This window comes from Ochlerotatus camptorhynchus, unplaced genomic scaffold (genome assembly GCF_037179485.1).
Source record: "Ochlerotatus camptorhynchus isolate MF236.1 unplaced genomic scaffold, CSIRO-AGI_Acam_v1.1 ptg000046l, whole genome shotgun sequence".
Lineage (NCBI taxonomy): Eukaryota > Metazoa > Arthropoda > Insecta > Diptera > Culicidae > Ochlerotatus > Ochlerotatus camptorhynchus.
In genome coordinates, this window is record NW_027040537.1 from 1,743,887 (window position 1) to 2,018,654 (window position 274,768).

General features: G+C 41.2%; 18 protein-coding genes and 1 non-coding gene across 19 annotated transcripts; 8 read left to right on the plus strand and 11 right to left on the minus strand.

The window, feature by feature from the left end:
• Positions 1-31,688: 31,688 nt before the first annotated feature.
• LOC135716969 (E3 ubiquitin-protein ligase TRIM37-like) lies at positions 31,689-52,520 on the minus strand. Its single transcript, XM_065239041.1, has 4 exons — positions 52,291-52,520; positions 33,519-34,460; positions 32,087-32,278; positions 31,689-32,021 (listed from the first exon to the last, which is right to left on the minus strand). The coding sequence occupies exons 2-4, from the start codon at positions 34,439-34,441 to the stop codon at positions 31,790-31,792; spliced, it is 1,347 nt and encodes a 448-aa protein (XP_065095113.1). The 5' UTR covers positions 34,442-34,460; positions 52,291-52,520; the 3' UTR covers positions 31,689-31,789.
• Positions 52,521-61,000: 8,480 nt separating this feature from the next.
• On the plus strand, positions 61,001-61,876 carry RpL24-like (ribosomal protein L24-like). The gene is made up of 2 exons (XM_065238805.1): positions 61,001-61,180; positions 61,268-61,876. The coding sequence occupies exons 1-2, from the start codon at positions 61,100-61,102 to the stop codon at positions 61,766-61,768; spliced, it is 582 nt and encodes a 193-aa protein (XP_065094877.1). The 5' UTR covers positions 61,001-61,099; the 3' UTR covers positions 61,769-61,876.
• Positions 61,877-62,203: 327 nt separating this feature from the next.
• Positions 62,204-65,029, plus strand: ninaG. Its single transcript, XM_065238810.1, has 5 exons — positions 62,204-62,396; positions 62,454-62,656; positions 62,727-62,954; positions 63,591-64,801; positions 64,865-65,029. The coding sequence occupies exons 1-5, from the start codon at positions 62,237-62,239 to the stop codon at positions 65,001-65,003; spliced, it is 1,941 nt and encodes a 646-aa protein (XP_065094882.1). The 5' UTR covers positions 62,204-62,236; the 3' UTR covers positions 65,004-65,029.
• Positions 65,030-73,654: 8,625 nt separating this feature from the next.
• LOC135716215 (uncharacterized) lies at positions 73,655-74,020 on the minus strand. The gene has a single exon (XM_065238921.1). It carries the CDS (start codon positions 74,018-74,020, stop codon positions 73,655-73,657), a length of 366 nt encoding a protein of 121 aa, XP_065094993.1.
• A 6,783-nt stretch (positions 74,021-80,803) lies between these two features.
• Positions 80,804-94,155, minus strand: LOC135717116 (stress-associated endoplasmic reticulum protein 2-like). The gene is made up of 3 exons (XM_065239068.1): positions 93,926-94,155; positions 93,715-93,799; positions 80,804-81,969 (listed from the first exon to the last, which is right to left on the minus strand). Exon 3 carries the CDS (start codon positions 81,927-81,929, stop codon positions 81,735-81,737), a length of 195 nt encoding a protein of 64 aa, XP_065095140.1. The 5' UTR covers positions 81,930-81,969; positions 93,715-93,799; positions 93,926-94,155; the 3' UTR covers positions 80,804-81,734.
• A 6,960-nt stretch (positions 94,156-101,115) lies between these two features.
• Positions 101,116-101,757, minus strand: RpS23 (ribosomal protein S23). The gene has a single exon (XM_065238967.1). The coding sequence runs from the start codon at positions 101,700-101,702 to the stop codon at positions 101,271-101,273; it is 432 nt and encodes a 143-aa protein (XP_065095039.1). The 5' UTR covers positions 101,703-101,757; the 3' UTR covers positions 101,116-101,270.
• A 13,029-nt stretch (positions 101,758-114,786) lies between these two features.
• On the plus strand, positions 114,787-218,425 carry LOC135716953 (G-patch domain and KOW motifs-containing protein). The gene is made up of 4 exons (XM_065239040.1): positions 114,787-115,141; positions 115,207-115,789; positions 217,541-217,673; positions 217,753-218,425. The coding sequence occupies exons 1-4, from the start codon at positions 114,978-114,980 to the stop codon at positions 218,361-218,363; spliced, it is 1,491 nt and encodes a 496-aa protein (XP_065095112.1). The 5' UTR covers positions 114,787-114,977; the 3' UTR covers positions 218,364-218,425.
• LOC135716986 (uncharacterized) lies at positions 115,795-117,107 on the minus strand. Its single transcript, XM_065239042.1, has one exon. The coding sequence runs from the start codon at positions 117,068-117,070 to the stop codon at positions 115,811-115,813; it is 1,260 nt and encodes a 419-aa protein (XP_065095114.1). The 5' UTR covers positions 117,071-117,107; the 3' UTR covers positions 115,795-115,810.
• On the minus strand, positions 121,121-122,538 carry LOC135715643 (uncharacterized). Its single transcript, XM_065238817.1, has one exon. The coding sequence runs from the start codon at positions 122,398-122,400 to the stop codon at positions 121,141-121,143; it is 1,260 nt and encodes a 419-aa protein (XP_065094889.1). The 5' UTR covers positions 122,401-122,538; the 3' UTR covers positions 121,121-121,140.
• On the minus strand, positions 127,763-135,940 carry LOC135715895 (uncharacterized). Its single transcript, XM_065238862.1, has 5 exons — positions 135,087-135,940; positions 134,584-135,020; positions 130,230-130,398; positions 128,283-129,140; positions 127,763-128,222 (listed from the first exon to the last, which is right to left on the minus strand). The coding sequence occupies exons 1-5, from the start codon at positions 135,900-135,902 to the stop codon at positions 127,773-127,775; spliced, it is 2,730 nt and encodes a 909-aa protein (XP_065094934.1). The 5' UTR covers positions 135,903-135,940; the 3' UTR covers positions 127,763-127,772.
• On the minus strand, positions 145,005-146,655 carry LOC135715653 (uncharacterized). Its single transcript, XM_065238829.1, has 2 exons — positions 145,591-146,655; positions 145,005-145,536 (listed from the first exon to the last, which is right to left on the minus strand). The coding sequence occupies exons 1-2, from the start codon at positions 146,611-146,613 to the stop codon at positions 145,090-145,092; spliced, it is 1,470 nt and encodes a 489-aa protein (XP_065094901.1). The 5' UTR covers positions 146,614-146,655; the 3' UTR covers positions 145,005-145,089.
• LOC135715662 (uncharacterized) lies at positions 147,862-149,505 on the plus strand. The gene is made up of 2 exons (XM_065238832.1): positions 147,862-148,967; positions 149,022-149,505. The coding sequence occupies exons 1-2, from the start codon at positions 147,906-147,908 to the stop codon at positions 149,466-149,468; spliced, it is 1,509 nt and encodes a 502-aa protein (XP_065094904.1). The 5' UTR covers positions 147,862-147,905; the 3' UTR covers positions 149,469-149,505.
• On the minus strand, positions 151,660-182,160 carry LOC135717002 (uncharacterized). Its single transcript, XM_065239043.1, has 3 exons — positions 181,947-182,160; positions 152,203-153,054; positions 151,660-152,142 (listed from the first exon to the last, which is right to left on the minus strand). Exons 2-3 carry the CDS (start codon positions 153,010-153,012, stop codon positions 151,723-151,725), a joined length of 1,230 nt encoding a protein of 409 aa, XP_065095115.1. The 5' UTR covers positions 153,013-153,054; positions 181,947-182,160; the 3' UTR covers positions 151,660-151,722.
• Positions 155,083-213,962, minus strand: LOC135715910 (uncharacterized). Its single transcript, XM_065238865.1, has 6 exons — positions 213,137-213,962; positions 212,629-213,078; positions 207,369-207,716; positions 198,506-198,853; positions 155,583-156,782; positions 155,083-155,527 (listed from the first exon to the last, which is right to left on the minus strand). Exons 1-6 carry the CDS (start codon positions 213,923-213,925, stop codon positions 155,111-155,113), a joined length of 3,552 nt encoding a protein of 1,183 aa, XP_065094937.1. The 5' UTR covers positions 213,926-213,962; the 3' UTR covers positions 155,083-155,110.
• LOC135715675 (uncharacterized) lies at positions 216,020-217,412 on the minus strand. Its single transcript, XM_065238839.1, has 2 exons — positions 216,550-217,412; positions 216,020-216,488 (listed from the first exon to the last, which is right to left on the minus strand). The coding sequence occupies exons 1-2, from the start codon at positions 217,339-217,341 to the stop codon at positions 216,060-216,062; spliced, it is 1,221 nt and encodes a 406-aa protein (XP_065094911.1). The 5' UTR covers positions 217,342-217,412; the 3' UTR covers positions 216,020-216,059.
• Positions 218,426-228,825: 10,400 nt separating the features above from the next.
• On the plus strand, positions 228,826-228,990 carry LOC135717120 (U1 spliceosomal RNA). Its single transcript, XR_010520304.1, has one exon. It is a non-coding gene; the product is annotated as a U1 spliceosomal RNA (small nuclear RNA).
• A 6,588-nt stretch (positions 228,991-235,578) lies between these two features.
• bumpel (brother of rumpel) lies at positions 235,579-249,512 on the plus strand. Its single transcript, XM_065239016.1, has 10 exons — positions 235,579-236,019; positions 245,062-245,221; positions 247,401-247,466; positions 247,539-247,590; positions 247,683-247,750; positions 247,930-248,084; positions 248,143-248,392; positions 248,452-248,832; positions 248,891-249,072; positions 249,135-249,512. The coding sequence occupies exons 1-10, from the start codon at positions 235,817-235,819 to the stop codon at positions 249,397-249,399; spliced, it is 1,782 nt and encodes a 593-aa protein (XP_065095088.1). The 5' UTR covers positions 235,579-235,816; the 3' UTR covers positions 249,400-249,512.
• Positions 249,513-254,758: 5,246 nt separating this feature from the next.
• Exd2 (Exonuclease 3'-5' domain-containing 2) lies at positions 254,759-259,358 on the plus strand. The gene is made up of 4 exons (XM_065238840.1): positions 254,759-255,556; positions 255,624-256,090; positions 256,253-256,742; positions 258,677-259,358. Exons 1-4 carry the CDS (start codon positions 254,886-254,888, stop codon positions 259,323-259,325), a joined length of 2,277 nt encoding a protein of 758 aa, XP_065094912.1. The 5' UTR covers positions 254,759-254,885; the 3' UTR covers positions 259,326-259,358.
• Positions 259,359-263,481: 4,123 nt separating this feature from the next.
• On the plus strand, positions 263,482-268,791 carry LOC135716231 (uncharacterized). Its single transcript, XM_065238923.1, has one exon. It carries the CDS (start codon positions 263,482-263,484, stop codon positions 268,789-268,791), a length of 5,310 nt encoding a protein of 1,769 aa, XP_065094995.1.
• Positions 268,792-274,768: the final 5,977 nt, after the last annotated feature.

Here is a 274,768-nt window from a genome sequence, read left to right on the forward strand (position 1 = left end):
TCAAATAGATGGCCCATGACTGCGTTCTTCAATATGATGGACGTAGCATGTATTGCTGCTTATATTCTTTACTTTTTTAAATTTCCTAATGCTGATAATTCTTCTACAAAGTGTAAGAAATTTTTGCTGAAATTGGGAAAGGAGTTGGTTCATCCTTTAATTGAAGAGCGTATTGCAAAGTCATCAAAAATTTTCTGTTATGTAGCAGATGCTATTCGTCAAATGGGATATACCCTAGTGAGTGTATCACCAACAGAAGAAGAAAAGAGGACCTGTAAACGTTCCCGATGTATAATATGTCCACGGTCCAGCGACAAGAAAGTTTCCACGCAATGTACAGCATGTCACAAATATGTTTGTAATGATCATATGTATTCGATTTGTCAAGCCTGCATTGAAAAGCTAAGTGAAGATAGTGATGATTAGTTGATGAGCAATAGTGACTGATATGTACCATGTCTTATTTTTAAGAATATATTTTCAAATAAACAAAAGCTTAAATTGAATTGCGTATTTATTTCTAAATTTGGATGTCAGGAATCTTCTGTACAGAGTTGGCAACTAATAGATTATTTTTTTTTTTTTCATCTGACCAAAATTGCTAAAGAGAGCGAGATTCTTATTTCCTAAAATATAAAATTAATGCAAAAAATCTAAACAAAATGACACTTTAGTGATCCCTGGGAAACTATGAGGATTACTATATCTTTGTTTTAGTTCATCTTAAAAACTTGGTCGAAATAAAAAAACTTCCATATAGGCGCTGTACAATGAAACCAAAAAACTCGAAACAATGTGAAGCAAAAGTGAAAACTGATGAGTAAATTCTTAGCTAAACTATTTGCCATAGAATAGGTTGAGTCTATCTGATCAACTTTGCCTAAGTTGGGAGCTTTCAATCTAGTTAAGATGTTAAGTTAGGGCAAAACATTCTAAATTAATGTCACACGAACACCACCTGGTGAGTGAAACCTGTGCCGAACTTTTTTACAACAAAATAGGTCTTGTTCATCAGAAAAAAATTGCTGAATACGGGAACCTTCTATTTAGTCCATGCGTTAGGTTAGAAAAACAGTTAAAAATTAACATCACACTGGTGCAACTTGGTAAGTGTTTTCTGAACTAAACACTAATTCTGAAGATAGGTCCAGTTCATCTGAACAACTTTGCCGAAGACGGGAACCTTCTATCTAATCCATATGTTAAGTTAGGGCAAACATTGAAAAAGTAATGCCATACTAGCGCTGCCTGGTGAGTTAACTTTGATCTGAATTATTTACCATAGGATAGTTCTTGTCCATATGAACAACTTTGCCGAAGACGGGAACATTCTATCTTGTCTAAACGTTAAGTTAGGGCAAACAATTTAAAATGAATGTCACACTAGCGCTGTCTGGTGAGTGCATTTTGAACTAAACTTTTTACCTTAGGAGAGATCTTTTCCATCTGAATAACTTTACCCAAGACGGAAACTTTCTATCTAGGCCGTGTGTTAAGCTAAGGCAAACAATTCATAATTGATTTCACACTAGCGCTGCCTGGTGAGTGAATTATGAACTAAACTCTAGCCCTAAAGATAGGTCTAGTCCATCAGAACAACTTTACCTAAGACGGAAACCTTCTATCTAGTCCATATGTTAAGTTAAGGCAATCAATGCCAATGAGTGTCATTTTAGCGGTGCCTAGTGAGTGAATTCTGAACTAAACTCTTTTCCCAAAGATAGGTCTTGTCCATCTGGACAACTTTGCTGAATAATGGAACCATCTGTATATGCAGGATCTGTAGATAACGTTATATAATGTTTGTTTACGATGGCGCAACTTGATCATTTTCATTTTAGCGCCATCTAGTGAGTGAATTCTGTCATACACTATCCATAGTTTTGAAGATCTTGTATTTTTGAACATCTCTACAGAAAGAAGCAACATCCTATATGGTTGGGATCTCGTGACACAAACTTTTCTAATATCAAAATATGCCATTTCATGGGTATATTTTTATAATGACCCTCCCCCCCGAGGTATCCACCCTAAAAATAATCTGATAATTGTAACGGGAAGTCCACTAAATTACCTATGCAAAACATTTAAATTTAAGAAATCCATTGAAGATTCGTTAACATACGGCAATTTGAATTTGGGGTCAAATTGACCCCAAGGTACAGACAACGTAAGTATTTAAATAAATGTTTTCCAATAAATATTTGTTTTCAATTTTTTTTTAAATAAATTTTATCGAGTATTACAGAGCTCCGGTGGACGCGTCTAGTCGTGAAAGAATAAGAAAAATCCATTGACAAATAAAAAAGTTACAGCCTATCAAAGTGACCTGGGGTCAAATTGACCCCAAGGTACAGACAAAGGGTTAACTGTTTCGATCTCATTTGAATTGTGGCCAATGACAAGAATGTCATCTACGTATGGAATTAAAAATACCTTCCTGTTTCCAGTGCCATGTACATATAAGCACTGATCGCTTTTCGATCGTCGAAATTCCAATTTCGTCACAAAGTCATGAAACTTGTCATTCCATGCTTTGGAAAAAAAAAAATCAGATTGACCGCCCACGGTTGCTGCCGAGGGGGGCGACACATCTAAATCTCAATTCTAGATGCTCAAAAAATCTCACACTAGCGAATCAATCTTCAAAAAATCATCTTTCATTTCTCGCATCTACTTGCATCGTGCTTCATCTTTTTGCAGGAAATCTTCAAAATCGACATAAATCTTCCTTTTATCTACTCAGCGTGCGACAGCAAAACACAATCTTTTCTGCATCGTAGATAGAGTCGTCCCCCTCGGTTGCTGCCCTGTTATTACCACATCAGCTGCAATTACACAGAGAACCAACAGATGATGTTTGGGACTAACATTCATCCTCAATGTGTAAGAACTGGAGATTATTATTATTATTATTTAGCTTTATTTAGGAGGCTTTCAGCCTTAGGCTGGTTCGCCTCCAAAGAACTGGAGATCTAATATTTAGCAATACCAGCGCCGGCCGTGTCCGAATGCAGGTCAACCAGGTGTAGAGATAACGATGAGAATAATTATAATACATAACATAATAGTAAAACACATCTTTTGAATAAATTAAAAGAAAGTCTATTTCTCCTCTAAGATGCATTTTCATATTCAATATGCTTGGCATTCTTTAATTTGGTAGTTTCACTATCGGATGTATAGCGAACGGTTGCTAAGTTTCCCCAGATTTCTCCTCAATGTACAGCGTGGTGATTGGTTGCGTTTGGCAACCGGCAACAGCAGCTATAAATAAGGCAGCAGTCTAGTGCTGAGGCTCATTCTACGAACGGACGGCGTGTCTACCGGACAAGCGATAACTACAGCAGCAGCTCTCTATCTTCGGCAGCAGTGATTGACTTCGGTCAGCAGCAAATCGGAAGAACATCAAGGGGTTGAGAGTTCCCCTGGCGTTCTCTTCATTGTCACGGTGTGGTGATTGGTTGCGTTTGGCAACCGGCAACAGCAGCTATAAATAAGGCCGCAGTCTAGTGCTGAGGCTCATTCTACGAACGGACGGCGTGTCTACCGGACAAGCGATAACTACAGCAGCAGCTCTCTCTCTTCGGCAGCAGTGATTGACTTCGGTCAGCAGCAAATCGGAAGAACATCAAGGGGTTGAGAGTTCCCCTGGCGTTCTCTTCATTGTCACGGTGTGGTGATTGGTTGCGTTTGGCAACCGGCAACAGCAGCTATAAATAAGGCCGCAGTCTAGTGCTGAGGCTCATTCTACGAACGGACGGCGTGTCTACCGGACAAGCGATAATTACAGCAGCAGCTCTCTCTTCGGCAGCAGTGATTGACTTCGATCAGCAGCAAATCGGAAGAACATCAAGGGGTTGAGAGTTCCCCTGGCTTTCTCTGCATTTCGCACGGCGCTCAACCAGAAACTATGGAGCTTCACCAGGCAAACAACTTTGTACGGGCTCCTGAAAATCACGACAATGGCGCAGCTGGTACGGGAACCAAGTCATCTCCCAAGCGGTAAGTATTTTTTGATTTTTCAATTAAAAGCTGTTGGATCTGTAGTCGAGACAGTATCCAGGAACGTTATATGAACTCTGATAGTCGAGGCAGAGTATCATAGTCTTCATAATGTATATGAAAAGTTGTGAAAACCATTATGAAATTAAATCTAATAGTCGAGACAGAGTAACTGAAAATATGCGTCTTGTATTTTCATAGGAAATCAAAAAGTTCGGGCACAAAGCAGAAGCTTTTGGAGGAACTGTCAGCGATGAGAACTGAATTAGCTAACATGAGAACGGAGAAAGACCAGTTGCTCCTCGCTTTGAAAGTTAGCAACACGGATGCCAATGTTGTTAACGACCACCGTGCATCAGAAAACGATTCGTTGTTAGCCACAATGAACAACATGTCCCTCGGTTCACTGAACATCCCTGAATGTAAACCATCCGAGGGTGAAGCAGATGTGGACAAAAAGGCCTACGAACACTGGAAGGAAATCCTTAACGCGTCGTTTAACCTGGTGCACGCGACCGATGAGCAAGCGAAGATGGACATCTTTAGGATCAAGGCCGGAGCAAAATTATTGGAGGTGATGCAAGGAACATCAACCACCACAGACATGCCAGATGAGCGTACCCAACCATTTTCCAATGCCATCGCTCGACTAGACCAATACTTTGGATCAAGAACGTACATAATTGGACAGCGTGGCAAGCTTATGAACACAGTTCAGCTCAGCGGGGAATCCAATATTTCATTCGTACGGCGAGTGGCAGCTGCTGCAAAGTTGTGCGATTATAAGAACGATGAAGAGATGGAGGCTGTCGTCCGTACTATCGTAAAAGGGACCAATGATAGTCGTGTGCGAGTTCTAGCTCATCGAAACTGGGTCAGTCAAGGTGACATGAACAGCCTGATCGCGATGGTTCGGGACCGCGAAATGGAGATATTCAACGAAGAGGAATACCGGAAGCTGAATCGTCAAACTTCCTCAACAATAGCTGCAGTTTCGCAAGGTCCAGCTCCACGAGTTCAGTTTCGCCGCGGAATGGGATCAAGACCAAGAGGAATTCACCGAGGAAGAGGAATATTTCGACAAGGACAAGCTCGCATTCAAGGGTCATCTCGGAACGCTTGCTGGCGATGCGCTAGCATTTACCATGACCCTTCTGTTTGCCCTAGTCTTGACAAGGTGTGCCACAACTGTAACCGCCGTGGCCATCTAGCTCGCAGCTGTACAGTTATGTCTCGTCTTGGAGTTGGCCAAAAGCGTCCTCATGAGGAATCAGGAGAGGAAGAAACGAAGCCTAAAATTGCAGCGATTACACAAAGTGGTGAAGAAAACGTTGACCAGGTACTAGACAACGTTAATGTGGAATAGATTAGTTGCGTTATAAGCTACCTTATCTCATATTTCAACTGAAATTAAATTTGATTTTGAACTTGATAATTTGTATTTATGTTGATGGCTCAAATAAAAGTTGATTGAATACAGAATGTTGTTTTGATAAACCAAAATCACGGGCTCATAAAAAAAAAAAAAAAGAGGGAAAAAAACGGTTTTTGTTGAATTGTTTCACTGCTTTTCTCTATTGGTTTTTGTAGTAATTTTGAGATTCGGAAACAGTAGGTGGTTCGTCAAAGGTTCTTCTCTGCCGTGATGTGGGCTTCCATGTTAAGTGCAGCTCCTGGAAAGAACATTCTTATTCAGCCACTAAACGCCAGTAAGTCGCTGGTTGAGCCGTACCTCCGATATGAAACGAAGAGGGAACAACCTATATCCAAGCAATGTTTTTTTACTAAAATACATATGACTATAAACAGAATGTTATAAGCACTCGTAATGTTAGCAGTATGTGAGATAAGATAGCTCATAACGAAAACATCAAAGAACTATCCTTGAACTTTCAAACTATTCCAGATGCCGGGAGAATCGATAGTGGAATGTTCAGCAAGCACTCGTGAAGATAAGTTCATTTGTGCTGAACCTACTTCCGATTTACCGATAGAGGACGACGCTTTCGTGGTAGCGCAGGTTGCTGGAACACGTGTCGTTTTTTTCATCGATTCTGGGGCTCAAGTAAATACCATTGCAAAGACAAAATGGGACAACATAATCCGAAGCAATTCCAGTATGAGTAAGCTGCTCGATTTGCGTTATTCATCAGATAGGACCTTGCGTGCATATGCTTCACAGGTGGAAATCAAAGTGATAGCAACCTTTTCTGCCAAATTGTATGTTTCTAAAGACAGGCCAGTGTACGTAGAAAAGTTTTACGTTGTCGATGAAACAAGATCGTTGTTGAGCTTTAGCACGGCAGCCCGATATAGTCTATTGGAGATTGGATTAAGAGTGCCTATTGGCAGTTACGGTTATGTCTGGCAATGTGAAATTGCTATGGTGAATGCAACAACTTCAGTTCCGGAAGAATTCCCAAAGTTTAACGTTCCACCAGTGCTGATACATTACAATACAGATATACCACCTGCCAGAAACGTTTATACGCATATTCCGTCAGCTTTCAAAGGATTAGCCCAGCAGAAACTCAATGAACTTTTATCGTCTGGAATCATTGAACTTGTCACAGAAGACATGGACAGATCGTTCTGCTCCTCGTTGCTAGTTGTTCCAAAAGGAAAAAATGACATTCGCTTGGTTATTGATTTGAGAGGTCCAAACAGATGTGTTCACAGAACCCCATTTAAGATGCCGACGTTTGAATCTATTCTAATGGAGTTGCACGGGACAAAATGGTTTTCAACCATCGATCTCAAGAATGCATTTTTTCATGTTGTACTTGACGAGCGTTGTCGACATTTGACCAACTTTTTGTCAGGTGATGCGCTATATCGATGTCGTCGGTTACCCTTTGGTCTTTGTAATGCTCCAGATATTTTTCAAGAGATCATGCAGTCTGTAATTCTATCGGGATGCAAGGGAACGGTCAATTACATGGATGACATACTCGTATCTGGAAAAACAAAAGACGAGCATGATGTGAACCTGAAAGAAGTTCTTAAGCGATTAGAGGATCATAATGTCAAGGTCAACGGAAGTAAATGCTCATTAAATAAACAAGAAGTGACGTTTTTGGGATTCAAGTTGTCTGCTGACGGATGGAGTGTAGAAGATGATAAAATAAAGGCAATTCAACACTTTCGCAGACCAGAAAACCAAGATGAAGTAAGGAGTTTTCTGGGGTTAATCAATTACGTCGATCGATTCATTCCTCATCGAGCAGACAAAACGTGGCGGTTGAGAGAACTAGCAAGAGCAGATCACTTCTACTGGTCCGATGACTTAGATCTAGAATTTGATTACTTACGACGCACCGCTTGGACAAAGATCAAGACCTTGGGTTATTACAATCAATCTGATGAAACCGAGCTCTATGTGGATGCCTCGCCTCATGGCTTAGGAGCTGTCCTAGTGCAATTCGATGATAAATCCAACCCGAGAGTCATTGCTTGCGCTTCGAAAGCTTTATCGTCGGCAGAACAAAAATACCCACACACGCAGAAGGAGGCTCTAGCCATGGTTTGGGGGGTGGAAAGATTCTCCAATTACTTGTTAAGCACTACTTTCAAGATCAGATCAGATGCAAAATCAAATGAATTCATCTTCGGAGGCATGCATCGCATCGGAAAAAGGGCTGTTTCACGAGCAGAGGCATGGGCACTCAGGCTGCAGCCATATGATTTCACCGTTGAGTGCGTCCCAGGAGACATGAACATAGCAGATACGCTTTCTAGATTGGTAGTCGATAGAGTACCAGCAAGATCCTTCGATGACTCATCTGAAGGACATTTACTATTCGTACTTGATATGGCAAATATGGAAATGAATTGGAACGAAATTGAGCTAGAAGCAGAGATCGACAAGGAACAGATTGAAATTCGGGAATCTATGAAATCTGGTGCATGGAGCACGGAGTTGAGGGCCTACGAATGTCAAGCTAAGTATTTACGGTTGATGGGTGCTCTAATTTTCAAGGAGGATCGGGTAATATTGCCCTTGAATTTGAGAACTAAGGCAATCGAATTATCACACCAAGGCCATATAGGTGTAGCATCGATGAAAAGAATCCTGCGAAATCATTTCTGGTGGCCCGAAATGAGTAAAATTGTTCAGAAATATGTAGATAATTGTGAGACATGCCTACGACTTTCGAAGAAAAATGCACCTCTTCCACTTACCAGTAGGGAGCTTCCACAAGGACCGTGGGAGATATTGCAAATCGATTTTTTCACGGATCAAGATTTTGGCCATGGAGAATTTTTGGTAGTAGTGGATACTTATTCCAAGTACATCCTTTAGCTGAGAGCCGCCATAATAGTGATAATCAATCAATCAATATTCCAGGTACATCCAAGTGATTGAGATGAAAAACATCAATGCAGATACAACCAACGCTGCTTTGGGCAAAATATTCGAAGTATGGGGTTATCCTTTGGCGATCCAAAGTGATAATGGACCACCCTTTCAGAGCGATAAATTTGTTAAGACGTGGGAGGACAGAGGTATCAAGATACGGAAGTCCATTCCGTTAAGTGCACAATCGAATGGCGCCGTAGAGCGACAAAATAGTGGCATCAAAAATGCGTTAGCGGCCGCCAAATTGGATAAAGAAAACTGGAGAGCAGCATTGGAGAAGTATGTTCATACGCACAACAAAATTCGACCTTTGTCGCGACTAGGAATTACGCCCTTTGAATTATTGGTAGGATGGAAATTCCGCGGTACCTTTCCCAGCCTTTGGGATACTATCTCCCCAGCATCATTAGACCGCACTGATATTAAAGAAAAGGATGCAGCATCTAAGCTTCAAAGCAAGAAATACGCTGATAAGTTCAGAGGAGCTAAGGTTTCGGATATCAAAGTGGGAGATACAGTGCTAGTAGCACAATCGAAGAAACAAAAATCGGACCCGACATTTTCTGCAGAAAAATTTACAATAATTGCAAGGGATGGAGCTAAAGTCGTTATCCGGAGTGAACGAGGAGTCCAGTACTCCCGAAATGTTCAGGACGTCAAGAAAGTTCCAGAAAATTTGAAGGAGATTGCGGATACAACGATCCAAGAGGAACACGAAGAGGAAACACGAAACATAGGAAGCGAACCCCTTGAAAACGTTTCGGGAATCGAGCTTGAGGACGATTTGGAGGATAACGTAGAGATAGCTCAGCGACCAAAGAGATGTGTGAGAAAACCAAACAGGTTCAAAGATATGGTGCTATACAGTATTTTCGAATAGAGTGAGGTATTTTAGCCACGAGAAGGCTTAACATTAAATAAATTAATAAGTTCTATATTTTGCAGTTGAATCGACCCAGCAAACACTGATAAGATAAACAAAAAAATGGAATTAAGCTTCAAGACCATTAAACCATGATGAGGACATCATTCAACAATCGAAGAGATAAACGAGAATACCAAGTGGATTTAAATATGATACTGTATAACAAATTTATGTAAAGAGAGTAGAGGACAGGGGTATTGTAGAGATAACGATGAGAATAATTATAATACATAACATAATAGTAAAACACATCTTTTGAATAAATTAAAAGAAAGTCTATTTCTCCTCTAAGATGCATTTTCATATTCAATATGCTTGGCATTCTTTAATTTGGTAGTTTCACTATCGGATGTATAGCGAACGGTTGCTAAGTTTCCCCAGATTTCTCCTCAATGTACAGCGTGGTGATTGGTTGCGTTTGGCAACCGGCAACAGCAGCTATAAATAAGGCAGCAGTCTAGTGCTGAGGCTCATTCTACGAACGGACGGCGTGTCTACCGGACAAGCGATAACTACAGCAGCAGCTCTCTCTCTTCGGCAGCAGTGATTGACTTCGGTCAGCAGCAAATCGGAAGAACATCAAGGGGTTGAGAGTTCCCCTGGCGTTCTCTTCATTGTCACGGTGTGGTGATTGGTTGCGTTTGGCAACCGGCAACAGCAGCTATAAATAAGGCCGCAGTCTAGTGCTGAGGCTCATTCTACGAACGGACGGCGTGTCTACCGGACAAGCGATAACTACAGCAGCAGCTCTCTCTCTTCGGCAGCAGTGATTGACTTCGGTCAGCAGCAAATCGGAAGAACATCAAGGGGTTGAGAGTTCCCCTGGCGTTCTCTTCATTGTCACGGTGTGGTGATTGGTTGCGTTTGGCAACCGGCAACAGCAGCTATAAATAAGGCCGCAGTCTAGTGCTGAGGCTCATTCTACGAACGGACGGCGTGTCTACCGGACAAGCGATAATTACAGCAGCAGCTCTCTCTTCGGCAGCAGTGATTGACTTCGATCAGCAGCAAATCGGAAGAACATCAAGGGGTTGAGAGTTCCCCTGGCTTTCTCTGCATTTCGCACGGCGCTCAACCAGAAACTATGGAGCTTCACCAGGCAAACAACTTTGTACGGGCTCCTGAAAATCACGACACCAGGGAATGGGAAGGAATGTGTTGACGTGGTACTCGCTGTGAAGGAAACCGAGAAATCCTCTACGCTTCCACGAGAAATCACTGGGATGTTGGATGTGGGGAAAGGTTGCACGCACACGCAGGGATCGTTTTTTGGTAGAGCGATTATAATACACAAACACACACACACACACGCGCGCGCACTCATCCAATTTCTATTTTAAGATCAGGACCCACACTGTGGTAAGTTATGCGATCGGTGTTAAAGAAGAATTTGTTTTCATTAAAATATAGTGGGTATAGAATAAGGCAAAGTGAAAAATTGCAAGGAAGGGGACGGGCCTGGGATTGAACTCCCAACCTTCTGCTCAGTAAGCAGAAACGGTAACCACTGAGCTACCGAGCCTCGTCACTTGTCATTCCATGCTTTGGAAGCCTGCTTAAGGCCGTAATGCGATTTATTCAGCTAGCAGACCAATCCATTTTTTTGGTGCATACCCTCCGGCTGAGTCATAAATATTTCCTCCGAAAGGTCACCATTCAGGAATGCCGTCCTTTTGATGGACTGCCATTCGCTCTTGGTTGGCAACTGCTAACATAACACGTAAGGTGTCCAATTTATCGACTGGCGAATATGTCTCCGTGAAGTCGAACCCTTTCTTCTGGAAAAACCCTCTTGCTTTTAAGCTTGCTTTAAATTGATCTGGTTGTCCATCATCGCCGGGCTTGATGCAAAATATCCACTTACATGTTATAGCCTGCCGCCCCTCCGGAAGTTCGCATAGGGTCCATGTTCCATTTCAGCGAATCCAACTCTTCTTGAAAATCCAACTTGCATTTCGGCCAGTCAGCTTGCGTTCTTAATCCAGCTATGGTATCCGGGAAATTATCCACGTAATCCATGGCACCAAGTGCAACTCGAGCAAAGGTCATGTCATAATCTTTGTGCCATGACGGCGGCTTTCGTTCGCGGGAAGGATTCACTACACTATCGTCATAGAGGTAACTCTAAGACCAGAAGGTCCCGAATAAACGTGCTCAACTTTTTGGCATAGCTCTGGTACTATCTTCGGTCCCAAGCTAATCGATGCACCCCTCGAAACATAGGAAAATCCACTAACCCCTAATTTTCACCCCTATTCTGTATTTCGTTTCGAACGAAATTCTCATACAAAAAAATATTTTTTTGTATGAGAATTTCGTTCGAAACGAAATACAGAATAGGGGTGTTTATCTGTCAAACTTTCATAGTGAATCAAAACAAACATAGTGTAGTACTAGAATTTTGACTAGAATGGGGTTCGTTAATCGATTTGCTTGGGACCAATAGGCTAGTCAAGAAGTGAGCCAATTTAAAATCGTTAGTTTCGAATTGATTGTTGCTATCGTTTCGCTCAGCTACAGGATCTTCACCAGCACTGTCATCACATGTGTGTGGTGAAATATCTCGTTTCCTTAGACATTTTCCCATTATAACAAAGACTAAGGCGGTGAGATTACGATCAATTCAAATCAGCTGCGTGCGAAGGAAATTGTAAACATACCAAAGTGCACCTGGTGGTCAATAGAGTAAACAACCAGGTCCAACCATGATTCACTCTTTGGAATTTAAAGAGACAGATAACAGCGCCAAACGGTTTGCGACGAAACAACGTTGGAAGAAAACACGCACACCACCACACCACAGAGCGAACGCTACAGCGCCAATCAAAGCACGAAGCGGTATCATATCACTCATTGTCATTATTCAGCTTGGGCAGCTTCCGTTTGCGTTTGCATTCACCGGCATTGACAAATGCTTTCCTACGTTATTTTTTACTAGATAGCGTGGTGCGTTGGCCAAAGAAGACGGCATATTTTATTACGCTTGTTTAACAATGATTTCGATACGTTGCATTTCCAGTGGCAACAGCTTCGCAAATCATCAATTACTATTAGAGATTTGCAGCGAAAGCAAAACATATTACAAACCCAACATGATGTGTGATTGTTTTCTCAAGTGATGCATATAAAGTGGTAATGATTGAAAACCGGAACAAACCCAAAAAAGTGAGAATCTTGTGAATCTAGTGAGACATCTTGTTAATTTGATATCTTTGGTAGAATACAACATAATTCTGACTAGAATTCAAAGGAAATTGTGATGAAAAATAAAAAATTAAAATGTTAAGAAAACTTTATTTTGAATGTGGGGAGAAACTAAAGGAAAATAATTCCAAGGATAATTCCAAGAAAATTTAGAAGAGAGCTCCAAGTGAATTAATCATATGTTCGAACAGTTTTAGCACCACCTGCTACCAGAGATTTTTAGATGGAACTAGGCTGCGTTGCTTAAGGCCGTTCGCTAAGCTAAGTTTCAAAATTGTTTCAAACTACTCGACAGTTCTAAATTTTGTGCCAAAAATTAAACTGCAACACGATCCGCGCATCGCACAGTTGTAAAATGTGTTTGGTATTCATCCCTGGGCTGCAAAATGGTGAATTGGCAACCTGAAAGGAGTGGAATACCTAGCTCTGGTCCTCACAAGTTCCTACCTCACGCCTCCCCATATGATAACAAAAGACTACCAGCTGAAACATGGACACAGCTGGGTGGCGTAGCCTGAGCAATGTTGCCAGTCCGGCAATTGCAAAGTGAAGATGTGCGACGCGAACACTGGCGCGGTAGCCAAAGTACGGTGATAGAGGAAATACTTCACCAAACCCGAGCATCTGTTCACCACGGAGGTGTACATCACAACGGCGTCTGATCTCCATGTTAGGAGCGATGGTCCCCCAGCGAGGGGGTAAGGCATAACAAGCCACCCTAAAAAAATATAAAGTTGCAAATACCGAATACGGATCGGAACAATCGGCCCAGACCTACGCGACGAAATAAGGACTACGATTGTAAACTCGGAACATGGAACTGCAAATCGCTCGGCTTCGCGGGCTACGATAGTTTAATCTATGATGAGCTTGACCAAGTAGAAGGCGATCTGTGGACCCTTCGCAGACTACGAGGCTGGCGAAATGTGACCATGGATCGAGTAGAGTGGAGACGACTTCTTCGGACAGCAGAGGACAACTAGGCCTTAGCCTGATTTGTAAGTAAGTGGTATTCATCCCTCATCATATGCGTGCGTGCGCATAATTTTGTTCGCTTCGATGATTTTAACACGGACGAAGAAGGTGATTCTGATTCAGCTTACAACAATGTAATCCGGTGTTAGGTAACGACTTTTAACCACGAGAACAGGTATCGGACGATTCTGCTGTCGAAGCATGCAGTGTCGTCACTGAACCAGGAAATCTTGGAAAAAATATCCAGAGATGTGTTTGGAGACCTATGAGCACCTGAAGGTCTTTGCAATAATTTCTGAGACAACTGGTATCACGAGAGAATATTTGAGAGACGTGATTTGAATTGTTGGAGAGTTGAATATCTTCAGAATAAATCTTGATCATCCTCAAGTTTTGAAAAATTATCATGAGAAGTTATTAAAGACCTATGAGCACCTGAAGGTTTTGCAATAATTTTTGTGACACCTAGAGAATATTTGATAATCCTAAAGCATTGAGAACATATCCTGATAAGTTTTTGAAAAGCAATGAGCACCCGAAAGTCTTTGGAATAATTTCTCAGACATCTGGTATCAGAAGAGAATCCCTGAGAGACGTCATTTGAATTATTGGACAGTAGATGATCTTCAGAAAAATTAATGAACCAGAATTATTGACAAAATATCCAGAGAATATTTTGTAGATATCTAATCACCGGAGTATAAGAAATAAAAGGAGTCATCTGGTCTCTTGAGAGATGTTTGTGATGTAAACCAAATTTATATGCTCGATCAATTTGCCGAATCCGAACAATAAAAGAATGAGATTTCATTTCGTCACCTCGTGCTCCACACTCCATAAATACATTCATAGAAATTTGAAACAGAATTTCATTCGTGTTTGAAACCCGCAGACAGAATAGTCGAGTTGCAAATCTGGTGCAAAATAGTGCTCGAATAATGAAACTGCAACTCTGCATTGCGAGAGGTGCGTTTCTGTTCTAGTTTTTAATTGAAACAGTAAAATACAACAGCATTGCGAACGGGCTAATTGACGCATTTTTGTTTTGCTGCTTTATTTTTTCGTGGAAAATTAAATTCAAATTGGAAATAATTAATCATATATTACAAATAAAAGCCTATTTTCTCGAGGTTGTAGAAGGAAAAATATCAAAATATTGTTCCTCGTTAAAGTTCGAGTGGTAGGAAACGTCATTTTAAACTGCTCGAATGATATGATCCATTATATGAACATTGCGCGACGGTGACCAAATGGAGTCTCATTCCTTTCAGCTGCTGGCGAATAATGGAGTTCGGAGGGAGGAGACGGACAGCTAACTTATATATTAAAGAGAAAACAATCAACTAACTGATGCTCATGCCCCATAACGTGGGTAGATCACCTTTTCGTGGTACGTTACGGGATGTAAGATCTACCACCGATTCCTAGTCCTGACTACTTCGAACTAGAGGAACAGGATTTTACAGTAATCAAAGGAACACATCTTACTTTTTATGCCTTGTGACAAGACTCAGCTTTGTCCACCGAGGATGATCTTGATACAAGGATCAAATGAGTTAGTTAGGCTTCATCTATGCGATTCCTAATCTTCTATTCGTTGTTCTCTAGTTTGAAGTGGTTAAGGCTAGGGTTCTGATGCATAGTCATTATCGATGTCATTGCTTAATTTTGCTTCTCTTAATGCAGCGTATCGTCTACCAAAACGAACCCAACCCTTATATCCAACATCCCAGAGAATTTCGTGGAAGAGTAGAGGATTTCTCGGCTTCGTACAACACGAGTTTTCAGTCCCAAACATCATCTCTTGGTTCTCTGTGTAATTACAGCTGATCTGACAGTAACGGAGTAGCGGACGCGGGCGGTCAATCATGCTCATATTCATATTTCATGCAGTTTCTACCAAAGCCCTGACACCCAGGTAGCACACTTTCATCGCAATAAGTTACAGCAACTTGTTTATGACTGAAATAAGTCGTATATAAGTTTCTACAATTGATTTGTGACAAGCGTGCTACTAGGGCAGGATCGTGTCTACAATTATAATTGTCACGTAAGGAGGAAGGAGATACCTGCGATGGGTCGAAGAAAGTCTACGAAGAGGCCTGTTGCTGTTGGTGCAGCTCTAGTTGGTTATTTGGGTGAGATCATTCCTTTTTATTGGTGGTGGTTCATCTTCTTCAATACAAACTGCTTTTAGACAACCAATGGAAATAGGCAATTTAATGGTAGAAATTAACCACTTCATTCGAGCAGTTAAAATGACGTTTACTACCACTCAAACGTTGAAATAAAACATTATTTTGAGATTTTTTTCTTCTAGAACCATGAGAAAAGTAGCCAAAATTTGTGCGTTTGATAGAAACATCGAAATTAGTTAGTCCAGTTTCGTGAAATCTCTGGTAGAAAGTCACGCTAAAACTGCTTGACAAAGTGGTCAATTAACGGTAGCAAATGACTTGAAATTTTCAGAGAAGATTCTTAGACGAATTTTTAGTAAGACGACAATAGACCAAGGTTCAATGGCAAACTAATACCCATTTTTAAATTGGGGAATTCTAAAGCTGTCTTTAAACTTTGTATAGTTGCAAAAAAGTCTGTCCTCAGAATTCATTGAGGTTCTTTGCGAAATTTTTAGAACTCTATGAGCTCTTTTAAAATCCTTCTCAGAAGTCCTCTGGAATTATTTTTAGAACTCTTCTTGACTTTTACTCAAAACACCTTGGAACTGAAATTCACTTGGAGTTTCAGAAGAATTTCCTCAAAAAAATTATTCCCGGAATGAGCTAGAAATTATCGGTCTGTTAAATTTTCCTCAAAATCCCTTTGGATTTTCACTCAAAATTTAATTTTCTAGGTATTATTTTCAGAATTATCTTGGAACTATCTGCAGGATTCACTAGAAATTATATGCAGAATTTTCTTTGGAACTGTCCTCAAATTTCAATATCCTTGAGGTTATTCTCGGATTTTTTGTAGAACTCTCCTAAGAGCTTTTTTGAAATTCTTCTTAGAAGTCCACTGGAATAATATTTAGAACTCTTCATGATTTTTTCTCAGAACGCCTTGGAGCTAAATGAGCTAGAAATTATCCTCAGAATTTGCTTGCAATTTTGCTTATTTAAAATCCCTTTGGAATTTCACTGAAAATTTGATTTTCTCGGTATTCTTTTCGAATTCTCCCCAGAAATATTTTAGAACTTTCATAAGAATTCAATATCCTTGAGGTTCTTTCCGGAATATTTTAGAGCTTTTTTATCAGAACACCTTGGAACCCTAAAGTTTCAGAACAATTTCCTCTGCATTCTCCAGAAATTCTTCCCAGAATGGGCTTGAAATTATCCTCGGAATTCCCTTGAAATTGTTCTCAACTTTCCTCTGGAATTCCATTCAAAATTTGATTCATCTGTATTCTTTTCGAAATTATCGTGGAACTATCTGCAGGATTCAGTAGAATTTATTCGCAGAATTTTCGGGGAATCATCCCCAGAAATCTTTTCGTTTAGAACTGTCCTCAGAATTCAATGCCCTTGAGGTTCTTCTCGGAAGTCAAGTTTTAGTTGTCCACCCTTTCACCAAAACGTTGTAGTTTTTCTACCAGAAATTTTCAATAAAGCTTGCCCCTCCATTCACCAGAACTGTGCAATTTTTACATCAGGAATTTTCAATGCAGCAGATTGTTGCAAATCTTACACCAGAAATTTTCAATACAAACTTGCCCCCAGAAAATTTTACATCAGAAAATTACAATTGACCAGAACGATGCAATTTCCACCGTTAATGTTCAATAAAAATGCTGCTCCAATCTTCTGATTGGTGCAGATTTCCTTTTTCCATTTTCCACCAGACATTTTCAATATAGCTTGCTGCTCCTATCATCAGGTTGCAGGTTTTCCACCCAATAACGCTTGCCCCTATTTTCAGATTTATCATCATAAATTTTCAGTAAAGCACCTTCCCTCCAATCATCAGAATGGTGCAAATTTTACACTAGACATTATTATTAATGTTTGTTTCTCTATTTAGCAGAATTTAAGACCAAAAATTTTCCAAAAAGCTTGCAGAACGGTGCAGATTTTCCACCAGATAGTTTCAATTTTAAATAAAGCTTGTGCCTTCATGTGCCAAACTAGTGCAAGTTTTCCACCAGAAATTTTCCTTTCATTTCATTTATCAGAGCGATGCAAATTTTGCACCAGAAATTTTCAATAAAGCATGCTCCTCCATTCACCAGAACTGTGCACCAAAAATTGTCAGTGAAGTTTGCTTCCCAAGCAAATTGTGGTGTAATTTTCAGGCTTTGCCTCTTCATGCACCATAATGCTGCAAATTTTCCACCATAAATTTTCAATGAAGCTTGCATTCATCAGAACGATGCAAATAATGCACCAGAAAAATGAATCAACCTTGCTTCTACATTCACCACAGTGTAGCGAGTTTTCCACCAGAAATTTTCAGTTAAATGTGCACCTCCAAATTTTTATCGTGATTCAATTTTTTTCCAATTTTCATTTTGGTTAGTCCCTCCATGCACCACCTTGATGATATTTTTACACCAGAAATATTCAATACAAAGCTTTTTGTTCGATTTACCATCACGAAGGTGAATTTTTTTAACCTGAAATTTACCCTCTTCTTTTAACCCTCCATGAACCATCTTGAAAAAAAAAGATTTACACCAGAAATTTTTTGACTAAAAAATTTCATTGAAGTTTGTTCCTTCATGCACCTTTGTGGTGCAATTTTCAGGCACCATCTCAAAGAAATTGATGCAATAAAAGGTTTTAAGTGCCCTTATTTTATGAAATGAAGTTATTTTACCTTCAAATCAAGTTATCTAGAAATCAAGTTATTTTATATCACAATCTTGAAACTGTGGAAATAAAAATCTTATTTATAAAAGAGGGGCAATTGCCCCGCCTTGCCCCACCCTGTGCACGCCAGACACATTCCTACCCATTCCTTTCTTGATCTGCATTCAGGCGCGGCCGGCGCTGGAATTGCCTATTTCAAGATCACCAGTTTTTACACATTGAGGATGATTGCTAGTCCCAAGCATCGTCTATTGGTTCTCTGTGTAATTACAGTAATAACAGAGTAGCAACCGTGGGCGGTTGTTCATGCTCATGCTCATGCTTAAGAAATGCGTTAACAGTAATATGGGGTTAGGTTTAACTAAATATCAATGCATTTGAAGTATTTTTTTTTCGGATATGGCAATCAAAATAGGCCTTTTTTCAAAAATCTCTGCTACCTCTAAATCACGTTTTTCAGAATTTCCGTCTTACACAAGCTTTTTTATAACACCTTTAGCTGAAACAGCCCTATTGTTGCGGTACGTTAGCAGCCTATTGTTGTGTACGGAGGTCTCTCTTCTAACGCTGCTAACGTACCGCAACAATAGGGCTATTTCTCCTAGCTACCAAATGGAGGGTGAGCCTCCAGCTATCATGACAAAGTATTATGTTGGACCATCCTAACTGAGCACCCGTTAAACGAATACCAAGAAATATTTTAAACCACAGCGTGCGGTATTCTATTGACTATTTATCGTTTTTTCGTAAATCGAGAGAAATTTTTAAAAATGTCTATATATTACTGATCCAACCACCATGGTGTAAATGGTGATCCAACCACAGCTAGATTAAATACCGGATTCTCAACTAGATTCGTCCGTTAGCTTCAAATCACTTCTTTCCTTCCAGCGTCCATTCAATAGAGACTGACAATCGATGAAATACGAAACATTTATTTCTTTTTCATCCATAAATCCTCACAGCATACTATGATGATGATAATGACGATGATGATGATGTTGATGATGATAATGACGATGATGATGATGATGATGAATCTATCGAAAGCGAGAGTGGTACACGAAACGGTTTGACCTTGCATAATTATCTGGCTCTTAAAACTCACGTTTGCAACTCTGTACGTGTACCTACATACAAAACAATTCTCGAACTCGGAGATGACGAGTCGACCGCACGAACGAAGGAATCCATAAAAATGCTGAGAAGTTTGATCGAATTCATACCTTTGGCAAGGATTTTTTTCCCATCATCATCTTGAACCTATGCAGATCGACGATTGCACGCACTTCTTGGAAGTGACCCGTCGGCCGTAAAATTATATTTACGACACTGAGACCTGTAACTGAGCCACATCGCGAGCATATGGATGCAAGTCGAGCTGAAACGTTCGCGGTCAATCGAACTGCGCGCAGGTGGGTGGATGCTGAAGGATGGAGCAGGTGCGAGGTGCGCTCATGTTTGCCCCATACAATTAAGAACCGTATATGCAATGTAATTTTGTACCGTGTCATTAGCGTGGAAAAATGTATGTTTGAAGAACATTTTGCACCATTCAAGTACGGTAGGGAGAACTGTGAAATGAGAAACGTTTTCGATCGATATGTAGCTGGCTGCGATGGCACCGTTCACGGACGCGGCGTCCTTACAAGGTCGCCATTGACGAACGCGTTGAGCCAATCAAGGTTTCCGATAAACGGTTCTTCAAATCATCTTTAATGGATTGCTGTTGCAAAACTGTTATGTGTGCAACGTGTTCTTAGAGTGAGGAGTTGTGACGAAACTCCAGCTTGTTTATTTGATTTGCAATCTAGTAATCTCTGTTAAAACAATGTTGCTTTGATGTAATTCCATGTCATCATATGAGGTTCTTGATTGACTTTTTATACCAACTACCCAATACTCGACGAACATTGTAGCATTCCAAAACGACGATAGTGCGACGTGACTAATTTTTATTAATGGGCTATTCAGTAAAACAATACCTTCAATCATAGAGAAGATACATCTTCGGTACGATCACCATTCCATCCACGTTTTCATCAATAAACAACCGCTCAATCTTACATGTTTCATACACGCATCCCCATCATCGCTCGCCATCATCCTATAATGAGCATTTAGCAGACAGATAATCCTGACAATACGCGGGGTCCAATCCTTTCTAACGGCGGCCATCAAACAGGTGTCAAGCAATCACTACAAGCAAATTTGTCAAAGAATGTGGTAATCCCGGGCGTTATGTAGCCTGTAGTAGGCTCCACAGCAACCACAAATGAAAATAAAGCAGCAATGCCTACTGCGACAGCAAGTTACACTGCATTCCGAACATAATCTAGTACTCAATCCGCACACTCTCGGTCGTTTTGATGATTATACAATTTAAGCACCGACTTGACGCCGAAGACGACGTGACGGACGGAGAATGCGCGCGCGCGCGAGCGCGAAAACGCAATTATTTCGCCTGTAGCCTGTAGCTCAGTCATCATCATCATCATCTTTGCCCATCGGTATGGATTTAGCCTTCAACCGACAATGACAGACGACATCCATCCAGACCAGGCTACCATTCAAATCCAATGTCAGTGACCACCGCAGCAATCCTTTTCCTCAGAAATTAGGCAAATGGATTTCGACCGCAATCGTTATCGAGATTGTCGACCAATTATAGAAAAATAAAAATAGGTTAATTCCGCTTCACGAACATTTTGGAATAATGTGTATAACTCAATTCAGAGCACAGTATTCTACCGGTATGTTCCGACTGCAGTAGCGTAGCAACGTCAGCATGCACAGAGCCTACTGCACTCTACGATGGCGACAACCCGACGTCTACGATGATGATGATAATGATGATGGACAATTGAAGAAAAGGCCGGCCACTCGTCTAATGAGAGATAGATTGAGGAAAAATACGATCGCCAATGCCTTTTAGTGGCCGGTTAATTAAAATTGCCGTTTTTCGCTATGGACTATTAATGAATAGCAACATCTAGATGATTCCCTCATTTTAATAAACCATGAACCTGCTAGCGGAAAACATATTCACAGTAATGTCGTCTTCTCGGATCAACGATGGAAAGTTTGACTACAGACATGGTATGGTAGGATGCATCGACTGGTGGTGAGTAGTGATTATCTACTTTTTTAAATTCTCTTACGTAAAGCCGCTCGGTATCATCACCTTCATGCGTAATTATGCTTAATGCTGCTACTTACCGCTTATGTGTTTACAAGTAAATAATCAATGTGGATGAACCTTTTCCTTTTCATTCAATTTGGAAAAAAGTTGTTTCTTCAGGTGCCGGTTGTTTTCTGTCGGTTTCATTAATTGTTGATACACCACGCTGTGGTACGTAAACATGCCTTGACGAGGAGCTGAATTGAAGTATTCTTCTTTTTTTAGATATTAAGTCCCAAGTGGAACTTTAGACCGTACAGACATTGTTTAATCAAGCAAGTATGCTATACTTTAACTACGCAGAACGGAAGAAATGCAGTTCAGCTGAATGGAAATCAATCTATGAATAAAGATATATATTTCCCGGGAAATTCAGGAATCCCGAAAAACAAATATTCTGTTCCCGGGAATCGGTCCTGGGAATGGAAACCCTTCGTGAAGCCCATTTCGTAGATACCTATTAGCCTATACCTATAGCGATTCTTATGCTTCAGTCAAATTGAGGATTACTGAGAAACTTAATTTTACGACGCACGGGTGCAGGATGAATTATAGAGATTTTCACGTCCGGTTGTATTGGTGCAATGTTAGTGAAAATCCGAGGAAAATATTTTTTCCATGGTGTTTATTTGGAACGCTCACTGTCCCTAGGAGCTACACGGAGCCGGGGGGCTGATATTTTTCCGATTCCGATTGAGGACATTAAGCGAGAAGGTGTTACCGTTTGGTAGCATTTAAATCATTTTTTGTAAGTGTATGGGGTCCTCAATGTAGATATTGCTACACTCAAAAAATTCTACACGTTAATTCTACGTGAAAAATCACGTAGATCTCAATAAGTTTTTTTTTTTTTGTGAGTTTACCTGACGCAAGTAGAATTTAGTTATCAGTACTTGATGTATTGAAAGGTGTTGTCGAGGCAGTGGATTATTGGCAAAAGAGAAAGAGTATAATCTCACAGGAACTTATATAGCTAATTGATTAATCACAAAGCCTACTACTTTTAATTTCAGCTTCATGTTTCGGTTTGCTTCACATCACCCCCTCTCAAACCAAGCGTGTTACGATGCTTCTTGAAGCTCTCCGTTGGAAGGCCCTTGGTGAAGATATCAGCAACTTGGTCCTGAGTCGGTACATATTTCACCTCGATCTCTCGTTGCTCGATTCGCTCTCGAACAAAGTTGTACCGAATGTCAAGATGTTTGAGACGTTTTTGGTCCCTTGGCTCCTTCGCAATTTGGATGCAGGACTGATTGTCCTCGAAGATGACAAGAGGTGCATCCAGCACAAAACCAAACTCCGTAACGAGATTTCGTAGCCAAATTGCCTCGCATGCAGCCTGGCTCAGAGAAACGTATTCCGCCTCGGTTGAGGACAACGAAATGGTTGCTTGCTTGCGTGTAACCCATGTCACCGTGTTGCCGAAAACTTTGAAGCAGAATCCTGACGTGGATCTTCTATCGTTCACATCGCCGCCCCAATCTGCGTCCGCAAACCCGAGCAGTGGAACGTACTCCTCGTCACGATGATAGACATGGGAATACTCCTTCGTCCCTTGAAGGTAGCGTAGGACTCTTTTGAGAGCCTTCTAATGTTCCTCTGATGGCGCACTCTGGAACCGACTGAGGACGTTAACAGCGGCACAAATATCCGGACGGGAAGACAGCATGAGGTATGTCAGACATCCCGTCAGCTCTCGATAGGGACACTTGAATTGTTCCCGGTCATCGTGTAGCTTTTCCAACTTGGTGTTTGGTTCCAATGGTGTGGAAACCGGTTTACACGTTTCCATGCCGAATCGCTTCAAAAGATCAAGCAAATATTTAGTTTGATTGATAGACAACGTACCTTGCTTCATGTCGTATTCGATTCGCAATCCCAAGAAACTCTTCAACTCGTGAAGATCGATCATGTCGAACTCTGCAGACAGCAGCTTCTTAGTCGATTCCAACTTCTTCAACGAATTGCACGCCAGAATGATGTCGTCCACATACAAGACAACGTAGATCTGAACCTTTCCTTCCGTTCTTGTGTAGAGACAGCTGTCATACTGCGATCGTTGAAACCCCAGCTTCACCATAAAGTTGTGGAACCGCTCGTTCCAGCTTCTAGGAGCCTGCTTCAAACCATATAGGGATTTTTTGAGCTTGCACACCTTCTTACCTTTCTCAAATCCTGGTGGTTGCCGCATGTAGACCGTCTCTGACAATGTTTCGTTCAGAAAGGCAGTCCGAACGTCCATTTGATGCAGGTGCAATTTCTGCTGTACGGCCACTGACAGTAACGTGCGTACGGTACTCATTCGAACCACTGGAGCATACGTTTCTTGGTAGTCCAGTCCAAACCGTTGAGAGCAGCCTTTCGCTACTAGTCGCGCCTTATACCTGCTTACCGAATTGTCATTGTTGTATTTGATCTTGAAGACCCACTTACAGGGCACCGCCCGGCAACCATCAGGAAGGTCAACCAGGTTCCAAGTGTTATTCTTCTGCAACGACTTGATTTCATCATCGATCGCCAGCTTCCACTCCTCCCAGTCATCCCGCTGCTTCAGTTCGCCTATGGTTTCCGGTAGATTTTGTGTGTAGCTTTCAGCATTCAGCGCAAACGCTCCGTACAGCTGATAATCGGAGAACTTGCTTGGTTTCTTCCTGTTCCGCCCACTTCGCCTTGCTGGTTCTGTTTCTTCATCCGGTTCCGATTCGGTTTCTCTGCTCGTTTCTTCCTCGGATGCAGCTTCCTGGTAATTGATTTCTTGATCCTCTTCTTCCTCGGCGACTTGAGTGCTTGATTCTTCCCTATCGGACACAAGGTGGTCCGACGTGTAAACTAGTGACATTTTGTGCTGGATCTCTTCAACTACTACATCCCGCGAAATGAAAACCTTCCGCTTTTCCGAGTCCCACAGTCTGTACCCGTTTACAGCGTATCCGACGAAATTGCACAACTTAGGGGAGAATGGTATACAACGCACCCCCTGGGCAGAACGCACCAGCTGACTTTCATTTGTGTTTTTCATGGCTTTTACGTAACTTTTTGTTGTCTTATCAAGCAGCACTTCTAGCATAGCATCTGAACTCAAAATCCTGCATGATAAATCCTAGAATTGGATTAAAACTTCAAAGAAAAACTCAAAATAAAATGAAAAGGGGCGTCTTACCCCGGGGGTGCGTTATGTACTGTTCTCCCCTACTCTTATCGTCCAGCTTGCTTCTCTTCTCCTTTGGGATGTGGACAAACGCCTTGCTTCCGAATACTCGCATTTTCGAAACATTGGGCTTACTTCCGTTCCATTTTTCAAAGGGGGTCACCGGTTCCTGCAACGCTGATGTTGGGCTTCTGTTGATCGTGTAGACTGCTGCTTGCACCGCTTCGTTCCACATATGCCGCTTGAATCCAGAGTCGTCCAGCATCGCTCGAGATCGTTCCATGATGGTCCGATTCATGCGTTCCGCAACGCCGTTTTGCTGTGGCGTATAGGGAGCTGTAGTCTCCATCACTATTCCTTTGGCTTCACAAAAACTGATGAATTCTTCGTTGACGTACTCGCCACCGTTGTCGCACCGGATGCGCGCCACCCTGCGCTCGAAGTGTGCCTCCGCCATCGCCGAATATTTCCTGAACATTGCCAGAACGTCACTTTTCGCCTTTACGATGTACACCGCCGTGAAGTGCGTGAAATCGTCGATGAAGGTCACGAACATTTTGCCTCCATCCCAAGCTTCCGGCTTGAATGGTCCACACACATCCGTGTGTATCAATTCCAACGGACGACTCGATCTTGCTTGCGATGTGTCCGCAAATGGTAGCCGCACTTGCTTCCCTTTCATGCATGATTCACAAATTTTCTCGTCTTCTTCCAGGTTACTTCCAATTTCCAGGCCGTCCACCATGTTGTCTCGAACAAGCTTCCTTAGACCAGAACTTCCGATGTGGCCGAATCGTCGATGCCACAGAACCATTCGATTTTTGGTATCTGCAGCGAGAGCCGACTCAGTTGGTGGATGGATCAGTTCGACATCCAGCTCGAACAATTTCGTCTTTCGTGTGGCCGTACAAACCTGCGAACCATCCGCCTTCGTGATGTACGCATCATCCCGTGTGAACGTGGTGCGCATTCCTCGTTCCCCAATTTTCTTGACGGAAAACAAGTTGATGGTCAAATTAGGAACTAAAAGGACCTCGTATACAACGCACCGCAGCTTTTTCTTGCCTACTTTCGCAAGCATTTTCACTTCACGGGCAAATTCACTCACCAGTTGCTGTCCAGACTTCGCTACTGTGATGACGACTGGTTGGTCGAGACGATACACGTTGTGCAGAAACTTTTTATCCTTGACCATGTGCTCGGAGGCTCCGCTATCAAGCACCCAACGAAATTCTTCGCCGGTGTTACTTCTGTCGTCCGTGCCCACGAACGCAACATCGTATTGTGTATCAGCAGCATTAGCCTTCTCCTTGGATTTTTTTTCTGCTTCCCCGACGTCTTTCCCGCACCGTGCTCCTGCTTCCGGCTGTTACTTGGACAATTTGCTCGCTTATGTCCGGGTTTACCACATGCGTGGCACGTGAAAACGAACATCCCACCTTTTCCAGCAAACGCCGTGCCAGATTCAGATTGCACTTCGCCAAGCTGTCGTTTCACACCTTCGCTCAGCAACCTCGTCTTGACGAATTCCAACGAGCATTGTTCCACTGGCAAAGTCTCCAGCACCGTAATCAACTGCCCGTAGGATTTCGGCATTGACTGAAGCAAGTTGTCGAACTTCACTCCAGCAGATTCCAAATCTCGAACATTCTTCTCGAAGGCAACAATGTGTTCCTCCAACGGGCGATTTTCGTCGTATCGCATCACTGACATTTGCTTGAGCAGGTAGAATATGCCAGCAACGCCTTTCTTTGCGAACAGCCGTTCCAGCGTGGACCAAATTTCCTTCGGAGTGGTTTTTCCTTTTATGAAGTCAAGGTGCGAATCCGCGATCTTGTGGATCAATATGGACTTGCACTTCGCGTCCTGCTGCTTTCGCCGCTCCCGCTATTGGTGTTTCTGCGCCTTCACTTCGGCGGTGTCCACCGCCGCATCGACGAAAAAATCTTCTTCTTCCAATCTCTTCCGGATGCAGTGCTCCAACCCCAATTCTTCCAGGTACGCTTCCATCCTGTAGCTCCAATTTGAGAAGTTCGTTCCGTCGAACAGGTACACCCGTTGCGTTCTTTCTTCGTCCATTCCGCTTCCAATCGTCCGAACCGTAAAACCGTATCCGACACTTTTACTTCGATCGATCGACCCGAAATTTCACTTTGCTCGTGAAATTTTTTTTTCTTGCGTTCCGTACTACGCCAAACAAACCACGTTGCTATGGTAATCGCGCGCCTGGGCCCATAACCTATTGAAAGGTGTTGTCGAGGCAGTGGTTTATTGGCAAAAGAGAAAGAGTATAATCTCACAGGAACTTATATAGCTAATTGATTAATCACAAAGCCTACTACTTTTAATTTCAGCTTCATGTTTCGGTTTGCTTCACATCATGATGTTCATAAGGAACACATTTCATATCCACTTTATTATCCCATAACACTTACGTGAAAATCACGTACGTTGAAGACACTCTTTTGACAGCTAGACTTTCACGTACAGGCTACGTGTTGTACAAGTATGAAAAAAATAAGCAACATGGCCACTGTGCAGTACATACTGCAAGAGATGTTAGCTGAATTACAGATAGCTAGTTATTTATAGGAGACTTTGAACGGTAAAAAGTTTTTTTTGTATAAATAATGTAGTATAATTTGTATTATTTGTTTAACAGAGGTTGGAGGAACTGTTGGGAGGCCATGGGGGTGGCGATAGAGATGGCCATTTTGAATGGAGGATAACGGGCACGACAAACTGGCGATGAACGACGAATGGCCCGGGTCACTGGCCGACAGCCTGGAGCAGTGACCCAATGACTCACTCAACTCTGAAATTAATAAGCACTGATCGTAAGACCACCAGCGAAAACGGTTCATCAAGAAAGCAAGCCAGCTAAATTGACGCAAGTAAGAGTGGAAACAGTGAAAAAGTGTGAGGAGAGAGTCAAGGACAGCAGGTAAACCGCAATAATTACCATTTTGGTTAAAATGGTCCTAATGCCAAATGTATTTGACCATTAGGACCCCGCTGTATTTAGTACAGATCACCTGTACGCAGTGAAGTTTCGGTAGACGTACCGGAAGGATACACCGTCATTGCCTGCCGGCCAAGTTCGTCACCAACTCATAGGCCCAGGAAGTGTAACCTGGTGCTCGTCATCGCCACCCCGTACAGCAAGCGCGCGAACGAGATACACGACGAGAAAGTGGAGAGGAAGCGGACGTCGACCGAGGACAAGCGGTCGACAATCGAAGACACATAGTGGAGGTGTTGCGAGGGGCCTCGACGAAGAAAACAGGTCAGATAGATTGTAAGAAAGTGGGAGAATAATTACTACCTAGAGGGAGAATAAAAGTTCAGGAAAGTGAAATAAATGTGTATTCTTGAGTAGTGAAGTGCTTGTGGAGTTTTTTCTGTGTGTCACGTGCGATCATTCCCTGCCCGCGTAATTGCAATCGGTAAGCGTGCCGACCCTGATGCCATTGGAGTCAGGGAGTCTCGAAAGTGTTCCTGACTGAGGTGGCTGACACTTACAAATGTTATGAGATCTCTACGTTTCACCATTTCCGGATGATCAACAACGTGAGTGAGTACAGAAAGGGGACTCAAGGCGAAGCTGGAAGTTGTAGCGGGAGTGATTGGTGACTGGACGTTCGAAGAGTGCACACACGATATCCCAGTGAAGGGGACGAACAGTATACCAGTGGAAAAACCGCGTAAGACTTTTACCCTCACTCGGATTTGAAGAGAAGTGAAGATCGACGACGATTTTTCGGTCAAAGTTTAGACGGTGGTTTTCCGAAACTCGATCCACCCGGGATTAGTTCTATGAGAAAAATTCTACGACACTTGAAGGCCTAGTAAAGCGGAAGCTGCAGGATAGGAAGCTAAACAGACTACGACAGGAGTCTCAACGGAGACGGACGACACACCGAACGGGGGAGCAGATCCCATCAACCATCACCACGACTACGAGGGTTCACTCCATTGATGGGTTGGTTGTCAACCGATCGACGACCGCATTCACCGAAGAACAATTGACACACCTCAACAAGGGACTAGGATACGCGGTTACAACCAAGCCAGACGTGGAGCAGATCATCATTGACGTAGAAACAGCGATTACCAAGACGCTTCCAACAACATCACAGAATACGGTTAGGACTATCACATCGAACATAATCAATGACGGACAGGAACAAAGTCGCGCCAACGAAAAAGAAATTCGGATTGTAAAGGAACTAAAAAGTAAAGCAGTATACTACGTGAAGGCAGACAAGGGAAACGCGGTCGTTATCATGGACAAGGACGATTACGATAATCAGATGACAACGAAGATTAACAACGGACCGTATAGACAGCTTCGAGTAGACCCCTTACAGAACATAGTGAAACGCGTGGAGAAAGCACTGAAGGAGTGCAAATCGATATTAGGAGATGGAGCAGGTCGTTTACGGGAACCCAATCCCATTCTACCCAGGATCAAAGGTCTCCCCAAAGTCCACAAACCGGTAAATGAAATGCGAGAGATCGTGTCTGTAGTTGGTTCCCCCACCCACAAACTAGCGAAGTGGCTAGTCAAAGAGTTCCAGAGTATGCTGAATCAGTTCCAGAGTAAAGCAGTTAGTAACACCCAGGAGTTCGCCCAGGAACTACAATCTTCAGGAGACATCAACGAGGACGAGATTATGGTATCTTTCGACGTCACAGCTCTTTTTCCCAGCGTACCGGTCAAGGAAGCGATCAACCATTTGGAGGCCTGGCTATTAACACAACGAAAGGATGCAGCATGGAGAAACAAGGTTCGGACGTACCTTAAGCTGACCCGCCTTTGTATGGAAGAGAACTACTTCTCTTTCCGAGGTAACTTCTCCAAGCAGACGAAAGGAGCCCCAATGGGAAACCCCCTATCCCCCTTCTTGTGTGAACTTTTCATGGCCAACTTGGAGACAATCCTGAAGGAGAAAGGACTATTACCAAACCGTTGGTGGAGGTTTGTTGACGATACCTTCAGCGTAGTTAAACGGGAAGCCCTTCCACAAATTTTAGATGAGATCAACAGAATTCACAAGGATATCAAATTCACTCACGAGGTTCCCACACCTGGACCCTACCTATCGACCCATCAACTCATGAACCGGGGACCAACGGCTTTACTTCCCTTCCGATGGAAGGCGTGATCAGAGATGTTATGCCTCAGAACATCCCAGCGGCGCCGACTGGGATTGAACCCACACACTTAGAATTTATTATTTTTACACGAGACGTAATTCAGCTTTGACGTAAATCATGGAACGTAAACAAACATTGCATGTAAAATTGAGTGTCCTGAAACTGAAACATACGCAACTCGACTAAAGGTGCGTTTGATTGAATTGATATTCTCGTCCTTTTCAACTGATTCTTATGTCAAAAGGGCCGCTTGCATGTGTCGGTCTCAGGGCACTGAAATTTACATGTCTTTTTCGTAGTGTGCAGACCTGCTGGGGTGAGAGGTAATCACGCTTACCACTACACCACCGGCGCCGCTATTTCCAACCATTCGTTCCAGCAGAGAATGGCCGCCTTTCACCACATGATTCATCGAATGCAGACTCTTCCACTCAGCGATACAGGAAAGGTTAAGGAATTACAGTACATCTTCGAAAGAGCAAGACTCAACGGATACAAGGAGACCACAATCCAGGCAATCATCGATAAAAAAGCGAGAATTCTACAAAGGAGATTATTTACAACCCTCACCGCAGCACCTGAACCATTGAAACGATTGTCCGTTCCATTTGATCAAGATATTACTTGCAAGCTAAGACCACAGTTAAAACAATTCGGATTAGATTTAGTTTTCACCAGTAGACATAATCAGTTGAAATCATTGTTAGGATCCACTAAAGACCCAGTTAATGTTTTAGGTAAAGCAGGTTTATATAAAATAAGCTGTAATCATTGTAACAAAGTATATGTAGGACAAACCAAGAGAACTTTAGCAACTAGATTTAAAGAACATATAGCGGAGGTTAATAAGGCCAAAAAGCAAGAGGAAAAGGGCCTAACATATGATTTCAAATCAAAGGTTGCAGAACACATCTTCACAGAGGACCACCAACTATCGACGGAAGACATCACGATTTTACGAACTGTATCTACATCATGGAAATTGGATGTTGCAGAAAGCCTCGAGATCAACAAACAACGTAATTCAACTTTACTCAACTGTGCACTAGCGGTCCTACGTCAAGCTACCCTTCTACTTTTTTGCTATTTTTTTTGCAGAATTTTTGATTTGCTTCTTTTCTTTCCAATCTATTTTTTCCTTTCAGAAATAAAGTTTAATCCAGACTTGTTTTAATACTCAACTATATTCCGAAGGCGCCTGTGATTGAGTGGTAAGCGTGACTGATTTCTTACCCCAGTGTGTCTGGGTTTAATCCCAGCTGAGTTCGTTGGGAATTTTCGGAGGCAAAACAATCACTGCTCACGTCTTCGTTCGAAAGACGCCCATGTGTTTATAGTTAGTCGCCTGTACGTCGGTCATTGGCGCTCGATTGCGGATCAGAGGTCAACATTAAATAAAGGAAATAAGAAGAAGAATAGTATATATTCCAATAATTGATTAGGCCACCCCTGAGACAACCAGCTTACACACCCCTTTCACCCTTTCTCAATTTCACAAGCTCATCTCACCTTAACAACTTCCTAAGTTAAAATATAGACAAACAAGTACAACCTTATCTCACAGCCATTTCTTTCATCCACCAACAAACAACCAGCAGTCTGTTCCAATCCAATCTCGGTTTCTCTTCAAGTAATGTTTTTCCATCGCAAGCAAATGACACTAGCTGAAGACATGCCTACTCACAATAGTGGACCGCGTGTTATCCCACCAAAGCCTACCCTCGAGGGGTACCCCGCGGGGAAATAGCAAAAAGAAGAGACTGAGAGTATTCTCTCGGACAACCACAAAAAAACCGGCATGGAAATGGCCAAGTTATGCAAGATTTGGAATGTTTTCGCTGCTCCACAGGCCGCTTTTTAGCGAATTTTTACGATGCCGTAAGCGATGGAATCGGGAATGATAAAAAAGACACCCGGTCTCAAGTGATAAAAAGAACACTTCATTTACTCGAGGTAAGGAGGTCGGCGCAGTCTGTACATCTCTCGTAATTATCGTGTTAATCAGTCGATTCCGGATTATTTACTCAAAGTCACCGCCGCTGCCGCTTCCAGTGCCGCCACACGGTCGAATGTGATACAACAATTCCAGCGAGTCGTCGTCCTTCAGATAGTTGTCGTCCAGAATGGTCTTCAGGGCTACGAAATCGCGGAATCCCCAGTCCTTCTGGGTGGATCGATCAAAATGCTGGGTGATTTTCTTGTGGATGATGCGCTTGGACTCCGGATGCAACAGCTGAAAGCGACATTCCATCCTGGATAATGGTAAATCACAGTAGTTGATGATAGCAGTTTCAAATTGATAAAGAACTTATACTACCAGCAAGGCAATCCTTCGACCAGTTCCAGATAGATTCCCAGCTGATCCTCGGAGATCACGCACCACACCATGATGCGCCAGATGTGGCCAAAGTTGTCGGTAAATTCGTTTGAATAGGCCACCTTGTTGTCATCGAAGGAGGAAAAGTTTTCTATCACAAAAATGCCAGTCTCGTAGATGATTGGAATTTCGCTGCAAGAAATTGGAGAATGTGAACTTGCTAGGAATTGCTAATGCTAATTATGTATTATGAATTTTGATAACAAATGGTAATATTTAATTCTGGTGTATGATTAAGATAATATAATTGGGTTCTTCAATTTTGAAAAAAATTATCGGCTTTTGTACACCATCTAAAAGAGCTTCGTTTTCTGAGCACAACGATATTTTTTTTTTTCGAATCCATAGACATTCATCTCGATCAAAATTTAAAGCAAAATAATAACTTCACTGTTTGACACTAAACTAACAAATTGACAGCTCATTTTCATACAAAGTCCCATCAAGAGGCGCTAAGATGGTGATTATGACTAAAGTAATCGTAATTATTTAAAATAGTTCCGGTGCACCAAAACTGATGAAATTTTGGATTTCGGTTCCATTTTTAATGCAGAGTACGAATATGCATTTAACTTAATACCCCTAAAGACCCCAATTGGTAACTATCGCCCACTAAAGAAAATTCTGGTACAAAATATAAACAAGTTTTAGTTTGGGAGAAAACTTTATATTTTGTTGCAGTCGATGGGATTCATGTTGATGTTGTCCATTTGCCAACTCGTCAGTCCCAACATAGTTTACCCATTTTTAGGTAGGTTCAGTTTTGACCGATCTGGGTGGATTCTACCCCAATTTTGGTAGTTTTGAAATAGCTTTCCAGCAACCCGAACTTTTACACGGTGAATGAGAACGACCCAAATTTGAGTTTAGTTAACTCATAAAGTGCCAAAACTCAGCGATGAGTAAATTTGCCTCAATATTTGCCTCATTTTTTTCCAGGTTTGCCCAAGAAAAACTTCCTGAATATAAGAAAAGTAAAGATTGGATTCACTCAGCCTATTGGTACTACTCGTAGACTGAGTAAAATTTTCGACGATGTTCCTCATTTTCAGGCAGATTTCTTAGGTTTTCCACAGGAAACCATGAGGAAAATTTACTCATCGCTGAGTTCCTGCACTTTTGGCGATTATGAGTGAACTAAACTCAAATTTGGGTCATTCTCATTCGCCGTATGCGTGATCAGTATGGTGCAAGGTGCAAGTATCCCCAGTACCGTGAAAACATATGGAAAGCTCCATGCATATTCCATTATAACAGTAGATTAATTTAAAAGCAGTCTGCAATTTTCTCATGGATACATTTCGGGTTGCCATGGAGACCGCGTAGTGCCGAAATAACGGCCAACACTCCGCAATCTGCAAATCATGCTTACATTTTCAAACTAACCGGCACCCGAATCTGCTTAAAGTCCTTGATCGGGTTCATCCGAATCTTGTTGCACTCCTTGAAAATTCTAGACTTTTTCGCAATAAACTGCGACCGGCTGCTCGCCATCACCTCTCCCTCCATAAGCCGGAGCGACTGTTCGATGTCCTGCATTTCGGCCATCAGCGCATACTTGTGGCCCTGCAGCTTCTGCAGTTTGTCATTGACCTGCCTTTCGAGCCCTTCGATGGCACTTTCCGCGATCGATCGAATCTCCCTGAGTTTCTCCTCCTTCACCTTCTTCACCAGCTCCACGTTGCGTTCCACTTTCTCGACCAGCGACGCAATCTTCTTCGTGTAATGTCTAACCTTCTCGAACTCTTCTTCCGCAATCTGCAGGTTGCTGTCATAGATCACGTCCAAACTCTTGAACGTATGATCCAGATGGTGCTCGTCCGCCACGGCACATTCATCGCAAACGCACAGCTTACAGCTACAGCAGTAGAAGTTGATGCCTCTCAGGTGCTTCGGACAGATGTCCTTCTTCTTGGCGATGGCACCGTTACTGTGCGGAGCGGCGCCGCTCGACGTCGTTGGTTTGTTCGTCGAAGACGTCGTCGCTGCCGGTTCAAGGCAGTTTCGTTGTAGTTTTTCCACCTCCTCGAACCAACGTACTTTCACCAGCTTGTCCAGTTGGAGGTCGAATTTGCAGTTTGGACAGTACAAGTGCTGCTCGGACTCGGAGAGCAACCATTCCGAGATGCAGTCGTAGCAGTAGAGCTTGGAACAGCGAGGACACAGGTGAGGGTCATCCAGTTTGATTAGACAGATTGTACACTTGAAGATGTCGTCAAAGTGCTCTAGAAACTGCAGACGCGTGTCCTGGTCGGAGGAGGGGGGCTTGCTCGTGGATGGATGATGGTCGGCCATACCGCAAATGACTCTGTGTCTGAAATGAGGAAGAACGAAAATGAGTGATAATGATTGATTTTGGACGATGATGATGCTCAATGGATGGATGGATGGAATTGAATTGAAAGCAAGTGTGGATAATTTTTAGACCTTTGAGCATTGAGGGTTGTACAAATTTGTGTCTTATTGGAACAAATTAAATTGTATTTTTGTTTGTTTGATTAAATTAGAATCAACGATATCCTCTCAAGCTGGTTTTTTCAGATTAGTGGCCACTAGCGAGTCAGTGACTATGTCGGAAGATAGCCGGCCGCACTGATTTTTCACTGTACAGCAATTAACAATAAACTTTTATTGTTTTTTGGCATATTTAGTGGCATCGGATCGTAAAAAATCAACATGTACAAATTACTGTTTCAGTAATAGGGGACGAACATCAATGGCCAGGGTTAAATGGCGTCTTTATCTGATGAACGTTTCACCTTGTTTCCATCGATGGACTTAGCTCGAGAGGATCTGTCAGTCGGTGGGTAGCGTGTCACGGTTGCTAGGTACCCTGAATGACAGTAGTTATTAATGAGCAATAAAGTTGATTTGAGGAGTTCGGGCTGATTGTGGGCTTCACATCACCATGATCGTTAACCGAGATACTCGAACGATGGCTGCATGATTTTGACATTTACTAATGCAATAACCATTCGATCCTTTTCGGCCTGGGATGTAGACACTATTATCACCGACAAACCGACTTGAAACTTAAACTTAACTCTTGATCGAGAATCCATAACGGCGGATTCAAATGTGCAGCGATCCCATCTGTCAAAACCATAGACTTTTTTATCTAGATAAAAATAATTAGACCGGAATAGACGAACCAACTCATACATTTTGCATGCGGCAGATGTCAGTTTTGTGCTTTGATCAGAAATTTGATGGTACTTTTTATGGTCATTCATGTCGGTTTGTCGGTGCTATTATAACGACAGTTTGAAAATAATTTTTGGATAATTGTACACGTCTTTTTTTTTTGCATCAATTGAACATTATATTGACGTATTTTTTTTTATAATTTGAATCATATGATCATCCGAAAGAAAACGAATAGCTGATTTGTGAGAACTTGCTTTGCAAATCTAATATCTTAAACATTCACAGAACAGAACGTATTTTCAGAAATTTGAGAGCTTTGAATTTTTTTAGATCTTTTAGATTTCGACAACCATGACTGAGTTCAGCCCGAAAACTGATTGATCGATAACATAGGGATTTTCGAACATCGAACATAAGTTTCGAAATGTCACTTTTAACTCCAGGCAAAATTTAACTTGGCAAATGGGACACAATCTTATACATTACACTGTGCAACCGGCTGCAAGAAATCCCTCAACTATTGATTTGGTCTTAACTGATTCATGTCAACTTTGTAGCCAACTGGTTACCCATGCTGACTTCGGTTCTGATCACCTTCCAGCAACTTTTGAAATATCTCAAGAAATAATTTGTAATCCCAACAGCTCTATTTTCAATTACCATAGAGCTGATTGGGAGCAATATAGAGCATTTATGGAATATAACTTCGATCCAAACATTCCTTTGCAAACCAAAGATGAAATTAATTATGCTCTTGAATCTCTGACTACTTCTATAGTTGAAGCAAGAGCTGCCTCAGTACCAAAATGCGAGGTTAAATTCGATTCAATTATAATAGACGATGATCTTCAGCTCTTGATCCGTCTTAAAAATGTCCGTAGGAGACAATTTCAAAGAACACGCGATCCTGCCATGAAGGTTATCTGGCGGGATTTGCAAAAACAAATTTAAAAGCGATTCTCTGCCCTGAGGAATAAAAGTTTTGAAAATAATGTTTCTAAATTAGACCCCAGTTCCAAACCCTTTTGGAAACTCATAAAAATTTTGAAAAAACCTCAAAAGCCTATTCCAGCGCTTAAAGAAGGTGGTAAAATTTTGATCACAAATTTGGAAAAAGCTCAGAAACTTGCTAAGCAATTCGAGAGTTCCCATAATTTCAGTTTGGGTCTTACTAGTCCTATTGAGAATCAGGTTGCTCGGGATTTTCTGAATATTTTCTCTCGGGAAAATATTTTTGATGATTCCTGGGGGACTGATTTGGACGAAGTAAGGTCTATAACTAAAAAGTTTCAAAATATGAAAGCTCCAGGTGATGATGGAATTTTCTATATCCTCATCAAAAAAAACTCCCAGAGAGTACCTTGTCTTTCTTGGTAAAATTATTTAACAGATGTTTCCATTTGGCATACTTTCCTGATAAATGGAAAAATGCAAAAGTTGTTCCAATTTTGAAGCCGGATAAAAATCCAGCTGAAGCTTCTAGCTACCGTCCAATAAGTTTGCTTTCTTCAATAAGTAAACTTTTTGAAAAAATAATTTTGAATAGAATGATGCTTCACATCAATACGAACTCAATTTTTGCAGATGAGCAGTTTGGATTTCGCCATGGGCATTCAACTACTCAACAACTCTTAAGAGTTACCAATTTAATTCGTTCAAACAAATCTGAAGGCCACTCAACTGGAGTTGCTCTTCTAGACATAGAAAAAGCATTCGACAGTGTTTGGCATGAAGGTTTGATTGCTAAATGGAAAAAGTTTAATTTTCCACTTTATATTATGAAATTAGTTCAAAATTATTTAACTGACAGAACTCTGCAGGTAAATTATCAAAATTCCAAATCTAATCGACTACCTGTTAGAGCAGGAGTTCCTCAGGGTAGCATTCTTGGGCCTATATTGTATAACATTTTCACTTCGGACCTCCCTGATTTGCTCAGGGTTGCCACAAATCTTTGTTCACTGATGACACAGGCATTTCCGCTAAAGGAAGAAGTCTTCGTGTTATTTGCAGCAGACTGCAGAAAAGTTTAGATATTTTCTCTTCTTATTTACAAAAATAACGCTTCCAAAACTCAACTTATAATATTTCCACATAAACCCAGAGCTTCCTTTTTGAAACCTAGTAGTAGTCACATAGTCACTATGAACGGAGTTCCAATTTCCTGGTCAAACCAAGTGAAATATCTTGGATTAATACTTGACCAACCAACAACTTTTAAAGATCACATTGAGGGCATTCAAGCCAAATGTAACAAATATATTAAATGTTTGTATCCTCTTATAAACAGGAAATCCAAACTTTGCCTGACGAATAAACTTCTAATATTTAAACAAGTTTTTAGACCGGCCATGCTTTACGCTGTGCCAATATGGTCTTGTTGTTGCACTACCAGGAAAAAAGCACTTCAAAGGATTCAGAACAAAGTTCTGAAAATGATTTTCAAGTTGCCTCCCTGGTACAGTACTACCGAAGTACATAGAATTTCGAATGTTGAGACTTTAGAACAAATGTCCAACAAAATAATTAATAATTTCAGGCAAAAATCGTTGCAATCCTCAATTGCAACGATTAATTCCCTTTATTCCTAGATAAGATTTAGTTTTAGTTTTTAGTTATAAGATATCAATTGTTATACTGACATGCAGGTTTAAAAAAAACCTGTTTAAAATACTGAATTGCCAAGACAGGAACAATGTAAAAACACTTGGCTATATATCATAACAATTAAGGCTGGTAAGTTACTGCAGCAACTGGAGCACCTAGGTTAAAAATGAAATGTAATTTATTTTGAATTTGGAACAATGGCGTTTCAATGGCGATTCAATGCGTTAGGCCGAGTCTAGAATCTGTAGGCCGTGTTTGGCGTCAAGAAGCAGTGTTAGACTTTTAACAATATAACATCAGTAATAAATACATTCCGTTTGGTTCTAAGCTACGCTAGATTAAGAAAGACTAAGTGCTGGTTATGCTTAATAGGCCAGAAATGGGGTAGTTAACCCTATCAAGCATGATGTTTGTTGACAAATCATTTGGCATCTTCATGATATGGAAAAAAAATCATGGCACACTGATCTCCGAATCGTAGTTCTGTTTTGTAAATTAACCACTTTATTCGAGCACTTGAAATGACGTTTACTACCACTCGAACTTTGAAATAAAACATTATTTTTAGATTTATTCTTCTAGAACCTCGCGAAAAGTAGCCAACATTTGTGCGTTTCTTAAAAAAAATAGATATTATTTGGTCCAGTTTTGTGAAATCGCTTGTAGAAAGTCATGCTAAAACTGCTTGACAAAGTGGCTAATTATAACACCTGAAATTGGTAGAAGGGGCGTGTTTATTTCTTCATCATATTTTGTTTATTTTTTCATGAAATCGCAGGATAAATTAAAAATAACCTACGATTTAATTTTTTGATTACACTCAGGGGTTTTTTTTACACGGGGGATATGTACCGTGTAAAAAAAATCCTACGAGATTTAGATTTTTCACATATTTAAATGTTTTTAGAAAATCGGATTTTGATGCCATTTGTAAGTATAGCATGCTATGGTCCATGTAGACATATTTTTATATTTTTTTCCTATGACTGACAGACAATCGATTGTTCCAATTTTGACATGTCGCCTCTTTATAAATTAGAATAAAAATCGAACAACAATAGTTGAATGTGAAACTTCATTCGATGAACATTTCAAAAAGGTCCTATCTGCTTTGATCGATTCTCTTCATCGACTTTCTGTTTTGATAACCACGCCTATGCAAATATATTTCGTGTTCTTTTTGCCACACAGTTTGATAGCAGAAATTATTGTCTTGCGCTTAGAAGTTTGAACACAGCAAGCAATGCTTTTGAAATTGAGTTATTAACTAAAGAGATAGTCGATGAAGAGAATCGATGAATGCAGATAGGACCTTTTGAAGTGTTTATCTAGATTTCAAATATAAGGACCGTCATAAATAATTATACAATTTTAAAGGGACCGGGGCTAATCTCAAACGATGTCCCCACGGTAGCTGAAACTCGAGCGCCGACTAGAAACACTGGAATAAGAGACCAGTGGAGAAAAAAACATGAATTTAGCAACAACAACAACAAGATAAACATCAAAGCAATCCTGGCATCACTTGCATTTGTATCTGCTTGCGAGTGACTTCACCAATGCATCGACGAGCGAGTTCATGAGTGATTGTTAAACGATTTTAATACTCCTCCCTTATTGGAGCAAACCATTTGTAGACATTGCAGATTGGAACCGCTTTTGACAGTTCGATTGGAATCATAACAGTATCTCCGCTGGTCTCATATTCCAGTGTTTCTAGTGCCGTCCATATTTAAAAACTTGAGCAGCCTAGGCCAAATGAATCTACCTTCTCCAATGTGTGTGAAACTTTAAGTAATTGTTTTTTATGGGCAATAATTCACATTTTTGTAAAAATTCCGCCATTTTGGATCATGTGCCCTTGAAATTTAAAAAAAAATGTAGCACAGAAACGGCATTTCTGATCGAAATAACAAAGTTGTGGAGAAAAATAATGTCTTTCTGAGACAAAAATAACAAAAATTGTTGATTATTTATTTAAACACAAAAATAACAAACAAATTTTGATTATTTATTTCAATTAAAAATTTATAAATGATGTTAAAAACTCAAATATCTTGTCCTTGTCTGATTTTTAAAAAAATAGAGAAGGCTTATGAAATTGCAAACTTTTGGAATGTTCAAAACCACGGACTCTTAATCCTTTAAATTAAATTACTCACGAAGAAGAGAGAGACGGCAAACTCCCCTTCTTAGATCTTCTCATCATCAGGGAAACGTCTTCGTTCAATTTCGAAATCTATAGGAAACCAACAAACACAAAGAGAGTAATACCATAGAGGTAACTCTAAGACCACTGGGTCCCGAAGAAAATCATTATTATTTTTGGCTCACTCAGTACCAGAACAACGGTCCCAAGCAGTCCCAAGCTATTTCACTCACCCCTGCATGTTCTGCATGAATCCACACACCCCTGATGTTATCTGTCAAACTTTCATAGCGAATCAAAACAAACATAGTGTAGTAATAGAATTACAACTAGAATAGGGTACGTTAATCGTTTGCTTGGGACCAATAGGCTACTAAAGTGGTGAGCCAATTTAAAATCGTTAGTTTCGTATTGATTGTTGGTAATACCAAGCACTTCAAACCATTCCCATCAACACAAAATGGCCGCTTTTCACCACATGGTTCACAGGATGCAAACTCTTTCTCTTAGCGATACAGGCAAATCAAAGGAAATAGCAATAAAATTTGCATTGGTCAGACGAAAACGACTTTGGAAACAAGGTTTAAGGAACGCATCGCAGAGGTAAAAAAGGCTAACAAAGAGATGGATAAAGGACTTCATTATTAATTTAAATCCAAGGTTGCAAAACATATCGTTACAAAGGGGCACAATTTGACTAAGGAAAACATTAATATCCTGCGGACTGTATCTTCGCCTTGGAAACTAGACGTAGCTGAAAGTCTAGAAATATTTAAACATAATCCATCAACATTGCTTAATAGAGATCAAGGAAACGGATACTCGAGACTCTTTAGCATGCTACCTAAAACAACACATCGTAGCATGCCTCTACCTGTTGGAGACTGAATTTAGGTACCTGGTTAGGTAAATTTTGACATGGCAGTGGATACCTGCTGATTTTTAGTACCTATTGATTAGTATATAACTAGTAGATAAAAGATGGATTCTTCAGTGGTGTTGAGTACTTGGCACTGATGAAGTCTGCAAGTAGTAGACGAAATACGCGTATCTGTGAAAAGATAAGCAATTATAACGGAATTTAAAGGAAATAAACCAACCCACTCAAAGCTCTTCACGGACTCTTGAAAAGTGACAAAAATTGTAGAACAAGAACTATTGAATAAATTTTTTAGCTTTTTTGTGTATTTTTTGTAAATGATTTTAAATGTTTCAAACATTTTTTTTTTTAATATAAAAAAGGTAGTGATGAAAACGTCGCTAGAACTATTCCACAGCCACAGTCAGTTTATGAGCAAAAGAGGGACGCACATTTTTTGCCTGTAGACTTGGAGAAATACTTCAAGTCTCCGCGTTCGATGTGTTTCTAGTACGGGTTAGGTAAAAGATGTGCGTCTATCTTAAAAAAAAAACTGTCGCATTAATGGCTCTTCACTCATTTTCAACTTCTATTCAATTTTCATACTGCCGTGCTCTAACGGAACTATCCACTAAAGCTAATAAATCATCACACTAAAGCTTCATCTTAGCATTTCCAACCAACTCTGATAAAAAATTGTTTAACAAAAAGTTCAAAATTTAAAAAAAAAACTCAATCGGCAAGAACATTTTGGGATTTTAGATTTTAAACTTTTTTAAAAAAATTTACTTGAAATTAATAAAAACATTTTATTGTATATTTTTCCCAAGGAAACATTATTTTTTTCTTCACCTTTGTCTCAGACGTCATTTTGATCAAAACTGCCGTTTCTGTGCTACAACTCATTGAAAATGTTTAAAGACGCTATGTTCAGGAGTAAGGACTGTTCATTAAAGAAAGTTGACACCTGTTTATCAATGGTTTAGGGTTAAAACGTAACGAAAAATTGTGAATTTTCGCTCAGTGTGTAAAAACATTGTTTATTTTGGCAACACACCTGATAAATAAAAAAAATAGTGAGAAACTTCGAACGATGGGTCGGATCAGCTTATCAACTCGCTGATTAATTCAGCACAAATGGTTTTCCGAAAAGTTGTCGTTTCGAGAATTGACAAAAAGCGTGAAGTACAGTAAATCTACAGTGTTCAAGATTGTTAAGGAGAAACGTGTTCTCTCGAAGATTAACCGAAATCTGGGCACAAAAAGGGGCATCGGATCAGAAAAAGGAGTTGGTAGCAGTAAGAATTTCTGAAATCGCATAAACCGTGTTCCGTTCGTGAAATTGCCAAAAAAAATTGGACATTAGTGTCGGAATATCAAAAAACGTAACAATATTAGAACCTACAAGAAGCAAAAAGCACACATAAGGACAGATTCACAGAAAGCTTCTTGAAAAATTTATATTCTCCTTCAAAAGCCGAACCGGTGCATTTGATGGACGACGAGACGATACATCCGATACATGCGATACATCCGAACCGAAAAATTAGGAAAAAAAAGTTTTGGTGTGGCAAGCCATTTGCTCCTGTGGTTTGAGAAGTTCTTCGTATTTCACAACAGGCACAATCAATGGTGATAATTACAGAAAAGAATGCATCAAAAAACGGCTTCTACCAGGGGGTAAGTCACTCTACCACATTGTGCTAACACCCATAGAAACACACTTTGACACACTTCAAGCACCCTTCCGCCACATGACAATCAATATTTTAATCAATTCTGGCACCACTGCAAATAATGTTTATATTCGATTGTTATTTTGTTGTTTTGAAAAAAAATTGTCGAACCGTCCTGCCTTGAAAGAAAAACATTCTTGATCTGGATTGGAAACTTCCAATCCAAAGAAAAGTTGGAGGGTGGTGTACAAGACACAACCGCATTGTTGACGTATGACTACGAAAATTTTTACGGTTCGGACGTTTTCGAAGATGTCGCGCAGCAGGAGAATAGCCAATGGGAAGCGAGAAAATATGGTACCGGCAGAGCTGGTTGTCTATATAACAGGTTGATATCTACGCTTTAGGCTTATTCGCTGCCAGACTGTTGAGCAGTTCAGTCGATTTGAATTCTCTCTAAGTTTCGTTCGTTCGTTCGCAAGTCGAATTAGCTCCGCGTTGTGTAGTGACGCTCTCGCTGACCCAGCCATGGGTAAGAAATCGCGCGGTAACGCGAGTGCCGGTTTACCGGGAAAACAGACTCTCCCAGGAGACGGCGCGACCACCGAGCCAGCCCAGAAGAAGCAGAAGAAAACCCCATTGCCCATCCCGACAGGCGTTGCGAACCCGCAGCCGGGGCCTCCCGGAACTAAACGACCCAGACCTGAAGACAGCAGCGCCACCGTATCAGCAGCAAAAAAGCTGCTGAACAACAATCCGTTCTCCGCCCTGCAGAACGGAGCCCAGCCGCAGTCGGACCCTGAGACGGTGCCGAAAAAAGTTAAGTTGCCACCCTTCTATGTGAAGGGCTTCCCTCCCGGGCTATGGGAGCAGCTGGATTTCTACATTAAGCAGGGCCTTCGCTGCACCATTCAACGGTGCACGGAAGGCTACAAACTGATGGTCCCGGCCGAAAAACACTTCAACGCAGTTCAGGCCCTCTTGGACAGAATGAAGCTGGAGTACTTCTCCCACGACATCGAGGCCACCAAGCCGCTGAAAGTGGTGCTGCGCGGGCTCCACGACATGGACACCACCACCTTAATGGACGAGATTAAGGCGAACGGCCTCAAGCCGGTCGAAGTCCACAAGATGACCCGCAGCAAGGCCATCAAGTATCGTGACCAGCTCTACCTGGTCCATCTGGAGAAGAACTCCACAACCGTGAAGGATCTCCAGACGACACGCACACTGTTCCACATCGTAGTGAAGTGGGAGCGGTATAAACCCACCCACCGTGGCGTCACTCAGTGCTCGAACTGCCTATTGTTCGGGCACGGCACCAGGAATTGCCGCATGGCCAGCCGCTGCATCAAATGCGGCAAAAACCACAAGATCGACAACTGCGACAGCATCGAGGAAGCCACTCCCACATGCGCCAACTGCGGTGCCGCCCACAAGGCCACGAGTAAGGCCTGTCCGAAGCGGGCCGAATACGCCGAGATCCGGAAGAAGGCCTCGTCCAACAGCCAGCCCGGTCGCAAGAAGGTTCCAGAAAACAACGCGCAGAACTTTCCTCCGTTATCACTGGTCCAATCACGGCCAATTCCAGTGTTGCCGCCGCTCCCGCTCAACCAACAGTTGGCTGCCGCTGCAGTACCCGGTCAAGCCTCCGGGCCATCGACGGATCCCCCTGCTCCGGGATTGGCCGGTACAACTGGTGAAGCTACAGACGATTCTCCGCTGTCAACGGATGAGATCGTCACACTGTTGGCCCAGGCCATCATCATCAAGCGCACCTGCGCAACAAGAACACAACAGCTCCAAGCTACCATCTCCTTCGTCGCTAATTATGGACCGTGAACCCATAAAGATCGCCAACTGGAACGCTCGCTCCGTAGGGGCGAAAAACATTGAGCTTGCAGACTTCCTCCGCAAGCACGACATCGACGTGGGCCTTCTCACCGAGACCCACCTCAAGACCGGTGACAGCTTCTGTCTGCCCGACCACAGCATTGTCCGGCTTGATCGCACCAGCTCCAGGGGGGGCGGTGTCGCGGTCATCATCAAGAAAGGCATCAAGTACTGCACCCTACCCCACTACCGCACTTCCATCATCGAGGCCGTCGGCGTTGAGGTGGAAACATCGACCGGAAACGTCCGGTTCATCGTTGTCTACTGCCTCCGGCAATGTACCGTTAGCAATGGTACAGCACAGCAGTTCAAGAACGACCTTGCCATCATAACCCACACCAATGCCCGCTTTGTAATCGGAGGGGACCTGAACGCCCGGCACGAGGCCTGGCGGAACTACCAGCAGAACCAGAACGGCCGCCTGCTTTTCGACCATTCCCAGCATGGTCTCTATTCCGTCTGGTTTCCGGACGAACCAACCTTCACATCACCGACGGGCAACCCATCGACGCTGGACCTGTTCTTGGCAAACACCAGATTAGCCAAGCCGGTTGCCGTCAACGACCTGAGTTCGGACCACCAACCGGTGCTGACCGAGCTGGGCTACAACGTGGCCCCTGCACCGTGCCAGCGGAAGGACTACCATCGAGTCAACTGGGTCCAGTTTCGACGCGTGGTTGACCGCCACATCGACGACAACCCACCGCTCGACACAGTGGAGGACATCGACCGGGCCCTGGAGGGTCTCCATCAAGCCATATCCGTGGCTGACGAAGAGTGCGTTCGACGAGTTCCTGTGAGGGGTAAGTTTCAAGCAATTGATTCCCACACCAAACTCCTGATTCGGCTCAGAAATGTTCGTAGACGCCAGTTTCAGCGGACTGGGGATCTGCAGCGTAAATACGAAATGGTCGATCTGAATCGGCAGATCGCTTCCAGAATGGTCTCAATCCGGAACGAGAGTTTCGGGCGGCTCGTTCAGAACCTGGACGACCGTTCCAGACCATTCTGGAAGGTTGCCAAGGTGCTGAAGTCTCACCCCAAGCCCATTCCACCACTTAGAGTCAATGACGAACGGCTTATCACCAACGAAGAGAAGGCCAATGCAATTGGGGAGCACATTGCCCAGTCGCATTTGCTTGGCTCTACAATCCCAAGTCCACTCGAGAACCAGGTTGTGCAGTGCGTCCAGACGTTAGATGCCTCCCCTTGTGCCGTCCCTCCAGAAGAACGGATTACAGAGGAACAAATTTGCTCAGCGCTGAAACACAGTACGAACATGAAGGCTCCCGGGTTTGACGGAATATTCAACCTAGAGTTGAAAAATCTCAGCGCGAGGGTGCACTCGCTGCTGGCTGCCATCCTCAACAGATGCTTGGAGCTGCACTACTTTCCAAGCATCTGGAAGGTGGCAAAAATCATCCCGATCCGCAAACCTGGGAAAGACCCTTCACTACCGTCAAGCTACAGACCGATTAGCCTGCTCTCAGCGCTGAGCAAGCTGTTCGAAAAATTGATCCTCAGCCGACTAAACAAGTTTGTGGAGGAACATGACATTCTTCTTCCGGAACAGTTCGGGTTCCGCAAGGGGCATTCCACCAATCATCAGCTAGTGCGGGTGATGAATAACATCCGAAGTAACAAAGCTGTATCCAAGTCCACAGCCATGGCCTTGTTAGACGTCGAAAAGGCGTTTGACAATGTCTGGCACGACGGACTTATATACAAGCTTTGTAACTCCAACTTTCCACCATACCTTGTGAAAATCACCCGTAACTATCTCCAGCAAAGGTCGTTCAGGGTGTCGTTGAATAGTTCCCTTTCGGGACAATTTCCGATCCCAGCAGGTGTTCCGCAAGGGAGTCTGCTGGGACCACTGCTTTACAGCATCTACACGTCGGACATCCCTCCTCTAGGAGACGGTTGCGTGTTCTTTCTGTTTGCAGATGACACCGCGATAGCCGTCAAGGGTAGGATGCCTCGTGAAATTACGAACAAGCTCCAACGATGCCTTGACACCTTTACTGATTATGCCACCACGTGGAAAATCAAAATCAACGCCTCGAAAACCCAAGCGATCATGTTCCTTCACAGACAATCATTAAAACTTAAACCGTCTCCCTCCTGTACCGTAATAATGGATGGTACAAGGGTCGAGTGGTCCACTGATGTTACTTATCTCGGGATGTTGTTCGATGAGAAGCTCCTGTTCCGCTCGCACATAGAGAAAACCCTAGTTAAGTGCTCCGCCTTGGTTAGGTGTTTGTATCCGCTCATTTGCCGCAGATCCCGCCTCTCAAGGCAAAACAAACTGGCTGTTTACAAACAGATCATAGCCCCCGCGATCTTCTATGCCACCCCGGTGTGGGAATCGTGCGCTCAGACCCACAGGAACAAAATCCAGGTTGCACAGAATAGAGTGTTGAGGATGATCCTAGATCGTCCATTCGACACAAGAATAGCAGACCTCCATCAAGAGGCAGAAATTCCCAAAGTAGATTCCAAAATTGATGATATGACAACTAAATTTATTCAAAAATGCAATCTTTCTGAACATGCTTTAATAAGCAATTTGTACATAGTAGGTTAAGTGTATATAGTAGAGAAGGTTAGTTTTAAGCTGTAAATAGTAGTATTAAGTAGTTTCTCTTCAAATTCTAAAAACAAAACAAACCAATCCCACCAAGGTGGTTGACCGTGTACTAAGTCTAGGACTAATTCTGTAAAACAAATTTTGAATTTTGCCCATACCTAAAGATGAAGAAAGCAATTAAATCACTTAGTAAAAATTTATATGGTAATCGTCCAAGTTAAACTAAAATAAAGATCATTTAAACTAAACTAACGCTTTAGGCTTAGTTTCGATTCACCCGTTCAACGACAAACAAGCATCAAGTGCTTGGAAAAGGAGGCACCAAGCGTCATCGGAAGGTTCTAGGTGAAAACATCAAGGGTACTACCAAGCCTGCCATTCGTCGTCTGGCTCGACGTGGTTATGTCAAGCGTCTCCGGTCTGATGCCGACACCTACAAACAATGAACACGCCAAGCTCAAAACCGTCACGGCCATGGATGTCATCTACGATCTGAAGCGACAGGGACGCATTCTGTACGGTTTCGGAGGTTAAAACTTATCACCAATGTAACAAAACGGCCCTTTTCAGGGCCACCAAGTCCATTTCAGATAAGAGTTAGAATAGAATTTATATAGAGTATCCTCTGCTTCCAAGTTTGGTTACAAGATTACAACTCTAGAGAGCAGCGGCGCCCGTGGTGTAGTGGTAAGCGTCCCAGCAGGCCTAGGTTCAATCCCAGTCAACGCTGCCGGGAAGTTCTGAGGCATAACATCTCTGATCACGCCTTCCTTCGGGGTTCCCGGTTCATGAGTTGATGGGTCGATAAATAGGGTCCAGGTGTAGGCATGCACAGATGTACACATCAACTGCTCATTTGGTAATAAACTCAGATGTTGAAATTTATTTTTCTTTAAAGTAATTGATAGATTAGGCTCATATTTTACTATAGATATGCGAAGATTATGTAAAGCTTAACATTTGAATCAACACTAATCAATTTAACACTTAAACTCCGAGGTGTGTAGTGAGCATTTCTCACCTCATTTTCACAACGCTAAAACAAATACAGTTTACTTCTAGCATTAAAATCTACTTTCTTTTACATATCTATAACAAGCTTACACTCTATTCTATCTACTGCTTCAAAAAGAACTATGTTCCGTCAACTTTGTGCAAAGTTATTAGCAAATGAGGAGTTCGTGACCAAAACTGTGTATGCCAAGTATGGGTGTGGTGCATTGGTGCTCATCACGGAAAACAAATCCGATGAAAAAAACAACATTTTGTGTGGTCGTTGGGGGCGTGTGGTTCGGAATTGGCAACAAAATGTTCTGCAATTGTATCCTCCCTATTCGTACACGCCCGAAGATCGTAGGCGAATGTCACTTCGACTTGTTTTATCTAGGAACCATTATCTGATGACTGTGTTGGGGAAGCAGCACATGCATGTACGTAATTGGTGGATTTGTTAGTTATTTAGAAGCTTTTGGACAATGCTTGACATTTACCACTTTTCAATAGTTTCAATTTGAAAATCAACAGTCAAGAGCATTGTTATCGATGCGTAGAAATGTTTCTGATCGATTGGTGATATTGGTCCAGGGGCAGCTAAGTTATTAACGTTCAAAATCTTTCATAATTTCATTTTTCACTTTTCATAAATTGTACCCCCATCTTCCCGAAAGACGTAGTCCTACGTCAAAAGGAAATACTAAACCGGTTGGGATCCACGAAAGCAGCGGCTTCAGGATGCTAAAAACGAGTCTAAAAAGGTAAAGATGTCTTGTCTTGCAAGAAAACTAAGACAAACGCAACGGAAAAGTTTCTGATTGTAAATCCAATTGTAAATCCTAGGTTCTCACCAGCGGTAGCCCAATCACGGCCCCTCCAATCAATTGCAAATGCTCCCTTTGCTTGATCCTTCTTCTCGGGTGGCACGGGCTGCGGTCATTTTAGCTCCAATGATCCTCCCGCCGATTGTGCTTTTCCTTTAAACAAACAACTGCAAAGGAATCGCAGGGGGGTCTGTCATTTGCAGCGTTATGTTATGGTTGAGGATATGGTTGCCAGTAAATTAATTTTTTTCGGTTGATGTTTTGACAACTCGGTCAATACGAAGTACCCAGAAAAACCTTCTGACACCCAAAAACACACATGAAACACAATAAGCACAAACACAAGGTGGCAGAGTGACTTGGCTTCTTCCCATCTATCGAAAGCATACGGATCCTCCGATCCTCCATTGCTTTGGCCGGATCAGGCATCGGCTCACAATGCTTCTGCTACGTTGGCGATGCTCAAGAAAGAAAAAAAAAGTCAATTTTGTCGAAAAATTCCAAAATCCCCCAAACTGCTCTGAACTGCGTCCTATCGAAAGATACTGGGTAATAATTAAACGGCATCTTAAGAAAGGTGGAAGCGAAGCAAGCTCTGTTGACTGCTTCAAGAAAACTTGGTCTGCAGCACTACGAAAAGTTAAGAAGAAAGTTGTGCAGAATCTAATGGGCGGTATCAAGAGAAAAGTTCGAGCGTTCTTCATAAATGAGAAGTAAACATTCAAACTCACGTGAAATCGGTCATATGTATGTTGATTTTCAGTTATATAAAGTAAAATTATGAATTTGTTCGAGAATAAATATTTTCCTTTGAGAAACAGTTGTCTACTTTCATTAATGAACAGTCCTTAACCTGTAACCATAGTCGTTTATACAGAAGCTCTCCCCAATTCTCAACTCGATCGAGATTAATGATGTCATTGCGGTGATCGTCTAGCAGTGAGGGATCGAAAATTATAAGATTATTAGGATAGGACAGTCGGCTCTAACTCTTTAGGAGGGTGGTTGGAGTAAAGCCACAACTGATTTTAACATATTATGTGTAGTGTGTAATGACTTTGTAAATATGTAAAGTGTAGTATTAAATTGTATGTTGGACTAAATAGGTATATGTGATGTGTGATTGAATGGTGGAATGTGCTGTGTGATATGTGAAAACGGTTGGAAAGAACCCCAAACAGAAACCCAAAGTGTACGGAAGTGCCTTTTTTTACCTCCCCTAATCGGTGTTGGGAAGGGTCCGGTAACCCAACACGCCATTTTTTTCAAATATTACAAGGTCCTAAATGAACGAATTTTAGCAAAAATGTGAATCATTGCCCATAACAAACAATTATGTAAAGTTTCATGCAATTCTGAGAAGGTCGAGTTTTTCCGATTCATCATTTGGCGTGGAGCTCACATCATGAGCGTGAGCATTATTTACCGCCCGCGGATGCTACTCTGTTAATGCCAGATCAGCTGTAATTACACACAGAACCAATAGACGATACTTGGGACCAGTGTTGTCGGATTGCTTTCAAGGTTATCAGGATCAAAATTTTTAAAAATTGTGCAAATTGCAAATGCAAATTGTTCAATATAATTTTCAAATTTTTCACCCAAAGTTACAATATTTTTCAAAATTTACTCTGAAGAATCGTGACTGATTTTCTCAGAATTTGGTTGGTCAAATTTTGAAATAAAAGTAGGAGTAGAACACTTATGCTATACCATTCATACCATTCAAATAACCTTTGGAGATCGAAAATTGAACGTAAAATGAGAGATCATTGAACAAAACATATTTGCATGGTTTTTTGGGGTTGTCCTTAAACTTATGATCGGTAGTGTATTTCAATTAATTTTATATTTTTGCCGTTTTTGAGGTGAAAATTTCAACTTTTGAACTAAGAACGTTCTTTCCAGGAAAGTTGGAAGAAATTTTCGGGGAATTTTTGAATTAGCTTCTAAAGCTAGCCAAAAACTTCTAGGAAAAGAAACTCTTTTGGAGGAAGTTTGAAGAAAGTTCTAAGAAATCTCGGAAAAACATCCGGAAAGCTTCCAAGAAAAATATTGAGAAACTTCTGGGTAAAATTACAATACACTTTCGGAAAAAAATCATGACATCCAGAGGAAGCCAGAAAGGTTTCGGAAATCGATAGAAAATTCTAGAACTAGCCATTTCCAGGGGAAGCTCGAAAAAACCCGGAAAAACATCCATAAGCTTCTATTTTTCGAATAAAGTTCTTTCTATAAACTTAATTGCTACTATGGTTAATAAAAGTCCAAATCTATCTATCTTAATCCCTGCGCTTCGGTCAGAGAGCGTATAGGGCGTCGTTGTGCCAATTTGGTAGTGGTCGATTTTCTCTTTGCATCCTCACGGCCATGTTAAGACATTTCCAGCTATTTTCAGCACACCGATCGATGAAAGAATAATCATTTGGCCTCCAGTTGGCACTCCACGACGCCCAAGAAGACCGCGTGGCCAATTCATGTGAACGATAATGACAAATGGGTAATGTGCGATTCCACCCCAGGCAATAAGATCCAGTCGTACATGCGTTTTAACAGAACAATAAATTCACAAGAAATTACTCTAATTTGTTTTGTTTCGCGTGGCAATTCCACGATGCCGCCAATTCTCAGCAGGTATAGGTACTGGCACAACGATGATTGTCCGTAATGAGCCGCTAGGCCACCATCGGTTATATTCTGCGCAAACAATATTGTTTTATATAGCCTGTAACGAGCTAATTTCCACGCCAAATTCACCGCTTGTCGTTTTCCACTAGGTTTATTTACGCCGTCGGGCTGCTCATTGGTGAGACTCATCTTCAGTTGAGACCATTTAACCGTCAGCTTTTTCATTAAAATTTTCTTCAATCATCTTTTTTCTCGGCGCAATGCCGCGACCCACGCTTCAAGGCACAATTTCGGCTGCAACATAAGCTTTATGATTGACTGACAGTGGCCGGTCAATTTGAATAATTGCGGTTCTGTGCAAGATTAGCCGATATTCAGTAGGAAAACTGTTCTCATGGGAATCATCAGTAAGTATAATCGAGAGTAGAATCCATGGCTACTTAGATTGCATTAACGTCAGTTAGTTACGCTCACTTCCGGGGGTTTCCCTTTATTCATCATGTCCGATGTGAGCGTGGGTGAGTAGAAAAGCAATATTCTGTTCGGTTTTACAAAGACGGCGTGGTGTCTCACCAGGCTTCAAGTTCAAACCCCTTTATTGCTTTCTCTTTCCTCTAAGAAGGTCAAGTTCAAGATCGATTCAAATAACGCACTCACTCCACGCTCGAAAATCGATCGTAATCACAGTGGCCTCTGACAAGACGATCGATCGATGGACCCTTCTCAGAATAGAGCAATAATAAAAAGTGAAAATCTTGTACCATTCTCTACTCACCGTGAGCTGCTGGCAGCTTTTCTATTTTTTATATAATTTGATAATTTGTTTATTCACTAATGGTGTTTCAAGTCATGCTCGCTGCGGCGTAACCGAAAACCTTCAAACACTTATCACTTATGTAAGATCTCAACGAATACGCTGTGAAGATCAACGATCTGAACTGAACTACTGCGCTAGAAGATCGCCTTGTTTTGGTGCCAGTGTGTACTACTGTTTTACGACAGGCAATCGCAGACACTAAACCAATTGATTAGAATCTGCAACGACGGACCGCCTTGCCGACGCTTGATTTGAGTGTAATTAACGTGAGACCTGACAATAAAAACAAACGCGAGTGAAATGCACAACGCCTTGTGAGGATCACGTAGATGCGTGCATTATATCCCACACTGCACTGGGTGCGAAAAGAAGGAATTTGCGCAGTCGCTTTCAGCCCATCGGATGATCTGTAGCGGTAGGCCTGCTACACACTGGAAGACAAAGGATTTCCTGAACAAGGAAAATGTGGATCTGGATACAAATGTCTGGATACATTTCGATAGGGTGGTTATTCTTTAGATTCAGGACTGTGGCGTTGGATCTAAATTGACCGAATCCTGACCCCAACTCATCTGATTTGAAAATCACCGACTCCGACTCCGAGTTTAACAAAATGCATTAAAATTGTATTAGAATGCATTCCGGTTGTTTAAAAATTGAAATCAAGATTATGAAAATAAATAAAATATCCAAATAAACGTTAAGTACATTTCAAGCTGAACATTGCATTAGGTCCTAGGTAACATTTATCGATTCTCTTCGTCGACTCTCTCTTTCGTTAATGGCTTGAGTTATTGTCGTATTAGATGCTACATAAAAGCTTCTTTTATCGATCGAAAATACCTGGGAATGTCTTTACATGGCCGTGGGAATGCAAAGAGAAAGTCGACGAAGAGAGTCTGTCAAGGTTACATAGGACCTATTGCAATGTTCAGCTTGATTTAAGCAAAACGATTTCCATGGGAAATGAACTGGATATTTATTGATTGGATTTGAAGATATTTCAGATATTTTCAAAGATAATCTCGGAAGAGTTAACTTATGCACATGCTTCGTACTAATGTTTTTAAAATTACTTCGATGTATAGGGGAAATGGATATAATGTTGCCTATATGCCCCTAATTTGGGCCCATACATAAATTCAGCAGATGGATTAAATTTTCAATAGCGACCAAAAATCTAGATAAAATTTATAAATAACAGATTTTTAGCGATGGATCCAATCTTAGATCCATAGGTCAACATTAGAGCCATTTCCCCTATATTTTTAAAGTGAACAGATTAAAATTAAAATGCTTGCTAATGTAACGGGAAGGTATTTGCTAGATGCAAATGGCTTAATCCAGTGAATTAATTAGCGTATTAAGTAATGAAGACATTTCAGCAATTGCCTTTTAAATAGTTTGACTACAAAATAGTTCCAATAGTCTCTGAAACGCTTCAATGGCTTCTAAAAACGATATGGGTTATCAAAACTTTTTTTGGAATGCCTTGCTTTCAGTTTGTAAAATTTACAATTTTTAACGAAATCCGTCTCAACTTTCTGATCACATTTTCTAACATAAATTGTAAGACGGAATTTGCATATTTTTCATGAAAAACGTTTTACAATTTCTTCAAAACTAATAACATTGTTCAGTTGTCCCACAGCTGTCTACAGCAGCAGTCGATTTTTTATTTCGTTGTGAACCACGCGATAGCCTGTTTTCGAGACTTGCTATTATATAGTTGCTCTTTGTTCGTTGCTAGCAGTTCGGTGCCTTTTATTGCTACGGTGCAAGATGTGTGAAGTAAAAAATACCATCAAGTTTAGCTTCAGCCATTGTGATGCTAAACCAAACATCGGAGAGATAGTAAATTTCGCCAAAGCACTCGACGCGGATCCGGCTGAAATGGAAGCTGTTTATCGCATTGGTGAGGAAAGGGGAGTCTTCATGAAGTTCAAATCAGAGGAAGCGATGCTCCATGCTCTGACATTCAATTCGGAGGATTTAATCTTCCATTATGCGAATGGAACGACGGCAAAGGTACGCATGTCGCATGCTGGTGAATTCATTCAATATGTGCGTGTGTATGACTTGCCACCAGAGGTACCCGACAACGAGCTGGATAAAGTGCTGGGGAAATATGGGAAAATTAAACGCATCATCCGGGAGAAATTTCCAACTGATCTGTGTTTTGAGGTATATACAGGAATACGCGGTATATATATGGATGTGAAGAAGGAAATCCCCACGGCATTACATTTCTTCAATCGCAAAGGAAATATTTTTTATGATGGCAACAAAGATAAATGTTTTCTGTGCAAAGCGGACGGACACCGGAAGCTTTCCTGTCCCAAGCGGAAGGCTCGGAAGGAACCGGAGAAGCAACTAAAGGAAAAAGGAAAGCAAAGTGAAAGAAAACAAAACAGCAGCAGTACGTATGCTGGTGTAGTGGTGGAAGGTGCGTCGTTTGTCATTAGCGATCAGGAAACGGACACGGGGTTGGAGATGTTGAATGAAGAAAACGAAATGGACGTGACGACCCCGACGACCGACGAGAGTAGCGGAGAGCATGCAACGGGAAACGATGTTCAGAAGCAGCAGCAGCGATCACGATTCGGGTTCAATGAAAATGAGGAACAAATTCGGGAAAGAAAGAAGTTGCGTGCACGGGAGAAGACCGCTTTGTCGCCGCTTCGATCGCCACCAAGAAAAATCATATGATAAAATATGTTTGTATATATATATATATATTTTTTTTTGTATTTTGAGTACCAAAATTGGTATTCTATGTTACTCGGCTCCGCTAAGTTATTTTCATAACATTTGAGCCTGCCAAATAAACGAACTGAAAAAAAAATAACATTGTTTTACCTAGAGTCGGTGTATAATGAGTCACGCCAAGAGAAAAACAGCTTAACTCGCATCACTGTTTTCGAAAGATTTCTTTTCTTTTCACTTGGCAACAGAGGACTTCTACATCAACTTCAAATGACTTCTAGCCATAAATAAAAATAGCGGCTGTAGTAAATCATTATATCAGTGATATTGTCAAACTATCTTAACAAAAAATAGTAGAAATTCTCATTACTGGTCATTACTAAACGTATCCCATGACATGGTAATGCTTACTGCGTATTTATGATCATTTCTTCGATTATATTTTAAATTTTATTGCAATACCTTTCGTGGACCTTCCATAGCATCGTAATGTTTGTTTACTTTGCTCGATAGGTAGCCGGTTTGACAGTTCAATAGGTAGACTTGGCTTCACTCTTGGCGTGACTCACCGACTCTAGTTTTACCTATTCCATCGAATATGGTGACAGCTTTTGTTAGTATTGGTCAGAATTTTCAAATAAATCGATCACGGTTTCATTATTCAAAAAAATAACATTCAACTTAGCCAGAGATTGAAATTCTCGATCAGCTGCAAGATAAGCTACGCATCACTCAAGCTGCTATTTTCATCTCTCATTCTTCAACGATTATTCATTATCCCCTCCCATCCAAACCGTGAAAATATTGCTCTCTCAAAATCGGTGAGAACACTTTTCATCTCTCCAATTGGCGACCTAACGATAGCGCTAGTGGCGAATAGGAGGAATAGAAAAATCAGGCATAACATTTGATAACGGTACAAAAGCTTTTGTAAACAAACTGTTTTAAGGCCCTTTACACGCGAATCGAAGTACGCTCACGCAAACCAAACCAGAATTTTAGCTTGATTTAATGTCACGCTCAATGAACCATTTAAACAGTGGGATTACTTATTCTTCTTCTTCTTCTTCTTCAGCCCAACGGCCGGCGACCGGAAACTTCCATAAAAAATGTCCTAATATTGTGTTTCGTTTCAGGTTGGCTGAGATCTTCAAAGAAGTTCACTTTCACAAGGAACCGGACCCATTCGATAGCAGCATCCATCACAAAGACTGTCCTTAAGAACATGCATTTGTTGCTGATCATGCTGAGAAAACCTGGGGGGGGGGGACGTGCTGACAAATCAGCCTACTGATCATTCTTGTAGGAAACTGGTTCCAAACGTAAACAAACGCTGTAGGTTTCTTATGGCTTGTTTACCTTTGGTTTGTTTTTTCCGTCGATCTTGTTTTCCGTGCTGAGCACCAATGATACCGACGTGCCAGGAAGGCAGCTCCCACTCCTGGACCCTACCTATCGACCCATCAACTCATGAACCGGGGACCAACGGCTTTACTTCCCATCCGAAGGAAGGCGTGATCAGAGATGTTATGCCTCAGAACATTCCGGCGGCGCCGACTGGGATTGAACCCAGGCCTGCTGTAGTGAGAGGTAATCACGCTTACCACTACACCCCCGGCGCCGTGGCTTGTTTACGTTTGGAACCAGTTATGCGAGGTAGGCAACGATTGTTCGTATTTGACAGCCACCTCCCCCCCCTTGGTGCCTCCACCATCCGATCAAGATTTCGATGTGTCGGTTGCAGCTCAAGCAGTTTTCTCCAAGGGGGGGAGGTGGCCAATGACGTACAGAGAGAGGTGAAGCAGATCGTGAAATATAGTTGTATTAGTAAACCAAAAAATCAACGTAAACGCAAGTAGTGACGTCACTAATTGCTTGTATCGTACAGGGGTTTTACTCACACAACTTAAACGATTGCTTCACCTCGGTAATCCAGCTCATTGGGAGGTGGCTGTCAAATACGAACAATCGTCGCCTACCTCGCATAACTGGTTCCAAACGTAAACAAGCCATAAGAAACCTACACTGAACCAAAACATCCACCGATCGTTGAATGAAATCTCATTCAGCGTCAAGCAAAACTAATGATTCCTGAGATTGAATTGTAAACCCCTCTGCTACTCAGTGGAAATATTGATCAACAGGGTCGGAAGGAAGGAATGCGGTACACCACTCTCACTCATCAATCTATGCTGTCACAAGGAACTCACAACGATAGGGTGTAGTCCATAAACAGGGCAACGGGATTAGCAATGGCAGATAACTGTATCATGATTTTTATGCTCAAAAGCCGCAGTGTAAAAACATTCATTAAATAACCGCAAAGGGAGGGAGGCATGGAGACTCCTTTCGAGTCCGGAAGAACGAAGTAAACACAAAAGGTAGTAAAATCATCAATGAATATGAAGAGTTCCCAAAAAATACATTTTTTCACTATATTTAATAGTTTTTGTGTATATGTACATAGATTTTGGGTTTGCTTTCTTATATCTAAATTTGTGACGTCACATATTACTTGCGGTTTTGGTGGTGGGTCTTAGCAAATGGCGGTGCAGGGTGGTGGTGCTGGTGCGGTGGCAGCGGGGAGGATGCTGGTGCTGGGTATCGGTATTGTTGCTGGTGTGCGGGTGCGTACCGTGAATCACGGAACTTCCGGAAATGTTCCCACAGATTCCCTCACGGGGCATGCAGTTTTCGCCGGGCCAGTTGGCCAATCTGGACAGATAGTGGTAACCAGAATTCACAATGGCCGAGCCTACAATTTTATCGCCGAGGAATGCAATGGCGCCGATTCCCGGACAATAGCTGTCGATGAAACAAAAGAAAAAGGCCCTTAGTGGACCTAACCACCTGGATTAGTTACACACGCCATATGCTATTTTTGCCCTGCCCCAAATCACCAATTAAACCGCAAGCTTACAAACTCACCCAGATATTTCACAATATAACAAAAGAATACAATAAATTACCTTTTTCTTACAGACGAAAATGTTCAGAACAATGAACATTTAATGTGGGGTGACAATAGGTCACACTACCCTAGGTTGTGAACAAAGGAACACGATTAGCGTCTAACTGTTTTTAACTCTATCTCTAGCAATACTAACCACTTTTTATTTATATGTTCACTAACTTTACTAACCCTGACACTAACTTTTCAGGTACACGCACTAGACCCTACAATTAAAGAAACAAATCACATTAATTAAAAATTTCACTACCGACACATCGCCCTTTCGGCGGACTTACGGGAAAACTTAGCACGGCGCGCACTGAGACTATTCCCGAGTGCGGTCAAGAAGGAATTGAATTTACTCCTGCTAACACGCCAAGCAATGACCGAAAAACCATGAACTACGAGCGAACCCGAATTTCACTGTATTTATCTTTTCAATTTATCTGCATTACCTCTCCCCTTGCCCCATCTATGGACAACCTTTTCGGTAGAGCGCCTGCTGTCAACCGGTTTCATGAGAGTGAGTGGTGCCGCAGGCGAATGGAACGGTATGGGAAAGTGAGCGACCAAAATCAGAGTTGGATTTAGGACGACCATTCTAATACACTGTTATACAGTCGATTATGAGTCTGCTTGTGATAGAGTCACAAGCCCACATTCTGGAACCATCGGTTACAGAATGAATAACAAGTCGAATAATTTTATGATCAAGAATAAGTGGTTTTTGTTTACTTTTCAAACGTTTTTCTTCTTCTTGTCGTCCGAAAATCAGTCACATATTAATAGGCCCAAAAAAAATTGTTTTTCATTGTAAACCAAAATGAATATATTTCATCATAGCCCCTTTATGAAAATCATTCTATTTCAGGTTTATGGACATCATTTGAATTCTATCTCATTTTCTTTCATTACAAGACTGATAAGTTGAAAAGTTTTTGTATGCAAATCATTCACACAGTGTTCTCTTTTGATTATTGTATATATGACTTGATATATGATTATAAAGCTAATTTTAAATTATTTTCATACATTTTGCCTTGATTCTGTCAAAAGATGAATTGAATGACGATCTTCTTAAAATCATATGATAATAAGCATGGGGCTTGGGTGAGGCAAAAATCATTCAGTAAACGGCGGGTGTTTTCGTTCAGTGTAGTTGTCAAACCCGAGGGGGGCGACTCAATCTAAGATGCAGGAAATTTTTTGCTTTGCTGTTGTGAAATGCACTCGCGCTTAATAGATAGAAACACGATTGATTATGATTTCGAAGATTTCCTGCAAAAAGGTGGAGAGAGATGCGAGAAGATGGGTTTAGATGCAAGAGATGAAAAAAGATTTTTCGTAGATTGATCCGCTAGTGTGAGATTTTTCGACCATTTAAAATTGAGATTTAGATGTGTCGTACCTGACAAACACAAATATTTACGTTACTTTTCAACAATAATATTTTAAAAATAAACGTTACATTATTTTTATTTTAAACATTTATATTACATGACTTCAAACATGGAATACGTTTGAAATAAACCTTGTTTATTTTTGTGGCCAGAACAAACTAAGTTAACGTTTAAATTTACCTCAAATATTTTTATTTCAACGATAAATTTTTCTGCGTGTGGCATGGGATTGAAACTAGATTATTATGCAGATAAAAAATCACAAATAAAATCAGCAGTTGTGTATCGATATTTTGATTTTACAACAGAAATCGATATTTTTATCTGGCAACACAATCAATATTTTAACATTTAAACGATTCACTATTAGCATAGAGGTAACTCTAAGACCACTGGGTCCCGAAGAAAATCATTATTATTTTTGGCTCACTCAGTACCAGAACAACGGTCCCAAGCAGTCCCAAGCTATTTCACTCACCCCTGATGTTATCTGTCAAACTTTCATAGCGAATCAAAACAAACATAGTGTAGTAATAGAATTTCAACTAGAATAGGGTACGTTAATCGTTTGCTTGGGACCAATAGGCTACTAAAGTGGTGAGCCAATTTAAAATCGTTAGTTTCGTATTGATTGTTGCTATTAGGCTTTTAGGCTGTGTTCCATTTGGTGACTTTTCACTTAAATTTGACACTTCGAAAATAAATTGAGATGTTCGAAAATCCCTCTGTTGTTGATCTTCCTATTTTCGAGAAGGTGTTTGTCAAAATTGATTCCTGGTCTGTCAGAAATAAATCTGGTGCAATACGAGGTACAATAGCAGGTTTATTTTAAAATTTTCCATATGTCAACTTTAAGTGAAAATTCACCAAATGGAACACAGCCTTAGCATCTTTACAATTAAGGCCCAAGCGCAATGACAGCGGAAGCGGAACGGCAGCGGCAGCGGAAAAGCCCAATCTGAGTAAGCCTACTTTTCGGATTGAAAACTACTTAAAACCAAATCGACATCGGTTAGGCTTCTTGATGTCATTTGTGATAACTGTCAAACTTTCCGTTTCCGTTCCGCTTCCGTCCACATTGCGTTTGGATCTTTATTCATGAAATGGTGACGATCGCTATCGATTTTTCTTATGAATGGCTTTGAAGATCGATGTATAGAAAATTAACGAAACGGTTGGTCGGGTGATTTTAGGCTGTGAACCATTTGCCGAGTTAAATTTAACTCGTGGTTAAAAGTGACATTTCGAAAGTTATTTTCTATGTTCGAAAATCCCCGTGCTGTCGATCGGCCGGTTTTCGAGCCACGGTTGTCAAAATTTAACTTCTTGTCTGTCAGAAATAACCATGCTCGGATAGCAGGGTTAATCGATAACTTTTCATCTGTCAAATTTTAACCAAAAGTTAAAATAATCCACCAAATGGTTCAGAGCCTTAGTGACTTGCGGAGGACACTAAACTCAAATTTGAGTTTAAAAAACACCCAAACATTGTGTTGTTTTATTTATCTGTGCACAAGTGTATTTTATACTACTTCTACACTGGCCAAAAATTATACCAGTTAATCACATTTCGGACCTTTTCACCGCCAAACCGGCAACACTGCCACCATTGACAGCTCCTTTATTTATTTACTGCACGCGTGTGCCAGTTTGGTGTTCCGTGAAAAGGCACCGTTTTTCGTGAAATTCCTGCAGAAATCGGCTCAAAATGAGAATAGAAACGTGTTACTTCTGCTCTAGCAAAATCTTCCCCGGCCACGGCATGGTTTTCGTCCGGAATGACTGCAAGGTAGGTTCGATTTTGGCTTCCTTCGTATTTCACCAGCAAACTAACCTCAAACATCTGCACTTCGGTGGTGTTTTTGTTTTCATGCAGGTCTTCAGATTCTGTCGTTCCAAATGCCGTCGGGCGTTCAACAAGAAGAAGAACCCAAGGAAGATCCGCTGGACCAAGGTCTACCGGAAAACCAATGGCAAGGAACTCACCATCGATCCGGCATTCGAGTTCGAGAAGCGCCGCAACGTCCCAGTCAAATACAACCGGGAACTGTGGAACAAAACCATCGATGCTGTCAAGAAGATTACCGAGATTAGGGAACGTCGCGAGAGGCACTTTGTCATGGAACGGCTGCGGAAGGCACGCGACCACGAAATTCACAACGACATCGTGGACGTGCAGAAGAACATTGCGCTGATCCGGTCGCCGGCCGTTGGGCTGAAGGAACGCCGCGCCAAGGAGAAAGCACAGGAATCCGCGCTGCTCATGGATGTGGAGGACGACGAGGAGGAGATCGAGTATGTGGATGCCCGCCAGTTGGAGAAACAGCTGGAGGAATCCGCCGGTCTGCTCGAGGATGCCGAGATGATGAAGGCGTAAGGCAGACGTGGGTGGGGTTTTAGTTTGGTAAGGTAGGGCGTGTAAGTTTAGGTTTTCCTTTTTTCAGTTTCTCTATTTAAAACTGTTCGAATGAAGAATGATACAGGAGCGAAATGGTTGTTATTGAACGGAAAGAAAGCCCCGTAATGGACTGTAACTAGACAGCGTATAAAGTAGAGAGCAGGAAATTGAAATCGATGTTCTAAGTGCAATATGCGCTTCGATTTTGTTCTATGTCCATTGTCGACGCTGTATTCTAATAGGATTAAAATGTGGGAAGAAAGGTAAATGCGGCTGGTAATAGAACTAGTCGTTCGCCAGTAGATGCTTGAAACTATATTTTGCATACTTCATGCACTACGTTACGAGTTGGCGAACATTCGGCCTAATGCCAGAAGCTGAAACAGGTTTCTCTAATTTAGTTGAAATCTTAGCTCTGTGGACGTTGGTTAAGTTCGTATATGAATCATGGGATTTCTTAAGCAACTTGTGTCGGCTTTTGTATTCCTAGTAGGACTTTCTGCACTTGTCCTGTTCCTAATCTGGGTGTGGTTGGGTTTCGAAAATATCCCCAACAAAGTGCAAGATCTTGGCTTGTTGCAGAATGCCTCGTATGATTTCATAATAGGTGAGTGATAGTCTTTAAAGTTGAGAATTTGATTACACCATTGTACATTCATTCCAGTTGGCGCTGGAACGGCTGGCAGCGTCCTGGCGAATCGTCTATCCGCCAATCCGAACGTATCCGTTCTGCTGGTGGAAGCTGGGGGCGTCTTCGGGGCAGCATCCATCGTCCCATTGTTCAGTACGGCTATGCAGCAAACCAAGTACGATTGGGCATTCCGTACAACGTCGCAAAAGTACTCCTCGCACGGTTTAATCAATAACGTAAGTCCACCGAAGCAGCAGGTGACTAAACTTTTACCGACTTGTTTCATTTTTTCATCTACTTGTTTAGCAACAATTCCTACCACGTGGTCGAGGACTGGGTGGATCCGGGCAAATCAACTATATGCTGCACTTTACCGGGATTATGGAGGATTTCGATCGCTGGGAGAAGTTGGGCGCTCTCGAGTGGGGCTACGAACAGATGAAGCCCTACCTGGAGAGGCATGAGCGGGCAGAGGAAGGTACGACGGAAGAAGCGTGCTATCCAGAACTGAAGAAGGATGATGAAATATTTGAGGTGAGTTATAATTGGAACACGTGACAGGCAAAGGTAGGACAACGATTATTTGGATAGTTGAATATATAGTATGTCTAACTGCGAGTCGAGCCGACAACAGAGGAAACGTTTCCTAATTCAAGCGTTTGTTTTCCATGTTAGGTGATTAAGCTGTCATCTTAAGCAGGATGTTCCGAAGCGTCGTTTTGTTGTCTCCAAGATACATGAAAATCATGACTGTATTCTGGCTAATTATGAACATGTTGTGCTCAGCACTCAAAATTATAGATCTTAAGTCAAAGTCTTTCAAAACTCATAAACACACCTTTAAAGAAACATGTAACGACTATTTTCACTTTAAAAAAGTAGACGACCCTATTTTCAATCTTTTTACAAACAAAATAATGTAAAGACCCTATAAATGCTGGTGGTACCACAATTTTTGAAATTCATCTAGAAATGGCTGTCATTGCAAACTTGCCGTTACAAGTTTTTCGGAGGCATCGTGTTCGGAGTGTTAAAAAAGGGAACAAGTCAACGGCATGTTATAGAAGTTACACGCTGTCGATGACTTTAAAATTTGTTTAAAATTGGCCGAATTACATTATGTAGGTACCAATACGTTTACAATTAACAATCTCATCTTTCCTTTTCAAGCAAAACCAATACCCATCGATGTTATCAAACGTCGAGAAATCGCCGGTGCTCAACTTTTGCTCCAGCAAAGTCCCATCCGAAGTGAACCGTCCACGAAAGGAGTCCAACAATCCCGCCCTGCACGTCACTTCCGTCAGCACTGAAGATAATCTACTAGCAAAAGCCTTCACCGAAGTTCCCGCCCATCTGGGATCGGAATACAACTTCAACCCGGCCCGGTACACCATTCGCAACGGCATACGATGGAGCAGTTACCATGAATATCTCCGCCCGGCTTTCACTCGATCCAATCTTCATATCCTAACCGAAACAATGGTAGAAAAGGTTGTCTTCGATGAGCACAAACGGGCTTCTGCCATCTCCATTAAAGTTCCCGACCGTAACAGTTCGATTGAAATCAGGGCAACCAAAGAAGTGATCCTGAGTGCTGGGGCTTTCCAGACTCCACAGCTTCTGAAGCTGTCCGGAATCGGACCAGCCATCGAGTTGAAGCGTCACCGTATCCCCATGATTCACGACTCACCAAACGTCGGTCAGAACCTCTTCGATCACATGAACCTTCCTCTGTTCGTGTCGATCAACGCCACCGAGAGCGTCACGCTGAACAAAATTATCCATCCGCAAACCCTCTGGAACTACCTGAGAAAAGGAACGGGAGTTCTCGCTACTACCGCCGTGGCCGGAATCGGTAGTCTTCGTGGGGGCAAGTATGGCGTCATTCTGTTCGGAATGGGAAGCGTTGATGAGCAAGCCCTTCGGCACGTGTCCAACATGAAACAGGATGCATTCCGCGCATACTTCCCGCTGCATCACAACACCAGTCAGGAAGGTTTCCTATTCCTCAACACGTGCCATCAACCGAAAAGTCGTGGAGCCGTCTACCTGCGGGATCGGAAGGTGGAGTCCCAACCGTTTATCAATCCAAACTATCTGAAAGACCGCTTCGACGTAGAGTGTATGAGCGAAGCAATTCGTTTGACTGCGAAAACCGTTGACAGTGAACCGTTCCGAAAGATGGACGCCAAGCTGCACTGGCCAAAGGTGAGAAGTTGTGCCAATTTCGGACCATTTGAGGAGGACTTCCGTATCAATCGGCCTAGCGATCGCTACTTGGAGTGTATCCTACGGGTTTCGGCACTGACCGGGCATCATCCGGGAGGAACGGCTGCCATGGGGTTGCATTCCGAGGCGGTGGTAGACGGCCATTTGAGGTCAGTGGTTTGATGGGTTGTGTTGACGTGGTTTTTGAAATTGATTTCATTTTTATTCTACAGGGTGAACGGTGTCACTGGATTGCGCGTAGTCGATGCCAGTGTGTTTCCGGCTCCGGTTTCTGGAACTCCGAATTCGGTGGTGATTGCCGTTGCCGACAAGGCGGCCGATGTCATCTTGAAGCAGAATAACAGCGGCTAAGGCTTGACGTGGTTAATGTAAGTACCTTTTTTATATATTTTTAAATGTGGAAAATGAAGTTGAGTAAGAAAAGTCACGCGTGGTACTTAATTGAGAGAAATCGCCTTCAAGACTTCCGAACATCAGAACTAACTCATAGTAACTGACTAAGATTAGTTGAGTTGAATTAATACTGCATCAACAAATCCTGGATTCTCAAAAGGCATTAGATCGCATCTTCGTTTTAGCTCGTTTTGGTGTGCTGCGAAGTGGATTTCGTTTTAATGCAATTTGAACTCCTATCTCAACTTCCGGGATATTAGTTTCAGGGCTGTTACAACAGGCGCGGATATCGCGAATTTCGCGGATTTGTCGCGGATTTGAAGTTTCAGTCGCGAAAATCGCGAAAACATTAAATGATGTCGCGAAAATAGCGAATTGAATGATGTACTGTCACACAAATTGTGGAATTCATTGTAACCTTTCCGTCCCGTATTATTTAGCTGTCATCAATTTTGTTGTTCATTTGGCTTTCAATTTTTTGCCGGTTCAAACTAAACACCCTGCAAATAATCTAGAAATGATCTTAATTTTATAAGTCATATCGGATTTACACGGAAATTCCCTGAGGTTTGTCCAATGTGAGACATTATCATGTTTTTTTTTTTATTTCCCATATGAACATAGCATTTTTCGTTGTCAAATCATAAACGAATCGTATATATGCGAGTAATTGCCATGTATACCGGATATTCTAGATTCTCCAAACCGTCCTGGAGTTCAGTTGATTTGTTCTACTATATCAACCAAGACTGCAATAATGTCTGTAGTATCGAAATATGTCCAAACAGATTCAAAGTGTCTATGTGGATTGTACCCAACCTATTGCTACGTATACAAGATGTTTTAGGTTCTGAAATCATTCTGGAGATCAGATTATTTTTCTACTTGATCACCCAAGACTAATTCAATATCTGTAGTATCGAAATATGCCCAAACAAATTTGCAGTGTCTATGTGGATCATGCCAACCTATTTCCGTGTATGCCAAATGTTCTAGGTATTCGGAGACGAGCCAGCCAACGGCTGAAAGTCTCCTTAATAAAGATATAAAAAAAAAAAAAAAATGTTCTAGGATTTCCAAATCGATATTTCGATACTACAGATATTATCCTAGTTTTTGTTGATCTAGTAAAACAAATCATCTGAAGTGCAGGACGATTTGGAGAACCTAGTCATCTGGTATACGTGAAAATAATTAAGCATTATCCATATAGAGACTATGAATCCAACCAATATTTCAATACTACAGACTATATCCCAGTCATGGTTGACCTAGTAGAATAAATCATCTGAACTCCAGAACAATTCGGAGAACTTAAAACATCTGGTATACATGGCAATAGTTCATGCATGATCCACATAGACACTGTGCATTTGTCTGGAAATATTTCGATACTAAAGACATTGTCCCAATCTCGGTTGATCTAGTAGATCAAATTATCTGAACTCCAGGACGATTTGAAGAACCTACAACATCTGGATTACTCGGAAATAGATCATGCATCATCCACATAGACACTTTGAATCTGACTGGACATTTTTTGATACTACAGACATTATTGTAGTCTTGGTTGATTTAGTAGAACAAATCAAACTGATCAACTGATGTCCTGGACGATTTGGAAAACCTATAATTTCCGGTATACATAGTAATAAGTCGTTCATGATCCACACAGTCACATGAATACGATTCGGCAGACCCCAAGGAATATCCGTGTAGATACAAAACCGCGACGTGACCAATAAGTGTGACTTATGAAACTCTGGCAATTTCTCGATTATGTGCAGGGTGTTTGGTTTGAATCGATCAAAAATTGAGAAATCTAGAGCCAAATTAACTACAACATTTAGGACACCAAAATACGTCAGAGACGCAAAGGTTAACTTTCAAGAAAATTTGCATTTCAAATGAAAATACATAAATTTTTTGAATAATGTTTCATCAAATCTAGGCCGGTATTTTTCAATAGAATCTCATAATGTAAGGGTGTTACATAATTACTCAGAATATATACTATACATAAATATTTTTTAAAGTTTACAAACGATACTCCTTTAGCTCAGTTGGTAAAGACGCAGCTACAAAGTAATGGGATTTCGGATGGACCAGGAGAAAGAAACGCGAACTACTTTTTAGGTTACAAATAACAACGTGTGTATTCTGCGAGAAAAGTGTTTGGAATGAGAAAAGCAAATATAAACAAAGTGACGTTTTTCCTCTACGCAGTGCCGTAGTTTGGTGGGGGCAAACCGAGCAGTGGTTGCCATCCCAACACCCCTGCTCAACCACAGCAAGGTCCAATACCTAGCTCCGATCGCAGCTTCTTGAAGGATGCCGAAGGTAGGGCCTTCGTCATAATGTCCGCCTGCTGGTCCGATGAGCAAACGAACTCCACTGTAATCACCGCTTGTTGAATGAGCTCCCTCAAGAAGTGATACTTGGTATCCACATGTTTCAGGCGTCCGTGGTCTCTTGCATCCTCAGCAATTCTGATGGTTGATTGGTTATCTTCCAGAATCGTTATAGGACCCTTGGGCTCGTACCCGAGATCCAGAAGAAGTCGTTTCATCCACAGCGTATGACATGCAGCCGTCACCAGCGCCGCGAGTTCCGCCTCGGTAGATGACAACGACACCGTGTGCTGTTTTCTTGTCGTCCAACTGACTGTGCATCCCGAAACCTTGAAAATACAGCCTGTGACTGATCGCCGATCGATGAGGTCATTTGCCCAGTCCGCATCCGAGAAAACCTGCAACAGCTCCTCTTCCGTCTCCGCTTTGTACAACAGTCCGTAGTCCAGCGTCCCCTTCACATATCTGAGAACCCGTTTGAGGTGCACCCAGTGTTCCTCATTCGGGCAGGCCTGGAACTGGCTATAGTAGTTCACGGCAGCAGACAAGTCAGGCCGAGCCGTGAGCGTAGCATACATCAAACACCCTACCAGCTCTCGATAGGGTTTATCTGTCCTCCGCTCCTCTACCCCTTTCTCCAACCGCAGGCGATTCTCCATGGGAGTCGAAATCGATTTGCACTCCATCATGTCGAAGCGGCGAAGCAAGCTCTCAAGATACCCTGTCTGGCTGATCTTCATGGTTCCAGCTTCAACGTTCCTCTTGATCGTCATCCCGAGAAACTGCCTCACCTCACCAGCATCAGTCATCTCAAATTCTTCGCTGAACTTCCGTTTAATTGCCTTCACGGTCTGCAACGACGCTCCGACGATCAAAACATCATCGACGTACACTATGACGATGATCCTTTCTCGTCCCTCGCCCATGGTGTACAGGCACTGATCATTGGCGCTCTGCTTCAATCCCAGCTTCTCGGTGAACTCGTGAAACCTCTGATTCCAGGCACGGGACGCTTGCTTGAGCCCGTAAATGGAACGATTTAAACGGCAGACCAGATTCTTCCCCTGCTGAAATCCATCCGGCTGGGTCATGAAGATCTCCTCACTAAGCGTGCCATTCAAAAACGCCGTCCGCACATCCATCTGGTGAACATGCAAACGGTCACGATTCGCCAACGCCAGAACCGTCCGAAGGGTGTCCAATTTCGCCACCGGAGAGTAGGTTTCCGTATAGTCGAAGCCTTGCCTTTGACTGAAGCCACGGGCCACCAGTCTCGCCTTATACCGGTCAGGTACATCGCCATCCCCGCGCTTAATACGAAACACCCACTTACAGGACACAGCCTTCCTACCAGCGGGAAGCTCTGTCAATGTCCACGTGTTGTTCCGCCGCAGCGAATCCATTTCCTCTTCTATGGCTAATCTCCAGTTGTCCCAATCGTCACGCCGTTTCAGCTCAGCAATCGAACCCGGAATGTTGTCGACGTAACTCATTGCGTTTAAGGCGAATCCAGCGTACTCAAACTCAAAGTCTCTATGCCATGCCGGTGGAGCACGATCTCGTTGCGGTCTACCATCCTCCAGGTTAACATCCGCTGTTTCATCCCCGGATTCACTGGATTCACCGGAAGATTCTTCAGACAAGCTTTCATACTCTTCCTCAGACGACTCAGCATCACCACCACCGTCAGCTTCTTCTTCTTCGCTCTCCGGAACTGGACTCGACGAAATCTCGACGAACTGATCACCAGCAACAGGCTTGGGCTGCTCCTCTTGCCCGATATCCGTCTCCACAAAAACCACATCTCGAGCGGTCACAATCCGGCGCTTTACCGGATCCCAAACTCTGTAACCATTGGGAGAATAACCGAGAAAAATGCCGCGCCACGATTTAGAGTCCAACTTCTTCCTAAGCTGCGACGGTACGTGAACGAACACGGAACACCCAAACACTCTCAGTTTCGAAACGTCCGGTTTCTTATCTTCCCACAACTCGAACGGCGTCTTCTTCGTCAGCACCGCACAGGTGGGACTCCTGTTCAGCAAGTAGGCAGCTGTCTGCACGGCCTGGCCCCAGAACTCCTTGCTTACGCCCGAATCCACTAACATTGCCCTGGCTTTCTCAACGAGCGTACGGTTCATCCGCTCGCTGACACCGTTCTGCTCAGGGGTGTAGGCCACCGTCAGTTCCATCTGGATACCTTTATTTGCACAGAATTTCTTAAAATGTTTGCCGGTGTACTCACCTCCGTTGTCACACCGTAGCCGAGAAATTTGCTTGCCGAATTTGGCCGTCACCATGGCCTCATACTGTTCGAAACAGCGCAGCACCTCTCTCTTCGACTCCATCAGAAACACGACTGTGAAGTGCGTCCAGTCGTCGATGAAGGTGACGAAGAACCTTGAACCGTACAATCCAACGGGCGTCACGGGGCCACACACGTCCGAGTGAATCAGTTCGAGCACCCGCGACGAACGTCTCTCTTCACTCCGCGAAAACGGCTTCCGAGCCAACTTCCCGGCGATACACGGCTCACACGTAATCGATCCACTCTGTTTCTTGTCATTGTCAACTTTCAGTCCCGACACCATGTCGTTCCGCATGAGCACTTCGAGATTCTTCGCGGATATATGGCCGAACCGACGATGCCATAGCTCGAAATCTTTCGGAACCCGACCGCACGACAGCGCTTTTTCGTTTTCATTTTTCCCGATCGGTTCAAAATCCAGCTCGTACAGCGAATCACAACGTTTTCCACTGGCCACAATTTCGGAATCGCGATAGATCAGCGCTTTTCCCCGCTCGAACACGACACTCATGCCAGCTTTCTCAACACGCGAAACCGAAAACAAATTGTATCGAAGTTGCGGTATAAACAGTACGTTTTTCACGGTGCACTCAATGTTTCTGCCATCGGCAATCGACATCACTTTCACTGTTCCACTGTGCTCTGCGACGATGGACTCGCCGTCCTTAGCAACAGCAATTTCGACCGGTTTTTCCAGTCGATGAAGTTCCGTGAAGAGCTCTTTGTCCCGAACCAGATGATCTGACGCGCCGGAATCGATGAACCATTTCGATCGTCGTGCCTGCTGCGATGCACCACAGCCACTGACACCGACGAAACATACACCATCCCGATCCCGGTCAGCCGACTCGGCAACGTTCGCTTTCGAACTGCGATGTCCTTTCTGTTCAGACGGCTTCTTCTTCTCCGGGCAGTCAGCTAGCTTATGCCCTTCCTTTTTGCACCGGAAACACCGAATCTTCTTCTTCTGCTCCCGGAAAATGCAGCGGTATCACTGTTGGAGGGAAACTTCTCCGAATCAACACTCTTTTGCTTCGTTTCCTCGTCGAGTAAACGACACTTGACAAATTCCATTGTCAGGTTTTCCTCCGGCATCGTCTCGAGGGCGGTGACGACTGTGGAGTACGCCGGACCTAGAGTCAGCAGCAAATGGCACACTGCATCCAGATCTTCCATGGCCGCGCCGGTTCCCCGGTATTCACGCAGCAGCTTGTCGAACCGAAGGAAGTGGTCCTGCAGTCGCCCACCGTCGAATCGCATGCTCAGCATTTGACGTTTGAGGTGCATCCGACTGGCGATGCTCTTCCTTTCGAAGACGCGCTTGAGTGCATCCCAGACCTGCTTCGGAGTGGCCTTGTCCTGGACGTACTCCAGCTGGGAGTCATGAATTCGGGAAACCAGCATTGATTTGCACTTCCGCTCTCTTTTCTTCCTCTTCTCGCGCAACGCATTCTTCTCCGTTCGCTGTGCAGCAGTATCGTTGTCTCGCTCTGCCAACTCGACCAAATCGTCAAGCTCCGTCTGCACACAGTCCCACAGCTCGTGCTCCTCCAAAAGCACTTGGACGCGGAACTTCCACGCGGCGTAATTTGTCCCATCGAACAAGGCAACGAGAAAACGATCACTCTTCACTTCCTCCATCTTCGCGACGACGATTAAACTTTTTCCGCGGCACCGAAATGTCCTGGGCCCATAAAGCAGGTCCATGCTGGAGGCGACTGAGTTCGATTCCCGTCCGGTCTATTAATTTTTGGGGTTGGAAAATTGAGGATAGGATGGTACAGGTATAGAAAGCTCTCAATTAAAATGTGAAAGTTGAAGTACTAAGTTGAGAGAAGGCAAAAATCTAATATGCTATAAGCAATAAGCTTGAAATACCATGTAGGGGAAATGACGGCTTCGGCATGACAGACTATTTTCGGCAACCCAAATTGAAACACTATTTTCACTGGATTTTCTTACGAAAACACTTTGCTGAATGCATACAAACGATTCTTTATGCTTTCAGCTTCAATTTGACTATATTTTTACCACTGAGAAAAAGCAATCTAGCAAGGTTTTCTTGAAATGAAACACACGCACTACAAATTGTAGCTAATTTCGAGTTGCCGATAATAGAACAGCAGATTAACATGCAGTTCAAATGGAACGGTTGCCGAAGAAAAACTGGTTGCCGACAATACTCGCTCTCACTAGAGAAGATTGGAGCTTTGTAAAAGCGTTTCAAAACAGTTTTTGACAATTCTTTCGACTGAAATTGTTAGAGCAGCTGGCAGCAAAAGATTTTAAACAAACCAATGCTGCATATGTGTGCGTTCTATAGAGAAAAAGGCAATAGAACGAAGGTCACTGCTTAGGTTGCCGAGAATACGTAAATTCCCCTAGTTATTATACAAATGGTATTTTTAGGCAATGAAAACAGTTTTTTTTTTGTCGCGGATTTATTTTGAGGAATCGCGGATTTCGCGGATCGATTTTAGAAAATCTTGTAACAGCCCTGTAGTTTGATTAACAGTCTTATTCGGAACCGCTAGTTTTCATCTGTGAAAATAGATAGGTATGAAGCAATGTTCTACACTGCCGTGATTTTTCAGAATTTCGTTTATCCTCCAAGAGATTGTAAACTCAGGCTGGAATTTTCATATACTTTTTCGACATATTCAAGGAGTTTCCAGGAAAAGTATCTTATTCGAATGCAATGAACTTTTCTGCAATTTTATTAAGTTTCCTGTAATTGGTGGGCGTTGGGCGTGCCCCAGTTCACCAATCCGCCGGCATACTTTATGAGAAAACCAGAGTTCGATTTTCTGTCTTCTTCGTTGCTGGCCCAGTCGGCATCAACGAAACATTCAAGGCCTCCACTTCCTCTGCCTAGGTGCAGCCGCAGATCCTTTGTGCCTTTGAGGTATCTTAAGACACGTTTAGCTTCGGTCCAATCACGGTTGGTTGGCTTGGTCACTTTGCGGCCCAGTAGCGATGTGCTGACGCAGATGTCCGGACGACTATTGACCGCGATGTATACCAAACTACCAACCAAGCTACAGTAGGAAGTGTTGTTAGGTAACACCTCCTCCTCCTTTTGTTTCACATAAGCCGGGTCAAGGGGAATCTTGGAAGCCTTCGCACCCTCATGTCCGAACCTGGTAACGAGCTTCTCGATGTAGTTTTGTTGACTGAGCGTGTAGTGATCTCTGACTTTCTCCACGTGGATGCCGAGAAACTGCCGCAACTCACCGAGACTGGATAGCTTGAAGTGCATCTGTAGTAAACTGCAGATCTCCTGAAACTCACGCTGTGAATGGCAGAACACGACGATATCATCAACTTTCCGTTCCGCACACGCACGTATAGGCAAGAGTCTGCATCGGCTGCTCGAAACTGCATCTGTTGAAGCACACTGTCTATTTTCTTATTCCAGACGCGCGCCGACTGTTTGAGGCCATATATGCTACGCCTGAGGCGGCACACCCGCCCGTTGTCCGCAGCAAATCCCGGTGGCTGCTTCATATATATGTCCTCTTTGAGCTCGGCATACAAGTACGCTGTTTTAATATCGAGATGCTTGAGAAGCATACCTTCTCTGCTTGCAATCGTCAGCATCGTTCGTAGGGTTGACTGTCTGACAACGGGGGCAAACACCTCGTCGAAATCACAGCCGTATTGTTGCGAGAACCCTTGCGCAACGAGCCTCGCCTTAAACCGCACAGTTTGGCCGGTATCGTTTTCCTTTTTCTTGAAGGTCCACCTACATCCGATGGCCTTCTTACCTGGAGGCAGTTGGACTAGATCCCACGTTTGGTGCTCGTTGAGAGAAGCCATCTCTTCCTCCATCGCTGCTTGCCAGGCTGACTTGTCGGGGCTACTTATCACTTCATTGTAACTTCGTGGGATCGTCGATGCTGTGGGTTGTGGCACCCATCATGTCAGCGTACCTCACTGGTGGCTTTCCCTTAGTCGAACGCTCGGAACTTCTCGTTGGCTGTCCAACTTCTTCTCCCATGATCCTCATCGCTGAATCCATGGAAACTGTCGTCTGACTCTTCCATCAAATCTTCAACGGCATCTTCCATCGCATCTGCATCGGCATCCTCTTCAACGATCTGTGGATCTGGCGGATTCAGTTGATGAAACTCGAACTCGACCGTGTTGCTCGAAGTGTTTTCTGGGCCGCGGGCTACGGGTGTTCCATCTATGAATCTTGCATCACGACTTACAATGACTTTCTTCGTTGATCGATCTAGGAACCTGTAGGCCTTATGTTCCGCAGAATAGCCCACAAACGTTAGCTTTTGTATTTTCTCCGCGCGCAGGCCCATAACCTGTTGTGATATGCGCAGTACAGAGCAAGGAAACTACGTGTAGTACGGTTGACTAACTAACTCGGAATGAAACTTTATTTCTGCTTGTTGTGGCATAGAGATTTTCACGTCCGGTTGTATTGGTGCGATATGTGAGAGTGTGTTAGTGAATATCCGAGGAAAATACATAACAAATCGATGTCAAACTCATTTTGACAGATCTAATTTCATACATTTTTTAGGTTAGCCAGAGGAAAATAATAAACAACTTTACACGGCGTTGCTCCCGCTAGTGTGCGTGCGTTAAACGTCACTAATCTCTATACAGCAATGAGTGTATTTGTGTATGTGAAAGGAAGAGTGTCAAGAGAATATATATAGCACTGATATAAAAACGATCCTGTCTTTGTTGTGATTGAAATGACAAAAGTCTAACAAAAACATCAAATTTGGGGTGACTTTGAAAGAAAGGGAACTTGGAGTTTAGAGCGCACTGCCCACTGGACGATTCTGAAGCCTGGCCAAGTGGGATATGGGGTATGGGTTTATTTGATTGAACGTCATTTCCAATGTATATATTGATACATTCAAACCATTGGCATTTGAGATAAGACAGAGATAGGATGCGGAGGGCCCGCTTAGGGGAAGCGTAACCCATGTTATGGTTTCCATTTATTAAATAGTTCAGATAGGCTAGAAATGACAGGTTCATAGTGAGAAAATGTACCATATGGGGCCCGTTCACTGATCAAAATCAGATTCACATCGTCAGGCCCTGTCCAAGAATAAGGGGATTGACGAAGTTTTGGCAAGTTTTATTTTACATTTGCATTTTGCATTTAATACTCTAGTAAATCTCACGTCCGTGCTCCATCACAACATTGTGATGTGTCAATACTCAATGGGTTATATGTCTTAGATCAGTTCCAGATTAGTCTGCTATTAATATCTTCTGCATCGCAGCTCGCGAGAGATTACTGAACATGGCTTGATAGAGCTGGAATTAGGGCGTAACAGCTTTTGTAAACAATGTCTTCTATCGATGATTTCTCGAAACTCAAGGCACGCCCACGCAAACCAACATAACCAACGGGAAGTGGAAGTCTTCCCCTACCAGATGGTGACGTTGATTTGAGTGGGCGAGCCTTGGCTTTCTAGAGATCATCGAGAGAAGTCATTGTTTACAAAAGCTGTTACGCCCTAATTCCAGCTCTATCCAGATGGGTTCTCTTTTCCGATCATAATAGTGTGAGGGAAGGGGGTGAGTTAAATGTTGCTATCTGAGAGCGAAATAGAGGCAAATAAATAGGGAACACAACACCATGACCCAAATAAGTAACCAATGCATGCGGCTCACACTTAACTTGTTCTATTTCTTTCTTTCTATCATGTACTAATATTAACTGCCTGAGGACAAATGGGAACACGACCAGAAGTTCAATTGATGAATCTAAGCGAAACTGCACCAATGCATGCGACCGCTAGGTTTGGATTCCAAAACCATAAAAGTGATGATGTACTAAAAAATATTCCATACGATTTGACAGGTAACAAAACGTCATTATCATTTTCACATCATTTCCATCTGCCAGTCGACCGTAACGTACACACTTAGATTTTTTCGCCGAGATGGGCACCACCGAGCAGCTCGGCATTTTATTTTGCTGGATCTCAGTGAAAAACTTCCCGAGATTCAGCTAACAAACGGGAATTTTGCCGAGATCTCAGCTAACAAACGGGAATTTTGCCGAGATCTCAGCTAACAAACATATTTTTTGCTGAATTTCCAGCAAAATAAAATGCCGAGCTGCTCGGTGGTGCCCATATCGGCAAAAAAATCTAAGTGTGTAGATTCATCAATAGGAGGGAAAGTAGCGAGAAAGCTTGAACAAGAAAAGAAGAATTAAACTTGCACCGGCAAGAGGAAGCATACAAAAGGATCATGCCGGTTGGAGACAGCCTATGTATACTGGACGAAGCATGTATCTAGGGAAAAGTCGTACATATGTGCAGGAAACCCAAACGTATCAAATGATCCCCAATGAAAATTGTTGCTGGCAGCCGAAAAACAATATAAAAATAAAAATAATATACAACCGAGAATATCACTGCAGGCAAACGTGTGAAGCATGTGAATGAAATTCATCAGTACGTCACAGCAAAGGTACAGGGGCTTATGGCAGCAAAACCCCAACAAGGAAATCAAGCAAGCCAATAGAAATTTGACCTGGGCCCAGGTCAAGCAACCGCTCAGAATGGAGGTTTCTCATGTTGGCCCTCTGCACCTCTGGAGGTTCCCAGGATACGTGAGTGAGTGAGCACGTGAAGAGGGACGTAACCCGTAGGAGCGGGAATGAAAGCGGACATAGCTCATGCAGCACAACAAGTCGGCGTGCTATTTTTGTTCTTCTCTTTTTAGAAAAACAACAAATACTCTATCACTCTTCTCTTTTGTTCTCTTACTATCCCCTACAAATCTGAAGCTAGTGGGACTGCCTACGGGACCAACAGGCCTGCTGGTGGAAGAAAGTCGTTATGCTATACGGTCTAGCATAGGCCACGGCCAAAAATTTCCGTAAGTTCACACCTACTTTAAGTGCAGTTGGGCGGGCGATAGTCGGCCAGGGTGTTAGCTGAGCAATAACAATAACAATTTGAAAGGGGCTAATCACAAATTACGTCCCCACGGTAACTGAAATAAACACGAGTGCTGACCGGTTCTTCTTCTTTCCTTTATTTAACGTCGGTCTCTGCTCCACAATCTAGTGCCAATCACCGACGGACATCGATTGCCATCCATTGACTACAATGGAATGTGCAGGAAGGCAGCTTCCACACCTGCGTAGGATATCGCACTAGACTGATGCAAAATTTGAAATTTTCGCTCCACAGTGCTCAAACAGCTTTAAATCACGTCCTGATTAGCCTCCCAAAATTTGAACTCATTTGGTAAGAAACTGACTCGGCACAAATCATTCGAAGTTTATATGGAAATTACTATGGGAAAACCAAACTTTTTGTTCATTGTCTTCTACCCATTTTCCATATTACTTTTTCAAAAAGTTCTATAACTATTCATACGAAAATTTTTCTAAGCTACAACTTTGCGCAATATCGTTTTTCAGCTAAATGTCAAATTAAATAGTTATTAATTGTTTAAGAGATTGATAATCTTATGGCATGATCAAGCAGCTGTTCTGTTAGCAACACTGTATTCTGATATTTGTGCTCTATTCTTCTCACCAGAAACACCAATGTTGCCTGCTGAACAGTTGAATGAGCATAATCATAAGACATCAGTGACTTGAATCATTAATAACTTTTGTTTCGTGCATTTGATTGAAAAGTGGTTTTCAACAAAGTTGTAGCTAAGAAAATTTGCTACAATCACTGCTATCATTTTTAAAAGCACAGTAATGTGGTGAATTGTTAGCTAAATATAAACAAAAACATAAGTTTTGCCATAGTAATTCCCATATAAACTGGAAATGGTTTGTGCCAAGTCAGTTTCTTACTAAAGTAGTTCAAATTTTGGGAGGCTAAGCAGGACCCAATTTGGAACCGTTTGAGCACTGTGGAGCGAAAATTTCAAATTTTGCATCAGTCTAATATCGCACCCATTCACAACACACATGGGCCGGGACCAACGGCTTTACTTCCCTTCCGAAGGAAGACGTGACCAGAGATTTTTATGCCTCAGAAAAATCCCACCGACCTCGGCTGGGATTGAACCCAGACCCATTGGGGTGTTATAAAGCAGTCACGCTTACCACTACACCACCGGCGCCGGCTAGTGCTGACCGGTTGGTTTGACACTCAACTAACAAATTGACAACTCGCTCCCATACAAAGTCCCACCGAGGGGTTCTAAGATGGTGATTTTAGCTAATGTAACCGCAGTTATTTAAAATAGTGCCAATCTACTAACATTGATGAAATTTTTATTTCGCAGCCATTTTTGATGCAGATTACGAATATGCATGTACCGCATTCCCTAATAAAAAATACCATAAACGAATGAAAACCCAAATGATTGGACCATTCCACAAATGGTTTGGATTATACCTTTAACCCTTTGTCTGACCTCTAAAATAAAGCTAAGTTGATTGCAAAAATCCTTCAAACCGGATATTAAATAAAATTCGACTATACACCGAAAAAAGTTTGCATGTAGCTTCCATTGGAAATGCACATGATTTTCATCCATTATCAAAATCAATGGAATTCATCTGAATTTCACATAACATTTATGCGATCCCATTAAATTTATGTGATTTTGCAAATGAAGTTCATCGGCCTCATAATATTCATGGGATTTTGTAGTGGGATTTGCTGCTATGTGATCACTGGAAAGTTATGTGAAATTTTGCCTACAGAGCAGCTGCTTGAACATGTCATAAGTTTACCACTCTCTTAAATAATTAATAACTTTTTCCTGTCTCGTTTTACCTAGAAACGATCTTTAGCAAAGTTGTAGCTGAGAAAATTTTCTATAAGAATGGCTATCGAACTGTTTCGCAGCTCAATATTGAAAAAGAATAGAAGGCAATGAACAAAAAGTTGAGATTTCCCATAGTAATTCACATGTAAACTTCAAATGGCTTGGACGAAGTCTGTTTCTAACCAAATGAGTTGTAACTTTGGGAGGCTAATCAGGACCAGATTTGAAACCATTTAAGCACTATGGAGCGAAAAAGTCAAAATTTGCATCAGCCTAATGGTGAGCCTCAACGTCATCTGGATCAAGGATGTTCTCCCATACCATGCTAGACAGTACATCTATGATGCTTCGATGGTCAGCTTTATGGAAGTCATAAGAAACCGTAGCAGGATAATCGTTGAAATCACGCACGAGTTTGTCCTCAACAGTGACAATTAGAGGAGGGTGCGAAACCGAACTTTTTGTCAGTGCGAACCTCAAACGAGCAAACTGACGTTTGTCAGAAAATAAGCAAACCCAATCTTGATACCCGATCCAGGTTGGAACTGAATAATAAACGAATTCGCTATTAGTTAGTGCACAAGGAGCCTAGCGGATCAAAGAACAGTCCGAAGCCAAATGTTGTGTTTCAACAAGATGGGGCTCCGTGCCACACCTCGAACCGCACTCAGAAGTGGTTGCAGGAACATCTTCCGTTCTGTGCGAAGGATATGTGACCGCCATCCAGCCCCGATCTTAATCCGCTGGATTACTCAGTATGGCGCGTCATGAAGGCCAAGGTCTGTTCTAAACGCCACCCGAGTACAGCAAGCCTCAGACAAACATTGACCCGTACCTGGAGAGAAATGGATCCAGACTATATTATTAGAACCTGCCGTGCATTCCGGAAGCGTGTGGAGGCCGTAATTGCAGCAAGTGGAAACTCGATCGATGATTTACATAGTTTAAGACTCTGAGAAACATCCCCCCTTTAAATAAATAAAAAAAAAAATCGAAAACGAAATTTTTGAGATTTTTTTAAATTTTGGCATTGGTTAATGGTGCAAACATTTATCACGCATACGGTAGCTCTGCGTGAAATCTAGAGCTATCAAGATCTGGATACAGGAATCCGCTATGAGATGGACTCCACGAATTTGCCTAGCAGACTGAAGTCACCCAAAATGAATATCTCATCAACTGGAGTGGCACTTTCGATAACTGTGAAAACTGACCGACAGTGAGTATCGATGAGTTCATTGTCCCGGACTCGATCAGGTGGAATGTACAGAGCGCATAGAAATAGTGTACTATCACCCAGATTGATGGCTGTCCAAACCTGCTCTACATAGTTCCATGAATCGTTCTCGATGGCCTTTGCCTCCAACCCACCACGGACACCTCCACCAGTAGATTTACGGCTGTTACGTTGTTGCGGTTGATGTGGTTTTCATATTTTTCCTGATCAAAGTCAATAGTTTTATCGCATATTATGAAAGTAGATGCCAATTGATAGTGGATAGCGTTGTTATCTCAAAATTTACGTAAATCCATATGGGACTGATATGCGATTATAGGCAGTTCAAGGCTTAAATTTAATAGCGAATTCGTTCATTATCGGGGTTGGAACCAGGTTCAAACCCAGTGCGAAACCGAACATTTTGTCAGTGCAATCTTCAACCTTAGGTATGTTTTAAAAACAAACGATCAAACTGACGTTTGACAGAAAACAAGAAGACCCAATCTTGATACCCGATCCAGGTTGGAACTGAATAAGAAACGAATTCGCTATAAGTCAACCAATTGAATCGGGGTTGGTCTTCTCGGAAATCGGTTCTCATGTGAGGTGAGCTACTTAGGTACTAACCCTTCGATTCCACAGTAACCCAATGTGGTTCCTTTGTTGTAACACTTCCAGCGACGGTAGTGTCAAATCACTGAACTACTACTCCTCATGAGGTGTCCCTATTAGTACACCGCATCTACTTCCTTTCTCCTGAGCTATTATCTGCGGAGGTAAGATTGGCTCATTGGCATTATTACCACACTTATAAGTTGCACTTGAATTACAACTTTTCCTTTCGCATAGCCGGGCAAGACACGTGCTTTTGAGAGTAGCTTTTCGAGACGCAATAATGAATAATCACCCGATAACAGCACAAGGTGAACAACTCACTTATGACGGTATTATACGCTAGTGATAGGGATGTTTTCGTTTCGCTTCCCAAACTGGACACGTTTCACGATAGTGGACTTGGAGTTCTTTCCAGCTTCTACCATGAGCTCAAACATGTTGGTGTTTTTTTTTAGTTTAAAGATTTGCACATTTAAATATATTTACTCATAATTTTCTTTCCCAATTTTGTGAGTTTTCTACTGTCTGTTTTTTTTTTATTGCAAACGATTTTGCTCCTTCTGGCCCAGTTGTGATTCGTATCGTATCAAGAAAAGTTTGAGGATTCGTCACAATCGTCGGTTTTGTTTCACCATTTATTGTTAGGCAAATTGTTTTTTGTTTGTGTGTGTGTCTGTAGTTGTGTTGTATGTCTTTCATATTTTTAATTTTATCTAAGGAAAAGAAAATCGATCACGTTCACTTACTTTGCTTTAGCTAGCAAAACGAAATACTAAAAAAAAATATATCAAATCAAAAAGGTATAAAGTTGTCAAATTTACACTGTGTATTACATGATAATTATAATATACCGTTACATTTTCCCCTTGTTTTGGGTATTGCAAGAGAAAGCACAAACTGTGTAGGTGTGAATGTTAAACTTCTTGTATGCATATGTTTCAATCCATTTCGTTCATAAAAAAATAAGGGCTCTATCCAATTCGTATCAGCTACCTGCGACACAAAGCTCCGGATTTTTTTCTCTACAAATTTTTGGTCAAAACAAACTAATGTATGAATTGGACTGCTTTACAATCTAAAAAAGAAAGTGGTAAATGCTGCCAACCCAAAAAAAATGGAATATTTGCGTGTACGTGTGCTGGTTGTTTCCCTTCTTAGCTGTTGCCAACCGATATACATGATGTGGCAACAGTGTGTCTGTGTGTGCTAAAGGTGACCCATGCCCGGTCCTCCCTGCGAATCAAAAGGAATTACATTGGAAGGCAAGGTTGGTCCACCCCGAACAACAACAACAAATCAAGAGTGGAGAAAGGATTTTCTCGGACGTTGGCGAAATATTTTCCCTCTTTTTGTTTGCATGCTATGGTTGTTGTAGTAGTAATAGTAATAGTAGCAGCAGTGTTTGGAAAACACGTGTGTTATGTGTGAGATGTAATTGTTGCGATGTTGCTCGTTCATTACGCGATGCGAATCGACTGGATGATCTGGAAGATTGCCGATCCGCACACAACGAAGATGAACAGTGCCAACAGCCAGGGTCCCACGGGGTACTTTTCCTCAGCGGTCTTGTTCGTTTTGGGCACATTGCCGCGCTGGGTGATGTTGCGGCTGGCCTTCTCGTTGGCCATGCGGATTCTCTGCTGTGGAGCCATTGTTTGCTGTGTTTGGTTGTTGGTGGTTGTCTAGTATGTGCTATGGAAGAAGGACAAGAAAATGCAATTGATTTAGGAAGGCTTTGAAAGTCTCGGCATTACTAGAATATCAATGTAGATTCTGTGATACTATATGGGCATAAGTCATTTTGAAAAAAAGTGTTGAATTTCCACCCTCAAGTTCGATTCAAAACCCCAACATAGGAGCCTGTGCAAAAAATGGTAAATATTGATGGAGGTTTAGAGGTCGGCCAATGATTTGAAGTTTGTGTGGAGATTTCGGTGAATTAGTATGGGAAATTATTGATTTTAACTTACATTGCTCTAACCTTGGTTTTAGTTGTCCGAACGTGAAGAAAATATATTGTTGCCTGTTGTTGTTTTGAGGAAATTGACGCACATATTCATCTGTTCATTTACAGTATTTTGTATTTTTATTCGCATTTCTATCTTTCTTAATATGCGGGAAAACTGATCGTAACAACAATAGGCTATTTGATCATTGCGATAACAGCATATTAGTTCTTTAGCAGCACTGAGCAAAATCTCGACAATACATATTCAAAATTCTGCTTTGGTCACTCATTTGAGCTAACAGTCATCGTCAAGGCAAACCATGTCAATTGTCAGTGACGAACATGTGCAGATTTTTGTATTAGCTCAATTTGCAACGAAATTAAATGACTTAAGCAAAATAATTACATGGAGCCGTTAAAGTGAACAAGCATCTTCGTTCTGAACTGCTTGGATACAATAATGTAACACAGAATGCACGAAGTTACACTTTTAGTTACCAGGTGAATCTTTGTCATTGACGATAAAATGAATAAGATTTTGACGAAGGTTTTTTGGAGGATCAAATCTATCCGTGAGATTAAAGAGTGAGAAACCAGTTGTCTTCACTTAGCAATTGACTACCCCCTTGATTCCCTCTCTCATTTTACCAAGGGGGGGGGGGGGGGGGGGGGAGGTGGCTGTCAAATACGAACAATCTTCGCCTGCCTCGCATAACTGGTTCCAAACGTAAACAAGCCATAAGAAACCTACAGGCTTTGTTTACGTTTGGTACCAAATTTCATACAAGAATGATCAGTAAGCTGATTTGACAGCACGTCCCCCCCCCCCCCAGCATTTTACAGCTGGTATAATCAATTTGACAGATCGATGTCTTTCTATACCACTTGAAATCACTGAATTTAGAGTCGGTGTATAATGAGTCACGCCAAGAGTGAAGCTAAGTCTACCTATTGGACTGTCAAACTGGCTACCTATCGTGCAAAGTAAACAAACATTACGATGCTATGAAAAGTCCACGAAAGGTATCGCAATAAAATATAAAATATAATCGAAGAAATGATCATAAACACGCAGTGAGCATTAAATTGTCATGGGATACGTTTGGTAACGATCAGTAATGAGAATTTCTACTATTTTTTGTTAAGATGATTGGACAAAATCACTGATAGAATGATTTACAACAGCCGCTATTTTTTTTGCTCGCTAGAAGTCATTTGAAGTTGATGTAGCAGTCCTCTGTTGCCAAGTGAAAAGAAAGGGAATCTTTCGAAAACCGTGATGCGAGTTCAACTGTTTTTCTCTTGGCGTGACTCATTATACACCGACTCTAACTGAATTGGGGTCGATTTTTGATGATCGAATTCCACGTGGTACGACCGTGTGAAAATTGTACAGGCAACCAATTCGCGATATATTCCACGTTAAGTTGACCGATAATACAAAACCATCCATGGACCTTACTGATTACCATTAAAGTTCTTAAACCATAACTAAAAAAGTTCTAATATACCCAACTAACAATTTTAGTAATGTAAACGCTTTACTCATTTCAATTATACAGTCTCAAGCTGTATTCAAACGTTATACGATATGAGGAAACCTTTACTCGACCTCTATACAAGCAAATCTGGCGAACTTAGTCAGCTACTTATGGCTGTTGGAACGGTCGGGAGAAGCTCTTATTGCATATCCATTAACGCTTCTATACAGCTGTTATCCTGCTGTTTAGTTTGTGTGTGAACTTGAAAGGCGCTTATTCAACCTTTTCCCGGTTATCCAATAATCACTACACAGCTTTCTCTTGAAGCCGGGTTAAATACTGTTTACGCTTTTTTATGAAGGAATTTATTGAGTTTATTTTGCTGTGAATCAAATTAATCGAAGTTAGTTACAAATCATCACCAAATTATTTACCCTGCACCGGAACCTGGAATCGAACTCGAGACGACCTCTTTGGCAAACCTTGACACTACCAACTGTGCTACGCCAACACTTTGAACTTATGTAAACAAATCAACATTCCCTTCTACAACAAAATTGCTGAGTAGAGGCTTTATAATAGTGCACACAAATCACTTTACTCGACTAGTTATAAAAGAGCAGAGTAAAAGCTGTAAAACTACACACGTCTAAAAATAAACCTAGTTGACTGTGAAAATGCTTCCGAAGTTGCTCTAACACAGTTTATAAGCTGAGTACAGGTTGTTTAGTTGTTGAAAAAGCACTTTTGATGTTTATGTTATTCAGCAAGAGTGGTTGGTTGTTTAGAAGCCATCAAATGAGTAATATATTCACTTTGTTAGCTTTGTTTTGCAGCTACAAGTTGAAAGTTGATTAGTGTGTGTATAGAAGTGACATTAGCGTTTATTGGCTTATGTTATTCAGTGCGACTGACAAATTGAATTATGGTTGTGAGAAAGTTGAGTAAACGCTCTCCAAAACTATTTTGCTAGCTTTTGCTTGTAGCTGTATCTGCAGCTTCTTTTCAGCTACTTTACAGCACAACGTTGGAAAAGTTGGCTTACAAAGCTGAAAATGTTAGTTGGGTAGTTCTCTTTCCGAAAATGTATGGAGAAAACAACTATTTTTAATGGCAATGGTTCTCAAAAACCCATTATTTTTAAGGTCCACTTCCAAAAAACCATAAAACATGAGGCTAAAACTTTATCACACAAACGTTCATGTAAAGTTCCATAACCATTTCAGTTATAGTTTAGCACGGATTATAAACCATTTTTAACCATTTGAGGCAGGAGCTAGTCCTATGTCGTGGAACAGTTTCTAAGTTGACGATGGGGCACATTGAAGGAAACTTGCTGAAGTAGGTCCGATCAATCGTAGTGGTTTTCTTAGAAGGTGAAGGTCAAATATGAACATCCACTGTGTCTGGAGGCGTCTTGCTGATAGCTGACTAGAGGCCAATAAATTGACAGCATGCCGCATACTCAGGAAGATGAACAGGATCGTTCCACGGAAGATGACGGAGAGCGAATCGCACGAATTGTTTCACGTTCATAAGTTCAATATGGCGACAAGAGCAAATGTTAGGACAATCCCTAGATCGTCTACTTGAAGTTTTCTAAGCGTGAGTTTAGTATTAATAATTTAATCCTTATTTATTAAATCCTAAATTAAATTGCAGAATGCGGAATCGGATTGATTGACCTTCTCAAATCTCAATCAACATGATTCAAGATTTCTTTCGACAAACGGAAGCCAAATGGAGGTTAGAAAATGCATGTAATCGATATTTGATGATGTCAATACACCAACAGTTAATTTCCTGTTTCTATTATTTCATACACGTCGTTAAGCTCTCTTTTATGGTTGTTTTTATTAGAGATCGCTTATCAGTGAATTCTGTTTTTTTTTTTGCTGTTTGCTGTTTGAAAAAAATTCTCGATAAATTCAATAAAATAATAAACAGAAATTAACATGAAATCTACCACCTTTCCACTTGAATATTACTATAAGATCCAGTTACATTTACTTGAAAATTCACGTAGCTTTTAAGTGAAACCTATGTGTAGATCATCGGAACGTCCGAAAAAATTTACGTGAAAATCACTTGATTTCAATATTCATCACATGGCATAGATTTTCATTCCCAAAATACGTAATTTTCACCTGAAAAGTACGATGGAAAATATCTACGACTTTTTCAGGTGAATATTAAGTGAACTTTTATTGCAGTGTACACGTTCAATGCGGATCACTTGAGCTGCATGATAAGGTGCCCAAATCGGAGAAGCGTATTCGAGTGCTTTCAACGCATAAACGTCAGTGAATTGCGACGGATGAATCCAAGACCAGAGAAAGCTTTAGCTGGTATTGTAGCAATATGATCATTGAACCTCAGTTTGTGGTTGATAATAACACCCAAATCGCAAATGGACTGAACACGTTCCAGAGGGACGTGATTACCTTGCACTTGTTGATGTTTACACTCATACCATTCTCGTTGCACCATTGTGAAAGCATGTCGATGTCCATTTGTCGAGCCGCACAATCCAATGCGGACTTGATTACCCTGAACAGCTTGAGATCATCTGCGTATAAAAGCTTCCCGGACGACATACGAAGGCACGGATCGTTTATGAAGAGGACGAAGATAAGAGAGCCTAACATGCAACGCTCCAGATGGTATTTCGAATGCTTTGGAACGTGCAGAGTTGACCTGGACGAATGCTTTACGACCAGTCAGTAGGTATGCGGTACAGTGTCAAACGCCTTCGAAAAGTCGACGTAAATTAGAATCAACCTGATTCCGACGTCCCATCTCTCGGAATAAACTGCTCGTATAACACATCAGATTAGTTGTTGTTGAGTGACGAGGAACATACCCATGCTGGTATTCAGATATCAGCGGTATTGCTGCAGTCAAGATGACTTCGTGTACTAAGGATTCGATGATCTTTCCTAGACAACAGAGTATCGAAATTCCACGGTAGTTTTCGAAACGTTGAAGGCTGCCGGAATTGCGAATGGGAATCATTGAAGCGATTTTCCACAGTCCTAGGAACGTTTTTTCTTCCATTGATCGATTGTACAGCTGTGTCAATGGATCTACTTAAGAAGCAGCACACTTTTTCAGTAGATGTCACAGAGAACAGACGTTGAGGCTCGAACAAAATTTCTCTAAAAACTAGTGTAAAGATTCCTATTCGACTTAAGCTCCGCTAACGGCGACTTCCCCACTTAAAAACCCCCTTTGACAACCTGATGGCGCTGGCGTTGCGCGATTTACACTGGACACTAAGGGAGCATCCATAAATGACGTAGCATATTTATGATCAATTTTAAACCCCTCCTCCCCCCTCGTAGCGTATTTTGCTATATCAAATACATAACCGGTCACAAATTCTGAAACCCTCACCTCCCCCCTCAAATGCTGCGTCATTTATGCATGTTACCACCTAAGTGCTGGTAGCGCCAAGTGGCGATTTTCAACAGAAAATTTGTCAATACTAGCGCCAAATTGGTCGACAGTGGGAAATTTATCGACAGAGGAAATCAGGTAATGCTAGCAGCACGTAACGGCGATGTTCCTGAGTGAAGTTGGACCTCTGTTCTCTGTGGAAGATATGGTGACAGACTTTCGACCCCAGCTCCCTTTGACACGTCGAGATTTTCCAAAGCTTTATGTACTGGACATGCAGCAGTATATCATGGGAAGGTACATTTTGGAAACATTTTTTTGTGAATTTGAGGCGACGCTGAACTGAACACGCTTTGAAAGAAGTTTGAAAAAAGATTAGCAGCTTCTTCGGGCGTGGTGGCCGTAGATGAATCGAAGCTAACATTGTTCGAAACGCGATTATTGGTTCTTTACGCCTTTACGAATTTCCAAAACATCAATGGGGTTTGCTTCAAAGACGACTGCAATCTTAGCAAATAATCATGGTGACTTGAAGCAAGAAGTTCTCTGTTTTCATCAGTTCTAGATGCGAAAAAGCGTTTGCGGGCTGCACAACTCAGCTGACAACCAGCCTTCCTGTTGACCCTACTATGAGCACGGTGGCGACGAGGAACATTAGCATGCAAGATTTCGTATAATTTATCGTTAAACAGGAGTACGTTGGCATCCAGACAGTCACCTTGAACATAGTGTTCCCAATCTATCGATGAGAGTTCCACATTTCGAGCCGCAAAGTCACACTGCCAAAAGTCGAAATCCACGAGTTCGGATTGAGAGTCAACTTGGTTATGACGATAGCAACTTGTAGAACGAATGGTACGTGATGAGCAGCGATGTTCAAGAGTGAATGCGCCTTAGAAAAACACAAACACCCATATTCTCGATTTCGTTCGGACCGTTTGTCCATACAAACATTTTTTTATATATGAAAAATACGGTTTGAACGAAAACTAGAATATCGCTGAAAACTTGATTAGAGTTCATCCCAAAGCTCCCTAGGACGTATTCTCTGAAATATCTTGGTGTTAACTATAGAACTCATTCAAATATCGGCTTAAAATTGCACTGAGAAAAAAAACTAAAATTTGCTCAATAGTTCTTCAAAGTGACTATATCTAGGGGAAGTACAACTTGATCTGAAGTAATATTTGGTGTGAAAATTGCTGAAATTGGTAGTTATTAAAAAATATAGTATAAAATATTAATGATTTTAACTGTCAAGCGGAAAGCTTCAAAGTAAAAAAAAATTAACAGTGTAACTTTAACGCATACACTCAATGACGTTTCACCGTTGTTGTTTATGTTTACTGCAGCTTTCTCTTTGTCATCATTTCTGTATTGATTTTCGTTTTCGATAACTCTGATCGATTTCGACTTCGGCTTTTCATGATAAAAACGGTACTGGCAGGTTTGATATAGCCTCACTCGCGAGTTTGAAATGAGCCGAGTGTAGCATTTTTTCTGAGGAGTAGAATGCACACTGCCAAATCATTCCACTGAGCTTCAGAGCTTGTGAGCGAAGGGGGATAAAATGAGAGTGAGGTTTGCTACCATTCATGTTCATGTTTTCTATCACACGCTCTTACTCTCACTCTGGGTGAGCTCTGACCTTCTTGTGTCGAACAAAAAAGTCATCCGGAGTCTCGAAAAGCGCACCTCACGTCAAATCTTCCTCTCGCTGAAGTTCACTCTCCCTCTCTCTTGAGGAGTTTTTGTTTACTTCTTCCATATTCCTGCCGCCTCTCACTCGAGGTGAGGGCTGGCTAAACTCGCAGGACAAGAGTGTTTTAAAACCTCCAGTGAGTTTGCGGAGTTTCAGCAAGCCTGGGTACTCTCCAAGTTGCAGACTCATGGCGAATCGAGCCTAATACGACCACGGAACCATCACTTTGGAACTCCGTTAAAAGGGGCGGCGTAGTCAGTCGATTTCCATTCCATCAGAGGACAGCACATTGGTTCGCAGACGATGAAGAATTCGTGGAAATCAATGACTATTTGCTGGGGAACGGAAGTGCGGCCGATTATGTGCACTGAGATCAGCTACCAAATAATGCCGAATTTATGAGAACAAGGAGTGGATTTTGGTGGCGGTGGCTAGCAAGATCATCAAGGAATGACTTGCCTCTCGTGTGAAATCCATTTTTGATCAAACACTTAAAACCAAAAATAGTCAAAAACCAACTGTCAGACTAAGTATTAGATTCGCAAATATCACACATATTAAAATATTTAATATTTCCACCATGGATTCTAGATGCTCAACAAATCTCACACTAGCGAATCAATCTTCATCTTCATCGCATCTACTTGCATCGCACATCATCTTTTGACAGAAAATCTTCAGAATCGTCATAAATCTTCTTTCTATCTACTCAGCGTGCGCGTAGCTAACCACAGCAAAATGCAACTTTTCCTGCATCGTAGATAGAGTCGTCTCCGGGGGGCCCCCGGGGGGCACGTACTAGTCTTTCAATACTACACAGCCTGCTGACCAAGTATTTAAAATCTTGCCATTACTGCGTTACATACTAAATACACTCTTTATTTCAATAAATACTTTAATTACTCACAAAATTTTATATTTAAATTATTTTCAATATAGTTTAATTATTTGTCATTACCGAAGTTATCGTTAATTATTTGTTAATTACTTTCAATACCGCTGAAAGTATTTAAATCAAAGGGTAGGTCACTCCGCACACCAGTCTTGGGTCATCTTTTTTGTCAGTGTGCCGCAAGTATGTCGATTGTGCCGGTCATAGAGCAAGCTGCGATTGTTTGTAAAATATCTATCCCGGCAACCCGGTATTTCTGACACCTTGAAAGTTTTGGTTTGAAATCACAAGGATAAATCGGATTGAGGATGACGCGGGAAGTGGCGGGTGTGCGAAATTTAGGTGTTTTGTGATCCATAGGGTAATAAAAGCCCTGTGTTTTAGTGTTTTGTAATGCCCTCAAAGCTAGCCTTTCGGCCGGAAAGCGGTGGGGAGCATTGTTGGAGACCGACTTTAGATGGTGATGAATAGACTTCTTTAGTTTGGGGGGAGAGGTAGCTCATCGATTCTTCCGGTTCGCCTCCTAGCATCGTGCTATAAGGTACCAGGCGATAACCAGGGTAGTTGATCGATAGCTCGATGACGTCATTTCGTTGGCGTCTGCAATGGGAAATTCTCATAGCAGACGTTGACGATGGGACGTTGTCGAGTTGTTGAATAGCAACTATCGTGGTAACTCACCGATTACCTGTCGATCTGCCAAATTTGGAAAGACGTCTGCATTGAATTGTCTCATATAATAATATTCCGCCCACTATATCACAAGAAATTGCGAGTAGCTGAGTGGAAAGGAGATAAGTTAAGCATTGGGTACAGGATCAAGTCTCCCCTGGGTGGTGCAAGAAGATGAGCGCAATAGAATCATCAAGTTGCCATAAGGCACGGAATGAGACTATTGCATGGCTGGGTAGTCAAAGTCTTCCATACGTTAGTCATTTCAGGTGGATTAGAACAGGTTTAGGTGGGCGTTGGCCAGATTTGGATTTTTCAGATGTAATCCTGGATAGGACCCTGTCATTGAACGTCGCGTGAAAGTGGAACTTAATGAAGGCCTAAGTACTTTTTCGTAGTTTTTAGTTTTCGGATTTGAAAGATCGTCGGTTACAGTGGCCTGCTTACTGAGCAGAAAAACGCGGTCCAGGTCCTTACATATCAAAGAGATTTATGGTAAAATCGCTTGTGTATCGTGTATTTTGCGAAACTCGTTGTTGTCGTTGGTTCCGGGTTTGAATGGATACACAAATTTGAGCAACGGTATTATGTGATATGAGGGGCTCGGTGGCCTTAGAGCAACCGTTTTTGCTTACTGAGCAGAACATCATGAGTCTAATCTCAGGCCCATCCACATTCAAGATTCGTCAATCGTTTTATTTGTTAATATGACTACATGGTAATAACAGCAACTCGGTGATTAAAAAGGTGCTCGTCTGCCTAGTGGCAAACGTTTTTGCTTACTGAGCAGAAGACCGTGGATTTAGTCCCAAGCTCCTTCGCGTTATATGATCGTTAGGATATCAATTCAGCTTATCGTTTACCAAAACGAACCCTGCTGCAAACCCAACCCTCTTATTCAACATCCCAGTGATTCCTCGTGGAAGTGCAGAGGTGTTCTCGGCTTCCATCAAAGCGAGTGTCATGTCAACACAATCCTTCCCATTCCTTTCTTGACCTGTGTTTGAGCGCGGCCGGCGCTGGTATTGCCTAATTTAAGATCGCCAGTTTTTACACATTGAGGATGATTGCTAGTCCCAAGCATCGTCTATTGGTTCTCTGTGTAATTACAGCTGATCTGGCAGTAACAGAGTAGCAACCGTGGGCGTTCAATCAAGCTCAAGCTCATATGATTTGACGTTTGGGTTGCGTCGTTTGACGTGTTAACGTTCAAATTTAAACGTTTACACATCAAACGACACAAGCCAAACTTCAAATCTTATGTTCCCTACCAGAAACTTAGCCAGATTGTGGCGGCCATAAGCGATCGTAAAATACTGTATTACATTACCAGCTCTGCTCTGAACACACACAATTGCCTTCGAAAAACACAAACGCCCATATTCTCGATTTCGTTCGAACCGTTTGGCCATTCAAACATTTTTTTTTATATGAAAAATACAGTTTGAACGAAAACAAGAATATGGGTGAAAACTTGTTTAGAGTTCATCCCTAGGACATATTCTCTGAAATAACTTGGTGTTAACTATAAAATTCATTCAAAAATTTGTTTAAAATTGCACTGAAAAAAAACTAAAATTTGCTCAATAGTTCTTCAAACACATAGTTTGAACATAGGACACATGGGACAACATAGTTTTGGTATTTTTTTTTCGTGACATTTACTAAACGAAATAGGAAAATTTTCGTGTAGAGAAAGACGGGGTAAGACCTCCACCCTAAGCAATAAATTTAGTAGCTCAAAATGAGCAAGAAATTTCACATTTTGCTATGCTACATATGAATAAGCATTCATTTATCTATGGACAAACATTTTTCTGATTCATCACATTATTTATGCTTTTTCATCAATTTTTGGAACGATCTAAAAATACTCGTTCTTTTACAACCGGGGTAAGAAGGACCACCAATGGGGTAAGACCTCGGGTAAGACGGACCACGACGGATTTTTCGACAACCATTGCACAAAATTGGACACAACAAGCGCCCTATGAATGCTATGGTCACATGGATCATAATTGAATATCTTTGGAATCGGTCAACTGGTTTCACCGGAACAGGTTCCAGTGACCATAAGTCCTGTGAGCACAGATCTAGAAATGATAAAAAACGATACAAACCTATATTGTGACACATAAAATTGCATGAGAATTAGAAAATATGATCAATAGGAGTCATATTGTGTGCCCATTTCTACACCCTGACGTGTTCCGGGTACCCCCGGGGAAGTGGTCAAAGAACTCTAAAAAATTGACATTGGTGGTTACATTGAGTATGGTGGACCACATTGGCCACTCAAGGACATGTTCCGGATACCACCCGGGAGCAAAATAAAATTTATTTTATTGTGGAAATGTAAATTAGTAAGAATGGTCACATCTCACCATAGATGGATGAATCCAGGTTTTTATTCTTGGTTTTAGCTAAGAGAAACCCATCAAAAGTTATATTTTCACATGTTTCATGCATTTTTACATGGGACAACAAACTATGCTGCAAAGGGCAGTGCAGGGGGATGTTAAGGGTAAAATTTTGTCTATGCACCATAGATTCAACATGGCCTCCAATGTTTTTGTTTTGATTACTTTGATCATCAAAAAACCCAAGTAAAATAATTTATTAGAATTCCAATTAAACAGCTTATTTTTCCTCAGTACCCATTTGCCTTGAACAAATATTGAAATCAGGTCGAACCTTCAATTGTTATACCGATATTCCAAAACACATTCCATTGCAACAGTTTTTGGAGTAAACCAACCAGAAAGTGGGTACCTAGGTACCAAAATCAATACCCGCATAAACAATAAACTTTAGAAGAGCCTAACCACCAATTCGGGATATCCTCTCAACTTTATGTGGTATGGTCGTACCATCTATGATATTGTTAGTGTATGGTACCCGTTTATTAGGGTATGTAGTAGATGAGTTATATATATTGAATTTGACAGCCACAGCATCCCCTTGATTGAATGCCGTACCAAGGAAACAAGTTTGTATTTTCAAAAACAGCAAAGAGATCTCAAATGCAAACTTGTCTCCCCGATCGTTTTCTGCCAATGATCAGTTGTTTTTGTAACCTGGCTCGGGTCAAGGTTCGCACGGGCTGAAACTGGGTTCAACCCGAATGATAAACAAATTCGATATTTAGTATAACTTCTTGAACACCCCTCACCCGCGACCCTTCTTTAAATTTTGTACTACGCATATGAACAGCAGATAAGCCAAAATAGCCAACTCAACAGGAATGGCAAAATATTAGCATGGCACAAGGGGGGTGAAGGTGAGGAGGGAGGGATTGGTGACGTGAGGCGTAAGACTGGCAGAAATCAATCAGGCTACTTACCAAATCTCTCTTCAATAGAAGCGCAATTTATTGGGCGATGAAAATTGTGCTCCCTGGTTGGTTACAGCAAAAATAGTGGTCAAGTCTACGCCGAGATCCACGACGGCATTGATGTAAAAAAAAAAAACAAGAGAAAGATACCACCATCATTCGACTGCTTTCACTTCCGATATGGGAATTCCCTCAACCCGCCCCCGGAATCGGGACCTACCTTGTTTTCTCTGGCTCCTGGTTCCTGATGATGCCGCAAACGAGTGGTTCCCTCAGCGGATTGACACGGTTGTTCTCAACAGAAAAAGGCAATTTTTCTTCTTCTACGGACGACGACCGAGGCCGGACGTTTCTCGAAGCGCAAACAACACACGTATCCGAGTCGAAAAGTGATCCACGAAAGAAGTTGCGTTGTACCACACTCGCTGTTTTTTGCTTTGCTGGACGACTGCGCTGCGACGGTGTGGAGACGATTCTTTGACACCTCATCAGTTTTCTGCGCGGCTGGTGGGTTGTCCGCGAAGACGTCAGGTTGTCGTGTTGGCCGGGTTTGATGGGTTCAGATGCAAGAAAATTGTACCGTTGAGAAGGCGTTGCAAGATAGAATGGTGTGCGTCTATGGTTAAACAAACGAAAGGTGAAACACAGTGGAACGAATTTTATAAAAATTTGTTATTTTGGTTTTGTTTAAACAATTTAACATTTTTGTATTGTATTTTGCATTTGCAACTGGCCGTTCGCAATGCTGTTGTATTTTATAAGGACTGTTTCAATTTGAAACTAGAACAGAAACGCACCTCTCGCAATGCTGAGTTGCAGTTTCATTATTCGAGCACTATTTTGCACCAGATTTGCAACTGCTCGAGTATTCTGTTTTATTTCTGAGCGAGTTTGAAACACGAATGGAACTCTGTTTCAAATTTCTTTGTATGTATTTAAAGATGTTTCGAAGAGCTTCACAAAAAAAAACGGAGAACTTCATAGAGAATAGTAAAGTTTATGGAACATGATGATTACAAACATCTTTTAGAACTGTGCGTTGCGCTGATCGTGTTGCAGTTTTATTTTTGACAGTTTCAAATTATAGAATTGTCGAGAAGTTTAAAACAATTTTGAAACTCAGCATTGCGAACGGCCTTACGGAATCGCTAATGAAAGTGCGCTTTTATAATGCATTGTCTGGGTGTCTTCTGCGCACTTATTGCTGATGAACCAAGGAATAAGTACGCTGAAGAAACCAACACGATTTAACTTAAAACGAGACTTAAAAGCGAGGGTTTTTTCAGAAGCTTCTAACGGCGCAGCCCTAATAAAAAAAACATTCCCGAACGATAACCCAAATGATTGAACTATTCCAAAATATATAGAGATGTCTTAGAAAATAATACCGAACTGTAAATCATCATATGTTCCTTGTCCTGCCACAGGACAATCATCCAAAAAATTATTCCACGGTAGACCTTCGAGAGTTTGCCGGATGCTTTTCCACTATCAGCCCTTTCAGCAAATAAAAACTTCCGTAACGCGAGTTACAGCATGGAAAAGTACAGTCAAAAAATATCACTGACTGCAATCCAAAGACATAACCTTGTACATTTTCACGGCAGTAGAAACAAACTAGCACAAGATTCCTGTAAACAAAAACACAATTAGTTTAAAATACTTACAAAAGATTTCAATCAAACGTGCATCCTCCTGTTGCAGCTGCTCCAGAACTTTTTCCATTTTCACTGAATTTTTGCACACGCGAGAAAAAATGCTGAGTTTTTTAGACTCAGCTAAAGTGGACCCTACACGACAGTTTGTATTGACAATAATCGTATTGTCAATACATTTTATATTGACGTCAATACATCGGTATTGACAATATTTCTGTATTCACATCATCAATATTATTGTCAATACTTGTAAGTATTGACAATATTTCTTACCGTGTGGGGTTCGCTTAAGAGAACTGAGTTTTCGGTTAAAATTTCCGTTGCAAAGTTGAGCGCAAGTGGAACGTTTGACGTTTAACACGTTTTAGCGAATATTCGGTTCAGTTTACCGAGTTTCTCTGTTTTCACGTACCGAATTCGTAAATGTCAATACTTTACCGTACTTTTCGGTTCAGCCTTCATTTATATCTGTCAAATTTATACTATTTTAACGACATTCGGGTCTGATTCGATAAATGCATCTGAAAAAAAAATCTTAGAGATGAACTAGCCTAAGGCTAAAAATCTCTTAAATAAAGAATTAAAAAAAAAAAAATCTGAAAAAATGTTTTTAAACCATTTATTCGGTTTCTCGTTGGTAACCGAAGAGGTTGGGTAGAAAATAAAACCGAGTTCGGTATTATTTTCTAAGTGTGAGATAACGTTATAGGAAAGCATGATTCACGCAAATTGTGTTCGTCAGTTAGGAAACAACTAAATCGTTTTTTAATTGTCCATTGCGGGAAAGTAAGAATGGTTTTGAAGGCATTACATTTGTTGCCACCTTGCCGCATGTAATGTTACATGGTTGGAGCTTAAATATGCTATGGATCACCAGCACTGCTGATGTTTTCGGCAGCTTCAAGAACTGGATCGCATTGCAGGGAGTTGCCACAAACGAAGTGACAGACGATGGTTCATGAAAAGGTAAAATGTTCAAGGCTCATATGATAAGTCTATAGATTTTGATGAATAAATTAGATTTGATTTCTAAGGAACTCTACTTAGGAATAATTTCAAGGGGATTTGGAGAAGAATTCTAGATAGAGCTGGAATTAGGGCGTAACAGCTTTTGTAAACAATCACTTATTTTGATGATTTTTAGAAAGTTAAGGCTTGCCAACGCAAATCAATAACACCAACGGGTAGGGGAAGAGTTCCCCTACCTGACGGTTATCACAGAACAGAAGGGGAAGTGCAAACAAATCGGTTAATCAAAAATGGTTCGTTTTTCTGCTCAACAAGCGATGTGTTGTGGTAGCGTTCCACACGGGCTTTCTATGTGCACTCACACTATTATAGCATGCTGCCTATCTTAACTGTAGGCAGAAGATGCCTTCTACCGCTAGGTGCGCTAGTGTTCGCAAATGACAAGTGGAGCCACTTTCTGATCCGAAGTTCCACTCCTGTGCGGTTATATTGGTTTGCGTGGGCGTGCCTTGAGTTTCAAGAAATCATCTGTAGAAGTCATTGTTTACAAAGGCTGTTACGCCCTAATTCCAGCTCTATCTAAAATTCCAATGAAGTTCTGGAAGGGATTGCAAGGAAAACTTCGAATCATTGAATTGCTTTCAAGGTAGTTCTGAGGAACTGCTGATTTCAGATGCAATCTATTAAAGGGAATTCCAACGTAAATTTAAGTTGAATACCAAGGGAATCCTGAATAGGATTCATAAGGAATTTCAAAGGATATTATGAGGATAATTTCATGATGATGATTCTGAGGAGAATTCTATGGCGCGGTTCAAAGAAGAATTCCAAGGCAATTCTGAGGAGAATTTCTGGGAGCAAAAAATAGGAATCCGAAGCCGAGTCCGAAGCATCTTTGGGAATTTTCGGATAATAATTAGAGTATGCACGAGTAGAGGATTACGAATAAATGAGAATAAAAAGAATGCCAGGAGAACCTCAAACCACAGACAAACAGACATAACACATTAAATATTTTTCACTGTAAAACATCGTCGCTAAAACATTACCGCCATCTGTTGAATACACTGTGGTGGGTAGTACGCTGAACAGATGGCGGTAGTGTGTAAACGTCAAACGCAAGGGAATTGACTACACGCAGAGAAATGGTTTTTTAATTCAAATGGATATATTTTTGACTCAGGGCCTAATGTATTTTTGATATTGTTTCAAATATATTATTAGGTTAATTCAAAGAAAAATATTTTTGAATCAACAAACCGGTTGTAGAGTCAATAATCTGTTTGTTGATTCTAAAAAACATTTTGTTGATTCAAAAATATGTTTTGTTGAAATAGTGATACAATATGTTTGAATCAATAACAAAATACATTAGGCCCTGAAACAAAAATCCATTTTTCTGCGTGCCACAGGTGGCGGTGCTACCAACCTCTACCAACTACGATACTTTTAAATGGACCGTTAAATGCATGTTCGATGAACAACTTGCTAGAGTTATGTCTGTTTGTCTGTGGTTTGCCCTGTATTGCCTACAAATTTTTCAAAAATATCTTCTGAAAATTCTCACGGAACTCTTCTTAGCGTTTGCTAAGTATTCTCGAGAAGTTCCCCTTTAACTTTCCTCAGAATTCCTTATGAATTCTGCTATCACCTAGGGCCTCGGAATTTTCTTAAACGTCCCTAATTATTTTCTAGATATTTTCAACGTCAATTCCCTTGGAATTATGTTCGGAATTCCTTGCGAATACTGATATGAATTATTTTGGAAGTATCCACGAAATTTCAATTGAATGCTCATAATTCTCTTTTAGTTGTCCTCCTTTTCTTGGAATTCTACTCAAAACAATCTTAGAATTCCCCCTTCTATTATGATTCTCCTTCTAAGGGATGGTCCATTAATTATGTCACGCAAATTTGGCCCATTTTCAACCCCCCCTCCCCCCTTTGTCACATTTTTTTGTATGGATCTTAATTTTTTTTTTGTATGGCTCGTCACAGTATCCAACCCCCCCCTAAAAGTGTGACATAATTAATGGACGATCCAAGGTTGTTGTGAGTAGAATTCCAAGAAAAGGAGAACAATTAAAAAGGAATTATGAGAATACTTCCAAAATAATTCTCATCAGTATTATCAAGGAATTCTGAGTAGAGTTTCAAGGGAATTCCGAACATAATTCCAAGGGAATTGACGTTGAAAATATCTAGAGAATAATTAGAAAAAATTAAGAAAATTCCGAGGTCCTAGGTTGTACAGGTGATAATGTTTAGATAATTCAAAGGAGAGTTCCGAAGAAAGTTTGAGGAATATTTTAATGAATTCATGCTTCCACTTCGAAAGAATTCTGAGCAAAATTCATAAGGAATTCTGAGGAAAGTTCCACGGAACTTCTCGAGAATGCTTGGCAAACGCTGCGAAGAGTTTCGTGAGAATCTTCAGAAGATATATTTGGGGATTTGTAGACAATACTGGGAATTTGAAGAGATCAAATTCAAAGAGTGTTCTGCAGAGAATTTCTTGAATATGATGGAGCCAAATATTATGGGAATACCAGATAGAGAGAGAAGAGAGATACAATATTAACTGCTGATAAATTCCGAGGTAAATTCTTATTCTAAAGTGGACCCTACACGATTACTTTTATTGACAATAATCGTATTGTCAATACATTCAATATTGACGTCAATACATCGGTATTGACAATATTTCTATATTCACATCATCAATATTATTGTCAATAATTCCCCTTCGCGTCAATATATTGATACGTGTGGGGTTCACTTAAGGAAATTCTTGAGAAAATCTTAAAGACATCCTGTGAAGAGTTCCAAGAGCATCAAAATGGAAAAAAAATCAGAATCCAGGATTCGGAATTTTTTTGAAGTTCTGAGTTTAAATCTATATCTATCTTCTATATATATAAAAATGAATTTCTGTCTGTCTGACCCTTATAGACTCGGAAACAACTGAACCGATTGGCGTGAAAATTTGTATACAGGGGTTTTGGGGCCGTGGAAGGTTCTTATGATGGTTCGATTCCCCTCCCCCTTCTGTAAGGGGGGGGGGCTCCCATACAAATGAAACAGAAATTTCTGCATAACTCGAGAACTAATCAAGCAAATGGAACCAAATTAGGCATGTGGGGGCGAGTGTGGGGGTATAAGGAGATAATCATAGGGGGTAGCCCCTTAGATAATAGGGGGGGGGGGGGGCTACGTACAATATAGCATGCTTTTTTTTTAAATCGGCGCATAAACTCAAGCTAATATTGAATCCCGAGCAAGACCGGGCACACTCAGCTAGTACCTATATATAAATTAATTTCTGTCTGTCTGTCTGACCCTTATAGACTCGGAAACTACTGAACCGATTGGCGTAAAAATTTGTATGCAGGGGTTTTTGGGGCAGGGAAAGGTTCTTATGATGGTTCGAGACCCCTCCCCCATCGGTAAAGGGGGGCTCCCATACAAATGAAATAGAAATTTCTGCATAACTCGAGAACTAATCAAGCAAATGGAACCAAATTTGGCATATGAAGGTCATAGAGGGTAGCCCCTTAGATAAGAGGGGGGGCTACGTACAATATAGCATGTTTTTTTTTTAAATTGGCGCATAAACTCAAGCTAATATTGAATCCAGCAAGGCCGGGCACACTAGTTTTCTATAATTGTTTTATAGATCGTTTGTGGCTCTTAAGTTGTTGTTTTACCCATAATAACAATATATTTTTTTAAATATTTAAACATCTATAAATTTACCTTTGAATTCCTGGAATACTTAGGGAACTTCATTCATCAAAATGAGTAAATACCCTGTATAATCAAAATCGTTACGTTAAATTATCAGAGACTGATTGATAGATGGTAAAAGTTCTGAGTAGGTAGCTTAACTAATGTTTGAAAGTTTGGCACTTTTAAATTGACTGTTAAATGCGTGTTCGATAAACAACTTGCGAGTGTTATGTCTGCTTGTCTGTGTTTTTAGTATATTGTCTACTTCATGTTGGTTTTATAAAAAAAATAACTTATTTTTTCAATGTCCAACAAGTAATACGTTCCATTCCGATTAATCCGTAAGTTTCACAATTTCAGAATGTAACTTCAAGTGTTCAGTAATACAACAACACAAAATTGTAAATTATATTGATCAACCTGCCACTATTCAACCACACCTAACACTTAGTATTTATGAAAAGCTAATTGATCAGAAAATATCCGTAGATGTTTTGCTAAGCCTGCGTTCGTTTAACCGAAGACAACATATGATACGATGTCTTCGATTTGACTTAATAAATTACTAATCCTAAGAACATGTTGACTTTGATGAAAGCAAGAATTTAACTATGTTAGGTCAATTTAAATCACGACTTCCAAAACTAATATACTATTCACCGCAATGTAGACTTTGCAGTTCAAAATATCGAATGTTTCACTTCTATTTTCCTTGCACCGGGTAAAAGGTGTTTGTAAACAATAGTTTCTTTTAAATTACAAAAGAATTATTGAATGCTTTAAATTTAAATAGGTATTGATTGTAGGATTACCAGTTTGGAACTTGACATGAATCTCGATATCAACACAAACTTATGGTATTTAGGAAAACTACTGTATCTTTGTAATTTTCTGCATTTGAGCCTTCCGCATCCAATCGAAGTTTTCCAGAAAACCTCAAAACCAAACAAGACACCAAGTATCACCGGGAAGAACCAGCCAGCGAACACCACAATCCAAAGAATTCCACCAGGGTCAGCATTTCTCCGATGTAAACACAAACACAACTGCCGACTTCCGGTAGTACAATAACTTTCACAAAAGCTTGTATTTGGATTTTCCTTCACTCGTTACAGGGACATACTTTTCCGTAAATTTAACATTACATTTTAATCCGAATGTAGCTCTCGACCAGCGGATTTTAGTTTTCTTTTTCTTCCTCGACACCTCTTACGATCGTGGACGCTCCTTCTTCTCCTTGTACAGGGCTAGCAGGGAAACGTTAGCCACCTTGACTACCTTGAAACGGACTCCGGGAATATCACCGACGGCGTGACCCTTACGACCGAAACCGGCAACCAGGACCTCGTCGTTTTCTTCGATGTAGTTCAGGCAACCATCCCGGGGAACGAAGGCAGTGATTTTTTTGCCGTTCTTGATGAGCTGCACTCGGACGCACTTGCGGATGGCGGAGTTCGGCTGCTTGGCTTCGACGCCGACCTTTTCCAGCACGATTCCCTTGGCGTGGGAGGCTCCGGCGAACGGATTGGACTTCCAGCGGGTGCCCAAATGAGCCTTCTTGTAGTCCTTATCGGCCCACCGCTGGTCCCGGCGGTGACGGATGTGCTTCCGAGCGGTACGGATTCCACGTGGTTTACCCATTCTGTGTAATGGCGTCTGAACCGAACGAACACTTGAATAGAAAAGAGCTCTCTTTGCGGTGACAGCCACTGTCAACCCCGTGATGAATCTGATGGGAAAATGACACAACAAACAGGATTGCCAACCGTATCGAAGTGTCACTTTGACATTTGGAGTGCGTTCAAATATTTTAATATTGCCCGCCTTTTACACGGAAAAGGTTGTCTCATACACGGTGTTTCGCGAAAACCCATTAATGGGTATAAAAACACCCATTTCAGCTAAAAGTGCCCCTCCTCATTTAATGGGTAAACTATGGTTTACTCATTAATGGGTAAATGGGGGATCTGTCAATAAATGGGTGTTTTTTTACCCATCTTCTTGAAATGTGTTTTTCGTAAAATGGGTAAAAAAATACCCATTTCTTCAAATGGAGGATGCTGGTATAAAAAACTTACTTATATTTACATTGAAAATAAATGCAGGTGTAGAAGGTATAATATCATATTGGATAAAACTGTATGGACTTATCCGTAAGCCTCTCCAATGTTTCGGAATCTAACCTTTTTCCGGAGATCGTCCATTTTTGCTAAAAATAAAAGCGGGCAGAAACTGATTGCATTCCCAATGGTCGATGACGGAATGATACGATAAAATTTCCAAGTGTTTTTCACCCATTTTTGGGTAAAAAATATACCCATTATGCATTCGTGAACTGATTCTTTAAATGGGTATTTTTTCACCCATTTTATGATTTCCAAATTTCCCCATTTTTTGACAGCTGCCTACATGGTTTAAAAATGGGTATTTTTTTACATATAAATGGGTTTTCACGAAACGTGTGGGAAAACATTCACACACCAAATTTAAGTCGCTGATAATCAGCTAGATTTTGCAGGTTTTCGATTCAATGAGAGATCAGCAAACTTTCCAGCAAAATAATGCTGCTGATTCTTCCAGTAGTACACAGCAAAAAAAGTTGTTGAATATTACATCGAAACTGCTGCAACCAGGTCAATCCATCGGTTGTGTAATATCACATTGTACGATGTACATCGATTTTGCGAACAAAATTACATCCATTGATGTAATATTGTATCTGCGTTTTGCTATTACATCATTATTTCATACATCAGCTTGAATTACGTTGATCGATATTACATTTTTTTTTGCTGTGTATGAACTTCTGTCAAAATGATAACATTTGGCTGAATATTCAGCAATCTTTTTTCTTGAAAATTCGCATAAACGTGAACCATAACTTGACCTTACCCGAGACCTTACCGAAAATGGTTAAAAATTGTGTATAATTCCTGCTCAAATTTAACTGAAATGGTTATGGAACTTTACATGAACGTTTGTGTGATAAAGTTTTAACCTTTTGTATTATAATGAGAGAGAGAAGGATTAGTAATTTCCATTTAATTCCACTACCATATTTGCTTATCCTTGACTGATACGCGTGTTTCGTCTACAATGTGCAGACTTCTTCAGTGTCTTGTACTTATACTCGACTGAGTCTAGTCGAGTATTAGTACTGTTATGTACAACTCTTTATTGATTAGAATGCTTTTAGAGTGTAACGCACTAACGAACGTGCCCCGATCGCTGTCAAGAAACAGAGCGACAACATAGTAGGAAAAAGATACGATGATCGATACTCGAGAGTCGAGAATAAGAAATAAAACTGAGACTGGGTCAGATTATAGTTTTGGACATCGTAGAAACCAGTTGTATTTTATCTGACGGTCAACCTAAGGAAAAACCCCCCCAGCAAACATAAAAGTGACGACGCAGGATTAAAAGGATTTCGCGGAAATCTCGGCTACACGGATTTGAACTAGGATTTTTGCAACGGATTAGGACACGGATTCCGGACTACTCGAACAGGATAATTAACAGTGAAGGTTTGATCGGGAAAAACATATTTTTCCACGGGTAAAGGTAATCTTTCCGTTCAAGCGCGGTGGAGTAAAACCAAGGTGTTAATTTTCATCGTACGTTTGCTTGCAATATCAAGCCTCTCTCTGTACTGGTACCCGGTCGGCGTGGTTCGTTGGAAAAAAAAACCGGAAGCGAGTCAGACTCGGGATTAAGAACGCTTTTCTACAAGACGCCGAAAAAGTGACACGCCGGAAACAGGAATTGCACATTGATCGATAATCAAACATTCGGTGTGGTGCACGGAAGGCGCAGCTCCCAAAAACCAGCGACGGCGGTAAACCTTTACTGCTGATTACTTTTTGGAGGTAGCGTGAAGCGAAGACTGGTGAGTCAAAAGTTTTGATTCTTTTTATTCTAACCTAATCGAGATACTTTCGATTTTGTTTCCTGTGTTATTTTGGATAATTGATTGGGATTTGTGTCAAATATCAATTGGAACGCTAGTTCATACACATCATATTGCTTGTAATTCTTTTCAAACCTATTCTGTACCAATGGCCGGCCCAAGTATGGCGGTTACTATTGAGCCATACCGGAAAGGTGGTTCATTCGCCGATTGGGTGGAACGATTAGAATATTCTTTTGTGATCAATGATGTGTCTGAGGACAACAAAAAACCTTACTTAATTGCTTTAAGTGGGCCTGTAATTTTCTCCGAACTGCGGCTACTATATCCCCGAGAAAGCTTGACCGCTGTTAAATACCCGGATATGGTAGCTAAGTTGAAGGCTCGTTTAGACAAGACCGAATCAGATTTGGTTCAACGCATGAAGTTCAACTGCAGAATACAACAGCCAGACGAAACGGCTGAGGACTTCGTGCTTTCGTTAAAATTACAAGCAGAATTTTGTTCTTTTGGAGAATTTAAACAAGTGGCAATTAGGGACCGTATTTTGGCTGGGTTGAGAGACACAGCTTTAAGGCAACGATTGCTAAATGAAGAAAGTTTAACTTTGCAGAGCGCTGAAAAACTAATTGCTACATGGGAAATGGCAGGGGAAAATGCTAGAAACCTGGGCTCTAATAATAATTATGGATTAACAGCATCACTTAAGGATCGTAGTCCAAATAACACTGGGAAAAGTTTTGATAAATTGGTAAAAGTATACGATGCGGCTAATCGTAATCGTAGATATGATGGTTTTGAAGAGGGAGAACATTCAAATCGCGGACCAGTCAAAAATCGACTGGGTTATAGGCATCGGGGACAATTTGATTACAAATTCCGCAATAGAGGTCAACAGGATAATGTGCGTACGAGAGACTGGCGTAGAGACGATGGAAGGCAACCTTCGAGATATGCAGACTTGACTTGTGACTTTTGTGGTATCAAAGGTCACATAAAACGAAAGTGCTTCAAACTGAAACATCTAGCGAGGGGAGCAGTGAACCTTTTGGAAACAACACAACCCGAACCTACCGTGGATAGACACCTCAGTGAGCTCCTGGATAGAATGAATACTAAGGATTCGGACAGCGATAGTGATGATGAAGGTAATTATGAATGTAAGCTCGTAACGTCCGTTAACAAGATAAGCAATCCCTGTTTGGTAGATGTGACTATAGAGAATACAACTGTAAAAATGGAAATTGACTGCGGTTCATCGGTGTCAGTCATTAATAAGGATCAATCAAGGGGTAAGTCACTCAGCACAGTGTACCAAAAGAAGATTCGGCACAGCTTGGGCACATCCATCTGCATTCCTTCGGCACAATCTCGTAGGCATTGGATTGTTCATTAAATAAAAATGGGAGCACTGCTAGACTGCTGTTATTGAAGTTGTTCACAACATTACGTGCTGTTTGAATGTGTATTTCAGAAACATACTGTAATTGAATTTTCTAGAGAAACTCAGATTAGCAATTCACATCTCGGTTCACATTTAAATTTGAAATGTAGGCTTCCAAGGGTTGTCAATTGCTATCGATGCCGCTCGCAAGTCTTTCAGCTACTACGCATATGGAGTGTACTAGGAACCGGAATGCAAGAGCAATTTTGATGGATTGAATCATGCAATGGTGGCGGTTGGATACGGAAAACTCAAAGAAGAAGATTCAAGAACTCCTGGTCCAACTACTTGGGAAACGATGGTTATGATTTGATGGCGGTGAAGGGTAGCAACTGTGGCCTTACCACCGATGCGACGTATGTAAATTTGAAGTGAGATTTCGGTTTAAATTTGAGTAGTTTTATTTTCGGATACGTGTCATCTTATACGAGATGAAATAAATGGTTTTCGATTTTTATAATAAAAATAAAAGTTAATTAGGTTGAGTGGAAGCAATAAAAATTCCGTGTGATTGTGCCGTGAAAAGTAGTCGGTCAATTGGTCCGCTACCAAACCAAACTTATTTGAAGAATACCGAACTAATTTTCACGGCACAATCACGCGGAATGTTTATTGCTGCAACTCGACCCAATTAACTTACAATTTTTAAACTGAATTTCACTTGTTCAGGTACTACGATCGAATTCTACCGGAACTCCAACCCAATGGTAAAATCAAACGTCTTCTTGCGCGGAATCATCACCTTCAGCAGTTCCTCTTCCAGATTGAGCAGTAAAATGTAGTGCTTCTGAATCGGTTCCATTCGATTGACCAGCAACGTTCGGACGACATTGGAGTAGTTGGACTTGTAACACGCACCCAGAGCACAAATGATAGATTCAAAGTGCAGATAGTTCTTGTCGCTGAATACACTGAACTTCAAGGTGTAATTGCCACCCGACTGGATATTCGCCAGCTAGCAAATGTCAAACTAGTTGGTATCCACACCAGAGACGTACCTTTTGTCCGTCAGAGCCTGCTCGACACCCTCCGACAGTTTGGCATATTTTACTTATCAGCATCCATAATCTCCATGACGTGATCCTTGAGGTACTTGTTGAATACATCTACCGTTTGATGGTGATAACCTTGGAGTCCTCCTTGGAGGGCATGATGTACGCGATTGGTTCGCTGATGAGCACCGTGTCGAAACTCTTGTCCCTGATGAAGGCTCGCCACCCGGAAAGTTTTCCTTGGATCCCTTAATCACCTCCAGCAGCTTCTCAAAATTGGCCTTGTTTTTGTCGTTCTTTTCCCGAACCAACAGTTTCTCGATCTGCTTCAGGAAATCGGCCTTCTTCTTGCTGGTCAGGAAAAAGATTGACTTTTCGCACAGCACCGTAATCGTTTCGATCAGCTCGTATCCCAGCAGCCAGGTCTTCAAAGAGGTTGATTTGCTGTATATGGTTTCCTCGTCTACGCCGACCACCGTCAGAATGCAATCCACCTTCTGCAGCGAATCATCATGGGAAAACTCTGTTCCTTCCAGCTGGCGCAGAGGGGTTTTATTCGTCGGTAAAAGAAATCCTTATCGAGCACGATATTCAACATTTTTGGAGCCGTTGCGATTGTAAACCTCAAGCTGTCAGAAATACTGCGTTGCCAAATATACCATACTATTTTTTGAAAAATCACAGCTTACTCTATTGGCAAATCAAAGTTGGCACGCGTGGAGAATAGAAGAACTATGAAAGTGATGATGGTTTCAAAATTTTCCACGGGGAAGTATACGAGTGCAATCTTAAAATGCTTTTATTTTGTGAATGGAGCATTTTATTTAAATCTGGTAAGTGCTACGTTAGTAGAAAACTTCAGGACTACTCAATAGACATATAATACAGAAAACTTAATTTCTTTTCAGATTTTTAGGTGTAAACATAGACTTCCGCTTTTCTACCACTGTAGCAGTAACCAGATTTAAATAAAATGCTCCATTTTCAAAATAAAAGCATTTTAAGATTGCACTCGTATACTTCCCCGTGCAAAATTTAAAAACCATCATCACTTTCATAGTTCTTCTATTCTCCACGAGTGCCAACTTTGATTTGCCAATGCCCAACGGCACAATCGACCAACCAGCGGTACACTTACGGCACACTTAGAAAAATGTTGACCCAAGATTGGTGTGCGGAGTGACCTACCCCTTGGGATCAATACTTTTCTAGATTTGAAAACGAATTAAAAAACTGTTCCAAACAATTAATTGTAGTTAATGGAGCAAAACTTAAAATAGAGGGAGAAGCTGTTGTATTGGTCAAATACAAGGGAGTTGAGAGTAAATGCAAATTACTAGTGTTAAACTGCGACAATCAGTTTACTCCCTTGCTAGGTCGCGACTGGCTTGATATATTTCATCCAAATTGGAGGCACTATTTTACCAATACTCTTATGGTAAACAATTTAATTGATGAACGAAGCATTGGTTATGTGAATGAAGTTAAAGAACGTTTTGCAAAAGTATTCACCAAAGATTTTTCATCTCCCACACGCAGAAAATGGATTTTTGTTTCAGGGCCTAATGTATTTTGTTATTGATTCAAACATATTGTATAACTATTTCAACAAAACATGTTTTTGAATCAACAATATGGTTTTTAGAATCAACAAACAGATTATTGACTCTACAACCGGTTTGTTGATTCAAAAATATTTTTCTTTGAATCAACCGAATAATATATTTGAAACAATATCAAAAATATATTAGGCCCTGAGTCAAAAATATATCCATTTGAACTTAAAAACCATTTCTCTGCGTGCATATTGGGTTATGAAGCCGATTTAGTTTTAAAAAATGACGTGCCGATTTTTAAAAAAGCATATAGTGTTCCTTATCGGTTAAAAGACAGAGTAATTGATTATTTAACGAAATTGGAGAATGAAAATGTCATTACTCCAGTCAAAACGAGTGAGTGGGCATCGCCAGTAATTGTTGTGATAAAAAAAAATGATGAAATACGTTTAGTCATAGACTGTAAAGTTTCTATCAATAAATGTTTAATGCCTAATACGTATCCGTTACCTGTGGCCCAGGATCTATTCGCCGGTTTGGCGGGGTCTAAAATATTTTGCGCATTAGATTTGGAGGGTGCCTACACAGCAAAAAAAATGTAATATCGATCAACGTAATTCAAGCTGATGTATGGAATAATGATGTAATAGCAAAAAGCAGATACAATATTACATCAATTGATGTAATTTTGTTCGCAAAATCGATGTACATCGTACAATGTGATATTACACAACCGATGGATTGACTTGGTTGCAGCAGTTTCGATGTAATATTCAACAACTTTTTTTGCTGTGTACACACAGTTAGCTTTATCGGAAAGATCAAAGGAATTCATGGTAATAAACACAATCAAAGGATTGTACAAGTATAACAGATTGCCTCAAGGCGCTTCATCCAGTGCGTCCATTTTTCAACAAGTGATGGACCAAGTTTTAGAAGGTATTGAACATGTAGGGGAAACGCTCCTATAGTTGCGGTACGTTAGAAGCGTTAGGTTCCTATAGTTGTGTATGGAGACTCCATACACAACTAAAGGAACCTAACGCTTCTAACGTACCGCAACTATAGGAGCGTTTACCCTATATGTTTATTTGGACGATGTTTTGATTGCTGGAGACGATTTGGATGATTGTAAAAGGAAATTGTTTATTGTTTTAGACAGATTGGATAAAGCTAACATTAAGGTAAACTGGGAAAAGTGTAAATTTTTTGTTGAAGAACTGGTTTATCTGGGTCACGTCATAAGCAATAGGGGTCTTTTGCCTTGTCAGGATAAAATAGATACAATTAAGAATGCGAAAAGTCCTACTAATGTGGCGGAACTTAAATCGTTTTTGGGGTTAATAAATTATTACAATAAATTTATTCCTCATTTATCCTCAAAGTTGTACCACCTATACAATCTGTTGAGGAACAATGTAAAATTTGTGTGGGATATAAACTGTCAGACAGCCTTTGAAAAAAGCAAAAATTCGTTGATTGAAACTGATTTTCTTGAATTTTACGACCCTTGTAAGCCGATTGTGATAGTTAGTGACGCTTCCAGTTATGGCTTAGGTGGAGTGATTGCTCATAACATTGATGGAGTTGAAAAGCCAATAAGTTTCACTTCTTTTACTTTGAATGACGCCCAAAAATCATATCCAATTTTACATCTTGAAGCGTTGGCCTTAGTATGCACTATAAAAAAATTTCACAAGTTTTTGTACGGACAAAAGTTTCAAGTTTTCACCGATCACAAACCATTGGTAGGAATTTTTGGGGGATCCGGTAGGAATTCAATATATGTTACCCGTTTACAAAGATTTGTTCTGGAGTTATCTATATATGATTTTGATATTCAATACAGACCGTCTTCCAAAATGGGCAACGCGGATTTTTGTTCTAGATTTCCGTTGAATGAGGTAATCCCAAATGAATATGATCATGATTTAGTTCGCAGTATTAATTTTGGGAAAGAGTTGCCTATTGACTGTGCGGTGATTGCCGAAACTACTAAGAGTGACAAGTTTCTTCAAGAAATCATAGGATATTTAAAGAATGGCTGGCCTGTCAAGGTGGAAAGAAGCTTTGTTGATGTGTTTTCAAATCAACACGATTTGGACATGGTTGACGGATGCCTTTTGTACCAGGACAGGGTGGTAGTACCACATCAGTTACAAGGGCACATTTTGAAGTTGATGCATGCTAATCACTCGGGAATGGTCAAAATGAAACAGTTGGCAAGGCGATCAGTTTATTGGTTTGGGATAAACTCTGCCATAGAGAAATTTGTTGCTGGATGTGATGTTTGCAGTAGCATGGCGGTAGTAAAGAAACCAAACATTGAGTCAAAATGGATTCCTACCACAAGACCGTTCAGTAGAATCCACATGGACTTTTTCCATTTTTCTCATCATACCTTTCTATTAATTGTTGACAGTTACTCAAAATGGATAGAAGTGATCTGGATGAAAAAAGGAACGGATGCTGGTCAGGTTTTAAAACAGTTGGTTGCATTTTTTGCTCGATTCGGACTACCAGATGTGGTAGTTTCAGACGGAGGTCCTCCTTTTAATTCATATACCTTTGCAAGTTTCTTAGAAAAACAGGGAATAAAAGTTTTTAAAAGTCCGCCTTATAACCCCTCCAGTAATGGCCAAGCAGAGAGGCTTGTGCGGACGGTAAAAGATGTTCTGAAGAAGTTTTTGATTGACCCAGAAGTGGCATATATGAATTTGGAGGACCAGATTAACCTATTTCTGATAAATTATAGAAATACTTGTGTGACTGGAGATGAAAAATTTCCAACGGAAAAGATTTTTACATATAGGCCAAAAACACTGATTGATCTGATGAATCCTACTAAACATTATAAAAAACAGTTGGTAACCCAATCTAATGAGGAGCATACAGAGCCAAATAGCGTGGGAAGCGTCCCAAAACGATCTTTTGATCCGCTGGATACTCTGACTGAAGGAGATAGCCTGTGGTATAAAAATAATAACCCACATAACCATCTTCGCTGGATCAAAGTATTGTTTATTAAAAAGTATTCTCTAAACACCTTCCAGGTTCAAATTGGAAACGCTGTAATCCTGGCCCATCGCAGCCAGTTGAAAGCATGTAAGAAGGTTGACGAGTTGTCAAGACCCAGCATCCTGCTACGACATCCCATCCCAAACACGAGCAGAAATGTTGAGAGACCACATGACGTCAGGGAGATCGAAGAGGAGGGGATTATACCCCAAGCGAGTCAAGCGAATTCGTCAGATCAAGCAAGCCAATCATACCCCCCAGCGGACCACTCGAATCCGCTATCGAATCAACCAAGAAGTGTGAAAAGGAAACATCAAGAGTCGGCGATGGTGTCGAATCCCCAACTAAGGAGTTCGAAACGCATGCGGGTTCAGAAAAAGGATAGCGATTTTGTGTATACGTGAAGAAAATGGAAGCCAGTTTTTCTTATCGAATGTATTTTTAGTCACTGAAATTATTGAAAATAAGTTTGCAAAAAACTGTCGAAATTTGTACTTAAAGTTAGGAATTTTTGGATTATATAAATCAATCGATGTTTAATAAGTTATATTACTTGCTTATACCCCGGACAGACTATGGCTTATATCATGTAATATAGGCTGTCTTGCAATGAGCACTCATACATCTAGTTTTCACTGGAAATCCTATGTATGAGTGCTCATTGCAAGACAGCCTATATTACGTGATATAAGCCATAGTCTGTCCAGGGTATTAAGGATGGAGGAGTTGTTATGTACAACTCTTTATTGATTAGAATGCTTTTAGAGTGTAACGCACTAACGAACGTGCCCCGATCGCTGTCAAGAAACAGAGCGACAACATAGTCACAGAAAAACAAAACTACCCACCGTTTGGGTTTTTTAAACTCAAATTTGAGTTATTTGACCTCTGCCCGTTTCATTTCCTCTCGCTATTGTTGTCAAAAATAGAACGAAAGATTCGACTCAACCGTCTAGTTCCGTACGAGAAGCCAAAATTGAGTAATATGCGATATACCCAAATTTGAGTTAATTGAACTTAATTTTGGGTAGAAAAAATTGAAAATAACTTAGCGATGGGTAATTTTTTTTGCCGTCCTTAAATGCAAACTACTTTGAGCCGGTTTACCCAAATTTGGCTTATCGTATGGAACATGGGAGATGAGTGAAAAGAACTTAATTTTGGGTTGTTTTGAATTTCTGTGTAGGAAAAAGATACGATGATCGATACTCGAGAGTCGAGAATAAGAAATAAAACTGAGACTGGGTCAGATTATAGTTTTGGACATCGTAGAAACCAGTTGTATTTTATCTGACGGTCAACCTAAGGAAAAACCCCCCCAGCAAACATAAAAAGTACAAGACACTGAAGAAGTCTGCACATTGTAGACGAAATACGCGTATCTGTCAAGGATAAGCAAATAAAGTAGTGGAATTAAATGAAAATTACTAATCCTTCTCTCTCTCTCTCGCCCACATTCATCAGGATTCTTTTGTATTATGGTTTTTCGGAAGTGGGCCTTACAAATAATGGATTGATAAGAACCATTACCATTCAAAATAGTTTGTCTACTTCATACGTTTTCGGAAAGAGAACTATGTAGCGGAGATTCGCTCGTTGGGGTGTTCGTTAGTTGGGTGTTTGCTACACACAAAAAAACAAAAAATGTTGCTATAAAAATAATGCAAATTTAAAATAAAAGTTTCACAAATTTTGTAGTTTTAACAGTGAAAATTTTCAAAATGAAAGCTATATCTTTGGTTTGAAAGTTTTTCTTTCACTTCTTACTTGTAATTTTAAAAGTGCATTTTTTTAAATAAAAGTTGTTCAACTGTCAAAAATACTTCTTCATAGTAACGTTTTTGGCAGCACTCAACCCTACATTATTTGCCGCCAAAGTAGAGTTGACGAGACGAGAAAAAAAATCGTTCAACGGAATTTCAATGGGTTAAATTGGTGTTCGGAAGCTGCCTCCGGTGATCGATTGTGATTCAACCACTGCAATAGGGCATGTAGGTGAGTTGGAAAATTCTTTTTCTTAGGATCGATTAAATTTATGTTTACATTGTAGCTACGCTTATACTTGACAAACAAGCGCTTACATCGGATGGTTCCGACCAACAAATGCCGTAACAGAGTGAAGCGTCTCGACCGAAAAAGACTATCCTTATAACAAACCCCGTAACATGGCACCCAACCCATCATTCCGTAATCTGACCACCAAACGTACGTGGGCGTAGAACATATGAACGTACAAGACAATGATGTACAGGGAATTACCCATTAGTGTGCTGGTTTTGGTGTTGGTGAACCTCCAGCTGAAAGATGTCTTCAAGAATGCCGTTTCCATTGAGTAGTACGAAATGACTGTGGAGCTTAGGTTCAACTCAATACTTCGACCATTACAAGACGGACAAGAATCTGACTCAACCCATGCCACTTAGAAGACTCAGGGCGATGAACAGTAGGATTAGCCTTCCTTTGATAACTAATAGAGCTGGGACACAATATGCGCTGGTAACATAAACTATGTTTTATTTTCTTTGTTTTTTTTTTTATGAAATAAATGAATACATTTATGTTTTAAATATGATACAAACATGAGTATGGCTAATTTTCTTAATCTTGAAAATCATGAATATGATAATATTTCAAATTAAAAATATATTTTCATAATAAAAACAACTCTTTTCGAACAGTTTGCACTTCATTTTATAAGCATTGGTTTTCCTTTTGACAGTTCTACAATTTGATTAAAAAACATCAACTTTTAAAATTAACGAAGAGGTAAACTTTTGATATGACAAGTTACACATTTTTATTTTGAATGCTTCAGACTTTCTACCAAAAAGAACTAACGAAAACTTTTCATTTTACCAATGATTTTTTTTTTTAATTTTAGTAACGATTATTTTTTGTGTGTAGTTGGGCCATTGACTGTAAATTCTTCCTAAGTAGTGGTAAGTGAGGAATATATAGCGAATTGGTTGCCTGTAAATTAATGATTATCAATTCGCGATATATTCCACGTAAAGTTGACCGATAATATCAAACCATCCATGGACCTTACTGACTACCATAACCATTACCATTAAAGTTCTTAAAACGTAAGTAAAAAAGTTAATATAGTTCTCTTTCTCATGATTGAAAAACATGCCCTCAGCCTCAGCTTCCTGATATATCACGTTTTCACGAGTTAGTGAACGCAAATCCATCCGTGCACTCGTCTGTTGGTTTTTTTTGAGTGGCTGGTGAAAATAAATTTTACCGTGCATGAATGCGTTCACTGCTGATAACACTGCGAGATTTTGATGGTTCGTCGCAATGAGCTGGATTACTCTCTGCACAGAAATTCAAAACAACCCAAAATTAAGTTCTTTTCACTCATCTCCCATGTTCCGTACGATAAGCCAAATTTGGGTTAACCGGCTCAAAGTAGTTTGCATTTAAGCACGGCAAAAAAAATTACCCATCGCTAAGTTATTTTCAATTTTTTCTACCCAAAATTAAGTACAATTAACTCAAATTTGGGTATATCGCATATTACTCAATTTTGGCTTCTCGTACGGAACTAGACGGTTGAGTCGAATCTTTCGTTCTATTTTTGACAACAATAGCGAGAGGAAATGAAACGGGCAGAGGTCAAATAACTCAAATTTGAGTTCAAAAAACCCAAGCGGTGGGTAGTTTTGTTTTTCTGTGTGTACCTCATTGGGTTCGTCGTACACGCAGGAAGCCCGTTTTTGAGCCCGCCGAAAATGCATTCAAAATGCACTTTTAAGTGCGCTTTTGTTTACGTCTCGCGAGTTCTGCCGTGGCTTCTTTAATCGTTTTTCGTTTGTGTCGGGTTCGGGATGTTTATCGCCGGTCAGTTAACTTGCAAGTTCAATATTCTCGGTTGTTTCGCGTAGAAAGCTACCATAGTAGTTCAATAGAATCTATACTGTTCGCTTGATTGTAGCTATAGCCGTTTCTGTGCCGTGCCGGTTGTGCTCAGTGTGTTTTTGTAGGGACGCGATGGAAGCGAAAAAGATTAGTTTTGGCTTCAGCAAGATCAACAAAAAGGTGAACTTGCTGCCAGCCGGTCCGTCGGTGATTGGTGGTAACGCAAAGCAGCGGAACGATGGGGAGAAGATTGAGTTGATTTCCTGCCTCGAGGGACAGTCGATTAAGATTGTTGGGTATGGGGCGATTTACTGTGATTGGTCAATGGTTTTGATTGACGAGGACTTTCTTTTATTTGCAGGAAGGAAAACGGAGACGACGAACCTTCCCCATTGGTGATCCCTCTGAGGGAACAGGATAAAACTACCATCCCGGACCGCTTAGCAAAATTGCAGGACATAATAGAAGGTAGAGATACAGAGGAAAACAATTCTAAGAAGGACGAGGAAGCGTCCGAAGGTCCGGTCGACGGAGAAACCCTCGAACAAAGAGCAGCTCGTGAAATCCTGGAGGATTTGAAGGAACATAAGTCCCGAGGCAACGATAAAAACAGTATGGTTGTTCCGTTGAAGCCGGAAGATTTGCCCTTGGATGGGGGGCGTGAGTCCACGATAGACGATTACGAGTCCGTGCCGATCGAAAAGTTCGGTCTGGCAATGCTGCGGGGGATGGGTTGGAAGGAGGATCCCAATGCTCCCAAGAAGGATGATAAACTCCCGGAAGGTCCGGTTCAGCGACCTAAAGGGATGGGACTGGGTGCAGAGCGTGTGTCGAAGGACAAGAACCGACAGTTGATTCCCCCAGCCAAGGATGAAGTGCTAACGATGAAGAAAGGAGCGTTCATAAAAGTTCTGACAGGAAAACACAAGGAATCGTACGGCACGGTAAGTACTTTGAACGTTCTTTTATTCTAAATCGTCAAAATGTTCCGAGTCGTGGACAATATCTTTCATAAGTTGTTGGTATCGTTGGAATTGCGGTTGGAACTCGTCTTTCAAGCGATTGCCTTCGCTTTCGAAGAACTGCTGAGGCAGTTGGGCTAGGATTGGGAAAGCGAAGGTGGCCATTGTGAGAACTTGGGCTCCGAAGAGCTTCATATGCTGCCCAATGGTTTCGAAGGGGAACGATTTCTCTGGATTTCCTCCCAAAGCGCGGAATGTCGTCGCAAATGCATCGTAAAAGGTTCTGATCAAGTCATCAAAGTGTTCTCTGCGGAGGTTGACTTCCCCGCAGAGATATACGAACGAGATCAGGTCCAATATAGGAGAGCTGTACCGAGCCATTTGCCAGTCCAGGAGGACAACTTCCCGAACTTGTTTGGAAGCTATGTCGTATCCGAACATGACGTTGTTGGTCCAGCAGTCTCCATGGTTGAAAGCTCCGTAGGGTTCGGCCTTCTGGCTCTCCATCAGTTTGAGTGTTTTCTCCCAAAGGCAGTTTTTTAGTGAAAGGAATTTCTGCTTCCAGCGGAGCTCGTCTTCGCTATTGAAGATCGAAGCTGCCAGTTCGCAGTTCCTCGGAGCCAAAGGTTTCGTCTGCTCCGTCATCATGACTACACTCAACAGATCGTTTAACCGTTTAACTTTCTGGAATACTTCCGGTTTTTGTTCCTTCAAAGCAAACGAGCAAGCATTCAGCTTTCCTAGAACAACTGTAAGCAGCTTCACGTGGTCATAATCCACTAACACAAACTTATCCTTAAGTTCCAACTGTCGTTCGCCCAGGTCCTCCATTATGAGCATCGATTCCCCTCGGTCCGCATCGAACGAAGCCCAGTAGCACCGTGGGAAGTTCCAAAAACCCACCTCATCTCCTCTCCACAAGCCTCTAGCCAACTGGATTCGCTCAAACTCCGGCAGCACCTCGTTGTACACCAGCACTTCCCGCTCGAACAACAGCATCGAATTGAATTTCTCCCGCTGCACCGGATCCACCAGAGGAATCTTGCAGATCAGCGATAGCACTTGATCGGACATCAGTTTACCGTCCAGGAGGCGATCGCCACGAATCGTTGCCCTTATCACCTGCCCGATAAATCCATCTCCAACTTTGGAACCGGGCTCGAACCGAATCGCATAGGTTCCACCGACAAAGTTCTGTTCCCAGGCAATTTCCTCCAGCTTGCTGCGGAGGAACGAGGGAACTGAATCAGATGGGAGAGCCATGTATGTTGCTGCTTATAGCGTACGAGACTGACTCGATGATGAGTAAGGTAGTGACTGACTGAGTGGTGAGGTGATCGTGATGAACTCGCTTTGCTTGTGGTGTGTGTGGGTGTTAGTCGAGCTGACTGCGCAACATGTGGGTCGTTATCACTTGTAAACAGTGAGAGAGAAAGAAGGTGGGTAAATTTTGCTTGCCAATGCGGAAAGGTCGTAAAGAAGTGAATTGCTGACTGTATACAGAGTAGTAGGGTGCCAATGAATGTATGCGAAAAAAGTGACCATCGAATTTTACGAACGGATGACATACACAATGTTTATTGGCTCGAAAAAAGAGCCTTATCAAAATTTGAGTTCAATCGGGCAGGATTTAGGGGTGCCGCAAAGCGCTCAAAATTTGAATTGTTTTTCATTTGAATTTGATTAGTTTTGCTTTCCAAAAGCAAATGTCAAAAACGCACATTACAAACATTACTCGCAAAGATAGCAAGTCAACAACAAATGAAGTCAAGCGAGAGAAGCGGAAATTCTCCATCTACACTCGAAATAATTTGCGTTCTAGAGCGTGAGTAATACGGAATTGTTGCTGTATTCAATAATAGTGTATTATTCAGATAAGTTCGATTACAAAACATTGTCAAACTTATCAAATCTATTGCTCAATGTCTCGTCTTACTTCTACTAAAAGCCTTGCGATTTTGTTCAATATATAGTAATATGATATGGTCTTATTCTGAATAACATATAACAAGGCTTGCAGTATGAACAAGGCTATATATTTATTTAAACCCATTTTCAGCCAAAATTAAATCCAAGGATAAATTATTTAAACTTAAAGTGATAGATTGTTAATATCAGTATGGTTGACAGTTCGAGCTCAACGCACAGTACATCAACAACAATGTGCAATACAATTTAAAATGAAGTGATTTGCTGTTGGTTTCATCGTGCTTCGATATGATCTCTTCCAAGGGATTTGCACATCGAATTGCAATGTTTGGCAAGTAGTGCAAATTCAACAGCAAATCACTTTACATGAGCATGATATTTTTTACCGTGTACATATTTTCAGTAATGCCCGGTTTTTTTCTTTATGTTGCAAGCGAGGTTACAAGCTGCATTCATTTGCATTTTTCGTGTTTAGTAAGTAGAAGTAACTTATGGAATTAACTCTATGAAAATCAAGATTTTTTTTTATATATGAATAACGCTTATTTCACAGACACACAGACATAACACATTGAATATGTCTCACTGTAAAACGTCGTTGCTAAAACATTACCGCCATATTTTGAGTGCACTGTGGTGAGCAGAACGCTGAACAGATGGCGGCAGTGTGTAAACTTCAAACGCAAGGGAAGATACTTTTAAATTGACTGTTAAATGCTTGTTCGATTAACAACTTGCGAGTGTTTTGTCTGCTTGTCTATGCTTATTTTTCTGCTTATTCCATCATATATGCAAGGGGTAATCAACTGTGACAAAACACAGCAAAACACATTATTTGGCACGATAGGGCACACTTTGACAAGTACGAAACTAACAATATACTATAAAACGGCATCACTGTTGAGTGTTACTGCTAAGGTTGACTACTTGGTTGAATACTTTCTTGTACTTTGTTTACTCATATGTGAAGCTAGTAAGAGAATTTGCTGTCATACATAAAACTGGTAAAACAACGATTCAATCAATAATTCAGTGTCAACATTTCAAAGGGGCGTAATTGCTTTTGTAAACAATGGCTTTAACCGTCGATTTCTCGCGAATTAAAGCTCACCCTTCCAAATTAACAATGCTAGCTGGTGGAGGAAACATTCTTCTACTTGTTGGTTTTATTAATTTTCATGTGTGAGCTTTTATTCGCGAGAAATCGACGGCCAAAGCCATTGTTTACAAAAGCAATTACGCCCCTTTGAAATGTTGACACTGAATTTAAGAACGACAAACCGGTTTCGAGGATCGCTCGAAAACAATCTGTAAGTAGACTCTTCAAATCTAGCTAAACTAAGTCAGTCTCATCCGATTTACAGCAAAATTCCCATCGGCTCGTGATTTCATCCAGAACAGTTGACTTCGATAAAGTTCATCCAACCCTGTCCGGTCGAGAGGATCTTGTCAAGACGGCTGAAACGGGTTACCGCCTGCGACGGTTGGTCAAAAGCCTGGAAGATCTGATCGTCCAATATGACGGTACGGTTCAGCATGCTATCTACGAAGCCGTTGAGTCTACCTATGGTGCAGTTCATGCACGTTCGCAGTACGTATCCTTGTTGGAACGCACATAACTCTTAGAAGAAAATTTTTCAAAAAATATCGTGTTTTTGCATGCACACTAGCACCCTCTATCATGAAAATTCCCAAGCATTGGTTTGCAACCGGAGAATCCCTCGTTCATGCAATTTTTTCACTAGTTGCTTTTACCTCGTTCTGTCAACGCGTCAGCTGGGTTGAATAAAAACAAAAGAGATGGAACCCCCATAAACAATAACCATAAGATGCGCCTAACCACCAATTCAGGATATCATCCCAATTTTATGTGGTATAGTCGCACCATCTAAGATATCGTCAGTATATGGTACACGTTTATTAGGGAAGTCAGTGATGTCGGTTCTACGAAATTTTCCGTAGATCAATAGAATTGATTGAATTTTTTAGAAATACAGATCCGTAGGAGAAATTGCACAGAAGTTCAGACTTTTTTGGGGATTTGCTAGTCAAATAGTGAGCCAATTTAAAATCATCAGTTTCCACCGGTGGTAATATTGCACAACAAGTGGAATGACCAATCGATTGTTTGAGTGTAATATTCAACCACTTTTTTCTGTATTCGTTAGATTAGTAGGTGGTACAATAATGACCCGATTTTTCCGGCCTTTCCGCGTATCAGACTTTTATCATTAAATAATTTAATAAAATCGTAGTTCCAAATCATTCCCATGCATCTTCAAGATTGGTGTTTAAGGTATACGTTGGTGAAATAAGACGACTGAAAAAGTGCATGAGTTTCGTAGAACATTAGAAAAGATTTCCAAAAAGGGGACTGACAAAATCGGGTCATTACTGTATATGTCTCCAGTGGGATGCCTTGGTCCCCTTATCATTCTCAAGAGCTGACATCTAGTAAATTGACCTGAAAAAGAACAGGCATCACTGATAAGCTCGAAATGTAGTGGTTTGCTTAACCATTCAGTGGCGCCACCATGACAAATCCGAGCACATTCCCAACTTAAATCTTATTTGCGAAGAATGTGATGGTGGGAGTTATATCTGTTTGTCTGTGCCTAAATATTAACCCCACATATTCCATCAGACCTGGATCGGATCACGATTGCCATAGTGCAATAGTATAGGATTTATAGGATACCATACCATTGCAATTAAAAATGCAATTACTTTCTATTTCACGAGTCCGACATCAAGCTCATCCCCGTCACCACATCCGTTCATTTGCAGATGCATCTCTGTAACAATCTTGGTAACAATCATCTTCTGTTGAACTAGCTCCGTATCAAGGGACCTCAGTGCGATGGGTGGCCTACCGATCGGTCAGCTGTAAGGCCGATGCCATAGTGAGAGCGAAGAGAAGCGAAGAGCTCGCCTCAAAACGTTGAAACGAATGTAAGGAATGATATCAATAATGGGAATTTACATTATCTTCGATTCACTTTGAAATCAGTCGTAGTGGTGGAAACTAACGATTTTAAATTGGCTCGCCACTTGACTAGCCTATTGGTCCCAAGCATAGTGGTAACTCTAAGACCAGATGGTCCAGAAGAAACGTGATCAAATTTTTTGGCTCAGCTCTGGTACTCTCTTCGGTCCCAAGCTAATCGATGCACCTCTTGAAATGTAGGAAAATCCACGAACCCCTCATTTTATCTGTCAAACTTTCATAGCGAATCAAAACAAACATAGTGTAGTATACCCAGGCCTGCTGGGGTGAGAGGTAATCACGCTTGCCACTACACCACCGGCGCCGCTAAGGATGAAGTGCTGACGATGAAGAAATGAGCGTTCGCAAATCTTCTGACAGGAAAACACAAGGAATCGTGAGTGCTTTGAACGTTCTTTTATTCTAAATCGTCAAAATGTTCCGAGTCGTGGACAATATCTTTCATAAGCTGTTGGTATCGTTGGAATTGCGGTTGGAACTCGTCTTTCAAGCGATTGCCTTCGCTTTCGAAGAACTGCTGAGGCAGTTGGGCTAGGATTGGGAAAGCGAAGGTGGCCATTGCGAGAACTTGGGCTCCGAATAGCTTCGTATGCTGCCCAATAGTTTCGAAAGGGAACGATTTCTCTGGGTTTCCGCCCAAAGCTCGGAATGTCCTCGCAAATGCATCGTAAAAGGTTTTGATCAGGTCATCGAAGCGTTCTCTGCGGAGGTTGACTTCCCCGTAGAGATATACGAACGAGATCAGGTCCAATATAGGCGAGCTGTACCGAGCCATTTGCCAGTCCAGGAGAACAACTTCTCGAACTTTTTTGGAAGCTTTATCGTATCCGAACATGACGTTGTTGGTCCAGCAGTCTCCATGGTTGAAAGCTCCGAAGGGTTCGGCCTTCTGGCTCTCCATCAGCTTGAGTGTTTTCTCCCAAAGGCAGTTTTTTAATGATAGGAATTTCTCCTTCCAGCGGAGCTCCTCTTCGCTATTGAAGATCGAAGCTGCCAATTCGCAGTTCCTCGGAGCCAAAGGTTTCGTCTGCTCCGTCATCATGACTACACTCAGCAGATCGTTTAATCGTTTGACTTTCTCGAATACTTCCGGTTTTTGCTCCTTCAAAGCAAACGAGCAGGCATTCAGCTTCCCCAGAGCAACCGTCAGCAGTTTCACGTGGTCATAATCGATTAGCACAAACATATCCTTAACTTCCAGCTGTCGTTCGCTCAGGTCTTCCATTATGAGCATCGATTCCCCTCGGTCCCCATCGAACGAAGCCCAGTGGCACCGTGGGAAGTTCCAAAATCCCACCTCATCTCCACGCCACAAACCCCTAGCCAACTGGATTCGCTCAAACTCCGGCAGCATCTCGTTGTACACCAGCACTTCCCGCTCGAACAACAGCATCGAATTGAATTTCTCCCGCTGCACCGGATCCGCCAGTGGAATCTTGCAGATCAGCGATAGCACTTGATCGGACATCAGCTTACCGTCCAGGAGGCGATCGCCGCGGATCGTTGCCCTTACCACTTGCCCGATGAATCCGTCTCCAACTTTGGAACCGGTCTCGAACCGGATCGCATAGGTTCCACCGACAAAGTTCTGTTCCCAGGCAATTTCCTCCAGCTTGCTGCGGAGGAACGAGGGAACTGAATCAGATGGGAGAGTCATATCCTGTTGCTGTGCGGACCGGTTTTTAGTGTACGAAACTGACTTGATGATGTATGCGGTAGTGACTGACTGAATGGTGAGATGATTGTGTGACGAACTCGCTTTGCTTGTGGTGTGTGTATCGTTATCACTTGTAAACAGTGAGAGAGAAAGAAGGTGGCTAAATTTTGCTTGCCAAAGCGGACAGGACGCAAAGAAGTGAATTTATTGCTGTTTGTATAGAGAGTAGTTAGGGTGCCAATGAATGTATGGGAAAAAAGTGACCATAGAATCTTACAAACGGATCATATATCAGTGCTACCATTTGAAAACGGCGCAAAAGCCATTTGTAAACAAATGGTTTGTGGGCCCTTTACTCGCTACCCGAAGAACGCCCACGCAAACCAACAGCAACGTCAGGAAGGGGAAAATTTCCCCTACCCGATGTTGCTGTTGTGTCGCGTGGGTGTACTTCAAGTAGTGAGTAAAGGGCCCACAAACCATTTGTTTACAAATGGCTTTTGTGCCGTTTTCAAATGTTAGCACTGATATATATAATGTTTATTGGCTCGAAAAATGACCCTATGAAATTGTTTGGCTCAACCGGACATGGTTTTAGGGGTGCTGCAAAACGGTCAAAGGCTGAACTTTTTGCCGTCTGATAAATCTGGTAGGAGAATTAATTTTTGGAAGTCAAAATTTTTGTTGTTTCTAAATTACTTAAAATTGTATAAAGCGTCGAGATCTAGAGTTACATTGAAAACAAAAAAGGTTTCGGCCAACATTTACTTTCTGGGACTTGGAATGTTTTCGTGAGTAAGATTCAAGTATGGAACATTGATGAATTGGTTTTTACAATTATTCACATTTTCCAAACTTCTTGTAAATAATGTCAAACCAAGACTAGCACTTGTTAAGTGATACTTCACCAAGGTGGTTCATTTAGTTTTTATTAAAGAGGGAAATTTTAATGTTAACAAAAAATACAAGGGAAAATAATAAGTGTTTCATCACAGGCATCTAAAAATCATAAGGGCAAATCGATAATTCATGTCCATCCATCGGTGACTTTTTTCGAAAATCATGTTTTTTTTTCCTATGGTATTGGAAATGTCGGCTTTGGCAATAACTTAACCTATTATCGTCAGGGGGTAAACAAAGTCCTAGAGCACTCAAATTTGGCCAATATATGCTCTAAAACACATGTATCCACATGCCAAAATTGAGCTCTCAAGGACGTTTTTTACCTTCCTGGCGATAATAGGTTAAGGTATTGCCAAAGCCAATCATTCCCCTAGCTCAATTGTTTATTTTTTGTTGGCATCTATAAAATATTTCTAATAAGGGAAATATATAAACAGTCAACTCTCCATAAGTCGACATTGAATGACCCATCGAGTTATAGAATTGTAGACTGTATATATATATAATATATTAAAAATGAAGATATACCTTTTGAGATATGTATTTGAGTGTTTAACATTTCTTTTAGGAATAATTACTTAAAATTACTAAAAATCAATTCCATCTGTAATTTTCATAGAAAGACTTTATTTTTCTCTACTACTAGTACTACTACTACAACTACAACTTTGCCAGGGCTACAATCAGGGTTTTGTCGGTGGTTAAATGGCCCGAATTTTTGAACAGATTTGGTTTACTTTGCCAAGTTAGCTGATAAAAATGGAATTTCCGTTCTGCAGCAGTGATTTTAGGTCGAATACATCAATTCTCGCGTTACTTTTCAAATAGACCAATGTAACAAATGTAAACAAATCGAGTTAAGTGATCAGTATTGGCTAAAATCAAGATCAGAAAATCAAAATCAGCAATCTTCCAAGATCAAGATCACCTAAAATCACACGCACCAATATCACAAGTTATCATCACCATGAAAATCACACGTGATTTTCGACCAATATCAGCCGTGATTTTCGATTCTCAAAATCAACCAGCATCAATATCAACCAAGATCAAAATCATCGAAAATCATAGGATTAGAAGATATGTGAAATTCTAGAGTTTGGGCAATTCCGAAATTCAAGTCAACATTCCGGATGAAATTAAAATGGTGGATTTCAACCCTAGAGGGCTCCCACAAATCCAAGATGGCTAACCAAAATCCAATATGGCGGCCCCCGGACAAGGAATATGCATCTAAACCTCTGCAATATGGGTATCTACGGAATGGGCTCGATGAGGGGAAGTGGAAAATTGGCATCCGTCGCCATTTTAGAATCCAAGATGGCGTACCAAAATCCAATATGGCGGGGGAATATTCATCTAAACCCATGCAATATGGATATCTCCGGAATGGGATCGATGAGGGGAAGTGAAAGATTGAGATCCGCTGCAATTTTGAAATCCAATATTGCGGACCAAAATCCAATATGGCGGCCCCTGGACAGAGAATATGCATCTAAACCTATGCAATATGGGTATCTGCGGAATGGGCTCGCTAAGTGAAAATGGAAAATTTACATCCGCCGCCATTTTGGAATTCAAGATGGTTGAGAGCCCATTCTGCAGATACCCATACTACATGGGTTTAGATGTATATTCCATGTCCCGCCTATTGGATTTTGGTCTGCCATATTAAATTCCAAATTGGCATATTCCCAGTCCGGGGGCAACCATATTGGATTTTGGTCTGACATCCTGGATTCCAAAATGGCGGCGGATGTCAATTTTCCACTTCCACTCATCTAGCCCATTCCGTAGATACCCATATTGCAGGGGTTTAGATGCATATTTCTTGTCCGGTGTCACCATATTGGATTTTGGTCCACCATATTGAATTCCAAAATGGCGGCGGATGTCAATTTTCTACTTCCACTCATCGAGCCCATTTCGCAGATACCCATATTGCATGGGTTTAAATGCATATTCCTAGTCCGGGGGCTGCCATATTGGATTTTGGTCTACTATATTGTATTCCAAAATGGCGGCGGATGTCAATTTTCCACTTCCCCTTATCGAGCTCATTCCGTAGATATCTTGCATGGGTTTAAATGCATATTCCTAGTCCGGGGGCCGCCATATTGGATTCCAAAATGGCGGCGGATGTCAATTTTTCACTTCCACTCATCGAGCCATTGCATGGGTTTAAATGCATATTCCTAGTCCGGGGGCTGCCATATTGGATTTTGTTCCGCCATATTGGATTTTGTTCTGTCATATTGGATTTTCTTCCGCCATATTGGATTCCAAAATGGCGACGGATGTCAATTTTTCGCTTCCCCTCACCGAGCCCATTCCGTAGATACCCATATTGCATAAGTTTAGATGAATATTCCCTGTCCGGGGCGGTCATATTGAATTTTGGTCCGCCATATGGAATTCCAAAATGGCGGTGGATGTCGGATTTTTACTTTGACTGTAATTCCAATCTATTAATTTTCCGTTTGGTTTTGTGACCGCAAAATCAGCTAAGGTTAAAATCAGCCTAATTTTCTGCTGTGTGATTTTGCTACTCTCAAGATCAGCTAAGATAAAATCCACCGTGATTTTCCGTTTGTGATTTTCTGTTTGTGATTTTGCTGATCTTAAGATCAGCAGTGATTTTCGACCGTTCCTGATTTTGGATTTTCTTGATTTTTTTCCATCACTGAGCGATACAAACTATTGCTCTTCTGTCATTGTATGTGATACAAAAACATCCATCCAAATTTACTTTCATTTATTTAAGATAATCATAGGTCAAAAATTGTCCAATGTACAGTTTGAAATGATGGGTACATGTTTGTTACTTCGGTCATACATGATTGGTGCTCATTTTCTAAAGGCGGGGCACATCTAAAGTTAGGTACTCTACTATGACATCTGTGAAAGGGAATCTAGTATCATATAGAACAAATCGTCCAATGTAACACTAACTGATTATGTCATTGAGAAAAATCATCCAATGTAACATGTCCGATGTACAACTTGACTAGTAAAAACGTCCTATGTGGTTTTTGCTATATATTGTAGCAAGAAATTCAAATCAAAATTGTGATTTTACCGTTTCTACTGAATTTTCAACGTTATTATTCACTGACTAAATTAAAAATAGTATTGCAAAATGTATTGTTTCTAAACAGTTAAAATAATAATCTGTCGAACTTCAACTTCAATCTTCTCAAAATGGTGGATATGTTACATTGGTCTATTTGAAAAGTGACGCGACAATTCACCACGTTTCTTTTTCTTGTACAATCACAAACAAACATCAAAACTTCAGGGTTGCCAAACTCATGGGATTGGCACTCTTCGGCGCAGCGTTTGGCACAGCTTTCGGTACCGCTTAAACAATCGGTACAGATTGAGGTGTGCAGAGTTGATTACCCCTTGCAGAAGGTGGCAGCCCAGACAACCAGAATGTACGTATATTCAAAGTTGTTTCTGTGATATACAAACATATATACAAACAAAAAAATCGTATAGAATGCAAAAAAAGGGCCTATACCTACAAAAGTGGAGGCCATATACGTGAAAATTTCAATTTATTTTTAAACGAGTTGATTTGACATTATATACGATTCAATCTGTAATAACAAATTCAATTTGAAAAACATTACGATGTAATCCGATTTAATTTGTGATACAGTACGATGAAAAAAAGATTCGTCGTATATAAGTCGGAAATTTACATTCTATACGATTTAACTTAAACATAATGCGATGTATGTCATACTTATATGCGATGTTGACTTAAACTGTAGTTATTTACGATACTTTCTGTACATTTTTATACGATTTCTGGTTATCTGGGAGGTTTCATAAGCTTTTTCATGAAAATATTCAAAAAGTATTGAAAAGAGCAATTTTTTGTATTAGATACTTTTTTGAATTTTTTACTCTAAATTACTTGAATTTTTTTATCGTGTATATTTTTCCTGGAAAGCAATTATTCTTTCCTACCACTTTGTCTCAAACGTCATTTCAATTGGAACTGACATTTTCGAGTTATTATTTTTGTTGAAAAAAAAACCGAATACGCCATTTTGATTTTTTTTTTTTTTGCGGGATTCAAAATGTTGGGATTCTAGCTCAAATGTTACAATAACCATATAACAAGCAATTATGAAAAGTTTCATAAAATCGGAGAAGATCCATCAGATCGATTCATCGTTTGGCAATTTGGTGGTGATTGCGTCCAATTTGGTGCAGTGGTTGCTGAGAATCACGTTCTTCTTTATTTCGTTTCACACTCACAAATTTTCCGATCTCGTCGAGCTGAGTCTAATAGTTTATGAATGAAACTCCGCCTCGGATTGAAAGTCGGTTTTCCAAGCGGTGTAAACAATCGGCATGAACTACTTGGTTGAAACGTAGCCGCCACGAAGAAGAAGAATAAGAAAAAGAGTCACTTGACGTTCGGATAATCGATCAGCAGAACGAGTTTCCTCTATCTACAGATATTCAAATCTAACAATATCCCTTATCATACCGGTCATTCTTTTACGATACAGCTCGAACGATTTCTCCGAAGTGCCGAACTCGTACTTGACGTTCTTCTCGTCTTTTTCGATCCTTTCGACGTAGTCTTCCATGCTCGGTAGTTCATCGCCGGCTGTGCAAATCATTGGCAGCACAATCAGTCCCATCAACAGCCCAAAACGGCCGTACTTTTTCCACTGCTCCTCGAAAGCGTCCCTGGGAAATTGACGTTCCACGTCACCTCCCAATCGCTTCAGATAGTCGCCCAGTGATTTGTAGTATACGTCCAGCAATTCTCCGTAGTGCTCCGCGCGAAGTTTCTCATCCGTGCAAATGAAAATGAAGTAGGACAGGTCGAGAATGGGCGACACGTACCGACACAGCTGCCAGTCGATCAACCGGATGTCGGTTGGAGTTGGTTCCTAAAAAGTTAATTTTGCGAATTAGAAAAGCTCTATTGATTAATCTGGAAGTTGACATACATTTCCATCGTACGTGTACATCATATTGTTCACCCAACAATCACCATGACCAACGATCGTGTACGGTTCCGCTCCCGCACCATCAACACAGTCAACGTAAGCTTCTGTCACCAATCCTTTCAGTTTATCCATCGTCTCTTTCACTTTCGCTTCCTCGTTGGATATAGTTCCCATGGCGCGATCGAACATTTCTTCAAACAAGTTATCAATGTTCTTCCTGGGATCCATATTGATCATGATCTTCATCGGATCTACCAGCTGCTTGAAGTGTGCAAACTGTTCCGGTTGTTGATCCTTCATGGCGAACGAAATGGCATGAAGCATCCCCAGTTGCTCCATCAGCAACCTAGTATGATCGAAATCTACCGGTTCGAACTTATTCCACATTCGGAACTTCTTCTCTCGTAGATCCTCCATGATCACCACCGCTTCCATCTTCTCCATATTGCAGCTTGCGTAATAGCACTTTGGGACGCGCCAGAATCCTTCGCCATCCTTTTCGCTTACACCTTTCTCCGCTTGGAACTTCCTGAACATCGGCAGCACCATATTGTATGCCATGGCCTCCCGGTGGAACATGGCCAGGGATTGCTGTTTGCGGGCTTCGTGTTCCGGTAGGACCTTCACCAACACCACCAACTCATCGCGGCCATCCTCGCGAACGAACGCCTTGAACAGGGTTCCCATGAAGCCATCTCCCTTGTTCGATCCGGATTCGAACTCAATTCGGTACCGGTTCGGCGTAAATCCTTGATCGGTGGCGACCTGGTCGAGGCCTGCCATGACGTACGCCGGTTGTTCGGACATTTTTTCCAGTTTCAAATCACAGTCCGTTGCGCGAAGATCTTTACAGGACGGCTGCGCGAGTCAGATTAACCAAAAGAGTGATTGGCAAAATTGGATCTATCGAAGTGAGCTCTCGCATTCGGTGATTGGCGTTAGATTAGATAGACGCGTGCAACCAGGGCGTGTGTAAATTGAATGATGCACTTGATTATGGCCATAGCGGGTGCCATTTGAGTGCGATAAACAGTTCAGTGGCCCATTGTCTTGTTTTGGAAACTGGTGTACCTTTTTGGGAGAAAAGCCAATTATAAGTTGGGTTCTGTTTGGGTTGCTGTTGTCGGTTGCTACCTATCAGTGCGATACTATTCATACTTTATCATATCAACGATTTACGACCGGTGAGGGAGCAAATTTTTAATGTATTGAGAATTGAAGGTAAATGCTGATTAAAGATTTTGCATGTAAAAAATCACATAAAATCTCAGCTTGATTTGGTAGCAAATGGGTGAAAGATTCATTAAGTGTGTAAAGTTTGACAGGACGAGTTGCAAATAGACGGGAATATTAACTGTCCAATGGACCATTTTGTCAAGCAGTTTTGGCGTGAATTTTTCCGGCAATTTCATAAAACTGGATCAACAAATTACTATTTTTATGTCACGCACAAATTTTGGTTCCTTTTCTCATGGTTCTAGACTTATCTAGATAGAGCTGACTTTTGTAAATAATGACTTCTCTCGATGGTTTCTTGAAGGTCAAGGCTCGCGCACGCAAATCAATATCACCATCGGGTAGGGAAAGACTTTCCTTGGTTATGTTGGTTTGCGTGGGCGTGCCTTGCATTCCTAGAAAATTATCGAGAGAAGACATTTGAATGTTCCCGGCACATCCCCACGTCCAGTTTCAATGTAAAACTCTTGACCGGGAAGCTGCTTAAAATCGAATTTGACGTATGTTTAGTCATCGATCAAAGTGCAGCCCTTGTGTTTCTTCAAAACACGGTCGTACAAGAGACTTGCACGCTGTTTACTGGCTCTGTACGACATTTATCGTTCCTTGGCAAGGATGTTCCGCACCGTTTGAAAGTTGGCGTTGTACCTTCTGGCCACATCTCGGATCGAAAGACCGGGGTTGGCTTTAACGCATCTCAACGCAGCTGACGATCCCTGGTTCGTTTTTTTCGTAGGTCCGCTGATTCCATTCCACACTCAGGATTTCCTTGTAGGTTTTGAGCACTCGACAAACTGTTGTTTTCGGCATCTTCAGCACTTTAGCCAGCTTGGAACCGGACCACTCCGGATTTTCCAGGTGATTGTGCACAATATTTTTCCTTCTTTCGAGTTTCATTTAACGTTATTTCTGAACGCGATCGACTACTTTGATCAAACTTGCACCAGTTGTTCTCTATAGAAGTATAAACAAACCACTGCCAAATATTTTCGATTCTCAACACTAGAGGCGTGCTAGCGGCGCGCGAGGGGCATACCAATCTAATTTTAGTCAGCCTTTTAGAGGACTGGCTTCTGAAGCAACGTGAGGCTATAGTAGAATCCAAGTGAAATTTATGCGTCACTAGTGGCGGGAAACAGTACTAGTCGATGGTGATAAATTTATGGCAGCCGGTTTATATTCCAGAGTTTGAGTGATAAATTATTGAAAAAAGAGTTCAAAATAGTGAGATACGAGCTATGGATGATACATGTAGGAAATTTGTCGAATAATGTAATGTTATATTAATTTTCATTGCAATGTCATTGAAAGATAATGAAAATGCGTTTTTTGATGCACCTATATTATTTAGGTTATGTTTTGTATGATTGAAATCGACGTCCAAGTCAGTCTGCTGGATATACTGGATGATGTTGGGGACTCCGTGCTAGCGGATTTAGCGACCTAGCATATTGTGTGCTTGGGCTACACCAGTAGATTAGCAGCAAAGCAAGAATTGAGGGGAATGGATTTGTTCTGCAAAGTTCCTATCCCGGGGAGCGGCCACATGAAATTAAACTCAAATTAACCCCCCGACAACAAACTTTGGAACTTAAATTCTTCTGATCCGTAAACAGTGGCAACCTTTCTCCACTGCACGAATTTGATGCTCCCCGAATTCGGAACTCGAAAAAGTTGAAATTTGATCTCGTTGCATCCCGGGATAATGCAACGATCCTGCAACAACAATGAGAATGTTAAGCGGTGAAGCTTGTGTTTACGTTGTCTAAAAATTCAACTATTTTCCTGATTGCAAGCAGTGATATCATTGTAGTCATTTGTCACTTTGAAGAAGGGCACTTTTCCTACAATTCTAGAAGCTTTTTGACCACCAAAAACGTACCAAGACAAGATAAATTTTCAATTTAAAAAGTGAACATTCTGACGTGAGTCACGTTTGACAGATGTTTATATTTTTATCACCGCTACGACAACAGCGCCACGGGTGGCCGGTAATTGGTTGGATTTTACTATATCTCAAGCTTACTCGTCTTTATATGTATGTGTACAGGGGTTGTGAGAAATATAGGGTACTAGCAAAATTTTGTCCAAATTTGGACTGTTGTAGCTTCGTTGAATATTGTTAGATTTTTAATCTTCAAGAAGCATTCGACTGGAAAACTAATCAAATTTTAAGTTTAAGTTGTACGGCATGTTTTGGTGTAATAATGCAATTGTCCCCTACTACAGGTTCCCTCGGGAGTACTCCGGTGGTTCCGGAAGCGGCCAATGTGGTCAATGATCCATTCAAAGTCTACAGAAAGCCTATTGATGAAAAACCATGAAGAAAGAGGTGTCACACGGCATGATTTTTGTAAAAATGAATTTGTCTCCTACTACAGGTTCCCCCGAGGGCACTCCGGTGGTTCCGGAAGTGGCCAATGTAGTAAATGATCCATTTAAAGTCTATAGAAAGCCTATTGGTAGAAAACCATGAAGAAAGAGTTGTCGCACGGCATGTTTTGGTGTAAAAATGAATTTGTCCCCTACTACAGGTTCCCCTGGGGACACTCCGGTTGCACTCCGGTGGCTCCGGAAGTGGCCAATGTAGTCAATGCTCCATTTAAAGTCTATAAAAAGCCTATTGGTAAAAAACCATGAATAAAGAGGTGTCACATGGCATGTTTTGAGTGAATGAAAGAACTGAGCGCACTCAGAACCCTCCCTCAGGACCGATTCCAGAGAAATGGCCATATCTTGGTTGATTCTTAGCCGATTTTAGTTCTTGTTGCGTCATTTGCTTTGGAAATGGTTCTATTTTTGGCGTATGAACAAAAAACACAGATTAGTAACGGACACCCTGAGAAAAACTCATCACAAATTTAGCAATTTAGACATGCCCTCAGGAAACCCGGAATATCTCCGGTATCCGGTAACCATGGTCACTTTCAGTGCTCCACCATAAAATTTGATTAGTTTTCCAGTCGAATGCTTCTTGAAGATTGAAAATCGAATAATATTCAACGAAGTTACAACAATCCAAAGTTGGACAAAATTTGTCTAGTACCCTATATTTCTCACAACCCCTGTATGTATGTATATACATACAATTCAACTTCCACCGTCCGGCAGTGTTTTTATGGAAGAAAAATGTTTGCATTATAATCTATTATTATCTTATACTGATCCCATTGCAAACAATTTTAGCCCGGAAGTTGAAAGGTGATTGCTCTGTTGAGATTCAGTAACCCATTTCAGAATGCCTGGTCACTAGACTGATGCAAAATTTGAAATTTTCGCTTCACAGTGCTCAAACGGTTCCAAATTGGGCCCTGATTAGCCTCTCAAAATTTGAACTCATTTAGATAGAAACTGGCTTGGCACAAACCTTTTGAAGTTTATATGGGAATTACTATGGAGAAACCATAATTTCGGTTCATATCTATCTCAAAATTCACCAGTTCACTCTACTTTAGAAAATTATAGCTGAGCTTGTAGAATATTTTCTCAGCTACAACTTTGTTGAAGACCAATTTTCAAATTTAAGGAACATAAATTATTAATGATTGAAGTCACTGATGTCTTATGATTAAGCAGGGTTTAAACAGGGCAAGTCAATTGATCAAGTCAGTTGAATTCAACTGACTTGAACGCGAATTGAACGTGTAAACCATGCCATTCAACTGACTTGATCAACTCACTTGAATTGAAAAAAAGTTGAACTAGGCTCAACTTTTCAAGCCAATTGAATACAACTGAGTTGATCATTTGACTTGCCTAGTCTAAACCCAGCTTTATGCTCAGTCAACTGTTCAGCAGGCAACATTGGTGTTAATGGCGCGTAGAATAGAGGACAAAAATCATGGCTACTATGTCACACTGCAGAATACAGTGTTGCCCACAATACAGTTGCTTAATCTTGCCATAAGATTATTAATCTCTTGAACAATTAATAACTATTTAATTTGACGTTTGGTAGAATATGTAAAAAGGCTAGAAGACAATGAACAAAAAGTTTTGTTTTCCCATAGTAATTTCCATATAAACTTCAAATGGTTTGTGCCAAGTCAGTTTCTTATCAAATGAGTTTAAACTTTCGGAGGCTAATCAGGACCCGATTTGAAACCGTTTGAACACTGTGGAGCGACAATTTCAAATTTTGCATCAGTCTACTGGTCACTCACGTTCATTCCGAGGTTACTTACATCGTTAGTTTCGTATTGATTGTTGGTAATACCACCGATTGGAAACTAACGATTTTAAATTGACTCACTACTTGACTAGTCTATTAGTCTCAAGCAAATCGATTAACGTTCCCCATTCTAGTCAAAACTCTAGTACTACACAATGTTTGTTTTGATTCGTAATGAAAGTTTAACAGATAAAATGAGGGGTTCGTGGATTTTCCTAATTTTCGAGGGGTGCATCAATTAGCTTGGGACCGAAGATAGTACCAGAGCTGAGCCAAAAAGTAGAGCTCGTTTCTTCGGGACCTTCTAGTCTTAGAGTTACCGCTATGGTATTACTCTCTTTGTATTTGTTGGTTTCCTATACTGCCGTTATACGCAAAACTGTCCCATGTTCTATGCAATCCTTATGTACCGTGGGACTCTTATGCGTATAACGGCAGTATAGATCTCGAAATTGAACGAAGATGTATCCCTGATGATGATGAGAAGATCTAAGTACCAGTTACCAAATCATTGAGTTCGAATTTTAAAAGGAAAGACCAGCGGGACCTCTCACGATTGCGTACCGGTTACATTAAGCTATCCTACAACATGGCAGGGAGGACAAACTTCCACATTCCCAGTGGAATTTGTGCAGCACAATGATATGCCCAGGGAAGTCGAGAACATTTCCAACCCGAAAGGAATCGAACCCATCGCACCCAGCTTGGTAATACCTTGCCTTTCTTTACTGACTAGGCTATTTGAGACCCCAAATGATATCTTTCCCGTTAATCATAAAACATTGTATTCATCTACTCAGTATAGATCTATTAAACATCTATAATAAACAGTACCAACTAGACGGTATTATCCTAGACACAGCAAACGGTGCATTGAGCAACTATCAGAGATACCCGTACTGCACCAGATCTCGAATCACGCCACCCATTCGCTGTCGGTATCGTTCCTCGGCAATTTCGCCCGTTCCGATGTGGAATGAATCTTGCTCTTGCTTTTCAACTGCCTCGGCAACTTTGTCCATATCGGGCAAATCATCACTGGGTGTGCAGATGACCGGCAGTATGAGCATTGCCATCACAAGAGCAAACTTGCCAAACTGCTTCAATTGTTTGTTCAGCATCTGCTTCGGAAATTGCCTCCCGGCATCGCCTCCCAGCCTTCCGAGATGATCGCTGAAGGAGTCGTAATACAGTTCAAGCAGTGCGGTGTAATTTAGCGCTCGGAACTCGGCGTCGGTGCAGAGAAATATGAAGTAGACCAAATCGATTGCCGGTGAGCCGTAGCGACAGATTTGCCAATCAACGAAAGCTACGTCCTTCGGCGATTTTTCCTAAAAAAAAAGTTTGAAATTTATAGTGAGTTTTGACGAGCTATCAAGTCAAAGCAATCTACCTACATCATCCTCATAGGTGAACATGAAATTGTTGATCCAACAGTCTCCATGTCCCAGCACTGCGTATGGTTCGGCAAACTCCGAACGGACACATTTCGTCAGCTCTTCCTTCATGGTCTCCCTGAACTGCAGCACTTTCTCCCGACGAAATTCCTCATGGGGTTCCAACGTGCCCACCGCTCGATCGCACATCGACTTGAGCATATTCAAAAACGCATCACCTCCCTCAATCGCCTCCAGCATGGGATCTTTGTAATAGTCTCCCATTTTCCGGAACTCCACCGCTCGTTGTTCCCTCAGAGCAAACGAAATCGCATGCAACTTACCCAAGTGGGTAAATACCATTCTGCTGTGATCGAAATCGACCGGCTCGTACTTATTCCACATTCGAAAATTGCGCTCCCTCAGATCTTCCATGATCAGCATTGCCTCCAATGTCTCTTTCTTGCAGAACGCATCGTAGCATTTAGGAACGTTGAAGAATCCTCCATTTTTCGAACTCAAACCTTTCTCGTTCTGGAATTCAAACAACGTGGGAAGCAACTCGCTGTAGGCACGACATTCCCGTTCAAACAGTCCAATTCCTTGAGCTCTGCGCGTTTCGTTGGCCAGTGGTACTTTGCACAGTAGAACCAGCTCCCGATGATCCTCCTTCTGTGTGATCCGCACGCGCACGATGCCACTCATAAATCCGTCGTTCAATGCCGAATCACTATCGATGGCAACGGAATAGCGTCCCGGGGAGAATCCCTCGCGCAGTGCTATTCTATCGAGGTGTTCTTGGAAGATCGGAATATGACTGACGGTGAGCCCACTCATGTCGGCAGGTTATTGCTGGTTTCGTTACCCGATTGAAAGTGAACGTTGGTGGAGAAGAAACTACAGCTAATATTTGAGAGTGTACTTTTCCGTTTCGTTTTTTGTTTATCTTATCATTCGTGCAGGTACGCACGAGCAGTCCCCGTGTGGGCATTGTTTCGAACGATAGTTTCACAATCTGGTGTCATATTGAGCATGTTGGTGTGTGTCAAATGTTTTGATAATATTATGTTCGCAGTTGGGTCATGGAACTGTCGATGATTGTACTGAACTGGGGAAAAAACGGGAATTTTATTGGAACCTCATAATATGTTTTAATACGTTTCGAATTCTGTTTTGGCAATTCTAAGTCCGATAAGGTACACCGGGGCAAGTTGAAACGGTATGTGTATCACTTCCGCTAAGAAATACACTTACCGTTTCAACTTCCCCGCGCGTATCAACTTGCCCCGGTGTACCTTATTCTGGAATTTTTATTTTAAAATGTTGAATATTTCTTCAATTTTGGAATTCTGATCTTATTCCTAGTACGGAATAAGAAAAAATAAGTCTAAGATCTCAAGAAATTAGCAATGTCTCAGAGTTTTGAAAATATGGCAAGTCCAGGATCGTAATAATTTTAATTTTAATTTTAATTAAATGAGATATTGAGTTTTACGTCCGGCTTTCAGATAATTTTCTAACTTTAAGATCTCGTACATCTCACTGTTTCAGACTATTGTTCTAGCTCACTAATAAACGTTTCAAAAATTTCTTGCCCCATAATCTTAAAAAGTTTTCTTAGACCACACGCAAACCAAAAATTTATTAAAATTAATGTTAGTTCCGTGCTCTGTCTATGCTTTCACCTACACAAGCATGCATTTGCCTTGATTGTTATGTATAACATGGTAGAACGATGCACATCCAAAGTAACATTTCGACAGTGAGCATGCATAAGGGCCTACACGCGATGATCGATTTTCTCTTTTGTTAATAACTCGCAAGATTTAACGTTTCTCGGTGCGTTAGCTGTTGCTTTTGATAACCAATACAACCTGTTACTACTCTGCATTGAACAAATTCTAGAAAATTGTTTCGCTTAGCTGTAGCAATGCAAAGAGAAAATCGATGAAGAGAATCGATCATCGCGTATTCGCCCTTATGCATGCTCACTTAACGTTTTATGAAGTACTACAAGGCTTCTATAAAACAACATGCATAAAACCCTGGTCAACATGGCTTGGCCTTTATTACATCCCCCAAAACCTCATTAAGACTAGAATCTGTCTAGTTGGCTCACCCTGAAGAAGGTTCTAAAGAGTGTATTATCGAGACATTTCAAGAATGATTTGCTGTAAAAAGGTGATAACGAACGCATTGAGAAACATTTTAAATCCTTATTAAAAGTACAATAAAAACCATTTGGCATCAATACTTGTGCCATTTGCCTTTGACGCTTGCTAAGCGCACTAAAAATAAAGCATCAATCAAGATAAAAAGGCATACATAAATATCGTCCGACCTTGCCAAATTAATTGTTCAAAAATGAATCTGTCAAAAATCCATGTCATTAAAGTGAAAGAATTACTAAAATTATCGAAACTCAAATTGTACTCTATTTTTAGGTGACCGATTAAATCTTATGTGAAAGATCGAAAAAAAATAAGTCCACCTTCGGAAAACGTTGATTTGACTAATTATTTTTAATTTAGGAAACAAAATATAGCTATTTGTTATGTTAATCATTGCCCCTAGCCGAGACTATGATGATTTTCGTAATCTCTATTGCTGCTCATTGATGAATTGATGAAAATAAAGTTATGTAAAGGAAAAACGAAGATTGTGAAAAAGCAAATGGAATAATAACAATATGGCGATGGCATACACACTAATTTTCCATAAGCCATTTGTGAAAAAGCTGGTTTGCTTCAGTGCTTCGTAAACCGCATTCACTTAGCTTCTCTCAGTCGGCTGCTCTGTTGTTGTTGACCGATTTTGCTAGAATTATTGCTCGATTATCCTTTGGCATTTCCTTGCAATTCTGCGTTTGAAAGCCCCACTCGATTATGTTTTTCTCTGTCTCGAGGCGGATCCATCTTTTTAGTTTTATTTGTAAACAGTGGGAGGTTTTATGATACACTTCCTTGACACCAAAACGCATCAATATATGATTTTTGATCCCGTTTGATACCGAACGGTTTGATAATTGCTTTTATAATGATAAAATACCTTTATGGAGTATTTTGTCGTAACATCGATAAGACAAATACCGATTGATTTACTGAACAGTTTTATAAAGGGACTCTGTATTAAATTAATTTTTTAAACCAGGCACTTTGTGATTTTCTCGTCAGGCTTTAAAAGGTTTTTAAAACAGCATAAAGCTGAACTACTAATCAAGAATGTTTTACATTTTTAAATGATGTATTTAATCTCAAAAGATTGCTTATTGTATAACGACAAACCACAATAAATCAGAGTTAAAGCCCAAAGCCTGTTAAATTGTTACTTGGGACACTTGCCTCGATTCTTTCCAGCAGAAAAAAAGCAAACGATTGTCGAGTATGCGATGAAATGAGCGCTTCATGTTTGCTTTTAGCCTATCCATATCCCGAAGCATGGAGAGAGCACAGGTCTGATAATCGTGGCGTTCGTGGTTCGAGTCTTGCAGCCGGCAATCTTTTTTTTTCGACATGATTAATTTCACTCACTAATACACTCCTACTTTTCTTTCTCCTTTTTCTTGCATGCGGTCTCCACTAACTCAGATGATGAATCCCACATAATTGTAAGCGAATCTTACATCCCCCGGTTGGGTGCAGAATCTTGATTTTTTTGGATCTTCAATTTCAGTTTACGAGATCTTAAAAAAATTGCTATGCCTGATTTGATTTAACTAAATTATTTCTTTGATGCTTATCTCAAAAATGGTTCATGGATTTGCGTCATGATCATTCCAAAATGTCTTCAGAGTTATTTTCCGGATTCCCATCAATAATGTTAAGATTCTCTTCGCTATTCTCCACTGAATTATGTGCCTCCAGAAAGGGGTAAGTAACTCAGCACTTTGTGCCGAAATTAGATTGGGCACAGCTTGGGCACATCCTTCAGCACAATCTCGTAGGCATTGGATTGTTGTAAATAAAATGGGAGCACTGCTGGACAGCTGCCATTGAAGGTAGTACGTGCTGTTTGACTGTATATTCAGGAACATCCTCTAATTGAATATACCAGCAGTTCACTTATGAGCATGAGCATGAGCATGATTGACCGCCCACGTTTTGTACTCTGTTATTGCCAGACCAGCTGTAATTACACAGAGAACCAATAGACGATGCTTGGGACTAGCAATCATCCTCAAAACTGGTGATCACGAATTAGGCAATACCAGCGCCAGCCGCGCCTGAACGCAGGTCAAGAAAGGAATGGGTAGGAATGTGTTGACGTGACACTTGCTTTGATGGAAGCCGAGGAGTCCTCTGCACTTCTACGAGGAATCACAGAGATGTTGGGTAAGAGGGTTGGGTTAGCAGCATGGTTCGTTTTGGTAAACGATAAGCTGAATTAATGTCCTAACGATTGTATAACGCGAAGGAGCTTGGGATTGAACCCACGGTCCTCTGCTCAGTAAGCAAAAACGTCTGCCACTAGGCAGACGAGCTCCTTTTTATTCATTGACGAATCTTGAATGTGGATGGGCCTGAGACTAGACTCATGATGTTCTGCTCAGCAAGCAAAAACGGTTGCTCTAAGGCCACCGAGCCTCTCATATCACATTATAGCGTTACTCAAGTTTTTATAACTATTCAAACCCGGCACCGACGACAACGAAAAGTTTTACAAAATACACGATAAACAAGCGATCTTACCATACATTTTTAATATGAAAGGACCTGACCGCGTTTTTCTGCTCAGTAGGCAAGCCACTGCAACCGACGATCTTTGAAATCCTAAAACTAAATGCTACGAAAGAGTACTTAGGCCTTCATTAAGATCCACTTTCACGCGACGTTCAATGTTTCGATTTTCTCTTTACGCGTGGTTCAGACAATCCTGAGTGGTGCGAAGACGGACCTCAAAATCGAACCACTTTCGAGCTGTAAAATCGAACCACTTTTTTATCATTGTGGTTCGTTGAAATAGATAGAAGTATTGTTATCGTCCAAAATAAAAAATAAATATTTTTCAGTAATGTTTTTGATCTTTTTAAAAACGTGATTCGAAACGACTCAAACAATTAAAAATAACAGTATTATTGCGTATTTTGGACCAAAGTAGACTCCTGCGCTGAAAAAAACCCCTCCGATTTTTTTTCGCTCAGGAACGACTGTGACTTCGGAGAACGTTCTAAGGAGATTTGTGATGATAGTACAAAAGTTCCAGGAAATTTCAACAGATTTTTCCCGCGACAGAAGAGGTTTCAGTGGATATTTTAGTTGCTGCCAGCGAGGTTCTACGGGGGTTCTATAGAGTTTTCATGTTCGAGTTTCACACGATTTGGAGGGAAGTCAAATCGTTGCCATTGGAGGTCCCAGGGAATTTCGACAGCACTTCCATAGATATGAGACCCACCTCACAGGAACTGAGCCACTCTTTTCGTACTGCTGAATCCTTGGGAAACCTGAATAGGCTTCGCTTTTCGTCGTGTCCATCTTTATAATTGCAAAAGTGAGCAAAACACTTCATTCTGAATTTTATTCCACTCCGTAAAAACTCCAGCTATGAACAATGTCAACAAACAATCACAAAGTCACGAATCGGCTCTGCACAAAAAGTCGTTTGACACTTCTCTCTACCAACCGACGGTGATGAAACGTTTATTTCAACACTACCAACATGAAGAAAATTTCACTTCGCACCACTCAGAGACAATCATAACAAGCTATGAACGACGTGACGATTGTTTAAGACCTGGTTAAACAAGCTATTCAAATGAAATAACGTTATCGAATTTCACTTGGAATGTAATGAACAACAGAAATACGCGATAATTCATATTTTCAGCGGTTGATGTTTAATTTTAAATATACCAACGGTACTGCCTACGACTACGACGGCGATTACGACAGCGACTACGACTGCGCCAAAACAACAGAGAATTTGTAACTTACCATTTGTCTAGGATAAACACCTTTGCCCGGTATCTCCACTGGTTCTTCATGTCCGCTATCTGTAACTGTTTGCAAAATATCTAATAGCAATTACCTTTGTTGTGATACTTCCTGTATTGCCATGGTGATCTGGGAGGAGGTTCGCATCTAATGCTTTCCCCAGGAAAGTTCATGGCCACCAGCTACCGCCCGTCCAGTCTTGGGCGTATCCAGCGAGACATCCTTCAGGTTACTCACAATCTCCGTCACTCGATGCAAATCGCAGGCACCAGTGCTGTTAATGATCGTGTCATTCGATTGAAGATGAACCAATACAACAATTCAATCAATCCTGTGAAAACGAATTCTCACATGACCATAATTTGAAGGGCCACTTGCTCATTCGAAGCTTATTGTCACTGTCAATTGAGTCACTCACTATCATTTCAGGCATAACATTTGATAACGGCACAAAAGCATTTGTAAACATACTTTCTAAGGCCCTTTACACGCGAACCAAAGTACGCCCACACAAACCATTACCACTTTCGGAAAGGTGATAGTTGCCCCTATCCGATGATGTTGTTGGTTTGCGTGAGCGTACTTTGGTTCGCGTTTATGGAAGAAACCTAGCGAACAGACAAGTCGACCCGATGTCGGATCAATGTAAGGTCGATGACGACCCAATGTCGTGCTGTTGTCGGGTCAATTTTGGGTTTATGTAGGGTCAATGTCGGGTCAACATCAGGTTGGGGTTTGGTTGGTGTCGAGTTGGCTTAGATTTTTCGCCTTAATGTCGACCAGAGCTCCGTTTATTTGTAGGTTACACTCAATTGAACGATAGCGTTTCTCAAATGAGAATGATCCATGCCTTTGTCGAATTACTAAGCAACTTATATCACCCATTCGAAGGAGGTCTCCTTTGATAGCGGATAGCTGCTTTTCTCATTTTCATCAAAAATGTTCAATTGATTTTGAGAATTTACAGCACTGGCAGGCACACTTACGCTAGTTACAAAAAAAAACACTGCCGTGCAAAGAAACGGATCCAATAAACGTTACTCTTGCGAAAGCACACCCGTCGTCGTCGAACGGCAAAAAAAGGAATCGGTGGGCAATTTTGTGATACGGATTTCCAAAATCAAACGGGAATGCACGAATTTCACCACACCCAACTGCGAAACACGTTCAGAAGCACTTATGGTACACTTTCGTTCGAAAACACTTAATTTTTTCAAAAATAGTTGCGAGTGAACCAACATCATCACCGCGTAAATAAACTAAAATTAAAATTATCACTCGCGATGCCACAAATTTCTTCATTCCTTTATTTAACGTCGGTCTCTGTTCCGCAATCTAGTGCCAATCACCGACGGACATCGATTGCCATTCATTGACGGCAATCGAATGTGCAGGAAGGCAGCTTCCACATCTGCGCAGGATATCGCATCCATTCAACACACATGGGCCGGGACCAACGGCTTTACTTCCCTTTTATGCCTCAGAAAAATCCCACCGACCTCGGCTGGGATTGAACCCTGACCCATTGGGGTGTTAGAAAGCAGTCACGCTTACCACTACACCACCGGCACCGGCTAATCCATAAATTTCTGGACCGGGAGAAAAAAATCAAACAACGCAGATAGTGTTAAATCTTCTGTTGCTTGCAAACATGATGAATCATGTTTTCTTTCTCGATTCTAAAACTTCTCGGAAAGCGAGAAAACCACCAGTCACACTAGGATTGGGCGATCTTCAGAGAAAGATCGATCTTGACAGATCGATCTTATATTTGGCTCTAGAATCGATCTACTGATTAAATTGGTACCAAAGAATCGATCTTTAGTAGATCGATCTTTTTTATTTTTATTTTAATACACTTGTTTACGTTGGTACCCCAAGAATTTCTTTCTTTTATAATATTCAATTAAATGTTGTCGTGACGGTTAGGAGCAATGAGTACAGGAGAGAGGTACCCATGTAACCATAAGTAAGTTATTTCGCCTTTTTGGCTATATACGGGCCTTATCAGAACTTACAAACACTGATATAGCCGTTATTCAGCTAAAAAAAAGCCAAAAAGGCAAAATAACGGGCCTATGGTTACTTGGGTAGTTCAAACCATCAAATGTTGCTGTATCCGTAAATATCGGAAACGCAAATAGTGATGTCATTGTAGGGAGCGACGTGTGGAAGTTATGTTCGTTAAATTTACCACGCAGTCTGGGGTGAGAATAAATCGTTTTTTCGATGTATATACAGTGTATATTATACACTTAAAAAATTGAACACCTTTTCTTTTTGAAGTCCGAAAAGATCGAAAGAAGAGATCGATTTTATCGATCTTTTCGTGGACAAAGAATCGATCTGAAATATCGGAAATCGGGATGAAAAAGATCGATCTTCCAAAGATCGATCCAAGATCGCCCAATCCTAAGTCACACACGTATAACCGTCCGGGAGGCAGAGTGCCAGCGCTAATCCGGCAAATGCAGTCGAAAACTATGAAAGCGAATGCACGCACAAAACAGAGAATACACTTAATACACAACCGTATCCAAAGGCGTTCGAAACTCGACTCTACACCAGCAGTTCACTAATAGATCTAAATACTAAATGTAGGTTCTAGAGTGGGATCAAGAGAATCAATGAATTCGAAGAGTCCCTTTATTTGGTATTCATTGACTACGAAAAAGCTTTCGACCGTCTCAATCACGAGAATCTGTGGGGCGCCCTGAGACGCAAGGGAGTCCCGGATAAAATCGTCAACCTCATTGAAGCGCAGTATGAGGCTTTCACGTGCAGAGTTCTGCGTAAGGGAGCCTTGTCCGACCCTATCCGGGTAGTCGCTGGTGTGAGACATGGATGTATACTATCACCGCTACTGTTTCTCATCGTAATCGACGAAATCATGGTAGATGCAATTGACCGTGTACCGAACCGTGGGCTGCTTTGGCAGCCTATCACCATGGAGCATCTCAACGACTTCGATTTGGCTGATGATGTTGCTCTACTAGCACAAGTAAGCTCAATGACCTAGCCGAACGCTCCTCTGCGGCGGGTCTCACCATCAACGTCAACAAGCCCAAATCGTTAGACATCAACACGGGCAACCCTTCCAACTTTACGGTAGCGGGGCAAGCAGTGGAGAAGGTCGAAAATTTCCAATATCTTGGCAGCCAAATAGCGTCGGACGGCGGGACCAAGGCTTGGGCTGCCTTTGCGGGTTAACGAAATGTATGGAGATCCAACCAGATAAGTCAACACACCAAAATCCGAATTTTCAACTCTAAGACCAGAAGATCCCGAAGAAACGTGCTCAACTTTTTGGCTCAGCTCTGGTACTATCTTCGGTCCCAAGCTAATCGATGCACCCCTCGAAACATAGGAAAATCCACGAACCCCTCATTTTATCTGTCAAACTTTCATAGTGAATGAAAACAAACATAGTGTAGTAATAGAATTTCGACTGGGGTACGTTAATCGATTTGCTTGGGACAAATAGACTAGTCAAGTAGTGAGCCAATTTAAAATCGTTAGTTTCCACCGGTTGGTATTATTGTGCATGTCACACAAAATAAAAATGTATGCATCGGTTGGCACAAAATGCTTTCAATATATAACAATGGGCAAAAACACTAAGTTGAGAGCAAGCAAAAGCTCGTGTAAGAGCGTCAAAGCCAGGAATAAGGAGGTGCTGCTATTGTGCAGAGAATAGTTCGTACTATCGACCATAATGCCAGTTAACAAAATAATGGATTGCTTAGTTGAAAATGCTACCAGAAGGTGGTGCTAGTGTTTATGTGAACTTCGTCTACATGGCAACATCTCGATATTTTGGCTATTTATATACGAGATTGCTTTCTAGGAGGCTAAGGCTTTTGATGGATAGATAAGCTCACTGCGGGAAGTAGTTATCAGAAGCTTGCAAGTTTGCCTGATTATTGATGTGCATCATGATAGTTTTTGTTCGGTTTTCGTTTTCTTTTCCTTTTTTTCTTCAAATCAACCGAAACTCTGACTCTTTGTTCGAAATTATTGATTTTATTTGTTTTAATAATATCCCAACATCTATCACTCACTTCCCCTATCTTTTGAATCGGCTCAGTTTCGACCTACAGATAGCCATATCTTATCAGATCCCGTACGACGGCCCCCATACGCTTCCTGTACGAGGCTTCGGATTTTTCGGTAACCTCGAACGGTATTTCAATCTCTTGCGACTCCTTGAACCTCTCCGCTGCCTCGTCCATATCGGGCAGGTCCTGGTTTTCGGTGCAGAGCATCGGTACGAGGAACATCGCCATCAGCAAGCCGAACTTACCGCACACCTTCAATTGTCGCAGCAACGCCGTGTAAGGAAACTGTCGAGTTGCGTCGCCGCCGAGTTTCTCCAAAAGTTGCTTCAACGAGTCGTAGTAGATGCGAATCATTTCGTCGTAGTGCTTTCGGCGGAAGTCTTCGTCGGTGCAACAGAATATGAAGTATACCAGGTCCAGGGCCGGCGATACATAACGGCAAATTTGCCAGTCGAGAAGGGTGATATCGGTGGGGACTCCTCGCTGAAAGTTAACATCTTCGTGAATTTTGGATTTTCTAAATTTTTGACAAATTACCTTGTACGAGTAGATCATGTTGTTGATCCAGCAATCGCCATGAGACAAAACAGCATACGGTCCGGCAATTTCTGATTTGGTGATAGTTTGCAGGTCATCGAATATAGTATCTTTCAGTTTCAGGAGCTTTTGTCGCGTCTTTTCTTCATGAGGTTCAATTATGGTCAAGACTCGATCTAACGACATTTGCATCATCTGTGTGAATCCTGCGTTGGCAATCATCATTGCAGTCATCGGATCGGGTACTTTAAATTGCTCGAAGACGTCGGGTTGTTGATCTTTCAGAGCGAAGGATACGGCATGTAGTCTACCTAGTTGGATCATCAGTAGTCTAGCATGCTCGTAGTTGACTGGGACCATCTTGTTCCACATCCGGTAGTCCTTCAGGCGCAGATCATCCATAATGATGACGGATTCCTCCTTCGCTTCATCAATGTAAGCCAGATAACATTGGGGAGCGTTAAAGAACCCAATTCCCATCTCTTCAGTTACACCTTTTTTCCGTTGAAATTCGTAGATTGCTGGAAGGAATTTAGAATACGCCTGCACTTCGCGGTCGAATACCGGCATCGCACCGAAACTCTGACGACGGGCATCGTTGATGGGTGGGATCTTGCACAGGACTACCAATTTACGATCACCTTCGGTGATGGAAGCTCGAAACATTTCCGCCACGAAGCCATCGCCCTTCCCAGAGCCGGACTCGAAGCTAATCTGGAACTGACCAGGTGTGAATCCTTGCTGAGGTGCAATCCAAGCCACGGCATCGTACATGAACTGAGGCGTTCCATCGGCGCGTTTCACGTATGTGATACCGGCTGGAGCAGAATTCTGTGGAACTGCTGCGGTCGCTTCCGGTTGAGTTTCCTGAGAGGCCTCTTCAACAACATCGTTAGCTATGCTGAGAGCTACGGCTTCCACTTCAACCGAGGGTTTGACCCCCTCCTGAACCGTTTCCACACTAGTACCTTCCTCCGTTTGTGGAGGTTGTTCCGTGTTCTGGACTGGAGTTTCTTGACCCATAATGCGTATATGTTGTCGGACTGAAATTTAAAGCCGTACTGAAGCCACTACGTTAATCATAGATTTCTTTTTGCATTGTTCTCCACGGTGGTTATCTTATCAAAATTTCGATAGCTTCAATAAAAACGCAAACATATGGACGATGGGCGCCAAACATGACAGTGACGTTGGACAAAAACCCGATGATTGAGATGGTCTCCGAAAAAGGGCAACGTTATTCTTTTGTTTTCGCGATACACGGAGCGATTTACAAACTTTATTCAAAGATTGCAATTCATTTCAGCACATACATTACCTATTACGAATTCTGACCTCCACAATTGTTGACTTGATAAACGTAACAGGGTACGATTGTGTTTTCGATGTTTTCTTTTCCGAACAACTCGCGCATTACCTCTGCTTTTTAAGGGATTAGCACAAATAAATGGAATTATTCACCAAACATGTAGAATTTTGTAGAAAAAAGCACAATTTGTTTTCTAGCCTAAAACATAAACAAAAGCTGCTGCAAATTAATCCAACTGATTCAATCGCTGAACAGGCTCGATCGCAAACGAGTTTGCATGCGATAGAGATTTTTTTCAAATTCTTTCAGTTTCTTACCTGTTTCGTTTTACTGCTGTCAGTTCCGAGTCTACGTCCAAGCAAGTGGAAGCATTTACTCTCGTTCAGTAATCTGTTAGCAACCGAGAATGGCGAATCGTGATTCTGTGGATTGGAACTGTCAAATCGTATGAAAATACTCGGCGGTACACACCTGCTTGTCTATATTGTGACCGATGATACATTTCAAGACCGGAAACCACCAACGCGATCTGAACAGTAAGTTCACATTTCTCAAAAGCAAGTTTACAATAGTTGTTACTAGCATGCGTATAGACTTTTTGTTGCTCGTGTAGCTAAATATTCAAATGAACCAGACTGGTGATGATGGTGAATAGATAGGATTGAAATTCTGTCACAGGCCGGCCTTCGTCTTTTATCATAGGATAGGAATTTACAACATGGCGATAAATCGTAATGATATTGGTACCAATGCCCATTTCAGGAGAGTTGCTAAATCGTCGAATTTATTGCCTAACTGCTCGGTCATCCCTTGCAATCATAGAGTCACACAAATTGGCACGCTTACACATTTCTGCGTTTTGTTTCAAGATAACAGAACTTGATAAGATAACTCATTGATGGTAATCCCCCCCCCCCCCCCCACGTCCCACCGAAAAGCAAAAGCTTCGATTAACACAGTGACTGCAGTACGGTTTCAAATTTCGGTTCGATAGCATTCGCGCAATATGGGTGAAGAAACTCCAATCCTGAACACGGAACAACCTCCACAAACGGAGGAAGTTACCAGCGTGAAAACGGTTCAGGAGGAGGTCAAACCCTCGGGTGAAGTGGAAGCCGTAGCTCTCAGCTTAACTAACGGAGTTGTTGAAGAGGCCTCTCAGGAAACTCAACCGGAAGTGACTTCTGCAGTCACGTTTGCGGAAGTTCATCCGGAAGTGACATCAGCAGTTGTTCAGGATTCGGTTGCTCACGGTATTACCTACGTGAAACGTGCCGATGGAATGCCTCAATTCATGTACGACGCCGTAGCTCGGATTGCTCCCCAGGAAGGATTCACTCCAGATAAGTTCGATATCAGCTTCGAGTCCGGATCCGGTAAGGGCGATGGCTTCGTGGCGGAAATGTTCCGAGCTTCCATCACCGAAGGTGATCGTAAATTGGTAGTCCTGTGCAAGATCCCACCTATCAACGATGCCCGTCGTCAGAGTTTCGGTTCGATGCCGATATTCGATCGTGAAGTTCAGGCTTACTCTCGCCTACTCCCGATTATGTACGAATTTCAACGGGAAAAAGGAGTGACCGAAGAGTTGGGAATTGGGTTCTTCAACGCTCCTCAGTGTTATCTTGCTTACATTGATGAAGCGAAGGAGGAATCCGTCATCATTATGGATGATCTGCGTCTGAAGGACCATCGGATGTGGAACAAGTTGGTGCCGGTTAACTACGAACACGCTAGACTACTGATGGTCCAACTCGGTAGGCTACATGCCGTGTCGTTTGCACTGAAAGATCAACGTCCTGACGTGTTCGAGCAGTTTAAAGTTCCCGATCCGTTGTCTACAATGATGATAACAAACGCAGGATTCACACACATGCTGACTCTTTCAATGGATCGAGCCTTAGGCACACTAGAACCTCACGAGGAAAGGGCACGTCAAAAGCTATTGAAACTCAAGGATACCATGTTCGATGACCTACAGACTATTCTCAATGCAGAGTTCGCTGAACCGTATTCCATTCTGGCGCATGGCGATTGTTGGATCAACAACATGATCTACTCCTACAAGGTAATTTGCATAATTCCCATAACTCATAAAATTTAAACTAATTTGATCTTCCAGCGGGGAGTGCCCACCGGGATCGTTCTTCTCGATTGGCAAATCTGTCGCTACGTATCGCCAGCCCTGGACCTTCTGTACTTCATATTCGGATGCACCGACGAAGACTTCCGCCGTCAGCACTACGACGAAATGATTCGCATCTACTACGACTCGTTGAAGCAGCTTTTGGAAAAACTCGGTGGCGACGCGTCTCGACAGTTTCCCTACACGGCGTTGCTGCGGCAGCTGAAGGTGTGCGGCAAGTTCGGTGCCCTGATGGCAGTGTTTATGATTCCGATACTCTGCATCGAAAACCAGGACCTGCCCGATATGGACGAGGCAGCGGAGAAGTACAAGGAATCGCAAACATTTGATAACGCTTTTGTGATCAATGAAAAAACCGAAGCCAAGTACAAGAAGCGTATGGGGGCCGTCTTACGGGATCTGATAAGATACGGCTATCTGTAGGTGCTGAATTTAGCTGAGCCAGCGATAAGCAAAGCAACGGATATTGCGATATTAATTGAAATAAAATGTGTGACTTTGATGGATGGTATTTTACAATACAAAGTTATAGAATAGAGAGTAGTAACTCGTTCAAGAACGCCATGAACTTGTTCAGGGTTAAGTTCAGCGAGTACCCTAATCACCCTTCCACTTACGTTCTCGATTTTCTGTTGATAGTGAGTATTGATGGCATCGACGGAAAGGCTCAGCATTCGAGATCCAGTTGTGAGGCCACCACTTACGAATTATATACCACAGACATCAGTGGATGAGTGTTTTTAGTTTATGTGCATCACGATTCGCGGGCTTTTAACAGCACACTGGAATGTAAAATTCAGATTTTAGTACGTTAACTAATCTGCTTTGATCACCAGCTTACGCTCATAGAATTCTCAAGGGAATTCAATGAAATTTTTGAAAACAATTCCAGAGAATGCTAAGGAGATTTCCAATAGAGTTTGGAATACATTTCCAAGAATACCAGGCTAGTTCTGAGCAGAATTTCTACATAATTTCAGAACTTCAGAGGGATATTGTTGAGCAACTCAGATGAATTTTAAGGACAAAGAAAATGTTAAGGAAATGGCACGTTATTTTTGAGAAAATATCCTGGTGAATTCGTAGAAGAATTCCACGTTTGTCCTAAGTACAACTGCTCGGTAATCCTGATGATAATTCCTTGGGGATAGCGAAAAGAAAAAATCAGGTGAATTTTGAAGAGGATTGCAATGGAAGTCTAATGAGAGTTTCAAAGGAATTCTGAATAGAATTCGAAAGGAGGTCTGAAGAGATTTAAAGGAAATTCAAAGTATGGTTCTAAGTCAATTATGAGAAGAATTCCAAGTGAATCGAATTCCAATTATATTTCCAAAGGAATTCTGAAGAAAATTTCAAGGGATTTCCGGGAGCAGTCGGAGATCTGAAATAACCGGAAAAATCTGGTGAATTTCGACGAAAAACCGGGCAAAAATAAGATTCTGCACCGTTGAACAATTTCAAGATCCTTGAGCTGAATTTTCAGCATACTATTAAGAGATTCTAGAAATAAATCTGGAGATAACAACAATGTATTTCATAGAAAAATAACAAGAGTTTTGATTAAAACACCAAGTCATAGTGTGTGTTCAGAGTAGAATCATCTGTAGGAAATTTCATGACGACTGTGAAGAGGATTCCAGGCCCTTTTCTAATGAATATCCCAAATAAGGTCTGAGAAGAATTTTAAAAGAGTTGTGGTACAATTCCGAGGAAATTCCTAGAACTTCAAGTTAATTCTCAAGAGAGTTACACGCAAATCCAGCAATAAATACCAAGGGTATCAAATTCTTAAGGAATTCTGAGAAGAGTTTTATGAGAATTCCGAAATCAATTCCAAGGGCATCTCGTGAAGAATTTCTAGAGAATTCTAAGGAGAATTCTAGCCTAATTTTCAGGAAAATTTAGAGGAGAGCTCCAAGATAATTATGAGCAGAATGGTAAGAAAATTCTGAAGTGAACTGCAAAGGAAAATTCAGGCCAATTTTAAATATAAGTATAAAAGGAAGCATCAGTGAATTCTTTCGAAGCTAATCTTAGGATGAATTCTTCGATTTTTTCGGAGTGTTCTGAAATGTTATAATAAATGTTCAAGGGACTCTCAGAGAGAACCTATAATTTAGTTTGGAGACACTCTGAACAGCATTCTGTGGAGAGAAATGATTCTAAAGGAAATTTGAGAACATTTCATAAAAATCTTGTATAGGATTCTGAGCGAACTTTTCAAGATTGTTAAAACATAGAAACATTTTGACGATATCGAAAATTCGAATTCAACCGAAATTAAAAAATAGCATATCAAAATATGTTATCAACATGATTTCAAAATCATAATTTGATATCATTTTGATAGTATTTTGATATCCGACTTTGCTCGGGAAGTGTTCTCTTCTACAAAATGCAGTAAATATAAAATATTTTTTTTTCTAGCTGCAGATTGAAGCAGAATGTCCTATGAAGGCACATCTCCAATTTTGGGTGTTGAATTTCAAATATTGTGCAATAGAATTGAAATCATTCAGAAGCTCATTAGCAGAGCTTCCGATTCTCGTTAAAATTAATCACCGTTGCTCGTGGGATTAGTTGAAGGCAGTGATACGTTTGAAATCACATGAACACTCGTTCATCAATCAATCTCCATGTCGCCGATTGTCACTTTAATTTCGCACTGCATCCTACACTACAGATAACCATACTTTACAGCGTCTCGAATGATACCTCCCATCCGGTGGGCGTACCGCATCTGTGCTTCAGGTGACGCTGCAAACCCCTCCGCCAAGTCCCCATTTAAATTGGGCATCTCCGCCGGATCCGTACACAGTATTGGTACATCAAAAGCGGCCATGATGATGGCAAAGTTTGCAAAGGTTTTCAACTGCTCCTGAAGGGCAGAGAATGGGAACAGCTCATTCGGATCGCTTCCCAGCCGCTCTAGCAGTTCCGTCAATGAGGTATGATAGACCTCGAGCATCTCGTCAAAGTGCTTCTCCCGGAAAGTAGCGTCGGCACAACAGAACAGGAAATACAGAACATCTAGGGCAGGAGACGCGCAGCGAGCCAGTTGCCAGTCAATTAACGCCAGTTCGGTTGGTTTTCCGTCCTGGAATGTATGTAGATTTCAGTTAACGAACGGGTTTCAATCCCGAAATACTACGCTTACCTTGTATCCATACATGATGTTGTTGGTCCAGCAATCGCCATGGTTCATTACGGCGTACGGTTCAGCTCGCGATCCGTCCAAGCAGGTCTCCAAGGCTGCTATATGATCCACTTTCAAAGCCTCCATTTTCGATCGCTCCGTCTCTTCCTCGGGACCCAGCAAGGATATTGCATTCTCCAAGGCGTCGCCAAACATGGCTACCATCTGTTCGCTGGCCTTAATGGCTGGGACTATTACGTCGGGTAGCTTGAATTTCGCGAACAGCTCTGGTTTCTGATCCCTCAGGGCTAACGACAGACCATGTAATCGTCCCAAATGGGTCATCACAAGCCGAGCATGGTCGTAGTCCACCAGTTCCAACTTGTTACCCATACGGTAACCCTTGTTGCGTAGATTCTCCATCAGGATCACCGACTCGTCGTTCTCAGCATCGAACAACGTCAGGTAGCACTTGGGTACATTGAAGAACCCTTCCGCTTCACAGATTCCTTTCTCCCGCTGGAACTCGAACATGGCCGGCAGAACGGTTGAATACAGAAGAATCTCCCTCTCAAACAGGATCATCGAGTTAAACTGCTCTCGACGGGCTGCGTTCAGCGGGGGTATTTTGCAAAACAGATCCTCCCTGCGACCGCCTTCGGCGATGATCACCCGGTGGATTTCACCAACCAACCCGTCACAGCAGGACCCGGCCTCGTACGATACATGGAATTGGTCGGGCGTAAAGCCAAGCTTGATGGCCGCCCGGACGGCCGATTGCCGAACGTACTCCGGCAGGACCGGTTGAGACTCTTTCGATGATTCAGACATGGTAACTTGCTGCGCTACGACTGGCGGTTGATTGGGTACCAGCTGTAAGTGAAAATGGAAAGAAGTTCTTATCTAATCTGGGTACTTTTTTTATCAATCGAATGATTTCAAGCAGCTGTGGGGTGTGTTAGGCGTGCTATATATTGAACGAAGAAAGAAGCTTTTTCTTTGGCTTGAAACAGTGACACCTGTTGGTAATTTTCGAAAATGCGTGCATTCTTGTTAATTGCTTGGTGACATGTAGCATAACCCTCTAAATTAACCTATAGTGTTTAGTAGACGTATTGCGTATTTATCCGTTGATCGCAGAATCGAGCTAAAATTTACAGCTAGGCCTAATGTGGCTAATTGCTGAGTCGCTTTCAAGTGCATTTATTTGTAACAGTTAAGCGGTCAATCAATCATTTTCTTCCCAGCTTTAAACTGTTTTAGCTATGTTTTAGCAGATGAAGTTGATCCAAATTTGGGAAACCTAAGCCAAAAACAATTTCTCACTAATGTTTAATCTCTATTAAAGAGATTCATCTCGACAGATATTATATCTAAATCATTCAGTTTGAATCTACCATTTTTTTAGTTTGCATTCGGGGAGAACGTTTTTCATATTCTTTCAGTTTCTCACATGATTCGCTCTACTGCTGAGAAAAGACGAAACTCGACTTTCTGCGTGTTGCATTATACATTGCATAATTGTGTGAGCAATCATTCACATTTTCACAAAAGTTCGGTCATGTTGAAAGTTGATTTTTTTTCCAAGATGGCGTCTTTGTATTTTTTTAATAAATTTTAGCACGAAAACTTCGCTTCTGATCGAAATGACGTCTGCGACATGGTTGTAGAGAAAAATAAAGTCTTTCTGGAAAAAATATAAATGGTATTTTCATAGTAACTTTGAGTAAACAATCATAAAAAGTGTTAAAATTCAAATATCTCAATAAATATATCTTCATTTAGTTTTTATTTTTTAAAGTTCATTAAAATTGCAAACCTTTAAAATATTTGCAACCATAGACACTTGAAAATTGACAAAAAACGTTGAACCTGACCTATTAGTATTTTTACTTTTTGCTCTGTGCAAAAATATATACAAAGCTAGTTAACAAGAAGTTTAAAAATATGACCAAAAGTTGATGTTCAATAATTTTTAAACTTTCAAGTGTACAGTACATGTGTTTAAATGTTCCCAAAGTTTGCATTTGCTATTAAAAATATAAATATTGAAAGATATAGTTTGAGATATTGCAGTTTTTACATGTTTTTTTTTAATTTTTACTCAATTTAAAAAAGTGACCGTTTATATTTTTTCCAGAATTACTTTACTTTCTATACAACTTTTTCGATCCGTCGCTTCGATCCGAAGTGACGTTTTAGTGCTAACATTTATTGAAAAACCAGTGTTCATTAGGCTGTCGACAAAAGCAGACCACTCTCAATGTGTGTCACGTGATCGTCTGTTAACTCGGCTGTAACCATTGTGTGGTTCTCCTTATTGTTCTTCATCAGCAGTTCTTTCGGTCGATGTGTCGTCGACTGTAGAAAGCAACCTTTTCGTGATGAGTGTGTGAGTGCTGACCACGTTTTGCGTCCATTGCTGCAATGGAAAAGCTCTGCCCCCCGTTGGTGATACTGTCATACAATGAAACCACTGGAAGCAGTTCCCGTTCTGATGGAGGAGACTTATTGGATAGCTGAAGATATAGTGTTTATTGTGTTGTACCTTTCCACTATAGTTTTAAGATGTATTGTAAAGTGAACAAGAATCCTCGGCTCTGTAAAATTAATTCGATTGAGCCTTATCAAATAAATTAAAACTTTGACCCACAAATTTGTTGTTTTGTAAATTTACTTTAATTAAGCGCAGTGTTGAAAGAAGTGACAAAACTCATGATTTGTATTAGAACATAATTTAGGTGGGAGGGGTACATCCACATGGTTTTTGGACGGCCTCTTACATTACAATTCGCTAGTATTAACTTTTGCCCCGAAACATTACTCGTTCACGTCCATCATGGTGCCTCGTGTGCTACTGAATCCCGGTAAGATTATGGCTGGCCATAGATAACGCAAATCTTCGATATTATCATTTATTTTTCCATTTCTACAAATATCCATATTTAATCGCATCACGAATCACGCCTCCCATGCGATAACCGTAGCGCTGTTGTGCCTCGGGCGAAGCCGCAAACGCAGAAGCAGCGTCCCCGTGACTCTGCACGTTGGCTGTATCGGTACAAAGTATCGGAATGTCCATAGCGGACATGATTACGGCAAACTTGCCGAATGTCTTCAGCTGCCGCAGCAGAGCCGTCAGAGGGAACAGGTCCATGGCTTCGCTTCCCAACTTCTCCAGTAGATCCTTCAGAGCAGTGTAGTAGATGCGAATCATTTCGTCGTAGTGTTTCTCGCGGACGACTTCATCGGTACAGCAGAATATGAAATACAGCAAATCCAGAGCCGGAGATCCATACCGGATCAGCTGCCAGTCCAGAAGAAGAACCTCACGTGGAGCTCCCTCCTACAACGAGTCGGATTAATACGCAGAATGTATGCCAAATGTATCAATCACTTACCTGATAGCGGTACATGAGGTTTCTCGTCCAGCAATCGCCATGATTCAGTACTGCAAACGGCTCCGCACGCTCTGGATCGACGCAACTCTGAAGTGAAGCGAAGAAATCGTTCCTCAAACCTTCCATCTTCCAGCGGGCTCTCTCCTCGGATGGATCCAGTACGGAAATCGCAGCGTCCAGCGCCGATGTAAACATTGCCATCAGCTGTTCATTCAGCTCCATGGCCGGAACCATCATGTCCGGTACTTTGAATGCTTCGAACAGGTCCGGTCGTTGTTCCTTCATCGCTAGCGACAGCGCGTGGAATCGTCCCAGCTGGATCAACAGCAAACGCGCATGCTCGAAGTTGATCGGCTCCAGCTTGTTCCACATGCTGAACTCTCTATTGCGCAGATCTTCTATAAGAATCAATGCCTGTTCACTTTCCGCATCGAAATGGGTCTGATAGCACCTTGGTATATTGAAGAATCCGTCGTTCAGCTCTTCGGTAACTCCTCTTTCCCGTTGGAACTCAAGCATAGTCGGTAGCAGGTTGGAGTACACGTTGACCTCCCTTTCGAACAGAGCTATCGAATTGAACTGTTGTCTTCTCACGGGATCCAGCGGAGGAATCTTGCAGATCACATCCAACTCACGCTCGCCTTCCGTGATGGTAGCCTTGTGAATCTCACCGATTAAACCTTCGCAGTCGGAGAGCCTGTCGATCGTAATTGTAAACTCTCCTGGCGTGAAGCCCTCATGTGGAGCTATGCTCGCTATCGACTCTTCGATGAACGCTGGAAAGTCGGCGGGAGCGTTATCTATGATGGGTACCTCTTCGTTCAATACGAACGATCCATCGTTTTCAGTTTCCGTAACGATTGGAACTGCTTCCTTCAGGACGAAAGATCCATCACCTGCCGTAACGTCCTCCTCCGTCGAAACTATCGGTACGTCATCTTTCAGTACAAAAGAGCCATCCTCACCAGCGCCTGGGGTTTCCATAATGATCGGTTCCTCTTCTCTCAGCACAAACGAACCATGACCGGAGATGGCACCTTCCTCGGCGTGCTGGGCATGGTTCAACGTAAATGAACCGCTAGTGGCATCCGGTGACTCCCACTCCGGAGGTTGAACCTCCGATGAAACCATCGAGGTGTGTTCCATCGCTGAGATTGGCTTCGGCTGTGTTGCTTCCGACATTGCTGCTAGTGCTGTTCGCTAAACCACGGATATCGGTCGACTGCGGAAAGATAACTCCCGGTCGGCGATTCTTAACTCTACGATAAAACGTTGCGCGATTTTTTTGCAATTTCCCAATCTTATCGCAGTGATTTTTGCCCGTTATCGATTTGTAACTTTCCTGAATGTGAATCCATGTTTTAAACGGCGGTGATGAGTAAGATTACTCATTATTGTCAAATTTGCAAAGGGTGCAGAATTTAGGATTTGAAAATTTTCAATAGAAAATTTTTGGTTTGAATGTCTCGAAAACCTAGTTTGAAAAAAAAACAAGTTTACGTAAATGGAAAGTATAGTATCAAGCCTGATAAGCCGATTGAAATTTTACGTTTAATGTACTTACTTTTACGGCCACATCAAAATTAGCATGCATCAAGTACAATCATACTCTAGTTATGCCCAGGAAAGCCGAGAAATTTTTCAGCCTCAAAACTTTCTAGACAAACCAGGCATCGAACCCAGCTAGCATGGTCTTGCTTTGTAGCTGCGTCTTTGCCGACTGAGCTAAGGGAGGCCCCTGCTTCTAAATCTTGTAGCAGTGCGTTTGAATTATCAGCTCAAACTGTAATGGGATTACAGTAATGATCTGATTTTGTCAGCCCCTCCACGCATCAGATTTTTAGCTTTTTATAATTTCACATAGCTGTAATTTCAAATCCCTCTCATTCATCTGCAAGATACAGTGGTTTTCCGATTTTCTCAAATTTCAGGCTGACAAAAACGGGAAACTGACTAAATTGGGATTTTTTTCGATCATTTTACTTATGACTAATATTTGTGAAAACTTTTCTAAACCAGAATTATTGAATCAATTTTCCCTTTTTCAAGAAAAAGGTATCAACTTTCAAAGCAGAGAAAATGTGTGTCTGTGTATATTAGAGTGGTTTAAAATATCGATTTTGGTCCAACAAGCTTAATCGATTTCAAGTCAGGTCGTGGTAATCACTTCATATCACCGCGAGTGTTTTGTTTTCGTTGGTGTGATTAAACAACAAAGGTCTACCACCCCCCACGCTTTTTTTTTTTTTTTTTTTTTTATTTTTTTTTTTTTTAACTCTTTATTTGTTCCAAATTCAAAATAAATTACATTTCATTTTTAACCTAGGTGCTCCAGTTACTGCAGTAACGTACCAGCCTTAATTGTTATGATATATATCTAAGTGTTTTTACATTGTTCCTGTCTTGGCAATTCAGTATTTTAAACAGGTTTTTTAAACCTGCATGTCAGTATAACAATTGATAGCTTAAAACTAAATAACTAAAACTAAATCTTATCTAAGTATAAAGGGAATTAATCGTTGCAATTGAGGATTGTAACGATTTTTGCCGGAAATTATTAATTATTTTGTTGGACATTTGTGCTAAAGTCTCAACATTCGAAATTCTATGTACTTCGGTAGTACTGTACCAGGGAGGCAACTTCAAAATCATCTTCAGAATTTTGTTCTGAATTCTTTGAAGTGCTTTTTTCCTGGTAGTGCAACAACTAGACCATATTGGCACAGCGTAAAGCATGGCCGGTCTAAAAACTTGTTTAAATATTAGAAGTTTATTCGTCAGGCAAAGTTTGGATTTCCTGTTTATAAGAGGATACAAACATTTTATATATTTGTTACATTTGGCTTGAATGCCCTCAATGTGATCTTTAAAAGTTAATTTTTGGTCAAGTATTAATCCAAGATATTTCACTTGGTTTGACCAGGAAATTGGAACTCCGTTCATAGTGACTATGTGACTACTACTAGGTTTCAAAAACGAAGCTCTAGGCTTATGTGGAAATATTATAAGTTGAGTTTTGGAAGCGTTGGGAGAAATCTTCCATTTTTGTAAATAAGAAGAGAAAATATCTAAACTTTTCTGCAGTCTGCTGCAAATAACACGAAGACTTCTTCCTTTAGCGGAAATGCCTGTGTCATCAGCGAACAAAGATTTGTGGCAACCCTGAGGCAAATCAGGGAGGTCCGAAGTGAAAATGTTATACAATATAGGCCCAAGAATGCTACCCTGAGGAACTCCTGCTCTAACAGGTAGTCGATTAGATTTGGAATTTTGATAATTTACCTGCAGAGTTCTGTCAGTTAAATAATTTTGAACTAATTTCATAATGTAAAGTGGAAAATTAAACTTTTTCAATTTAGCAATCAAACCTTCATGCCAAACACTGTCGAATGCTTTTTCTATGTCTAGAAGAGCAACTCCAGTTGAGTGGCCTTCAGATTTGTTTGAACGAATTAAATTGGTAACTCTCAAGAGTTGATGAGAAGTTGAATGCCCATGGCGAAATCCAAACTGCTCATCTGCAAAAATTGAGTTCGTATTGATGTGAAGCATCATTCTATTCAAAATTATTTTTTCAAAAAGTTTACTAATTGAAGAAAGCAAACTTATTGGGCGGTAGCTAGAAGCTTCAGCTGGATTTTTATCCGGCTTCAAAATTGGAACAACTTTAGCATTTTTCCATTTATCAGGAAAGTATGCCAAATGGAAACATCTGTTAAATAATTTTACCAGGAAAGACAAGGTACTCTCTGGGAGTTTTTTGATGAGGATATAGAAAATTCCATCATCACCTGGAGCTTTCATATTTTGAAACTTTTTAGTTATAGACCTTACTTCGTCCAAATCAGTCCCCCAGGAATCATCAAAAATATTTTCCCGAGAGAAAATATTCAGAAAATCCCGAGCAACCTGATTCTCAATAGGACTAGTAAGACCCAAACTGAAATTATGGGAACTCTCGAATTGCTTAGCAAGTTTCTGAGCTTTTTCCAAATTTGTGATCAAAATTTTACCACCTTCTTTAAGCGCTGGAATTGGCTTTTGAGGTTTTTTCAAAATTTTTGTGAGTTTCCAAAAGGGTTTGGAACTCGGGTCTAATTTAGAAACATTACTTTCAAAAGTTTTGTTCCTCAGGGCAGAGAATCGCTTTTTAATTTGTTTTTGCAAATCCCGCCAGATAACTTTCATGGCAGGATCGCGTGTTCTTTGAAATTGTCTCCTACGGACATTTTTAAGACGGATCAAGAGCTGAAGATCATCGTCTATTATAATTGAATCGAATTTAACCTCGCATTTTGGTACTGAGGCAGCTCTTGCTTCAACTATAGAGGTAGTCAGAGATTCAAGAGCATAATTAATTTCATCTTTGGTTTGCAAAGGAATGTTTGGATCGAAGTTATATTCCATAAATGTTCGATATTGCTCCCAATCAGCCCTATGGTAATTGAAAGTAAAGCTGTTGGGATTAGAAATTATTTCTTGGGATATTTCAAAAGTTACTGGAAGGTGATCAGAACCGAAGTCAGCATGGGTAACCAATTGGCTACAAAGATGACATGAATCAGTTAAGACCAAATCAATAGTTGAGGGATTTCTTGCAGAAGAAAAGCATGTTGGGCTGTTTGGATATTGAATAGTGTAATAACCTGCAGAACAATCATCAAACAGAATATTACCATTGGAATTGCTTTGAGCATTATTCCATGAGCGGTGTTTTGCATTAAAATCACCAATAATGAAGAATTTAGACCTATGACGGGTAAGTTTCTGGAGGTCACCCTTGAGAAAATTCTTTTGCTGGCCTACGCATTGGAATGGCAAATAGGCAGCTATAAACGTAAGTTGTCCAAATTTTGTTTCAACAGAAACTCCCAAAGTTTCAAAAACTTTGGTTTCAAATGAAGAAAGAATTTTATGCTTGATTCGTCTATGAATAATGATGGCAACGCCACCACAGGGTCCATCAAGACGATCATTTCTATAAATCAAGTAATTTGCGTCCTTCTTAACCTTATGGTCAGGTTTAAGGAACGTTTCAGTTATAACGGCAATATGCACGTTATGAACTCTCAAAAAGTTAAATAGCTCGTCTTCATTATCTTTAAGAGATCGAGCATTCCAATTTAAAATGTTTAATGCTTTAAAATCCATTACTGAATTTTAAAGTCATGACAATATTATTAGCAAATTTTACTCCAGTTTGAATAGCATCAAACATGGAGTTAGATTTAAGCATATCAGAAATCATGTCAATTAATGAATTCTGTAAAAATTCCATTTTAGGAGCAGTAATGCTTCCTAAGTCAAAATTGTCAAAATTTCCGTTAGAACGTTGGTTAGTATTTTGATTTCTACCCGCTGCAATAGCAGCATAGGTAACTCCATTAACTCGCTGAACATTGTTAGCAGCGAGAGGAGTAGGTACAGATGAAACATTTGAAGCAGGGGTGATATTTGTACCTACGGGTACGAATGTAGAATTTGTTCCTCGCTGACCGTTGTTAACAGCAGAGGAATTTGTACCTGGTCGGAAACGTGGAGCGTTTCCTACCTGGCGGTTAGAACGAGATTGTAGGATCGCTTTGCGAGTCTTACATTCCCAAAAATTGGATTTGTGGTTTTCACCACAATTTGAACATTTAAATTTCTTAGGATCTTCCTTCACAGGACAGTCGTCCTTTGCGTGAGAGGAATCACCACAATTCATGCATTTAGCTGGCATGTAGCAATTTTTAGTTCCGTGACCCCATCCCTGGCACTTACGGCACTGAGTGAGGTTTTGAAAATTTCCTCCAGTCTTCCTGAAGTGTTCCCACTTCACTCGGACATGGAGTATAAGGTTAGCTTTTTCTAAGGCCTTAAGGTTGTTTAGTTCACTAGACTTGAAGTGAACTAAATAAAAATCATTAGAAATCCCGTTGCGCGAATCGCCAGGACGGGATTTCATTTTCATTTTGATTACTTGGAGTGGCACAACTCCAAGTAATTTTGCCAGCTCATCTTTGATCTGATCCAGGGATTCACCACTGGGCAGTCCTTTCATGACAACCTTGAACACACGTTCAGTTTTGGTGTCGTAAGTAAAAAATTTGTGCTTCTTCTCAGTAAGATACTTGAGAAGACATTTAAATCCGTCCAAGGTTTCAGCCAATACACGGCATTCACCCCGACGTCCAATTTGTAGTGAAAACTTAACTTTCACGAAATTCAAAAGTTCCATGCGAAGAGCATGGAAATCGGTAGTGGTTATCACAATAGGGGGAATCTTTTCCTTCTTGGCATTAAGCCGGGAAAGTTTACTAGAATTTTTCTTGGATGATGGATCATTCTCATCATCCGTGAGCAAATCAAATTGATTACTCAAATTAATTTCTTCAGAAGGGGGGTCAAGAGTTTGCCCCTTTCTTTTGCGTTTAGGCGCCATGGCGGCAGTAATTTTTTTATCCAAATCGACTTCCAAGCAGATTACTATAAGAATCTGAAGGATCGAAGAGGAATTTTCCAAATCGATATCCAAGAAGGATTACCTCGGGTAGGGTCCAAACAAGGATCGAAGAGGAAAAAGAGGAGTTGAACAAGGTAGAAAATTTTTACAGGTTGAGCACTGAAAAGTGCTGTTTAAATTTGTTGTAGCTTTAGGTAGTAGTAACACTTCCTTAAGCAAAAAGCAAATAGATCCGCACGGCAAGCACGATGCGGACTGGGGTCAGGTCGTGGTAATTTTCCCAACATTTGAGCTAATTTAGATGGGAACTCATACTGCATTGGTCCTTTGAAGTTTATATGGAAATTACTAAGGGAAAAGTGAACTTTTTGTTCTCATCATTCTAGCCGTTCGCTGTAATGATCTGCAGAAAGTTTGCTCTCTATACTAATCATAATTAGTTATTATGAACTAAGAAGATTGTATTCTTTTGAAATGCTCCATAAACTGCTCAGCAGCCAACATTACAAAGAAGTCCAGGAATGCAATCTAACAGAACGATATTAATAACTCTAAAGCGAGCCATTGAACAGCAGTTTATCAAAATGTAACTTTTAAATAATCAAGGCCGTAGCCAGGTTTCGAATTAGAGGGGAGGGGGAAGGGTAACAAACAATGTTTAATGGAGAATTAGGTTAGACGCCGATTAGCTGAACACCATTATACCGAACACTATTATACCGTATGGATTACTAGATCGATAGTCGTTTAACACAAAACTGAATTTTCAGTCATACTTAAGCATATGTCAACGGTATTTTATGAATTTGTATAAAAATACAACATGTTTATAAATCATGTATCCAGGGTGTCAGAACCTTTCAAAACTCTAGGGATTATTGTCTTCAAGTTTGAAGTTTTTGTCTAGTCTTATTAAAATTAAGCTAGTTTTAAGTCTTACAATCCTCTGATTTTCTACACCCGGATCTTTTTAAGTTCCCTAGAAACCCCTAACAACATTTTTATTTAATATTCCCAAGAATTTTCACAGTAACAAGTTGCATGTTATCTCATTCAAATTATTGATAAAGATGACGGGAATCATGCTCATTAACATTACAGGGCTGGTAGCGAGCTACTTTTTGGTGACTTTGTCACTTTTTTCAAGCCAGTCACTAAAAAGTCTCTTTTTTTAAGGCCAACCCTAATAAAAAATAACCATAAACGAACGATAACCCAAATCATTGAACTATTCCACAAATGGTTTGGATGATACCCAGAACACGTCGTTAAGCAAATTAACCATACAATTTTTATTAGGGAAGTCACTAAAGTCACTTTTTCTTGTAATCAGTCACTATTTTCTTTTTTCTTTTTAGTGTGAATTTATTTCAAGATTTATCATTCTTTGCTTTGGGCGTTTAATCGTCTTTCTCTATCTACAGGATGTCTATTCATTTTTCTAAATAAAATTATCTTACTTATAGTTTCATAATAATCCCATTAACTTAAGCAAATTTGCAGAGACTTACAAGGAGTTCCGTGGAATGGTGTGGTATTCCATAAATTTTATGATTCATCCGAAAACGTCAGAAGCGTCAGCCGGATTATTAAACAAATTAAGAGAACTTCAGGTAGCCACTGATAAGTTCAGTGAAAATTAGTGAGCTTTTATAATGTCTATAATACTTAAGGGAAATTTTCGAAGCTTTAAGGCAAATAATTTAATTTCAGTAAAGTTGCGGGTTCTTAAAAAATACTGAATAATACAGTCTAGCGAACTTTAAGGAAATTCAATAATCGTTTAGGTAGTTTAAATACCCCCAGGAAAGTCTAGACTATTGAAGAAGTTTCAAATTAGTGTCGATAATTTAAGGGAAGTTTAATGAACTTCAAAAAAAATATTGTGAACTTCAATGAAAATCATAAAACTATATTAATTATTTCGGTCTAATTTCATGAAAATTGCTGTAGCACAAAAGTTCCAGAAATGTAGAAAAACTTCGAAAACTTCACAGAAGAACAGTGGTCTTCACAAACATTTCTAGAACTTCATAGAAATGTATGGAGCTTAAGGAGAGATCCGCGAACTTCAGGAATTTTTATGAACATTGGGGAGGCCAGTTCCTTTAGTTTCAGATAATTAGTGGGAAGTTGAAAGCAGTTCCCAGATTTTCAGATAACTTCAGAGACGTTAAAAAGTAAATTGAGGTCTTCGCATACGTTCAGAAGCTCTCTGAAGCTTAAACATTTTTAGGGCGGTTCAATTAAATTCAGCGCAGTACTACAAGGTTCATGAGAACTGCTAAAACGTTAGAGAAATTTTGCGAATTTCACAAAAGAACAAAGAACCTCAGAGAAGTTGAGAGAACTTCAGCGAATTGTTAAACGTTTAGAGGAGATCCATTATCGTTGGAAACATTGAGGAAGCTTTAGGAAGTCCTATAAAGATCAGGGAAGCTTAAGAATTTGATGAAAAGTATTCTGAGCATCCGGCTAGTTTCTCAAACTACAAAAGAACTTCAAGGCAGTTTCATTGACTGTTGGAAAAATTTGGGAACTTTCACTTAGTTCTGAAGGCCTCAGAATAGTCCATTCCTATTATCATTGAAATATTCCTCAACATTTCAACAAAGCTATCCTCCGAATTCAATTTTCTTTTAGTTTTCCTCGGAATTATCTTGAAATTCTCCACAATTAGAAACCCTTTGGAAAAATTCTCCGAACATTCATTGAACTCATTTCAGACTTCCTTTTGCATCTCACTCCTTCCCTTGGAATTCTACTCACACTGAAAGTCTACTAAAAATTCATGGGCATTTCTTCTCACAAATTCCTTAGATTTCTTCTCCTAATTTGTTTGGCGAACCCTCCTGAATTTATTTTCCGAATTCCTTCGAAGATGTTCTGGATTTATTCTCAAGCTACTTTGAGCTATTTCCTTTGATTTGCCTGTATCGCTAAGAGGAAGAGTTTGCATCCTGTGAACCATGTGGTGAAGGTTAGTTGCAGGTTACAGAACATATCGTTACAAAGGGGCACAATTTGACTAAGGAAAACATTAATATCCTGCGGACCAATGCAGTATGAATAGAGCAATGAGCTGCTGGCCTCACCTCCGACCACCGGGCCATAGTGATGATTTATCATCAAATTAATTTTCGATTTGGGTTAGCGACTGGAAGTCAATTTTTATTTGTTATGTGGACATCCCGTATCCAACATGTGTGATGTAGAACAGAGACGAGTTGTGTTTGTTCACATCGACCGATACTGAGTGGTTGCGGTACAAGCACATATCGTCGGTAATAGACGATTGTTGTGTATTGAGAACGCTTGCGCAAAAAGACTAAGGGAGGGAAACGGATTCGAAACTCATATGTCATTAGCCAAATACATCCGTAGACCATAGGTCCACCGTTGTATAATTGGCAATGCACCCGTGTACTGAATGGGAATTGTGGGTTCGAATCCCACCGGTGCCCTTAGATTTTTTTCGCAAATTTTCTCACACGCACGTCTCTTGTCGATGATATGTGCTAACCTCTCAGTATCTTCTAACTGTCGCACATAACAAATAAAAATTGACTTCCAGTCGCTAACCCAAATCGATTGCTTAATAGAGATCAAGGAAACGGATACTCCAGACTCTTTAGCATGCTACCTAAAACAACACATCGTAGCATGCCTCTACCTGTTGGAGACTGAATTTAGGTACCTGTTTAGGTAAATTTTGGCATGGCAGTGGATACCTGCCTATTTTTAGTACCTATTGATTAGTATATAACTCGTAGATAAAAGATGAATTCTTCAGTGGTGTTGAGTACTTGGCACTGATGACTTATAACAGGATCGTAACCTTGCAATAGTTCTTTTATTTTTTTCCATATGATCAACTCTAAACAATTAACATTTAGAAAATTTTACACTCCGGCAATTAAGCATAAGCAAAATGATAGAACATCTCTAGTATCCCTAATTAATTAAAATTTACAATGAACGTATAATTATAAAGATGTGAACGTTCAATACTCAAAAATTTCTTATTTTATCGAAGACATTCCCAATTACTCATCTCATCTAATCTATTTATCTTTTACAACATACCAAATTATGTTTGAAAACTTAGACTATGTAGAGATCTACCATTTTATTCGATAGCAGTTTTTCAATAATCATCATTAACTTGAACATTTGTTCGAAACATTTTTCAAGTTTAGACTTTTCTTAAAGTATGGGTTAGGATTAGATAAAAAAATGCTACTTGGGTCATTCCAGCTCAAGTGGGTACATGTCACCGATTTGAGCCAAACTTGGCCAAAACGCATATTTTGGCATTCTGAACAAATACATTTTTTGTTTTGCTCTGAAATGCCTAGATCCCTCTCGGCTACAACCCTGTATTATTAAAATTTAAAAAAAAAACATTTGTCAGAATAAGCTATTCGTGATCTTAGAACGTCAATTTGAAGGTTTTTTAATGTAGATTCTTATATGTGTACCCATATTTTGTTTTTGCTATAGTAACTACTATAACTATATTAAATAGCATTGATTTTCCACCAGAATAGTTCAAAACTACCACTCACTCATCTGTTCATATCTCAAAAACTATTTGTCCAAATCATTTGTCCTTCGAAACACATCTAGTAGAAGAGTTTTCCAAAGTGTGGTGAAAATTTGAACCCAAAATATCAAGAAATAATAAATCCCGACCATGGTGGAAATAGGCCATTTCTCGATAATTTTGATACCTGCCGGTAATCAGTCTGTTTACTGTAGTTACTATAACAAAAACAAAATGTGAATCTACATTAAAAAAAAAAACTTTAAATTAACGTTCTAAGATCACGGAATAGCTTATTTGTTTGTGGAGTAATCTCTTCTGAGAGTTGAATTTTTTTTAAACATCTCGAAAATCCAGGGTTGTAGCCCAGAAGGATCGTAGATACTTTATATAGAGTAAAATAAATAAAAACCTTTGTTCAGAATGCTAAAATAAGCGTTTTGGACAAGTTTGGCTCAAATCGGTGACATCGACCACAACTTTTTATAATTCTGTGCCCACTTGAGCTGGAAAGACCCATTTATGATCATTTTTAGACCATCCTGGAAAAAAGTTCACAAAAGTCTTAAAAATCGACAATTTATTTTTGTTTTCCACCCAATTGTGATGATTTTAAAAAAAAAATATTCACAAGTAAAATTTCTGACACACTATAGAAACAATTTGTATTCTAATTGGAATTCCCTTCAATCTTTCACCATCTACTGAATTTTTTGAAATTCACTCTACAGTATTGTCGGTATTCTCATGAAACCTCGCACTTCAGTTTATTCTATGTATGAAATACTCTTGTTATATTCGTTACAGTTCCTCTGGGAATTTCATCAGATTTACCTATAAGCATTTTCAGAAACCTTTTCAAAGTTACCTCCAACCTGCTATTGAAGTTTGCTAATAGTTATCTTGAAACTTTCCTCAGAACACTCCTGAAAATTTCATCCGAACTTTATTAAAATTCTTCTTAGAATGTTACAAGGGTTCTCCTTAAAATTCCCTAATATTTATTAAGAACCCATTGAAATTATCTCTCGAGCTTAAAATGTCTTTGAAGTGCCAGACTGTTTAAAAACAAGCTAATTAGGGGCTGTTCATAAACTACGTAGACAGTTTTTTTTTTGGATTCTTGACCCCCTCCTCCCCCTGCGTAGACAATTGTTCATACAAAATTTTTTAAATTTATATGGGCCGTGGATAATAGTCAACCTCCCCCCCAAACTATCTACGTAGTTTATGAACAGCCCCTTATAAGAACTTTGAAAATATTTCAATATGTCAGATTCTTGCGAAAGTTTAAGAGGCATTGGAGTTTTATGGAAGAGGAAAAATTCAAAGTTACAAATTGGATTTAAAGAACTACATATTTTAAAATTTTAACATCTGAATAGTAATTCTCAGTCCTTCAACAAAAACCAAGAATCATGAAGAGTCTGTAATTATCAAAAAAAAAATATTCGTTGCTTTTTTTCGAGTTAACTGAAATAATGAATCTAACTTCAATCTAATTCGGAAACTCATACAAATGTAGAAGATAAACATAAAAAAAAGTTGACTAAATTTAAACTTTTTTCTAGATACATGTAAAATATAAAAAAAATGCGGCTGAGTTAGGGGGGGTCAGTTGCCTCCTGGCTATGCCTATGAAATAATTCATTCTGGAGAATTAGTGTTTGTTAAAAAGTAAAAAAAAAAACTCTTACGAAGACGTCAAAATCGCAGCGGCCTTGGTTTTCAAGCTACAGTTCTTTTCCGATTTTGTCTACGCCCGAATTTGTCAGCTATTTTTTCCCGGTCAGCCTGAAGATTTCGCTGAACTTTTTGGTTGATCTCAAGCATTTCGCTCCAAATAACACTTAAGGGGGTATTCCCGATCTTTTTTTTCAAAAAATCAAATTTTTTTTTATCACGTTTTTTTGTACTTTAGACTATATACTTTCATCCCCCCAAGCCGTTTTCCGATCAGCGAATTCGGTGTCCAGGCATAGCTGACTAATGGTAAGAACCCCCAAATGGTTTTACCTAAAGTCAAAACTTTAAACGCGTTTTTCTCGAAACCACATTTTTTTTATCGGGCGAAGATTTTTCTCAGAAACTATAAGAGATATTGACTTGAATCTTTGCGCATTTTGTTCCTTATTAAATTCTTTGGAGCTTCTCCCACTTTCAGCCAAAAATATTAACATTTAACATTGTTTGAAGCACCTTAAAGCTGCAAAAAAGCGGGCTAAAAATCGCCTGTTTTTTCATATGGCCGCCATTTTGTTAATTTGCAAGATTTTTTGCTGCCAACGGGAGAAGCTCCAGAGAATCTTATGCAGATTATTAATTTCATCACGAAATCTGTTTCAGATGAAGCCGTTCCAGAGAAAAGTCTTCGCCCGTCCAGGCGTTTGCGGCGAACAGGGGTCTGTTTGCCGCCATTTTGTGACGTCAATAATGTCTTTTTTTATGTCGAAAAAAATTTATTTGTAAACTTTAATGTTCAATAAACAAGAATCCCAAAGAGTTAGGCGCATTACTATTCATTTTCCTTGAAAAAAAATTAATTGAAAAACAGGCCGAAAAAAGGCAAAAGATTGGGAATACCCCCTTAATTGTTTTGTCGCAACAATAACAGAGGTAACTCAAATAAACCTCAATTATTGTAACACTGCACAGCTGTATCGAGTCCCTCCCGATAAAGGTAACTAGGTGGCGGATAGAGCTGGGATGGCTGCAATACAAGTTATGGGCAGATACCCCATTCATACCCCAGAAAAAGGTTTCGTGATCGCCAAATTTAACGGAATATTCATATGCAGTTGCTACGCACCCGATGGACGATGGAGCAGTTCCACGAGACGCTGGTTGGACTTACCGAAGAGCTGATCGGACGAAGACCGCTAGTCATCGGAGGAGACTTTAATTCATAGGCAGTGGAATGGGGAACCAGATGTACCAACGCAAGAGGGCACATTCTCTGCAAGCTCTGGCGAAGCTGGAAATCAGACTGTTCAATAAAGGCACCACCAGCACTTTTCGCAGAGATGGCCGGGAATCCATTATCGACGTCACTTTATGCGGACTGCAGTCCGTCGCTGGTGGAAAACATGAATTGGAGAGTGTGTGAAGGATACTATATACCCATAGTGACCATCAGGCAATCCGATATGGCATCGGCCAACGGAATCCTTTGGCAGTAGAGAGGACGAGAACTTGTGACCTGAAGTGGAAGACGAGTTGACAGAACCGTTAGGGAGAGCATGTGACACGATCATGCCGAGGAAAATGGAGCTGAATAACAGACGGCCTCCAGCTTACTGTTGCAACGAGGCAATTAGCACCCTCCACGCTAGTTGTCTCTGAGCCAGAAGACGTGTTCAGAGAGCAAGAACAGAAGCAGACAGAGAGGAACGCAAGATCAACAATTGAAATGGCCTTAACTCCATTTTGTAAAAATTTCAATTGTTGGTCTTGAACGTAGAGGAATGTTCCGAGCATATAAACGAGAGATAAAGCAGAGCAGTTCAAACTGTCAACTGGAGCTTGGTCGAGACACTGCTGCCAACGACGTACACCGTGTCGTGATGACGAAGATCAGATGTCAAGTCATGCCCACTGAAATGTGCTTAGAGAACCTGAAAGTCATCGTGGAAGGACTTTTCTCGAAGCACAATCGAACGACCTGGCCACCTACATCGTATGGAGAAGGAGAGGGAGATACCGACGAAGTCACCAACGAGCAACTCGTAGCAGTGCCTGCTAGATACACTCGGAAAACTCTTGGAGAGGATCATCCTAAACAGACTGACGAAATGCACGGAGAGTAAACAAGGAATGTCGGAGAGGCAGTTCGGATTTCGAAAAGGAAGAGCAACAGTGGATGCAATTCGGACAGTTGTCGAGAGAGCCGAGAAGGCGTCGAAACAGAAGTGGAGAGGAGATCGATATTACGCCGTGATAACGATCGACGTCAAGAATGCGTTCAACAGCTCCAGTTGGGAGGCCGACGCTACTTCCAGAACCGGGTTCTGATCTACGAGCCAAATATGGGACAGAGATCGATTAGGATCGCGCTGGGAATTCCACAAGGCTCCATCCTTGGTCCAACGCTCTGGAACGTGATTTAAAACGGCAGTCTAACGCTGAAGCTACCCAAACGAGTTGAGATCGTTGGCTTTGCGGACGACGTCGTCTTACGATAACAGGCAAGACGCTGGAATAGATGGAAATGTTGGCGACCGAGGTGGTTGACATGATTGGAAACCTGATGCATGGAGCGAAGCTGCAGATAGCCCACAACAAAAGCGAGGTGGTATTGATTAGTAACTTTTAAGCGCTGAAGCGGTCAGAAATTACCGTTGTTATTGTGTTATTGTGGTTTTCCGGCTATAAACCGTAAAATTACCTGTAGAGGAAAGTGTGGAAGATCATCACTAATGATACCAAATTCAGTGAAAAATTCGAATGATTTATAACCAAATTGATAGTGTGAAGCCCTATTTTCACCATGAATACAAATGTAATATTAAAAGTAAACTGTTGAATCTTATGAAAGAAGATTTAAAAAATGTTCATTTTTGTAACCGAAATAAAACCTTTGGGGTAAAATAAGAATATTCTGAATTCATGAAGATTTAAGAAGGGCTAACAATGACCAGTTTTAGCATGAAAAGATTTAAAGGGTGGAGCAGTCAAAAATTGGTCGACTCAAATTTGGCGATTTTTTTTTAATCATGCATTTAAAAAACTTGAACACCCCTCATTTTGTAGATCTGTGCGTACGGAATGTTGCTTCTATTTTTTGCCATTTTCCATTCAGTCGTCAAAATGGCGTCGAAACAAAAGGAACAGCGTCAGAATTTTGAATGCGTTATAATGAACGATGAAATATACGTCAAGGCGGATTTCAAGCAGCTCCCAGATCAAGGGTTTATACGGCTACCGGAAAAGGACAGGTTCAAGATAAGTTTAAGCAGAAAAAGTTGTCAAAGTTCTCGAAAAAAATACTGTACAAATATTTGCAAAAACGATTGTTGCCTTTTTTGAAGAAACAGTCGTTTCGCGCTGTTTTGACCAGACCTTGTTTCCTGCCACTACGGGAAAATGGCTCAGGAACGGTACGCCGACAACAACGTGCGAGTCGTACCCAAAGACAAGAAAACAGTTAGAAATTATGAAACAATTCAAAGCAAATTGACGTTCAGCATCAAATAAGGTTGATACAACAGCGGTGCAAACAATTACTTTTTGTAGAATAAATTAAATTTAAGAAATACAGCCTTTTTATGGCTATAATTTTTCAGTCTTGGGAATGACTGATTTTTTACCAAAGTAGCTACTTCAAAACGTGATTTCTCATGATACAGTCATATTTATAAATGGAGTAATGCTAAATTGAAGAATTTAAGTAGAAAATGTTTGAAATATCACTGGTGCTCATATTGCCCTGAATGGACTTAAGTAATATGTTGTTAAGAACAACTTTAGTATTTACTGAGAACTAGAAAAAATATCATCTTATAGAAGAAACCAATGACCATTTATATAGCTGCTGAAGAAATATTAACAAAAAGTTATAATAAACTACTGATAGACCTAATTTTCGGATTCAGAAATATTATAACATTTTGAGCTAGTCTAATATTTTTCGAAAACATAATATTTATATAAAATAATTGGGTAGGGATGGGATCTTGATTGATTCCGATTTAGATGGGGAGAGTGGAATTGCCAACTCCCTGTTGTTAACATTTCGTGAATTGAAGGTGGGTTCTTCTCCCCACTGATTGGGACATCTCCTCGTATGATAGATTGTTCTGTATCGGGTTGGAACATTTTTATCATTGGAAGGAGATTCTTCTTGCTCCCGTGAATCACGTGTAAGTGTCTTTGCTTTGTTTCTGAAATATATCAGGCTTTTTTATTTTAAAAACGTTTGTAGATCTATCATCAGTATGAATTCGTGATTTGGTTGCTCCCGGGGATCCACCAGAAAATCCGGAACATCCGTAAAAGTAGTCGATTCATAAACTAGGTTCAGGACTTCTAAGAAGCTTATGTTACTGGCATTATAAGTAAGATGATCAAGGCATTCCAAATGGTGATGGTGCACAAGTAAATAAGGAATTCTCTCACTACGCGGCGCTAGTGTACATGTAAACTTCAGGGCTGGTAGCGAGTCACTTTTTAGTGACTTGGTGCCAAAAGGCTAAAAAGTCTCCTTTTTTAAGGTCAAGTCACTAAAGTTACTTTTTCTTGTAATAAGTCACTATTTTCAACTTTTATAGCATGCTTTGTGATGTTTAATCTTCATTCTCTATCTACAGGGTGTCTACTCATTTTTAAATAAAATTACCTGAGTCTTACAGGTTTTTCCAGAACCAAAATTCCGGAGATAAATTCCAAAGCTATTTTTAAAATGCGTTCAATATATGCTTTTTTTATTAAAGATAAAAAATAACAGTAAGTAACCCAAACGTTTTTAAGACATGGCAATAAGTTTCAAAGAAACAGATTTACACTCAAATCCATTGAATGTTGAAGTTTAGCATTTATTTAATTTCTCACTTGTACACGTACTTAATATGTATGTATGTATGTATATGTAAGTCCAAGATCTAAAAATTTTCAATGTCTTGAAATTTTCAATGTTGCTTAATTAAGAAAAACAAATAAATGATTTATTTCAAGTTCGTAGTTAACTTTATGAAATACTAGAGATACTCATTGCAGTCCCATTGACAATTGTAGGAACTTTAAAGAAATTCTGGTGAATGAAAGGAAATGCAGAGAATTTCAGTGAAGCTCGATAAACAAACTGTGGGAACATTAGGGAAGTTAACACACTGAAAATATGGGGAACTTACTGGAAGCTTTAAGATCCTCAAATCGGTTCTTTTAACATGGGAAAATTTTCAGGAACTTTTATGAAGCTCCTAGAATTTCAGATTGAGAGCACATCATAGGTGTTAAGCGAACTTGAGAAATATAGAAAATTTGAGGGGTATTGTGCAAATTTTTAAGAAGTTCTAAGTACCTCAGAAAAGCTAGATCTAGAGATCTTTGGGAAATTTCAGATCTTAAGAGCAGTTTCCATGTTCCAGTTCAGACTTTTGGAGCAGTTTGAAGAACTATAATTGTAAATTTAGACATGAGACAATGAGAACCCTTAAGAGGTTCCGAAAATTTCAGGGAAGTACAGAGACCATCAGAGAATTTATGAAAACTTCAGAAATATTTCAGGAGCTTCACAGAAGTCCAGAGAATTTCAGAGAAATTTATCTTCAATAGAATTGAGAGCTTTAAGGAAGCTTCGCGAACTTCAGCAAAGCTCCGAGAGAATTTCTGGGACGTGATAAAATTATATGAAAATCGGAAAAACGTGAGAGTATTTCAAGAACTTTAAAAAATGCGAAAATTTAGCTAAGTTCTATTAGAGAATATCAACGAAGTTCAAGTAATAAAAAAAAAATGCGAGAACTTTTAGCAAGCAGCGATATCTTCAAGAAATTCTTCTAATAAATTTAGAAAGTTTCATGATATTCAGCGAAGTTCTGAGTACTTCGAGAACGATCAGATTGCTTCCGAATGATCCCATTAACTTAAGCAAATTTGCAGCGACTTACAAGGAATTCCGTGGAATTATGGGAATTTTGAATATATATCAGAAAGTTTGCCGGATTATTAAACAAATTTCGAGAACTTCAGTTAAGCATCGATAAGTTCAGGGAAAATGAATGAGCGTTTATAACGGTTGGAATACTTAAGGAAAATTGTCGAAACTTCAATTTATTTTAGTAAAGTTGCGAGTTCTTAAAAGATACAGATTAATTCAGGGCAGTCTTGAGAACTTTGAAAAAAATCAGTAATCGTTTAAGCAGTTTTAATAACACCAAGAAAGCTAGAGTATTGAAGAAGTTTTAAATTAGTGTCGATAATTAAATGGAAGTTCACTTCACTGAAAGTCATAGAACTATATTAATTATTTCCTTCTAATTCCAGAAATTTAGAAAAACTTCGAAAACTTCACAGAAGGACAGTGATCTTCAGAAACATTTGGATAATTTATAGAAATCTATGGAGCTTAAGGGGAGAATCGTGAACTTCAGGAATTTTTATGAACATTAGCAAAATGCGGGAGCATTTGAAAGAAGTTTATCTATTAAGCTCCAAAAATTAGAAGAATTTCAGGGAGAGGTCAGTTCCATTAGTTTAAGAAAATTAGTGGGAAATTTAAAGTAGTTTCCAGAATTTTAAGATAACTCCATTGACGTTAAAAAGTTAATTAAGGTCTTTGCATAAGTTCAGAAATTCAGCGCAGTACAACAAGCTTCATGAGACCTACATAAACGTTACAGCAGTTTTGAGAATTTCAGAAAAGAACCGAGAACCTCGGAGCAGTTCCGTTAACATTAGAGAAGGCACATAAATTTTAAAGAAGTTTAGAGAACTTCAACGAATTGTTAAACGTTTAGAGGAGATCCATGATCGTTGGAAACATTGAGGAAACTTTAGGAAGTCCTATAAAGTTCAGGGAAGTTTAGGAATTTGATGAGTAGTATTGTGAGCATCAGGCTAGTTTCTCAAATTACAAAAGAACTTCAAGGCAGTTTCATTAACTTCAGGAACAATTTGGGATCTTTCAAGTAGTTCTGAAGACCTCAGAATAGTCCATTCCATATTCAATGGAAATTTCGATTAAGCTATCCTCCGAATTCAGGTTTCTTTTAGTTTTCCTCGGAATTACCTTGCAATTCTCCACAATAAGAAACCCTTTGGAAAGATTCTCAAAATAGTCATTGAATTCATTTAAGATTTCCTTTCGAATCTGCCTTGGAATTTGTCTCACATTGAAAGTCTCCTAAGAATTCATTGGCATTTCTACTCACAATTTCCTTAGATTTCTTCTCATAATTTTTTCCTGAATATATTTTCCAAATTCCTTTGACAATGTCCTGGAGTTATTCTCAGATTTGATTGTAATCCTTCTTTTAGTATTTTCCAAAAAAAAAATGGACGTGTGCTCCGGATTCGTTTTCTCCTACAAACTTTGTGAAATTATCCTCAGAATGCCATTGGAATTTTCCTTTGAGGGTCACAGAATTTGTGCTCCTCAGAAATTCCTAAGAGTTTTCATTAAAATTTACTTTTAATTCAATTAAGGGTTTCTTGAAATTCTACTCAAAACTAGCAGGCTTCACATGAAATCTTAAATTCATCAGAACTACCTTAAAAGCAGATGGCATCCGATGTTTTTTTGAAATATTTTTTTCCCAGAACTCCCTTGGAATGAGGTCTTTACATACATTTATTTGTACAACATAACATTTAAGATAAGACATAATCAACAATAGTACGCCACAATACTCGGTTTGCGGCTGCCGCTCTCCATCCTCGGTCATGCCCAATGCTCGCTAGATCACGCTCTACCTGGTCCGCCCATCGTGCTCTCTGCGCTCCACGCCTTCTTGTGCCAACCGGATCAGTAGCGAACAACAACTTTGCAGGGTTGTTGTCCGGTATTCTTGCAACATGCCCTGCCCACCGCATCCTTCCAGCTTTGGCCACCTTCTGGATGCTGGGTTCGCCGTAGAGTGCAACGAGCTCGTGGTTCATTCTTCGCCGCCACTCACCGTTCTCCTGCACACCGGCGAAGATCGTCCTTATCACACGTCGCTCGAAAACTCCGAGTGCTTGCAGGTCCTCCTCGAGCATAGTCCATGTCTCGTGTCCATAGAGGACCACCGGTCTGATTAGCGTTCTGTACATGGTACATTTGGTGCGGGGGTGAATCTTTTTTGACCGTAGTTTCTTCTGGAGCCCGTAGTTGGCACGACTTCCACTGATGATGCGCCTTCGTATTTCACGACTCACATTGTTGTCAGCCGTCATTAAGGATCCAAGGTAAACGAATTTCTCCACTACCTCGAAAGTATCCCCGTCTATCGTAACATTACTTCCTAGACGAATCCTGTCATGTTCGGTTCCGCCTACTAGCATGTACTTTGTTTTTGACGCACTCACCACAAGTCCGACCTTTGCTGCTTCGTGTTTCTGGCGGGTGTATAATTCTGCCACCGTTCCAAATGTTCTTGCGATAATGTCCATGTCGTCCGCAAAGCACACAAATTGACCGGATTTCGTGAAAATCGTACCCCGGCTGTTGAGCCCGGCTCGTCGCATTACACCTTCTAGAGCAATGTTGAAGAGTAGGCATGAGAGTCCGTCACCTTATCGCAGTCCCCAGCGAGATTCGAATGAACTGGATAGTTCACCCGAAACTCTTACGCAGTTTTGCACACCGTCCATCGTTGCTTTGATCAGTCTGATCAGCTTCCCAGGAAAGCCGTTCTCGTCCATGATTTTCCATAGCTCTGTGCGGTCGATACTGTCGTATGCCGCCTTAAAGTCGATGAACAAATGATGCGTTGGGACCTGGTATTCACGGCATTTATGGAGGATTTGCCGTACGGTGAAGATCTGGTCCGTTGTCGATCGGCCGTCAATGAAGCCGGCTTGATAACTTCCCACGAACTCGGTCATTTTAGGTGATAGACGACGGAAGATGATCTGGGATAGCACTTTGTAAGCGGCATTCAAAATGGTGATCACTCTGAAGTTCTCACATTCCAAATGGTCGCCTTTCTTGTGAATGGGGCAGATTACCCCCTCCTTCCACTTCTCCGGTAGCTGTTCTGTTTCCCAGATCCTGACTATCATCCGGTGCAGGCAGGTGGCCAACTTTTCTGGGCCCATCTTCATGAGTTCGGCTGCGATACCATCCTTACCAGCTGCTTTGTTGTTTTTGAGCTGCTGAATGGAGTCCTTAACTTCCCTCAGCGTGGGAGTTGGGTCAGTTCTGTCCTCTGCTGCACTGACGTAGTCGTTTCCTCCATTGTGCTGGTCTCCCGTGCCTACGTTCTCCTCGCCATTCAGGTGCGCATCGAAGTGCTGCTTCCACCTTTCAATCACCTCACGTCCGTCCGTCAAGAGGCTCCCGTCCTTATTCTTGCACATTTCGGCTCGCGGCACGAAGCCGTTGCGGGATGCGTTGAGCTTCTGGTAGAACTTCCGTGTTTCTTGGGAACGGCACAGCAGTTTCATTTCCTCACACTCCGCTTCTTCCTGGCGGCCTTTTTTCTCCCGAAAAATGCGGGTCTGCTGTTTCCGCTTCTGTTTATACCGTTCCACGTTCTGTCTTGTTCCATGCTGCAGCATTGCCGCCCGCGCTGCGTTCTTCTCCTCCAAAATCGCAGCAGTCCTCTAGAGGGGGCACATCAAGCTCGCCCTCCTCTGGCAACGCTGCCTCGAGATTCTGCGCGTATGGTAAGGCGACATCCGGTTGCTTCAGTCGCTCTAGGTTGTACCGTGGCGGGCGTCGGTACCGTACATTGTTGATGACGGAAAGTTTTGGGCGCAGTTTGACCATCACCAGGTAGTGGTAAGAGTCGATGTTAGCGCCACGATAGGTCCTGACGTCGATAATGTCGGAGAAGTGCCGTCCATCAATCAGAATGTGGTCAATTTGCGATTCCGTCTGCTGTGGTGATCTCCAGGTGTAACGATAGGGGAGGCTGTGTTGGAAGAAGGTGCTACGTATGGCCATGTTCTTGGAGGCGGCGAAATCGATGAGTCGTAGGCCGTTCCCGTTCGTCAGCTGGTGGGCGCTGAACTTTCCAATCGTCGGTCTGAATTCCTCCTCCTGGCCTACCTGAGCGTTTAAGTCTCCTATGATGATCTTGACGTCGTGGCTTGGGCAGCGATCGTACTCGCGGTCGAGCTGCGCGTAAAATGCGTCCTTGTCATCATCAGTGCTTCCGGAGTGAGGGCTGTGCACGTTGATTATGCTAAAGTTGAAGAATCGGCCCTTGATCTTCAACCTGCACATTCTTTTGTCGATCGGCCACCAACCGATCACGCGCTTCTGCTTTTCGCCCATCATGATGAAAGCTGTGCCCTGCTCGCGTGTGTTGCCGCAACTCTGGTAGATGGTATGATTAACTCTGAATGTTCGCACCATGGATCCTGTCCAACACACCTCCTGCAGCGCTACGATGCCGAATCCGTGGTCCTTCAGTAGATTGGCGAGTATTCGGGTGCTCCCGATGAAATTGAGAGATCGACAGTTCCACGTGCCGAGGAATGAGGTCCTTAGAAATTATAATAAAATTTCCCGAGTCTTTAGAACTCTGCATGGAATTTGACTTCAGAATCTTGAAATTTTTTTGAAGTGTTAGTTCAGAAATAATTCCAATTTAAAATTTCTAGGAAATATGCATATTCCAAAACAAGAAAAGAAAAACATTTAAGGCTCTGTTTTTTTATGAAATTTATTTGTTACTGAAGATTAATCCACTGTGGATCTATAAAGTTCAAAGTGTGAATGAAAATAACGAGAAAAATTGGTGTTGAGTACTTGGCACTGATGAAGTCTGCAAGTAGTAGACGAAATACGCGTATCTGTCAAAAGATAAGCAATTACAACGGAATTTAAAGGAAATAAACCAACCCACTCAAAGCTCTTCATAAAGGGATTCCGTTAAGAGGTTTAACAAATTTAAAGGATTGAGAAAAATTAAATGCTTGTTTATTAAAATCCATTCTTTTCTTTAAAATATCCTTAATAAGCAAATTATTAAATTTTTGAGACTTCCAGATATTTAAAGGAAATAAATTTTCTGAGGATTCCCGGTTTTCCAGGTTTTTGCAGTTAGTAGACACCCTGAATAATACTGTGTGTTTAGCCATAAACTTTCTATTGAATCTATCACTTTAAAGGTTTATATCGTTCATAAATGTTTTTGAGATTCTAATTAAATAAGTCTAAAACATCAAACATTTATTTGGTGTGCCATCATAACGACTAGTTTTATTCTCTTAGGTCACTTTTTAGTCACTATTTTCACTTTTAAGTCACTATTTAGTCACTTATTTCTTCAACATGGTCACTAAAATCACTATTTTTGACAGCAATGATCGCTATCAGCCCTGAAAATTTCTATATCTATAACCTATATCTTGAAATCCTCACTATCTACGCAGTTAGGACATCACGTAGATCACCTGAACAACTTTCCCGAAGACGGAAACATTCTAAATAGTAAAGATCTAAAGATATATTTTATACAGGAAATTTACTTGCGCATATGCGCTGCATAGTGAGAAAATTATATACTACTGTAACAGTAGTACTGTTCTTTATCCGCCTTGACCTACTGTGCAATTTTACCGAAGACAGTAACGTTTCATATGGCCATCTTACCCCTAGGGGTGGCGAACCTTATCCCGCATTATTTAGTTTGTTTTTGATTCGTGATAAAACATCATCAAATGAATAGAAAAATATCTGAAAATCAAGGTATTTATGGAAGACTACTCTAAAGATCAATAATCCCTAAATTGATCGCGGAAATTTTAAACAGTTTTAGTTAAATTTTACTTCAAGCTTAGGATGGCCATTTTACCCCGTCGTCCCCTACTACAGCGCAAAAAAGAAAACTACATCAGCTATTCTCCCAAGATAACAGGTTGGTCAGTTGGTCAAGATCTCCCGCTGATCGAAGATTTCGATGAAGTCCATTGGTTTTTTTTTTCAAGACTTCCAGGTTAACGTTCCTAATGCATTAGGAAAAAGTTTCACATTGTGCAAAAAGACCCAAACTGCAATTCGCTCCCAAAAATTTACGTTTGAATCGGTTCTTGATCTATTACCCTCAAAGGAAAGATGAAGGTTCCTAGAACTAGAAGGGCACCCTTCCCAGGAATTCTCCAATCTGGTCATTTAGGCTACCTGACACCGGTTCAAAATTTATGATTTTTCATCCAGAAGTAAATAGACATCACGCCATTGACCAACAGGTGGATCTGGTTACATCCGGATGCCCAGAATCGGTTCCGGTAGGGCCCCAAAACAGGACCTTTCCTAAATTTCATGTACTCGTATCGTCCGACAGCTCAAAATCTATGATTTTTCATCCAAAAGTAAATAGACAACAGATGGATCTGGTCATGAGGTTTTGGAAGTGTCCTTTTGCAGCCTATTGGAACCTGTATCACGTAATCTAAACTTCTCCATTTAGGCTCCATTCTAGGAACGTTAATCTTTTATTTGAGGCCAGTGGATTAATAGTCGTTTAAGAAATGGATTTTTGGGAGCGAGTTGCAATCTGAGTCTTTTTTGACCCCTAATGCATAAATGTGTCTTTTTTTTTTGTACTGCCACTCCTAGAGGTCGCTGAAAGCTTCTTTTCAGCTCTCTATCATATTTCGTTACAAATTTACAGCTTTCTAAAATGACGTTGGGTTATAAAAGACCCTAATGCACTAGGGAGTTTTTTTTATAATGCATTTATTTTTCCAGGATCATTTGCTGTAGCTTTGCGGAGCCGATATTCAGTGTTTGGATCACAAACTTACTTAAAACTAACGTAAGTAAAGCGGGGGCCGATTATTCACGGCTATCTCGAGGTTAGAGGTAACAAATTGTAACAATTGGATGCCAGGGAAGGGATTGAGAACACAGGGTTTGGAGAGTAATGTGCTCTTGATCTCGAACTAAGCGACGTACTGATACTAGGAAGGTTATCAAGTATTCTTCTAAAAAAACAGATTGGTTATAGGGGAAATGGCTCTAATGTTGGCCTATGGATCTAAGATTGGGCCCATCGCTAAAAATCTGCTATTTATCAATTTTGTCTAGATGAACGCGTCATTGGGACGGTACTAATGGATATTATTGGTCGCTATTGAAAATTTAGTCGATTACTGAATTAATGTACGGGTCCAAATTAGAATCATTTGGGCCGACATTACATCCATTTCCCCTATTTTTAATAACCTACATTTCAAAAAAGAAGCTTAATATATGTAGTCAAAATCTGCTTTTGTTTAGCAGAAATCTACACTTGTCTTCTTAAAATTGAAAAAGCCTTCGACCACTCCAATAAAGAGATGAGGAGAGTTGACTGTTGATATACTGCCCATTTATTTGAGAAAACGGATTCGGAAACCTCTTCAGAGTTGATACTTTAGTTGATATAGCAAAATGCCAATATAATTCCTAAAACATATCTACTCATGCAATGCAAATGACAAACGAACAAGGGCGTAACCCGGTTTCGAGCTAGGGAGGGGCAAATAAAATACTATGGAAAATTTGGCCGAATGCCATTTCATCGAAAGCCTTTGTGTTGCTGAGTTTAGGAGGGAGCAGTTACCCCCTCCTGACTCTCTCTGGCTACGGCCTATGCGAACGAATGTGCAAAAATCTCCATAGTCAAGCAAATTTCATTGTGTTACTGCAGCCCTCAATCTATGTATACGCTCATTATGCTAAGTGGTAACAATGAAAACAGGAATGCTAAATAATAAAGTTCCACGCTTGTGTTGTACTTACGTGTGATGTGTATGTTCTCCCTGGATGCGGATTATACTCGACCGGAGTAGGTTATATAAACGTTTTAATTGCTTCAACAGCAAAAACCACCCGAAACAACCCGTCGGTTCCGGTTTTACGAATTTGTAGTCAAACGAAAATTGATAATAATGGGTGTGGTCGAACAGGCTGCCAGCTTATTGGCTGTACAAATACTGGCCCTCGATGTACTCTAAACTCTCGGAAAAGAATAACAACCTCCACTCCACGGTACACTGTTTCAATCAACGTTCTATGCTATACTGACCGACTGATTGACCGCACGAATAATAAGCTGTTGCATTCGTGCTTATGGTCAGTTGAGCGTTTTGGACCTAGGGGTGCTCGAAAATTAATCCAATATGTAGCGAATGCCGTGAACAAGAAGTTCCATGCATGACAAATTTACGGAAATTTATGTTCAAGTTGTCGGAAGTCACATACCAAAAAAGAGCATCCCTACCGCGATCTTCATTGGTGAATTTATTGTCAACCTCCCGCTTGGCCTCTCATGCTTCGATCTAATTTCTAACAAACGGGACAGAGTGAAATTCGGAGTAGATTCCTATCACTTTGCTAATGAACATCGCACCAGAGCAGTTATGAAACCTATGCATTGTAATTTACGTTCGATTGGCATCGATGTGCGAAATCTTCCTGGTAATTGCATTATCGCTTTGAAGCCTCTATTCTATTCGTGAATAACTTTTATTGGTAGCAGAGTCAGAGTTTTTATAAACGTTATTTAGAGCGAAGTTTCAATCCAGCAAAAAAGCGCCGTTCTGTCACTATCATCAGATGAGAAAACGATGACAGAGATTTTCTTCAAAATCTCATCGATTTTTTGACGGTGTTGTGATCATCGTGATTACTATCTTATTTATTGCTATTAAAGTTACTTGTACCGAGGAAATCTTAAAAAAAATACTAAACCGATTACATTCGGTTGCTTGCTTAAATTCATCTAAATCAGTTAGAATCTCGTGAGTGCTTGATCATTGGAAATTGACGAGAAAGCTCATGATAGGTAGTTTCGTCTCGTGATAGTGAGAGGACCTGTTTTCTCATTGTCACATGACGACAGTGATATTTACCAGCTCTGCGTAGGACTACGTCTGTGATTTCTATATGGGGGTACACTTTTTTTTTAACTAGTATGTTTATTTGGAAGGCTCAATCGCGTTAGCTTTACGGAGCCGATAGTTCATTGTTCTTTTTTTGTAACAAAATTCACTTAATTCTATGTCTAGTAGGAGTTGGGCCGAATACTCGCGGCTTACTCGAGGTTAAAGAGGTACATTGTCGAAGGATAGGATGAGGGGAGGAGCTTGGGGGTAAGGTTTCGTTGTCTCGTCAGAGCGTTGTCGGCAGTATGAATGGTAGTGCGGTTCTAGTTTCGTCTGGAGTTCGACCGGCTATGGTGACCAGTGGGCGACGATGAGACTCATCGAGACGGGGAGACAAGACAAACAAAAACTAATAAAGAGAGCCAAACGACAAAGGAATTAAATTCTTATACTAGACATTTGAAGAAATACATAAACCGACTGCATATAGCAGATATCGCGAGTTCCCAACACGTCTCTAATAGGAACATAGGGTTGTCTTCCTTGGGCCTCAAGGGTATTCAAAAGTCGCTCTCTGGCGGCGTAATTATCCGTACATTGCCAAACTGCATGATCGATGTCATCGTAACCGTTTCCACACCGACAGATGTTGCTGTCCACGAGGTTTATTCTATTGAGATGAGCATCTAGCGAGTAGTGGTTGGACATAAGTCTACTCATCACGCGAATGAAGTCACGACTTAAGTCCAAGCCTTTAAACCACGCTCTTGAAGAAACATTACGAATAATTGAATGTAACCACCGTGCAAGATTTCCATTGTCCCAATCGGTTTGCCAACTCGAAAGGGTACTCTGACGCACTAAATGGTAAAATTCATCGTGTGAAATTTGCCTGTCATAAAATTCGCCTTCCTGCGCGCCCACCTTTGCGAGAGAGTCCGCCTTCTCATTGCCTGGGATTGAGCAATGTGAGGGGACCCATACAAAGGTAATCATATATGATCTTTCGACCAGCACACTCATCTGCTCCCTTACCTTTGAAAGGAAATAAGATGAGTGCCTACCTTGTTTCATCGACCGAATAGCCTCAATCGAACTGAGATTATCCGAGAAGATGAAGTAATGGTCTGTGGGCATGTCGGAAATCATCCCCAATGCGAAGTTGATTGCTGCCAGCTCAGCAACAAAAACGGAACAAGGTTCCTGGAGTTTGCGGAAGGCGCTAGAGTTTTCATTGAAGACACAGAAGCCAGTGGATCCATTGAGACGTGACCCGTCTGTAAAATATCTTTTCACGCAATTGACGTGTTGGTACTTTTCAGTAAAAATACGCGGGATAATAATAGGTCGAAGTTGATCGAGAATCCCATGAGTTGCTTGTTTCATGGTCAGATCATATTCAATTGAGGAACTGCGATTGGTGAAGTGAGCACGGTATGGAGTGTAACAAGGAAGACACATATCTGATGATATGTAGTGGTGGTAGATTCTCATAAATCGAGATTGTGTGTTCAGCCCAAGAAGGAATATAAGTGTGTTCGTCACTCCGCATTTGATTAGTATTCTAAGAGAAAGCTCCCAGAAACGGTTCTGGAGGGGTGTTACTCCTGCCAGAACCTCTAGACTCATGTTATGCGTTGAGTGCATACAGCCGAGAGCAATACGCAGACAACGATATTGAATTCGTTCCAATTTTATTAGGTGACATTTTCTTGCCGAGAGAAAGAGCAGAAAGAGCCGTACTCTAGAACAGAGAGAATAGTTGTTTTATAAAGCGTTATGAGGTCTCCGGGATGAGAACCCCACCATGTGCCGCAAATTGAACGGAGAAAGTTGATCCTCTGCTGACATTTTTACTTCAAATACGTAATATGGGTATTCCAAGTGCACTTTGAATCAAACCAGACCCCAAGGTACTTTAAAGACAATGATTGAGTAATGTTTCTGCCCAAAAGATTAAGATGCATTTGGGCTGGGTACCGCTTTCGAGTAAACACTACCAGTTCAGTTTTCTGCGGCGAGAAATCGATCCCTAGGTTCCTAGCCCAAGACGACAAGTTATCTAAGGAACTTTGCAATGGTCCTTGCAAGTCCACGGCATGTGGACCTCTTACGGAAACCACACTGTCATCTGCAAGTTGTCTAAGCGTGCATTGTTCTGCCAAACAGTTGTCGATATCTTTGACATAAAAGTTATAAAGAAGAGGGCTGAGACATGAGCCTTGGGGCAGGCCCATATAGCTAATTCTGGAAGTTGTCAGTTGTCCAAGGGAAAACTCATTTGCTTTTCTGACAACAAATTGTACAAGAAATTATTTAAAATTCCAGAAAGTCCACATCTGTGCAGATTGTCCGACAGAATTTCAATGGAAACTGAATCAAAAGCCCCCTTAATGTCCAAGAATACTGAAGCCAATTGCTCCTTGTGTGCAAAGGTCAGTTGAATATCTGTGGAAAGCAGCGCTAGACAATCGTTTGTTCCTTTGCTCTTGCGGAACCCAAACTGTGTATTTGATAGCAAGTTATTTGTTTCGACCCACTGATCGAGTCTCCGAAGGATCATTTTCTCCAACAATTTCCTAATGCACGAGAGCATCGCAATCGGGCGGTATGAGTTATGGTCAGACGCTGGTTTGCCAGGTTTTCGAATGGCTATTACTTTGACCTGTCTCCATTCAGGCGGTATAATGTTATTTTCTAGTAAGGAATTGAATAAATCTAGCAAGCGTCTTTTAGCGATATCTGGGAGATTTTTCAGAAGATTGAATTTAATCATATCGCTTCCCGGTGAGGAGTTGTTCGATGAAAGAAGAGCCATAGAGAAATCCAGCATTGAGAATGGTCTATCCAGAGAGCCGCCGCTAGGAGACGCTTCTCGAAGAATATTTTGTGCTGGAACTGAGTCCGGACAGACCTTTTTAGCGAAATCGAATATCCATCGGTTGGAGTATTCTTCACTCTCATTAGAAGATGACCGGTTACGCATGTTGCGAGCCACCCTCCACAAGGTGTTCATTGAGGTTTCTCGTGAGAGTCCCTCGACGAAATTGCGCCAATAACCGCGTTTTTTTGCTTTGATTATTTGTTTCAGCTTTGTTTCAAGCTTTGAATATTCCTCGAAAAGTGGAATGTGGAGGTTTTGTGTCTACGAAAAGCTTTGAAAGCATCAGATTTTTCTAAATACAATTTTGTGCATTCTTCGTCCCATCCAGGTGTGGCTGGTCTCCTTTTGAAGGGCGCACTTGGAACTTTTCTTTTTTGTGCTTCCAGTGAGCTTTTGTAAATTAAATCGGCGAGGAATCGATATTCTTCCAATGGTGGAAGCGTATCTATTGATTCGGCACCGATTGTCACCGCCGTTGCATATTTCTGCCAATCTATGTTCCTTGTAAGATCAAATGGAACACGAGATGGTTCTGCAGAGTGAGGGGCACCCTTAATTGAAATGATGATTGGCAAATGATCGCTACCATGGCGATCATTGATAACCTTCCACATACAATCCAATGATAGCGATCTTGAACACAAAGATAGGTCGAGTCGGCTTTCTCGAGCCGGAGGTTTTGCTATACGTGTCGCTTCACCAGTGTTCAAAATAGTCAAGTTGAAATCGTCGCATAAATCGTAAAAAATAGCCGCTCTATTGTCATCATATAGATCGCCCCACCCAGTACCATGGGAGTTCATATCACCCAGAATTAATACTGGGGATGGAAGAATCGAAACTAGATTCCAGAGTTGACTACGGCTAATGGAGATTCTTGGTGGAACGTATACTGAAGCTATGCAAAGATCTTTGTTCTTCACATTTATTTGGCAAGCGACGATTTCGACGCCTGATAGAGCAGGAAGGGAAATTTTGTAGAAAGGGTAGCACTTTTTGATCCCTAAAAGTACTCCTCCATAAGAATCGTCTCTATCCAGGCGTATAATGTTAAAATCGTGGAAGTTGAGTTCTTTATCGGAATAAAGCCATGTTTCATAGAGAGCAAATATATCACAATCAGAATTGTGAAGTAAAAGTTTGAACGAGTCTAGTTTAGGCACTAGACTACGGCAGTTCCACTGTAGCACAGTGATCATATCTTCAACCTCGTTCGACGAATTATCCATCGAAAGATATGATTGATGCAAGGAGGGGCCATGAAACAGTCAATTGCTTAAGATATGATTCTAATGTTGGAAGCAAGGCACAAACTAAGCTTCTAAGAGGGTCTTGTATGTTGAACATATTTAATATGAATTCCACAATGTCCGAAAAAGCTAGCAAACCTCGTTCGGACTTGGATTTCTTTTGAGAAGTTTGAGGAGCAGCTTTATTATTTTTATTATCTTTTTTGGGCAATGGTGGAAAATTCCTGCTGCATCCAGGGATTGGTTCAGCAGGAGCCTTCGGTTTCGTTTTTTCATCCCCATTACCCTGGGAATTTTCCAATCTTCTGGAGGTGACTTTAGTTTTCTTACGGCGCACTTTCGGGGAGGGGCATTTTCTTTTTGTGGATCCGTCCATTTTTGAAGGTGCGTGTACCACCGTAGAATCACCTTCATCGGATGAGTCAGAGTTCGATTCTTCAGCTGACAAAATCGAAAATTGATTTGCCTCTTGGACGGCTGATGCAGCCTTCACCATTTGAGCATATGTCTGCTTGGAGCGTCCTGAGATTGAACGCTGCACTTTATCGGAGTGCTGCTTGTACATCGGGCACTCCTGCAAAGGGTGAGGATTCTCGCCACAGTAAGCGCATTTTACTGATTCTTTGTGGCAAGAATCCTCTTTGTGGTTTTCACCACATTTGCCACAACGAGTTTTGTTGCCGCAATGGCTGGCCGAGTGTCGCAGCCTTTTGCAGTTGGTACAATTATATACCCTCTGTACAAACAACCGCACCGGAAAAAAAGCACCATCAACTTTGACAAAGTTTGGGAGAACTGAACCAGCGAAAGTCACCCGAAACGAGTCTGAATGCTGATAAACTTTCTTGCCATCTTGTAAAGACACTGAATGCAGTTGCCTAACATCCAGTATCTTTACAAGCTCGCTTGTGACTTTTCTGTTTTTAAAACAACCCGAGGCACGTTTCAAGTCCTCGACAGACAGACTCGCGTCGGAGACCACGCCTTCTATCTCCACATCTCGAGAAGGGATGTAGATGTTGTACTCAACACTAAACAACTCGTGATCAGCAATTTTATTTGCTACATCATAATTCGGTGCTTCTACACGCAGTTTGTTGAATCTCTCCTTATGTACCAAGATTCCCGGATACTTACGCAGCAAGTCTCTCGAAATATCGAGAGTTTTCAAGGGTTTATTTTTAGGCCGAAAAAAGACAACCCATGGTCCTTTCGAAAGTGGTTGGTAATACCTGGTTCGCGCAACGTTGGCATCGAAAGATGCCATAAGTGTTGCGCAAAAATAAAATAAAAACCTTCTCCAATTGATTAATTTCAATTACTATTAATTAAATTTTTTGCACGGCGTACAAGCAAATTTAAGAGAAAAAAAAAACCGAGAAAAAAACTTATAGGGTATACGTCCCTAACCTCGGTCTAATATGCAGCCATCGATTACGTTTTTAATCATAACTCATCAATTAATTTACCTGCAAACGATATTCTACTGCTAAATGGTATGCTTAGATATGCTTATTATGTCGTTTGCTACCAGAAACCACGAAAAGTTGAAAAACTTACTTTTTTTGAGACAATAACTCACCAGGGAAATGTATGTAATATGGGTCTATTGTCCCCAAATTGGGTCTATTTATGGATGCAACTTCGTCCTATCTTGTTTGATCCTCAAAAAAACGCTCTTGGTAACGTTTTCTGATGTATATTTTTTTATCACTATCACTGTTAACTTAATGCTCTTCATTCCTCAAAACATTTCACAGAGAAAATTTTACGAAAACTACATTAAATCACTCAAATTAAAAATTAAAAATTAAAAATTTCGCTTATCGTCTTTCGACCGCAGAATAGCGAAATCAAAACATTGTGATGTTCATTATACAGGTTTGGCAGAAAAAATCTTCCTTCCTGTTCGTTCCTTATCATCCAAATGCAAACCACATTGTTGACGTTACTCTTATTGCTATATGCTGTCAAATGAATTTCATGGGCCATAGTTAGGAACATAGAAAAGAAATGTGTCCCTAAAGTTGGGTCCATGATTTACTTGTGAAAACGTTGTTAAACAATTAAAAGAAACATAAAATATTCAAACAGCAACTGTAAGTTTTACGTCTAGTGTGTATTATCAGGTAATTCCATTCAATAAATGCCATAATCAGGCCATTTGATGATCGTCAGTCAACCTTCCCATCTTAACCTTATAAGTCATGGCGGCTAAAAACTCCGAACAGAGTGATATTCTCAACCAGTTTTATTACTTACGAGAGCTGAAAATGTATTGAAATGTTGTGATATAAATTGATTTGTGTGTGGTACACATTTATGAACCATCAGTGATCAATATTTTCCTTATTTTTTGTGTAATATTCCTTAATTAATTATTTATTTGCGTGATAGGCCGAATGAAAGGACTAGACCCACATTACATACCGTAACCCTATCTAGTTGCAACAAGTTGTCTCACTATCAACCATACTCCTTTACCAGGGGTGAGAGACAGAGCCACGCGCCACGAGGCAAAACAAAACTACAATAGGGAGGCAATGGACTTGCAAAATGTATTGTACTATACTTGTGCCGGTTGTGTAAACAACCTATCAGCCGGTGCAGCTAGGTATTCCGTTTGCTGCTGCTACTATTGCTGCTATTGACGGAGATGGTGCGATGATGATGGTGATGATTTTATGATGATCGATCACTGGGTTAAAGATGGACAGTCTATACGTAAGACTCAGCTTACGATAGCTGCTTCCGAAAACCGTGCGCGATTCACCTGAACAATTTTTTTACACGAGAGCGATGGAAACGCGGTAAAAAAAAACGAGTGTCGTATGAAGAGACCAGGACGCTGTTAACTGGCTCAACGCTCGATACGGAATGATGGGGGTACACTTAATGAAAACCGAAAATGGAACAAGTAACAAAATTATGAAATATTTTGAACGTTAATAACTCAGCTGCCCCTTGATCAATTTCAATAATTTTATCACCAATGGATCAGAAATATGTCTACGCATCTGTTAAATTAAATTAAAGAAATCTTTTTTTTAATTTCAAATGTTGCACATTGTTCTCCAGCACACAATGAAAGGCTGCCTGCCAGCAGTGAACTGCAGTCCACGTGCATCCATAGAAGGAGGAAGAAGCCGCACCGCTGTTGATCGGATTCAGTAGCTCTTCGTGAGTCGCTGTGGGCCATCTATGCCAAGCGCGTCATCCTCATTCCAAACAACATACAGCCCACCAGCCTCATATGTGTTTAACACCCTAATAGCTCAGCATTACTCAACCATCACGACTAAATGGTCCTTTTAAATCGGATGTCAGTTCCTAGAAGTCATTGTTTACCAAAGCTGTTACGCCTAATTCCAGCTCTATCTAGATATGTTTAAATGTCACTATTTAAAATTGCACGAATGTGTAACTGTTTCTACGCAAATTAAAATTATCACCGATTGCCTGCGAAAAGCGATTTCCCTAACACAGATTTCAAAGTTGAATTCTATCCGGTCTCACCAAACGGTTTTCAATCAATCACCGCGTAGTGAGTGGTGGTGTTTATTCAACAATTTTTTACTTCTGTGCATCTCAAACTAGTTTAAAATGCAAGAGGACAGAACCTACATGATTGCGCATAATGATCTAGAAAACCCAATGTGCTTGGGTTTTCCTATAAATGCCGGATGATGCGTGCTGATATTGTATAAAGTAATAAACTTAAAGTATATCTAAGTACTTCCTGAAAAGGATAAATGTTGACTGGAAGTACATCTGTTGTATATTTTTGTTAAATAGATTTCCCCCTGCGCTTTGATCAGAGATTGCAGTTTGCTCAAAAGTGCATTAGAAGATGTATAATCTCGTTTTGTCCGGACGTGTTTGCCATACAGAAACATTTTTATTTGATTTTGTGTGGAGGTCGGGTTTCGGTTGTGGACGCATATGTCCTCCCGGTGATAATATTAAGTTTACGTTAGGATAAAATTGAAAAATGTATCGCTTCAGTTTGAGAAGTAGGGTTTATTACCCCATTCCTGGCCTATTAAGCACAACCCGTACTTAGTCTTTCTTTATCTAGCGTAGTTTAACACTGTTAGTTCTGATAAGGGGTCGCGAAATATTCGTTTATTGTTGAAAATGCAAAACTGCTTCTGGTGGCTCTACTTGCCCTACGGGTTTTCTTGGGCCTATTAGCCATTGAAACGCAATTGGGATTTTCTTTGACCTATCGAACGTAAAGAAAAGTGAATTCGCGTGGGCCTTTTGTTTTCGAGATCTTATTTTGCGTTCTTCTACGCTTCGTCTTGCAGCTATTGAATAGAAGCATCGTACCAAACGTTTGTTTGTTTTGTGCTCGACAGGCCGGGTATGGGCGATTAGGCCGAAGTAGATTTTTCCCCTACTTCGCTTCACAACCGATGAACCATTCCGATGGCCGATAGTATCGTGCAGGCGTCATGGGTAGGCAGGGTCCAATGTTGGACAGTTTGCTGTTTATAAAGCACTATCAGTTAAAACTGTTTTACTGAGATTTATCTCTATGCATTCCTTGTTGTTTCCTAGCAGATAATCCTGTTGGTGTTCGCTGATTCAAAGATTAAATGGGATGAACATTGAGCTGTCCATAGTTGGGCGTTGTTGAACTTATGGTATTTGCACAGCATTTTCTGTCAATAGCCAAGTAACCATATAATCACAACATAACTTTAAACGTAGGTTCAGAGTGAGACAGTGTAACTGAGAGGATGCAATTCAATTATGTCGAAAATCTCATGTAATTTTTATGGCCACAAAAATAAACAAATGCAGTAAAAGCAGCGTAATGTCAGTTCATGCACTGTATTAATGATAATTTTGTGCTTTTTGGCAACGAATATAACACCATATTTTTGACACGATTGATTTGTTGTGTATGGTTGGTTGGGTAATCAGATGAAACTATTACTTTTAAAACTAATCCTGGTTGCATCTCGTTTGCATGTAACCAAAGAAAGGAACGCCAACTTCATGCAAACGCTGATCCAGTATTTACTCTGACGATTGAAAAATAAACATCGATTTTTTCTTCCTCTAATCATTTTATATTTAGCGTGTTCGTTTATGTTAGTTTAATCTGGAATAAAATGGTATAATACGAATTGTTGTTTTAAAGCTCACAAAAATTTGTACAAACAAGTTTTTTTTGTATTTATGATATACTGGACATATCTATGACGAGGCTCGGTAGCTCAGTGGTTACCGTTTCTGCTTACTGAGCAGAAGGTCGGGAGTTCAATCCCAGGCCCGTCCCCGTCCTTGCAATTTTTCACTTTGCCTTATTCTATACCCACTTTAATGAAAACAAATTCTTCTTTAACACCGATCGCATCACTTACCACAGTGTGGGTCCTGATCTAAGAATAGAAATTGGATGAGTGCGCGCGCGTGTGTGTTTGTGTATTATAATCGCTCTACCAAAAACGATCCCTGCGTGAGCGTGCAACCTTTCCCCACATCCAACATCCCAGTGATTTCTCGTGGAAGCGCAGAGGATTTCTCGGTTTCCTTCACAGCGAGTACCACGTCAACACATTCCTTCCCATTCCCTAGTTGACCTGCATTCGGACACGGCCGGCGCTGGTATTGCTAAATATTAGATCTCCAGTTCTTACACATTGAGGATGAATGTTAGTCCCAAACATCATCTGTTTGGTTCTCTGTGTAATTGCAGCTGATCTGGTAATAACAGAGCAGCAACCGTGGGCGGTCAATCTGATTTGATTTTTTTGATTTTATTTTAATGATATACTGGACATATCTAGATTAACATTTCAAGAGGTCTTGTCTGCATTTATCTATTAATTACATGATGCATTCGATATTATAATTGAGTAACTATAGTTTTGCAAACATGCTTCATGCTATTTGTGCCAAATGGTTTAAAGAAAAAATGCAATCTTCTTCTTTTATTTTAACTAGGACTTTACGCTTGCTCTCAACTGCGGAGATTAGAGTCAAAGGGGTGCAAGTGATTTTGATTGATTCATCGACTTTATCTCTCGTTAATAACTCAGCGGCAAACATATTCCTTGATGCGGTTGCTATTCTGCATGGAAGATGATAACCTGCTTTATCAAACTATGTAGCAGAAATAGTGTGAAATTGATTGGTAAAGCCGTGATTATCAAAAGAGAAAGTTGATGAAGAGAATCGATCAAAATCACTTGTACCTCTTTGCCTGTAACCCCTCAACTTAGTGTTCTTTGAGCACTTCCACGGTTGTTAATGGAGAACTTTCTTAGCCTGCACAATTTTTGCATTCGTATATTGTATGGCAAGCACAATCATAGCCTATTTCCAAGGAAGTCGAGAAGTTTTCCAACCCGAAATGTGTTTGACTGGACCGGAATGAGAACACAGCCATTTCCAGCATGATCTTAATTTTAGCTGTGCTCCTTTATCAACAAATCTAAAGAGGCTCTAAAAGATGTAATGTAATATATATCTACCACATATAATAACAATCACAGCAGTGAAAGCTTTTGAAACGATATAAAAAATGGTGAAGATAATCGATCAATGAGACGTATTGAAATGTTTTATTCAAAGATACTGCATTCGTCCAATCAGCTCAGTAAATCATAGAACTAAGGGTGATTCAAATATGACACCCACTATTTACGGAGAGGGGTGGTCTTAGAATTCAGGACAACACGTGCCAAAAGTATTAGGAAAAGCGCGACGCAGGTGGCAGAGAGGTGATGAAATTGATATAGTGGAAATCGATGTAATGTCGGCCTAAATGCCCCTAATCTAGACCCATCCATAAATTCAGCAATCGACCAAATTTAAAATAGCGATCAAAAATATACATTAGTACCGTCCCAATGACGCGTTCATCTAGATAAAATTGATAAATAGCAGATTTTTAGCGATGGGCCCAATCTTAGATCCATAGGCCAACATTAGAGTCATTTCCCATTTATGCGGACTTCATTGTTGAATCGCCCTTAATAATTGGTAGCTGATTTTTTTGCACTACGCGTTGCTATGTGTGAGCTTCTTGATTATGCAATATCTTGAAATATTGACCATACCTTAAATTAGTGTCTTGAATAAATGTGTTCGCATGAGCATGACCTTCCAGGTGCTAGACATATAAGTTCAAAATTTTCTCACTATGTGGCCCAAGTAATAATAAGGTCTTCCGTTAGCTCTATTTTGAGAATTATCTAGGTAAATTATGATTTCAGTTTGAATATTTCCGGAACAGGAATAACATGAAGTGATCAGAAATCGATATTCGACACCGTTTTTTTTTATAAGGTAACAGTTGTTGAGAAATTTGAGACCCCAATCAATAAAAGATATATTGTTCCTGAGAGTTTCCGGATCCCTTGGGTCATTAACTTGAAACTTTAGTATCCCTATAAATTCCGATATATCATGTTTCACCATGTGCCTTCCGCGAAGTTCCATGCGTGAATCTAAACGCAGAGTCCTTTTTTATATTATTTTGGCCAATTTAGTTGAAAGTTTTTTTTTGTGATGATGAAACAACGAAAGCGCTTTTTTCAAACTAAAACTCAAACATAATTTCGGTGAAACTCTCACCACTCTTACGCAAACCAACACCACCACAAGAGAGGTAATGTTATTTTACGTGGGAATACTGAGAGTTTCACCGAAGCGAGTTTTTTTTTTTTTTTTTTATAAAAAAAACCACATTCATCGCTATGAAAAATCATTCTTGATTTAATGTTATAGAGCATTTTACAAGACGTTTGTCCCCAGCTAACTTTTCAATTTATTATTATCAATTAGAAATATCTTAGAATTAGTGAAGAATTCCGTTGTATCTTGGAAAATATTTTTTTATTCACAAGAGAAAATAATAAACGTTTAGAAACGAGACTAGAAATAGAATCATTTACTTTGTGCAGCTAGATTTTTGCTTTCAATGTACTTTCTTTTTGTCGATGGGCTGTCAGCTGCAGGATCAGGAACCAAAACTATATGCCCAGCTATTTGTGTTCTCGCAGCAAACCAGAGTGATCCAGAGTAACTATGAGTAAATCTGAATACAAGAGGTACTCTAATGAAAGCTGACTTCCCCTCGGTAAGATCCATTAAAAATTTCACGCGGAAATGGGAAATTGTCTACCCAAAAAATTTTGTATGGATCGTCACAGTTCCCAAACCGCTGTGGTTTCTGTGATGTTTGGTATCTCTATATAAGGTAAAATAGGTAGCAAAACAATAATCATAACTAGATGATATGCAAATTTATATGAAAGGTAATTGGATCAACGATATGTAAACATGCGCATTCAATCTCGACGACTTCTAATTCTGCATGTCAACACCTTTGACTCTCCTTTCTCTTAACCTTCACCTATGCATCTACGCTTCTATGTTAAGAATCAACTTAGCCCTCATTTATTTAAACACATATACAAAGGGAAGGGAAGGAAGGGTGAAACAGGGCACCCGATTGAAGCGATTTGTACGGGGAGAGTGGGAATGCCAACTCCCTGTTAATAACATTTCGTTGATAAAGGGCGGGCTTTTCTCCCCACTCATTGGGGCATCTTACTGTTTGGGGGCTCGTCTTTTTGACCAATTGTGCAATCATGTTGCTGGAAGGAGATTCTTTATTATCTCGTAGATGCGTATAGGTGACTTTGCCTATCGATCCACCCAATCCGTTTTAGGCCCTTCATACAGCAACATGTTGGGGGCAATCAGAGGTTATTAAGCTTGATCAAGACAAATATAGAAGAGAACCCATTGCTATCGAACTTAGTTTCCGTGCTACAATGGGTAGTAGACCACTATCATGCATGTTATTTGTTATATAAATTTCCTCTCCCATTCAAAGTGTTTTTATGTTACTTCATACGCGAAGTTAGCGATTTTCAGAGTTGGTTGGAAATGCTAACATGAAGTTTTAGTGTGATAATTTATTAGCAAGAGAATGATCTTTAGAAGAGGGTAGGTGGATAGTCGCATTAATGGCCCTTCGCTCATTTTCAACTTCTATTCAATTTTCGCACTGCCGTACTCTAACGGAACTATCCACCTACCCTCTTCTAAAGATCATTCTCTAGCTAATAAATTATCTCACTAAAGCTTCATGTTAGCATTTCCAACCAACTCTTCCTCTCTCATGTTTTTTTCTGTTCTCATTTTTTTTTAATCTTTATTATAGAGATTTTTAGCCGAACGCTAGTTCATCTCTCTTTTCTGTTCTCAGTAGTAATTACATTTTTCGTTCTTTTTCATGAGTTGCCAGTTTACCGAAAATTTAAAAGAGTCCTTGACTAGGGGGCTTGCCAATTGAGTTTTTTGGTGGGGAGAAAGCGGAAGGTATTTGACAAAAAAAAACTGTGCTACAGCAGAGTTTTTCTCACACTCCATTTTTTCCCTTGGTATTATCACATATATCGCATATACCACGTTTTTCAGAGTTGAGCAAGTTATCTGAAAACTTATATTTATTATTGATTTATTGAGCCGCATATGTCGACAAAACAAAAATATAATAAACGTGGTATGCCTCAGGGAAGTGTATTAGGGCTTGTTTTATTTATTATGTATATCAATGATGTTTGACGTATTTTATGGTTTTGAGATATCCTTTTTACCAAGGGAATAGTTAAGCATATAGGGACGATATAATTTCATCTATTATTAAATCTTCTTTATACGGATTCTGCAGTGAGGATCAGAGGAGACGAATGTACATTTTTTTCCAAATCATCGTCAGGAGCGAAACATCATTACTCAGTTTATTTTTCTATGTTTTTTGATATGTGCTATTGAAAAATGAAGGTTTATTAAAAAAAAAGTAAAACAATACCAAGTCAAATTCTTTTACAGCGAAAAGTAACCGCAAGTCAGTCCCATTAAGGGGGGAAGTACAATTAGAAGGCCTAAAATGAGGCCTATCTTTGAGAGTGGATTGCGAGTAGGGAAATAAATGAATGTTAGCGATTCTTTGTGTATGTTATTAAGGATTTAATGAAGATTAATTATTAGTGACATTTTTTTAAAATTTTGCAATTTAGCCCAATTATTATAAATAATGTGAAGTCAATTTTTTAAAGCAGCACTTCGCGCCGTGCAGTCCCTACGTCCATGATCACGTCTGAAACAAAAAAAAACAGGACATTAAATTTGAAGGTACAGCGCACAACATGAATTAATTCGTATGTAAAAATAATGTTTTTTTCACAAAAAAATTTGAAGTTAAAATTTTTTTTAAAAAAACCCTATTTTTTTCGACTTTGTTTATAAAAAAACATGTTATAACAAACAAATCTAAAAAATCTTTCTATTCATGTTGTGGAGAACTTAATTATGAACATAAAACAGAAAACCGGAATCGATTTGAATGAAAACTCTGACCTGTACATTGCACGGCGATTTTGAAAACACTACTTTTCAGTAGAAGCATTTAAAGTTCAACTTTGTCATGTTCAGCCATTTGACATGCACTCACTGAATTGCGTATAACTTTTTAAATAAGTTTGTAACAGTCCCTGTGGACTACACTGTTGTAACTCCATCTGACAGCATGTGGCGGCGCCATCTTTCAACCACTAGATAAAGTGCGACGTGCGTGTAACGATTGTTTTTTATGGCTCCACTCAATTAGAATTCTCTCACTTACGCAGACCCAGGTAGCAAACCGGATGTTTGGAGTATGAGTGCCAGCGTAGTGAGATGGCTCACACTCAGAGATATGGATCTCAAATAATAGCGCGGCTTGTACTGTAGGCGGGAATGCGATGGAAAAACCTCTTGATCGGGCTTTTCCAGATCATCACGGCGTTTGAGCAATTGTTCCGCCAACAAATGTATATTGAATTTTCTGCGACGCAATTAGCCTGGACCTTGATCAGGCGTTTTCAATTAGCCACACAATCACTTTCGTGAAGCTACGCATTCTAATCAGACGTGTCTATTGCTTAATACCAGTTGAACTGTACCAATTTATTTGAAAAGTGAGGTGAGCAGAGATATTAGATTACAAGTGAAATACTTAAATTAATAGTTATTGTAGTCTTTTCTAGTTCATTACTCATTATAAACCGTCGAAATCCGACAATTAATTGTGAGAAGAAAAAAACGCAGGTATGTGTTATCGCGTGGTGTATGAGAATTGCAGAGATTAATTTCGTTGCGGGGTAGTTTTCCCTTCAACGAAGGGTTTTTTTTTATATATTCTACGAATCCTCGACGAGTGCATAGGAAGTTATCACGTGATTACCGTGGATCGTGAGATATCCGGTGGTTTCCATCCGTTCGTGACCCCAGAGGGTGAACGAGTTGTCGAGCCCTAGTTCATCAGATAACCCCACCCAGTGATCCACGCTTTCCGTCACTGCCACTCATCCGTCGAGTGAATCGACCGCTCGTGAACGTTATTGGAAATCGAGCGCAAGTCGACCCATTGATCGAATCGGAATCTTGCTGACTCCCACTAAGCCAAGTGTGGTTGAGCGTCGGCCTCTCGTTTTTCGACACTGCTACGTCACATTCGCCGACTCCCACCAAGCGATCGCTCTGCAACTTTTCCTCGTCGTAGAACACCGCCTTTGTCGCATCGTGATCACTACGCATCGAGCAACGTCGCAGCATTATTTGTTCATCGGAACGGCGTCCACAGTGCTGTAGTAAGGGCAGAAGACAATAGCCTCGAAACTGTAAGTTTAGAATAGATAATTTGAGCTCAAATTTAGGAACCTTCCCCAGACCAATGTAAATATTGTTTTAACTATGAGAAGTTCCCTGAAAATACAAATGCTTCTTCGCCTAGTGGATTGTGAAGCTTCATCCTAACTACGGTAATATTAAGAGTTTGTTCCTTCCTTTCCGCATATTTTGTTTCCCGTTTGGGTAAGCTAGGGAAACCGTAGTGTTTGAGCCACTTAAACTCGCCCTCAGACCGAGTCTCATAGCCGGACCGGAAAACGCGTCAGCAGTCTCTCTAGTCAGAGAGTGGCGCTTAAGCTGCTGTTCGTTGTGTGCACTACACAAACGTTACATTTGGCGCCCAACGTGGGGCCCGAAAGTGGGCAAATTTGTCGGAATTTGGAATTTGTTGAGAATTTCTATTGATCATTTGATTTGGTTTAAAACATTTATTTTTATTTTTCATCAGTTGGATTTATTGAATTAGAATAAGTAATATTTTGAATTATCTTGCTCTTAGTTGTTGCTGTCAACCGCTGTTTTCGTCTCTTTTTTCGGATATTTTGAATTGAATTGAAATCCTTAGTGCTAAGTAATTGTTACAGTTTCAAATAGTTTATATAGTGATTAGTGATTTACTTTGATATACTTGATTAAATTTACAAGTGAAATGGAAAACTTCTACATAAATGCTGATGCGCTAGATGAGGAAGAAGTTCAATACGAACTGATTCTTCGAGATCTGCCTGTCGGGAGAGACGCCGATAATCGTCGAGTTTTGAGATATTGGTTCCGTGCAGAAGGAAGTAACGAGTGTGCCACCTCGCGAACAATTGGGGATGAGTACCTTATTGTTTCGGCAGCATTGGAGCGGATGGAAGAGATACTCCAAACCGGCTGGACGGTAGGATGCCGCTCCCGTCTGGTGCATTATTACCGACGACTTCGCAGATGTCAAGCAGTTACCGCAAAGGAACTACAAACGAGACAACGCCTGATCGACTTCGTATGTCGACTGGCAACCCGTTTCCTGCAGCTTGATTTGACGAGGCTGGAGTTCGCGATCCCCTTTGTGAACCCTCCTTCAGGGATTCCGTTCCAGCAATCGTCCGATCTGAATAGGACTTCAGGTGCACAGAGGACGCTAGTCACACCACCCAATTTGCCACCGATGTCAGAACAAGAGCAGGAACAATTCAGCGAGGGTGCAGTCGGTGGTGATGACGATGCAGATCCCATCCACGAACAACGCCTTACTTGGGCAAAACAGGTGTTGCAGGATGCGTTATCGAATACGCCATTGCCTAGGACCCGCCAGTCGATGGACAGCCGGCTACCAGCGCCGAACAACTTGCGAGAGGAACTGGAGCAAGCCATGCGTAGGAGATTTTCAGCGGAAGGCACACGGTTGCCATTCCGAGACGTCCCAAATCCTACACCAGTGACTGGACTGAGAGTTGAGAATCCGTTGAATCCGTTTACTACCTCGATGTTGCCTTCCTTCGATCAAGGTCTAGCACACGAACCGATGTCTACCCAACCCGATCCCAGATCGTCACTTCGACCAGAGCGACCTCAACCGTCAGTGCATTCGTCTTTTGCTCATGTAGACCAACCGTCGAAGGTGCAGGAAAGGTCGGACCATTATCGCAGAGCTGAAGGAGTACCTCGTGTGCCTATCCAAGGTCAGGCGAATTTGAACCTCCAAGAGTCGAGAAACGTTTCATCTGAAAGTAGAACACAAAATCAACCGGATACTATGGAATATGTCCACATTTCCGAGATCGAAACTTATGTGCAAACCTATGTTCGACAGCTCCTTAGCAGCCAGCCAACCCGACCAATAGTTCGAGACACAATAGTCAACAACCTAGCACGAGAAATTGCAGATATTGGTCTTTATGACCCGGAAGTATCTCGTATGTCCAGACCGGAAGATTCAGGTACACATGCACCTCCCGGCGTGTCTAGACTTTCTCCGCCCTTGCAGCTACATCGAGAACAGGTCAATCCTTCTGAAAATAGAAGAGAAAGAGTTAACGAAGAAACGCCGGGAATATTCCGGAACTCTCAACACAATGCTTGGCCAAATTTTGCAGCCCAGGCTGATTCTACGCATTATGGTGATGCAGTTAGTGGAGACCCTCGTAATGAGCCAACTGGTCGTTGGAATTACCCCCCTGGTCCGTCGGTGAATTCTTCGCGAATGAACCCTGGAATGCAGACCCAATTTTCCCGTGGGAGGTTGCCTCACCAAACATGCAACATCTTGGAGAAATGGCCGAAATTTGCCGGGGACGCAAATCCGGTACCCGTAATAGACTTCCTCCGTCAGATTGAACTGCTATGTCGATCATATCAAATTTCCAAGGAAGAGTTGAGAACCCATGCTCATCTCCTCTTCAAGGAGGATGCAGCTGTTTGGTATACCGCGTACGAACCAAAGTTCAACTCATGGGATACATTATTGTATTATCTACAAATGCGATACGATAACCCCAACAGGGACCGATTTATCAAGGAAGAACTACGAAACCGTAAACAACGCCCGAATGAGTTGTTCAGTGCATTCTTAACGGACATCGAAACGCTGTCACAAAGGATGATTAAAAAAATCACGGATGAGGAAAAATTTGACATTGTCATTGAAAACATGAAAATGTCCTATAAACGGCGTTTGGCACTTGAAAAAATTGGATCCTTGGAACATTTGGCTCAACTTTGTTACCGATTTGACGCTCTGGAAGGAAATCTTTACAATCCTCGAGGTTCAATAAAGCCTCCAGTGGTCAACGAAATCGATTTGGATGAACAGGATGCAATCTACGTTGAGAATGATACCGATGAGTTGGAAGTAGCGGCTATAGCGACCCGTAGGACGTCATCAAGCAACACGAGAGATACGTCAACGCGGAAAACTGAAGTAACCGACCGACCAAGACTTTTGTGCTGGAATTGTCGGAAATCGGGGCATTTATGGAGAGAATGTGACCAGAAAAAGGCCATTTTCTGTCACATGTGCGGGCATCCTGACACCACTGCGTTTAGATGTCCTCAGCAGCATGACATCCGGCCGGCCTTAGAACCTAAATCAAAAAACGATTAATGGAGGAGAACTTTGGGAACCGACCTCCTACCCAATCGAATGAACAGGTTCCCCAATCCCCGTTTTTTCCATTCAACCATACTTGCATGATTAAAACGTACTTCCGCCGATGCCCTCATTTAACCGTTTCGATTCTCGACAACGAGGTCGAAGGACTTGCAGACACTGGAGCGAGCGTGTCGATTATCAGCAACCCTCACTTGATAGAACGTATTGGATTGAAGATCAACAAATGCGATATGCGAATACGAACTGCCGATAAGACGTCTTATTCATGTCTTGGCTATGTGAATATCCCGTATCGATACAAAGATGTCACGAAAATAGTCCCTACGCTAGTGGTCCCGGAAATCTCCAAGAACTTGATCTTAGGAATCGATTTTCTGAGAGCCTTCAATTTTCGGTTAGTGGCCGATCCAAATCAGGATTCCGACATTGAACCGGACTCGAAGTCAGTTGAACAAGGAATTAGTCTCAACTACGTAGAGAATTATTTCGGAGACGACGAAATTCATATTTGTTTCCATTTGATTCCATCTGAAAATCCGAACCCAACCATGGAGCCTAAGGAAGAAGACGAAAGCCTGGAAATGCCGACGGTGGAGATTCCGACGAAGACGATTAGGTACCCAAATGAGATTGAAACCGAGCATCAGTTAACCCCGGATCAGCGAACAGAATTGTTTCTAGCCATTCAACATTTTCCGATGACGAAAGAAGGTCAGTTAGGCCGAACGACTCTGTTGAAGCACTCCATTGAGCTACTGAGTGGTGCTACCCCGAAGCGTATACCCGCTTACAAATGGTCCCCTGCAGTAGAATCAGTCATTGACGCGGAATTGGAGCGGTTATTAGGCCTCGATGTCATCGAAGAATGCGAAGGTTCAGCGGACTTTATCAATCCCCTACTGCCGATCAAGAAACCAACTGGGAAATGGAGAATTTGTCTTGATTCCCGTCGGTTGAATTCATTGACGAAAAAGGACGATTTTCCGATTCCCAATATGACCCTAATTCTCCAGCGAATCAAACGAGCGTGCTTCTTCTCCGTCATCGACTTAACCGAGTCGTACTACCAGGTCGAACTTGACGAAAATGCGAAAAATAAAACGGCCTTCCGCACCAATAAAGGCCTGTATCGGTTCAAAGTCATGCCGTTCGGTCTGACCAACGCTCCGGCTACCATGTCTCGCCTAATGGTCAAGGTTCTTGGGCATGACTTGGAACCTTTCGTCTACGTCTACTTAGACGATATTATAATTACCTCAGAGACTTTGGAAGAGCACCTCCGCCTCATAAAAATTGTCGGAGAACGGTTGGCCAGAGCAGGATTAACTATCAACCTCCAGAAATCCAAGTTCTGCAAAACCAGTATCCGATACCTCGGCTACGTGCTGTCCGGAGAGGGATTGTCCATGGACGCCGCCAAAATTCAGCCTATCTTGGATTACCTGGCACCTCGTACCGTGAAAGACGTACGACGGCTGCTCGGCCTCGCCGGATTTTACCAGAAATTCATAAAGAATTATTCAGAGATCACGGTGCCAATTACCGATCTTTTGAAGAAGGGACGCAAAAAGTTTGAATGGACAAAAGAGGCCAACGATGCATTTCAAAAGTTGAAGGAGGCCTTGGTGTCTTCTCCGATCTTAGCCAACCCGGATTTCTCGCAAGCCTTCATCATCGAGACTGATAGCTCCGACCTAGCTATTGGGGCTGTCCTGGTACAAATTCTCAACGGAGAACGAAAGTGCATTGCATATTTTTCGAAAAAGTTGTCGAGCACGCAGAAAAGATATAGTGCCACGGAGCGAGAATGTCTTGCGGTGTTATTGAGCATCGAAAACTTCCGGCACTTCGTTGAAGGCCATCGCTTCATAGTCCAGACGGATGCAATGAGTCTGACCTTCTTACAGACTATGAGTATCGAGTCGAAAAGTCCACGGATAGCGCGATGGGCGTTAAAGCTTTCCAAATATGACGTAGAATTGCAGTATAAGAAAGGATCTGATAATATCTCGGCAGACGCTTTGAGTCGTAGTTTGTATCTATTGGAAAAGGACCTTCCAGATCCATACCTCGATGGACTTAAACAACAAATTGAGCTGCGACCGGATCAATACCGTGACTTCAAGATTGTTGATGGACGAGTCTTCAAATTTGTGACAAATTCAACCTTAGCTGAAGACCCAGCTTTCCGCTGGAAAGAAGTTATGCCGTTGCGTGAAAGGAAACCAATCATTGAAGCAACCCATAACCTAGCTCACCTAGGTTTTCTAAAAACGCTGGAAAAAATCCGAGAACGCTACTACTGGCCACGAATGGCTACTGAAATAAAACGTTTCTGTAGCGGTTGCCAAGTTTGCAAGGAATCTAAAGTTCCGAACTTAAATGTTAGGCCCCCCTGTGGGAAGCCTAAACTATGCGGGCGACCATGGGAGGTGATCTCCATAGACTTTCTTGGACCATACCCCAAGTCCCGGAAGGGTAATATTTGGATACTTGTCATCTGCGACTTCTTCTCGAAGTTCGTGTTAGTACAGTGTATGAAATCCGCCACCGCTCCTGGAGTCTGCACTGTGATGGAAAACCTAGTCTTCACCTTATTCGGAGCCCCATCTGTGTGCATTACAGATAATGCCAAGGTTTTCCAAAGCAGCATGTTCAAAAACCTATTGGCCCACTACGGTGTGACTCAGTGGAATCTTGCGGTGTACCACCCGAGTCCGAATCCTGCCGAGCGAGTCAATCGCGTTATTGTGACCGCTATACGCTGTTCGTTAAATAAACAAACGGATCACCGCAATGGGGATGAGTCAGTGCAAAAAATTGCAGCAGCGATTCGAACCAGTGTTCACGAGAGCACTAATTTCACTCCGTATTTCATAAATTTCGGTCGGAACATGATCAGCACTGGGACTGAATACGATCACCTTCGGGATCTGGGTTCCGAACCCGATTACGATCCACCACATCGGAGCGAAGAAACTCGGAAACTGTACGACCTAGTTCGACAAAATTTACATACAGCTTATCAACGCTATTCACGACCGTATAACTTGCGATCCAATGCCAAACACACCTTTATGCCCGGCGACAATGTTTACAAACGTGATGTACATCTATCTGACAAGTCCAAGTATTTTGTAGGAAAGTTTGGAACAAAATACAGCCAAGCAAAAGTTCGTACTGCCTTAGGAACCAATACCTATGTCTTGGAGGATGAGAACGGACATAGAATCGCAGGCACTTTCCATGGGTCTTTCCTTAAGAAAGCCTAGACTGAAAATGGGATCACTGTTCTCTCCCCGTATCAGTGATCAAACAAAACTTTAGCTATGACTGCACTTCGCCGGAAAGTGCATACACTACTAGATTGCTAAACACAAAAAAAACACACACTTCGTGGTGCACGGCTTCGTCACGACTTGAGATGTCCTTTGGTTTCCTCATTCGGTGACCCTTGTCAGTTGATACTGATATTGAGCTCTATGCGAAACAAATCGTAGACCCACAGAACCACAGCTATGACGGTGCATCTGCCTGATGCACATAAACAAAGAAGACACCACTGCCTAAAATAAAACACTCTTGAAGGTGCTACGGCAACAAGTCCAACGTTCGAGAAGTCCTTGTGTTCCCTCACGTTGTTGACAAAATCGGCCTCAAAAACAACAGCAACCCTTTGTCGTTGGTCTATACTCTGCTCGATCAGAAAGAGACCTTGAACGACCTTGAACCCGCAGGCCTAAACCACACCAGTTTAAAAGCTCTTCGCTGGATAATGGGGCTCTTTACAAAGAGAGTCAACCAGATTATCCCACTGCGATCATTTGTAGATCAATGTTTTCCATTTGTTATTTTATCAAATTGCAGTTTCTCCATATAGTTCCTTTTTTCCGTAAACCTTATTTTCATTGAATTCCTTGTTGATTCCATAAAATTCAGCCAGTTTGCTAAAATAAATAAGAAAATTTAATTCAGGATAAATACTTACCAACTTATTTTTCAGTTTTCTTTGTTTTCATGACCAAGCGTTGACAGTTATTAACAGCACTTCTCGGCTCTCACATCATTTTGTTTTTTTTTTTTCATGAAATAGCGTAACGTATGACAATAGGGTGACTATGTTGACTTTAGATTGAAAATAGGGCGTGAATGTTTTTCGGTTAGCGTAAATTAGGATTTGTTTTCCAATTGGTAAATTGGAGTTATTCGGATCAATTAGTGCAAGAGAAAAATGTTTTCCTGAAATTACAGGAGTTAGTCGGTTGACAATTTGGCAGTTTTTCAGATATGTCTGAAGTCATCGGTCATTTTATATAAGGAATGAATCAGATAAATGGATTGTTCAGTTGGCAGAGTAAGAATTGGTAATAAGCAGAAAAGGATCAACATAGTTAACCTTTTATTTAATTCCAACAGTAAATTCAAGAGATCAAAGTTGTTTGAAAACCAAATCAAATGAATTCGGTTCGTTGTAAAAAAATATTCGGTACCAAATAATTTGTTTTTTTTTTGTAGAAAATAGTTAATAAAAATTTTGAAATTATTATTTCAAAATTTTTATTATTTTTTAGTATGGGCGAATGTAACAGTCCCTGTGGACTACACTGTTGTAACTCCATCTGACAGCATGTGGCGGCGCCATCTTTCAACCACTAGATAAAGTGCGACGTGCGTGTAACGATTGTTTTTTATGGCTCCACTCAATTAGAATTCTCTCACTTACGCAGACCCAGGTAGCAAACCGGATGTTTGGAGTATGAGTGCCAGCGTAGTGAGATGGCTCACACTCAGAGATATGGATCTCAAATAATAGCGCGGCTTGTACTGTAGGCGGGAATGCGATGGAAAAACCTCTTGATCGGGCTTTTCCAGATCATCACGGCGTTTGAGCAATTGTTCCGCCAACAAATGTATATTGAATTTTCTGCGACGCAATTAGCCTGGACCTTGATCAGGCGTTTTCAATTAGCCACACAATCACTTTCGTGAAGCTACGCATTCTAATCAGACGTGTCTATTGCTTAATACCAGTTGAACTGTACCAATTTATTTGAAAAGTGAGGTGAGCAGAGATATTAGATTACAAGTGAAATACTTAAATTAATAGTTATTGTAGTCTTTTCTAGTTCATTACTCATTATAAACCGTCGAAATCCGACAATTAATTGTGAGAAGAAAAAAACGCAGGTATGTGTTATCGCGTGGTGTATGAGAATTGCAGAGATTAATTTCGTTGCGGGGTAGTTTTCCCTTCAACGAAGGGTTTTTTTTTATATATTCTACGAATCCTCGACGAGTGCATAGGAAGTTATCACGTGATTACCGTGGATCGTGAGATATCCGGTGGTTTCCATCCGTTCGTGACCCCAGAGGGTGAACGATTTGTCGAGCCCTAGTTCATCAGATAACCCCACCCAGTGATCCACGCTTTCCGTCACTGCCACTCATCCGTCGAGTGAATCGACCGCTCGTGAACGTTATTGGAAATCGAGCGCAAGTCGACCCATTGATCGAATCGGAATCTTGCTGACTCCCACTAAGCCAAGTGTGGTTGAGCGTCGGCCTCTCGTTTTTCGACACTGCTACGTCACATTCGCCGACTCCCACCAAGCGATCGCTCTGCAACTTTTCCTCGTCGTAGAACACCGCCTTTGTCGCATCGTGATCACTACGCATCGAGCAACGTCGCAGCATTATTTGTTCATCGGAACGGCGTCCACAGTGCTGTAGTAAGGGCAGAAGACAATAGCCTCGAAACTGTAAGTTTAGAATAGATAATTTGAGCTCAAATTTAGGAACCTTCCCCAGACCAATGTAAATATTGTTTTAACTATGAGAAGTTCCCTGAAAATACAAATGCTTCTTCGCCTAGTGGATTGTGAAGCTTCATCCTAACTACGGTAATATTAAGAGTTTGTTCCTTCCTTTCCGCATATTTTGTTTCCCGTTTGGGTAAGCTAGGGAAACCGTAGTGTTTGAGCCACTTAAACTCGCCCTCAGACCGAGTCTCATAGCCGGACCGGAAAACGCGTCAGCAGTCTCTCTAGTCAGAGAGTGGCGCTTAAGCTGCTGTTCGTTGTGTGCACAACACAAACGTTACAAGTTCCGGACGGCTTTATGCTTTTAAAGGCTCATTCCCAGATACATATAGAGTAAATTAAGCCAACAAATTTTTTTTCGAAAAAAAAAATCTAATTGTACTTCCTCCCTTAAGAAAAAAAAAATGATTTCATTATATAAACTATAAAACAACGTCACAGCTATATTCTTAGGTATACTTTTTCCCATCACGGAAATGCCTCGTTTACTGATGACAAAATTACGCATAATCAAAAAAAGCGAAAACTGATTGGAGGAATTTCTTGCTTAAATTTCCCTATTGCGAGATATTCGCGATCAATCATATAAATTCGAGATTTGATTTTGTTTTTTTCTAGCGAGAATTTTTATGTAGTACCACTTCAATACTGTTACGCATTTGACCATAAACGTTTGGTTGCTTGGTACATTACCAAAGAGCTTTGGGGGTGATGTGGCTGGCAGCAAGGTGAGCGAACGTTCAATGAAAATTAACTCTTAAACAACAATAATTTATGGTGGTCCTGAAAAGGGCCGTTTTATCGTGATGGTTAAGTAATGCTGAGCTATTGGGGTTCAACATAGATAAGGCTGGCGAGCTGTATGTTGTTTGGAACGAGGATGACGCGCTTGGCATAGATGGCCCACAGCAACTCACGAAGAACTACTGAATCCGATCAGCAGAGATGCCAGATGGTTTTTCAAATTGTCGGTTTGGAAAATTCCTCGACTTCCTTGAGCATAGAGTATGATTGTACTTGCCATACAATTATACAAATGCAAAAATGGTACAGGCATCGAAACCTCTCAATTCATATTTATGGAATGGCATCTAGAACACTAAGTTGAAAGCACGCTATAAGCTAATATGCGATAAGCAATAAGCTTGAAATGCGAATAAGAAAAAGAAAGAAACTATAATTAAGTTTCATCCGTTTCTCTAAATTTCACTGAGTTTTTCTGAAGTCCACGGACCTTCTTTCAAATTTAGGAAATTTATCTAAGATTTGTTGGCTCTGTAAAGTTTATTCGAATGAGCCTGTACAAATAAAGTAATTAACAAAAAAAAAAAAAATCTAAGATTTGCTAGACTTCCCTGGAGTGCACTAAATTTCCACGAAGCTCTCTGAACTGTTATGAAATTCTCTGAACGTCTCAGAGAAATTTCTAAATAATCAGGATCCTAATGAAAAGAAGAAGCTGCGAAACTTGAAGATCTTCTGAGACATTTGGCGAACAACTGTTTGGTTCAGTGAACTTCAGAGAGGTTCTGAGATCTTCGGGAGTATTCAGGGATGTGATAAGGTGGAAGTTCTTAGAGGTCTTAGAGATTTCAGAGTTATGAAAGGTTACCAATACTAAAATTCGTTCTGGGAACTACCGAATATTCCTTCTGTGCTCTCATTCTAAAAATTCAGAACATCTGTCAAATTGATTGCTGTGTATATTTGTTCAAAGTAGGTCTTGATTTGTTCTGATACTATATGTAATGTAGTAAAATTGTGATTTTTGATATATTAGCTGGTCATTGGCTCCGAGTGGTCACCATATGGTTCGCAGGAAGATCCGTTCATACTTTTGGAGTCTTAGACAGCAGCCTATCTGGAGGCGGTTGACTAGGTTTTGGATTTGAAAAATATTAGATACATATTGTAGCCCGATAGTGTTAAAAATATAAATAAGGATGATTTTGCCTAACCCGTAAGATGTATTTCAAATCTCCGCGTACATCGTACGGGTTAGGCAAAAAGGTGTGCGTTTGACTTTGTACTGTTGCATTAATGGCCCTTCGCTCATTTTCAACTTCTATTCAATTTTCACACTGCCGTACTCTAACGGAACTATCCACCTACCCTCTTCTAAAGATCATTCTCTAGCAAATAAATTATCACACTAAAGCTTCACGTTAACATTTCCAACCAACTCTGAGAATCGCTAACTTCACGTATGAAGTAACTTAAAAATACTTTGAATACAAGGGACAGCCCTATCGGGTTGTACGAAATGGTGACGTAGGACTACGTGGCCTTATATAATAAATGTTATTTTTAACTGCAGCAGGAGCTTGTGTTTTGTGTAGGAATAGGAATTTGAGCGGGCTTCTCTCTGTTAATACTTTTTAGTATGACTGGTATGGCCCTGAAAAGAACCTTTTGATATGAATTTTAGTTGGGACATGTTCAAAAATTTAACTCTTTTGGAAAATATTGGTGGCCCTTAAAAAGGACGATGGTAGTACAGGCTTAAAGCCTCTGGAAGATGATGATGACGTGTAGACAGCTGGATCAGCAAATCGGACCGGACAATCCCATATTCTTCGGTTCAATGAATGGGCACTCGCAAGAGTCTCGGCCCGTCTGCAGCTGGACAGGGGTTGGTGTCTGCGACAGGTTGGAAAGCCGCAGCGAGGGAAACCTCAACCTGAATGGGCACTCGGAAGATTCTCGGTGCGACTGTTACTGGACACGGGTTGACTGGGTGGCTGCGATGGGTTGAAAGGACACAGTGGAGAATGGGCACTCAGAAGAGTCTCGGCCCGGTTGCTTCAGGATTAGAAGCTTGGGTGCTACCGTTTTGCTGGATTCTTTTGCTCATAGTCACGATGGTTCTACTTCCACGCAGGGGTAGTTGCTTTGTTGGTTATGTGAGTCGTTGAGATCATCAGATGATCAGACCAGAGATACGTTTGACACCGCCACGGCGAGCCAGACGACGGATGGCGGGCTTGGATGTTATCAGGAAGAACCTTGCGATGACGCTTGGCGCCTCCTTTACCAAGACCATTTCCTCCTATGCCACGACCAGTCATTGTTGCTTGTTAGGTAGAAGAGTGAACTACCTAACCTGCCACCACCTTCATTCTGTTGCTATTGCTGTTATTGCTGCTTCTGCTACCTGTTCACCACGCCGTCCGAAGCGAAAATGAGTTGGGGCTGGACAGCAGCGCTTTTTTATTTCTTTACAGGTTAAAGGAGTATGATCTACAACCAAGTGGTACTCAATTATGACGATTGGGTTTGGGAAGATCGTTTATTTCATGAAAACAGTGATAAAATTATCTCTTTTTATTCGTACATTGGACAATGCTTGACATTTACCAATTTTCAATAGTTTTTTTTGTTAACAGTCGAAAGCATAGACATACTTCTGATTGATAGGTGATAAAATTATTGAAATTGGTCCAGGGGCAGCTGAGCTATTAACGTTCAAAATCTTTCATAATTTTGTTACATGTTCCATTATTGATTTTCACAAAGTGTACCCCCATATAGAAATCACAGACGTAGTCCTACGTCAAAAAGTTATGATAAAAAAAAAACAATTTTTATGGAGTACTACCGTTTGTACTCCATTTTCACCCTACAACTTCGTCCACTTAAGATATAGAAAATTGTCGTCCAGGACAAAGTTTGTTAAAATAACTTCGTCTACAATGTTTCCATAGATGTTCATCAATTTTAACAAAACATAAAAAAGTTTAAAGAGATAAAAAAGTTCTTATTTCAGTGTATACTCCCCTTAAGTAAAATTTTTCACCTCTCAAATAAAGTTCTCAAAAAATGAAGAAACATTTTAGAAGACATCAAAATGCTACACTGAATAGTTTCGTCGCAAATGACCATGTCCCACTTTGCGTCGTCATCTTCGACATTTGAGCATTTCCTACTATCAAAGGTGGGAGAAGACCCAGCTTCCGGTTGAAAATCTCGATAATAAAGACACACACACCCAAATTATCAAAGCCATTCTGCGGCCTGTTTATTATTTCATTTATTGGTTTATCAGCATTCAATTCTGAATTGCACTGCTATTTAAAGTTGCTCACTAAAGATAAAGCGCATGGTATTCTCATATCTGAGTGTTTGCAAAAAATATTTTACCCGAATTTAGGCAAAAAGTATTCCGTGTGCTATCTTTAAACGAAGACAACATGTACAGAAGACTAACAACTACAAAGCTTTCTTATACAAATTAAGAAAAGACAGACAAATTCTCACTATTTATAGCTAAATCCAATCGCTCCAATCGAACTTGATAGCAAAGATGACAACCTCAAAAGTAAGGTTTGTGTATTTGCTCATTCATCAAAATGCTAGCAAAGTTGCCAGTCTTGTTGATATGCTGTTTTCGATTTAAGAATAATTTATTGGAATTGCTTTAGCGGATCTTTTGAAAATCTTCCCGGCCGCGGCTCTCACAACGAACACAGATAAGAATGCAGGCAACGAGTAGGCTTTCACTTGCAGTGCTATTTTTTTTAAACAGCAATATGAGAAAATTACTTCAGCAATTATTTTGTTAAGTTTTGAATTATGAATAATTAACCAATACATTACATGTTCTAGAAACAAATTTGGCGTTGAATCATGCTTTCTGCATAGAATGACAGATATTACAATGTTAAATTCAATGGGTTATACCGTTTCAAGTAAATCACGCGAAAAAAATATAATTCGGTTGTGATAAAATCAAAACTTCACTATACATAAAACCCTTATAAAACCAAAATTGTTACGTGGGAAATGACGGCGGCGAATAAACGTTATTATTTTAAGTTGAAGCCTCCATTGTTTTTGCCAATTTAAAATGATTCGAAGTATCCGTATCGCACTGCATCCCGGATAACCCCGAGCATCCGTTCCTGGTAGACGGGTTGTGATTTTTCGTCCAGCTTGTAGGGCAATTCGTACTCTTCATGGGCCATCTGACGGGCGGCCGATTCGTCCAAATTTGGCATATCTTCACGGGCGATGCACATCGATGGCACCAGGAAGGATCCCATCAGCACTCCATACCGACCGACCTGCTTCATTTGATTCTGTAGCACTTCGTAGGGGTAGTCTTCCTCCGGATTTCCTCCCAACTTCCGGAGCAAATCACCCATCGCCCGATGGTAGATTTGCTGCATTTCTTCGTAGTGTAGCTTCCGGAACGCGGCATCCGTACAAAGAAAGAACAGATAGACCAGATCCACGGCAGGTGCAGCACGGCAACCTAGTTGCCAATCGATGAGGATCAGCTCCGACGGATGACGGTTGTCCTGAAGAAGTCGAACATTAGAGGACAAATGAAATCACAAAGCCTAGAACAACTCCTACCTCCCCGTATCTGTACATAAAATTATTGATCCAACAGTCGCCGTGAACGATTGCATTATACGGTTCAGCCTTTCCAACATCCAAGCACCTCTCCAACTCGTGAACCACGTTATCCTTCAATCGGTGTAGCATTTTTAGCTCAGCCTCGTTCAGATCTGGAATCTCCAGCGCCAGTTTCAACGATTCGCTTATTAGATACTGACAGTATCCGTTTTTCTTAAACAGCGGAATGATCGCATTGGAAACTTCGAGCGATTCGTATAATTCCGGCTGATCGCGCTTCATGGCAAAAGAAATCGCGTGAAGTCTCCCCAGTTGAACCATAGCCAGTTTCACGTGTTCATAGTCCAACGGTAACAGCTTATCATACATTCGGAAACCGCGTGGTGCCAAATCTTCCATGACTAAAACCGTCCCTTGATCCATGGAATCGTAGTACGCTACGTACGATACCGCGAAGGCCGCAAAGCCATCTCCCTCGGCGATCCCCTTCTTTCGTTGGTACTTTTCAAACTCGGGCAGGATCGTCCCGTAGAACCACGGCTCCCGTTCGAACATGGGTGAGGCGTCGAACTGTTCCCTCCTGGCAGGACAAAGTGGAGGAATCTTACAAATGAAGCTCTTCTCCATCGATCCTTCTTGTTTCACAACCGCCCTAAGCAGCTGCCCTATGAATCCATCTTGCGAGTTGCACGGTTCAATTCGGATTTGAACACCATCTCCGTGGAAACCGCACTTTTCGGCAGCTTTGCGGACTGCATCCAGAATGAATTGAGGAACCGTTTCCATGAGTAAGACGCCTCGTCTTTGCGTCGGTCAGCAGAGAACTAGCCTCGGTCTGGCAAATTCCGTTTCGCGAGCTATCATTGTGCAACTGCAAGCACGACGCAACAAGTGTTTCCCTTCTTGCACTCACGTGTAGGTATCGTCGGTTTGATGGAAGCTGGAACATTTATGACCAGTTTCTGTAGATAATTGCTGCTAGCAGGGCTGGGTACGGTGTCAAGCTATTATTTATTGTAGGGATATGGCACTGCGGATAACATGTGTTGGTGCATACCTAATTTCAAATGTTAATTGTTTATCAATTAATCGGAAATCAGGGTGGTAACTCAACCGGGAGAACCGGGAATACTGTTTTATTTACTTTGCTCAACCTGTGTATGCAAACTGAATTGAACATTTAAATTTCTTAGGATCTTCCGTCACAAGACAGTCGTCCTTTGCGTGAGAGGAATTTCTACAATTCATACATTTAACTGGCATGTAGCATTTTTTTTTATTCCGTGACCCCATCCCTGACACTTATGGCACTGGGTAAGGTTTTGGAAATTTCCTCCTGTCTTCCTGAAGTGTTCCCACTTCACTCGGACATGGAGAATATGGCTAGCTTTTCTCAGGCCTTAAGGTTGTTTAGTTCATTAGACTTGAAGTGAACTAAATAAAAATCAATAGAAATCCCGTTGCGTGAACCGCCAGGACGGGATTTCATTTTCATTTTGATTACTTGGATTGGTTCAACTCCAAATAATTATGTCAATTCATCTTTGATCTGATCCAGGGATTCACCACTGGGCAGACCTTTCAAGATAACCTTGAACAGACGTTCAGGGTTGGTGTCGTAAGTATGCTGCTTCTCAGTTAGATACTAGAGAAGACGTTGGAATCCGTCCAAGGTTTCAGCCAATACACGGCATTCACCCCGACGGCCAATTTGAAGTGAAAACGTGAATTTAACCAAGTTCAAAAGTTCCGTGCGAAGAGCATGGAAATCGGAAGTGGTCATCACAATAGGGGGGACCTTTCCCTTCTTGGAATTAAGCCGGGAAAGTTAAGTGAAATTTTGCCTGGATGATCCGAGAGAATATCAAATTGATTGCTCAAATAAATTTCATCAGAAGGAGGATCAAGAGATTGCCCTCTTCTTTTGTGTTTAGGCAGTAAAATGTTTCTCCAAATCGACTTCCAAGCAGCTTACTATAAAAATCTGAAGGATCGAAGAGGAATTTTCCAAATCGATATCCAAGCTGGATTACCTCGCGTAGGGTCCAAACAAGGATCGAAGCGGAATAAGAGTCGAACAAGGTAGACATTTGCAGTTAATATTGAGCAGTGAAATTTACGTTCGGGAGTGCTTGAATCGGCGTCTGCGGCCCATGATCCGTCAACATGATAACGCAGTTCTATTTTGGTCCGATTTGATGTCAATGCACTACTCGAACGACACGGTAGCTTGGTACAAAGTAAACAAAGTGCAAAATTGATGAATCATCCGAAATGTCCGGAGGCCCGATCAATCGAAACTTTTTGGACCCTTTTTCAATGGATATCTACGGAAACACTTTAAGGCAGCGATTTCAATCGAAGAATTTGAAGAAGAAAAAACTGAACAAAAGTGGCCTAAAGCATCGCCAAGGAATCTGTGCTGAAGCTCATGGACATACGATTAAAAGAAATGTGGATTATTGCCATCCAATTGAAAGCGAATGCTATAGAGAACATACATAAGAAATTTAAAATTTGTGTTCATTAACATAACTTTGTTTTATTCCAATAATAAGCTGTGCTTATACTTTCTGGGAGTTCTAGAGCCATCCTACAAGTGAAAATACTCAATTCAAGCGAATTTTATTATCAAAAATGAAGCTTACCAAAATTACCTTAACCTATAAATTTCAACAATTTACATAAGGCATAAGGTTGATATAAGCCATAGTGGGCTGTTGTCATGGCTAATTTGTCTTGTAAAATCAACCATTTGTGGACGCTATCAATCTTGTCCTTAAACGCTAAAAAACTTTAAAAAGTAACAAAAGAGTTTTTAGAACGCCAAAAAGAGCAAAAATAGCCTTTAAAATGTCAAAAAGGCCCTAAACGATAACACTTCTAATTCTTGCCTCTGCTGTTTACAAATCCAAACTTATTACAAATAACCTAACCTAAACACATCCTTAAGAAACCCGTTCATTCGGGCATGGTACTTGACGTCAGTGGTTTCGCTAGTCCTATTACCATTCTCCTTGTCGTTCCCTTCTTCCTGACCAGCTTCTTCGGTGGCCTTGAAAATTGTCATGGGAATATGCAGCACTGCCAGCGTTATCGCATATTTCGCCTGAGTCTTGATCAATCTCATCAAGCTAGTCAGAGGAAACCGCTCCGTAGCATTCTCCCCTCCCAGACGCTCCAGGTGATCCATCAGGGCGTTGTGATACGTTTGAAGCATATTGTCGTAGTGATTACGTCGAAACGACTCGTCCGTGCTCAGGAACATAAAGTGCAAAAAATCCAGCGCGGGTGATCCATACTTGGCCAGCTGCCAGTCGAGCATGACCAGTCGGTTCGGGAAACCACCCTACAATCGAAACAGATTTCAATAACCTTTTCCCACTCAATTCCCACCGTAAAAAACTTACATTATATCTATACATCACATTACTCGAACTGTAGTCCCCGTGGCACACCACGCAGAACGGTTCCGTCAGCTCACTATCCGCCACCATGTTCAGCTCCTCCACAAAGCTCAACTTCAGCCTATTCAGCTTATCCTTCTTGGACACCTCATGAACACTCAACGTGTCGATCGCCTGGTCGAACGACAGTTCCATCGTCTCCTTGAACCCATCCATCGACATAACTCGATTCTTTGCTGCATCGTCCAGTTGTTGGAAAACTTCAAACAGTTCCGGGTGTTGTTCCTTCAGGGCCATCGACACCGCGTGAAACCTGCCTAGCTGGATCATGGCCAACCGCCCGTGATCGTAATCGATCGGTTCGTACTTTTTCTTATTGCCGAACATTCGCCTTCCAACATCTTCCAAAATGAGCAAACCTTCGCGTCGCTTCGCATCAAAGTAGCCATAGTGACAAGCCGGTGCGTAGATAAACTCCTCCGTCCCTGGCAGTATGTCATGCTCCTGCTGAAACTGGACAAACGTGGGGAGTAGGCGTTGGTAGGCGAACACCTCCCGCTCGAACAGCGCCAACAGCGCTTCGTCTGCGTCCGGCGGTGGAACCTTACAAAGGAGCGGCACCTCGCGGGGTTCCTCCCGCAGGGTGATCTGGTAGACTACGGAAACACATCCGGAACTGTAGCTACCGGTGCGGAAGTCGTAGTCCACGGTGAAATTGCTACTGAACTGAAGACTACTAGCGGCCTTCTTGATGCCATCCTGCACGTATCGGGGTACTTTTGACTCGGTAGTCATAACGTCGCGTCAGTTGGATGGGCGTTGGTAGACTGAGCCACTAAGTAGTCCGATAAACGTACGCTTCGTTTGCGATAAGATTATGGCTATCTCTGCGGTCGCATTGCAAGTGTGTCATTTTCAATCGGGGGGTTCTTCCATGGCATGTCGGTGTTTACTAACTGTTTTTTTCTAAATTATAATTCTCTTTCTCTTTCAGGTCGAAAGCTTGGACGAGGAAAATGCACGTGTCGTGGTTCGCTTCTCAATCGGCGGCAATCAGGAGTCCCTCAATGAGTACCTTCTCCAGTTGGTGTCGAACGCTGAGTATAAGAAATACTCGAAAGTTTTGAGTAAGTTTTACCTCTTTCTGGAGCGATAAGTTGCCAGGCAAATTTAAAATGTCTAATGCCGCTTTCTACAACCCTACAGATAATGCCAAATACGAGGAGTTCAAAAATCGCACCACCAGCGGTGGTACTGCGGTGGCAATCAAAGAGGAAAAACCAGACGTCCGTAAGACCATCAAACGAGAACCGTCCGATTCACCTCCGGCAGCTCGGCCTACCTCGTCGTCGAAACCGCAATCTTCGCGATCGAATCACGATTACGCTCAACAGCGCGATCGTCGGGAGCGCTCTCCGGTTACACGCGTCGAGGAACACAAGCGCAGAGATCGTGAGGATCGTCTGGAGGAGGAACATCGCCATCGTCGTCCCCGCGAGCGACGAAGTCGGTCACGGGAAGATCGTCGGCACGATCGACGCCGTGGTGCTACCAGCAGTAGCGATGACGACTCGGATTCAAACGAATCTGATGAACGCGATCGCGGTCGGCAGCAGCAACAGCATCGTCAGAAAACCTCCTCGTCGTCATCGTACGCGAGGACGTCCTCCGGAACGAAAAAGAAATCCCACAAATACAAACAGCGGCGGGATCATTCGCGGGAGCGGGTTCACTCGTCCGACGAGGACGATCGACACCACAAGAAGAAGACGAAGAAAAGCAAGAAACAACGCAGCCGATCGCGAAGTCGGCGGTAGATGTGGTGGGGTGGCTTAGTGAATAGTGTAATAAATTGAATCCGATGCTCAGAATAAGCAAATGAAGCTGATGGAATGATCCGAAATTTCCCTTGACGATTGAGTAAGTCGGTAAATAGGTGAGTACCAAATGACATAGGACAAGGGATATAACAGCAGAGATGGATGGCTGCGATGTGTGGGAATGGCACGAGTTAATTAAAAATCATTTAAAATGTTTGGTCGGTGTCCAAGTTTGTAGAATTGCAACGATGCAACCGGGAGTGAGCAGTACTGCAAGTTTGCTGCACGAATGTGCGATCAAGCGTTGATGGTGAGTCTGTTTATATATTCGATTGAATTATTACCTATGCGGAAGCAATAACATACGTATCGCTTTATTAGTTATGATGAAACATTAAGATCATTTGAGAGTGTACACACTTAGATTAGTCAGTATTTTTTAACTTTTTAAAAAAAAATTTAACGGCAGCACAAGAAGCCATCTGGTGGAGAGGACTACGGCAGGAACTATCAGGGCAAGACGGAACGATAGCCATCTTTTGCGCCAACCGAAGTGCGATTCACCTTGCTGAAAGAGATGTCGAATATTCACCACGCAGGAAGCATATCGATATTCGACATCACTTTGTTCGTGAGAAATTGGAAGAGAAGATTATCAATTTGGAGCACGTTGGCAGTCATCTTCAAACAGCAGATCTTCTAACAAAGGCGGTGCCGGTCCCTAAACTTGAAGCTGGACGACGAACAATAGGGATTGGTAGAATTCTCGGTTAAGGGGGGACGATGGAAAAGTAACCGATGAATTAGCTACAAGCTGTAGTATGCCATGATAATATGTAGTAACGAATAAATTTAGTTTCAATTCATCAATCACACCAAGCAGACCTATTCACTCAATAGTCCCATTAATTTCTATCATTAAATGGAGTTAACAGAACTAAGTCTGTACAAATTCGCCGTAAATTTTCGCATTTTTTAATTTTCCACAGGTTTTTAAACTTTTACCGAACAGTTCCGCAATTCAAAAACCCAGTAAAACCTTACTGACTGGATTAGTGTGTACGTACAATGAGAAAGAATAGCTAACAGTGAAGTGCATGGCTTGAATGGATAACACTAATCGGAAAAATTTAGTCTTTTTTGCGCCCTTCAACCAAATGTACTGAATTTAATAGATTTTGGGTCGAAGAATCGAAATATCTTCTTCTTCTTCTTCGCATTTCAAGCTTATTGCATATCGCATATTAGCTTATTGCGTGCTCTCAACTTAGTGTTCTAGATGCACTTCCACAGTTATTAATTGAGAGCTTTCGATGCCTGTACCATTTTTGCATTGATATGATTGTGTGGCAAGTCCAATCATACTTCTACGCCCAAGGAAGTCGAGAAATTTTCCAACCCGAAAAATTCCTAGACCGAACCGGGAATCGAACCCAGCCACCTCCAGCATGGTCTTGCTTTGTAGCTGCGCCTTTACCGACTGAGCTAAGGGAGGCCCCAAGAATCGAAATATGCCAGGTACTCAATGTAGCCCCAATGCTGATTTGAACAAGCAAACCGCTATTGGAGTTCCATTGAACCTGTTGATTTTGACAAACACATAAATTAATAAATGTACTAGCTATAGATGGGTTAGCCTCACGTACAGTTTTTGAAAAAAAAACCGGGATTAAATTCACAAAGAAGAATTAAGTAGGCTGTGCCGACGAACGGTCGTGATTCCCCGTGCTGAAATGCTTTTAATGAAGAACAATCCCCATTTTAGTTTTCGAGAAGCTGTACATTCTGCGTACCATCTAGGTCGTTACGGAACCAACCGTTATGGATCAGGTAAAGCCGGGACTTTTCCGAGACCTCTTCTATCCCGACAATCTCATCTGTGAAAAATAAGACGTTGCTGACAATTTCGCTCTGAGAACCCTTTCACATCGGGAAGCAGCCGACCAACAGAAAAGTTTCCAGTTTATTAACGATTTCTCGCGGTTTGAATTCCACGTGAAGTTTACGGACAAGTTGCATTCAGCAGGTGAGTTCGTTCCAGTATAATCTTTTGTTTGCCACATACTTAGGTAGGGTATGATTTTCAAACACATGCTTGAGTATTTCTGGGAAAAAATATTAAGATCTAAACCAGGCCGTTATTGTAGAGAATCGTAACGAAAGGAACTCGGGCGTAATGGTAAGGAAAAAACCAATAAGTATATCACAATTTGACGTTTACTTGATCCGGTTTGAAAAACATTGTTAACTGCGAGGACGTCAATTTATGTGAATAGATTTTTACCCGGGCTTGAAATATCGTCCGTCGTAGCTTGTTATGATGTAAATGGGGCGGTGGTTTTAGAGCAAGCGTTTTTGCTTGCTGAGCAGAAGATCATGGATTAATACCCAAGCCTCTTTACATTTGTGAGTTGATCAACCCCGGGAAAATATGTATTGATATATCACGGGCGGAACGCCACGGGAAAAAAAAAACTACAAGGGACAGCCCAATGGGGTTGTACGAACAGTTGACGTAGGACTACGCTCACATATGTTAACTATTTTAAACGAACGTTATTTAAAATTCCCGATATTATTATGACATCCGTGAATTTCTTCCGAAGTGTAATAATTGGTCAGTGTCGATTTCCGTTTAATACTAATAAGATTCTTTTTCAGTTCATGTGTAATTATTCTTGTGTTAGAAAATATTCCAAACCAACCCTTTCTTTGAAAATTGTGGTGGCCCTGAAAAGGGCCGTTATGATGGTTTGTGGCTCTGAAAAGAGCCGTTTTTATGTTGCATGGCCCTCAAAAGGACCGTTTTGGTGATGTGGTTTTAAAATGAACGGTATGTGAGGTGACGTTGTTGTAAAAGGATACTGTGAACACCCATTTCAAAAGGGAAGCATCCTACTGCCACTACTGTGTCGTCGGTGGCAAAACATTAATCAAATGATCAACCATATTCAAGAATTATTCAGAAACTTACAGCAGACAACAAGGGAAACAAGGGGCGATGGTACGAAAAGTACGTAATAAACCTTTCGGTTGGCAATTCCGGTATTTTCCTTGGCCTTGCAAACACAAAATCGATGCATGTGCCACTAGAGTGATGCAAAATTTGAAAGTTTCGCTCCACAATACTCAAATGATTCCAAATCGGATCCTGACTAACCTCTCAAAATTAGAACCCATTTGGTGAGAAACTCAGATGACACAAATCATTTGAAGTTTGTATGGGAATTATTATGGTAAAACCAAGATTTTTGTTCATGTCTATCTAATAATTCACCATATCGGTCTGCTTCAAAAGTTTTCAACTGTACTTGTAGGAAATTTTCCCAGCTACAACTTTGCTCAAGACCACTTTTTAATTAAATGCAAGAATCGAAAGTTATCAATGGTTCAATGCGCTGATGTCTTATGATCATGCTCAGTCAACTGCTCAGCAGGCAACATTGGTGTTTCTGGGGTGTTGAATAGGACACACAAATCATGGCTACTATGTCACACTGCAAAATACAGTGTTGCCTACAGAGCTGCTGCATGATCATGTCATAAGTTTACCAATCTCTTAAATAATTAATAACATTTTCCTGTCTCGTTTTACATAGAAACAATCTTCAGCAAAGCTGTAGCTGAGAAAGTTTTCTATAAGAATGGCTATCGAACTGCTTCGCAGCTCAATATGGAAAAAGACTAGAAGGCAATGACCAAAAACTTGAGATTTCCCATAGTAATTTACATGTAAACTTCAAATGGCTTGTGCGAAGTCTGTTTCTAACCAAATGAGTTGCAACTTTGAGAGGCTAATCAGGACCCGATTTGAAACCATTTAAGCACTGTGGAGCGAAAAAGTCAAATTTTGCATCAGTCTAATGTGCCACCCAATGTAGTCGGCAGCTTACGGTCTGATACGAGATCGAGTCGCAGAAAATTCTTTATAAATTGGACGAATCCGACATTCTCAGCTTTCGAGACGTCTACGTTGAAATCCCCCGCAGGTGGTTCCAGAAATTTCATTCATGCCAGTTTAGTAGAACTCCTAAACCATTTCTTTTGAAATTAGTTGCTTGGCGTCTTCAGAGTAGGTAACAGCGTCACGTATGACGTTTTCCAGCAACACCTTCAGCACACCTCGGGTTGCCTTGTAGATCAGACCGGAGATACGCATTATCACGACGAGCCTGACGACAGTCTTGGAAATACCCTGTAAGTTATCATGTAAGCTTGGCTCCTCCTTCGCCTAGTCCTTTGCCTCCTTTGCCACGTCCAGGCAATGTTTACGCTGTTTAAACTGCCTTCGGATACGGTTGACTGGTAATGGATGCGAAAAACTTTCCATTTAAGTCTAGAGAGCGAGCTCAATACATACTGACCTGCTTGACGGTCTAACAAAGAATGATGCTTATTTTGTTTAGTTTAAATGATCTTTATTTTAGTTTAACTTGGACGATTACCATATAAATTTTTACTAAGTGATTTAATTGCTTTCTTCATCTTTAGGTATGGGCAAAATTCAAAATTTGTTTTACAGAATTAGTCCTAGACTTAGTACACGGTCGACCACCTTGGTGGGATTGGTTTGTTTTGTTTTTAGAATTTGAAGAGAAACTACTTAATACTACTATTTACAGCTTAAAACTAACCTACTCTACTATATACACTTAACCTACTATGTACAAATTGCTTATTAAAGCATGTTCAGAAAGATTGCATTTTTGAATAAATTTAGTTGTCATATCATCAATTTTGGAATCTACTTTGGGAATTTCTGCCTCTTGATGGAGGTCTGCTATTCTTGTGTCGAATGGACGATCTAGGATCATCCTCAACACTCTATTCTGTGCAACCTGGATTTTGTTCCTGTGGGTCTGAGCGCACGATTCCCACACCGGGGCGGCATAGAAGATCGCGGGGGCTATGATCTGTTTGTAAACAGCCAGTTTGTTTTGCCTTGAGAGGCGGGATCTGCGGCAAATGAGCGGATACAAACACCTAACCAAGGCGGAGCACTTAACTAGGGTTTTCTCTATGTGCGAGCGGAACAGGAGCTTCTCATCGAACAACATCCCGAGATAAGTAACATCAGTGGACCACTCGACCCTTGTACCATCCATTATTACGGTACAGGAGGGAGACGGTTTAAGTTTTAATGATTGTCTGTGAAGGAACATGATCGCTTGGGTTTTCGAGGCGTTGATTTTGATTTTCCACGTGGTGGCATAATCAGTAAAGGTGTCAAGGCATCGTTGGAGCTTGTTCGTAATTTCACGAGGCATCCTACCCTTGACGGCTATCGCGGTGTCATCTGCAAACAGAAAGAACACGCAACCGTCTCCTAGAGGAGGGATGTCCGACGTGTAGATGCTGTAAAGCAGTGGTCCCAGCAGACTCCTTTGCGGAACACCTGCTGGGATCGGAAATTGTCCCGAAAGGGAACTATTCAACGACACCCTGAACGACCTTTGCTGGAGATAGTTACGGGTGATTTTCACAAGGTATGGTGGAAAGTTGGAGTTACAAAGCTTGTATATAAGTCCGTCGTGCCAGACATTGTCAAACGCCTTTTCGACGTCTAACAAGGCCATGGCTGTGGACTTGGATACAGCTTTGTTACTTCGGATGTTATTCATCACCCGCACTAGCTGATGATTGGTGGCCCCTTGCGGAACCCGAACTGTTCCGGAAGAAGAATGTCATGTTCCTCCACAAACTTGTTTAGTCGGCTGAGGATCAATTTTTCGAACAGCTTGCTCAGCGCTGAGAGCAGGCTAATCGGTCTGTAGCTTGACGGTAGTGAAGGGTCTTTCCCAGGTTTGCGGATCGGGATGATTTTTGCCACCTTCCAGATGCTTGGAAAGTAGTGCAGCTCCAAGCATCTGTTGAGGATGGCAGCCAGCAGCGAGTGCACCCTCGCGCTGAGATTTTTCAACTCTAGGTTGAATATTCCGTCAAACCCGGGAGCCTTCATGTTCGTACTGTGTTTCAGCGCTGAGCAAATTTGTTCCTCTGTAATCCGTTCTTCTGGAGGGACGGCACAAGGGGAGGCATCTAACGTCTGGACGCACTGCACAACCTGGTTCTCGAGTGGACTTGGGATTGTAGAGCCAAGCAAATGCGACTGGGCAATGTGCTCCCCAATTGCATTGGCCTTCTCTTCGTTGGTGATAAGCCGTTCGTCATTGACTCTAAGTGGTGGAATGGGCTTGGGGTGAGACTTCAGCACCTTGGCAACCTTCCAGAATGGTCTGGAACGGTCGTCCAGGTTCTGAACGAGCCGCCCGAAACTCTCGTTCCGGATTGAGACCATTCTGGAAGCGATCTGCCGATTCAGATCGACCATTTCGTATTTACGCTGCAGATCCCCAGTCCGCTGAAACTGGCGTCTACGAACATTTCTGAGCCGAATCAAGAGTTTGGTGTGGGAATCAATTGCTTGAAACTTACCCCTCACAGGAACTCGTCGAACGCACTCTTCGTCAGCCACGGATATGGCTTGATGGAGACCCTCCAGGGCCCGGTCGATGTCCTCCACTGTGTCGAGCGGTGGGTTGTCGTCGATGTGGCGGTCGACCACGCGTCGAAACTGGACCCAGTTGACTCGATGGTAGTCCTTCCGCTGGCACGGTGCAGGGGCCACGTTGTAGCCCAGCTCGGTCAGCACCGGTTGGTGGTCCGAACTCAGGTCGTTGACGGCAACCGGCTTGGCTAATCTGGTGTTTGCCAAGAACAGGTCCAGCGTCGATGGGTTGCCCGTCGGTGATGTGAAGGTTGGTTCGTCCGGAAACCAGACGGAATAGAGACCATGCTGGGAATGGTCGAATAGCAGGCGGCCGTTCTGGTTCTGCTGGTAGTTCCGCCAGGCCTCGTGCCGGGCGTTCAGGTCCCCTCCGATTACAAAGCGGGCATTGGTGTGGGTTATGATGGCAAGGTCGTTCTTGAACTGCTGTGCTGTACCATTGCTAACGGTACATTGCCGGGGGCAGTAGACAACGATGAACCGGACGTTTCCGGTCGATGTTTCCACCTCAACGCCGACGGCCTCGATGATGGAAGTGCGGTAGTGGGGTAGGGTGCAGTACTTGATGCCTTTCTTGATGATGACCGCGACACCGCCCCCCCCTGGAGCTGGTGCGATCAAGCCGGACAATGCTGTGGTCGGGCAGCCAGAAGCTGTCACCGGTCTTGAGGTGGGTCTCGGTGAGAAGGCCCACGTCGATGTCGTGCTTGCGGAGGAAGTCTGCAAGCTCAATGTTTTTCGCCCCTACGGAGCGAGCGTTCCAGTTGGCGATCTTTATGGGTTCACGGTCCATAATTAGCGACGAAGGAGATGATAGCTTGGAGCTGTTGTGTTCTTGTTGCGCAGGTGCGCTTGATTATGATGGCCTGGGCCAACAGTGTGACGATCTCATCCGTTGACAGCGGAGAATCGTCTGTAGCTTCACCGGTTGTACCGGCCAATCCCGGAGCAGGGGGATCCGTCGATGGCCCGGAGGCTTGACCGGGTACTGCAGCGGCGGCCAACTGTTGGTTGAGCGGGAGCGGCGGCAACACTGGAATTGGCCGTGATTGGACCGGTGATAACGGAGGAAAGTTCTGCGCGTTGTTTTCTGGAACCTTCTTGCGACCGGGCTGGCTGTTGGACGAGGCCTTCTTCCGGATCTCGGCGTATTCGGCCCGCTTCGGACAGGCCTTACTCGTGGCCTTGTGGGCGGCACCGCAGTTGGCGCATGTGGGAGTGGCTTCCTCGATGCTGTCGCAGTTGTCGATCTTGTGGTTTTTGCCGCATTTGATGCAGCGGCTGGCCATGCGGCAATTCCTGGTGCCGTGCCCGAACAATAGGCAGTTCGAGCACTGAGTGACGCCACGGTGGGTGGGTTTATACCGCTCCCACTTCACTACGATGTGGAACAGTGTGCGTGTCGTCTGGAGATCCTTCACGGTTGTGGAGTTCTTCTCCAGATGGACCAGGTAGAGCTGGTCACGATACTTGATGGCCTTGCTGCGGGTCATCTTGTGGACTTCGACCGGCTTGAGGCCGTTCGCCTTAATCTCGTCCATTAAGGTGGTGGTGTCCATGTCGTGGAGCCCACGCAGCACCACTTTCAGCGGCTTGGTGGCCTCGATGTCGTGGGAGAAGTACTCCAGCTTCATTCTGTCCAAGAGGGCCTGAACTGCGTTGAAGTGTTTTTCGGCCGGGACCATCAGTTTGTAGCCTTCCGTGCACCGTTGAATGGTGCAGCGAAGGCCCTGCTTAATGTAGAAATCCAGCTGCTCCCATAGCCCGGGAGGGAAGCCCTTCACATAGAAGGGTGGCAACTTAACTTTTTTCGGCACCGTCTCAGGGTCCGACTGCGGCTGGGCTCCGTTCTGCAGGGCGGAGAACGGATTGTTGCTCAGCAGCTTTTTTGCTGCTGATACGGTGGCGCTGCTGTCTTCAGGTCTGGGTCGTTTAGTTCCGGGAGGCCCCGGCTGCGGGTTCGCAACGCCTGTCGGGATGGGCAATGGGGTTTTCTTCTGCTTCTTCTGGGCTGGCTCGGTGGTCGCGCCGTCTCCTGGGAGAGTCTGTTTTCCCGGTAAACCGGCACTCGCGTTACCGCGCGATTTCTTACCCATGGCTGGGTCAGCGAGAGCGTCACTACACAACGCGGTGCTAATTCGACTTGCGAACGAACGAACGAAACTAGAGAGAATTCAAATCGACTGAACTGCTCAACAGTCTGGCAGCGAATGATGCTTATTTTGACCATGAATACCTCTTTTATACCTACTCGAAGCCTAAATTCTTCTTGCAAGTTGTTGCATTTTTGTTCTTTCATCGTTTATGATTGGTTGAACACAACAAAAGTATGTTATTAAATAGAGGAGAAAGCGGTTGAAATTTTTATTCAACGTGTTCGATTCATCGTATCTGTACCGTAACTAAGCACGGCTCGTACCAAGCAGACCGCTCGTAAGTCCACCGGCGGAAAGGCTCCTCCTGAAATCGCCCAGGACTTTCAAGACCGATCTGCGCCTTCCAGAGGTCGGCCTTTGCAGGAATCCAGCAAGGCCATTTCGAAGATACTAACCTGTATGCCATCCACGTCACGAAATCTAACAAAACTGGCCCTTTTCAAACCCATTAGAAGATTCCAGAAGAGAGTTGGGAAGAAAATTTCTGCTGCTTTCACTGATCACATCGCAGTGAATCCTGATCTTAAAATTGCAACCAGCAAGTGGCCTAGAACCAAAAGCGGTGCGATGCTAGTTTTCATTGCTGTGACGACGACTTTAAGGGGCTTAGAAGCAGAAGGATGAAAACCAATTCTCTATCGATTTCCTCTTTTGTGATCACCATGGCTTCACTTACCTATTTCGCACTATTTCTGCTATTCTCTTCTATCAGCCACAACAAAAATGGTATATGAATAAAAAGAGTTTACTTTACTTTCCCGTGCTTTTCTTACGGGAAAAGTAAAGTGAACCCTTTTTTTCATATGACCTAATGAATCCGTGAATGATCAGAACTAATCAACTTGCACATCGGTTAAAGCAGAATTTGTTATTTAAATCTAGTGGGGATAGGATAAGGCAAAGTGAAATATTGCAAGGATGGGGACGGGCCTGGGATTAAACCACGACCTTCTGCTCAGTAAGCAGAAACGGTAACCACTGAGCTATCGAGCCTCGTCGTAATACTACATCGACATGTTTCGTCTAGAAATGATTCTCTTATGAATGTGTTGGGAAAGCAGCATAAGCATGTACGTAATTGGTCGATTTATTAGTTAATTCGACGCTTTTGGACAATGCAGGTCATTTACCATTTTTTCAATAGTTTTTGTTGAAAATCAACAGTCGAAAGAATTACTCGATGCGTAGAAATATTGCTGATCGATTGGTGATAAAAATTTTGAAATTGGACCAGGGGCAGCTGAGTTATTAACGTTCAAAATCTTTCACAATTTTGTTTCATGGTCCATTTTTACAAAGTGTACCCCCATATAGAAATCACAAACGTAGTCCTACGTCAAAAGAAACCAGGTTTGGAAAACATTGTTAACTGTTTTTAGGGACGTAATTTCATTTGTATAACTCCTTTCATGCGGACTTGAAATATCGTCCGTCGTAGCTTGTTGCGATGGAGATTGCATCAAAATGGCACCCTTAACGAGTTCAGAACCACTTCTAACCATTCTAGGATGGTGCAATGGAATGTCCCCTAGATGTAGATAATGACAATAACGGGATTAGAATACGTTTAGGGTGTTTTTTTTTGGTTCAACCGAAGTGAAAAAAAATGCATTTTTGGCGATTTTTGTAGCATCAAAATGGCACCCTTAAAGAGTTCAGAACCACTTCTAACCATCTTGCAATCTTTGGAATGGCTGGAAGGCAAATGATTCGACCCTATGAATTAAAGTAGCTTGGGTTCTAACCAACGGTCTTGTGCTCAGTAAGCAAAAACGGCCGCTCTAAGGCTACCATACCCCTTACCTGGCATAGGGGTTACCGTGATCATGAAGGCGGTTCCCCCAGGGTGAGGCCCTTCCATTGCACTACGGTTGGGTTGACCCCTGCGATTATCCCTCATGTGGATAACTCGTATGCGCAATTTTTGATAGGCTATCCTATCAATTCAAGGAAATTTTGTTTGCCAAGTTGCATCTGAGCTCCACTATTTGAAAGTAAGGCTTAGATTTAATAAAATGGACCTTCCTGAATCTATACTTGAAGGTAATTTTTTTTAGCAATGAGATTAAATTCACAAAAGTACGTATTTTCATGGAAATTTGATTTTCCTGTTCTGTCAAGTTGGGTAACTTCTCCGTCCTTTGAAAGTTAGGCTTGAATTTTATATGATTTTCTTATTCTGCCAAGCTAAATTACTGCTCCAGCCGCTGTAAGTTAGGCTTACCTCGTGAAAATACCTACTTTTGAGAATTTAAACCCTGTTTTCTCAACAAATGTGTTGTGCTTCTCTACCGGTTTTTGACGTTTAATCGTTTTTCCTTATCTACAGGGTGTCTGCTAATTTAACTTAATAAAATTTCCCGAGTTTTTGAGGTTTTTTCCAGCACTTTAACGGACACATTACAGGTTTATAATAAGAAACCTATTTTTTAATTATTTTATTTGTAAAACAACAACAGCAATTAACGCAAACAATGTAAACAAACACGTCATTTCAAGAGCCACATGTGAAAAGGGCATACAAGCCTTTTGTAAACAAACCTTTTAGGCCCTTTTCTCGTCAACCGAAGGTTGCTCACGCAAACCAGCAATACCATCGGGAAGGGGAAAGTTTCCCCTACCCGGTGATGTTAAAGGTTTGCGATGGTCTCATATGGGTGACGAGAAAAGGGCATAAGAAGGTTTGTTTACAAAAAGCTTGTATGCCCTTTTCACATGTTGTTCTTGATTTGAAAATTACTCGCGAATTAAAGCTCGATCTAAAAAACTAACAACACAAACAGGTAGAGGAATGGTTAGGCCTATTCTGCGCGGCGTGTGAGGGGAGGTGAAACGCTCTCACTTGTGAAGTGACAATTGTCACCTCGGGTGAGGTGACTCTCCGTGCAAATCAAATGGAGAGTCACCTCACCCGAGGTGACAATTGTCACTTCACCATCACTTCACTGTCACTTCACCTCACACGCCGCGCAGAATAGCCCTGGGTTCCTCTATCATTTGGTACAGTTTGATCGCGAGATTGTCATTTTATTCGTATGAAATCGGTGATTGACGTGTTTGTTTACAAAAGCAATTCAATGGAGGCGAACCAGCCCAAGGCTGAAAGCCTCCCTAATAAAGATAAATTAATTAATTACAAAAGCAATTACGCCCAAATCTCAAAGTTCTCCGGAACTTAATATCCTAAAAATATTGTGAACTTACTGGAGCTTCAAGAATCCAAAAGCGGTTAGCGATAAGCTTCCGAAAAACTGTAGGAACTTATAAGAAGCTCCTGTAATTTCAGAGACCTTCACCAGTGTCAAGAGAAGTTCAGAAATATAGAGAACTTGAGGAAAATTGTGGATACATTTAAGTAGTTCCAAGTTTATAGGGACCGTACAATAGGAACCGGCATTAACGAATATACATAGCATATGGGATTAGAGCTAAATGGAGACACACACAATTTTTGTAAGGTAATTTGAAGAAATAAATTCCTGGTGTCTTATAGAAAGTTATGAACAAGACAGATGACCTCCTTTTGGGACAATTTTGCATCCGGAAAGTCAGAAGTCTGGTCCTCCGGAAAATCCGTAAAAGTTGTCAAATCATGAAACTGTTCCTAGAGCTCCGCGAATTTTTCGAAACCACTCATAAACGTTTTATTAGAATGAATTCGAAGTTGTGACCGGAATATGAACCGTGGGGACTACGGGATGGTCCACTAAAAGATCCGGAACATCCGTAAAAGTGGTAAATTAGTGAAATTGATCCTGTAGCTCCGTTTTTTTTTAACCACTCATAGACGTCTTATCAGAATTAGTTCAGAATTATGACCGGAAAATGAACCCTGGGGACCACGGAATGGTTCACCTGAAGATCCGGAACATCCTTAGAGGGGGTCAGTTCATCACTAGAGCTCCACAGTTTTGTGTTTAAACTATTCATTGACATCTTATCAATATGAATTCGAAGTTGTGATCGAAAAATAGACCCTTGGGTCCACGAAATGGCCCTCCAGAGGGTCCAAATCATCCCTAAAAGAGGTAAATTCATGAAACTGATCCTAGAGCTCTTCTGATTGTTCGACATCACTCATAGATGTCTCATCAGAATAAAATGGGAGCTGTGACCGGAAAAATGGACCCTTGGGACCACGAGATGGTTCACCAGAAAGATCCGGAACTTCCATAACATTGTTCAGTTCTTGGTCCGCTTTTTTTCAAAACCACTCATTGGCGTCTTATCCAGGCTTCCAAATAGTACAGTCTCCTCGCGACAGTTGGTTTATACCTGAATTGACTGTTGCTTTGTGTGCTTTACTACCGCTTGCTACCGTACGTTCAGATCTGAATTCGAAGTGTATTGGTAACAGCGCACTCACGAACGAATGAAAGCTGTATTAGAACAGTCGCATCTATACCCGCTTTGCTAAAATCATCGTGCTTGAAACGTAGTGAACCGAATGGGCTGTATTTATGCATTTCTTTATGACCAGGTTCTCAATGTTTCTGTCGTCATAACAGCCTTCACAAACCGACGACATCCCTCAGCTTACCCAAGTGGCTGTCACGAAAAGGCTGTCACGAGACATTATATACAATTGATATACGGCAGTGGAGTGTGGAAGAAACCCAGAAGAATGGTCCCGAACAGATATGTCGGCCCGATGTCGGATCAATGTAAGGTCAATTTATGGTCGACGTCGGCCAAATGTCGGGTCGATGTCGGGTCAATTCTGTGTTTATGCCGGGTCAATGTCGGGCCAACATCGGGTTGGGGTTTGGTTGAAGTCAGGTTGGTGTCGGGTAGGCTTATATTTTTCGCCGGAGACCGTGCGTTTAAAAAAAAATATCGGATGAAAATTTTGCAATGGGCAGCACGATCGTGATAGCAACCGAACGAGCTCCGGCGCCACACTGGTAGTGTAGTAGCAGTCTTACGACATGCAAACAAAATTTCAAAGACAGTAGCAACGAATCGGCAGTTTGACGGACTGCTTGTTGTATGTACGAGGAAAGTTACGAATGACCATCCGAGGTTGTCATAGCCGAACGAACAAAATACATAACTAAGAACGAGCTGTCGTGTACTGCACAAGACGGCAACGTTGCATGTCGTATAACAGCCTCACTGTGGGCTGTCGCTTATAGCTCAATCTCAAGGCTGTCGTAGGAAAAAGAAAGCGACAGCCGTTGGAATACTGTCATTAGGCGGTACTTTTGGTATGCCTGGTCTTATCAGAATGAATTTGGAGTTATGACCAGAAAATTGACCCTACACAATGTGTTCAAGACCAAAATATTAGCGCCCAAACCATCACTTTTAGTTACATGGTGCCTTGGGAAAAGTTTCTTCATATTTGTTGGCCATTTTTTTATGTTAGTGAAAATAGGGTGATCCATAAAATTGGTGAATTGAAAATACAAAGTTTTTATTTTTTGAGATAGACCAATGCAGTGTTGTAGAACAAGCAATTTGAAGCAACTTTGCTCAAAACATCAAATTGTTATCTGTTATGGTGCATGACTTATGATTATTTTAAATGAGCAAATTAGGGTGGCCCCTAGAAAATCGGCTTTCTTTAAATATATTTGTATACGTTTATTTCTCGTAAAAACTTTCTAGATACTTTTAAAACTTGTTATGACGCATATTTTTGCTGAAGCAACTAGGTTGATTTCTCCTTTATTTAAGTTATGGCCAGTTTTTGCTAAAAACTACACAGTTTTTTCACCAAAAATGAAATAAAGGGCCTTATTACGGGTGTCACTACACGGTGATAAGGAAGTGATACTCAGAATAAGAGCCGTGATTGCCGTGCAATTCAAATAGGGATCACTTCACCGTTATGACAAGTGACAAGTTTTCACCATGAAGTGACATCCGTAATAAGCCCTAAAAACACGATCTATCAAATGGAATCAAAAGTTTGAAAATCGGTTTGCTCCATTTAGAGATATTGATTATTTAATAGAACCATTTTTTCGAAGAAAATCTCCATTAATTTTCTATTAAAAAAATATAGTAACCTGGTTGTTCAAGTCTAGCCTATCTAGTCTAGATTAAGTCATAGGACTAATTATTTATTTCGTTTTGATTCCAAGAAAATTGCGGGAGCTTAAAGAAGTCAAAGAAATTTCAGAAAAATCTTCGAAAACTTCACAGAAGTGTAGAGATCTTCAGAAACATTTCGAACACTTCATAGAAGTCTACGGAAATTAAGGGAAGATCCGAGAAGTCCAGAAACTCCAATAGTTTCAGAAAATTAGCAGGCAATTTTAAGAAGTTCCCAGATTTTAAGAGAATTTCAGAGATGTTTAGACAATTTTTGAGGTCTTCGCATAAGTTCAGAAGCTCACGGAAGTTTTATCATTTTTAGGACAGTTCGTATTAACCCAAAATAACAGTTCAGCTATAGAAGCAGCTGCAGTTGTATATGTCGGTGTCGATCGCTATCGACAGTTTGTTTACTCGATCAAGTGAATAGTCGGAGCGCTTCTGTAGTTTCCCTTTGAAGCAAACATTTTGATAATGAGCGGCGTTGAAAATTAGAATACATGATAGCTGAGGAGAAATCACCCTTTATAAAATTTAAAACTCCATACAGAAGTTCCTGACCGTGATCTAGCGTTAGTGCTAGGGAAATGCGGTAAACTGAAGCGTGTCATCCGGCATTCCCAGCAGAGCTTTACTTCGACATGTACACTGGTGTACATTGTGTATACATGGATGTGAAAAAGGAAATTCGCACCTCGTTGCATTTCCTCAATCGGATCTATCAAGGAATCAAACACATATGTTTTTGTGTAAGTTGGAGGGGAACCGAATGAATTCCTGTCCCAAGCGGAAGACTCGAAAGCAGCTAGAGAGACAAGAACAGGACGAACAACGAAAGTAGGTTGAAGTAAACCGCGAAGATCGGTGCGGTAGCAGTTTGAATAGTAGTTCGCACGCAGATATGGTAACCGGAAGAGCCACAGCGGGAGCAATTGAGGGGCTCGATAAAGAAGTAATGGCAACCGACAGCATGACTCCGGAAGCAGCAGAGAACAGGAAAGAAGTACAAGCGAGTGGAAGCCACGAACAGCAGCAACCGATTTTCGACTACCGGAAAGACCCGACGTATTTAACTACAAAGGAGCTGTTGAATCAGCTACAATGCAGGGAAGATAGGAAAACCGAAGTAAGACGAAAGTTCAGGACGCGGCTGTACTGAAATACAAACCATTCATTTTTTTCGTTAAAAATTTATAAAATTTTTAACCTAAGCAAATAAATATTTGGGGAAAAAAATAACATGCCTTAACACATTGAAAAATCTGGACATTTTGTTAATGTCCTGGAAAACATGGACATTTCAGGAAATTTTATTTAGCAAAATACACCCGGTATCTGTTATACCCGGATGAATGAATATGTGTACCGAATACCGTACCGGCCGGGACCAACGGCTTTACTTCCCTTCCGAACGTGGGGGAACTGAACGTGACCAGAGATTTTTATGCCTCAGAAAAATCCCACTGACATCGGTTGGGAATAAACCCAGAAAGCAGTCACGCTTACCACTACACCACCGGTGCCGGCTGTATAGGTAGTCAAATTTCCATAAAACACGTGAAAGACGTCATAAGATTTAATCCTTTGTATCCTTAGGTGTACTTTAAGAATGCACCCCAAATCCTCAACGCACAGATGCGCTAACTTAGCAAATGACGCCTTCTTGCAAAATCGCATATTAGCATATCCCCGAATCAATTGCTCCATACAACCTCAACGAAACATTTCCGGCAACCCTTGCAATGACTTACCATACAACCAGCCAATCTCGACACCCCAGAAACAGATCCTACCAGCTGATTCAGACATCGTTTCTAGTACCTTCTAAATATAAATTTCATTCATTAAATCGTTACAGCAGCTCAGTGTATCGCTGCAGCTATTTAGGAGATCAACACCCTCGGTCGGTCATGATCAAGTTCACTTTTCGTAGCTGTGTGAGAGCAGCGTGTGCAGCAGTTTACCACGAAGCAGTTACTCTCGAGGACTTCTGAAGAAATCCGAGTGCGTTCGTCATCTTTCTGCTCTACATCAATCATCCAATCAAGTCACTGAATCAAGAAACGGAACGCTCTGGAAAAAGGGTCAATCACGTGTTTGGCTCAACTAAATCCTGCGTTCATGGACCGGTGGGTCGTGATTGACAGACAGCCATCGTCGCCTTCATCATCTCGATCATCGGTATCTGCCGCAGTGACATCAGAATTCAAGACAAAGCCAATTGAGGTGCATCGCGCCGCGTGTAACAAGTCAAGAGATTTGCATGAACACTCACAAACAAATCACTCACTGACCAGATGGCCACCCAGGCAAAGGTGGGGAGCACCGCTGCTGTTGGCAAGACCTAAATTGAATGTAATTCTCTAATTTAGTTTAAACTAATCTCGGACGGTTGATGGCGTTGACAACTACTACATGCTAGTACCTTCTTTTTTGGATTAACACACGGATACGTCCATGATCGTGATCCCAGCCGAGCAAAATCATCCCCGTTGTTATTAGTTTGAGTTTGGCAGTGGACCGGATTAGACACGGATTCTTCGGTCGCGGGTATTCCTCTCCCAGCCCGTTCTCGTTGGTCGATGTAGTGGATCGGTTTTAACTCAAGGGGTGCAGTAGAGCAGAAGCATAAATAGATCCTTAAAAGGGGAACACGGCACGAGTCGTCGATGTGCGGATCGGTGTGAGTGGATTTGTTGTTCAGTGCCTTTGCAGAGTGGATAAATTCGAAATCGGAGTAGAAAATGGGTGAATTGGAAGATATCGTGGAACACATGAGGAGATTCTCCTGGCCGGATTATCTGGTGTTTGTGATGATGCTGTTCTTGTGCATCCTGATCGGAATCTACTTTGGATTTATGCAGCGCAAGCCGAGCACCGAGTCGGAATACCTGATGGGTGGACGGACTATGTTGGTGTTTCCGATTGCGTTGTCCTTGATTGCTAGGTGAGTTTTCTTCTTCTTGCGTTTTGGCTGTTATTCTGTAACGGAACGTAATTTTGTAAGTTTGACTGGCCGTTAATAATTCAGCACTGGAATACTTTGAAGTTCGTAGATCTTTACAGAGCACCCTGGAGGTTTCAGCAATTTAAAATTTGACATACACTCAAGAAGTTCAGCACCACCCCAAGGTTCTTGTTTAAGTTATCCTTCTATAACTCTACATGATCATTTTTGAAAGTTATCTGTGATTTAAGTTATGTAGTAATGATTGAACACTTACACACTGCTTTCAACAGAGCTTGCAGACCTCCCCTCCCCTAAAATGGTACGTTATTTGAGGATCGTACCGAACACCTTCGCAAATCAACACGCACACCAAACGACAAATACATCAAAATGTTCTTACATTTAATGTAAGTATGGGTTTCTTACTTCCTTTGTATATGTTTCTGACGAAAAATACTACTTGGCTTTATTTTGTTTTTATTTTTTACTAATTGGCTCTATATTATTATTATAGAGGTAACTCTAAAAGCAGAAGGTCCCGAAGAAACGTGCTCAACTTTTTGGCTCAGTTCTGGTACTCTCTTCGGTTGCAAGCTAATCGATGCACCCCTCGAAACATAGGAAAATCCGAGAACCCCTCATTTTATCTGTAAAACTTTCATAGCGAATCAAAACAAACATAGTGTAGTACTAGAATTTCGACTAGAATGGGGTACGTTAATCGATTTACTTGGGACCAATAGTCAAGTAGAGAGCCAACTTTAAATCGTTAGTTTCCACCGGTTGGTAATACCACGTAATTTATAATATTTGCCTAAAGCAAGGAATAGATGTTTTGGTTTCTTTTTGCACCACAGTGGATACATTTTCATGTATTTTCATTTCGTATTTTGATGTTCTGATATATTCCATTTCTCCATTACATATATTTAATTTCAATAAATAAATACTGGGTTGGGAGGGAGCATCAGGGTATCATTCAAACTGGAACTGGACGATGGTATGATTGACAGCCGGAGTCTAGGAGGGAATAAACACTATCATTTTCTTTATCCTACCGATTCGATTGTGGTGGTGTGAATAATACTCCAACAGTTTCAGGGCGATTGACGCGTCCTTCTTAACAAACCATCCAGGCTTAATAAGTATTGCGAATTGCGTTATTCGATTTGTTTGATCGTTTCGATGGGAGGAGATTCTTAAATTTCCGTGGATTTCGTGTAAATGCCTCTGCTTACGGGACCACCCCTCATACTTCTATGCCCAGGGAAGTCGAGAAATTTTCCAACCCGAAAAATTCCTTGACCGGACCGGGAATCGAACCCAGCCACCTCCAGCATGGTCTTGCTTTGTAGCTGCGCCTTTACCGACTGAGCTAAGGGAGCTAAGGTTATTACTTCATTCATGTATGATTAACGATTACAAAGTAACAGTAACGCCTGGTAGATTAACTTCTCGTGGTGCGTTACTGCGTTACGTTTTCTACCACCGAAACCTAGTCCGAATTACTTCAAGCTAGGGGAGCAGGATTGTTCAAAGGAACACATATTAGTCCTTTTTACTTTTTTACTTTAAAAAAAAATGTCGTGTATATTGTTCCCAAAGAAACTTTTCTTTTCTAAATTTTATCTCAGAAATTATTTCGATCAAAAATTATGTTTTCGCGCAACAATTTATTGAAAAATGTCATAAGCGCCATTTAAAAAAAAAAATACAACATCCAAAATGGTCAAATTTTTGTAAAAAAGTGTATGATTGCCCACAACACACAATTATGGAAATCGGAGAAGGTCAAGTTTTTCGATTTGTCATTTGCCATGAAACTCAGGGGAAACATGTCAGAAGGTGTGGTCATTCAAAAGAAATCGACGTTCAAAGTCATTGTTTACGTTTCGAGTTATACCCTTCTGACATGTTTCCCCTGAACTGGTCAGCGTGCTGACTTTACTATCGGGACTGGCAAAAGCAATGGTCCCCCGATTCGCTCATATACCGCCAATATGCAGAAATATTTCAACCGATGTTTATCACCTATGTCGTCGTTTGACGTAAGCATCTAGTCGATGGTTTTGAATTGCAACTCTGTGATACCAACCTATTGTTCGCTCTCTCATTATAGCCAACGTAACTATCGCTCAAACACCTGAAAGTCTCTTTGATAAAGTAGCCTAACCTAACCTATCGCTCAAACATGTTTAGCCGAAAGCAGGAGCAACTATAAGGTCACAGACACATAGACATAACACTCGCAAGTTATGAAGAGCTTTAAGTGTGTTGGTTTATTTCTTTTAAATTCCGTTATAATTGCTTATCTTTTGACAGATACGCGTATTTCATCTACTACCGTATGCGTGATAATGTTTGCACCATTGAGCAATGTCAAAATTAAAAAAAATCTCAAATATTTCGTTTTCGAGTTTTTCTCAGAGTCTTAAACTATGTTAATCATCGATAAAGTTTCCACATGCTGTAATTACGGCCTCCACACGCTTCTGGAATGCACAGCAGGTTCTAATAATGTAGTCTGGATCCATTTATCTCCAGGTACGGGTCAATGTTTGTCTGAGGCTTGCTGTACTCGGATGGCGTTTAGAACAGGCCTTGGTCTTCATTACGCGTAATATTGAGTAATCCAGCGGATTAAGATCGGGGCTGGATGGTGGCCACATATCCTTCACCCAGAACGGAAGATGCTCCTGCAACCACTTCTGAGTGCGGTTCGAGGTGTGGCACGGAGTCCCATCTTGTTGAAATAAAACATTTGGCTTCGGAACGTACTGTTCTTTGATCCACGCAAGAACATACTTACTTAAAATCCCGATGTAGACTTCCGTGTTGACCTTGTCGCCTTCTGGAATGAACACCGGGTCCATTTGTTTTGCCATCGGAAGCCACCAATCCAAACACCATAACGCTAGCAGCATGCTTGGTCAGATACACGTTCTTGTGCTCGTCGGCCACGTCTTTTACCGGAAGAGAACTAATATACCGGTCGGTTCTGGAATTCGATACGGGATCGACGGATTTTTTCGCTTAAGGAAGTTCAAGATTTTCTTGCATCGTTCGACTCGTAGCTCCCGGATGCGGTTGGTAATCATGTGAGCTTTTTTTCCGTGACCTCGACTTCGCCCCGCAATCTTCCTTTACGATCTTCCGTGCCGTAAAGTCACTGATCCCGTGTTCCTTTGCCATTTTCCTTATTGAACGCACTGGATTCACCCGTATCTTCCTTTTGATAGCAGAGATAACCCTCGGAACCCGAGCTGACCTCGGACGACCTGTGGCCACCTTCGCGGATAGTTGTCCTTTCTTTTCTCGGTCTAAAACCCTTTTGACGGTCCACAGTGTTGAGTACTTGACACTGATGAATTCTGCAAGTAGTAGACGAAATAGGCGTATCTGTCAAAAGATAAGCAATTATAACGGAATTTAAAGGAAATAAACCAACACACTCAAAGCTCTTCATAAAGGGATTCCGTTAAGAGGTTCGACAAATTTTAAAGATTACTCGCAAGTAGTTAATCGAACAAGCATGGAAAATTTAAAAGTATCGTAGTTGGTAGTACCGCCACCTTTGGCGCGCATAGTCAATTCCCTTGCGTTTGACATTTACATACTAGCGCCATCTGTTCAGTGTAGTTCCCACCACAGTGTACTCAACAGATGGCGGTAATGTTTTAGCGACGATGTTTTACAGTGAGATATATTCAATGTGTTATGTCTGTTTGTCTGTGATAAGGTTGTCCATAAGGCAGTTGCGATCAGCTGACTTTGTTGTGTACCAAGAACTTTTGACAGATCTCAGTAGAACTGGCAGTTTATTCTCAAATGAATTTCTGCTTTGTTTATGTTTACATTCAGCACCATTAACACCATATCACTCACAAACTCTAGATTTCTAGCTGTCAGTTCCACTGAGAAACGTCTCTTGGATCACCTTATAGTTGGTTTGTGGACGCCGTGGCGCATTTTGTACCAAGTTTGCCATATCACACAAAATTTGCCTCCTGTTTTTCCAGGAAAAAAATTCTAAGTATGAGAAAAGTAAAGATTGGATTTTCTCCGTCTATTTGTACTACTCCTACCCCAAAAAATATAATAGAACAACGAAATAACAATGATTTTTACTGTTAATTTTCGAGTACATACAAATTTATTGTTAAATTTGTGTATGGGAGAACACATAATGTTTTAACATTTTTAACTATACAATGCTCAAACAATGAAAATTAATGTGATAAGATCAAACTTGTTCGAGAAAATCAGTTGTTTTTATATTAGAGATGAACCAACAATCAATTCGAAACTAACGATTTTAAATTGGCTCACTACTTGACTAGCCTGTTGGTCCCAAGCAAATCGATTAACGTACCCCATTCTAGTATAAATTTCAGTACTACACTATGTTTATTTTAATTCGCTATGAAAGTTTGACAGACAAAATGAGAGGTTCGTGGATTGTCCAATGTTTCGAGGGGTGCATCGATTAGCTTAGGACCGAAGATAGTACCAGAGCTGAGCCAAAAAGTTGAGCTCGTTTTTTCGGGACCTTCCGGTCTTAGAGTTACCTCTATGGATGAACCACCGACAAACCGACATAAATGACCATAGCAAAAACAATAAAATTTCTGATCAAAGCACACTACTGACATCTGGCTCCGTGTTTGCGGGAAATATTTAGCTAAGCCATGAACCCGTATGCAAAAGTTATGAAATGGTTCGTGTCTGATCTATTTTGGACAAATTATTTTTATCTATATCCATCGGCGTAACTTATGGGGGTGCCAGGGGGGCCAGGCCCCCTCCAGAATTTTTGGTGTTTGTTTTTGACTCACCGGTATTTCTTCATACTTGTTAAGTTCAATGCTACTATTTAACAGTGATTAATAAAATCGGACCACCAACAAAGATTTTTTAAGGTCCTTTATGTTGATTACTTTTGTTATGTTTTGGACTAGAAGAAACAATTTTGAGAAATTATATTACATCAAATCGTCTTCAGGCTCTACAAATTTGCCATGAGCCTAGGAATTTTTCTTTAACTTGTGGAGACTTCACAAAACTTCAAATAGAAGTTCAGGGAAGATCGTAGAAATTAAGTAAACTTGGTAGATATTCTGGGAAATTCATAGACCTTCAGAAAAATTCGTAGAAAAAAGGAACTTCGAAAAGTTCTGAAAAGTGCGTAGAAGTAGAGAATTCATTTAAATTTGAGGAGCTTCGTAGAAGTTAAAGGAACATTATTTTATTTTAGGGAAGCTCATTATTGATCGGAAATCTCTACATAATTTCAGTTTTGTTTAGCCTCATGGACTTGGAATATTTGTGGAAATTCAACAGCAAACTTTGTAGAAGATTTCGAATTTCGTTGCATTTTTAAGAACTGCGTAAAACTTCATATAAGTGTAAGGAATTTTGAAAAAGGGATTTTTTTAAAAGATCTAAAAATAGTTCAATAAACTTCTAAGAACATCAGGGATCTTCGCCTCAGTTAAGGAAACTTCGTTGCAGTTTTTCAGAGACCTTACTCCAAAAAAGCTCCTTGACTTCTTGGAGGTTTTGGGAACTTCGCTAAATTCAAGGAACTTTCTAGGTGTTCAAGAATATTTGTAGATGTCTTAGGTGTCTTTCCAGAAGTGCAAAGATGTTCAGAGATCTTTGTAGAAAGATGTTTTTAAAGAAATGGAAAAAAATATGGAATGTGGAATAAATTCAGGGAACTTCGTAGAAGTTGAGGAAATTTTGTAAAACCTAAGCTTTGTAGATGTTCAGGAAACGTTGCATAAGTTACAGGATATTCTTTCAAACATCCTTCCTAGACATCAGGAAATATTCGAAAGCTCTCCTTATAGTCCAAGATATTAGTAAAGTTCACTGGATATTTGGTAGTATCAGGAAGTATTCAAAAGTTTTCCAACCAATGGAGTCAGATGGAATCTTGAATGATGAATCTTGATTTATGGCCATATTTCTACATTCTCTATTGGGACCGCCCGTGCCTTGGTGTTTTAGCTATATTGTCACAAATTTGCACTCCATCTGCTAAATTCCGGGCAGAAATTTCAATTTCTGCATATACCTAATATGTATAAATTTCTTTCTTTTCGAATATCCTTTTTTATTACTTACAAAATCTTGAAAACATATGGGTTTGGGATCTCAAAATTATTTTTTATATTCACATGACCACAATGTTAAGGATTGTGCATCTGCAGCATATGCATGTACGTAATTAGTGGATTTGTTAGTTATTTCGATGCTTTTTAACAATTCTTGACATTTCCCATTTTTTAAATAATTTCTTGTTGAAAATCAATGCGTAGAAATATTTCTGATCGATTGGTGATAAAATTATTGAAATTGGTCCAGGAATAGCTGAGTTATTAACGTTCAAAATCTTTCATAATTTCGTTACATGTTCCATTTTCAGTTTTCACAAAGTGTACCCCCATATAGAAATCACCGACGTAGTCCTACGTCGAAAAATTGTGCATCTAGAACATTTTCCTACGTCCCAAATGTATTAAATTTTATTCTGTGTGAACTTTACCTTGAAACAGCCAGAATTTTAGAATTTTATAAAATTATTAAATTCAAACTCCTAGAATTTTATTTTGGTTCCTATGTCTGAGATTTTACTGCTCAATAAAAAAATCTAGTTACAAAATTCATGAAATTACCTAACCCTGAGAATTTTCTTAAGTTTGAGATGCTTACATTTACAAGATCCGGACTGTGAATTTATTTAAAAAAAAACATGACAAACGATCATTGCTTTTTCAAAGGTCACAATCGTTGTTAAGGAATAAATATAATCAAATTTATTGTTGCACCATTAAAATAATAGTAAGCCTCAATGTCATATTATTGGTCACAGAAAAAAAAATGTACCCAAAAATAAGTTGCCTTGGACGCAATTTGAGTGAGTTTTTAATAACCCGTAGTTTTGCAAAATTAAAAAAGTGCAGCAGGCCCCCCTTCGGCCCCCTCCAGATAAATTTTTTAGCTACGCCAATGTCTGTATCAAAAAATCCTATGGTTTTGGCAGTTCAAATCACTGCACATTTAAATTGGTCATTTACGTTTTTCGGGCATAAATCAGAATTAAGTGTCATGTCGGTTTGCCTTCGGCTAAAAATCTCTTGATAAAGATTAAAAAAAAAAAATGTTTTTATACGCCTTTTTAATAGAAACTAAACGATCGATTCAACCTCTGGTGGTAAATAGGAGAACGTTAAAAAGTGTGTTGTGAGTAGAAACTTGTGCCGTGAGACATAGGAAGCGGAACACTTTTTTACTTTTCCTGGTAAATTAATTCATCTGAGATGCTCCAAAACTTGATTTACAGTGAAAAATTTAATTCTATATCTTTTTTGCAAGAACGCTGCTGGTGTTCATAAATATTTTTGTTGAGTAAAATGAAGAATTAGAATAGTGGTTATTCTAATTATAGGTTAGGATCTTCCGGAATTCATGTGTGTGAATAGCTGATGTACAAATCAGTTTAGATCTATGGAAAATCGTAAAATAGGACAATTACTGATAGAAATTGGCAAGATGTACTAGGAAAAATGCTTTAATTTACGTTGTGAAAAATCCTTATTCTGATGTAAACAAACGGTTTGGTTGACTTTTCCTCTCGAACTCGCCTGGCGCTCTCTACATTGGCATTAAAAAGGTCTATTGTTAAGATGCTTAACAACCCCCCTTTTTTACTTTAAATTTCTCAAATACCATGATTTTCATTGTTGTGAACCATGCATTTCGTTGTGATTTTATGGTTATTGACAAAAATGCCCAATGTTTTGACAGTAAATACATGCTTACAATGACACACGAAACGAAAATCAATTATTTTATTCATGTGTTTCACTTATGCATTTTTGCCAAAACATCAACCTTATACATTCCATAAGACAAACCACATAGGTCCTATAACAATACATAAAAGGTATGTGTGAACCAATGAGGTACAGAGAGAGGTGGTGCAGATCGTGAAATAGGGTTGTATTAGTAAACCAAAAAATCAACGTAAACGCAAGTAGTGACGTCACTACTTGCGTGTACTTGCGTGTATCGTACATTGGTTGTGTGAGTGATTGCTTCACCTCGGTAATCCAGCTCATTGTGTGTGACCGTTTATACTTTTCATTTGACACATGAGCTTCATTAACTTTTTGCAAGGCGTCTGCTTATTAGTTGACTTATAAATTTTATGAATAATCAGCAATAGAAATTTGCCAAAAGGTATAAGGAGATTTCTATCCGTGCAATGAAAATCAATGAATTTTTATTGAACTTTTTTTTTTTACGGGTAGACTGAGTACAATCACAAACGAAGTGACAGACGGAGCGGCTCGAAAACTTTGGTCACTAACCTGCTATTTCAATTTTTCAGTGTACCACATGGCAACACCACTTCTACTAGATTGTACCACATGGAAACACTACTACTTGATTGTACTAGCATTTTCACCAAATGTTTTGGTTCTATCTCTTTCACTCTACTCAAAACTGAAATGCATAAAAAATGACAAAATGATACACTCTTTGCACACTGTCAAAGAATCATTGTACACAAAATCAACTTTGTTCAAATCAAAACAAAAAAACTAACCCATCTGGTGGATGATGGCACAAGCTTCCAAGAAAATTCTTTTACAGCGAACCACATTATTTTAATGGATTTCTTCGCCAGTTAGTCGTCTGTCACTTCGTTTGTGGTACAATTTTCGTCAATTTTCCTATTTTTTTAGGTTTTCCACAGGAAAACATGAGGCAAATTTACTCATCGCTGAGTTCCTAAACTTTTTGCAATTATGAGTAAACTGAACTCAAATTTGGGTTGAAATCATTGGCCGTGTGGCGGATTATTTTTCACACCATTTCAAGTCTGTGATCTGTGATCGTCGATTCTGCGTTTGTTTGGCTAGGTGCGACACACACACATTGGGCTTTTATTATAATTAATTCATAATTAATATTAAAAAAATTGTGTCCAATTCACACTAATCCAATTATTTTTCTCATTACTTTCAGCTTCATATCCGGTATTACACTCCTCGGATTACCGACAGAAGTCTACTCTTTTGGCATACAGTATGTGTACGTTTCCCTGGGGGTCATCTCCATGGGATTCGTCATGGCATTCATCTACCTCCCCGTGTTCCATAAATTAAACATCACATCAACCTATGAGGTGAGTGGAAAATTATTTCTTTGAATCATCGTAATCGAAAATTGTTCCATTCCTACGAGAGTGCCTACTTGGCAGTATATTTGTATCACCACGCATCATCAAAGCGATTATCTAATTGAATTAATTCTACAGTTTTCGTGTTCCGAAATAAAATAACATTGCATATATTACAAACACTAGCAGGTAATGAAATATTTGACAGCAAATAAATCTAAGTGACCGTTAGCAAAACATACCTACTTTGCACAAATCATTTGTGTTGTTGTTGTTGACGATGACGCCCGCTCTGACGTCCTCGATGTGAGATTAGGGGATTGAATTCGCGCCTCATACAGTGATAGAACAACGGCTGCAACGAGATCATGATGTTGAAGGTGGTGGTTTTCATTCATCACAACAGAATGACGATCGAGAGTGAAAGTTTCTCGTTTAGGTTTTTAAATGGAAGACCGTTTGCAGCACGTGCTTGTGTCACACAAATAGCAAGCGCCGCGACGCGCCGGTTGTTTAAATTAGTCGAGCGGACATGAGCGCAGAAAGAGAATTATTGGGATGTTGATGACGAAATTTACGTCGGTGACGGAATTTGTTCACTGCGATGAACATGCAACAATGATGTGTGTTTTGATCCTTTCGGTAATTGACGCAGGCAAAATAACAACTTCGGCACTTATTTACCTAATGTCGTCAGGGAAAAATGGGGGGAGCGTAAGGTGAAGTCTTGGTGTTCTATTTTCACTGGGAAAAACTGAAAAAAAATCTGAAATTCAAGAAAATAATCCTCAGGTTTAAAATCACTTTAATAAAATCTTTAAAAAAAAACCTGGAAAATGATTTTAATAATTTTTGAATTTCACACAGGTGGTAATGGAACTTGGTTTAATAAATCCGATGTCATCGTTTATAAAATTGAGCAAGTCAATAATAATCATTTCGTTCGAAGTAGAAGTTTTACGCTGCAACAAATTTGTAGCAAAATGAACAAAATTGACCAAAAGCAAGGGTTTAGTAAATATAATAGTATTTGGTGATAAGAGACCCTTGTTTTTTTTTCCTTTGGTTTGTTTTCCGTCGATCTTGTTTTCCGTGCTGAGCACCAATGCTACCGACGCCAGGAAGGCAGCTCCCACACCTGGACCCTACCTATCGACCCATCAACTCATGAACCGGGGATCAACGGCTTTACTTCCCATCCGAAGGAAGGCGTGATCAGAGATGTTATGCCTCAGAACATCCCGGCGGCGCCGACTGGGATTGAACCCAGGCCTGCTGGGGTGAGAGGTAATCACGCTTACCACTACACCACCGGTGCCGTTAAGAGACCCTTGTTGGTTGCAGTATCGAGCGAAAATTGACAGCTGAGCAAAAGACCTTGGTTCAATCCCAGTCGGTGCTGCCGGGAATTTCTGAGACATAAAATCTCTGATCACGCCTTCCTTCAGAAGGGAAGTAAAGCCGTTGGTCTCCGGTTCATGAGTTGATGGGTTGATTTTTTCGGCATCTAGAATTGAGATTTAGTTCTGTGAGTTCTGAAATCTGTGAAAGGGAAATCACTATTTTTCCACCACAGAAACGTCCCGTTTCTCATGCCGAATGACGGATGCGCGTGCACAAAACACATTAAATCTTTTTAAAAATAGCATTGTTAGCCAATTTTGTTTGCTCAATCGGTAGATAAAAGATGTACCGAGAATTGATTGGAGGGATTTCTTGCTAAATGAGATATTCACGATCAATTCTAGATAGAGCTAGAATTAGGGCCTAACAGCTTTTGTAAACAATGACTTCTTTCGATGATTTATAGAAATTCAAGGTGAGCCCACGCAAACCAACATAACCATCGGGTAGAGGAATACTTGCCCCTTTGCTTCGGCAAGCCTTGAGTTTCTAGAAATCATCGAGAGAAGTCATTGTTTACAAAAGCTGTTACGCCCTAATTCCAGCTCTATCTAGAATTGCAAAATGTCGCAAAAAATAGGTGCAAAATTGTGCACCCTATTTTTATTGGTTTTCTTCAAGCGTCCTGGACAAAGCCCCACCTTAAGTAAGGGGGGGGAAATACCTCACTGATCAAATTCACCCCGTTTTTGGCCATATCCTGATGATCTTCGTTCATTAAACATATTGTATTTATATTTTTTTTATTTTATTAAAACCAAATCATCATTCTCCACCCCAGTACCTGGAAACCCGTTTCGACCGACGGTTACGGATGTTCGGTTCCATCATGTTCACGATCATGAATGTAAGTCTGAGAAACCTTAGGTAACTATTTGAGCTTCGCAGCAACCGGCACTAATTGTTCTTTTCAACCTAGATTGGGTACCTTCCGATCGTGATCTACGTACCGGCGCTCGCCTTCAATCAAGGTATGGACGCAATTCACTGTAATGTGTAACCTATAATCTCACATAGAACCATGTGGTCGAAACTTACCATCCTAACCTCTATCTTCCAACAGTGACCGGCGTGAACATCCATGTGATTACTCCTATTGTTTGTATCGTGTGCGTTTTCTACACCTGTGTGGTAGGTGCCCCCTTGCCATTTAGATACACGTGATTTTGAACGGTAGTTTTTACCTTCCTTAGGAAAAGAATGGCCTGTTGCATGCGTCTTAGAACTACTAATAGTGCATGAATTTGAATGGTATGGTACATTTCTATCGTATTGTTGAGCCTGATCATATGTTAAACCCATGTTTCCAGGGTGGTCTGAAAGCCGTCGTTTGGACTGATGTCGTGCAAACGTTTTCGATGTTTGGTGCTTTGCTTCTGGTAGCCGTCAAAGGAACCATCGATCTTGGAGGCTCGGATGTCGTGTTCCGAAACGCGTGGGACACGGGCCGGTTGGAAAGACCCAAGTATGTGTTTGCCCAGCTGATTTGCTTTCGGGATAAATAACGCCTAGTTTGGTTTCAGCTTCGACATCAATCCAACCACACGGCATACATTGTGGTCCCAGTTGATCGGAGGTTTCGTGTACTGGCTACAGACCAACGCCGTTAGTCAGAACATGATCCAGCGATACCTCTCGCTTCCATCGGTCAAAGCAGGCCGAAGAGCGCTTTGGATCTTTGTCGTCGGAGTGTGCATTCTGATGGCTCTATGCAGCTACAATGGCCTATTGATCTACGCAACCTATAGGAATTGTGATCCGCTAACTACCAAGGTGTGTTAGAAACCCATAACTGATGATGTGCACTCTCTACAAAGCTATCCTTTTTTCAGTTGGCCAAGGCAAAGGATCAGCTGCTGCCGCTCTTTGTGATGGACATCCTTGGAGAGTTGCCCGGACTTCCAGGTTTATTTATCGCAGGCGTGTTCAGTGCCGCTCTTAGTTCACTGTCAACTTGTCTGAACTCGATGTCGGCCGTTATACTGGAAGATTTTGTGAAGCCTTTCGTCAAGAAACCCCTAACGCCGAGGGCTGTCAACTGGATCATGAGATCGGTAGTCGTCGGTGTGGGAGCTCTCTGTGCAGCATTGGTCTTTGTGGTGGAGAAAATGGGAACCGTGCTACAGTTGACCATGAGTCTGGAAGCCATTACCAACGGTCCACTACTGGGTACATTCACTCTAGGTATTCTGGTTCCGTGGGTTGAAGCAAGGGTACGTTAGAGGTTCCGGAATCACAATCAGCACCCAATTCAAATTGTCAAAATTTTAGAGTGCCCTTACTGGAGGAATCGTTGGTGTTTTGTTCATGTCGTGGTTAAGTCTGAAGGCGCAGTACGCCGTTGCTACCGGAGCGATAGTTTTCCCTCACAAGCAGATGTCCGTCGAAGAATGTTCCTATGAATTCGACCATTCCTTGGTGAATGCCACCGTCACAAGCTCCGTAACAGTAGAGTAAGACCCCATTGTTTAAAAATACCAGTATATAAATTAACCTCTTTCCTTTCATTTTCCAGGGAAATCTTCCCCCTGTTCCGAATATCGTACATGTGGTACACTTTCCTGGGGGCGGCGGTTACGATCATCGTATCCGTCTGCTGTACGGTCGTATTCGGTCGGAATGATCCCAAGACGGTTGCGCCGGATTTGCTCGCTGGGTTCGTTCGGCGATACGTGCATCGAAATGGCGTTGCCAGCGGGCATGCCAATGGAAAAGCCCATTTGAATAATTTAGTTCAAAATCATGACCACGAAAAGATTGTCAAGGAATCTCAACTTTAGACGGGTGCTTGGACGAGTTTTATGAGATATTTCAATCTGATTGATAAAGCGTTCCTAAACGTACTGGTTATGACCGATGACAGGTATGTATACTGAAACTAATTGTTATTTAAGGCGGTAAAATTGAGTTTATTTTAAAGTTATCATTTGTTCCATATTGGGATAGTGGAATATCACGTCATGATAGGCAATTACGATTTGTAGTACAGCGGTCGTTTCACAGGCTCTCTTAGCGCAGTCGGTAAAGGCGCCAGCTACAAAGAAAGACCATGCTGGAGGTGGTTGGGTTCGATTCCTGGTACGGTCTAGGAATTTTTCGTGTTGGAAAATTTCTCGACTTCCCTGGGCATAGAGTATGATCACCCGTGCAAACTAACGATTTTAAATTGGCTCACTACTTGACTAGCCTATTGGTCCCAAGCAAATCGATTAACGTACCCCATTCTAGTTGAAATTCTAGTACTACACTATGTTTGTTTTGATTTGCTATGAATGTTTGACAGATTAAATGGGGGGTTTGTGGATTTTCCTCAATGATGTACAGAGAGAGGTGAAGCAGATCGTGAAATATTATTGTATTAGTAAATCAAAAAATTAACGTAAACGCAATTAGTGACGTCACTAATTGCTTGTATCATACAGGGGGTTCTCTCACACAACTTAACCGATTGGTTCACCTCGCTAATCAAGCTCATTGGATTTTCCTATGTTTCGAGGGGTGAATCGATTAGCTTGGGACCGAAGATAGTACCAGAGTTGAGCCAAAAAGTTGAGCTCGTTTCTTCGGGACCTACTAGCATAGAGGTAACTCTAAGACCACTGGGTCCCGAAGAAAATCATTATTATTTTTGGCTCACTCAGTACCAGAACAACGGTCCCAAGCAGTCCCAAGCTATTTCACTCACCCCTGCATGTTCTGCATGAATCCACACACCCCTGATGTTATCTGTCAAACTTTCATAGCGAATCAAAACAAACATAGTGTAGTAATAGAATTTCAACTAGAATAGGGTACGTTAATCGTTTGCTTGGGACCAATAGGCTACTAAAGTGGTGAGCCAATTTAAAATCGTTAGTTTCGTATTGATTGTTGCTACTAGTCTTAGAGTAACCTCTATGGTGGTAATGTTTACGTGGACTTAGTTGATTTTTTCAGGTTATTTTTTTTACTATAAATTAGGACATTTTAACGTTATTTCAGTGCCAACATTTCAAAGGGGCGTAATTGTATTTGTAAACAATGGCTTTAGCCGTCGATTTCTCGCGAATAAAAGCTCACTCATGAAAAATAATGACACCAGCAGGTAGAGGAATGTTTCCTTTACCAGCTAGCATTGTTATTTTGGAGAGGTAAGATTTCATTCGCGAGAAATTTACGGGTAAAGTCATTGTTTACAAAAGCAATTACGCCCCTTTGAAATGTTGGCACTGATTTTTTGGTAATCCACACACTTAAGGCCCAAGCGCAATGACAGCGGAAGCGGAACGGCAGCGGCAGCGGAAAAGCCCGATCTGAGTAAGCCAACTTGTCTGATTGAAAACTAGTTAGAACCAAATCGACTTTGGTTAGGTATCTTGATGTCATTTGTGACAACTGTCAAACTTTCTGTTGCCGTTCCGCCCATACTCCGTTTGAGCCTTTAGTTTCTTCTACCGAGCTTGGCAAAAAAAAAAGTTTTACTGAGATTTCAGCAAACATTTAATTTGTTTGCTGAGATTCAGCTAAGCATTATCTGAGACTCAGCAATCAAATGTCACTTTTGCTGAGATCTCAGTGAAACTTATTTTTGCCGAGATTTGCACAGCCGAGCTCGGTAGAAAAAAAACTAAGTGTGTATACAATTTAGGTATCCAAAGTCGGCGATAATTTCTAAGTGTGTACACACATAAATTTTTTCGCCGAGATTCCAACAGCCGAGTAGTTCTGCAATTTATTTTGCTGAGGTTCAGTAAAACAATTGCTGAGACTCAGCTAACAAATATCATTTTGCTGATATATCAGCTAACAAACAGATATTTTGCAGATATATCAGCAAAAGTAAATGCCGAGGTAATCGGCTGTTGGAGATTTTACCGAGCCAGATTAAGAGTGTATGTGAACCAGTGCGCAAAACAGTCAGGTTCAATGAATCATTTTAATATGAATATGAACTGCCATCTGCCTCATCATTCACTGCCTCGTGAGAGTCTGAATTATTGAGAGGTAAACGAGTCACTGACATCCGAGCACTCAGTCAGTAGCTCAGTCAGCACGTTTATTCTTCCTTGATGGTACCCAATCTTTGTTTTGAATGACTGAGCGTACATTTTCTATGGAAAAGTGCCTCAATTACATGTTGTGTGAGCGAAGGCAAACGGGGCGAGTCGCCTGTTCGTGAGTGACTGAATGTGTTTGTTGGCTCTTTCATTGCCTCGTCCTTTACCGTTTGGTACAAACGGTCTGGACAGAGCAATGGATTGAATAGTGCAGTGCTTTCACACTCAGCCTAAGCAGTCAATATGTTTAAGCTCTGATGTGAACTTTCTTCGATTATCGGTAGTTTTTACCTACACGGTGTTTCGCGAAAACCCATTAATGGGTATAAAAATACCCATTTCCGCTAAAAGTGCCCCTCCTCATTTAATGGGTAAACTATGGTTTACTCATAAATGGGTAAATGGGCGGTCTGTCAATAAATGGGTGTTTTTTCACCCATTTTCTTATATTGTGTTTACCGTAAAATGGGTGAAAAAATACCCATTTTTACAAATGGAGGATGCAAGCGCTCGTTGATGTAAAAATGTTTCTAAAACATTGAAAATAAATGCAGGTGTTCCGCTCAAATTTTTCACGAAACATTATAATACAAATTATCCATTGTATTGACTTATCCGTAAGCCTCTCCAACGTTTTGGATTCTAACATTTTCCGGAGATCGTCTATTTTCGCCAAATATGCTGCGGACAGTAACTGTTTGCATCGAGGTTTGCATTCCCAATGAGCCGGTGACGGAAATGAGACGATAAAATTTCGAAGTGTTTTTTCACCCATTAATGGGTAAAAAATATACCCATTATTCAACCGTGAACTGATTTTTTAAATGGGTATTTTTTCACCCATTTTATGATTTCAAAATTCCCCCATTTTTGACAGCTGCATACATGGTTTGAAAATGGGTATTTTTTTACCCATTAATGGGTTTTCACGAAACACCGTGTAAAGCAAACCCCACACGTATCAATGTATTGAAGCGAAGGGGAATTATTGACAATAATATTGATGATGTGAATACAGAAATATTGTCAATATCGATGTATTGACGTCAATATAGAATGTATTGACAATATGATTATTGACAATAAAAGCAATCGTGTAGGGTCCACTTAAGAGGAAGAGGAGATAATTCAGTGCCAACATTTCAAAGGGGCGTAATTGCTTTTGTAAACAATGGCTTTAGACGTCGATTTCCCGCAAATGAAAACCCACCCATCCAAATTACAAATGCTAGCTAATACAGGAAACATACCTCTGCATGCTGGTGTCATTCATTTTCATGAGTGAGCTTTCATTCGCGAGAAATCGACGACTGAAGCCATTGTTTACAAATACAATTACGCCCCTTTGAAATATTGGCACTGAATTCTTCAATACACGACGTGTAAATATTTAAATGATTGACAAATCGCAGGTAATCATGACATTTTGACCTTGGAAACAACACGCATGAGGAAAAGAGATCTACCAACAATCAATACGAAACTAACGATTTAAAATTGGCTCACTACTTGACTAGCCTATTGGTCCCAAGCAAACGATTAACGCATCCCATTCTAGTCAAAATTCTAGTACTACACAATGTTTGTTTTGATTCGCTATGAAAGTTTGACAGCTAAAATTAGGGGTTCGTGGATTTTCCTATGTTTCGAGGGGTGCATCGATAAGCTTTTGACCGAAGATAGTACCAGAGCTGAGCCAAAAAGTTGAGCACGTTTCTTCGGGCCCGCATAAACGCGAACCATAAATTGACCTTACCTAAAATGGTTAAAAATTGTTTATAATCCCTGCTAAACTTTAACTGAAATGGTTATGGAACTTTACATGAACGTTTAATGATAAAGTTTCAACCTTATGTATTATGGTTTTTTGGAACTGGACCTTACAAATAATGGGTTGTTAAGAACCATTACCATTCCAAATTCTTGTTTTCTCCATACATTTTCAGAAAGAGAACTATATAAGAACGTTTTTACTTATGATTTGAGAACATTAATGGTAATGGTTATGGTAGTCAGTAAGGTCCATTAATGGTTTTGTATTATCGCTCAACTTTACGTGGAATATATCGTGAATTGGTAATCAGTAAATTACAGGCAACCAATTCGCGATATATTCCACATAAAGTTGATCGATGTTACGAAACCATTCGTGGACCTTACTGACTACCATAACCATTACCATTAATGTTCTCAGACCATAAGTTAAAAGGTTCTAATATAGTTCTCTTTCCGAAAATGTATGGAGAAAACAAGAATTTGGAACGGTAATGGTTCTTAACAACCCATTATTTGTAAGGTCCAGTTCCAAAAAACCATAATACATAAGGTTGAAACTTTATCATTAAACGTTCATGTAAAGTTCCATAACCATTTCAGTTAAAGTTTAGCAGGGATTATAAACAATTTTTAACCATTTTAGGTAAGGTCAATTTATGGTTCGCGTTTATGCGGGGGACCTACTAGCATAGAGGTAACTCTAAGACCACTGGGTCCCGAAGAAAATCAATATTATTTTTGGCTCACTCAGTACCAGAACAACGGTCCCAAGCAGTCCCAAGCTATTTCACTCACCCCTGCATGTTCTGCATGAATCCACACACCCCTGATGTTATCTGTCAAACTTTCATAGCGAATCAAAACAAACATAGTGTAGTAATAGAATTTCAACTAGAATAGGGTACGTTAATCGTTTGCTTGGGACCAATAGGCTACTAAAGTGGTGAGCCAATTTAAAATCGTTAGTTTCGTATTGATTGTTGCTACTAGTCTTATGTCGTTTTCGTTTTTGCGGTGTAGCACTGGTGTAGTGTAAGCAGGAATAAGCGCGAGTCTTTGACAGCTCAACACCATTTGTTTGTAAACAAAGGTGCATCCTATATCTACACCCTAAAATATTTCGGTGTACGGCAATGTAGCACCGGTGTAGCTACACCGCAAAAACGAAAACGACATAACTAAAAAGAACTTAAATGTAGGGTATTTTTTTTCTCTGTGCATATTTTTGAGCTCACAACACTCATGAGTGTTCAGCTGGCTGTGACGGCTGTCACTGTCAGTCTGGCAAGTTTTATTTATTTACCCTCTGTGTTTACCGCACGGAATCAAGAAGAAGCACGCAGTTAACAAAAGTTTCGCGATTTTTTGTAATAAAATTGTACATTTTCCGTTAGTTTCTGTTTGTTCGTCGTTCCAAAGTGCTTTGAAATTTGAACCATTAGAACAAAAATAACATGCCTCTCACGGAACGTGAGAAGACGATCGCTACGACGGCAATCATCGCATCCGTCGGAGCTGGTGCTCTATACTTGCTATTTAACAGACGCAAAATAGTCCGTCGCTTTACCGATCCGCTCTACAATCAATCGGTCCGGATTGTGTCCAATCCGGAGGATTGCCAGAAGGTTATCGGATTACTGCGGGACCACTGTCGAGAATTCCGGGTGCTTGGTTTCGACTGTGAGTGGGTCAACGAACAGGGAAACCGCCACCCGGTGGCACTACTCCAATTGGCATCGCACCGTGGCCTGTGCGCATTGATAAGGTTGTATGAAATGAAACGGATTCCCCAGGAGTTGAGTGATTTGTTGAACGATCCCGCCATCATTAAGGTCGGCGTTGGACCGCTTGAGGATGCCAAGCTTTTGAGAAATGATTACAACCTAAAGGTGGAAAGTACGCTGGACTTACGTCATCTGGCGGAACGATGTGGCCTCCCGGGACCGTATGGGATGGGGAAGCTTGCCGAGAGAACATTGGGCGTCAAATTGGACAAACACTGGCGCATACGGGCTTCAAATTGGGAGAATGATCAGCTGACAGAACGACAGGTAGCGTACGCTGCCAGCGATGCGCATGTGGCCATAGAAATGTTCCGGAAGTTTGCCAAACAGGCGGTACCGCGGTGAGTTAGAGATGCTTGTAAGCCGTGGATGACTTTAATTTTGATATTTGTTAAATTATATTTCTAGGGCTTTCTATACCAGACAGAAAACCTGGCTAAAGACCGCCATAGACGAACTGGAATGCTTCTTTGATCTGCGGTTCCACGATAAACAGAGCAATTCTAATCCAAAAAAAGGCAGGAAGAAGTTACTGGGTGTGTCAAGTAAGACCTCAATCGAAATCAAACGCTCGATGGCCACCCGAGCGAAACCACTGTACGACAACTGCCTGATGCAGGCACCGGATGGGGAACTCCTGTGCACTTGCGATCGTAAGAAAGCCGAATGGTACGTTATCAAGGAACTGGCCGAGATCGTGACCGATCAACCGACATATACGATTCGGTTGAAGTTTGAGCCGAAAGGACGCGCCGTTGGCGATGTTGGCAAGTACTATCAGATTGCCAAGGAGAACAAATGCGTCGTTTGTGGGGCGAATGATTCCTATATTCGGAAGAACGTCGTTCCTCGCGATTACCGGAAGCACTTTCCCTGTGAGTGTTACTTTAGAATTTGCTTTGGTTTGCTAGTTGCTGGCTTGTACTGGTTGATTCTGTAGCGAAAATAAATCTGCTAGTACCATTTAGTAATTTTCAATTTTTTCTTGCTTTTGTTATCACCCTATTAATATCGTTGCCTTGTGGGTTTATTTTCAGTGGTTATGAAAGAGCACATCTCGCACGATGTCCTGCTGCTGTGTGCTCCCTGTCACCGAACCAGCAATATGCACGACGAAAACATGCGCCTCAGTTTGGTGTCCAAGTGCACTGCTCCCTACAATGCCCAGGAAAACCCCAAGGAAATCTGCGTGCAAAATATGTCCGATTTGAAGAAAGCCGCCAGAGCTTTGGTGCACTGCTCCCATAAGATCCCGGAGGAGCGCCAAAAGGGTCTACGAAAGAAGATTCAAAAACTGCTCCCGAAGGGCACCGAACTGACTGCCGAATTGTTGGACCACTACGCCAACATCAACGTGACCATCCCGAACGATGATTACTTTGCACACGGGGAAAAAGTGGTCGAGTATTTCAAACAAGCTGCCGGCGGACTGAGTGAGCTGGAAAAGATGTGGCGAGAGCACTTTCTGCAAACGATGAAGCCCAAATGTCTGCCGGAGCTGTGGTCGGTGGAGCATAATTACAAGAGGTAAGGTTTTGGAACTGGGTGGGGAAAATTTCAGCAAGAGCACAGCACGTTAAGGTCTCCACGAAATTGAAGAACAAGTTGGATTCAAAAATAGCCTTATAATTTTGAAGATATGTATATTATGAACTAGTCTTCACAGTTCGAATTCAGTCCACATGATTTGAACTCCTCTGGACAGTCATTCAACTCAACTGGACTTTCATAAGACATGTCTTCAGAGCCTTTAACTGAATTTGACCACACAGAAATCAACGCAACCTCCTGAGATCTTAGTGTCTGTCCTTAAAATCCTCTTATTTGCCCTTTAAGCATGCTGAGTATACTCTTGTAGTTCTCTGGACATATCCTTGTAATGCTGTAGACTTGCCATTGAAGGCATCGGACATGTTCTTGAAGTCATTTCCATAAATTGCTTAGTCTAACTGTGAATGAAGAATTTTCTAACTCTCTTGTCATCGAGGTCTCCTTATAAATATATGAAGTCAACTGGTTTGTCTTATAAAACACCTCAGTTTTAAACTTCAAATTTAAAGAATTATATCCTAGAATATCTTAAGATGTGTTTTGCTTCTTCTTCTTCTTCTTCTTCTTCTTCTTCTTCTTCTTCTTCTTCTTCTTCTTCTTCTTCTTCTTCTTCGCATTTCAAACTTATTATGTGTTCTCAGCTTAGTGTTCTAGATGCAATTTCACAGTTAATAATTGAGAGCTTACGATGCCTGTACCATTTTTGCATAAGTATAATTGTGTGGCAAGTACAATCATACTGTACTCTATCTATGCCCAGGGAAGTTTAGCAATTTTCCACTGAGCTAAGGGAGGTGTTTTTTAAGACTTCTGGATTTGGCTTGGAAAAACTTTGGAAATGTTATTTCATGCTTTTGACATCGTCGTTGAAGTTGAACTCCTTATTCCTAGTTATTCTGTTGAAGCCCTTTCGGTTCATAGCGATTATGTCCTCTGATAAGCCCTTAAAATACTGTAGACTACCTTAAAGTTCGCTTGAAGCTCCTCAAAGTTCTCCTCAACTTCGTTGAAGTTTGACTAAGCTTGGACGGAAATTCCCAGAAGTTCGCCAGGACTTTCCTGAAATTCGACAAGACTTACATGAAGATCGCCAGAACTTCCCTGGAGTTCTTAAGTACTTTCCTGAAGTTCTCCAGACCTTCCCTGGAGTTCGCCAGGACTTTCCTGAAGTTCGCCAGGACTTTGCTGAAGTTCGCCAGGACTTCCCTGATGTTCGCCAGAACTCCCCACAAGTTCACCCGAACATCCCTGATTCCGGGATTTTGCCGAAACGTTCCTAAAATTTGCCAGAACTTCTCTGAAGTTTGGCGAATCTTGTCTCTCTGCTAGGCCGATATTATTTTGAGAGCGAAGCGAAGAGGCGACCAAAGCGTGAAACGAATGTAAGAATTATATCAATAATTGGAATTTCAATTATTCGTATTATTCCTTGTATTCTTTTCAACGCTTGGCTCGCCTCTTCGCTTCGCTCTCACTATGGAATCGGCCCTAAATTCACTGGTGTTTCTAGGCAATTTGCTATAATTATCTGAAATTCGCCCGAGCAACTTCACTGCAATTTCCTTTAAGATCACCGGTACTTTCCTGACGTTCACCATTACTTCTCTGAAGTATTTCTTTAATTTCGTGAAATTCGCCTACCCTTCCGACGTTAAACCGAATTTCCCTGAGTTCTCCAGAATTTCCCTGAAGTTCTCCAGAATTTCCCTGAAGTTCTCCAGAATTTCCCTGAAGTTCTCCAGAACTTCCCTGAAGCTCACCTGAACTTCCCTCAAGTTCACTCGAGCTTTCATAAATTTCGCCGGAACGTTCCTGAAAATCTTCCGCACGCCACTGACGTTCTTCCATAAAGTCTGTCGGAACTTCGGTGATGTCTCATGAATGAAACCAAACCTTTCTCCCGATTCCAGGTTGGAAATCCGTGCCGACGAGGGTCGTGTCGATGAGCAGGATCTTCTTATAGCTGGTGTTCCGATCCCATTCAACAGGAATGCATCATCGGAAAACAGCAGTGGAAGCAATGGAGCTAGCGACCCTTACAGCTACAGTTACAGTCAGGAGGTCTCCGTATCGTCATCCATCATAATCGAGCAAACAGGCCGCGAAAGTGACGACTTCGAAAACGACAACGACAGTACGACAAAAGATGTGTCGTCCTACCGGGACGAAGAAGCGGCCATCGATCTAGCTAGCCAATCCAACGAGGAAACGGCATTCTACTCCGATCGCGATGAATCGGAAACATTGTTCGGTTCGGTTGGCGTTGCGTCCGAAACCACCCTCGGTAAGACGTTCCAAACGATTCAAACCAACGGTCAACCACCGTCGGCGAAGATGGCCTCGGATGATGGAGACGACGAAAGTGAAATGGCCACGATCAACGACTTTGCTTCGATCGAAACGCACAGCTATGACTCGGACGATTCAGATTCGACCCTATCGCAGCCCTCGATGACGCTGCTCAACTCGACCGACGACTGGGAAGCTGAAGCTAACGAGCCAAGCGTGAATGGGAATGTGCTGATCACGCCGGGTACCTCATCCAAAGGTAAGTTTTAACCAGAACATTATGGTGTGCATTTATCTTAATTGAGTCAATACTTGACGTTCTTGAAGAGTTAATATTAATCGAGTTATTACACAGGTAAAATATTATTCTATACATCGCTTTGTACTAGTCGACCCATTGAAGAAGCCATTTCTTGACAGCACCAACCATTCTAATGTTAACCGCCATTTCGAATCGGATGAAATGTTTCAAATAGTTCTGGTTGCGTCCCGGGACGGGATTTCACGCTAACTTGAAAGTACCCACTAAATGAGAATCTTGTACTCATTTTTTGAATTTATTCTGAAGTTTCTACAATGAAGTCAATACTACCATAGAGGTTGTAGTATGTAAACGTCAAACACTAGGGAATTGATTATGTGCACCACAAGTGGCGGTACTTCCAACTAAGAAACATTTAAATTGACCGTTAAAAACGATTTTGATGAACGTTTTAAGAGTGTTATGTCTGTTTGTCTCTCTGATCATACCTTCACTATCGCAACTTCGGGTAATCTGCGTAAGTACTTGCATTTTTCTCAGGCACTTTTGATCTAACTGCAATTACTCTCTCATACTCGAAATGTGCTACGACAAAATTGGCACAACGACGCCCTATACGCTCTCTGACCGAAGCGCAGGGTGAGTGTTTTCGATCGAAAATGTACCAAAAGTGCTTCTGAACGTGTTTCGCAGTTGGGTGTGGTGAAATTCGTGCATTCCCGGTTGATTTTCAGTGGAAATTCCATATCACAAAATTGCCCACCGATTCTTGTTTATTATTTTTTTATTTTATTTTTTGCCGGTCGACGATGACGCGAGAGTGACGTTTATTGGATCCGTTTCTTTGCACGGGTGTGTTTTTATTTGTAACCAGCGGTTGTAAGTGTGCCTGCGAATTGCATTGCCTCCTGGGAAGCCGGTTCACCGAGTTCTGATGGCATGCTCGTGTAGTTCTATCGAGAGTCTTCCAGAGACGATAGTTTTGTTAAACTGCAGAAGGATATAAATCGTCCTCTAATCTATGGGAGCTCTTCGAAATCGCCGTGAATTCATGGATTCCTTTGCAACATATCGGGTGAGTTTACTTTATTGTTCTCTTAACATTCATTCCATTATTATATTATACATTATATGCTGGGTATGGGACGGTCCAACCAGGGTACCCGATTGAAGCGATTTGGATTGGGAGAGTGGAATTGCCAACTTCCTGCCGTTAACAGATCGTGAATTGAAGGCGGGCTCTTCTTGCTTACCACTTCCCTTCGTTGAACCATCTTCGATTACTTTTCCATTGAGTTATGCAGGTAAATCTTCCTTTTTTGTTTTGAAAACCTGAAGAGAACAAATTGAAAGATTTTTTTTCAACTAAGTAAATTAGCAATTAGTAACTATATTGTTTAACTTTTTCCAGTAGAAATAAGGGTCAATGATGTGACGAAGCTTTTTACGTTTTTAATAACTGACATCATCATCCCAAATAAGAGATGAACTAGCCTAAGGCTAAAAATCTCTTAAATAAAGAATTTAAATTAAAATAATCATCCCAAATTCGCATAAGTACGAATCCGGATAGATAATCCAAGTATCTCTGATGCCTGCCTCATATCTGTACGATCCATCGTCCGCCCAACTGGGAATAAACTGCAGAGGTTGGAACATGCTTCAGCTTCTTCGGTAGATGGCGGAGCTTCGGACTTCGAGAGATTGAACTCGTGAGAGCTAATTTTCTCACAAATTTGATTTTATTGGCTTTCTGGGGACTGAATATACACCCAAAGCGAATTGTTCCCACTTCTCTCAAATTCTATATGGATTTTTAACACTTTCTACCAGCGTGTTCTGGAAAATGGTCGGACGATGATTAATCTCACCAATACATTTGGGCCTATAATTCCACAACTTCTATAGAGACCAGGTTGAGCCTTGATAGCTAGCTGCTTGCGGGAACTGATGACCTTGACAAATGTCTATTTATTTATTTATTTATTTTATTTGTCGTCAATCAGTGTAGACCGTTTTACAATTGTTGTCTTAAAAGCTATGTTTACAATTTTGTCTTTGTTTATATTTTTTTATAATATATCTTGAGAACAAGTTAAAACATTACTTCTAGCTGACGTTATGCGAGGAATTAAAATATTGCTTTAATTTGGTTTTTGTCATTGTAAAGTCAATGTTATCGCAGTGCTTATTATATGTATCCATCATTTGGTTCAAGGGCCCAAATTTAGCATAATTCGTACGATGACGATTTGTAGCAAATATATTTCTATTTCGTTAATGCCTAGATGGTGTATATAAATTTAAGGATGACAATAGTTCTATAGAATCAATGCGATGTGATACGATATCGTTTACGAAAGAAATCATAGCAAATTCACGATGCTTTTTTAATGTTTGGATATTTATGAGCATACACCGAGCTGTGTAAGATGGCAGAGGAAATACAGTCCAACCTAACTTGCGGAGTGCATACAATAGAAACTGCTTTTGAACAGACTCTATTCTTTCTTCGTGTGTGATTGAAAAAGGAGACCAAACTATGCTGCAATATTCTTATATCGATCTTACATAAGCAATGTACAATGTTTTTATCGTATACGGATCGTGAAAGTTATAGCAGAAACGTTTTATGAAACCAAGCATGTTGTTAGCTCTGTTAGTAATTATTGTGTTATAATGATTCACCGATCATAGTAAGTTTTGAGTCCAAAATAACACCTAGATCCCTGACTCCATCACACTTTTCTACGATATGGTTTCCTAAAGTGATTGTTATATCGGGTAGGGTTCGTTTTCTACTAATGGTAATTGAGTTACATTTTTTTATATTTAATTGTAGCAGGCTTGTTTGCCACCAAGTATGGAATATCTGTATTTCCTCTTTGAATGTGATGATGTCTTTGGCATCTTTTATTTCCAAAAAAAGTTTAATGTCGTCAGCATAGATTAAAACTTTCAATTTCTTAATAATGAAAGATATATTGACGAAGAGAATAAATAAAAGCGGTCCTAAATGGGAGCCTTGAGGAACTTCAGAAGTGACATTAACGGGATTTGATGTCTTTCCTTTGTATTTTACTATTTGATGGCGGTCAGTTAAATATGATTCAAGCCACTTGAGGAGTGCGTAATGAATTCCCATTTTTTGAAGTTTAAAAATAAGCATGGGTATGTCAATTCGATCAAACGCTTTGCTGAAATCTGTATACAACACTTCTACATGGTTTCCGTTATCCATTGCATTCAAGGAATAATTAACTAATTCGAGCAAATTCGTAGTTGTTGAACGGCCTTTAAAGAAGCCATGTTGCATAGTAGTTATTCTGTTTTTAATTTGAAGAAAGAGTTTTTCATTCACATTCGCCTCGAAAAGTTTTCGGAATGCAAGAGATAATAGCTATACCACGATAATTACGTATGTCGGATTTTTTGCCCGATTTAAAGATAGGCACTAAAAACGAGTTTTTCCATATTTTAGGGAAGTTTCCGGATTCCAGTGACATATTGAAAATCCAAAATAATGGAGCAGTAAGTTCAGTTTCTAAAGCTTTCATAAAAACTGGCGGAAGACCGTCAGGGCCAGGACCTTTAGATGCATCTAAATTGTTTAAACCCTTTAAGATATCATGAACCTTGATTTGACTTACGCTGATGTCACTTGAAAATTCTGGATAAGATTCAAAATATTCACGGTCACGGTCCTCTTCTGAAAACGAAGTATAGATTTCTTGGAAGAAATTTGCAAACAAATTGCATATATCATCCGAGTTCTCACCTACCCTATCGTCCAAATGCATCTTTGATGGAAAATTATCAGATTTTAATTTGGTTTTCACATAATTGAAGAATTTCCTATGTTTGAGGATTTTGTGACGACATCCCTACATCCCGAGCAATCAGCATACCTACAATACCAACTTACCTTGCTGGCGCCAAAAATCTGCCAGCGCAAAGCGAAGAGAAAACAATCAAAACACTTGTATTCGAACAGTCGAAATATAAACACGTTAAGACAAGTTTGTCTGCACATTTTATTTGTTGCAACCGATAGGAAAATTCCGCCGTTCCGAAAAACGTGTTCTCGGGTTTCAATTTTTAGTCCAGGTTCGTCTCGACCTTTCGTTTCGGTTCGTACATAGTTTTGGTCCTTCGAACCGGATAATGGATCCGCCGGATATGCAAAAGTTTTTGTCGAAGCGAGAGGTTATGTTCGCGAAAATAAAGTGGGAGCTATCCGTCGCGCAATCGCTTCACACCCGGAACCCATCGTACGGGGAAGTGCATGAACGTCGGGAGAAGCTCACCGAACTTGCAGCAAATTTCGAAGCCGTTCAAACGACGATTGAGGAGAACATTGCGAATCTGGAGGATGTGGCATCGGTGTTCAACCACCGGCTCCGATTTGATGAGGTCTATTTTCAAGTAAAAGACCTGTACACGGGTTACCTGGGAGAAAATGAAGACCAGATGTCCCAGCAAAGTGAAAGGAATGAGTCGTTTAGTGATCTGCGGGATGCAATCAAGGCACTTTTGGAAACGCAGCAGGCAATGCTGGATCGACAAAACCAGCCACCGCAGCAGCTGGCAGCGGGTGGTCAGGTGTGGAATCAGGAACCCCAAGTGAATGTGAAGCTACCGCAACTAAACATTCCCATTTTCCGAGGAGAGCGAACGGCGTGGAATTCGTTTAAGGATTTGTTTGTCAGCACGATCCACAACAGGCAGGATCTGAAAGCTTCCGTCAAGATGCAGTATTTGTTTTCCTATTTGGACGGTGAAGCAAAGCGGATGGTGAATTCCTTCCCAATCAGCGACACAACACTCGTGACGCACTACGATAAGAAAAAATACACGGTGTTTGCCCTCGTTCGTGAGTTCGTTGATCAGCCATCAGCTACCAACGCAAGCGGATTGAAGAAACTGGTGGCTACTTCTGATGATACCATCCGACAGTTAAAAGCTCTTGGCAACGAGTACGAAACACGGGATCCTTGGCTCATCCATCTGCTGCTTGAGAAGGTGGACCGAGAGACGCGCTCACTGTGGGCGCAGAAAATCATTGACGAAGAAAATCCGAAGTTCGCAGATTTCATCGAGTTCCTACAAAAACGCTGCGATGCTCTGGAAACTTGTTCGGCGTTTTATAGGAAGCTGGGAGAACCTGCGAAGAAGGAGATTTCGAAGGCAACTGGAGCCGAGAAGAAGTTTCAAGCCTTTCATGCTGGTGCTGCACATGTGTCGTGTGCGAAGTGCAGCATGGATCACCCAACTTACCACTGCGAACAATTCAGGGCCATGGATGTGGCGGCGCGTAGGGAATTGGCACTTAAGTCGAAACTGTGCTTCAATTGCTTGCGTCCATCCCACACAGCGAAGCGGTGTCAGTCGAAGTCGGTATGTCGCACTTCACAATGCAACCAACGGCACCATACAATGCTATGCCAGCGGGAAGTCAAGAAACCGGATGAAAAGCAGGAAGATGGTCAAGGAAGTTCGCAACCGGAACCGGAATCGGAGGTCGCATCGATCTCTACCAACGTAGCGCAGACGGTGGCTGAAAACCACGGACCGTTTGCATTCGCACTGCTACCAACGGTGGTGGCAAAACTTCGAGGAGGTGATGGGAAGCTACACGACGTAAGAATGCTAATTGATTGTGGTTCCCAGGCATCTCTCATCACGACAGCGTGTGCCAACCGCCTTGGGTTGAGGCGTAGCAACGCTTCTTTGGAGATCACTGGTGTCAGCGGTGAAGTCGTCGGTACCACTGCCGGCATTGTCACGCTGGTGATTTCATCGCGTTTCAACGAGGAAACTAAACTCACCACTCAAGCTTTTGTTCTTGGAAGGCTCACGGCAACCCTGCCGTGCCAGCGTTTCGACGTGGCAAGCATGCCATACTTGAAGGGTCTGCAACTAGCGGACCCCCACTTCAATCAACCAAGCTCGGTTGAGGTCATACTGGGATCGGATGTCTTCCTGTCCGTACTGCAAGCCGGCCAGGTCAAAGATCCAAACGGTATTCCTGTAGCACAACGTTCTATCTTCGGGTGGATGGTTGCAGGAAGAATCTCGAAGCAATGGTGTATGCACACACATCACTCGGCAATCAATCTTCACCAAGATTTCGACATCGATCGCACCCTGCGATTGTTCTGGGAAGATCAGGAGCTTCGTCAAGTTAAGCAATGGACAGAAGAGGAGCAAAGGGTCGTTGATCATTTTAACTCGACGCACACTCGCTCGAAAGATGGACGCTTTATCGTTCGATTGCCAATGAACGATTCAAAGCAGCAACTTGGAGATTCGCTGACCGCAGCAGTCCGTAGGCTACGCGCAATGGAACGGAAGTTCGAGACCGACAGCAGCTTCAAGGAGAGATACGTTGGATTCATGCAAGAGTATCAGGATTTGGGCCATATGGAGCTGATTCCGGAAACGGAGATTCTGGTTAATTGCACGAAGTCATATTATTTGCCGCATCATGGGGTCGTAAAGGAAGATAGCACCACGACCAAACTCCGAGTTGTGTTCGATGCATCATGTGCCACGACTTCTGGAGTCTCACTGAATGATTTGTTACTGGACGCCCCGAACATTAACACTGAGATATTCGATATCATGATGGAGTTCAGGTTCTTCGAGGTGGTATTTACGGCAGACGCAGTAAAAATGTACCGTCAAGTACTTACGCACCCTGACAATCGAGACTACCTACGTGTGGTATGGAGAAGTTCGCCGGACAAGCCGATACAACACTTCCGGCTTCGCACGGTGACATATGGACTCAAGAACTCTGGATTTCTGGCCATGGCGGCGCTCAAGACGGCAGCGGAAGAATACAAAGGGAAGTATCCTGAAGCAGCTGAACGGATCATGAAGAATACATACGTCGACGATCTTACATCGGGAGCAAAATCGGAAGAAGAAGCCATTCGTTTGATCAAGGCGATCAACGAGATCATAGAGAGTGCTGGATTTACATTACGGAAATGGAGTTCCAATTCGGCGGCGGTTCTGAAGTCGCTACCTGAAGTCAGCATTACCGCAGTACAGATACAGTTTCCGGATGAACGCAATTCGGTGAAAGCCCTGGGAATTCATTGGATTCCGGACATAGACGTCTTCACACTCAAGGTAAATCTGCAGATTGATGGTCCCAATACGAAGCACCAGCTATTGTCGGATTCCGCCAGGCTGTTCGATCCATTCGGGTGGTTTGCGCCGGTCATCGTTCGAGCTAAAATTCTATTTCAACATTGCTGGTTGTACGACCTAAACTGGCACGATCCATTACCTCCTGTCGTTGAAGAAATGTGGGTCGATTTGAAGGCAAACCTGCACCACCTGGAGAAGATCAGGATTCCAAGATGCGCAGCGAATTACGACAACCACATCGAATTACATGGCTTTTCTGACGCTTCTGAGGAGGCGTACTCAGCGGTCGTGTATCTCAGGTCCGTTGATCGCAACGGTGAGGTTCACGTTAGTCTACTTGCAGCGAAAACCAAGGTCGCTCCTGTACGTCAGGTGTCTCTACCACGTCTCGAGCTCAACGCAGCTGAATTACTTGCAAAGCTGCTGAAACAAGTTGCTGAACCTCTCAAACGCTTCCAGGTAGACCGGTTTGCCTGGACGGATTTGACCATAGTCCTGCAATGGCTGTCAGGACATCCGCGTAAATGGAACACTTACGTGGCTAATAGAACATCTTCGATACTTGAGATTCTTCCACGTAAGCATTGGGATCATGTTGCATCGACTGAAAATCCGGCGGATTGTGCTTCCCGTGGGATATCTCCTACAGACCTAGTCGATCATCCTCTGTGGTGGACAGGACCGAAGTGGCTAGCGGAGGATTCCGCAACCTGGAAACGAAGTGTCTTGTCCGAAGAACACGATGAAGCTACACTGGAGGTACGTAAGCGATTCCAATTCCTAAACATTTCTGTTAGCGTTCCAGTAACGACGTACGAAATCGAGAAGCAAATCCTCAATAGTCGATCGAGCTTCGGCGCAGCCTGCCGACAGTTGGCATGCGTGAAGCGGTTTATCTACAACCTGGGATCGAAGGCATTAACACGCTACGAGAAACGTTCTGGTCCTATTCTGCCATCCGAGTTGCAGGAGGCCAGGTTGCAGCTCGTCAGGCTGGCCCAGCACGAACACTACGAAGAAGAAGTCAAATCGTTGGCAAAGGGGAGCGAAGTCCATCCAAAATCCAAGGTCTGCGACTTGTACCCATTCCTTGATGGTACCGGCACGATCAGAGTCGGTGGACGCCTGCAGCAATCATCGTTTCCTTTCGAAGTCAAGCACCCAGTTATTCTCCCGAAGAACCATCGTCTTACGAGATTGCTGGTGGAAGAGATGCATCTACGGAACTGTCACGCGGGCTCGACACTCTTGACAGCAACAATCAACCAGACCTACTGGATCCAAGGCTGCCAACATGTCATCAAGCAAGTGATCCGGAATTGCGTCAAGTGCTGCCGACAGAAAGCGAAGATGTCGCAGCAATTGATGGGAAATCTACCAGCGGCGCGCGTAACAGCATGTCGACCGTTTAACCATGTTGGAGTTGATTATGCCGGCCCGATACTGGTACGATGTAGCAAAACTCGCGGTGAACGTTGCTCGCAGGAATATATCGTCGTTTTTGTGTGCCTCTCGAGCAAGGCAGTTCACTTGGAAGTCGCAGGTGACCTGTCTACGGATACTTTCTTGGCATCATTCAAGCGGATGATTGCTCGCCGAGGATACTGCAATGAAATCTGGTCGGACAACGGAACAAACCTGGTTGGTGCCGACCGATACTTGAAGGAAATCTATGAAGTAACTGAAGCTCACAGCAAGAACACCGAACCGTTCTTCAGTAATCTTGGCATTCGTTGGAGGTTCATCCCACCATCCAGTCCACATCAAGGTGGCATTTGGGAAGCGGCCGTCAAAAGCGCGAAAAAGTTGCTGCGACCGGTCGTTGGAAACGAGAAGCTGACATTTGAGGAACTATCAACTGTACTCTGCCAAATAGAAGCATGTCTCAACTCGAGACCTCTCTGTCCGATCTCCAGTTCGCCGGACAGTCTCGAAGCCCTCACTCCGGGGCACTTCTTGGTTGGGCAACCGCTAAATTTACTGCCCGAACCTGATGACACGCACCTCAAGGTGAACCAGTTGGACCATTGGCAGAAAGTTCAAAGATATACCGTCGAGTTTTGGAACCGTTGGCGTGATGAGTACATCGCAACTCTGCAGCCACGAGGAAAGTGGAAAAACACTCGAGACAACATCAAGCTGGACCAGCTCGTCTTGGTCAAAAACGACAACACTCCGCCGTCCGCTTGGGAATTGACCCGGGTATCCGCAGTTCATCCCGACAAGCATGGCTTAGTTCGCACTGTCACGTTGCGTCGAGGCAAATCGCAATATCAGCGCCCAGTGCAGAAACTGTGTCCACTTCCGGATTGAGGTGTTACCTCAAGGCGGGGAGGATGTTTGAGGATTTTGTGACGACATCCCTACATCCCGAGCAATCAGCATACCTACAATACCAACTTACCTTGCTGGCGCCAAAAATCTGCCAGCGCAAAGCGAAGAGAAAACAATCAAAACACTTGTATTCGAACAGTCGAAATATAAACACGTTAAGACAAGTTTGTCTGCACATTTTATTTGTTGCAACCGATAGGAAAATTCCGCCGTTCCGAAAAACGTGTTCTCGGGTTTCAATTTTTAGTCCAGGTTCGTCTCGACCTTTCGTTTCGGTTCGTACACCTAGGACAGGATTTTATTTCAAGTTCCGGTTTTAAATTATACTCCTCAAATGCCATATTCACGGCCAAATTTAACTGATCGCAAATGTCTAAATAGTATGCCAAAGTTTCTTCACTATTACACGGCGAATGAGAACGACTCAAATTTGAGTTTAGTTCACTCATAATCGCCAAAAGTGCAGGAACTCAGCGATGAGTTAATTTGCCTCATGTTTTCCCAGGCTTTTCCAGGATTTTCCAGGGAAAAATTCCTGAATTTGAGAAAAGTAAAGATTGGATTCACTCAGTCTATTGGTACTACTCCGAGACTGAATAAAATTTTCGTCAATTTCCTCATTTTCCGGCAGATTTTTTAGGTTTTCCACAGGAAACCATGAGACAAATTTTACTCATCGCTGAGTTCCTGCACTTTTGGCGATTATGAGTGAACTAAACTCAAATTTGGGTTGTTCTCATTCGCCGTGTATATTTTTTATAAAATTTGTGCGCTTTTTGCTTTTGATTTTTTAAATTTTTCAGTTCCCTGTTGTACCAAACCGGATGTTTTGCATTACTCTGACGTCTTCTTCTTTTAGTTGGCACCTCTTCAAGTATTATTTCAAGCAACACATTGTAGAATACGTCAACTGCACATTCAACATTTCCTGCAGTTCTTAATATTGCTTGCCAATCGACAATGTTCAATCTATTTCTAATGTTATCATAATTTGCTGAATTGTAATCAAAGATTTCATCAAATTCGCAGTCGTTGGTTCTTTCATTTATGTGAACGAATAAAGAATATTCTATTGCTGTGTGAAACATTTCATTTCTCCATATGACGATTCAGACACACAGAAATCTTCATAAGTATTTGTTAATAAAAGGTCTAAATAACAATTTTGTTGATTTTTCACATGGTTAATTTGCAATTTTGTCAAAAATTAAATGGAGTGTTTCATTTTCCCCAACGACTGGAAGTAAGATGTTTTCATTGTCCATATCAGAAATAAAGTCAACATTGCGTTGGTTAAAGTCCCCATATATATGTACTTTTACTTCAGGGGCTAAACTAGACAAAATTTCTTCCGCTTTTCCAAAAAACTTATCATACGTGTCCTTATGAGCATTGTTCGGAGGAAAGTATACCGAAGCAAAGACATGAGTTTCATCTGCTACTTGCGCTTTTACCCATACATGTTCGAATTCTTTAAATTTAGTAGCCATAATGATGTCTGAATTCAATTTGGACGAAATCGCTATTAATACTCCACCTCCCGATTTTTTTCCAAACCATTGAAAATTGCGGTCGTCTCTATAAACGTTATGATTGTTACCCAAAACTTCTTCACTTCTCACACTATCATCCCAACTTGTTTCATTAGCCATTATGACAGAGTAAGTAGAACTTAATATATTTTTGTTAATTTCATTCATTTTACCGGCGCTTCTCATGCGGTTAACATTTTGGCAATATACCAAAATTTCTGTACTGGTCTGAAGATTAGGTGAAGAAGTTGATCGTAACCTGTCATTCATAAAACTATTATCAAAATTATCCTGATCCATGCTCCGAATTTGTTTCGTTCTGCAAAGTGTCGTGATCTTCGTTGTTTTCTTCCTCTATGGAGCGTGTCAGTTTTGTAGAAAAAACGAGTGCCTCTCCTTGGTGTAGAGAAGTCGTCAAGTCCTGGATAATGTCGGGGTCTGCCGGATCATTGTCTTCCTCCAAGTATAGTCGCTATATTCATAGTCTGGCGGATAGAATCTCGGGAACCAATTGAGCTGTCAAATAGCGGAACCAATCGAGCAAATCACGACCAACAACAGAAAAGAGCACATCAGCTATTGCGAACAAAACTTAGGAAACCCCTTTCTCGTGACTCAAGGCTCGCCTATGCAAACTAACACCATCTTTGGGTTGGCGAAAGTTTCTCCTATCCGATGATGCCGGTAATTTGCGTTCAATTGGCGAGGAAAGAATAATCAACGCTTTGTTTATAAAAGGTCATAGTACATTTTCTATTGTTGGTCTAAAATATATTGAATTGGTTCCGCTTTATGATATATCGAAATTCTATCCGCCAGACTATGAATATAGCGACTATACCTCCAAGGGGTGCGTCAATTTCGTACAAAACACGAATTCCTGCATACACACGCCTCGCATGATGCAGTTGCCGCCATCCCGTTATGCAAGTGCGCTGGAACGGTACGTGGGTAAACATCGCACGCCGGGTAGGGGTTTAAGATTTCGCCTCGTTGGAATTGCATTGTGGGTCGATAGTTAGCCTAAATAATACTCTTAACAAATTTATGGTGGTCCTGAAAAGGACCGTTTTGTAGTGATGGTTGAGTAATGCTGAGCTGAGCACGGCGAGCTACTGATTCCGATCCTAGCCTAGCGGTGGGACTTCTTCTTCCTTCTCTATGGTTGCTCATATGAGCTCTGCAGCTCGCTGCTTGCAGGCAGCCTTTCGTTGTTGTTGTTGTGGTTGTTGAAAGCACTCCTGTTGCTGCTGCTGCTGCTGCTGCTGCTGCTGCTGCTGGACTGGATACCACCACTTACGGTGAATGAGCACCATTCAGTGGGACCGCATCGAATTCGATTTTTAAGTCTGTGTTAGGGAATGCACTGTTTTCAGACATTCGGTGATAATTTTGATCACCATTGCAACAGTTGGACATTTGGTATTTTTCAAAAGTGGCCTATTGAAAATTAACTAAGTGTTCATTTTAGCAGATTGGTAGATAAATTACCAATCGTTTGGCTTGTTTAGAATTAAAATCTATCTGCTATTGGTCGCAACCTGACCTCTTTTCGTAATGCTGTGGTTTTTTTAAATTGCGTGGATTCTATAGATCCTGTGGAGATCTATCTAGCCCTGATGTACAGGGTGCGTGACGAATTTTTGCAGTAAATTTCAAATAGTAATTTCTCATGCTTGTGCATCATGATTTAGATATATTTGACAGCACTGGATAGCTTATACTTTTAGGTGTAAGATTTAAACAAACAATGTTGAGTAAACGTAAAGATGTCGAAACAAGAGAGCAATCTGTCAGCCGTTGTCGCTTTGTTGCGCGCCGGAGTATGCATGAAAGAAATAATTCGGTCGGTAAATGTGTCTGAAAGAACAGTGTATAATATTAAAAAAGGCTTGGGAAAGTGATAAGACGGAGCACCTGCTCATACTGCTAATAAAGCACAGAAATGGCTTACGGAAAATATTTCGTAAATTTGGGAGGAAGAAATTTGGCCCCCAAGCAGTCCCGATATCAATCCGTTGGATTATTTTGTATAGGGCGTCGTCCAACGGGATACCAATAGAACCCCTCACACCACACTTAAGTCGCTAAAAGCTAAAATCAAGGCAGTGATGACATCTATGGATCGAAACATTTTAAAACGTGCATACTGCAGTTTCCGGAAGCGTCTAACTACAGTCGTTGAAAGGGAAGGCATTTTTTTACAACTTCCATATGTTGCGAAAGAAAATAAATCGCACAAAATTCATTGCTACACGGATAGAAATCTCCTTATACCTTTTGGCAAATTTCTATTGCTGATTTTTCATAAAATGTATAAGTCAACTAATAAGCAGACGCCTTGCAAAAAGTTAATGAAGACCATGTGTCAAATGAAATGTATAAGCGATCACACATACCTTTTATGCATTCTTTTAGGACCTATGTGGTTTGTCTTATGGAATGTATAAGGCTGATGTTTTGGCAAAAATGTATAAGTGAAACACATGAATAAAACAATTAATTTTCGTTTCGTGTAGAATAACTAACTGGTGTATTTTTTCTCAAATATGCCATTTACTGCAAAAATTCGTCATGCACCCTGTATGTGTTGATAGAGGGAAAAATGTAAAATTTGCGGGAGACGATGTCTTAACACTCGAAAGAAATTTTGTGAAATATCCTAGCTAGTTCTGCATGATGATTTTGTTTGATTTTATTTATTTGTATTACCAGCTGGTGATTTGTTTGTATGATAACTCCTTACTTGAAAACAGGCAAAAACTCACAAACATTCATGGTATACAGTGTGATAATTCAATAATCAATAAATTATCTCAACATTTAGTGGCAAACCATTCATAAATTTTGGTAACATACAAAAAATTCTATAATCCACATTAAATTTCATATGTAAGCGCCGATTGAAACAATCTTTTCGACGTCACTATAAGGGTGATTGATTAAACGAAAGAAACGAATCGTGCGGAATGAAAGCCGAGGAAAAACTAATTGCACCAATATATTCAGGCCTACAATTCCACACCTTCTATAGACAGGTTGAGCCTTGATAGCTAGCTGCTTGCGGGAACTGATGACCTTGACCAATGTCCAAATAATACTCTTTGACAGATTTTTGGTAGCCCTGAAAAGGACCGTTTTGTAGTTATGGTTGAGTAATTCTGAGCTGGGTGTTCAACACGGATGAGGCTGTCGAGCTGTATGTCGTTTGGAGCGAGGGTGACACGCTTGGCATAGATGACCGACCCGCAGCGACTCACGAAGAGCTACTGATTCCGATCCATAGCATAGCGGTGCAGCATCTTCCTCCTTTGATGGTTGCTTATGTGGGCTCTGCAGCTCGCTGCTTGCAGGCAGCCTTTCGTTATTACTGGAGAACAATTTTCAACGCCACACGCCGAAAGCACTGCTACCATAGAGGTAACTCTAAGACCAGAAAGTCCCGAATAAAAGTGCTCAACTTTTTGACTCAGCTCTGGTACTATCTTCGGTTCCAAGCTAATCGATGCACCCCTCGAAACATAGGAAAATCCAATAACCCCTCATTTTATCTGTCAAAATTTCATAGCGAATCAAAACAAACATTGTGTAGTACTAGAATTTTGACTAGAATGGGATACGTTAATCGATTTGCTTGGGACCAATAGGCTAGTCAAGTAGTGAGCCAATTTAAAATCGTTAGTTTCGTATTGATTGTTGCTGCTACTGCTGCTACTAATTTCAACGACCGAACACCACCAGTGGTGTGGTCGTTGGGAGCGTGTGGTTCTGAGTATAGTGATGAGTGTGCAAAATATTACGCAATTCCATCCTCCCTATTCGCACGCGCCCGAGGATCTGAGGCGAATACCACTTCGACTTGTTTCTTCTACTTACTACTCTCTGACGACTATGCTGGGGAAGCAGCATATGCATGTAAGTAATTGGTTGATTTATTAGGTAATTCGACGGTTTTGGACAATGCTGGACATTTATCAGTTTTTCAATAGTTTTTTTTTTAAATCAACATTCGGAAGCATTGTTATCGATGCGTAGTCATATTTCTGATCGATTGGTGATAAAATTATTGAAATTGGACCAGGGGCAGCTGAGTTATTAACGTTCAAAATCTTTCTTAATTTGTTACATGTTCCATTTTCGGTTTTCACAAAGTGTACCCCCATATAGAAATCAAAGACGTAGTCCTACGTCAAAATATTTTTGCAGCCATTAGACTCAATTATTTAGAAAAAAAACAATTCATTGTTAAAATCATAATTCTAAACTACACAATTATTTAGTTTTGGTTTGTAGTTAAATTCCAACAAACTTTTGGTCCGCTACATCACAACTGGCATCACTAGTGTGCATCTTTCGAAATGTAAAGATACAGACAAGCCCTGGGACCGGGTTGCAGTTAAGCAATCCTCAAGGTTATGCCAATG

Bases quoted from the DNA above. Each gene is read 5' to 3' on its own strand.
- LOC135716969 (XM_065239041.1), bottom strand. From the start codon at position 34,441: ATGGCCGACCATCATCCATCCACGAGCAAGCCCCCCTCCTCCGACCAG. The intron at 32,279-33,518 runs GTAAGCATGATT...AATTTCTTGCAG, and splicing joins GTGCCGGTTAGTTTGAAAAT to CGAAATTCCAATCATCTACG. The intron at 32,022-32,086 runs GTAGTATAAGTT...ACCATTATCCAG, and splicing joins GTCGAAGGATTGCCTTGCTG to GATGGAATGTCGCTTTCAGC.
- RpL24-like (XM_065238805.1), top strand. From the start codon at position 61,100: ATGAGAATAGAAACGTGTTACTTCTGCTCTAGCAAAATCTTCCCCGGC. The intron at 61,181-61,267 runs GTAGGTTCGATT...GTTTTCATGCAG, and splicing joins TCGTCCGGAATGACTGCAAG to GTCTTCAGATTCTGTCGTTC.
- ninaG (XM_065238810.1), top strand. From the start codon at position 62,237: ATGGGATTTCTTAAGCAACTTGTGTCGGCTTTTGTATTCCTAGTAGGA. The intron at 62,657-62,726 runs GTAAGTCCACCG...CTACTTGTTTAG, and splicing joins CGCACGGTTTAATCAATAAC to CAACAATTCCTACCACGTGG. The intron at 64,802-64,864 runs GTCAGTGGTTTG...TTTATTCTACAG, and splicing joins GTGGTAGACGGCCATTTGAG to GGTGAACGGTGTCACTGGAT.
- LOC135716215 (XM_065238921.1), bottom strand. From the start codon at position 74,020: ATGGGCCTGCGCGCGGAGAAAATACAAAAGCTAACGTTTGTGGGCTAT.
- LOC135717116 (XM_065239068.1), bottom strand. From the start codon at position 81,929: ATGGCTCCACAGCAGAGAATCCGCATGGCCAACGAGAAGGCCAGCCGC.
- RpS23 (XM_065238967.1), bottom strand. From the start codon at position 101,702: ATGGGTAAACCACGTGGAATCCGTACCGCTCGGAAGCACATCCGTCAC.
- LOC135716953 (XM_065239040.1), top strand. From the start codon at position 114,978: ATGGAAGCGAAAAAGATTAGTTTTGGCTTCAGCAAGATCAACAAAAAG. The intron at 115,790-217,540 runs GTAAGTACTTTG...TTTCTCTTTCAG, and splicing joins ACAAGGAATCGTACGGCACG to GTCGAAAGCTTGGACGAGGA. The intron at 217,674-217,752 runs GTAAGTTTTACC...ACAACCCTACAG, and splicing joins GAAATACTCGAAAGTTTTGA to ATAATGCCAAATACGAGGAG.
- LOC135716986 (XM_065239042.1), bottom strand. From the start codon at position 117,070: ATGGCTCTCCCATCTGATTCAGTTCCCTCGTTCCTCCGCAGCAAGCTG.
- LOC135715643 (XM_065238817.1), bottom strand. From the start codon at position 122,400: ATGACTCTCCCATCTGATTCAGTTCCCTCGTTCCTCCGCAGCAAGCTG.
- LOC135715895 (XM_065238862.1), bottom strand. From the start codon at position 135,902: ATGAGTGGGCTCACCGTCAGTCATATTCCGATCTTCCAAGAACACCTC. The intron at 130,399-134,583 runs GTATCTCTGATA...ACTCGAAAGAAG, and splicing joins CGAGATCTGGTGCAGTACGG to GAAAAATATTGTGCACAATC. The intron at 129,141-130,229 runs GTCAGCTGCGTT...TGACTCGCGCAG, and splicing joins AAAAAAACGAACCAGGGATC to CCGTCCTGTAAAGATCTTCG.
- LOC135715653 (XM_065238829.1), bottom strand. From the start codon at position 146,613: ATGGGTCAAGAAACTCCAGTCCAGAACACGGAACAACCTCCACAAACG. The intron at 145,537-145,590 runs GTAATTTGTCAA...GTTAACTTTCAG, and splicing joins ACATGATCTACTCGTACAAG to CGAGGAGTCCCCACCGATAT.
- LOC135715662 (XM_065238832.1), top strand. From the start codon at position 147,906: ATGGGTGAAGAAACTCCAATCCTGAACACGGAACAACCTCCACAAACG. The intron at 148,968-149,021 runs GTAATTTGCATA...TTGATCTTCCAG, and splicing joins ACATGATCTACTCCTACAAG to CGGGGAGTGCCCACCGGGAT.
- LOC135717002 (XM_065239043.1), bottom strand. From the start codon at position 153,012: ATGTCTGAATCATCGAAAGAGTCTCAACCGGTCCTGCCGGAGTACGTT. The intron at 152,143-152,202 runs GTAAGCGTAGTA...CATACATTCCAG, and splicing joins ACATCATGTATGGATACAAG to GACGGAAAACCAACCGAACT.
- LOC135715910 (XM_065238865.1), bottom strand. From the start codon at position 213,925: ATGGAAACGGTTCCTCAATTCATTCTGGATGCAGTCCGCAAAGCTGCC. The intron at 207,717-212,628 runs TCATTTTAAATT...CTAAACTTACAG, and splicing joins TGCGATACGGATACTTCGAA to TTTCGAGGCTATTGTCTTCT. The intron at 198,854-207,368 runs GTTATCTGATGA...CTAAACTTACAG, and splicing joins AGCGTGGATCACTGGGTGGG to TTTCGAGGCTATTGTCTTCT.
- LOC135715675 (XM_065238839.1), bottom strand. From the start codon at position 217,341: ATGACTACCGAGTCAAAAGTACCCCGATACGTGCAGGATGGCATCAAG. The intron at 216,489-216,549 runs GTAAGTTTTTTA...TTTCGATTGTAG, and splicing joins ATGTGATGTATAGATATAAT to GGTGGTTTCCCGAACCGACT.
- bumpel (XM_065239016.1), top strand. From the start codon at position 235,817: ATGGGTGAATTGGAAGATATCGTGGAACACATGAGGAGATTCTCCTGG. The intron at 245,222-247,400 runs GTGAGTGGAAAA...TCTCCACCCCAG, and splicing joins ACATCACATCAACCTATGAG to TACCTGGAAACCCGTTTCGA. The intron at 247,751-247,929 runs GTAGGTGCCCCC...CCATGTTTCCAG, and splicing joins GCGTTTTCTACACCTGTGTG to GGTGGTCTGAAAGCCGTCGT.
- Exd2 (XM_065238840.1), top strand. From the start codon at position 254,886: ATGCCTCTCACGGAACGTGAGAAGACGATCGCTACGACGGCAATCATC. The intron at 256,091-256,252 runs GTGAGTGTTACT...GTTTATTTTCAG, and splicing joins TTACCGGAAGCACTTTCCCT to TGGTTATGAAAGAGCACATC. The intron at 256,743-258,676 runs GTAAGGTTTTGG...TCCCGATTCCAG, and splicing joins GTGGAGCATAATTACAAGAG to GTTGGAAATCCGTGCCGACG.
- LOC135716231 (XM_065238923.1), top strand. From the start codon at position 263,482: ATGGATCCGCCGGATATGCAAAAGTTTTTGTCGAAGCGAGAGGTTATG.